General features: G+C 47.8%; 3 protein-coding genes, 1 long non-coding RNA gene and 1 pseudogene across 6 annotated transcripts; 2 read left to right on the top strand and 3 right to left on the bottom strand.

The window, feature by feature from the left end:
• The first annotated feature begins 6,161 nt into the window (after positions 1 to 6,161).
• Positions 6,162 to 188,025, top strand: ABTB3 (ankyrin repeat and BTB domain containing 3). Of its 3 annotated transcripts, XM_074871936.1 has the most exons (17): positions 6,162 to 7,310; positions 112,533 to 112,682; positions 126,151 to 126,355; positions 138,094 to 138,246; positions 152,157 to 152,322; positions 155,738 to 155,827; positions 158,996 to 159,097; positions 160,216 to 160,309; positions 160,419 to 160,554; positions 162,190 to 162,410; positions 163,860 to 164,038; positions 175,969 to 176,074; positions 176,887 to 176,989; positions 178,707 to 178,788; positions 179,787 to 179,855; positions 182,985 to 183,098; positions 186,608 to 188,025. In XM_074871936.1, the coding sequence occupies exons 1-17, from the start codon at positions 6,338 to 6,340 to the stop codon at positions 186,815 to 186,817; spliced, it is 3,153 nt and encodes a 1,050-aa protein (XP_074728037.1). In that variant the 5' UTR covers positions 6,162 to 6,337; the 3' UTR covers positions 186,818 to 188,025. The 3 variants fall into 3 exon arrangements, with proteins under 3 accessions (XP_074728037.1, XP_074728038.1, XP_074728039.1); XM_074871937.1 differs by lacking the exon at positions 155,738 to 155,827; XM_074871938.1 differs by lacking the exons at positions 175,969 to 176,074; positions 176,887 to 176,989; positions 178,707 to 178,788; positions 179,787 to 179,855; positions 182,985 to 183,098.
• Positions 188,026 to 233,197: 45,172 nt separating this feature from the next.
• Positions 233,198 to 233,971, top strand: LOC141944897 (uncharacterized). The gene is made up of 3 exons (XR_012629357.1): positions 233,198 to 233,220; positions 233,326 to 233,421; positions 233,940 to 233,971. It is a non-coding gene; the product is annotated as an uncharacterized LOC141944897 (long non-coding RNA).
• Positions 233,972 to 236,836: 2,865 nt separating this feature from the next.
• On the bottom strand, positions 236,837 to 241,331 carry LOC141943830 (maestro heat-like repeat-containing protein family member 2B). Its single transcript, XM_074869491.1, has 9 exons — positions 241,087 to 241,331; positions 240,034 to 240,143; positions 239,432 to 239,584; positions 239,050 to 239,198; positions 238,667 to 238,829; positions 238,189 to 238,382; positions 237,438 to 237,575; positions 237,129 to 237,240; positions 236,837 to 236,957 (listed from the first exon to the last, which is right to left on the bottom strand). The coding sequence occupies exons 1-9, from the start codon at positions 241,274 to 241,276 to the stop codon at positions 236,907 to 236,909; spliced, it is 1,260 nt and encodes a 419-aa protein (XP_074725592.1). The 5' UTR covers positions 241,277 to 241,331; the 3' UTR covers positions 236,837 to 236,906.
• A 2-nt stretch (positions 241,332 to 241,333) lies between these two features.
• Positions 241,334 to 251,579, bottom strand: LOC141944166 (maestro heat-like repeat-containing protein family member 2B). The gene is made up of 21 exons (XM_074870271.1): positions 251,331 to 251,579; positions 250,617 to 250,782; positions 250,116 to 250,214; positions 249,430 to 249,581; positions 248,968 to 249,111; positions 248,294 to 248,386; positions 247,695 to 247,764; positions 247,470 to 247,583; positions 246,904 to 247,047; positions 246,669 to 246,709; positions 246,238 to 246,379; positions 245,469 to 245,521; positions 244,927 to 245,034; positions 244,560 to 244,679; positions 244,251 to 244,373; positions 243,268 to 243,429; positions 242,917 to 243,039; positions 242,675 to 242,742; positions 242,205 to 242,340; positions 242,004 to 242,099; positions 241,334 to 241,537 (listed from the first exon to the last, which is right to left on the bottom strand). The coding sequence occupies exons 1-21, from the start codon at positions 251,577 to 251,579 to the stop codon at positions 241,334 to 241,336; spliced, it is 2,607 nt and encodes an 868-aa protein (XP_074726372.1).
• Positions 251,580 to 278,369: 26,790 nt separating this feature from the next.
• The window catches only part of LOC141944167 (maestro heat-like repeat-containing protein family member 2B), a 16,211-nt pseudogene continuing 9,702 nt past the window's right edge, over positions 278,370 to 284,878 (bottom strand).

Consider the following 284,878-nt stretch of genomic DNA (forward strand, 5'->3'; position numbering starts at 1 on the left):
GTAAGGAGTGAGTTTAGGAACCTGTGTGCAAAGCCCCTTCTGGAATTGTGTTGGAAGGTGGTGGTGGAAGAGGTGCGCCCTGCCGAGATGCCGCGATGCTGCCGGCTGACCTGCAGCCTGGGGCTCCTCATTTTGCTGCCCTCCCACCCACGAGTCGGTGTGGTACCGAGTGAGCTCTACAGAGCGAGGGAGGCCACAGGAGACACAGGCAGCAGGACCTCAGCCATGGTGGGTTGCATGGTGGGGATGGGAGATTGTTGTGCAGAAGAGATCTACATGGATGGCAAAGTCATTTGTCCATCTGCAAATGCCCCCTCAAAAAAAAAAAAAAAAAAAAAAAGCATTAGATGGGGAAATTGATAAAGTCTTTACCTGGGACTTTCCTTAGTCAAATAGCACTGTCTGGGAATAGGCTTCTTTAATAGCAGAAATGTAAGACCTAAGTATTGCCGAGAGACAGAGGTGTGAATGGATTTTAAGATAACCTTCTATAGTTCTTTTTTCCCCCCTCTCTGTTTTAAAAGAAAGCTGCGTGAGTGGGGAAAGTGTAGAGCACAGCTCAAGTCCATCTCCCACCCTTCCCTTCAGATGTTCGCCAGAGGGAAAGGTCATCCTGTAAAAACAGTACCTCCTAAAATTACATGTAAGATTCTGTGTGGACCAAGTACCATGAAGAATCACATGTAAAACACAAAAAAATACTGCTTTTCTTTTTAAGTCAGGATTGATTCTTAAACTGTGAACAAGGACTAACAAATACAACCCCCCGAGGAAGAAGAAGATGCACTGTGTGGCACGGCAGGGTCCGAGTGAGCCCCAGACCCAGCTTGTCATCTCCTCGCAGCGTCGGGATGCAGCAAGCCCGGTTGCCTAACTGCGGGGCTGAGCCCTTGCAAACAGCCAAATCTCTGAGCACTCCACTGCTTGAGGAGACAAAACTGTCATTCTCGAACTACCAAGTATGAAGAGGATTTCAGCGGTGATAGATAGAGAGAAGCAATTACTTAAAACGGTTGAGTAACTTAAACCATTTTTGTGCTGGACATCCTCCCAAGCAAAGGGCTGGCTAACTCAACAGCCACTGCTGGTCTCAAGCAGGTTTGTCACTTTAGATTTCACCTCTGCACTGTTTTCTCATATACCCATGCATATATCCTTTACGCAGGTTTGTTGTGTCTTGGGTGGGAATGGAAATTACCACTGGCTGAACAGTCTTTCCTTGTCTCTGTCCTCTGGGAAGCCTGCTATTCCTGTTTCTTTTAGTTCTGATCAAAACATAGTATGTAAGTATAATCTTACTGCACATAAAGCATGCAAACACGCTTTTTGGAGTGGTATAGCGAATTGTGAGTAGCACCTACATCTGCTGGCTGGGGGCTGACTGCATATGTGTTCTGCTTGGCTCTATCTATGCTTTCAGAGCTGCCTCAGATAAAACAAGACAGAGATTCCAGTCCAGTCTACTAACAAAGTTTGGGAGTATCTTTTTATTTTTTACATTTGTAGGAAAGAGAAGGTTAGATTAGATGTTAGGAAGGCTGTTTTGAGCAGTAAGATTATTCAGACTCAGAAACAGACCATGCAGGGAAGTTGTATAGACTTTATCATGGATGGTTTTAAGAAAAGAAGAGATTAAAACCTGTAAGGATTCAAGTAAAGACAGTGAGTACTGCTGTGTTGGCTGTGCTGACCTCTGATCTAAGCTGCACCTCCAAACTGGTGGTAGTGCCCTTGGCTGGTGTGGGAGTAAGGGCTTAAACCAAAGGACTGCCTTGGGGGCTCTCGTCCTGTCTCTGCAGTGCAGTATCTCATCTCACACAGCCACCAACAACAGACCCATGAGGAACTGGGCGATTACGAAGTGCACCTTCCCCTGGCATAACCTCCCCATTTCTTGCATGCAACTGTTGAGAAACTTTCTGAGATGAAGACTGCATGTGTGTCATTGTGTTTAAGTTACCAGTGGCCTTAGCCTCCAGGAATATGTCAGATCTCTTTCTGAAATCGTTTATGCTTTTGACTTCCAAACTGTACCATGACCTTGGGCTCCATGGCTGCGTTATATGCGGTGAGATCTGGTTTTGGCTGGCAGTTTCTCTGAGCATCCCCAGTTAGTGGCTTCTGAGAAATCCCAAGTAATTGCTCTCCTCCATGCCAGGCATGAGTCTATGCATCTCTAACAGACCTCTGCTCTCAGCACATGGGGCCATGGGGACTGCAGGAAGAAAGTCAGGAAGGGTTTCGAGCTCAGTGGGAAGTAGGAGCTGCTGTTTTTGCACAGCAGAGGAGTACAGCCGGGTGGCTGCCCGTGGCTAAGCAATAGTCAGCTGAAATTCAGGGGCAGCCCTTTTCCTTAGCGTGGAGCAGCTGAGCCGTTGAACCTTGCCTCTCTGTGGGACAATAGCTCCTGCTGAGTCCTTGCCAGGGGTCCTAATGCAGCTAGATGCTGAAATCAGTAGGATGGGGCTGACTGGAGAAAAAATGGGTGGTGTAGCATCCGGCCACTGTGTGTCCTTCCCTCCCACTCACGCTGGAGGTACCACCAGTGCCTCCCTTCCAGCTAGCGAGCCAGTGGCCTCATTGCATCACTCATCCCCACTCCTTTTGGAGTTGTACGTGTTTGAGGAGCAACACCAGAATCATCTCCCTGAGCCTGGCTGCCTAAACAGTTGGCAGCAGTTGCCCAGTGGCCCTGCAGGGATGATGCTACCTGATGCCAGAGCTTGGTTCCTTCTTTGATGGGCATCATCTTTGCAGCAGATTGTACACATGCTGCAGCCCCAAAGGCTTCTCTGCCAGGGACTTGCATTTCACACCTGCTTTTCAGGTACAGGATTACAGCCTTGCTTAATTAATCCCTGTGATTAGAAACATTAGCACTCCCAACTTCCCCAGCAATACAACAAGGCCCTCATAAGGCTCACTGCTTGTTCCTAGCAGTTGGAGATAGCACTGGGAGATCCTGCGGATGCTGCTTTTGATCTGAGCTGTTATTGCAGTGCAGCACATTGAATTTTGAATACAGAAATTGCATGGAGTGGTCTGATCGTAGGTACATTCCTGTTCTGTCCAGCAGCCTGTTCGCTGTCATGTTTTTCCCTGTACCTCTCAAGAAGATGCCATTTGCGGGCAGCTGAGTGGGTGGGGAAGGCAAGAATTGCAGCACTTACTGCTCTCCCCACACAAATGCCAACTTGCCATTCACTTAAATTTGCCCTGAGCACCTTTTTAAAATGTGGTTCAATTTCCTTCTTTCAGGCTTTTGCTGGCACTTATCATCCTGGAATGGTACTTAATCAGTCCCTGTCTGAATTCTCTGTAAGGATAATTGATGTCCATGTCTCCAACAAGCTGAAAATTGTTTCCCCCCCCCAGCCTTTGACATATAAAGGGACTTTGTTTTCTTCAGTGGATGTTTTTGTCTAATAGGCAAATGACCCTGGCTGTAAGGCTTGTGGAGTGGGGTACAGCTGCAGACACCTGCCTTTTCAGCCCAGGGCAGGAGAGGTGTGGTGCCCTTTCTGGATTAAAGCTGAGGACTGTCTCTGTCTCCGGAGCTCATCCCATGCAGGCACCGGACATGTTGCAGGGGTGTGTTTTTCTCCGAACTGTTTGATCCCATCTTTTCCCAGGGCGGTTTCAAGAACGAAGTCACCCTGTCTCAGGAGGACTTTCAGATGTTCTTCCAAATCACACTGAAGCTTGCTTTGGGACGTGGCAGCCGGGGTATCCGCACCTGGGCAGGTGAGATCCTTCAGGTGCCGAAAGACCACGGGAGATCCAGAAGGGCCACTCTACGCTGATTTGAACTTCCAGCCCTTTCAGTGAGAAGGTAATTAGTCTTCTGAAGAAATGAGTCAGAAGCTCTCCCTGCCACTTTCGAAAGTTTAAACCAGCCTGGTGCTGCTGACATGCCTTTGGTGTGTCCAAGTGTCGCAACATCTTCCAAACTGGTAGCATGATGGGGAATCAAACCGCCATGTGCGAGGTGATGCACATCTTGTTGCGACTACAAGATCTCTAGTAAAGCTCAGTATTTTGCTTTCCCAATTTAAAAAAAAAAAAAACAAACAACCTCTTTTGGAGTATAAACTGGTTCTGAGTCAGCAATATGAATGTCTGAACCTGCACACAACCTGAGACAACTGTCCGCTTCTCATTTATCCTGTTCACCTCAATGCATAGTTAATGCCATAGCCTAAAAATGGTGCAACACCTAAGACTGGTGTCAACCTCTGAAGTACTGTTTTTTACAAAGGCTGGAGAACAAACCACCCAGCTCACTTGTTCCATCCTCCCTGGATGCCCACATGGATGTCTCTGTGAAGCCCAACAAACCATTTACTAGAAAACCTTCCAAACTTGAACTTTCCCTGAATTTGACTTGCTGACACGTGTGCTCAGTGCAAGCAGTTGTGGCACTTTGTGAAAGCGTAGGGACAGAGTCAGGTGAATGGAGTTTGTTAGAAAAATAGGTATCCTGAGGGGTTCGGGCCTGGTGGTGCCTTCATTCTCCTACCAAATGGAAATGTGAATTTTGAACAGCCACTGCACTGAAGTGCTCAAGACACCAGAGGGCTCTACTGCGAGATGTACAACTGGATCGCCACGAAGTCCGTGGGATTTTGCTCTTTAGGCATGCTCTCATTTTTGATGATCCCCCAAAGACTAGCTGCTGCCGGCAGCATGGGCCTCAACTTCTTACTTGCAGCATGATGGTGGCTCTAGTTCAGGTTGCTCCTGTCCTCACCTCTGCTATTTTTTATCAGGACACGGCGGTGTTTAGGATGTCTGTGGGAACCTATTGTGCATAGTGTGTCTTGTGGAAGTACCAAGGCTATGCTGAGAAAGCAGTTTCTGACAGCACTTGGCTTCATTTGGAAGGCAACCCCGCTCGGTGTTTTTGGCGGTGTCATAGTTTTCCCCAACCTGTTTGACAAACGAGCCTACCTGTAGTTGCGTTTGTGCCTTTCCTGTAGGAAGTTTATGTTGAAGGCTCGCCAGGCTTTGCTCACTTGGACAGGGAAATCTCTTACATGACTCGCCTTGTCTGCTCAAGAATTTTGGCTGCCTCTGTTGGCATGATAGGGAAATGTGTTTGCTAGGCTTTTATCCTTAAAGGGATAGAATTTAGCTGGTATTTTACACTTAAAAGGATATAACATTTCTTCAAAACCAGAATGCACAAGCATATACATTCTCAGTCTGTTGCCTAGGATATTAGCCAGACAACTCCTAATAACGCTAAAGCCTAGCAGGGTAAGATTAAAATACATTAGTTGGGCATAAATTGTCAGTATGTTGCACAAGAAATCTTAATGTGCATAGGAAATGCACCCTAAGCCCAGTACAAATCTTACTTGTCAAAGCCTTTGTGATACTTAGGGGGTTAATTTCAAGAATGTCTAAGGGCTTTATTGGACTTATTTTAATTATTTGGAAATTGCTCTTCCCAACTCGAGGGATGCCTGGTATTCTTACGTGGCAGTTTCTGCTCGGTTGCAAAACATCTTGACCGCCTCGTGCTGTTGGTGTGCGGGCCTGTGGTGCCTTTCATTTGGTCACAGCAACATCGGGAAACTGCTGGTGCGAAAAACCAGCGAGGGCTGGAGCGGGACTCGGGTGTCTGTGCCCGAGGAACTGTGGTGGCGGATGTGGCACAGACGCGCTTCACACCGCGCTCGTCCCAGCTGGGAGGGACAGAGGGCTCGGTGCGCGGGGACACGGCAGGCCGCGCTCCCGCACCCGGCTGCCAGCGGGGCCAGCGCCGGGTTAACGGCTCTTCATTTTGCACCGCGCAAAATCCCCGCCATGGGGACTGGACGGCGCGGTCCTGCCTGCGCGCAGGCTGCAGCTCCGCGGAGCCGGCCCGCTCCGCACTCCCCCCCCCCCCCACCTCGGCGCTGCGCCGTGCGGGCTCCGCGCCCCGCGGAGGCGAGGGGCGGCGCCCTGCGACTGGCGGCACCGCCCCATTGGCCGCCGGGCGCGGCGCTTGGCATGTCTCCGCCCCGCCCGCGCCGTCCCATTGGCCGCGGGCCGGAGGCGCTTTGCATGGCCCCGCCCCCCCGCGCCGCCTGGCCGGCGCTGCGCTGCGGTGCGGTGTCGGGCCGGCGGCGCGGCGCAGTGCAGGAGCCGGAGCCGGGCCGCGGGCAGCACCGCCGCTTGGCTGGCGTCTGGCGGGGCGGCAGCAGGCTGCGACCGGCGGGGCGAAGCGACCGGCGGGGCGAAGCGAAGCGACCGGCGTGTCTCGCCGCGCCCCCTCGCTGTTCTCTTCCCCCCCGCTTTCCTGGGAGCCGCTCCCCGCCCGGGTCCCGCGGGTGCAGCATGAAGTGCAGCGATGGCTCGGAGAGGTAAGACGGCGGTGAGGACGCTGGAAGACCTGACGCTGGACTCCGGGTATGGTGGCGCGGCGGACTCGGTGCGCTCCTCCAACTTGTCGCTGTGCTGCTCGGATTCGCACCCCGCGTACCCCTATGGAGGAAGCTGCTGGCCGCACCTAACTGACTCCATGCACAGTCGGCACAACAGCTTCGACACCGTCAACACCGTCCTAGCGGAAGACTCCGAGGTGCTGGACTGCGCGGGGCAGCAGTGCTCCCGGCTCCTGCCCGACCTTGAGGAGGTCCCCTGGAGCCTGGAGGAGGTGGAGGCGCTGCTGCTGCCGCCGCCGCGCCGGGAGCCGCGGGCGCCGGGTGCCGCCGCCACCAGCCCAGGGAGCCGGGATGCGGCGGCGCGGCTCTCGACGCTGGTGAGCCGGGCGCTGGTGCGCATCGCCCGGGAGGCGCAGCGGCTGAGCCTCCGCTTCGCCAAGTGCACCAAGCACGAGGTGCGGAGCGCCATGGAGATCGTCCTGGGCTGGACGCTGGCGGCCCGCTGCACGGCGGCCGCCCTCGGCGCCCTCTCCCTCTACAACATGAGCGGCAGCGGCGGCGACCGCTTCAGCCGCGGCAAGTCGGCGCGGTGCGGGCTGGCCTTCTCCGTGGGCAAGTTCTACCGCTGGATGGTGGACAGCCGCGTGGCCCTGCGCATCCACGAGCACGCCGCCATCTACCTCACCGCCGGCACCGAGAGCCTCTTCCGCGACATCCACGCCCGGGTGCTGGCCGGCCCCGGCCCCGCTCCCGCCGCCCCGCTCCCGCCGCCCGGCCGCCCCCCGGCCGCCGCCGCCGCCCCGGCCGAGAAGGAGAAGGAGGGCGGCGAGGCGCCCCGGTTCACCCTGGAGGCGCTGGAGCAGACGGTCAACAACGACCCCGAGCTCTGGGGCTTGCTGCAGCCCTACCAGCACCTCATCTGCGGCAAGAACGCCAGCGGTGAGTGCGGCCGCGGGGCGGGACCGGGCGCCGCCGACCACCTGCTGCGCCGGCCAGGGCGGGACCGACCCCCCCATCCCCCGGCGGGCGGGCGCGGGGTGGCCGCGGAGGGAGGAGGGGGCAGCGCCGTCGGTTTGCCCCTTCCCGGCCGTGCCCGGCCTGGAGAGCGGGGAGGGAGCTGCCGAGCATCCCCGCCTGGCTCTGCCGGGGCTGCCTGGCTCTGCCCGGGCTGCCTGCCTGCGGGTCGGGGGGGTGGTGTGTGTGTGTGTGTAGGGGGGTATTTAGGGGCAGCTGGCAGCGGGGTGGGCGAGGGCTGGGTGATAGACATCGTTCGGAGCTTCAGTTTTCCACAGGAAATGGCAGAAGCGCAGCTGAGCGCTCGCAAGCGAGATCAAACTTTGTTCCATATGCAGTGGTTTGGCCAGAGATTGCGTGGTTGGCGCTGAAATGCAGTCTTTCTGGACAGATTTCATTCATGTTGCTGCTTGTTTACCCAGAGCTTGACACAGATGCAACACTGTGATGCATCAACTTCCTGGGGATTTTTTTTTTCCCCTTTCTTTCCTTTTTGAAACGAAGAGTCCGATATTTTTAATGAGTTATCATTCGGTAAAGCAGGATCCCAAAGTTGACGTTTCTTATTTCAGCTCCCTCTGTTTGTCAGGGAAGGGAAAAGGGAACGAGCGGCGTCTCGGGGAGTCGGAGTTAAAATCGGGTGGTTTTCTCCTACCTTCTAAGCGTGCACAGGCACATGCATACACTTTGCACATGCATACACTTTTATTAAGCTTAGATACAAAATACCTGTCAAGCTGAGATGCAAATATTGGCCGGGGGGGGGAGGGGAACCGGGAGAACAAGGATAACTGGAAGCCTAGATCAGGTCTACAGATAAGCCCTGTTAAGTTGTTGTAGCCACAGAGGATGCATTACAGCTAATTATCTGTGGTGTTAAGACACCTTCTCTCCCATAAGAGACCCAAAGGAGGATGCCAAGCAGGAGCAAAAGAAAGGAGCAAATCCTCCTCCCCGGTGTAAGCAGATGCGGCTCCGTTATATTCCTCTGGTGGTTTTGCTCCAGCCGTGGATGTCCTCCCCAGAGACTCCGCTGAACCTCCCCTGGAAATGCATCTGCTGTCGGGGGCATGTGTGGCCGGACCCTTACCCTTTATTCTCGCGCAGTTGTAGGCGGGCACGTCCCCGTCCCCCCCCCCCCCCCCCCCCCAGGAGTGCCACCGCTGTTTTCTTCCTCGAGTCCTGGTACTGTGCCTGTGGGTTTCAGATGGCACTGTGTTGTGTTTCTGACATTGCAGCACTGGCTGTGCAGGCTCCTACTGAGCCTTTCATTTTGTTTTGCGGCTCTCTCTTAACTCCATCTATATCAGCTCAGTGGATTTAAATGAACTTCATTCTGACCCTCATTTATCTCCCTTCCAGGGACACGATTCGGTGTTTTTGTCTCCATTTTGTTGTAGCTTTACCTGGCACAAATCTCCTTGGTAGCTCAGTCCTGACTCGAGCAAATGGCATTTTTCCAAGATGTTAGAATCAGACCCTAGCAAGTTGTCCATTTTGTTTTGCCTCTCCCTCTGTCATTATGCTTTCTGTGCTAATGACTGTAATGTTGTTTTGCTCTTTAGCATCTTATAATACATAGTTTGGCGTCCTGTTATATGTATTTAGAGTTACAGGTGCAAACGAGTCAGGCCTTCTTGTAATAAAAGCCATTTTTTACTGCTGGTTACATTTATTTAGATTTAATCCAGTGACGCGTTGCATGCTCTTAAGTACTTTCATGGCAACCAAAACAGCCATTATAAACCATTAAACACATCAGCCTCTTTCTTCACCAGTGAGATATGTATCTGTTTGTATAGTCCTCACCATTTTGATGTCTGAGTGCTCCATGGTTGCTTGCAAATGTTTCCTTCTCAGGCACTTAGAGGGTGAGGAGATCTGATGTGAGAGATTTGACCTGCTCGAAACTGTTTGGGCAACCTGTGGTAGGAGGATAGGACTGCTGGAAGCTACATCTCTATGTAGTGGCATAATCACAAGTTCATCCTCCTCTGTACTCAGTACTTGAAACACCGGGATAAAGTAACAATAAGTAGCAGACTTCTCCTCTCATCTCTCTGTACTACTCCAGGAGAAGAGACAGGTCTTGTATTCTGGAGGCTCGATAAATCAGGGTGCCTTTCCCCAGCTGGGTGGCACGTGAACACACAGGCACTGAAATGGGTGGATTTGGTCCATCAGACGAGGATGAGGAGTGGTGGTGGGGCCCTTTCTGGAGGTACCATGGCCAATGTCATTTGAGTGAAGGGGGGAGAAGGAAGGTAATGCAAAAGCAGACCCCCTAGCAGTACTTTATGTGGGGGAGAGGTGGTGTCTCTCTGGCAGGCAAATGTCAAACCTTTAAAAATTTTCCAGGCTACATTCAACACCTTAAATTTCATCTAGACAGTGAAACCGGCAACCCATGAAGATCACGGGATGCAAGCCTGCGAGGAACATGAGTTTGTGCGTGATGTAGTCTGAGATTGCTCTAGTACAGTTCGTGAACACAAGTGTTGGGGGGAGATGGTCTGAGGATCTGCAAGACACAAGCCATCCTTTCAGGGCTTCCCTGTCAGCTGTGCAGAGCGTTTAGTGGTTTTGGTTGAGGTTTTTCAGCCTGGTGTTATACTCGGTCATCTTGGAAGCTGCTGAATAAGATCAGTATTGCCCGATAACCTTCTCCTTCCTGTAAATGACAGTCATGTGCCTTCAGACAAAGAAGATGCCTGAGATGGTTCTTTCAGTGGGTGCTTCAGCCTGCTGGGCTTGTCTCGGGTAGGTCTGGCCTGAGCTCGCTCAGCTGCCTCAACAGGAGCCCTGCTCTCCAACGGTGCCTGCTCATTCCTTGTGAGGGGTTGAAGGCACGTGGATGAAGGTGGTGGCATTCGTTTGTGCTTTATCTCCTTGATAAGCCTCTTGATAACCTGTTGTGTGGGACTGGGGGTAGGGATGACAAAGGAGAAGCAGCCAGTGGTGTCGGGAGCTACCTGCTGGAGTATGCCAGCAGCTGCTGGCATCTTGGCTGAGCTTATCCTAGTTACTGTATCGGAAAGAATAACCTTAAAAGCACTCTGAGGTAGTATTTTTTTTTTTTTCCCCCTGCACAACCAGAATTTTAATGTCATTGTTGAATGAAAATTAAAAACTTTACGTTTGGGATTTCATTGGCGCTTAAATGTTTCAATTACGGGCTCTGTCTGAACACCACAGTACACATTTTACATCCTATAACAGTCACGCAGAGTGTTATTTCCCTTGAAATAGTGGGAGCAAAATATTGTCAATGAAAGGCAGTAAAAGCTGGCACCTCTGTGGTTTAAGCTATATTATTTTTTGTTTCTTTATTGCTCATCAAACCCCTACTTTTAGGCCAGATCTGAGAGCTGCTTTGAGATGACTGGAAAGTTTCCCTGGGTCTTGGATCCAGTGGAAATCATAGGAGTAAGTCCATGTATTTAATTTTCACAGGGGATGTTTGGATGGCAGGTCCAAGTAGCTCAAAGTCACCTGCACTGTATCATAAAGGCCCTCTTTTACCAGGTGGAGGGATGGACAGCACTTAGATTAAGTTTAGAAAACGTAATAGTTTAGAAAACAGGATGTTCCTGTGTCAGTCTTGGGGGGTCTCCTTACCTTATGTGGCAGGACTCGTGGTGGGAAGGGCAGAGGCCGTGAGGGAGACAGCCAGGGAGCTGGAGATCACGGGGAGGAGGTTTCTGCGGAGCAGCTGGCGTGCACAACTCTGCCCTGTCTGTTTGTGTACAGCTACCAAAAATAGTTATTTGGAACCCAACTGCATCCCTGTGGTTTCTTCCTATTCTTAATATTATTTAGAGAGGAAGACACAACAACTAGGAAGAAACCCAGGATTAGGTCAGGCTTGGCTGACACGTGTCAGCTAACCTCAGTTTAACCTCAACATCTTCTCCTAATCCAGGCGAACTAGAGGGACTCCAAGCAAATGAGCAATACCAATACATTAGCACAGCTTAACTAAATCAGTTAATGCTTTTAAGTTCTGATACATGTGTATACATACGTGTGTGTTTATAGAGACCATACCCCTCCTTTACTGGTGAGCATACTGTTACCTGTTTATTACTTCTCTGATTTCTATTGTAGTCAAACCATTCAAGATGCTATTACGACTTTAGGGGCAACGTAAAAATCAACCTAAAACTTATTTCAGCTAGGATGATGGAGGAATATTTGGGCACAAAATGGAATTTCATGCCTTTTTCCTGGACTTCTTTTAACTGCAGTTTCAAGAACATCCTCCCCCCCCCCCCAATTGTATTTTTTGCTAGTAAAAAAAATTTGGAATACAGTTTGAAGTTTCATATATGCACCTGTTTGTTATACTTAGAGGTTTAGGTCTTTGCTGTTACATTTTTTCCATCTGCTTCTAGATACTTGAGTCCCTTCCCCAGAGATTCACATGAGTAGCAGTGCAACAAATAATGTGTATTTTTGCTTGATTCTCTTACCTGACAACCTCCCAAGCAAACTTCCACAGCCACTCTGAACAAGTTGTGAATGTGTTCCCCCTCCAGATGGGAGGTAGAGTTGCCTGCCCAAAGGGCAGAAGGTTGTGCCTGGTTGTGGCTTGTGGCCACCAATGCTGGTGGGAGCTGGGATGGCAATGGGGAAACCGTGCTCCTTCACTGGAATGGGGTGGGTTGCTTTAACTCCTGGTCTTGGCAGGAGTGGGACAGATGGACGCTCAGCCATCGTGTGTGCACTCAACTGCAGACCTCTGTTGCCTTGCAGGAGCTGAGAAGAAGCAATGGTGGGACTGGGAAGTAGAGACCCAGTGGTGGGAGGTTGTGGTTTGACTGACTGGCTGATGAAGATTTATTTCCCTCTGGACATTTTTATTCATATAATTTGTTTCAATTATGAGTATAACTTAATTTCCAGAAATGATTATACCAGAACACACAGAATAATCATAAATCTGATGTATGCCAATATAATTATTCCCTTTGCCATGTTGGAAAGTACCTTCATATCAGTTATAGCTATGGCTGCACTAGGGAGTTCTAGGGCTGCAGCTACATCGCTTAGTTTCTGATGTAAACGAGGCTTTGGAATGATGACTGGGAAATGTGAGTGTATATACAAGGAGCATGTTAGGGGCATAGCAGCAGAATTTTAGCAGTATATTGGGTTCCTGGCTTTTTTTGCTGAATGATAACAGGCTTCATAGAGTCTTTCAGCCCTCCCGTAAGCCAGTGACACGAAGGTGCAGGTGAATGTTAGAGACAACTTTGCACCTTTCCCCAATGCTACTGCAAATGGTCTCTCTTCCGTAGCTGCTTAAAGTTACTTTGAGTGAAAAAGACACTGTGGTTAGCATGTTGGTGTTTGTGCAGGGCGTATTGAATCAAGCTGTTGGTTATCAGTTGGAAATCTTTCACGTTGTCTGGAGGAAATATCCAGTGGTGCACCGGCTGGGGTCATCTACAGCCTGAGCCTTTTCTCCCTTGTCCTGGGCAGGGACTGAGTTCTTTCTCAGAGGAAAGCTTTATGGTCCACCCCCCGCACCTTACACCCAACGAAGGTGTGAAAGGAGAAAGCCGTGCTCGATTAGATGACAGCAGAGAAGAGAGGTGTTTCCTGGAGCGCGTGGGTGCCGGGAATTAAGTCCTCTGCCCGGAGTAATTTCCTCTGGCCAATGTGTAGTGTGAAAAGAGCGGGGGCTCCTTTCAGACAGCGTGCCAAAACTAGCAGCTTCCACCCAAAATAGCTCTGTTGCTGGCCCAGTGGAGGCTGTACAGAGAAAAGGAAGGAGGGGACTGGTGAGGGAGTTCATCACCAGGATGTGCTCTCTTGCTGCCAGGATGAGCAGCAACGCTGCCACCGTTTGTGTCCCTGAGCAGGTTGGCTTTTTGTGCACTCACAGGGGCGGAGGTGGATGCTTGGAGCCCAGTGGACTGCCGCTATTATCTCCTTTAGCACCAAATATTAGCATTAGCTGCTGGGTGAAGAAATGAGCAGCTGTGGGCCTTGTGGCATTGTGGGCTGATTTTTCCAATGCTCTCGTCTCCCAAATCTCCTGTATAATCTTCATGGCATGCATCAGTGCCTGCTCGCTTTCCCAGTCTTCTCCCAGTTACAAGACTTTGCTGCTGCCTCTCTTAGTCTCCCAGGCTGGGCCGTCGTATCCAGCCCTGGCAGCAGTTCCCTCCTGACAGTCCCTCTGTCCCAGCACTCCCACCCATGGCTCTGTCTGGAGGGTGTTTTCCTTCATAGGTGGCTTCAGCAAGGCATAAGGAAAAAGTAGGGACTTTTTTCCTCCTTCGTTCTTGGCCTTGTTTTCTCCCTGACCAAAAGCAACTTGCTGCACCATCTCTGTATAAATCTGTAATTATAATTGTTACGCATCTGATAAGTATTTTAAAGATTTTATACAGATGGAGTCAAAATTACCCCAGAGCTTGCGTGGCCAGCTTAACCTCTGGTTACTTTGCTAGAGGTGTTCAGTTGGGCAGCCTGAAAACAACACATACATTATAGTGGACTGTGCCAGCCGAAGCCTCAAATGCAGCTCTCGATCTGTCCTTGCTTTCAGAAATGTCCTGCAACAAAGAGTTTCCATCAGTGGGCTCAGCATGGCCACATTTGTATGTCAGCATGTAAGCTTCCCATTTTCCCAGAAGGTAAATCAGCAATCCTGCTGTTGTAGGCTGTGAGGAGATACAATCTGGTGGTCAGTCACTCCTTTTGCTTTCCATAAAGCTACATCTCTCTCGTGTAAAAACAGAAGAGACGAGGCTACTGATCAGGTGGAATGAGTCAGTGAGAAGGCAGCTGTAGGCTCATTTTGATAGCAGGAGTGAGGGGTGTGTTTCTGGGAGTAGTTGAAGAACAAGGAGCCATTGTTGGTGTGGATCAGTTCAGCAGCACGGATGGGGCACAGGCACTTATGCCGACACCTTGCTGAGGCTGCAGAGGCTTGTCTCGGTTATTTTAATTAATTTAACCTGTTATACTGACCTGATGCTTTTGAATCATCACACTCCCTTACCATGGCAGTTTGTGAGTGAGGAAGAAATTGCATAGCATGGCTTATGGGACATGACCATTTTCCTGGGCCCTGTTCAAGGGGTCCCTGTCACCTTGATGATATTTTATCCTCTTCCTTGATTCCTACACTCAGTTCGTAGTAAGCAGTATGCTTTTTTGGTTCCTGGAAACAACTCATGAAGTTTTATAATATGGTACTGTAAGAGGGCGGTTGGCATTCTGTGATAAACGCATGGACCAGCTTGGGGGCTGAGAAGGTGCTTGGGACACATAGTTTCCCACAGGGAGTCTCTTGGCTTATCACTGATAAGGAAAGGAAATTGGCTTTGATTTGATTTAGAGTTAAATGATACCAGACTGCTAATAAGGAACACAAAGAAAATTAGGCTACTCATACCAACAGGCCTCAGGACAGGTGATCGCACTCCTACTAAGCTGAGCTGGTGGAAGTGTTTAGGGAGGAAGGACTTGTTCACTGCAGTTGGTTCCAGGCCATTTAAAAGCACCGTGGTAAATGGCATCCTATTTGTTCAAAAATTTTGGGCCAGATTCTGGTCTGGGTGGCTGTTACGCAGACCTGGTGTAAATCTACATGCACGGCGGTGCTGCTGGTGAGGATAGTTGATCTGCTTGGTGGGAACTTTGCTGGCGTGGTGCCTGGGGACTGGGATCTTCCTACTGTTGAGCTTAAGGCAGTAATGGATGTTGATACTGGCATCTTTCAAAAGATGGAAGCACAGGAGACAGGTATAAGCTCTTTTTCCCCCATGTTGTAAGGCAGCAGAAAGTGCAGGGAGGGATCAATGCTGCAGGATGTGTGGGAGGCGGGATGCTCGCCAGGAGATAGGAGTGCACGGAGGCGTTGCAGTGGAGCCGGGAGGGACGGGTAATACCTTTGGGTCAGCACATTCACAGCCTGCTCCCAGAGCCCTTACGTGGATGGATCTTGCTCATGTGAACAGCACATGGACTTCACGTGGCCATAAAGGTCTGGGGACAGGCTCGTGAGTGAGCAGGCGAACAGGAACCCCTGAGAAGATTAGAGGAGAGGCCTCTTCAAGGACTGGATTTCTGTCCTTGAGTGCTGTGGAGTAGCACCTGGACCTCTGTGAGAGTCTGAGGCTTTAAAATTAATAAAAACACCCTGCTTTTAAATTGCACTGCTATGAAATATTGCTCCCAGGTGGGGGAAGTGAACAGGGCTGGGGTTGCAGCAGAGGTATGGTGAATGCATTTGCATTTTCAAGGCAGTCAAATAATTGGAGGAAACTTTGCATCCCACAGTGTTTTGCAGTTTCTCTGGCCCTGTGGTAGTCTTGGATAAACACTTCTGGGCTGTAGTGCCTTTGCTAATATATTGTGTTTGGCTGTGAATGAGGAGCTGACATCGGGGAAGGTCAGCTTTTCCTTGCAGAGGGCTGAACAAGCTTTGCAAGCGCCTCTCCAGGATGTTAGCTGGCAGGGATTTGGAAAAATACAGGCTGTGGGGCTGTGGGCTGTATCCAGGCTGCAGGTCCTTTGCCCCAGGTGAAGCATCTTTGCTTTTCTGTCACAAGGCAAGCTGCCACCGGCGAGGCAGGCCAAATGCCTGGGGACTGATGCTGGACTCCCAGCCCTTTGGTGGGAAGTGTTGCCAAAAGAAAGGACAGAGATTTCAGAGGTCAGAGTCGTTTTGGGTACCTACTGAGATTCTTTTTGTAGAGAATGCTAACAAGATTTTATTGTAATACAGGGTCATTTATTTGCACGCTAGCCTGTCACAGAAGTTAGTTTCACTGCAAGTCTGGGTAGGTAGATTATTTTGCTCTGGGTTGCAGTATAGTGAACAAGACTGCTAGGGGCTAGATGCAGGTACCTCTGATGCTGTTAACTTCCCTTGACATTTATAAAATAAGGATCACAAACCTCAATACTTCAGAAAAACGGTCCTTGTGCTACTGGTGTTATTTCACTTCTTTAGCGTACATTTTGTATGGAGTAGTGTATGATACAAGGTGGTCCAAAGGTATTGCTAAACCAAATTCTGTAGTCCTGGCCTGGGCAATGCTCCCACTGATTTCTGTGGTGAGGGCAACCTGTCAAACACCAGGACAAGCTCTTGCATTTGTTAACAAGTTAAAGAAATTCCCGAGTCAAAGCTGTAAGCCCAGGCTTAGTTTTGCTAAAAGTAAGCTTTTTCAAAAGTGAAGGTCAATATCAGTACCTCACTGCAGATATTTATTCCTAATTTGAAAGGAAAATATTTTTTTTCATTGTTTTACTGATTCATGGTGTTCAGCTTAAAGACTGCTCAATGCAGCCTGTAAGCCCTCGTGCTAACTGGCTAGCCTATTTCCGCCGGCCCACATAAGAAAAATCCTAAAAATAGTCTGGCAGTGTATATTTTCAAAAGTAAATTAGATTTTAAAAATAAGAACTTCAGTTTAATTATCTGGCATGCTGTCAGTAAGGAGGAGGGGTTTCTAAATACACAATTCCTTTAACATGGAAAAAAAAGCCAACCCCAAACAAGCTGTTTGTCGGTAGTTAGGACCTGCTGTTGCTTTGCTGTTGTGCTTTCCCTATTAACTAGTTCTTCATTATACCACCGAGGTCACAAAAAATTGCCTTGTGCATCAAATGGTTTTGGATAGTGAAAACAGTTTTGCAAGCTGAGTGAATACAGGGGCAGGCACCAGTGCAGACTATTTTTAATGAAAAATTCCTGCCTGTGTGAATGCATATGATACCTTGCCCTCCATCTTAAAGAGCATGCTTGGTGAACCACAGGTAAGTCAAGCAGGAGTAATTTCAACTATTTTACAGGTTTAAAGGTAGGAGTGACATAAACACCTATCTAATGCAAAGGATGCTGAACTTCCATAGCAGCGTTCTTGCGATTGAAAGTTGGGAGCCAAGGTAGGTAAGTCGGTGACACTGTCTGACATATATCAGCAGTTAAACTGTGGTGGCTGAATGCTTCTAAAGCAAGATTAAACATGAGAAAAATACCCTAGCCAAAGCTTATTCCCCCTTAAGCATACAGATAGTCTAATTGATTTTCAGGAAGGATATGGGCTGTCGCTTCCCTTCAGCACATAGAAACTGCGTATGCGTGGGATAATTGGCAGGTTTTATATGGAGACCTGTGGTGATGAGAGCCATCAAACCACCAGAGCAGATGGGGATGCTGATGTCTGCCGGCTCTGCCTTCTCTCTGCTGACCAGGGATGTCATGGGGAGAGAAGGGCTTGAGACAACTTGAGGTTGTGGAGAGACTCAGCAGTTATCGCATGGGTAGGAAAACACCGCCTTATCAGGGCTGGTGAGGCTCTATCCAGACACCTTTAATTACAGACTGTGTCACTGTGAGGCAGGAGCTGGTGAGTCATAAAGTGGATTTCTAAGGTTTTGGGCTGGCTCTGGATGCTCAGGCGTTGGCCGCTATCACAGGTGACTTCTCTTTCGTTCAGGGCGAGGAGGCGCAGCCATGGCAAGGTTTTCTTTTGGAAGGGACCCTGCCACCCTTACTCCCCGCCTTTGTCACCTGAGGTTAGATGGCTCTGATTTGCCCAACTTGGGGCTATGCTTTGGGACTCCATGGGAGTTTACCTGGAATGCTGCTGCCTGCTTAATAGCTGCTTCTCATGCAAACAGTGCAAACACACCCAAACTGCAAAACTGGCTACAAAGCTAGTTACTGAGCTGAGTTAGACCTGTACCTTTGAAAGGAGCTGCAAGGCCCACGGGGCAGCTTGTGCAATCCATGTGGCATACTCCTGACAGTGCTACTGAGGCATCCCTGGCTGAAGTGAGAAGGTGGACTGAGGTCTTTAGGGTTGGGATTCACACCTTTTGTGGTCTGGTAGGGTCTGAGTTGGATGAGCCCCTGGGAAAACATCCATTTTGGGGTTAAGGACAGCGTTTAAAGGAAGAGGGGTTGAGAAAATGAGGACTTCTTAGTTGACTTCTCTCCTTGATCATCATGTGGACAGGTTCTGATCTTTTTTCCTCATGAAGGTTCGCAGTGCTGCTGGCATTGCACTGATACACTGAAATAGTTGTTCATATTTAAACTCACAAGTGTTGGCCGTGGCATAAGGAAAAATGAGAACAATTCAGCACCCCCATAAAACATCCTCTGAGCCTGGAGTAATTGGTTCAGTTTCAGTAGCCTCATTTCCAGAAAGAAAAAGAATAGAGCAAACAGCAGAAAAGATAATGAAAGTCGGGGGGCCCAAGGGGACTATTTCGGTACGGTGACAGTCAACCAGAGTGGCATTATTTGGTCCAGAAAGAAGGCACCCAAGGGGAGCTGTGATTGCACTGTGCAAGAGAGTGAGTGGCAGAGTGGGAACTGATCAGCTGCCTAATTTTTTGCAGAGAGCCAGGATGCAAGAAGATTAAATGAAACTGAAAGAGTAAATTTAAAATAACTCTAAACAGCTCTCTCCTTTTTGCAACATACTGGGGGTTTGTGGAGCTGAATACTGCAGGGAGTGACTGGGAAACAATGTACTGGGATTATGCATGAGAAGGAGGCTGTTTCTAAAGATTATATTAATACTCTGTTTTATATTAATAATTGCAGAGGAAGTACTGTTTCATGTTTTAGCCCAAGCTTCACTTGGACAGCCTTCCCAGGCATTGCACAAGACGTGGCGGGCGTTCCTGGCCTTCCTCTGTGCTGCAGAGCCATTCGCTGCTGACTGGACGCTCTGCAAACAGAGGCTCTGTCCTGCAGTATTGCTCACACGAATAAACTTTATTTCTTTCAGTAGTCCTGTGAATGAGTAAGAGCTGCAGGACCGAATGATCTACTGTTCTGAGCTCTTTTCATGTTAACTTCTCTAGGTTTTCTTCTGCAATTTTGATAATGGGCCAGTATTCCTTCCCTGGCTTTCGTATGTTCTCTGCATTAGGAGTGGTAACCCTGTAGATATAGCTGCTTTTTTTCCCCCCCTTAACTTCAAAGAAGTTCAATATTTATGTAAGTGTCTTGCTAATGTACTGCATTCTGACTTAATCTCTCACAAATGCCTTTCTGAAAATAGTCTGTCCAGATGAGGTAAAAATATTCACTGTCAAAGCAGCGTATTTAGAAATAGATGTAATTTTGAGTTGTATCAAATAGAAACTCAAGAATTTGCATTTGATTAAGGACAGGTGTTTAACTTTTTGTGCAGCTGTTTTTTAGGTTAACTGGAATTTTTGATGTACTGGAAAAAAAAACCCTTGCTGGTGTCAGTGCTAAAGTGCTGTGAATGTTCAGTAGAAAGAAGGATGCAAAGCACTGCTTCATTACACTGGACTGCTGCATCAATAATGTAGTAACATAATGTCTTGGAGGGAAAATAATGGGCTCTAATGGTGTAACCAGTGTGTTTACTGATACCGTAGCACAATTAATTGTGGCTTTCTTGGAATTAAGTGCTGCAAACAGTTTCTGTTAAAAGTGGATGCAGAGCATTTGAGTTTAACCTCCTCCCTGCAAAGACGCAGGTAGCCTTACCCCATTCCCTTGGTATGATCCTCAGAAAAATAAAAATGGGGCTAATTAATTGAAAATGATGGGAATGGGTTTCTCCATTCATCATCCAGCAGCGTGTGAGAGGCTGTTGCTCTGCTTTCTTATGCCTGTGTTTTGTGCCTCTCCGATAACCACAGGGACTGACCTGGTGCCGGGGGGGGGGGCAAGTGCCGTTGAGGGGTTATAGACTTCAAGGCCTTGCCTCCATGTCTTTCCCTGTGGGACTGTGAATAACAGGACCGAGGTCTTGGTGGAGGTCTGTCATCTTTCTAACAGCACTGAATTTCTTGGAGAGGCTGGCGGTGCTTGCATGAGCACTGTAGCCTCTGGGAAGGGTTTGATCTCACCGAGAAAGGCAGCTGGTGGCCCCTTGTGTGATACCCAAGCATGGTGTGGGGAGGAGGCCCTGGGGAGGGCTGAGCAAGCCGTGAGGCAGGATGGGCTGCTGAGACAGTGGGTAGACTCCATACTTTATTCAGTTGTTATTTGCTATTGTGGCCAAAACCCAGGGGTGGAGGGATGAGGAGGGCTTCACGCTTGGGTTGAGTTGATGAAAGCTTTCTCCATCTTTGTGTCATTCAGCACACTCCTGTGTCACTTCTCCAGTGCCTGACAGAGGCTCAGCTTGCTGCCAGCCTTCCCCTACATGGGGGAAAATGGTATAGTCTCTCCAAAATCTTTTGTTTCCAGAACACCTGCAGAAATGCAGTTGTCAGTGGCCATCCCTTGTGCTGTAGTCCTTGGCCAGAGTTGGTTGAAATCTACCTGTGAAGCTGGAAGGTTGCTTGGAGGGGTAGAGGGACTGGCAGTCACATGCAACCACATAGATCTCATTTTTCTTAGAAACTAGGTAAGGAATGCAACTTCCCATTTTGCAAGGATTTTGAGAAATGGGTGTGCATGTACTCATTCATATTTCTTGTAAACTCGCGTAACAGTCATGCTTGTGTCACGTACAGAAGACGGAGACTTACAGGAACTGCAGCTTGGGCTCCAAACGTGGTTTATAAGCATCCCCAAGGATCTTGATGTCTTTGGCAGGCAAAGCTCTCACTGGTTTTGTATTAGTGGGCTCCAAGATGTGTCTGTCCTGCTTTCTTTGCTATGTATGATCAGGGTGGGGGCACCGGGAATGCAGAGTAGGAGGGAATACATTTCTTAAAGCACTGTATAATGCACCTTTGTCCCCCACTTTGAAACTGAACAGGATGTTTATGAAGGGATTTTAAGTGACAGTTGTCTGTTAGAATATTTCTTTCCTGTTATGAAATGAAAGAATTCTTCAGTTTTTATCTTTTATTTTGTTATGAAAGAGCCAGAATGATACATTCAGTCATTTCATAACCACACGCTTTCAAAACTGTATTTATCTGATCTTTTTGCTGCAGAGGATAATTGGTTTATACAAAACTAAGTATTTTCTGGTAGTGGGTTACTTGCTTTCTCACATGTATGTAGCAGCTTTGTTTTAAAAAGACTGTGCCAGGGAGAGGTCATACTTCAGTTCACAGAAGTGACAGTGTACGTTTAAAAAGTGGGACACTTTATGTAGTAGAGACAAGCAGTCATAGGTATCTGTGTGATGTGAACTAGGGACTGGGACTTACTGGGAAGATTCACTATTTAATTACCTGAGAAGAGGAGCTCGCCCTTTCACGTAAATTTGCTGGAATTTTGCTGGTAGCACTTTCTGTTAATAAACATTTACCTTATTACCTGAAGATGCTATGTACAGACAGATGTTTGGTGTATTGTAGACTACCTGTAGCCCAAAGCCCCCAGGGGCATAGCCAACTAATGGTGGTGGTGGTGGAGCTTCCTCCCTGGGAACAAGGGGGAGCTTCTTATGTGCTTGGGCCACAGGCCAGGCTTATTTTTTTTTTTTCTTACATTCACTACATGAATTTGGTGTCAGCTTTCTTCCAAAGAGTAGAAAATCATAGTTTGGTTTATTTATAGAGCTATGTGATTTATACCCCAAGATATGTCTCGGTGGTTTCAAATTACGGAGAAGAATGGAAATACTGGCTAATTTTTCCCTTACCCAGTTCATAGACTCCGAGCTACAGGTCCAAGCCTAAAACTCAGCAGCTGGTAATGAAAGCAGAATTTAGTTTCATGGCCTCAAGTCTCGCTGTAAACCTTTCCTAAATTTCTGCTTCCTAATATCTGATGAGGACACGCTGCAATGATCTTCCTTAGGCTTATTGTTAATAGTGAGAGAAAGCGACTTCAGTTCCATTTAGGTCAGATATATTATCAGGCCAATCTAGTGGTTGAAGAATGGAAAAGTTCCTTTGAAATCCATATAACTGTGTTTTGTTTTGTTTTTTTTTTTTAAAAAACCCCAAACACCAAAAAACAACCAACCCACCAAATGAGTCTGTGACCCGGTATCTTCTCAAGTTATTGAGAGTTGACCTAGAAAAGATATATACATCCTTCTGTTAATCACCGTGTTTTACTGTGTTTTCTATTTCTAGAGCGTGCTTGCTGAATAAAAACATCTCTTATATTTGAACTTTCATATAGCACTTCGCTCCGTACACAATTTTCAGTGAATACCAGCCTTTGTGTTTGAAGCTCCGCTGTTGATAGGAGCTGTTCTTACAACACATGTGCTTGAAATACCTCAAAATGAATGACTGACGGGGACATTAACACATAGTATGTCACAGCTTTGGCATGCCATCCATGTGCAAGGGAAGCTTAAGGGATGCTATCCAGGTCTAGCAAGTATGCCACAGCCCGTTGCCATCAGGTCGGCCAATGCCTTCTCCCAGTGAATGCAAGTGATTCTCTGACAAGGAGTCTCATTTCAGGCACTCTTGCTGCCTTAGGGTGCTGGATAAGCTGTCAGCTAGTCGACAATTTGCCTCTGTTTTACATGTAGCATTGGGAAGCACCACCTCCCTTGAGCATGCACAAACCAACCTTGTAACTTGTGCACTGTTTTAGTCTGGGGCTGTTGAGGTTTGCCGTCACCTCACTGTTTGTGCAGGAAGCACCAGTGAGTAGGTGTAGCTGTAGCTACTTACGATGGTAGTCAGTTTGATGCCTCTCATTTTGGTGTAGCATCAGCTGCCTGACTGTGGAAGCTCTTTTCCCTGACTCTTGGGAAGCTGGAAGGGATGTAAAGCAGGGGTGGGTGGTGCCTTCACATGTGGAAATGACACATCTCCTGGCATGCTCGGCCTGACCCAGTGCCCTGCTCCAGCCCTGGGCTCTGCCAGGTGGAAACCATGCAGAGCTTCTGGGTAGTTGGGGTCTCTGTGCTTCCCTTTTTCTTAGTTGTGACACTGTCTGGGGAGGCTGATGGGCCTGTAAGGAGATGCTTTGATTGGTGTCTAGCTTTCTGTCTGTTAGCAGGATGGCTGGCTTTAATGTCTTCAAGGACAGTAGCTTGGAAGCCTAGTAGAAAGCAAAAGCTTAAGTGCTCTGTCTTCCTGATCTTCATTGCAGAGACAGACTGCTCCTTCTAGCCCCGTACATTATGTAGCCAGTCACTTCTGAAGCCTAGTTGTTTCCAAAGACCTTGAGCCAAAGAGGAGGGTCTGTGGAAGCCTTTCTGCTCGGAGGTGACCTTCACTGCCAGCACTGGCTCCTGCCTCAGCTTGGCAGTGTCAGGAGTCTGGTGTGGTCCCGTGGGAGGCTCTGTTGGGAGGTTCGTGAACTCTGATTTTTTTCCAAGACTGCAGCAGGGCCTTTGCACAGCAGCTGATCACATTCAGAAACAGTGCACCTTTTTATGGCAGCAGAGGGAACCAGAAGGCTTAACGAGTCCTTTTGGCTCCTCCAGAAAAGGAAGGAGGGATTTATGTTGTTCTGTAGGCCTTTAAATAAAAATGATAGAAAGCCAAATACGTTTTCTGGCTTCTGCGAAGTGAATGTCTAAACTTGGAGAGGATATGCATCGCCTGCTATCCTTCAGGTACTCAAATAATTCCTTGAGAGAAAGTAAGGGTTAAGGGAAGTGGCAAAGAAGGGCAGATCCCTGCAGGAGTAGCAATTACTGTGCTGTGAGAACGTTGGACGATTTCCCTTCTGTTCTTGCATACATGCACTGAACCTCTAAAGACACCTGGAATCAGTATAACATTTCAATCCAAGACCTCTATCTAGAAAAAAAGACATAGACAAGGAGGAATAACTTTGCTCCCCTGAGAAGATGCCATTTGGGTGTCAGGATCAATACCTGTTCCTGAATCAAAACAGACTCTTCCCTTGCAATGAATCATTAAGTTGCTGGAAAGCATGTGTTCCTGTATGAGGGTATGTATGTTTGCATTGCATGGATCTGAATTTGCCTGAGATGTAAATGTCTGCATTTGTATTTGTCTGCTTGATGTCTACTGCGAGGCTAAGCACCTAGAATTGAACGTGTGTGTGGAAAAGAAAATAAATCTAGCTAGGAGCATTGTGGAAATTAAGAAACCTGATTGACCAACTAAATTGAATTTCAGTTTTGGTTGCTCAGGTACACCGCAGTGAGTAACCTCCATACCCACTTATCTCATTACGCCCTCAAAACGCAGGTAGCAGATGTCTTAGATCGTGTCTTCAGTGGGGCCAGCTGTTGATATGCCTTGAAGAAAAGCATACAGTTGTTAGTTGCACAGGTTTGGCTAACGATACTCTGCTGCCCACATTTGAAAACCTGGCGCAGCATCCGCCTCCATGGTTTGTAAGGTGTTGATGGTACCTGAGGCACGGTGCTGCTCCACTGCCTTGCGGGGTGTGTGCTGGTACGGCTTCAATGGGAACAGTCAGGCCTGTAGCAAATACAGTCGTCAGCAAGCAGTGAGGGTGTACCGTGAATCTGGAGTAATTCTGTCCTTGCAGTATTTCAGTGATGTGCCTGTAATTGCTTCTTTAGTCATTGTAGATGTCTGTTGGGTTTGTGATCTGTAAGAAAATAAGAGAGGGAAGGAATGAATAATGTTCCTGTGATAAAAGCACTTGCTGAATTCATGTGTGGAGTGAGCTCTGGAGGCTCCTTCCAGTCTTCCTCTTTTGTGACCCTGCACCAGCTAAGCTCCATGGGAATTAAAGTTTCCCTCTGTCTTGCTCATCCTCAAGTAGCAGCTCCGTCTTGAGTCTGATAGTCCCATGCTTCTGGTTAGGATGGTGCTGGGCAAACTACAGGTGTCTGCAGCTGTAGTGACAGCAGGTGATAAGATATTAGGTGCTGCCCTCTGCTACATTTACTCTTCCCTCGTTCTCATCCATAAAATCAGGCTAGGTTGATTTTGAGACGGAAACACAGAGCAGGGGGGAAAAAACCCTTCCATCCATACATAATAGAACATCCCTAGAGCCGCCTAGTCAGAAACCACAGTGTATCTGCTGCATGGCTCTCCTCCCACTCCTTTTGGGGTGCCTGGAGGGAAGGATTGGCTTTGTGCAGTGCCCAGGAAGGTTGCAGCAAATCTGTTCAGCGTTTGAAAGCTTCACCAGACATTGACACTGGTTGCCTATTTTTACCCATGTGTGTGCTGCAGGAAAATAAGAAGGGTTGGGTTCTCAAAGGCAGGCATTTCTACGAGTGAATTGTCTTCCCAGCACCCCTCTCTTTCTTCAGCGTGTAAATAGTGGAAGTGAAAGGAGTGTCAGAGCTAACAGTGGGTGCAGATGACATATAAAGTGCTCTCCACTACTTGACAGTAACGGGAGCTGCTGTGCATTTAACTGGAAGTGATAGTGGCAGCTGCCTTTCCTGATGCACCCGTAGCAGTGTCCCTTCTGCTGTCATTCCGCTGAGACACGCTGTGACACAGCCTTTGGCCTGCATTGGTGCTATACACCTTCCTAACGATGTCCAAGGCAGCACTCCCAGGGAGCGGCTTTTTCACAAGTTTTCTGCTTTACTTCTAAATTTGGATTATGAGGTTTCACTTCAAATCCACAGGCGGTGGAAAGTAGTGGGGCTGATTTGGGGTTTTCACCTGAGATGTAACATCCAGCTTGGATGTTCCTCGACCGTCATCATGATGCACCCTTTGAATAGATTGCTTAAACCAAAACCATGTGTTGTGTTGGGAGGTTTAACTTTGTTCCTCCTTCACCAGAGGGGAGGTTGCTGGAGTGACAGTGCCACATACCACACATCGTGCAGTGTGTTACTAATTATTGTGCATGGGCACAGGCAGCCCCATTCCATACATTCTCATTTCCATTTGTTACTAATTAGGAGTTATCATACCGCTTGTGGTCTGTGGCGCTCCCCATGTGTCATCTGTAGGGTAGGTAGGCATCTTCCAGAAGGTGGTGTTTCCTTCAAATTAGAGCTAAGCAGCCATCCTCCCACCCCCACTATTCCCCCAAAGTTTCAGACTTCCCTGGCTTTAAGAATGTGAAATGCCTACAAGCAAAGCTGTGGAGAATTACAGGTAGCACTTTTGCTGTGAATTGTAACCTGATGCAAAGGAAAGTTGGGAACACCAGACTGTGCAGTACAATCCTATCAAGAATTAAAAGATGGTCTGAAAATAGAAAGCAAGCTTGAATATACATGGTGAATTCTGGAAGATGACCTGTAAAGTGCTTTAAAAATAGAGTTGTCCCTTTAACAATATGCAAACAGCAACAGGAAAGGGAGCATTTAGTTGCATACTTTTAAAATTTATTTATTTTTTTAAACCTCTGAAGTTCTCTGAAACTACAGCAGCAGGCTGTCCCTGCTGTGCTGCAGTGCCCCAGAATGCTCTGATGTCCCTGGTACCCCGCTGGGTGATTGATCTACCCCATACAGGTTCTGCGTGGTGGTGATTGCATATTATGAGATGGCACAGTTTAGCATGGCCTATGATCATACTATTTTATATCCTTTTGAGATAATATATATGGAAATGTTTTTAGAGATTGTGGAAAAACTCTTGCCCTTTCTAAGCAGTATTTTTCCATCCTTCTTTCCAAATGCGTCCTTTTCCAGTGAGCGGAGAGGTGATATGAGTGGCGATGATTGCCTTAGCCACATGGACCGGCAAACCAAGTGGATGCACTCTATAGTCTGGTATTTTAATTTCTGAGTTCCTATCAGTTCTGCTGAAAATAGTTCACACTTTAGTAGTTCTTGGTTCTGCTTTGAGATGACATGAAATGTGTATGTAGCATTTTGCGGCTTTTAGCTTTTGCGGTTTGGCTTCTGATGGCTGAGTTGCCTCTGTTTTCTCTCAATATCTCATCAATCTCATCCTTCAGCTGCAGCTGGGCAGAATCTTGGGTTGTGCAGGGACAGCGGAGGAGCCACAAAACTTATTCTGGTAAATTGGATATACTGAGCATGGTCATATGGGTTAGATGTAAACTTTTAACGTGTATAACATCTGATTAAGCAAATCACCACTGAAGCACCAGTGGAGGAGGTGCAAATGGTCTAGGATGAGTATTTTTGCTTCCTCTTTGTGAATGGTTGCTGAATGTGTATCATGCAGCAAGTTACTTCAAAACATCATTGCACCATGCAGCTGGTTAAAAGAGAAATGCACAGTGAATAAGTCCCTGTACTGTCACTGGATGATACATGTTGATACAGGCCCAAAGTTATTAAAACTGTATTTCCAGAGACTTGCCCGTCCTCTTAGCACTCTGTTTTCCCAGCCCCATGTCCTGCAAGACCCCTAGTGTTCACCAGACCGCTGGAAAATTGCAAAAATGAAGTCGAGGCTGATGGGGTGGGGGTGCCCTCCTCCTGCAGCTCACTTGGCGATGCTGCTGGTGGGACAGCCAGTGCCGAGGCTCATTGCCATCGAAGGACTGGGCTTTTGCCACGACTGTGCAGAGATTACTTAATAGCATGTAGCCAGTGTCTCCTGATGCATCACCTGGCATCATCTCTAAGCCTGCATCACTTGGCTTTCTGGGAAGGATGCTTGATGTTTGCTCTTGGAGAAGCAGGAGTCCCAGGAACTTCACTGAGAGCAGAGAAAGGCAGCTAAAAAGAGACATGGGGAGCAGCCCAGCTTTTGATAATCCCTGACTAAGCCATCCGGCACCAGGCTTATCCCCTGAGTTGCTGATACAACAGTTGGAAATAGCCTTTCTGCAAGGCCTGGGACTTCCCCAGAAGTCAGGTTAAGGGTAGATGTCCTGCAAATCCACCCCTTCAGCCTTCAATCTGGAAATGCCTGTCATCTCTGAGCAGCAAGAGGGCAGGGAAAAAAAAAGAAAGGTATTTTCACGATGGCTGTGAACTCAGTAAAGAATGGGTGAGCCTGAATAAACTTGTTTTTCCGTTCCTGTCTTTACAAGGTAAGTTGCCTTTAAAAAACACAAAATGTACAACAGGCACTTATAGTTACTCCTTCAAGAAACAGAAATGACTGTGGTGTGGGCCTTTTGATTGACAGCTGCTGCAGCAGCCCTGGCCTGGCTTTGAAATCCCCTTTAGCTTGCTGGAGCTATCGAGCAGGTCACTCAGAAGCCGTTGCAAACGTCAGGCATTGGACTTGCAGTCAGTGCATCTTTTCAAGGTCAAGGGCATGATGATGTCCAGGCCCCTCCCATGTGCATTAGGTGCTGGTTGGGAGACAGAGGGACGAGTTGGGCATGATGGGGAGTTCCCTGAAGTGGACATCTCATAATGTTGCAGGGAGCTGTTCCTTGCTGGTGTGTTATTAGGGATGGTTTATTTACAAAGTACCTCCGCAGGCAGGGCAGATAATGTCAAATAAAAAGCAATTTTGAGGTATGGTGCCAGCGGATGAACTGTTTGGGTAAGCGTCAGGAAGCCTGCACCCTGGCAGCTTGGTCTGATACTTTTTTACTGTAACCTATAGAAATCTTTCTTTCAAGATGCTTATGACTTTTCATCTATTGTACATTATCCACTCCCTTGCTGCTATATATTGCTATTTTTCAATTACATGTAAATTGTCTCCACTTCCTCTTCTCTCCCTGAACTATAAACAAATTTCCTCAAAGCCCCTGTGCGTCCTAAACCCGCAGATCCTCTTGGTGGCATCTCCCCAGTTGCACCTCTCCCTCTCTCCGAAACCTGCAGCCTTTGGCACAAGGTTGTGCCTTTTGGTTGAACAAAGGTTTATTCTTCCTGAGTGTTCGTGTCTCCCTGGCCTCCTGCAGGCTCACTGCATGGTTCCACTCAGTCTTCCCCTGTGTTGGTGCTTCTCCATCACCTGGTGACCTCCTCAGCACTCACCACAGTGAAGTGGGTTTTCTTACCAGGCTGTAAGAGGAGGGCCGGAGCTGATGCGCATCAGCCCTCTTCCTGTCATCAGGTGCTGTTCTCTACCGTTTGTAAATGTGATTTGATCATGAAATTTGCTTGATATTTTTGGTCTTTCAGTCATTTTTTGTAAAAACACCCTGTATCAGTGTTCTTCACATGGTAGCATCTGGAGATCTAGTGGGTCTGCATTAAAGGTTGTGGGTGCTATAGGAGAGAGTCAATGATCTGAAATTTAAATGCAAAAATTTGCCTATTATGATACTGGTAGAAAAGGAAAATTTTGCATTAAAATATATACATGTTCTAAATTGCCAACCGGCTAGTTTACCCACTTTTCTGATACATCTGGGTTATTTAAGCTCACAGTAAGCACACTAACAGAAGATGCGGATCTGTGATTCATATAGGTGACTGAAAATCTCCAGGCATGTTCACAGTGGTAATGCTGGTCTCCAGTGGAGTCAGTGATCTGAATCTGGTTTTGAGTTCATCTGAATCAGTCTTCATAACTGGTTTCCCCATCCGGCAGCCTGACCGTGCTCAGTGATTTATTTATGGTTTTTCTGGCATGAGCGGTGGTTTGCTTTCCAGGACAAGCCGAGAACATTGTTGTCCCTGTGTGCTAAGTTAGAACCTTTCCTAAGAGCATTAGTTCACACTGTGAAGGGATTGGGTCCAAGGCTGGTCCAGCCTTGGCTTCCAGCTTTGAGCTAAATGCATGGCAGCTGGTGAATGTTATCCAGATTTACACCGGTGTAGACGAGCGTAGACTATGATTTCGGACTTTCCCATTCCCTCTGTTTTCATGGGTTTATTGTTGAAATCATACATTTCCGTGTCTGTTCGTAATCCCATAGGAATAAGTAGTAAAGACTGATTAATTAATCTAGGATTCATTCCTTCCAAGACACTTGCATGCTTGGAAGACATTCAGGTTTCTCTGGGCAGAATCATTCTTTATTGAACTTTTCTTTTACTCATCATGCTGTTTTATGTTGTGTATTTTATTTCTTCTAATAAAGCAGTTGATTGGAATTTCCTCACTCTGTGTCTTACCCCATCCCCGTGTTGTACTGCTTTTCCACAAACTGTTTATCTCCAGACTGCTCATATCTTGCTAGTTCCATATGAGCTTCAAGACTGCTCAACAGCAGTTTTATAGTCTTGGTGTATACTTGGGTTTCTTTAGATTCCTTCTGTGCATGTCATTTGGTCTTACTGAGTTGTAAAATGCTAGGCTAAATTTATCTCTTGTTTAACTTCATTGACTTCAGTAGATGTTTGCCATAGCAGGAATTTGGCACATTGATTAAATAGCTATACTTTCACATTTCTTTTAGTCTTTCCTTTTTTTTTTTTTTCCCAGGCTTATTTAGATCATGAGTTTTATCTCCTGCTTAATACTTCTGTGTCCTTTGTACAGAACACATAGGAAATAACTATTGAGTGCTTCATCCGTCTAGATCCTTGTTATGTGATCCCCTGCCTTGTTCAACAATAGACCTATTCTCTCCCTGTATTTTCCTTTGTTATATTTATAAAAACATATACTTGTTTCCCATTACTCTTTCAAGCTAAAAGCAAAACAAAAACCCTACTGTTTGTCCCCTTAACTTTATGCCTTATAATATTTTACCTCCAGCATATATTCAGACTTCATAACTTCTTTCCTCTCTCATTTCTCTTCTCATTTAAGAAATGAGCTCGCTTCATGCCAAGAGCCAAAGGAGCCATTTATTTTGACCCACTTGTTTCTTTCTAGCAATGGAATTGCTTTCACATGTATTTCTTCGATGTTAGCCTTTAGGATATCCCATCTTTTGCATTTTGAAATGCAGGTCACTGTTTTCTCAGTTTTTTTAGTTGAAGATAAATTTGTTTTCCTTACGAGAGATTGTAAGTCCCTTCCTTAGTACTCGGTTCATGCAGAAGGGCCACCAAGATTTTTCTTCTAGCTTTTTAGTAAACACCTCCTTCCTAGCACCAAATTTAGCATTACCTCATGTCTCATTGCATTCCCTGTTGAAATGTGTTATCGTTACCTTCACAGTTCACAAAGTCCTCTGACCTATATATTACAGAATGGCAGGTCTTTCCCAAGAGCTAGCTCAGCAATTAAAATTTCCCACTGGCACAGATGGTTATGATAATAGGACATCATATATTTATATAGAGAGAAAGTAAGAGAGAAGGAGAGAAAGAGCACTCCTACATTTTTCAAAGCAGTGTACAAACACTAGCTAATTAACCCTAATAACAGCTCTGCAAGGAAATTAAATGTGATTATTCCCATTTTATAGATGGAAAAGCTCAGGAAAGCAGACTAAGTGACATGCCAGAGGCCAGCATAGGATGTCATTATTTGATGGGTGGGATGAGATTTGAGGACCAAGAGCCATCCTGGCACAGCCGCTGTTCAGTCCAGAAGGCTGCCAAATGCCAGGTGAGATCTTTCCTGAAATCCAGCTGGTTTACACCTCTTACATAGTTTTGAATCATCCCTGCTGTGCTCGTTTATTTGAGAGAGTTAAATTGTTAGTTTCAAAGGTTGTCCTTCTTTGCATGGCTTGCATTTGTCACTACCCTGAAGCCAGAAGAGGTGCTTGGTGCTGGAAGTTTATTTTCTATCCATGTTTTTTGGTGGTGAAAACAAGCAGGTTTGTGTTGTAGTTACACCAAGGACATCTGCCTGGTTTCAGTGCAGGGAGCTCCAGCACCATTTTCTGCATGCAGCTGCTGTTAGAACTGCTGAACTGCAATCACTGAGGCTGTTGTCGGAGGCTCCAACCTGCTGAAAAAAATGTGTAAGTAGTTGAGTAGTGAATTGTTGTTTAATTTAAGTGACTTCTTTTTTGGGTTTTTTTGTCATCCGCTTCACCCACTGTGGGGGGGTGTCCATCCCACTCTGTGAATGTAAATTTTGCTTCACTGGACACAGTGCTTACCCCATAGCAGCGCAGGGGGCTGTACCCTGTATGCCTGCTCTTAGCACCGCATCGAAGCAGTGTGGCAGCATCCTGCTTGCTCTTAGAGGCATGAACGAGGGGCTCAACTCATTTAACACCTACCAGTTAGCAGCCCTGTCTGTGCCTTAGTTTATCCGCAGTTTAACAGGGCAGCAGATTAGTAATTCTTCAAGTCTTGGGGCTTTTGTGGAAGCCCCTTTATGCAAGGGGAGTTTGAGGCGACGTCCATGTCAGATTCAAGTGGGCAGTGCCCTGAGGCTGAGTGTTCAGTGTTTGGATGGTTCTTAGGATTTGAATGTAGGGTTTGGATCTGGTCTTCCTAATGAAATAAAATGTGAAATCCAGTTGCACTTTCTTAATCTTTCTCACCTTGCCTGTGAATGCTGGTTTTTGAGAACTGGGCAGAAGTGTTGTATCGTGTTATCAGCAGCTATTTTTAACCTGTGCAAGCAGCACAGTAGATAACCTGTACACTTTTCAACCATTCCTGGAATGTAAGTCTTTCAAATAACCTTCATCTCAAAGAGCATGTGCAGAATCAGTTGCAGAGGTCGCAGGCATTTTAGAAAAAGATGGTGGAGTTCTGAATGTTGTTCGAACGCCTGAAAGTGGGTAGTATGGTATTTACTCTTTCATTATCCATTGCTGGCAATAGCAAGACTTCTGCCTGGGGACTTGTCCTGGTGAGGGCACAGCAGGAACATTTGAACTGAAAATGGTTGTGCTGTCGATGAGTTTTTCTGTGCCTAATGGAAACTACAGCAGGGAACTGGTGGAAACAAAAACCATCTCTTTCTCTGTGATGTCACTATCATAACTTACAATGTAACACAGTCCAGTTTATCTCTAGTTGGCCTTCCACCCAGAAAACAGGGAAGCAGTGCAAAGCTATGCTGGGTGATGAAGGGCTCTTACTCACCGTCCCACCCCTCTGCACAATAGAAATGCTTTCTCAGCAGCAGGCATCTGCAAAACCTGAAATCCCTCCATGCCTGGGAGCGGAACCTGTGTGTGGCCACCCGTGCTAGGGACGTGTCCAGGGGCTTCCCTTGGTTCCTGCCTCTAGTGGGAACCCATCTTGCCGCCTTGTGAGCCAGTGAAGCTTTGTTATTCCTGTGTTTTGGGGAGGCCAGGAGAGGAGTTTGACATACGTTTGATGCCCTGGGAGACCGTGCTCCCTGGGAGCTTGGAAGAGGGGACTGAAGCTGCTGTCTGGGAGAACTGCCCTGAGCCCTGCCCAGCCCCCTGGGCAGCTGCAGCAGGCAGGGGAGGAGGCAGAAAGTGGGCAGCTGGTGAAGTGTAAGCGTTTCTGCCACAAACCAGGCCTCTCTGAAGCAAGGAGAGGTGGGGATGCGCTGCAGTTTCCCCCCAGTAACAGTAGCCTCGTCCCCCGCGGGTGCTGCCAGGGAGGTGGACGCTACTGGGGGGGGGCTGCCATCCCACAGCAGTGATCTCTGCCTTCATAGGCCCTGGGTTTAACCCCTTCGAGAGGAAACTCCACATTCTGTTAATTATCCTTGGTTAGTCCTGGGCTTATTGTTTAAATGGGTCATTCAGCACAGCAGTAGAATTGTCCTTGGACTCCGTAGAATTGTCCTTGGACTCGGTAAGGCCTAATGTGGATTTGGTTTATGAAGGAATGTAGATCTAGCAGTGCCACTTTCTGAGGAGTCTCTTTTGGAAAGTGACTTCAGTACCTTAGACTGAGTGTTTTAGTTTGTTTGCTGTATTCTTAAAATCCAGCATCTGTGAAGCTCTTTCCATACTTTAGGAACTATACTAGCAAACATCTGCCAGCTGGTGGCAAGGTCCTAGAGTGACGTTACCTGTCTAGGCAAGCCCCGTTGAGTGAGCTGGGCTTGAGATAGGTACATCACCTGAGCCGAGGTTTTTAGTCATCTTCTAAGAGCAGTTATCATGTGCTGCTGCCCTAAATCCCTGCATTACCTATCCTTTTGATATGTGCCCTAAAGCTTCCCTGTGTGTCTGACCCTGGGGGAGCTTAGTGCCTGGCTGGAGCTGTTTTCAGCATGCTGCAGCAAACGGATGAGCAGAGGCTATGAAAGGGCAATGTGCTATGAAGCGGCATCACAAGAATACGTGGGATTAAAATGGTCTCTGGAGTTGCTGTTTATATTCCGAGTTAAATTAAGGTTTCTGAAATTTGGAGTCAAGGGGGAGAGGGGTTTCCTGGGAGGTGTAGCTCACAGAAGCTCATTACAGAGGCCTGGGTAAAAAGGCCCTTAGGAATCAGATGGAGTCGTTATATGAAATACTGAGGAAAACCAGACTGTATTTTCAATTTTGCCCTTAAATATACTTTCCTGTCTTCATTAAAGTCAGCAGCAACCCTGCATATACATTTGAGGTCAGAGTTTCGCATCAGTAAGTTTGCAGATGACACCAAGTTGGGTGGGAGTGTTGATCTGCTCGAGGGTAGGGAGGCTCTGCAGAGAGACCTGGACAGGCTGGAGCGATGGGCTAAGGCCAACTGCATGAGTTTCAATAAGGCCAAATGCCGGGTGCTGCACTTGGGTCACTACAACCCCCAGCAGCGCTACAGGCTTGGGGAGGAGTGGCTGGAGAGCTGCCAGTCAGAGAGGGACCTGGGGGTGTTGATTGACAGCCGGCTGAACAGGAGCCAGCAGTGTGCCCAGGTGGCCAACAAGGCCAATGGCATCCTGGCTTGTATCAGCAATAGCGTGGCCAGCAGGGACAGGGAAGGGATCTTGCCCCTGTACTCGGCACTGGTAAGGCCGCACCTCGATTCCTGTGTTCAGTTTTGGGCCCCTCACTACAAAAAGGACATTGAATGACTCGAGCGTGTCCAGAGAAGGGCAACGAAGCTGGTGCAGGGTCTGGAGCACATGTCGTAGGAGGAGCGGCTGAGGGAACTGGGGTTGTTTAGTTTGGAGAAGAGGAGGCTGAGGGGAGACCTCATCGCCCTCTACAACTACCTGAAAGTAGGTTGCAGAGAGCTGGGGATGAGTCTCTTTAACCAAGGAACAAGCGATAGGACAAGAGGGAATGGCCTCAAGTTGCGCCAGGGAAGGTTTAGACTGGATATTAGGAAGTATTTCTTTACAGAAGGGGTTGTTAGTCGTTGGAATGGGCTGCCCGGGGAGGTGGTGGAGTCCCCATCCCTGGAGGTGTTTAAGAGTAGGGTCAACATAGCGCTGAGGGATATGGTGTAGTTGGGATCTGTCAGTGCTAGGTTAACGGTTGGACTAGATGATCTTCAAGGTCCTTTCCAACCTAGATGATTCTGTGATTCTGTGATATTAAAAGAGGCAGACTTAGGGTATTTATTGTTGCTGCACAGATTGACTCTGTAGGGGATAAATGCAGTTTATTTTCATGTGGTGTGGTTTAAGAATGCTTCAAGGAATTGCAGGCACCAGTGGGGGCTTAAAGCAAAATCTGGAAAAATACATACTTAAAGAATTGAAGTACAAATCATAATTTTATTTCAAGCTTAGCATTATGATATTTTTCATTCTGCAGAAAAATAAGATTAAAAAATTGGTTTTCATATGGCACTAATGGATTGGTTACATAGTTTGAGCAGATCTGTGCTCAAGCTAAGAAAAATCTTGATATGTGGCTGTATAGTGTGAAAGAATATTGATGCCGTCTCTGTGAAGTTTTCTATGCATTAACAAGTGGCCTGGACGAAGTAGGAGTAAGATGTATAATACCCAGATATCTGAAGATGGCAAATTGGTCATGCTTTTCACATAGAGGCAGCAGCTGGGAGATGGAAAGTGTAGGAAGACCAGGAGAATGAAGAACAGGCAGCTGCTTGCGGTGCTGGAATTAGCATAGGTGTGTGGAAATACTAATACACTTGGGGTGAAAATACTATCAGACAGAAATTAAAAAGATATTATTAAAATGCAGAGGAGCAGAGAAAGCCTGAGGATACCTCACATAACTAGCTAATCAAATGCGAGTATTCAGTTTGATGTGTTGCAGAAAGCAAATGTTATTTGCCTTCCAGGACTACAAGAGAGTATGTCCAAGAGCAAATAATGCATTCTTAAGTGGACCTGCTTAGCATTCTTGTGCGCTGGGGTAAAATAAGCTGGTTTGTACTTGAGGCAACATGAGAAGGGACCTGGATTTATTTCTTGATGATGGTTATGCCAGTGGGAACTAGCTCCGTCTGGAAGTCATACTTGAACTTACTGTATGTTCTTCTGTCATGCAAGCAGCTTAAAACTGAAATCACTGGCAATGGTATTTTTCTTCATTTATGCCATTTTTCAAAGATTCTGGGAAAGTGGAAAAGGAAATGATGCTAGATGTCCTGTTTCTTGGCTGAGGGGACACCCTGCTGATCCATTGCTTTGGTGCTTGGGGTGTGTTCCCAGCCTTAACAGACCCTTTTCAACCCATTCGCACCACTGTCATGGGTTAATTATTGCTGCCTGCACTTCATGAATGGCCTGACAAGGGAAGCTTTGCTGCTTTTTTTCCCTGCTATGCTCACATGGCAAAAAACCTAAAAGGTCCTCTATCTGTTCATCAACAGCATTGAGAGACAAGTGCTAAGCGCAGAAGATAGGGCTTTTGAGGGTTGTGGCCAGGGTGTCAGCAAAGACTTGCTATTCTCTTTTCAAACTACCTTACATTTCAGGTGCATTTGCTGATAAGTGTGCCCTCTGGCCCCTTCAGTCATTCCTGTGTGCTTGCATCCTGTCACATCCCCTGTTTCTGGGAGTTCGCAGCTGGTGAAGTTTAAGTGATGAGTGAGTTCTTGGAAGAGAGTTAGCCCAAGCCCAGTTAGTCATTTGCAGCAGGGTAACTCAAAATAAACGTGGCTTAATAGAGTTTCCAGGCTTCCAATTTGGACCTAGTAGCATCTACCTTCTCACATGTGCTGCACAGGTAGGTTTACCCTGGTTTTATTTGCACTCTAGAGCAGCCCGGTCTCTAGGATGCTGATTTGTGTCTTATACTGGAAACTAGAAGCCAGCCGTGCTTCTAAGAGGCTCCCATAAATGCAGGCTGATTGTGTGTTGTTTTTTTTTTTTTTCCCCTCATTCTATGATATTGCAAAATGTTTTATGTGAATGTCAGTGAAGGTATTAGTAAATACCTGTAACACTGTTGCTTTGTTGTTTTGCAATTATCCTCATGCTTTTGCAAGAGCAAACTCACTGGCTGGAAGGAGGTTCTTGACTCAAAACGTGGTTTGATGAATGTGTATACAGGAGTAGTGAGTGAGCAAGGCGTGATCAGCTATTTGACTTGCGTTCTTCTCTGCCATCAGCCTGACTCACCAGCGTTTCCCTCTGTGAGCACTGACCAGCCTGTGGGGCTGTGACATCAGGGAATTTGCTGGTGCACAGGGGCAGGGTGGACCATTGCTTTCTCCCTGGTCATACCCCTAGGTACAACATCGCTGTCAACTGTGTGAGGCAATTAGTGCTGGTTCCCTTCCATTGGGCTTCCTAAACCGAACACCCCAGCCGGGATGTGCTCAAAGCAGGCTCTGCAATATGCACACACAGTCCTCGTGTCCTCAAGATGGCCAAAATACCTCCTGTGTGCTGTGCTGCCTGCTGAAGCGTGGCTGCTGCTGGTGGGATGGGTGATTGCTCACTGGTGGAGGTGGGTGAACACAGTTTTTGTGGTGATATAGAAGAGTAAGGGCAAACCTGCATATAGGGGAGAGTGGTCTTTGTATCTGTTCCTAGAAATAGGGAACATCATCTTCCTGGTGAGAGGTAGTCTACAGTGAGGGTAAAAACATGTGGGCATAGAAATCCTAAGATTTTTCCCTCTGTCTTTGCTCTCCCTCAACCAGCTACTGAGAATGTCTTTTGCTTAGTCCTCTGTAGCCACCCCCCCCCCCCCCCCCCCAAAAAAAAACCAAAACCCAACAAACCAAAAACCAGCAACAGCAGCAGAATTTACTTCTTCAAACCATGTCTAGGTTTTTTTTTTTTTCCACTGCAAGATGGACTTTCTCACTGGGCACCTTTTGTCCAGCACCTTGAAACTCTTTCAGGTTAGGCTGGTGCTGGGCGTCTGTGCTCCTTCAGCCACAGTCTCCACATTACATTACTTCCCATGCATTTTCTCCAATTGTAATGAACATTTCTATCTCTTATCATCTTTCTGAGCTCCTTGATCTTATCTTCAAGCCAAGCCCAGGATGTGGCATCCCAGCTAGACTGAAGGTTTTTGTAGCACTCAAACATGAGGACTCTTCTATGATACTGAGGCCTGACTCAGCTGCAGAGCACTCTTGGTGTCTTGAGCCATAGAGACCAGGCTTGGGGACCACATCTTGCAGGACACTCTGGTTATTTTCCTTGTGGTGAGGTGCTCCCCTCCTTCTTCCCCCAGTCCTGAGTTTAAATCCTGACCTTGAAGCCTGCTGCAGTGGCAACAGCTGAAACAATGAATGAATATTTATTAATTCAGGGAGCCCTTCAGGGACATAGAAGAACATTTAGGGTGACTTTTCCTTTTCAATAATTGTGCATGAGTGTTTCCACGTATATTGAGGAATGCTCTCTGCAAGAGGTTGAAACCACTGCTGACAGCTCTATCCTCTGTATTCTGATGCAGTGTTCAAGATAACTCCCTCCACTCAAACCAGATTGCATCCTGAGAGAAAATCTCTCTGGGAATGAAGTCGGGCAGCTTGACTGTATCATTTTATATTGTCATTTGAAAGAATAATTTCTCTGCAGCTGGGACTGTTCCTCTGAAAGAAGTGAAGGTTATAATTTACTTAGCTCCAGCAGGGCAGGGGATGCTGCACAGCCATATACACAATCTTATTGTTTTCACAGCATTGAGCAGCACCATCTTCTCAAACTTGGAGCCTAGGGTTTAATACAGCTTATGAGATATGGCAGCTTTTGCAAGAAAATAGAGTAAAAGTGTTAATCTGCATGCCTTTGTAATTCCCACATGAAGCAAAAATTAGCTGCCATCTACTTTGGCAAAATTTACCAAGTGGGGATCTGAAGAAAAGATTGTTTTATTTTCACTGAATATGCTATATTGCATTTACTTGCTTGTTATCAGTAACTGAAACTGCAGTTGTCGAAATAGGCAAAGCACATTTTGCATACGTATAGAAGGGTGTCTGTGGATACTGAGTTAGGGCTTGGTCCTGGATGGTTGTGACTGACCATCAAATGTCCACCTACCCCTTGGGATGGCATTTGTGGTCACCTGTGGTCTGAGCCAGCTCCTGCGTATGTCACTGGAAAAGCTCTTGTTGACTTCATTTGGAGCTGCCTTGGGCTCCATGCTTCAAGATGAGGCAGGGTTGCTTGCATGCAGAGAGGGGCAGGACCTAATACTCCACGCTGAAAGGAACTATTTTAGCTTGACATCCAAAGCAGTGCTGTATGCTTCATTCTTGAGGGTGATGGGAAGCCTTTTCTCACTGGCAGTGGACCGGGGCTGGGGAAACATTCCTGCCCTTCGTGCAGCAACTGGCGGGGGAAAGCACCTGCCGGGGATCCTGTTGCCTGGTGTGCTGTTACTCCTGCTTTAGTCTGTCAGCTGTTGTAAAAGGAGTTACATTTACTGGCTGCTGATGCTGTGGGGTGGGGATCAGATTGCTTCTTATGGGCTGGAAGACTCGAGTGCATTGGTAGATGCTCCCATATATAGTGCCCTCTCCGCTTGATAGACAAGTGTCTCAGCAAGGTTACCAAAATAGCACAAGAGCAGAAGGTACACAACCAACTGCTCTCCATCCCGATGTGAAATATGATGGCTCTGGAGACAAGTGCAGCCATGGCCCTCTGGAAGAGTCAATTGGAGGTCAAGAGGGAAGGACCCAGGTGTGAAGAGTTGAGAGTATATGCCATCCTGCAGCTCTGCAGGCAAGTCCTCTGAGCCAGTGAAGTAGTTTTTGATGGGCACACAGAGAGGATGCGGCTTGGCAGAAGTCAGTCAATGAATCAGATGAACCCCAGAGGTCTGATCTCCCAGGAGCGTGCTGCAGCCATTGGCAAACTCTTCCTCCTTGCAGAACCAAGGACAACTGTTAGATCAAGAGCTGTCACAGGAATTAGATAATATTTTTATTTCAAAAAATGAATTTTATACAGGTTTACATTCAACAGGTTGATAGGCTTGAAATCTGATCACAAACAAAATTTTTTTTTGCACTGAAAGATGAGGCTGCTGTGATGACTTTTTTTTTTTTCTTTTTTGTATTTGGAACAAGTTGACTTTTGTATGAGATGACTGGGGACATTGCCAGGGTTCTGAAAATGCAGGTTTGGGTAGACATAAGTGTCCCTAACATTCTTATGTAAAGGTACAGTAAATGCACATGCATGCATGCATACATACAAATATTTATAGAAACACATATATTTGTGTAAACTTAGCAAATTGTGAGAATAAATTCTGTGCATTATTACAAAAAAATTTGCATGTTATTTCCAGTTCGACTGCAAGGTTAGTTTTTCTGGCTGGACTGCTCTGGAAACCTAAGTCCAATATTTACATACATTGCTCATGCTAGAAATGAAATAATCCTGTTTAGAGCAGTTTAGTCATTGATGCCACTGCAGGTTCACAGAGGTTACATGATGCAAACGTAAATCAGCAGAAGCTGGATTCCAGTGAGAGTTTAAGTTTTCAGAGCCCTGGAAGGCACGGGCAGTCATCTTAATGTGGAAAACTAACACACAGACCATAAATATGCTGAGTGCAGTGCTTTTTGTGGCTATGAGCAAAGCACATAATTTTTTTTTTTTAAAAAGGAGCTGGTTGTGTATGTTTGTGCAGCATTTTATGTTGTCATTGCCAATCTAGCTTCCCTCTGTCCCCTTTCTCAGCCCTAATAATGAAATCCACCTCTCTGCTCCACTGGCCTCCCATTTATGCTTTTTGGGGAACCCAAATATCATTGTATTGCACTTAGCAGAGGTAAACACCTATTGGAAAACAAAGTAGCAGCTTAGGAGACATGTCATTCTGCTGCAGTTTGTGTGATGTACTCATATGCTCTTCTGACCATGGTTTTGCCCCACCAATCCAGCTGGCTTTCCCCTCCCGTGGTTTTCACAGCCCTTTGGCAGTAGTGGGAAATAATGATACATATCCCAAGTAACCATAAATGATTTCCCCACTTTTTTCCCTGTCCTTTCTAGTTGCAGCACATTTTCCTATATATATTTTTAGGTTTCCACCTTTTAGTCTTGTGGGGGTAGGCTCAACCCATGCTGTCATTGATGCGCCCTCAAATCAAACCTTGTAATCTCTTCATAAGTCATCTTTTGGCCAGATCATGGAGTTTGCATTGAAGATTAAATCAATAGGCGTTTGCCTGAATAAAAACCTCAGGCTAAGGTTTCTGCAGGGTGAGCTTGTTATAGAATCATTTAGGTTGGAAAAGATCTTTAAGATTATCAAGTCCAACTGTTAACCTAGGACTGCCAAGTCCACCATTAAACCATGTCCCTAAGTGCCACATCTACACGTCTTTGAAATACCTCCAGGGATGGTGATTCAACCACTTCCCTGCACAGTTTGTTCCAATGCTTGACAACCCTGTTGGTGAAGAAATTTTTTCTAATATCCAATCTAAACCTCCCCTGGGGCAACAAGGCCGTTTCCTCTTGTCCTGTCACTTGTTACTTGGGAGGAGAGACCCACACCCACCTTGCTACAACCTTCTTTCAGGTAGTTGTAGGGGAGAGATAAGGTATCTCCGGAGCCTCCTTTTCTCCAGGCTAAACAACCCCAGTTCTCTCAGCTGCTTCTGGTAAGACTTGCTCTCTAGACCCTTCACCAGCTTCATTGTCCTTCTTTGGACATGCTCAGGCACCTTAATGTCTTTCTTGTAGTGAGGGGCCCAAAACTGAACACAGTATTCAAGTTGTGGCCTCACCAGGGCCAAGTACAGGGGTTGATCACTTCCCTAGTCCTGCTGGCCACACTACTTCTGATACCAGCCAGGATGCTATTGGCCTTCTTGGGCACCTCGGCACACTGCTGGCTCATATTCAGCTGGCTGTCAGCCAACACCCTCAAGTCCTTTGTGTGTGTTTAAGTGGTGTAGCAGGTCCCTAACCCCTTGGATTATGGGGGCTCCCCATCCCTGTCTTACAGCTCAGAGAGCTGGGTACCCAGAGAACAACTGGTCTTCCTATTAAAGGCTGAGGCAAAGAAGACATTAAGTACCTCACCCTTTTCCTCATCCCTTGTCACTATGTTTGCCCCCGCATCCAGTAACGGATGGAGATTCTCCTTAGCCCTCCTTTTGTTGCTAATGTATTGCCTTTTATGGCAGTAGCCAGATTAAGTTATATTTGGGCTTTGGCCTTTCTAATTTTCTCCCTGCATAACCTCACGATGTCCTCATAGTCCTCCTGAGTTGCCTGCTCTTTCTTCCAAAAGTCATAAACTTTTTTTTTTTCTGAGTTCCAGCCAAAGCTGTCTGTTCAGCCAGGTGGTCATCTTCCCTGACGGCTTGACTTTTGACACATGGGGGTGGCCTGCTCCTGAGCCTTTAAGATTTCCTTCTTGAAGAACGTCCAGCCTTTCTGGGCTCCTTTGCCCTCCAAGACTGCCTCTCTAGGGACTCTGTCAACCAGTCCTAAACAGGGCCAAAGTCTGCCCTCCAGAAGTCCAGGGTAGCAGTTCTGCTGACCACTCTCCTTGTCCAAGAATCAAAAACTCTATAATTTTGTGATCGCTATGCCCAAGATGACCTCCAACCATCACATCACGCACAGGTCCTTCTCTGTTCATAAACAACAGGTCTAGCAGGGCACCTTCTCTAATCGGCTCTCAGCTGTGTCAGGAAGTTGTCTTCCACACACTCCAGGAACCTCCTAGACTGTTTCCTCTCCCCTGTATTGTATTTCCAGCAGACATCTGGTAAGTTGAAGTCCCCCGTGAGAGCAAGGGTTAGTGATAGTGAAACTTCTCCCAGGTGCTTATAGAATATTTATTCTGCTTCATTGTAGTTGGGTGGTCTATAATAGACTGCCACCATGATACCTGCCTTGTTGGTTTTCCCCATGATTCTTACCCATAAATGCTCAACCCTATTGTCACTATCATTAAGCTGTGGGCAATCAAAAATCTCCTGAACATACAGGGCTACCCCACTGCCTCTTCTTCCTTGTCTATCCCTTCTGAAGAGTTTATAGCCATCCATTGTAGCACTCCAGTTGTGCGAGTCATCCCACGATGTTTCTGTGATGGCAACTATATCACAGTTTTCCTGCTGCACAGTGGCTTCCAGCTCCTTCTGTTTGTTGCCCATGCTGAGTGCATTGGTGTAGATACACTTCAGTTGGGCTACTGATACCATTAACTTTTTGGGAGAAGTCCTAATTCTTACATGACCATTCTCAGGTGCTTCTGTGGTTTCTAACACATCAGTAACCCTTGAGTCTTCACTGTCACATCGATCTCTGTCCCCTACCTCCACTGAGATGGCAGACTGAAGGACCTTGCTAGTACGCCATCCCTCAAACATTGGAATGCCGTCCCCAGGCTCATCTCTAGTGAGCCTGGTTTTATCCCTTTCCCCCTTCAGATCTTGTTTAAAGCTCTTTCAGTGAGCCCTGCTAACTCCTGTGCAAAGGTCCTTTTACTGCTTTGACACAGGGTGTACCCTGTCTGTCGCCCACAGGCCTGGTGTCGTGTAAACTGACCCATGATCAAAAAGCCCAAAATTCTGCCAGTGGCATGAGTCTTGGAGCCAGGTATTGATCTGCTGGCTAATCCCTCATCATTCCCTGCAACTGGAAGGATAGAGGAGAGCACTGCTTGTGCTCCTGGTCCCTTAACCAGTTGTCCCAAGGCCCTGAAGTCTTTCTTGATTGCTCTCAGACTTCCTGTTGCAAGTTCTTTGTGGCCTACCTGAAAAGTCTATAATGGATAATAATCTGAGGGTCATACCAGGGTAGGAAGCTTTCTATTCACATCTTTAACCCAGGCCCCAGGCAGGCAGCAGACTTCCCTAAGAAGTGGGTCTGATCTGCATATTGGGCCTTCTGTTCCCTTCAGAAGGGAGTCTCCTATGACAATGAGCAGTCTTTTTTTTTCTTTATGGAAGCAGTTTTGATGCAGGGCGTAGGCTGACTTAACCTCAGTGACACCTCCAAGCTAGATGAACGATCATCCTTGTTATTGTTTGGTTCCCCTTGCAGAGCCTCATAGCTATTATACAAGGGAACCTGGGAAGGTGGGTAGTCACAGAGGGGACGTGCCCACTGCACCAGGCAGGAACTTGTCACCGTTGTCCCCTATCCCTTAAGTCACTTCAGCCGGGTGAAGAGAGGATAGGAAATCCTCTGTATCACGCGGCCTGTCTGCCCGTTGGGCCCATCGCAGGGAAGGCAGGGTGCGTTTCCAATAGTCTGTCTCTCTCTCGCACTCCCTGATACTTCCCAATGTACTTGCCTCCTCCCGGAGCTCTGTCACTGAGCAGAAATGTTCCTCTACCTGGGCGCACGTCCCACAGGTGTGCTCACTGCTGCCATCCGGTACTGGCATAAGAGCAGAGCCCACCTTGGAGCCTGACACCTGGGAGGCAGCACGCTCCCCCCACAGCTCTGTCTGCAAAGCTGTGTCAGTCATGGCGGGTGCAGAGCTTAGAGAGGCCATGGCCTTCTGCTGGGTGGATACCATTGCTGCCTGGTCAAGCTGGCAGAGCTTCAACGCCCTGTCGTGCCATGCCCTGGTCGCTCGTGCTCCCTGAGGGCTTCTTTTATATAGGGGGCGGGGGGGGGGCTTGGCAACCATTGCTCCTGGCCCTGCCCAGGTCCTGTCAGCTCCTGTGGTGAAAGCCGTGGGCTCCTGGAGGCTCTTTCAGCTCCCCCTGGTTTGGGACCCCCTGGCCATGCACTGTGCTGGAGTGCTCTGCTGCGGACAACATCATGTATGTGAATTTAACCCTTCCCTTTAACATAGTGGTCGTGCTTTGAACCAAGTGTTCATTCTTGTCTCCTAGTGCTTTCTTTTTTCTATTGCAAAGGCTTTTGGTTGGATCCTGACTGCTGCTCTCATATACAACCATGAGGGTCTTTCTTGGTGCCTCCCCTGAGTACCTAATGTCCAGTCTGTCCAGTATATTTAATTCAGGACTTAAGACATTGCATTTATCTGGCTCAGCCTTTGACTACTTAAGCAGCAGACCCTTCTCTTAAAAAATGGAAAGAGGACAGCCTCTATTTAAAAGTGTAATGCTGTGAGGTAAATCATCACCACTTCTATGCCATGGTATGTCAAAGAAATCTGTGTAAGAGCACAAGACGTGTCAGGGCAGAAACTGGGCTCTGTGTTGTAAACCTGTGTTTCGGAGACAAGCTTGTTAGGTGGGCGATCGTCCTTCTCTCTCTCCTTTTTTTTTTCATTCTCGAAAGCTGTCAAAGTAGCAGCATGGTTGTAGGCCTTTTAAAATACTGGTACTTATGAGCCAAGAGAAAAGAAAATGTGGTGTGTTACAGTAATAAGTAGCTCTGACAGAAGGATGTAATTGTGCTGGGGCTTCTGGTGACCTCATGAACCACATGAGCGGGCTTGGCTTCTCACCACATGCCCCAGATGTGAGGCGCTTTGATTGCATTGTTGTATTTGAAAATTAAACCAGTTGCATTTCGATCGCTTCAGCTCAGTTTTCACACTTCTCCTTACTTGTGGTCGTCTCAAACTCTCCCCTTCTTCAAATCCAAGACTGACTTAAACATGTGTTGTGTTTCAGTATCAGGAGCCAAACATGTATGGCGTGGATCTTCAGCTACTGTCTTCTCTTGGCCTAGCGTTTTCTGCCATGATGGCCCCTCTTGGCTTCCTCGAGGAGCCCTCTGTCCATCTTCCCATCATGCAGTTAAGCACCTTCCCATTGCTTACCTCCTCCAGCACCTCCTGCCTGCCCTTTGGACTTGAGCTTCCATGCTTTCCTCTTCCCAAAATCCTGATTTTTGTTTTGGCTGGGAGTTTGTGAACATATTTTATCTATGTGCAAAATATGGGACTAGCTAGTAGTGCAAATTACCCAATCTGTGTTTGGTGATGACCTCGCAAAATCCAATGTCTGGTGCAGCAGTGCTTGATTTGTGTCACAATGCACGGCTATTAAGGGACATGCGGCTCTTGTCACTGCACATGGAGTAGAGCACAAGCAGTGGCTACTGGCAAGGACACAGGGCTGTAGCCAGATCCCGTGGTAGGGAGCTCTGTTTTTTTCAGAGCAATTGTTGAGGTGCCATGTCGCAACTTAGCTCAAAGCAGGACAACATCCCAGGTGCAGGAAACAGCTGGAGAAATGTTGCTGCTGGCACTGGTGGTGTTCAGCTATGCAAGCTTCAGGACAGTGTTGGGGTTGGTTGGTGAGACCCTGCAGCAGTTTGCTGCTTGGTGTCTCTTCCTTCAGTACCGTTTCTTCTCATGCCTCATCAGACCTCGTTTGCTTCAGAGAGGGCCAGGAGAAGGGAACGCATCCTCTTCCCTGGGAGCCTGCTGTGCCACTCTCAGCCAGGTGTAGCACGCTGCCAGGGTAGTCTTCCCACGTCCCACATTGTCCTTCCTTCCTCTGTCCTGTCCCTTGGGCAGCCCTGGGGCTCTGTGGCCACCATGTGCAGCACCAGAGGCAACTGTCTCGTCCCCGGACCACCACCAGCCTCCAAGAAACCTGCCTCCTTGCTGAACACAGCCAGAAGTCCTGTTTGCCCCAGCCTCTGGCACTTGTCCCCAAGTTGTCCTCTGGCTTGGGGTGCTTGACTCTCAGCCTGCTGCCTCTGCAGGCATCTCTGCCACCACACACCCAAATTGCTCTGCCTGCATCCTTTGACCCTTTGATCTGATATGGCTTTTGGGTGTGACAAATAAGATGAGTTTTCTTCTTTGATTTTGGGGGAGTCAATGAGTGGTGTGTTTGCTGCCATTGAGAGAAGCAGAGTTGGTGGTGTGAGCCTGCATGATGGCACTAATCAATGGGATCCCTTTCTTTAGGCTGCCAGGTACCAGAAATGTAGTTTTATGCTCTTCTTGCGTGCTCAGCCTCCACTTCGACCTGTAGGCCAGGTGGATTGGTGTAGCAGTAGCTTGGCTGGAAGCAGCCCTGTATGTGGGATTTACCCAGGTCTAGGGGTTGAGCTGGTGGGCTTCTGCATGGGATTTCCACCAAGGTCAGCGGGATCTCTTGGATGCAGGGATGGAAGCTGGTCCTGCCCTAGGTTACATCTATTTAACCAAAAGCGTGACTTCAAACCAGTTAAATTTGCATGTAGATGTTCCTGGGCTGACTGAGGGCTGCCCAGGCCGGGAGATTTCCGTCAGCTGAGCTAAGGTGGTTTCTTTTACTGGTTTTCCTGAATTCGGACACAAGTTATGTGTAAACCTTGTGATGGGAGTGTACGTGGGGGATTACAGTCCAGGGTGCCGATTTCCCCGGGACTTACACCAAGTTCAGTTCACCGAGCAGTAGGCTGGACACGGCTTTTGTATGGTATTTAACAGTGCTGATAACATTGATTGCCTTCACTTTTTGGTGAAGAGTGCCAGTTCAGAGGGAGGTAGGGCAACTGTGAGCTGATACATATAGCTTTGCTTGATGAATATCAAATACTGATCTGCATACAATCTGCGCTTTGTTTCTTGGTTCAGAATTTCCATTCTTCTCCCCAAGGTCTACCGATTTGTAATGCTAGGTGTGATACCCTCGCTGTAATGCTGTCTCCCTGTCAGGAAAAACCCCTGGTAAGCAGATGCCTGCCGCTCTCAGCTCCACCAGCTGTTGTGCAGGCTGACAGCTAAAGATATATGTTTTGTGCCTTCCATAAGGAGTGTTTCATGTTAGTGAGTAATTAGCATTAATAATAATTAAAGTTGGATAAAGGTAGTTTGTACCTCTACAATGCATATATTTTGAGAATCTCAAAATGCATGTAGTTGCGGGCTAGCAGCCTGGAATAAATCTTGATGTAGCTGGGATTGATGGCTTTAGCCCTGCTGTTCCCTAATGAAAAGTGTGGAAAAGCTGGAAATAAGAGCTTGACGACTCTGCTCCTCATTGCTTGTGCAGCAACTTCTGGGTAGCACTCCTTCTATCCACACAGGGCTGCTTGTTGTATATCTTATTTTATATATATGTTTTATAATAGCTCTTGCGAGCATCAGCAGAGATCCATTATGCTCCTCGCAGACCAGAGAATAAGTGGGAGGCGATCACAGCCCTGAGCAGCCCTGCTCCGCAGAAAACCAGCATGAGGCTGCCCCGGTGTGTACCCCTGCCAGCAGCAAGTGCCAGCAGCTGGCTTGTGAACGCCCGCTGGCTGCCTGCAGAAGTCGGGTGCTGTTTGGTGGGACAGTCGTGAGAGGGACGGAATCAAGTGGGGTGTGTGGTGGCGGGGGCAGCTCAGGAAGCTGGCGGCGGAGGCGGCGATTGAGCCCAGCGCTGCCTGCTGCAGCGGGGATGGAGCTGGAGTGCTCAGCCGCACGCCTGCCATGGGCTGCGGTTTGTGAGCTCGGTGGAGAGTACCCGGAGCAAAGCGGAGCTGTCACAGCCTCATTTTGTTTAGTGAGTGAAGCCTTGCGAAGGCAGAGATTCATTTATTGGATCTGTTCCGGGTGTTTTTTCATAGCAGTTAGCTGTGCTTTGCATGTTACTTGGAAGGCTGAAAAGCAGGATCATGTCTATTTATTAATCTTTGCCTAATAAAGATGACTACCAGATATGTTCTTTGGCCTTAACAAAGAGGTATAATTAGTGATGAGATTAGACATGACCCAAGAGGAGGTGCTTTGCTTAGGAAAATACTTAGTGATGGCATATAATACAGTCTGTCTGAGGCACCGCATCCTCCCTGGAGGCCTCATCTCGAACTGAGCAGTGACCCTTCCCGGCACTTCAGTGCCGTAGGAAACCCAGGAAGAATATTAATGATAAAGGGATACACAAAGCAAGCTTTGCCTCAGTCAAACAATGCACCGCCAACCTAAAATTATTCAGCAGAAGTTTAGTTGGTGAAGTTAATAATTTATGGTTCTGGCTGATAGCACCCCATGCAATAGCAGTGTGTTCAGCAGCCCCAGATCTGATTAAATATGCATGGGCTCATTGGATGCAATTTCAGTGCAATTAGTGTATGAAGGCAGAAGGAGCTGTATCATTTCTGGAATTGTACTAAAAGGCTCTGGTAGTTCTTCCATTATAATGTTTTACAGGATAGCAATTGTTCCACATCAGCAGTATTTAAGTACACTGTTTTAAGGAGCGACTGCCTGCCGTGTTATGTGCGGTACGAGAAGACAAGTACTCTTGTGTGTCACTAGGCACAGAGACTGCTTGGAAATACTAAACTAGTGCAGGACTAGAGAAAACTTGTTGCAGTAGATCTTCTAGCCTCACGTGCACCGGATTTGCATGTGCAGGCAGTGATGAGTGCAGCCCAAGGGAAAGGTTAGACCAGAGATCATCAATCTCATTTGTTTTTTCTTTCTTCGCTGTAAAAACTTTTGTATCGTGCTCATCACTGAGACTTCTGAATGCTGGTCACAGGAGCTTAAATACTTGCAGAAATGCTTTAAATAAGAACAGGGAAAAAATGGTACCTAGTGTTCCATAGTCAGCACTGTCAGCATCTGGGTGTGTCCCAGCAAAACACCAATTGCTCCAACAGCTTTCCTTCCTAGAGCCACATCACCGACGGTTTTGTTCCATCCATCCCCAGCATGGCCGGCTCTGCAGGTGGAGACAAGTCTGACCAGTTTGCACCAGTTGACAATCTGGCTTATTCTGTTTAGTGACCAAGGAAAATCCTCGCTCTGCTCTGCAGCTTCCTTCATTCTCTTCTCTCTCCTTTCGTCTCCTTCTTGTCCCCCCTTCTCTGCACTGGCTCCTTTTGCCTTCCTCCCAGCTGTAGGCTCTTCAGTCCGCTGCCTGCTTGTGAGCCATGGTGCTTGAAGCTACTCCAACTCCCTGGATTTGTGGCCCGTCTGTTTTTGTTCTCCAAAATACATCATTTTACTAGCTTTTCACCTAATGGTGATTTAAGACAACCCTTGGAAGAGTTGGATTGCCTTCACATATGTATCCCTCTGTGCAGAGTCACCTGAACAAGCAGTTCCCTATAGCAACTTAAGGGGAACATGGGCTCAGCAACTCAAGACCACAAAGGAGCACGAAGGGAGGAATGGGCTGTGGATGGGTGCATGGTTTGTAGCATTGCACTCTGAGCCTTGCAAACCACTGGTGACAAAACTGCCCCAGTGCTGTGGCAGAGAGAGTCAGAGTAGAATTGGGGTTGGAGCGGACTGCTGGGAGAGCATCTAGTTCAACACCTGGCTAGAGGCAAGACTAACTTCAAATTTAGGTCACTTTGCTCCAGGGTTGTCCAGTCAAGGGTGTTAAAAAGAGCAAGAAAAAGAACCTGTGTTCCCGCTCTGCAAATAAATGCATAATTCACCTCTTCTGGCCGGTGTAGGTGAATTGTTCAGGCCATGGGAAGAGCTTTCATATTCCTGCTTTGGTTAAAATTCTGAAGATGTGCAACCTGTATTTACTGGTGTGAGTTCATACAGGTGTCTGCTCACCTGGGTGTTTGATCTTGGTGCGTTATTGTGTCTGTCCCCTGGAGGCCTGGGTTTGTGTTATTTTTTGCAGTGTGATGGTGTGGAAAGGGGACAGCTGCATGGTCCTGAGTATAAGGCTGAGATTAAGAAGTGTGGTCGTTGCATCCCTGTGAGGACATCTCCAGCATTGGGGTTTTCAAAGGAGCTTAAGGGAAGGCCAAGAGCAGGGTGGGAATTGGACATTGAGGACCATGTTGATGCTTAATTTCACTGAGGTGCCTGCAGCTGCCATGGCCTTCGCTCACCCCTTTTCAAGTGCCCTCCAGAAACCTCCAGTGCCGTTAGTGTCTAGGTACAGGGACATGGGAATTTAGGGCAGCTGAATGCTGCCCTTAATGCCTTGTGGTCCCCTTGAATGTTCAAGCCTCCAGCTCCCTCACTTGGGTTCCCAGTCAGATTTGGGGATAACAGAGGTGCCTGCTTCTCAGAAGTGCTGGCAGAATTAATGGATGAGTGTTTGGGAAGTGCTTTGAATGCGTGAGTGGTGGTGGTGTTGGAGGGTGGCAGCTGGGATTTGCTCTGTGCATGCAGAGGGGAAGGGGCTTGAGCCACCTCTGGCCAAAACTGCAGTCCCTCCAATGTTTGTAGCATGTATAGAATAGCCTGTGCTGCCTCAGAATAAGCATGTGCCCTGTTTTCCACGCCTGTTACCAGCCTTGCAGATGCAGACACAGCTCTGCAGACACAAGTTGCTTCTCTGCCTGTGATGGTCTTCTGCTGGGTTGCAGGCACCAGGAATGGGTTCAGAGGTATGTGTGCCAGATAGGAACTCGTGTCTCATTTGTGGAGCCCAGGAAAGGTAATATCCATGTGGTAGTGCTGGAGTTTAACATATGTCTAAGTCAGCATTTACGCCTGCAAAACTCCAAGAAGTCTCCATATTGGTGGTACTTTGGAGGAAGGTCATGCAAATAGCTTGTTTCACCATGGGCACAGTGGCGTTGACCTTTATCAAGCACTTAGTGCTTTTCATCATGGAAGGTGTTACTCTCAGCTGCAAAACAACCTTTTGAAGGAGGCAGCTGTTGTTAGGGTGTGCTGTACAGATGCAGAGCTCAGGCACTAGGCCATCTCTCAGGTATTGCATGGGAAAACCTGCAGGTGGGCAGCACTTGAAGCTAATCATATGTGGCTGCCTGCTGGGCTCATCTTCATTTCTCCCTTTGCCCTTGGGCTTCGTTGAGAGGCAGAAAAATAAGTGATAGCTTGAGTCTGTCCCATTTAGCTGTCAATTTTCAAGATATGATGATGGAGTTACAAGTATCTGATGGTATGGTGAGGACAGATCAAAGGAGAAGTTTGGAGCGCAGAGGATAGCAAAGAGAAGACGGGCCAAAGGAAGTCAAAAAGGAAGAGGGAATGATCAAGGGAATGTTGTTTTGCTCATTTATGTTGAGTGATGTGTATAAATCCATGTGGAAGGATGTTGGCTACCACTTACACATTTGCTCTGTGAGGTGTGTCTCAAGCAAGGATATAGAAGGAGAACCATGGCTTTATGAAGAGAAAGAATGAGAATTTGTCAGAAAGCCAAAGGAAAAAAAAAGAGGCATTTTGAAAGTTTGGGCTAGAACATTTGTAGCTCAAGGGAAATTTTAATTTAAGCATCTAACCTTTTACTTTAAAATTTGTAATAATTGGCTTTTGCTACCTTTAAAAATGTAGTTTGTATTCAGTCAATGTTTTCTACTACATGTGTACTTTGTTCACATTCTGAAAAAAAAAAGTAAAACCATGCATTGTGAAAATCAGCTAGATTCAGCTTTACATCTGTCAATTTTATTTTATTTTTTTTATTTCCCCTGAAGAAAGGATTTCCCATACTTTATTTTTCCATGCTTCTACTTCTGGAGGATCTGTTCTTTTCCAAAGATTAGCTCTTGCACATCTGGCTGTCAGTAGCACTTGTGTTGTTGTTGGGTTCTTCCCCAACACAGGAATTTCCTTGGGTTGTAACCTAATAAAATCAATGTGAGCTGTGTGCGTAAAGCTACTTTACTGATCTTGAATAATCTATCTGTTGTTTTCCCTCTAAAATGGTAGTTTAGGGTATTCTTACATTTTCAGAAAGGTCCTTCCTTGAGGGAGAAATCATAAATAATAATATTTTCATGAATGTTGAATAGATGGAGGCTCTCGAAGTAAGGAGAATCCTGTATGGAATTCCCTGGTTTTCCTCCTGCAGGAATAGTTTGCTTTCTTTTGTGTAAAGGTTGTGAAGGTTACAGAAATACATTGCCCAAAGGGGTGGGCAGAGAGTTAGCCACTTCATTGCTTTACAAAGCATTTAGTAGCAATTTGAAAAGCTGAACAGTATTTCTATTTGCAGCATTTGTATGTGGCAAATGTAATGGCAAAATTGTCTGGTTAAAAATGGCCTGAGAGTTTTCCAGAACGTTTTTATAAAAATTAATTATTGCAATTATTCATTAGGGGAGGCATTCAGTAAGAGAATGAAGTAAGTATGTGGGGAACAGATTATTGCCTTTAAGGCAAAGATACATTCATATTAAGTTTTGCATAAACATAAATTGATATATAATCAAGTCGATGAGTTCTGTTGAGGTTCTGCATATTCAGCAGCTCTGAAAGAGAGGTTGGTTCTTATCTTCCATCAGTCTTCAACAATGGAAGCATGTAAATAATTTTCCCATGAAAATTAAACTTAGTTGCAACATTATTAATCTGATTACTCAAAACAACTTTTCTCAAAAGCAAGGATAAACCAAGGAGCTGATAGTTAAATACTTGCTTTCAAAAACAAAACCAAAAAAAAAAGCAGAATTTTTCAGTGGAAGCATTGCTTAGTTGGGGCCATGGGAACTGTTTATTTAATGATGTAACTTTTAATATAGTAGTGGTTTAAAAGAATTGGGTAGGAAGAGTTTTGATTTTTTTTTTATTTCTAGAATATCAGCTGATAACTTGAATGTAAACAGGAAAATATGAGTTCTTCATCCACTCAAAGCAGGGTGATACCATCATGTAACTAAAGTGGGGTTATTGTGGATTGCAAGCAGGAATGCTAGATTCATAAAAAGAATTGCTGTTAGCATTTTTTTATCCCAAACCATAGGGTGTTTTTGATTAACCAGTTATTCCTGGCCTCTCAAGGGAGGGTTTGGAAATTCGGAGTAAGAAGAAATAGCAAGACAGATGGAAGAGTTTGGCATTGTTCTGGTTCACATCAGCTCGGACAGTGTTGGGGATAGAACTGGTGTGATTGAAAACGTGACCACAAAGTCCGACTTAGGCTGTGGATTATAAACCTGCTTTCCTTTTTGGCAGAGGAAACAGCATTGAAAACATGCTGCTGTTGGTATATAACCTACAGGTTTTTTTTCTTTTTTCAGTGCTGTTTGCTGCTGCTGATCGTAGACCTCCAGTTTGCTGAGGTCCGGATGCTGGTGCTTTTGTGCATCTCAAATAGCGACACTATTGCCAGCTTCTGTGATTTTATTGCTAGTGTTTCAGGGACTGTTTCCTTACTCTGTCTAAAGCCCCAGCTACTACAGTGGGATTTTAGAAGAATTGCTGCATTCATTTAATTTTCCTCCTTCCCTCAAAATCCACCCCCACCACACACGTCAGTTTTTACATGCCGTGGCTGTGCAAAAGAGCTGAAAAATAGGAAGCATGTGTGCTCCAGAGGCTCAGAAACCTGACAGCAAATAAAAAGAATTATGGTTTGAAAATATATACATTGGGCTTTTTCAGCCAGTCACACATTAGGGGAGAAGAGGGTGGCTGGCAGATGAAGTTTAAACCTTTGTGGTCAGCTGATCTGAGCCCCTGACCCTTGGTACTGGTTATGCATGTCGGAGGAGCTTTGGTCAGGCGAGTACAGCACGTTGGGAAAGGTGTTGGAGAATATATTAAACATGAACTTCTCATTGTCCTATAAATGCAGTTCAAACAGTCTTTTATTTAAATAAATAGACTTAGCATCCCAATACTGTTGCCACAGTTGCCTCTAAACCATAAGCTTTGCCCGAGGATTAACTGATAAAATATGTACTGGAGTATCATCTAGTTTATTCAAGCGGGTCCTTTAGATCATGGCGAAGACATGGCAGGGCTTTTCTGCTTGTGCTGTGACCGCTGAGTGGATTTAAGGTTGGTCTCAGCCTGGAAAGGCCTTTAAGACCTGGCTGACATAGTGGGCTCAGGACCAGGCCTGTGCAGAAGCTTGCTTTCACCATATCACCCAAAGACACGGGTCCCCATTACCCTGTCATATGCCAGTGATAAATTCATGCATGTGGAGACAGCTGACAGAAGGATTCATGTACTGTTTAAGCCCTTATGTGAAATATCAAAACACAGCTTGATGTTCTCAGTGTATATGGGTGCATTTGTCATGGACTCCCTTTTTCTCTCAAATACTTATTAAGTAAGAAGCAGCAGTAGCTGGTAATCAAAGACACGAAACACATTTATTATCTGTATACTAGCGACCTGCTACGTGTCTTGAGTCTGCAAATACAGGAATCTTATGAGATGCCAGGGTACCATACAGCACTATAATTAAGTGCTTTTACCTGGGGCTTGTCCTTATTTAAAACAAACAAGACAGTTAGTGGTAAAAATTACAGAGATGAGTGCCAAAGGAGGGTGAGTATTTTCTGCCTGTCATGATTGCTGAAAATATACAAAGTGAGTTGTGGGAAAAGTGCATTTCAGACAATAAAGGTTCTGTAGAAAATTGTAGTTTATATACAGTGTTCATTTAAGGGGGGGACTTAGTAATGGAAAATTTACCCTAATAAGCCTTTCTGGACTGCAGTTCCCTCTAGACGCCTTGAATATCCAGAGTAAACTTCAGCACTTTGAGTTTGCAAGTCAGCTGCTCTGAGATGGTGTTGGCATTGCCTGCCATGTCTGGGTCAGGCTGTTCTCCATCTTATGTCTGAACGTGATGTCATAACAGCCTTGCGATGCCAGCAGCCACAAGTGCCAGGGTTTTTGAGTTTGGCTGGCAGCCCAGTGGAATTAGGCAGCAGAAGCACCACTTCTTGGGATTTATTGATTGGAGGTTGATACAGTGGCATTGGTTTGGGGGAAGCATGTGAGTGCGACTTCTTGGCTGAGACTGTGCAGTATCCATTGGTCGGGTCTCATTTGGGTGGACGAAGAGTTCCTACCTCCTCTTGGCACATAGAGGGGCTCCCTAGTACTTGTGGTTCAAGGTTTTGCATAGTTTTGCACTGTGGTAGTAGGTCTGTGTGGTACGTATGTACAGCATCCATTGATTTACTTCAACAGAACGTGGTCCTTAGTATGATGCTTTCTGTTTTGGAAGTACATATTATCTGTAGTCCGTGTTGTAATTTTGGAGTGCTTCTTAGTAGGTGTGTTTCCTTGCCTCATGGCTACAGGGAAAGGGTATTATTTTTGAATTTCTGGAAGGCTCTTTGCCTGTCCCACTGTGACATTCTTCTATCAACACTAGTGAGGGGTCACTTTAGATTCAGATTTTCCCAGATGTGTCTCTTTTTTCTGCATTCATGCTGGATTTGAAAACTGTATGTTTCTCATTGTTCCTGACACTCCCAGGCATGTTCTGATGCTTGGAAACGTCTCTTGTGCATGCTAAAACCATCTCTGTAGCACATGCATAGAAGTTACAGTGGATACATATGATACACAGTGCATCTACGTTGTACTGCATGTCTGTGGATGCTGGATGTCCAGCTCAAGTGTGGACCATTCAGAGGTGCGGGTATACAGCACACTCATTGCTTCCCAGGAGCATGGGACTCTCTGCGCTTGTGTGGTGTAGTATTGCTTCTGCAGGGATGCGCAATGTGGTGGAAGTAGGTGATGGGAATGTTTCATTTCCTCTCAAAGGGTTTGACCTGGCCGGGGGAAACCACAACAGGTTATTTTTGCTTCAGTTTTGGTTTAACTTTATTGACGGTTAGGAGCTCTGGTTATAAGTCAAAACAAAGAGCAAATGGATGGATTTCTCCTTCCCATTTATTGGGCTGTGCATTGGCTTGCCGGTTTGTCCACACCGTGCTCAATGAGGGTGAGGGAGTCCTTGGACTTGAAACTAGAGAAAAAATTCATTGAATAGGGATGAGCTTAAGTCCATGCAAAATTGTGAGATATCTCTGGTTTACATGGGCAGCCCTGGAAGGGGCCTGTGTGCTACAAAATGTGTTTTATAAATTAAAAAGGTGATTGTTGATTTTGTTTAAAATGAAGTCTGTTACGGAGTGATTGGACAAATAGCTCAAAGCTGGTGAAAAAGAGTGAGCAAAGAAACAGCATGATTCAGGCAGGAAGGAATATTTAAATATACAGAGTATGAAGGCATGTTAAGTACAGAGTTAGTGGCCCGGAGAAGAGCCAAGGGCTCAGGATGGGTTACCTGAGCGTTCCCATGGTATGGTCCTCGTAGGACTGAGGTTTGAACCTCTGTCTCTAGCTGTGGGAAGTAAAGTAACCAGCTGGGGTTTCTTTTGTTTTTTATTTCAGAAGTGATTCTTGATACTGGGTACTGCTTGTGGAAAAAAACCCCTGTACTTCAAAGAGGTGATGTATTATGCCTTTTGAAAGTCAAGCCTCTCCCAGTTCCTTTGGAGTTGGCATCCAAAGTTGCTGGTTGCTAGTGAGTAGCAGGCATGTCAGCTGCAAGGCAGGGTAATTTATTACGCTCTGCTGCCATTAGGCTTCCTGTGCTGTATTTACTTTTGGGTACCATTGTTAATCTAAATGGATATACTAGAAAATAGTCAGAGGGGATCAACAAAAAAATAACAAAAGATTTGGAAGCAGAAGGCTTGTAATAGAAAGGCTGAGGATGAGTGCTGTGCAGAGACAGATGACTGAGGAGAGACACAATAACTACAAATACATAAAGAACAGTTTCAGAGTGGGCAGGGATCAATTATTTACAGTCAGGTGGGACATAAATAGTGATGAATGCAGCAGCAGGGGAAAAAATAGGTGGAATTAATGGGAAAAAGATGAAGATTGCTTCGAGAAGGGCCATGGGACCTCCACTGTAGATGCTGCAGGCTTCTGGTGGCAGGGATTGCCTTTTGCGTGGTGATCGTGCCCTGCTGGGCACAGCCAGTGGGCATCACCATGGCTGGCTCAGTGGCCAGAAAGTATTGTAAGCTCAGGTCCCAGTATCGAGGAAACACTTGAGTACCTGTGGGGTTTGACATGTGTGCTGGAGTCCTGGTGGTGGCAGCAGGAGCTCAGTACCTGCTTTCCTGAGTCACGGCCCAAGTGGCATTCCTCCAAAAATGTAACTCTTAAACTTTTGTAAGCTTAGATCATTTCAAAGTGAGTTTTCAAATGGTAAAGTGAACCCAGAGCACCAAAGGAGATGTTTCCAGTGGCAGCTGAAGCTGGAGCTTGAGGCATTAGTTCCAAGTCAGGAGCTGTGTCCTTAAGGACCCTCAAGCTGGAGTGAGCTGGTAGTCAGTGGAGGCACAAGACTTGTTTTCAAAGGGTTGGAAGTTATTTCTGATGTCTCTGGAATGAATCCTTGGGTGCTGTGCGTGTAAATAAATAGTTACTGAGACGTTGACTTGGTTGGTGGTGAGGAAAATGCTAGTGACAGAGAGAAATTAATGGTTCCATTTATATTTTTTTGAGCATTTCTTTTTCTTTTGTAAGCATGATTCCCACAGACATGCCATCATCTAAAGTAGCTGAAGAGGTCTTTATGAGCTTGGGACCAGAGGTAGAAGCCATGCTCTGTGCAAAAACACGCACAGATGTTTTTTGGTGTTATTTTTTTCTAAGTGCAGTCTGCTTATAGAAATGAATGTTGCTCCTTCAGAACCTTGTCCACCAGCTTTTCCCACAGGGCTCTTGCCTCTTCTTTGAGGAAACACAAGCACCTTTAATACTGCTAAACTAAAGTTGCCAACAAGGTGTTGACTTCACTTGAATCTGGATGCACTCAGCTCTGGTAAGGTCAGGCCTTAGGTAAAGACAGTTTTTGAGTAGACATCTGACTTGATAAGGTGTTAGCTATTGTCCTAAACACGAATTTGCTTGTTGGGGTAGACTTTTTACTTTGTTAGTATGTGCCACGCTAAAAGCCCAGTCTGCTCACGGAAGAGTTATGAGATTGTCCTGTGTCATGGTGTCAGTTTGGAGCTTTCATGAGGAGCATGTCTTTAGGTGTCCCAGCACGAATGCATAGCCACGTGTGTTTGAACAAACCAGCCCTGCTCAGACAAAGGTGTCCTCCTGCATGCTGCTCCTTCTGGGGAGAGAACGAGTGGGTGAGAGATGGTAGTAATTCAGCTTCAGCAAACACAAGAGTAGAGCACCTCGTGTCAGAAACCATATAGATTGGTGTGTTTATCAGTATTGACCCAGTATGTTCACAGCTACACCCAGACTTCTTACCTGTGGCAATTACTATCCATCTTGCCTTTCTCTTCGGTTTCACTGTCAGCTGCAGAGATCCAAGACTCAGTTACCTCCCTGTTGCAGGCAATGCAAACACAGCTACTGTCCAAGGCAAAGCTTGGCATTCTCATTTATCATTTCTCATACAAATGCACTTAACCTGATTGCCACCTGTCAAACCTTTCTACAGACATTAACCCTCTCCTACCATCTTTTTATTCCTTCTCTGCAGAGCCTTTAAATCCCCATCAGCTGCTGTGGCAGCGTGGGAGATCTCATGTCCTATGATAGTCCTTTGATTTTGATTTTTTTACTCCAGAAGGAGGCCCTGGGCTGAGTGAAGGTCCTTCAGAGTCTGACCTGTTCAAACTTAGCATTTAAGCATGTGCCTTTGTCCCACTGACTTCAGTATGACTTAAAATCATGTTCATTGACACCCAGTTGTTCCCTTTGTGAAGATGTGGGAAGATGGAGCTCTGGAAAATTGATATTTTAGCATCCATGCTGCTTTCATTCCTTTTCTTCTGTAACTATTTTCCTTGGCACTAAAAATACACAAAACTTAATTATCTTAGAAACAAAACCAAAACCACCTTTTCTTTATTCATGAGCGGGTGTCTGTTTTGAAATCTCATCAGGTGGAGAGGAGAGAAAAAAAACCCCAAACCCATCAGTTTCTTTATTTGCTTCTTGGGTTGTTTATCTCCACTGGGTGCTGCTGGTAGAAACCCCACAATAAGCACTGCAAGGCAAAACACGTTTCAGGAGACTTCCCAATTGAGCACGGTGATGCAGTGAGGTCCTAGAGCAAAAGCCTTGGTGTGTGGTGGAATTAGGAGCTAAAATCAGGCAGAAGGAAAAAAAACCCAGCAGAGCCTCAAATGGAAAGTGGGCAATTTGTGATTAGCTGTTAAATGCGGCTTTCTCAATGGATCTGTGTATGCCTGTGTCACCCAAGCACGGAAATCCCAAATCCCTCCTCGACAAGTGCCCTGTGTTCCCTGTTTGTCCCCATGTCCCCAGGTTCCTTCCAGCCCCCTCCTGTCCTCTGTGCTGCAGGCAGGTGAGAGCCAGCATGCTCACTGGCTCCTTCTGACCCTGTGTCTCACTGTCAATTTTTATTCATTTCAGAGAGACTCAACATTTTGGAAACATTGTTCCCTGCCTGAAATGGGGCTGAGGGTGATCATGGGTTCAAAATGGACCCCAGGGAACCTGGGAGCATGAGCCTCCCTGCCCAGGGAGAGCAGGCTGCCGCAGAGGGGCCCGGCCTGGGTAAAGAAAGGGAAAGACATTTGGGAAATTCCTGTTTGGATTAGCAGCCAGCTAACCATATTACATTTCTGAAAAGAAAATGGAAAATTAAAAAACCACGAGCTTTTCTGTTCTGTATTGCAAAACATGGTACAGATTTATAGACAATAAAATTTCATGTGTGAAAGAAAGAAGAGTGGGAGATTTGGCTTATCAATGCTGATTACTTTTTAATTTTCTATTCTCCTGAAATGATATCTAATAACATTTTTAATTACCTTTTCAATATTTTTCTTTATCATATTGGTTTTACTTTTTGAGGCCATTGTGTGTTTCCACTTAAAAATAACCTTTTCCTTAAATTTCCTCTTATCTCATGCTTGTTATATGCTGTTGAGTCAAGTATCGAAATTATTTATTCACTTATTTATTTATTTTTAGGGATTATATAATTTTATGTCAGATACTCTGTTATGCATATGAAAATAGAGCTAAGCAAGTTTCATGCTTCAGGATATAACTGCTTCTCCAGAGATGGGGAAGATGGTTTGCCACATTGCGCAGTCACCTGGGGCCTTGGTCCTGCAAGTGGCTGAGGAAGCACTGAGCATCTCTGGGCAGGCTGGGAGAGGCGGGGGCACCCAGCACCTTACAGGAGCACTCAGGACCTGGCATCACTGAAGCCTGAGACTTTCACTTTTTGCTGTAGCATTAGGTATTGCTGCTGGAGGCAGAAGTATCAACTTGGTGATCTGCTGTGTTAAAGCAAAGCACATACTTCTCTGTATCCGCTAGACAGTTTTTGCATGTTTTGTAGTGGGGATCCTGTCTCTGCTTCTGTAATTTTAAAATAAGGTATGCAATGCAGGTAACAATCTCTGCAAATCAAGTCCTTTGACTGACTTCTTGCACTTTGGAACTTCATCAGCTGTTTGTCGTGTTGCCAGATTGTAAATACCTGTGCTGAAATTCCCCAGGAAGGTCAGCAAAACCGATGCTTTTGCATATTTTGTTTTAATTTTGGAGTGGGAGGGAATTTGAACCAAAATAGCTCAGATATTTCCAAGAGCAAGATTAAGGGGAAATACATTGCATGGCCCAGGTCAGATATTTTTGGGAGCAAGGATTTGGGGTCTGGCAGAGAAGCTGCCTGGTGGCAGGCATGCCTCCTCCCTGTCCTTGCAAGAATCTGCACAAAGTAGGTGAAGTGCAAAGCCTTGGAAAAATGTCATGCTCACGAAAGACCAGATTCGGCCGCTGGCTTCTCCCACCATCAGCATTCTCCCCTTCCTCCCCGCTGCTGCGCAGTGGCCATCCCCACCAGGGCAGCCCTTGCTGCAGGGCTCCCAGTCGCCAGGGCAGGCGGGTGTCCTCGCCTTGCTCCCTCAGCTCCTGGTGTCGGTGTCCAGCGGTGCTGGGGCAGTGTCACGGCTGTGGTGGAGCTGCCCCTGATGGGATTACTAGGCTGCTGCACTGTGCTCCCATTCTCCCTGAACTCCAGCCTCTGGGCTCTTACGGGTTTAGCAGGCGTATGAAGTAACGCACAGGTGATTTTGCATGCCTTTTTGAGACAAGTTAGTTCTTCCTTAGATAATCTAGGAAGCTGTTATTTATATCCACGACCCCTTCATGCATTTCCTTGCCTCAGTGCATTTCTCGGTTCAGAACTTTCATTGGGCTCAGGTGCCTGGGGTTCCTCTCTGGCTGCCGCAGGCATGGCCAGCGGGTCTGGGAGCTTCTCCTCGTATCCCTGAGCAGCTCACTTTGCCCTCGGTGGGGCTCACAATCAAACAGCAATTCTGCCTGCTAAGAAAGGGTGTTTTCTCTTTGCAGCCTCCTCTCATAGCTGCCCTATAGTCTCCAAGCAGAGCATGATCAACAAATTGCTCAGCCCCCTGCCAGGGCCATGCTTTTCCCAGCTACTACAGATCCCATCACAGTGGTGGCTCTGCTGGATCAGTTTTCTTCCTTCAAGAGAGATTTTTGATAGGTGTCTGCTGCTGTTTTAGGGTCCTTTTCTCTGGTGTTTCAGTTCACAAGTGCAGGTTTTTTGCTTCTGCAGTTTTCCAATAACTGAGCAATAGTTTACGTTTGCTCCGCAGTAAATTTAATTTTCAGTGTACTGGCCTAGTTACATAAGTGATCTGAATCCCTCTGGATCTCTCTTGTGGTTGCTTTGTATTTACTACTCCCTTCAGTTTCATGTCATCAGCAATTTAGCAATTTTACAGCTGGTTTCTCCAAGTAATTTATAGACATTATCAACAGGGTGAAATAGATACTGAAAATTTTCTGCATAGATCCCACTGACTTTAAATGAACTACTTCTGCAGGAGCAAGAGTAGTTGATGGGGGGGGGGGGGGGGAGGTGATGGCAAATATTCATATCTCAGACGGGCAGCATGTGCACACTGATGATCAGGAGGTAGTCCAGCCATAAATTTTAGTGCCATGTTTGGGGAGTTTGGGATCGATGTTTCTAAATGTTTCCAGCTGGGTACCCACACTGATATATATAAGCTATTGCAGCCGCATTAACGGCAGACACTATTGTCAGCATCACCTTGAAGGATGCTTGCAGTGAGATATTAGCTTAATTCCTTCCCCTGGGAGATACAGGTATTTCTTCTGCTGCTCCTTTGGAAGGAGCGCTTAGGGCAAGGATGCTAAATCTCCTTGCTCTCCACAAAATAAGAAAAGGAGAAGAGATCCTAAGAAGAACCACATAGCTGAAAAAATCTTCAGCTTGGCAGCATGAGGAGTTAAAAAAGAGGTGGAGGGACATCTGTGCAGAGCTGCTTGGACGTGTCTCCTGTAGCCACAGCTCCAGGGAGCAGAAACTGCCCAGGACTAGGCTGCTGTTCCACTGGGTGCCATAGGGTGCTGGCCTCTTAGAGGGTATATAGCAGGAGCAGGCTCTGTCCCCCGGGAAAGTCCAACCCTGAGGTGTTCTGTGTCATTGTGTGTAAAATCCACAGGATTGCTGACCTGAAGGCTGTGATAGCGGATGTGAAATTGGGGAGATGACTCACTCCATCTGGTAGCTCAGGCTGAAAGCTGGTGTTCCCCAACCTTTCTTTGACATTTAAGAGCCATCCCCTTTCCCCTCTGAAGAAAAGTAAACTCAGAGTGCTCTAGCCAGTCTCACTATTGCTATGTCGTGTCGAGGACTTTCTTTGTGACAGCAGGCACTGAGGACTGAGTTAAAACAGTGAAATTAAAGCTGACAGTGGAAAATAATGGGGAGGGCATGTCCCTGCCCCAGCTGGCTTGCTTGCTTCCTTTTTGAGAGGGGTGTGGGATGTGTGTGACCTGCGCTTAGAGAGATTTTACTGCAAACATTTACTCTGAAGGGCAACAAAACATCCATTCTTGTGGGGAATATTAAATGTTGACCTTTAACAATAATTTAACAGGTGTTAGAAATTTTTAGTGAATAATATATGGGCTTCCCCAAGAAGCCTCAGATTATCTAGGGAAAAAAAAAATCTCTTGCCTCTTCTCTGTGTGAGAGATGCATTGCGGGTGCTGCGTGTGTTGGTAGGGCCCCACTGGGAATGTGCCGATGGAGAACAACCTGCCCCCTGTTTCTAGTGGAAGGTGTTACGAGCGTCACAAAAACTTGGTTTGAATGTTGGCAAAATTTGTCTCAGCCCTGCAACCATTTAAAAAAAAAACAATCAAACAAACCATCCCTTTGAAAGTGGTTGGGATATTGGATAGTTCTAATTGCTTTTCTCTGCAGTGCGAAAACAGTCCCCTCCCTGCCAAACACATCTGTTATCACTGGTATTTTCTTTTTGCTAATCTGTGCATAACTGTGCTGTATTTTTGTGGTGACATTTCATACATGGTCTTGATACTCTTTGTTTTGCTGCTTTTGCTTTACTGCTCTAAAGGGATGAGAAAACTTCAGCCTTCTAAGGTACAAATAAGCCTCTTATCATCATAGTATCAAAAGAGTGATTAAGAGAGAATTTCAGGTCCTTTTTCTGATTGATTTTCAGGTCCTTTTCCAGTTTTCCATTTGCCTAAGTAATTCCTTGATTCCAGAGTTGACTCTCTTGATTTCTCGATTGGAGCACGGCTGAAGCAAAGAGCAAGAGTGGCAAAATTGGTCTCTAGAAAAGCACCCCATTAATGTAATTAATAGCATAGAGTGGGTGATGTCTAAAACCCACGACACATTCATTTCCTGATAGGCTTCGAGCAGCCATATCGGTGGCGGTTTCTGTAGTTTAGTCCAGGAAATTCAGGCACAGGCACAGTCGGCGGTAGCGGTGAGGGAAACGTCTATAAATGTATCAAAACACATTTACGTACTGTTGCCAATACTTTTAACACAGCAAAGGTTTAATTTCTGAGGTTTCTCTTGGAAGCGTGGGCTCAATAGGCTGCCTTGCGGGGCGTGCGCTGACTTACTTGCCCTATATTCATTACCGCATCCTGCAAGTCGTTAATGGGTCACCTCGGAGGTGCTGGAATGTCCTGTCTGAAGCCCATTAGTGAGGTGCACACATGCCTCTTGGCCCCAGCACCTGCTCCTGCCTGAAACCTGCCCTGCAGCAGTGCTGCCTGCATCAAGCTGCCTATCAGCCATCAAGCCCTAACCTGGGACTTATTAGCATATAAAGCCTGCACCTTTCGTAGGGTCCCTGTTCCCTGCTCCCCCCTTCATTTTACATGACCTGGGGGAGGCTGAATCCAAACAGGACCAGACCTGCCACTGGTCAAAGGAATGAGGCAATCAAGAAGGCAGAGTTTTCCCAAGGGGGGGTGGGCTTGCTGGCTGATGGCTGGAATAATGAAACTGCTGGGGAGAAATGTCAGCTTAAATAAGTATGTGCAAAGAAGCCAGTTATTGCAGCAGGACTAGCAGGCCGTGGCCGTTTTCAGGACAACATGCTGGTTTGGTCTCACCAATGGTTAGTTTGTAATGGTTACAAGGGTGACTGCTTGCCAATGTAAATAGATGGATAAACAAACCTATAGGAGAGCAACTGTGGATGTGAATAACTCATTATTTAGAGAATGTGATAAAATGTATCGCTCTAATCAGATTTGCAGGGGAAGTGACTGTGGAGATTTGGGTTGTGATGAGGAAGTGGAAATGTTTGCCTGAAGGAGAAGAGCAGCTGAGAGCTGTGGTGGAGACCCAGGGGCATGGGGGCAGGAGACCCTGCCAGAGGGTAGTGCTTCTATCTGTGGGTCCTCCGTCGGCGGTGGTGAAGGGCTCTGAGGGCAGTCATCCCCACGCCGCTTCCAGGGCTGAGGCTGTGGGGGCAGAGCAGCGGTTTTCGTGTCTGCAAGCAGCCGTGGGGACCCAGCTGGTGAACAAAGGGAGGGGTGTTGTTTTGTTTCCCTCCCCTGGTGGCCTGGCCAGCCTCCCTGCCAAGCTACAGGGGTTGCGTGGAGCTTCCTCCCAGTGCCCTCCCCACCGTTCACCTAGGAGGGTGGCACGGGGTGAAGCATCCTTTCTCTGTCATGTTGGGATGCTTCTCTGCAAGGCTGGGTGGAAATCAAGGGCAGGCTGAAGCTCAGCAGAAAACTTTGCAGTTCTGTGCTAAATTTGTAGCCACTAGGACTAAGGGTGCTTTAATTCAGTGAGTCATCACTTGTTCTTATTAAAGAGTCTGTGGGGACAACTTTTCTGGCACACGTGGCGGGATTGAGGTACAAAGTGGAGCTGCTGTGGTGTGTAGCCAAAGAACCGGTCCCAAAGGTATTGCCCCAGCTAGAGGAGATTGGAAGGGCATTTTCTCACAAGAGGCAACTGATAACCTGGGACCAAACAAGAGAGACCTGGTCAGAAATGACGGTGCTCAGCTCAGGAGGGTCCTGCCTGAAGGCTGGTGCAGGGAAAGAAGCCATCCTGGCTGGGCACCCTGTGGGGAAGGAGCTGGGGTGCTCTGGCTGTGGGACATGGGAACATGGGCAGCATGAATGTGCCAGTGGGGCTGGGAAGTTGGGTGGAGAAGCATGTCTTTCTCCTCCAATTTCCCTTGCTAAGATAGGAAAATACAGGATTCAAATCAGAGCATGCTTTCAATGCCTCCTTCCCCCCCCAGCCCCCAGCAAGCAGCAGAAGCTTGTAGTTTACTTTCTAGATATGATGCCTAACTGTGTATAAATAGATGATGTCTGAAGGGAAGAGTTTTAGAGAACGGTGATGGTAGCTGTGCTTTTCAAGAAGTTAGGTAATGTTGAGGTACCTGGCAACATCTTATTGCAGGTAAAGGTTTTGAGGATTAATAGTATTCTCCAGACTGCAGAAGTAGCAGTAAGATGTGCCATGGGTCGTGTTACCAGTCTCTTGCTGGTGGTGGTGGTGGTTTAGTGTGTGGCATTGCAGAGACACCCCGTTGAAGTTGAGGTGCAGTTCCATAAGGTCCAGTGCAGGTGTAATTCAAAACACAGACCTTCTCCAAATAGCTTATGCTGTTGATTTAATAAATGACAGTAATGATTCTCTTTTGGCCTGGGGTTTGCAGCTGCTTAATATAAAACCCATTGCATAGTTATGATTTGGTAGGGTCTGAAATCATGTCGTTGATGGTATGTGGTATTTTCAGTTTTGAGAGGATAGCCAAGAAAATCACTGAGTAAAGCCCTTCAAAAATTGTTGCGATCTGACTAACCTGTACTTTAGTTGACCTACTTCAGGTCTAGAGGTTGGTAGGAGACATATTCAAATGGACCTTTAACATCAATAGTTAGAAATAATCTTAATTTTCATTGCATTCAGAGTAAGCAAATGGTTGCATGAGCACTCAGTAAAGCTATTAGATCAATGAAAAGCAAGTTGCAGTGCCATGCAAGGCAATCAAAAAGAGACATTCACGTAGACTGTCTTTTTATCCAGTAACATTTCTCATGAAAATTAATTGTATGTAAATACATAAAAAGTTAATTTGATGTTCTCCTAATCTTTGTTGCTAATTGGAACTCCAAATAGCTGTATTATGTTTGATAACAGATTGATTGACCTGAGCAAAGCCTACATATTGGTAGGATGGAGACAATTGAATTATCATTCAGAAAAATGCCAAGATGATTATATCGTATCTCGTAGTTCATAGATGCTTTCTTCAGTAGTATTGCCTTTAGTTTCCAAAACGTAGCAATAGGCTCAGTATTAGTGTTGCCATGATTATAATACAGCCTTTATGGCTATAAGAATAGGTTCAGGAAACACCACATCCTGTACTGTAAGTCCAACCTGGAGACCTGATCCCATCCATCAGAGTGGGAGATGAAAACTGAAACTAAATTAGCTGTCAGCTTTTTTTTTTTTTGTTTTTTAAATGTTGAGTTGATGTTCAAAACCAGCACATACAACAGCAGCATCCTTAAGAAGATGAGCAAGAATAATGGAAGACACAAACTTATACATAAATTTATTGAATTCAGTGTATACTTGCAACTGAGAGGAAGTGTTAGGCCATAGGGCACACAGTGCCACGTCTTCATAGGTGGTCCAGAGCTGCAGTTTTCAGACAGGCACTCAGGTGCTTTTTGTTATTCATTTTCCTTTAGAAAAGTTTCAAGATCTTAGGTACACAGGGTAAAGAGCTCTGGAAGTTCCGCAGCAAAGGCAGCTGCAAAAGATAATAGGACTGAGTCTAATTGGAATATTTTTGGCACTTTTCCCCTATATAATTACCAACACTGTTGCTGAAGCTGAGCCAGAGAGTTTTATTAGATTCTGAGATTCTAGACAAACCCTCTCATCATCTACCACCCCATCACTTGCGAGGAGGTGGTAAAAGGCGTGTTGGGGTAAGGAAGAGAGGGAAAGGTGAGAGAAATAGAAAATCTGTCCTGTTCAGTCTGTTGTGTCCCATGTTGAGTTTCCCTTCTACTAGTTGTTCCTGTAAAGTTTCCAACTTACCAGGCACAGAGAGATCCCAAAAAGGTAAACTAAATTTAATTCTCAGCTTGAAAAAGTTTTTTGTCCTGGGAAAAAAAATATCTAATGAACAGCTGCTCCTTCTTAGTCAGCTTGGAAACTTTGGGGCTTGCCCTGAAGGGTAGTATTGACGTCTCCATATTCAGAGGTTTGACAGGAAAACGTCTTTTACCACATTGGCAGGAGTGATCCTTTGAGTAGGAAGAGCTGATGTTAATATCTAAGGGAAATCCAGGTTTCGTGGCAGTACTGTACTGAATGCAGTGTGCAGTAAGATCTTACTAGGTTGGAGGAGGTTTTAGATAAAATACGTGGTCAGATTACTCCAGCAGCTAAAATAGATAGGAAAATAACAGCTCTGTGGGCAATCTAATGATTGAAACGTATTGAAGATGTCTTTGGACAGCTAGTCTGAAGATGTAGCATACATGCTTATAAGGTAAGACATCAGAGGCTCAACCTCCAGGTATAAAAACAGGTGTGTGATCTGTCCTCATTTGAGAGCCTGCTGCTGAAAGGTGGTGCCGAGGAATGCTGGACCTTTGAAAGCTGGATGCCTGCAAGGACGGTGGTCACACTGCACGCAGAGGCCTGGATGGAGCAGCTGGATGAGTGTTTGCCGGTGGGCAGCAGGACCCCAGGAACTGGGGTCCTGCCAAAACCTGTGTTCAAAACCATGTAGGAAAGTGGTACCCAGTGTGAGCAAGTGATGTCTTCCAGGAAAAGCCTGGAGCTGAGCATCATTGCACAAGGCATGCATTGCGTGCTGCTAAGTCTTTGTCCTTTGACAAACCCAATACATTGGTGTTTCTTCAGCACAGTATAAAGCTCCCGGTGACAAGGCTCCTGCCTTGGAGTCATCTGAAAAGTCCTCATGAGCAGGAAGCTGTGTCTGGCAGTGAGTGACCCTGGCTAGTTATGGCGACTGGCTTTCAAAAGGTCTTTTTCTAAAATGTTGCTGATGTGCAACGAGTGATTTTTTTAGTCCAACATATTTCATAAACTTGGAAATGAGACTCGATGAATAAATTTCCCTTTTGACTGCTGTCAGAGAGTTCCAATAGTTTGTTTATCGAATCTGTACCAGCTCTTTGGTGAGCCTGAGGAATGATGATTTGGGGCGTTATCTCCTTTCCCAAGCCTCCGTTTGCACTGGAGCAGTATTGTCTTGTTTGCTAGGGACAGCAAACATGCGAGCAAGTGCTTGGAGCAGATGCTGCTGCAAAGGTAACTGTGCTGTCATTCGTTTCAGCTGGAAGTGTACTTGTAATTTTAGAATTAGATCTGGGTGGAAATGTTACTTGACTTGTTTATAAATATACTCGCATGACAAATTCTTTTTTATTTGCATTTTTATTTTAAATAAATGTCCTCTAATCAGAACAGAGGACAGACAGAGGTGGCTGAAACATTGCTCATATCCTAGGTTCCCATGTTCATTAATGGTAGCTTTCTAGTCATCTAAAGCCCCATTTTTAGTGGAAAAATACAAGACACAGACATGGATCTGGAAGCTAATGCAGTTCCAGAGCCTGACGAGCTCCTGGCAGCCACGTCAGCTCTTCTGTCAGATGATTTCAGACCCATTTTTTCCCCCAGTGAGTTACTTCTCAATCCCCTAGAGTCCCTGCCATTCTTCAGTTTAGCGAAGATGCTCTGCGACCTCAGGTAGTCATCAAGAAATCAGTGGATTTATATCATCTGGAAATCTCACGGCAGTTAAAATAGTGCTGGGTGCTGGAAGGATGGGAAGTTTGTGAGTGCTTTGTCTGGGGTGTGTATACCTGCTGTCACTATGACCTGTCTGCAGGCAGAAAACCAAGCTCTGGCTGCCTTACCTCTCTGTGTAAAGTGGTGGGGATGTCAGCACCTGCAGTGTGAGCCTGGTTGAAGTGCTTTGAGGTCCTGAGACAGAAGGATCATTGTTGTCTGTGTAGTTGTCAAAACCTTGTTCATGTTCTTTCACCTCTAATATGTCTGTGTTTCGCACTAAACAAATAATGCATGTATTGTGGCTAACCATTTATGTAATACCGGAGTCATTAGCTTACCATCTTATGGCTGAGCTGTACCAGCCAACGAAGTTTTGAAAGCAAATGGTGTCCTTCCACCCTTCAGTCAGCATTGTCCTTCCTCCTGTCCTCACTCACAGACAGGAAAAACTGCTAACCTCTGTTCTTGACAATGGCATTTACCATCTCTCAGTCCAGGAATCTATCATACATTCATAAGAATAGCTCTGCAAATTATTTCAGGAGTCCACCCCCTTACACCTGGTAGGATATCTTTGCCATTTTTGGCAGAGTTTGCCTATTCAGTTTGTAAAAGTCTTCAACATGGGAAATTCCACAGGCTCCATCAGCAAACCTGCCCGGGGTTATCTTAACCACTGGAAAAAAGCCTTCCCTAATGCCTAAATTAGATCTTCTTTTTTGCAGTTTAAGCCCATAAATTCCTGTTCTATGCACTGTCATTGAGGAGAACAAATCAGTTCGTTTCTATTTGCAGCAATCTTTGATGTGTTTGCTGACCTCAGAGCAAATCTGATCACTTCACTCTTCTCTCACAGGTCCAGACCTTTGATTATTCTTGTCCTTGTCAAAGTATTTCCTTCAGTTACCCGAATTTTTTGTTCAAGTGCAGATGGCACAGATTTGGGTTTTTTTGGTAACACTAGTTTCTTATATATATATATATATATGAGTTCAGCTAAGGAGCATGTTTAGTTGACTGAAGTAGCTCGTGAGTCTTAGCTCGTGAGTCTTAAACTTTTTTATAGACTTGGTACTATATGTCAAGTTGCCATTCTATTGATTTCTTGTGTCCTTATTTCACAGTCTAGCTGTCCTAAGAAATAAAGTTCTTATTTTTGAAGGTTGAGGCTTCTAGGAGTATTGGTGATCACTTGTTTTGTTTCCTTTTGAGATAAATGTTCTGTTTTCGTTCCAGTTTCAGATGACAGCAGTTGATCAGCAAGGGCATAATGGAATACATGCATAGAAATCATGGGGGGGGGGGGGGGGGGGGGGGGAGTCTAAATGTCAAAAAAAAAAAATCACATGATCTGGTAAACTCTGGATTCTCCTTTAATGTCCATGGTAGTTGGACATCATCTGACCTGTCCCCCATGGGATTTGCTTGTATGGTGCTTTGCTTCCCAGCCCTTTTGTGCAGTAATTTTCAACCTCTATTTGGCAGTTTACCTATGAAGTATCTGCAAAAATAAGTCTAAAAAAATTAAGCTCGTTGTCATTCAACTGAACTGTGCATCCACAGTGCCAGTGGAAAGCTTTTAGGAACTGAACAGTAAAGAAGGGTTTAAACCACCCTTGCTGTTGCCCCAAAAGTCCCTTCCTTTTCTAAAGTAAATAAATGCTGTTCACGCTCTGTAGCTCGGCTCTGAGCCCCTTTCCTGGAGAAGCACTTCTCTTCATCCTCAGAGTTTCAACAGGAAAAAAAAAACAGTTTTAGGTATTTTGGTTGTGATCTGTCAGTTGGGATAATTACTGTTATTTAAGTTTTTCGATGTTCAAAATGGACAAGATGTGGTAACCTTTATTGTTAGCTGTTTATTAAATGGGGTAGTAAGACCAAGAATATTTTGTAGGATGAGATTTTTTCGACAGCAAATGTAGCCACGATTACAAATTATTTTTTTTTCCCTGTATTTTTTTGCCTTTCTGAAAGTGGAGGGTATTTTAATAATAAGCATACATTTTCAAATAATACCATGTGAAGAACACTAACATGTGTGTGGAGCTGCATTTAAGTCATTTGCCAGACTATACAGGTTGTAAATGATTCCCTGTCACTTTGAAAAGCTGCTTTTTTCCATCCTACAATAAAGTAATTCACAAGGTCACAGAACATTTGCAAATATTCACAGGGTACCATTCATGGACAATGGCAGGTGAAGAAGGAGTCATCAATAATTACAGAGTCTTTTTTTTGCCTTCCCTGAGCTTGGTATGGGGATATGGTAACTAGGTGGCAAATGAAAACTGAGCTAAAAATATTTGCATAAACAATTTGTTTCATGACCGTGAATGCTGAATTCACTGGGAACCTTTACAGCCTCTTTGAAGATCATTTGAAGCATATAAGGATGAATTATTTAGGTAAATAATGTGCAGCTATCAATTTGACAAGATTTAGGTTTTGCTGATCTAAAAGGCAAGTGCTTAAATATCTTTGTAATGTGCAGATGAAGAATCTTTACTTATTTATCGTAACTTTGAAAGAGTGAGGTGGTTTCCCGAGCCTCTAGGAAGACTTGTAAATCTCCTGTAATAGGGGGCTTGCCGTGACACTAATAAAAAGCGACATATCCAGATGCATTTGTAGAGCGCTTTTATAAGGACTGAGTTGACAGAAATGAGGGGGAATTTACTTGGACAGAGGAGACCTGGTGCTTTTCTTGTCTCCCTGTCAAGACAGAATTGATGTCAGAGGGGACAGTTGAATAAGCTTAGGGATGTTCAAAAACCAGTTGCATTCTCCTAATTTACTCTCCTAATTTAGCTACAGCTAGTGGTATTTTGGTGCTAGCCCACCTGCCCTTGGTGGCACAGCTCAATTTTAAGCATGAGGGAAGTGCCTTGCTGAACACCAGGGACTGGCAGTCCTGGCATATGGGGAGGGGACTTGGAAAGAGCTCTTGTAGCAATGCTGCAAACCAGCAGCTGCTGTTTAGCAGTCAGCATTTATTTGCAAACCTGGAAAAATTCTGTTATTTTGTTTTTTCTTATTTTGAATCCTACTCGTGGTAAACTGATGGCTTTCAAGAGCTGTCAATAATAGTTAATGCATGGGTTAGAGGGGTGTTTCTTTAATGTTTTTGAGGAGTGATGGGAGTAAATGCATGGGTACGAAGAAGAACAAAGTAATCTATAGAGAAATTACAAAGTAATCTATAGAGAAATTTCAAAGTTTAGCTTAGTCTGTAGTAAGCAAATCTGCAAATTGGAGCTGGAGTTAATCAGTGATTTTTTTCTGTGCGATCCTTATAAGCAGACCATTGCTGGCATGCAACAATGGCTTTGATATTCTTTTGGGATGATTTTGTTGCTGTTTGGGAATTAAAGGTGCTGTACCTGTAACTCACTTCTAAATATGTAATTTCAAAAAATACCATAAATTTCTTTGCCTGTTGGTATCACAGGCTTGAAGAACGATTGAACGTGAAGTTTTATTAACTGTAGCCCTAGCAATTTAAAAGATACCAGTTGTGCTGGAAGCATTTCTGACAGGTCTTATTCATAATGGCCTGAATGTGTCCAAGACAGCATGTTCTGTAGCTTTTAATCAGCTAATGGATTGAACCTCACAGTGAAATTTGGCTGTATTCAGGCAGGTTAGAACAGAAAGGATTTTGCAATTTCACGATTTTCAGACTGGGGCAAGTTTCTGAAGGAAGCAGCAGCATCGTTCCTGGCCACTGGTGAATGACAAAGCAATCTTATAACACAGAATAAAAGGTTGTATTTAGCTCGGCTTCACTGAAGCCTTTGTAATGGCCTTTGCCCTTGCCCTGTTTTAGGATTTTCGATCTTTATATGGCTTTGGTCTGGCTACGGGTAAGAGCAAGTAAGGCAGAGCAGAGGGAGATTACTGAAACAAAGAAATTGGCTCAACAGTAAAGTTTTTTTGCTGTTAAGCAGGTATTCTTTATTAGTAGCGCTGGGGTCACCCTGGGGATTCTCCACCATAAAGGCTCCCAAGAATTAGCAAGTGACATCAGTTTATATACACACAAGTTATTAATTAGATTTCCTGGAAAGGGATGTCTTATGGTAATGAGTTCCTGGAATTCATTCCGAGCATGTGTAGTAAAAATAGAGTGAGGGTCCTCGGTGGTCGAGGGAAGAAGTAAGTAGTCTTCTTCACGGTGTTCGCTAGTTGACCTTCTTTTTGCCCTCTACAACTACATTGCCCTCTACAACTACCTGAAAGGAGGTTGCAGAGAGCTGGGGATGAGTCTCTTTAACCAAGTAATGAGCGATAAGACAAGAGGGAGTGGCCTCAAGTTGCTCCAGGGAAGGTTTAGACTGGATATTAGGAAGTATTTCTTTACAGAACACGTTGTTAGGCATTGGAATGGACTGCGCAGGGAGGTGGTGGAGTCCCCATCCCTGGAGGTGTTTAAGAGTAGAGTTGACATAGCGCTGAGGGATATGGTGGAGTTGGGATCTGTCAGTGCTAGGTTAACGGTTGGACTACATGATCCTCAAGGTCCTTTCCAACCTAGATGATTCTGTGATTCTTTCTAGAGCATGCGCTCTGAAGTTCAGGTGCCTTCTTCCTAAATGAATAAATCATCTTTCTTATAATGGGGTCTCTGTGACCCTTTGTTCGAGTCCCCCTTATTTTAGTCTTCTCATTCTGGGAGTTGCTCAAGTGTCTATTGAAGGCCTTGAGTCTGTTATTAGTGATTTATTTAGGAGCCTAACGAGTGTTTTAATCTTACCTAAATAGACAAAGAGGTCTAGGGAAACAGTCAAGGAGTCAGGAGTCCTTGAGAAACAAATGAAGCAAAACACAAGCAAAGCTTTCATACATCACAGTTTAGTCTTAATAATTGTCAGAAATTCATTTGTTTGAGCTCTTTCATTACCACAATTCAGGGATAGATTTCTGCTGTAAAGCTTTATAATCTGTCCTTTTCCCCTGTATTGCAAATTAAAATAGGTAAAAAAGGCTGTGTGGAGAAATGGACAGTGGTCAGGGTCACCACATTTTATCCTGGTCATTGCTGCAGCGCCAGGGGGATGTGCTGTCAGGGTGGTCCGGTGGACAGAGAAGCAGGAAGGCATGGCCAAGGATGGCACCTTCTTGTTCTAGTCCAGGCAATGTGGGATGTGTTCCCCCTGAGACCATTCAGGGAGGTAGGCATGTACATAGGATGTCTGAAGCAGTATGCTGGAGTCTGTACAAGTTCCATTGTCAGAATTTCTTTACATCTGAGAGCTCATGTTGGTTAACGAGGTTGCACATTTCCATATTTAGTTCTTCTGTCAACCATTTCCTTTTGTCTTTTAGACCAAAAAGAAAAAGAAAAATCAGGTTGATTTAGGTCTTGGGGAGTAGGAGTTGCTAAAGGGTAGAGAGGAGGAGTCATTCTGCTTTGAGCAGAGTAAGAAGGTGAAAATTGCCCTGTAAATATGAATTCACTGACTTTAACATATGTGTGATGAAGGCCCCAAGCTCTGTGGCTGTGGTCACAAGGTAAGATAAGCCATTCTTCTTCACACCCCACCCCCCTTTCAAAAAATATGTGAGGTACTGACCTCAGGCTTGGGCAGCACCACTGCAGGTGATGCTGTTTGCAGTCATGCTTACTCTGTGTAGGTTGAAGCTGGCTTACCCGCCCTTCCAAATTCGGTGCCTGTAGGGTAAAACAGACTTTCTTCCCTTGAAACAATCTCAGATTTCTTAAATGTTAAATGTGATACTCACACCTGGCATTGCACAATGAAGGCACTATATTTTTGTTTTAAGAAAAAAATAAAAGAATGAGAGAGAAAAAGCTCCATTCCTTGTTGATACTCCCCCCCCCCCCTTTTTTTTTTTTAAAAAAAAGGGGTGTTGTGTTAGTTTTTTTTAGAAGAGGTTTATCAGTCCCTGCAGAGTGGGGTGCTGAGATGATTGTTACAAACGCAGGGCTGCAGAGCTGTCAAGCACCCAGACATCCCATTAAAGTCACAGGGAGCCTGTGGTGTTGCTGGTAGGGCTGGGAGCATCCTGACCAGCTCCCCTTGCTGCCAGGAGCAAGGCAACTCTGTGCAGCAGCTTTTGGGGGGGAGGGTGTGTCCCACTGCCCACCCATCCCCATGTGCAGAGCAGGGCCGAAGCCTCTGGGAGGGCTGTGGCGGAGGTGAAGGAAGAGGAGCGTGTTCCTGGGGTCTCCCCTCTGCCGGGGAAGGCTGTGGCAGCGCAGGGCAGCCCCTGGGGTGACACACGCAGTGGTGGGTGCCTGGGGGACAGGGCTGACCCCCTGCTCACTCCTAGCCCTGCCCCACACACCCATCTATTTTGGCAGGGCGATGCAGGAGAAGGGGTTGACGGCAGAGAGCCGTGGCGTTGCAGAGCTTCCTTCTTCCCATCCTGCTGCTGCGATGGGGTAGGTGCCACGAGTGAATGTTTAAAGGGATTATTTTACACGCTGTTACTACACAAGCTGGAACATGATTCAGCCCTTAATTAAAACGCTGTATTTAGGAGCCATCCGCAAACAAGCTGTGCTGTTTTCCCACACGCAAAAGGCTTGTACTTCAGCTTTGAAGGGAGACCGCTTGGAAAGATGGATTTTAAACTATTGTGGAGAAACTTCTCTTTGCAGAGCATCATCTGTGAGCAAAGGTGATTTGTGCTGGAGGACAGGTCCTGCTGGCAGCAGAGCTGTGCTGAGCCTTGCGCCTTATACTGGAAGTTGTTTTTGCAACGATGGGTGGAGGAGGAAAAAAAAGGAGAAATAAAGTCTTGTTCCACATGGGACAGGAATGATTCACAGCCTACCTTTGTTATGGCTGTGACTTAGCGCTTGCCTTGCCCAGGAGGTTTGTCACGCTAGGTTTGCTGCACGCAGACGTGAGGTGAAGTCGCTATATCAAACTGCTTCACTTCAGATGGGAAGGGAAGGAGACTGGTGGGTGGCAGCGAGAAGGTGTTATTTCATGGGGCTGCAAATGTGAGACACACGACCAGTGCGTGCACCAGTGTCACCCAAAATCTGCAGCGGATCCGATGTGAACCCTTTCTGCCTTCTGCAAAAGCAGTCTGCAGAAAAGAGAGCAAGCAAGAGGTTTTTTAATGAAGAAATTAAAAAATTGTCCAATATCAAATTCTCTTGGGCGTATTGATCATTTTGATGAACTTTCATGAGAATAACCCTTTGGTCTGTTGCTCTCAGTGTAGTGAGTGATCGTTACAGATCTCAGACTTGGTATGGGAGAGGTTGGGATGACTTGCTCACATCCCTTCTACTGGGAGAATTAGTGTTCCTAGACTGGTTAGCCACCATTTTGGTGGTAAGCCATATGAAGACAAAGTTCTAAATAGGTTTTGATTTTGGCTTATTGTTGCTTGTATCAGAAAATGTTACACTCTGCGGAGTTCAGCATTGGTGGACGTAGGGTGGCTGTGAGCCTGGGGGGCTGCTAGTGATGGGGAGGTAGTCGGGGACCAACCTCGGGTCCAAGGAAGCCCTGTGGTGCCCCTGCAGCGAGGGGATGCCCGTGCTGGGGCCGTGCACCATTGCAGGCTGAGCCCAACCTGCACACTGGCCTGCGGGTTGGAGTGCAGCAGGTGTGGGTAGGAGAGAGCCTACTGAAACCCTGCGTTGTGCAGGTGTTGTAGCTGCTGCATTTGCACCACGTGAGCATGAACGCTTGGCGAGGCACCTAGCCGCTCCCAGCATTGGGGCTTCCACTCCTGGTTTGTAGTTAGGAGGTTTCCCAGCACTCCCTTGCTGGATCCTCCCCAGCTTCCTGGCAAGGAAGTAAATCAGTGAACTGGGGAGCAACCCAGTGGGATGGAGGGCTGCCAGAAAGCTGCATGGGTGCAGGCTGACTCTAGCAGATATGCTCACAGCCCTTTGACAGTGTTGGGGAAAAGCCACTGCTCATCTATCACAAGGAGTAGGTGGGCAGATATCATCTGTGGCTTCTGAGGCTGGTGCATGTTGGGGTGCAGAGTGGGGAGATTTGGGGAGTCCAGGGCTATGCTTCATGACCTGAAAAGCCCTGTCTACATAAATAGTTCTCCTGGGGTGTTTTTTTGAATTTCTCTTAATAACACTCTTAAATGCACTGAATGAGTAGCTCTTAGCACTGGTTGAAGCCAGAGCTGTGTACAGTAAAACCTTTCCCAAACACAAGATAAAAAAATAAATAAGTGGAGCACCTACTAGAGCCACCGTGTGCTGGCAGCGCAGGGAGGTGTAATACAGCCCTGCCCGTGCAGCCTGTCTGTACATTTCTGTGCTATAGACAGTTGGACAATGAACCTTCATTCCTCAAGTGTATCAGTTCTCCTCTTGTACACACCATCTGTGAGAGACCATGCTGGTAGTTGGATAAGTCTTGAGTATTTATACTTTGTGGGAGAGGGTGGTTTGGTGGTTCTTTTTCTTTCCCCCTAATGTGTCTATCAAAGGGGTTGGCCTTTATATAATGTTTCTACAAGTGGAAATTCAAGCAGATCTCTCTTGGCTGGTCACTGTTGGCTCCAGCTGCCCCCCCAGCAGTTGTCTTTGAGGAATGGTGTGCTGGGGAGGTGAAAGGAAATCCATTGCAGGGGTGGGATTTGTGCAAGGGCCATAGGAGGGTTGGACTCCTTGCCACTCTTGAAACTCACTTAGGACCAGTTTTTAGACAGGCTTTCCATTCTGATGTTCAGGTCCCAAACTAATGTAGGCATGAAACCCCCAGTGCCTATAATGGGAACTTGATGCCTGAAATATCTGGCTGGAAATCAAGCTGTGGGTTGGGGGGTATTGGGGAAGCCACTGGGGAGTTGCAGGGAAGCACCACGGATGAGTAGAGTGAGTTGGCAGGTCCCTTTGGATAAGGGATAGGGTTGGGCTTGAGTAGATGGTTGTGGGCTCATCCAAGAATGCCTGTGTGATCTTTGGTGCAAATGTCAAGATTCATCCCGTTTAAGTTTGGACGCCTGACCAAAGCTTTGGAAGGAGGAAGCAAATCTCCCACCATCAGCTCTGCAGTAAGTGAGGCCTCCAGATCTTCTCCCCCAGGTTTCAGGGAGAAGAGCGTGTGGAAAACAACGAGCATGCTCTTCCAGCCATTGTCCTGCTCAGGACTCAGCTAAAGATGCTCAGAAGATGACACTCTTCAGGAGATCTGGGGCTGTGGTGGAGCTGGTGCTTTGGGCTTTGCCTGCGGGTGGGGGAGAGGCTGTGGTGGCCATGTTTTTGGTTAGCCCACCCTCCTTGGGAGCTCAGGAGGAAGACAGAAGCCTGGGCCTGATGGAGGAAGAAGGAGCGATTATTGGAAGTGCAGTTAATCTTTCTTTAATTGAAGACATGCTAAATTAAAAGGCCCAGGAGTGATCCCACAGATGTCAGCTTATTGAAAGATAATAATTGGTGGGAGAATCTAATGTTTTTGCCAAGCTTTGTATCTGTGTTTGATAGCATTGTTATGCTTTTATGTACTTCATTTAAGCTGAGAGAAACTTGACCCAGATAAAGAGCTCAAGCTTTGTGCTCTGTCTGGCATTGGACAGGTTTACTTAAACAATAATGATAATGATGATGATATTAATTATTGTCTCTAATCTTGGAGAAAATAGCAGCTAGCTTTAGAAACCTTTGGAGAACACATCTCTTTCTGATGGCAACTGTGGACTTTAAACTTTTGATAGCAGCACCAATGAGTAGATTTCCAGGAGGATAAATCTGAGCCATGGGAGGCAGGATGTTGTTTGCACAGAGCAGGCAGCCCCTCGCTTTGGGCATCACACAGCGGAGATGCCCTGGCTCTGCTCAGCAGCAGGCAGGAAAATCTGCCGTCTCCTTTTCGAAGCATGGCAAGAATTCTTTCTCATTTTATTCTGGAGTGTGTTAGAAAATTGCTCTCTTGCTTTGGGGGTGGGGGCTTGCTGTTAAGTCCAGACTTTGTGAAAGCCTTTGTTGGTCCTCCAGGGTGACTCGCTGCCGCAGTCCCTGTCTGAGTGCCCCTCCATGTCCCTCACTACCCCTCGCTGTGGGACCCCGGTATGGCTCTGAGCTTATCCGACTGTGGCATGGGGCCTCATCCAGCGTGAGCATACAGGAAGAGGCAAGCATCGCGTCCTGGCATGGGGACTTGCCTTTTATATATAAAATTTAAGCCACCAATTTTTTTAAATTGTGGTTTTTGGTTGTGGGGTGTTTTTTTTTTTTTTTTTTTTTTTTTGAGTGTGGCAAAGGATCTGTACTTTCCTTACAGTTAGTAGGAAGCATCAGCTTTTGCTTTGTCGGATGTCAGTGTTGGCAAGACGCTGCTTTAAGCAGAAAGAAACCTTTCATGCACAAAAGGAGAGTCTCTCTGACTATCCTTACAGAACATAGGAGAAGCACTTCCACTTCTGCTGCGGGAGGAGCGCGAGGATGGAGAAGATGGTGTTCATGCCTGAGGATCGCTCAGGGTGCTGGATACGCTACAGCTGGTGACACCTTCTGCCTGGGTATTCTGCAGAAAAAAGCTTGTGGCACATAAGAAGGAAGCTTGTGGATTTTCACGGGTCTTCGGATTTGAAAGCACTTTCTATTAACAGTCTGGAACTGAGCAACAGCATTAGAACAAATAAAGGTAATCATGGCGATTTTATTGATGTAGACATAGTTACAAGGAAATAAAGACTGTTCTTTTGAAACCAGCTTTCTGATACAGTAATACAGTCAACCCAGTGCTTTTCTGACTTAAACCAATTTTATACCAATGTTTGCATCAGCTGTGATGGAATTATTCCCAGTTTACATCGGTAAGCGAGAGGAAAATCAATCGCAGCATATCGACCTTGAAACGCACTAATTACTTGCTGTGCCGAGCTGGGTGCTGTGAAGAACCGCGCTCTGTGTCCCGCAGAACTCTCTTCCTTCCCCCTGCTCCACGCAGCAGCCGGGGACGCCTGTGGTTTAACTGCTCAAACAGGCAGCAAAGTTTTCCTGCCCCTTCAGATAAGATTTTTTTTTTTTTTTTTTTTGAAAGATCCTGACTCTGGAGCCCTTCTTTCAGCAGTCAGCACTGTGGCAGAGGAGGGGCAGGCTCTGCTTTCACAGGCATTGGCATGGCCGGGTCCTGCATCCTGGGGAAAAGGCAAGTCTGGGAGATGCTGTCGGTGTCTTTCATTTGCCAGGTGGACCTGTCGGGGAATGCTGGAAGGCGCAGCCCCAAGAGGAGAGTCCCGGTGGAGCCTAGAGCCAGGGTTGGAGGTCAGTGAGTGGGACCAAGCTGGTCCTGTGGCCGCCACAAAGTGGCACTGGAAAAGTGGGAGGCTCCCAGGGCCTCATCCTGACCTCAGAAACCACCATCACGCAGCTCCGGCCAGTGCTTCCCCCTTCCCCCTTCTCCCACCTTTTTTTAAAATTTTTCTCAGAGGGAGAATATCTGACAGGTTTTTTTGTGTTTTGGTTTTTTTTTTTTTTTAGAGTTGCTCTGAATCTCACTCAAATGTGAAGTGAAACTTGTAAATCAATGTTACATAAATAGTTAACCCTTCTCTCACACGCCTGTTTTGGTGTGTGGTGTATCTTCATGTCACAGAAGGATGCTTTTTCTCTCTGTTCTCAGGCTTATGGTCTGCCTCAGACATAGGATTAGATACAAGTGAAAAGACATCAGGACATTGATTCAGCAAAGCACTTGCATTTAATCCTGCACCTCCCCTTAACAACAACAATAATACTTGTAGTGTGACTATAATTAGTATTTACCATCCAAAATTTAAGCGCGTGCTTTTGTGCTTGGCTGAATCAGCACCCAGTTTTATATGTATGTAGTGGAAGGGGAGAGGAGTCCTGGCTGAAGAGCAAGTATTACAGATGCTCTCTTATCTCATCAAGACCTTACATCCGTGTGCTTGCACCAAGTTGGGTACACCTGCCTTGCACCCACACGGCCTGGTGGCTCTGTCAGCAGTACGTCACTCTGCTGAGGGTCACGGGGTTGTTTCAAGATGCTCTGCTGGGTGCTGGGACTCACGCACCTCGACGAGGTGGTTGCCCATTCATTTCACCTTCCGTGCTTGCAGAAATGGTTTGCTTTTGCTTTTTGCATTGACACGTGCTGTGGAGACAGATCTGAAGTGCGGAGCAAAAGTGTTCCAACAAATGAATGGCAGGATTATTTTTTATAAAAGCCTTCAAGAAAAACTGTTATTGGTAACCGTACAGCTTCTAGAACAAGAGATGCATTCACCTTGTGTTTATAGCAAAGGCTGCTCTGCTATCTGAAAGTTATGTGTTCCTTTTTCATTTCAAACGCAAGGAAGTCCTTTTCTGTGTGGCAGTTGAGAAAGAAAACCACAGAAGTTTCCTTTTCTTTCAATGTGCTCTGCTCAAAACACGCTTTCAGGAAATACTTCTTCCTGCCTGAGAAAGGAGAGTGCTGGAAGCTCTTCAGTTCATAGCTGCAGCACAAAATGCATTAGGCTAGATCATTTTGCAAGCTGTCCTAACGCAACTGTCAGTAGTCCTAAAATGAAGGAAATTAGGAGGCTAAGTAATGTCGAGTAGCTGATAATAGTAATTTAAAGCAGACATGCCAATAAGCAAATTTTCTCTAAAATAGCTCATTAAAATATTGTTAGTCCCGCTACTTTTAGGAATGCCAACGTGCAACTTCTGGCTCCTTGTGTCATTCATACAGCCTTGTCGTATCGATTTAAAACATTCATTACCAACTTAAAAGCATTCATGTTCATAGTTTTTTCTCCCGTGCTCTTCCTTGGGAGAAGAGTGCAGGTTTTCTGCTGAGTAAAACAAACTTTCAGGTTTTCACATGTTTAGGGAAGTGGCTGCTGGCCTGGCTTTCAGCAGCAGCACTGAAGAAAAGAATTAACGGATACATTAATCTGTTTTCTCTAGTGAGCAAAGGCCATTTATCTGACTTTTGACTAGAACACTGACTCTCCATCAATTTTATTTTCAAGTCTTTCTGCATTTCGCATTCGGTGAAAAGTCCAGTGTTAAATGATATAAACCTGACATCTCCTTTTCCAGTCAGCCATGCGATTCGATTGATTGTTTGTGTAAGTTTGTGCAAATGTCAACATTACGAATTGATGGCGCTTCGCTTGTCCGTGACTGATGATGATTGATGTGTTTTGGCATGCCGTATTTGTTCATAATTCATGAACTTGCCTTTCTGCCTGGGTTCATATGTGGCCAGGGTTTAGAGTTGTGTAAATCAAGGCGGCACTTGAGGAGTTGCCATCCCTGCTGACCTGAGACTCTTTCTGTTAAAGACCAGTTAAGATTGCCTCATCTCATTTTCAGATTTGACGTTTTGCATCACCATGGGGCAGTGAAAAGGTGCTCATGGTGAAGACATTGTTTGCAATTGCTAACCTCCTTGCATTTGAATTTGTACACAGCCCAGCTGGCAGAGCAGTTGAAGCTGGGATTGGGCACGGATGCAGTCAGATAGTGTGCTGCTGGCCTCTGCTTTCAGACAGACAGATCTGCAGCGTGTTTTGTACATAGGCTATACACAAGGAGACTCAGCAGTGAAAGAAATAAATATTTTGGCATTACAGAGCCCATTTTTGCTCTCGTTCTCATTGCAAGATCTGTGCTGATGGTAAGCTCTGGTAAGCAGGGCTTTCTTGCTTTTGACCCAGCTAGTGACCTTCAAAGTGCCCTAATCCACACAGCGTGGTCTCTGGACAGTATTCTAGCCAAATTACTCATCACAGCGGTATGGTCCCTGAAACGCTTTAAATGATGCATTAAGCAATGCGGTAGCATCTGCCACATGTGGTTCCTCCTCTTGGGGATATTTGCACGTGGTCAGGTCTTTGTTTTGCTCTGTGCTTTGAAAGGATGGGGATGCATGTGTGCACATGAGTGAGAGAGAAGTGTACGTTGCTTGTGTTTGCACGGATGGTGGTAAAGAGGTGTACTTGGTGTCAGAGCTGCAGTGTTGACCCGGCAAAGCATTTAAGCTCGTAAGGTGCGAATAGTGTCGGAGAGGTCAAGGAGGCACCTTAACCGCCTTCCTGGACAACAGCCCAGTTACTCAGAACCTTTCGGGTCTGAACCCCGGGAGCAGAGGTGAGGAGATCTGTGGGTGCTGAAGGCAGTGGAGGTGAAGCAGTGTTTCTCGTGCAGCCTCTAGCAAGCAGTAAACACGATGTAGAGTTGGTGGACATTCGGAGCAAGGGCTCTGTCCTGTAGGTGTTTAATGCTGTGGGCAGCCCTGCTGGAGCCTGTCAGACTGCTCGTTGGATGGGACCACGGCTGGAGGAGCCTGCAATGGAGGGGGAGCACAGCCCCCGTGCCCCCCACACCTCCCTGCTTGCCTGTGCACCTGGCTGTGCAGCATGGTCCTGTGGCACCACAGCCTTGGCTCCCACATCTGGTGTGTGGCAGAGCTGGGAAGGGGAGAACAAAGCTGCTGAAACCATCCTATCTGGGGTGAGCTTTAGCTCCAGTGACACGCAGGAGCCTTGCTGTGACAGTTACGGCGTGCATTGCCCTCCAGGTTCACCGTGAGGCGATGACATTGTGTAACGTTGCTGCAGACCCTGTGAAGAGCTGCGCGATGCCCAGGGGGATGTGAGCACTTGTGCTGTTCTGTGCAGTGTAACAGCTACGTGTGTGTGCAGACAACTCAGTGTAAATATGTAGTCTTGTGTGCAAACACCTCTTTAAGCACTGTTATCCGTAATTGGCAGGGAGGTTAATAGCACCAAAAAAAAATTGGCCTGAAAGAAAAGGAAGGTGCAGTCTTCTGTCCACTGGTAAATTCATGCAAAGATTACTGCAGAATTTAAATATGCCCTTAGTGACAGAGATATATTTGTGAAGAAAGATTTGCCTTAGCAAATTCACACCTGGAGCACAGGTGGATTTTACTTGAACCATCAGCGTTTGGGATGCTGGATAAACTACTGTGGTTTTGGCTTGTACCTGGGCTATTTTCAGTGTTATTCCTCATCTACCAACTGAACCTAGATGCTACCATGACTATCACTGATTTTATTATAATATTATCCAGAAGGTCTTGTTGCTGCTGGTTGTGTTATGGTAGGCACATTTTTTGCGTTGAGAAAGACTAGCTCCTTTCCTTGCAAGCCCAGTATTTTATGCGCAGATGAGGGGTGGGAAAAGATTGGAGATTGGAGGTTCACACAGATGCCTTGTCCCATGGCCTCTTGGAGGAGTTTGTAGAAGTGGATTCCAGTCTTCCCCATTTCAGTCCAGTACCTGAATACAGAGATGAAAGTTGTTAATGATAAACATAATGACTCAGGAAAAAGCATGACATCTTTAACACTTGACAGATGCAGTGTAGTGGTTGTTGGGATCCAGAGCTTGATACTTGAGTATAAAGAACCTGAGCGGGTTCCTTGCTGAGATTAACACCTCCAAATCAACTTGGTGTACAGCAGGAAAAAATACACAGATTGCCAGTTATTCTAGAACAGAGGCAATATTTCAAATCCCGTTTGGATTTGAAACAGTATCCGAATAATTAGTGGAGTGTTTCTGGGTCTCTGCATCCCTCCTGAAGAGTGAGGAATAGCGAAACAACCCTCTGTCAAGGTTCATGGTGGTACAAACCTCTGCATTAGAGGGTTTGGCTGCAGAAACCTCAGTTCAGCCCATTGTTTCTCCAGTAGCTGTACTTCCAGCAGCAGTGGATATGCGAGGGACCCACGGGAGATGCTGTGATGCAGTAATGTCTAGCGGGGAGAGGGCAGATAAGAGCTGTATTTCTTCTTTTTTAGCAAAGGGAGAGGGAAGTACTTTTAAAAGGTCATGCCACTTTCCCCACAGTATTTGAGTTTCAAAAATTGTTACTCTCTTGGAAGAAAACTCAAGATATCTTCATTAAGAGATGGAAATATAGGAGACCAAAGGAAAATTTTAACTCTGTCTAGAGGTGTAATTCTTTATGCAAGGACCACTAGGATGATCTGTTTCCCTCCTTTATCTTGGTATGTCAGCTTCCTTGAGTGCAGGTGACATTACTGCTGAACTGCATTTGCAGTATATGTTCCCTTGTATTGTCATAATCTTGAAAAAAAAAAAAAAAGAAAAAAAAAAAGAAGAAAACAAAGCAAAAAAAAAAAAAAAGCTTGCTAACCCAGCCACAGTTAATGCACCGCCATGGAATTTGTGTCAACAAACTGAGTGATTCTGAGGTTACATTGTAGTCCGTTGTGGAGATATTTAAAACCTCGTTGGTGGCTATGCTGGGAGAAATAAAGGGTTTAGAAAACAGAATATAGCTTCATTTGGCATGGAGTAGGTGCAAGCCATATGGAGTCCAGATGTTCCTGGTGCCTTCCGAAAAGGTAACAAATCCAGAGTCACTGAAAGAGGAATTTCAGACTAAACAAATGAGAAAAATATGTGGCCAAACACAACAGAGCTTTTCAGCACAGCAGTCTCTCCTGCCTCTCTTACCTTCTCACCATTGCCCCATTTTGGTGCCTTCTGTGGGAATTTTTTAATTTAAAGTAGCAAAAACCTATCCTGATAGGCAGAATAGTGTCTCAGCATCTGTATGCAGTCTGAAGTTAGCAAACAAGGCGAGGTACTTCATTTTCAGGGGTAATACATACAGAAATGTTTAATAGGTGGAAATAAATAAATAGAAAATGTAAAACGTTTTTTAAAAAAAATCTGTAATTTTCCTTCTCCTTTCTTTCAGTATAGGCCTCAATATTTTCTCTTTAAATCCTCCGTTCTGAATTGTAACTTTTTATCAATAATACATAATTTGCATTTGCAGCACATTACCTCATTTGCATTTTACTTGTCAAGCAACTTGAATACAAAGAGGTAGAGGCCCCAGCTCTGCAAACATCTATACGTATGAGTAACAGTTCAATTAAGCAGAGATATACATATGCATATGTTTGCAGGGCGGAAGCCTGTGTGTTCCTCCGGGAGTAATTTTGGAAGTTTAGCGTTTATATAAGTTGAGAATAGAGTCCATGTCTCTTCCAAAGCCATTCTTCATTAAATGAGTGAATCTACCTTGTGTTTGCAAGGAAAACAGGTTTCCTGATAACTTAAGCTGGTTTTCTGTACGTGAAGAAGAAACAAAGGGTGATGGAAATATGTGTGACAGGTCGCATTCAGAACCATATTCTTCAAAACCCTGCACCACTGTTGCCTAGTCTTGCACCAGCTGCATTTTCATACTAAATTACCAGATCCTTTAACTTGGTGTTACCTCTGTGCCAGCAGAAGCCCTGCGTGTAAGTGCGGACATAAAGGTAAATAATATCTCTTGTCAGGGTCATTATTTTGCTTGAGGTGGACAAAGGGGAAAAAGAGAGATTGAATTGTAAAAATTGTTCTTTAGTTGTTTGAGATTGTCTAAGTGTTAGGAAAAGCCCACTTCTGTAAGCTGCATGTCTAGCTGCGTATTAGGAAGATGTTCCCGTTGCACACCTGCTCTACGAGCGTATATGGTGTGCGATTGTGCCTTATAGCACACGTCACCTTTCCCTGACCTTCGTGTGAGGAACGGAGAAACCTAATCTGCAGAAAAAAGGGTGAGATCTCCTGGAGCAGGCTCCTTGTAAAAGAAGGAGCTGCAAGTTTGAAGCTAGCAGCCTCATCTGCCCTGAGTTTGTGTGATGGAGTAAGTATAACCGCAGTATCTTCTTGTCAGGTTCACCTTGTCCATATTAAGTGAGGAAATTGGTTTTCTTGAGGCATGCTCCCAGCATTTACCCTCATTAAGACTTCCTGCTAATGTGAGTGCTCAGCAGTATTTTGCCTTTGCAGATTACAAAGCTAATGGGTGAAGGCTGCAGCTAATGAATGGGCTCTTCAGGCCTCTGTGAGAGGAGAAAAACACCACTCAACTTTGGAGGATTTGGCCTGACACAATGTTTTGCGGCTTCTGGATAGCTCTTTATTTTGGATGTTCACAAAGTGCAGGTACCATGGGCCAACTGCACCCCTGGTGTAATGCCACGTGTGGTCAGGAGGAAATGGCCTCGGACCCGTGAACACAGGCAGTCACAGCCAACGTGGTGGCTACCTACCGACAGGGTCAAGCTGTCGCCAGAGGTCCTTTCCCTGCACCAGCTGCCCTGGTGCTTTCACAGCCCCTTGCCAGAAATGGCAGCCCCCTGCAGAGCTATCAATCACCCCTCTTGTCTGCCCGCTCCCCGGCCTGCTCTGGTTGCAGAGCCTGGCCATTGGCACGGCTGGGCGACTCCATCGGGTTCAGCTGGCAGCTCGCGGGGAGTCCCTGTCTCCAGCCAGCGAGCCGCCATGAGCAGATGGAGGCAGGCTGGCATGGTCGGGTTGTTGGGGACACAGCTGGAGTCAGGAGAGGACGTCCGTCTTGCTGGTTTCAGCTGGAGGGAGGGATGGAAAACATCTGGGGTATTCGCTCTTGCACGCTGTCAAAAGGTGCAAAAAGACCAGCAATGCGGGCATTTCTCTCCAAGTCTGAGCCACTCATGTTCCTTTTTCTTCTCTCTGAATGAAATAGAAAACAGCAAAAGAAAGTAAGGTGGCATAAAACATGGGGGTCAAAGTGCATCTTCTAGAAAACAGAAAAAAGAGTTTTCAAAGAGGTACTTTCTAAGGTTTAAAACATTTTGCTTTTTCATGTGTGCGTGCTGCTTTATTAAGATGCTTTTATTAAGCTGGAATTTAAGTTATGCTTTCTTGTCTACTTAAGCAAGGTGTTGCTTTGTTCCTACTTTCAAAGCTGTTGGTGTCAGGTTTGGCTTTTTTGATGTCCTGATCCACGTGTGCCAGCATTGCAGCAGCATCCGGCTGCCATTCTGCCAGCAAACTGCACGTTCTTTTTATTCCAGGCCTTAAATCAACCGTTTTTCTGACATTTAGGCTGTCTGTTTACTACACGCATGCCCAAAAACATTCATAAGGGTCTGTTGTGGTGTAAGCAGTCCTGAATCTACCTTGTTTTGGTCTGGAAGCATTTACTATCTTAAGGTTATGAAACCTTAAATTTTCACTCAGTCTGTTTTTGCTATTAGCTGAGAGTGCCTGAGCTTTCAACTACACATGGAAGTATGTGGAAGATGATCAGCAGGGCAGTTTAATATCTGTTGCCTTTGGGACTACAAGTGGGGCCCTGTTTTTTGTTAGTGGTATTCAGGGAAAAAATGCCATTAGGACATTTTGTTTCTTGTCTTGCACCTTCTCAGATTTTCTCAATTTGTTCATCAGTTGTTTCACCAAGGTGAAGTTTACGCTACTGATCATGTGGGAAGGTCAGAGAGGATCCTTAAACAGCCAAAGAATTGCTGTTGAGGACACAAATGCCAGTCTAGATTGTCAGCCCTGCTTCTGACCTCAAATAAACATGAGATTTGGGATGTATGGACTGGCAGGCGTTTTTTTAGGTGTTAAAAAAAATGACTGCAGCAGTGCCATAATGCTCATCACCCCATGCTATTGGTGAACCTCACCCTTGAAATGTGTGCTCTTTGTGCTTTGTAAAGGTCCTCTTAAATAGCTTGTAATAATGCAAACATTTTTACCTGGGATTAGGAGTCAGCAAGCTCCTCCAGAGGATTTTAGCAGTATTGCTGGGACAGGTGATTCAAGGAATTTGTAGTCACTAGGAAGTGCTAATGATGGTGATAATGAAAGACAGTGCTTTCCCTTGGAGATTTAATGATGGAGAGAACAAACCGAAGGCTCCCAACCTTCTTGCCGTCAGGGTCCTTAGAGACACCAGACAAATCTTTGCTCAGTGCAGCAAAGGAAAAGCTCTTGGACATCAACCGTCCCCGAGTTCTCTGGGGTTTTGTGCTGCCTGTTAGAGCAGAGAACCTGCATGATGACCCAGATGGGCTATTTAATGAGATGTTCCTCTAATGAGGGGCTATCATTTTAAAGCCAAGCTAATAAAGGGTTAGATCTAGTTTCAATGTTTTCTTTTTTGGATTTTACTGGATGTTCAACTGTCCTACTTAAGATGAACAAAACTCTGGCATTGCAGAGCAGTATTTCACAAAAGCAAATTTGTCCTGTGTTTCCATATTCCCTGGAATATGACCTGTTACAGATGGAAAATGTGGGGTTTTTTCCTCCCAGGAGAAGGTACTGCTCTATAAATGTTCAACCAGAGAAAAGATGGCTAACTGTATGTTGGAAACACGTCGATGTGAAGCCATCCATCTCAGTGACACGAGAACAAGGAAACGCAGCAGGTGTTGGGGTTTCTTTTTCTTTTTTTTTGTTATTGTTTTTCTCTAGAATCATGGACTAATCACTGTAATCTTCTGTTATTTCTGCTTTCCTTCCAACCTTTCAGTAGTTTTTGCAGGTCTCTTGTCAGTTTTGTGAAAAAACTAGCAGTGGAATAAAACCGTGTGTGGTAGCACACATGCACAGGAGAAGAAAATGACAATTGCTGTAGTAAATTTAACCTGGCAATTCCTAATTTTAGAGTATTTGACTTTAACTTTCCTTTGGTGTGGTTTGCGCTTACAGTTAACTAAGTTGTTCCAAAAAATTGCGTTTTCTGATTGAGTGGTGAGTGGACTATGTTGTAACTTAAGTGAATTATCAACCCGAAAGTATTAATTTGTCTCTGTATTTTGTTACCCATATATTAATGAGTACAATAATTTTCCTGCGTGTCTGGTTTTTTTTATTTATTTATTTTTTAGGATTCTTTGGCTTTTAGTGCATATGTTAAAATGTGTAATTTTTGTCAGCCATGTAATATTGGGCTGTGAAGTTTAATTTTAGTCCAGGTCATGCTCACACTGCTCACTTAAACACTAGTGGATTGCTAGTAGATGCAGTATATTATAAGGTATAGACTGCCTTTGCTGTTTAGGGGGATTTACATAGCTTTAAACATTCACTCTTTTTTTAAAATTAGCCTTCATAGTTTACAACCTTACCATAAAGACAGATAATATGTGTATGTAGAACATCTATGGAAACATTAGAATTGTAAGGACAGGAAGAAGGAATCCCTTTATGTCACATCTCATTTCTAGTTGGTAAGCTCCTTGTCTCTTAAGGAATAAGTTTTAAGTATCCTCCAGTTTTGTAGCACAGCTCTATAAAACCTTCAGTTGAGCAAAGATCAGTTATATGAAGGGACAGATTTATTGCTATTCCTCCATGGGCTTGCTTGTGGGCAGTTTTGCTGTGAATATAATTTCCAAGGGTGCAGGATGGGGCTGTATTTTTGAATGTGCGAGAGCGCAGCAGCAGCCCATGATCGCTGGGGACAAGGCGTAGTAGAGGCTGAAGCTGAGTCCTGCTGGTGTGGCTGTCAGTGAGGAGTGACTGCCTCCGGCTGGCAAAGCCCGACCCGGCAAAAAGCCCAGAGTCTAGATGCCATTACATAAGCAGAATTACTGCTTTTTGGTGTCTGTATTGCTGCAGCCAAGATCTAATGATGTGCTTTTTATCTGTCTGTGTGGCTGAAGATGAGGAGGAACTACTCCAGAAAGCCACCTGTGCCTCCAAAACTTCCAGTGTAATTTCCATTTTTCCAGGTTTTTTTCCCCCTACCTTCTCTGCTCAAATTGCATCCCTACCATGTTTGCCAAATGTTTCCACCTCTTTTCTGGGTAACCCTCCAGATAAGAGACAGACTTGAAGTAAATCCTTGCATCTCTTATCAATTCATTTTATGCTGTGCCCAGGATTTTCTGATACATTTGCTTCTAACAGCGTTTGTCTGTACCCTTCATGGATTTACAGTTTTCTTGTCTGTATATCAAGGCAGGAATAATGTTCTGAGTTAAGACTTGTAGTCTTCAAGAGTTTGAGCTGTAGATAATTTTTTTAATGGATGAATCCTATTTAAGATTCTGAGCACAAATACCCTCTTTTCAGTTGGTGAAATTATCCCAGTTGACTGTGAATTATGTTCAATTACTGTATAAACTGCATCACTTCTTCTAAGATGGAAGTTCTATTTTAATTACATTTTTTCCTCTGTAGCAGGCTGCTAACCCCATCTTCCTCCAGTACTGGATCCAGCTGTTGGCCTCTAACAGTCTTGTGTGTTGTGTAGGATACGCTCAGAAGACTTGGGGACATCAGCAGTGGCTGGATTTTGGAAGAGACTATTGTTAAACTGTTAGATTTATGTTTGTTTTCCCAGTGAAGTCAATAGCAGTGCCCAGCTACAGAAGTGAGCGAATTCTTGCCGATCTGACACCAGCCTTTATGTTGAACCCTGTATTTAAATCTGCATTTGCTTTAAGTATTCAAGCTGCAGTTTGGTATAAAGGCTTGGTGATGTAATTATTTTTGTTGGCAAGCCTAACACTTCAAGATGTTCCAGAGTGAATAGTGATGGAGTCTGTCAAGTGCTTTCTTGAAATCTCTGAAGTTTATGATGAGTGAATTTTGCCATTCGGCTCTTTCTTCAGTGATTAGTCTTACAGTGAAAATCTGGTCAACACATGAGCTCTCAGGTCAAATTATTCACTCCCTTCCTCTTTCAGATATCCATGGATACTTTCCTTTCATGTGTTTTACTAAAATGAGTTCCTTGAGTTCACTAAGCAAAAGTTTACTGAACTTGATGTAAAGTTTACATAAAATGACAGAGAAAAGCATCTCTGAAAAAAAATTACCATCAAACTGTGTTAAAGCTTACCATGGAGAATGTTGCCAGCCTCTGTTTCGTGTTATCGAGAGTGCCCGTCACTGAGGCTGCAGAGGCTGAGTATGGCTGCCAAATGTTGTTTCTAGCAAAGACTAACAAACCCCACAACGAATTTTAGGTTAAATTACTTGTAAATGCTTGTCATCCGCATGTGTTTTCAGCTGGGGTGGTTAAACAAAGGCTTTGCAGAGATAAGCGTGTTCTGCCATAGAGCAACAGGTCTTGTTTGGATGGGCTGTGCGCCTTCCGGATGTCTCCCTTGGCATCCACTGCTTCCTGTTGGGATGGTGGAAGTGAGAGATTAAGCAAGCTGCTGGTGAGATCTAGTTATACCCAAAAATGAAAGAGAGGGGGGGACCGGGTTTTCCTGAGTGTTCTGCTCAGTGGTAGTCTCAGTGTCTCTATTGGCATTACTCCTCATTTTTCACTGCAGTGATGGAGAGCTTGATCTGGTACATTATTTTTATGGTAGGATCTAAAAAAACGAAAAGCAGATGAGTTGGCAAATAAAAAAGTCCCGCCATCTTTGATCTTTATTGTGCTGACAGTAAAATAGGTATCAGTTTTGCGTTGTCTGAAACCAGTTTCCTATGGGCTTCATCTGGTTAAGAATATTCTGCTAAATCAGTGGTTGGGGTAAAGTTGTTTGTCACTGTCCCTTGGCATTTTCATGAAACTTTCTCTTAAGAATGAGAGGGTGGTGCTTTTACATCTTTAGAAAAAGCTGAAACCAAGGAAATGCTGTGACATCCAAGCCCAAATTTTCAAACAGCAATGCTGTGTATTAAATCTAAAATCACCATGTTTTACATAGTCATTAATTTCTATTAAGTTCCTTTTGGCATGTTTGCATTCAAAGCATGACCTTGATGGGGGTTACTTCATTCTGTAAAACACTTGGGCTCACCAGTCCCACCAGTCAGCTCCAGCAGTGAGGGATGGTGGGTCCGTGCTTTGGCCCTTGACCTGCAGCCCCAGTGGTGGTGCCTCTGTCCCCAAACCTGCAGGAGTTTCTCTGTGTTAATACCAGCAAAGCTGGAGTTGTCACAAGGACAGCTTACAAAAAATGATCTCTTGTCTTCGGACTGTTGCATGAATTATATTTGTATTATTTCATATTTTTATCAAGTCTGTCAATATGGATCCTTTTTCCTAGAGCTGAATTATTTTCACTGTCTTCCCTTTCCCTGGCAAACACCACAAGCTTTCTTTGGCATTCTTCTTTATCTTCCCCCACTCCCTTAAAAGATGAAAGAAAAGCAGAAGGCTTTGATAGATTTATTGCCTGTAAATCTATGAAAGGTGCTACTAAAAATCTCAGACTGAATGGCTGAGATACCGGTGAGGATCCAGTTAAGAACCATGGCTGATGTGGTCACTAAAGGTCTCTGCCTGTTTGATGGTTTTTCTAAAGTCGCAGCTCTCAGGATACTGGGTTTTCTTGAGAACTTTTCCTGTGACGTGCAGTAAAATGTAATTTTTGTTTTTCTTGTTTGAAGAGGTAAGTTTGACAACATGACTAGAGCAGAGTGTGTGCTGAAAGCTGTAGAAATAAAGAAGCAAATGAAAGAATTCCAGTTTTACTCATAAAAATGTATTTATTTTTAAGCCAATTTCAGGATTTTTTGACATTTGGATTTCCTGATAATGAAATGTTTAAAAGCATCTTTGAGACTGTTAAACAGTTCTACTAAGCTACTTCATAACATTTCACTGCCCTTGAATATTTGCTCTGTATGATTAGAAATGTCTGTACTTTGTATTTTTTGTATTTTTTTATTTCCTTTTCTCTGACTCTCCCAGGTAGGTTGTGCAGTTCGGTGAGCTTTTTAATGAGTATAAAGCCTGCTTTACTCCTTGAATTTTTCTTTTGACCTTTTTTTTTAACAAGGCACAGTTTTAAGAATTGAAATATTAGACATCTGGATTTATTAAAGTCCGCAGTGTTTGGGTGAGGGGAGTATTTTTTTTTAAGAGCACTTCATTTTCACTCTGCATAGCAGAGCTGTCTTTGAAATGCACCTGAGGAGCAGAGCATGTGCCCTTCTGCTACCAAGGCCAAGTCTTCCGCCTGTGTTTAAATAAGCCACCATGAAGCTCCCATCTTCCATTTTCACTGTTTTTTTTTGAGAATCAGTTGTTTGTAAACCTACTGGGGGGCTGTTTATGTAGCATAATGCTTCTCAAAATGCTTTCCAAGCATTGCTGAAACAAGCCTCCATGGCATCACCAGTTTTATGGAGGGATAAATTGAGTCATGCATAGATCTGTGGGCTTGTTGGAGGTCAAGCAGGCATCTGTGACAGACTGTTACTGGAGGTGGGAGTCCTGGCTCCCAGCTCATTTTGGAGGTATGCTATAGGGGCCTTTGCTTGCTGTAGAAGATCCTTGGACTTGGACAAGGCGTATGTTCCCCGTGGGAGCAAAGCTCCTCTTCCCACCCTGCTGCACCTGTGCAGCATGCTCCTCTGGATATCTCTCATTCTTCATCATGATGAGTGTTTTGGGCTTGTAGTTAGCACTGATTTGGGACCATTGGTGGTGTAAATAAGGGGCAGTGCCCCCAATGCCAGTGGATGTACACTGGGATGAAACCACTTTGCATGGCATAGAGCTAGAGTGTTTAATGAACCTTCACTGGATCTCTGTGTTAAAAGGTTCCCTGGGTGCATGGTTCATGCTGGGTGCCCTCAGTGGTTGTGGCCATGAGCCTCGTGTTGCTGGCTTTGCCCACAGAATGTCTCGCATCCAGCTTTACCTGCTGCTGACTCTTTTACTTCTTACTGAGAATGGGGTTTGGGCTGGTGAGTTAAGACCTCTGAGCTCTAGTTTTGTCTCAGGTACTGGTATCTCTGCTTCCGTTCAAGGCAGCAGGTTTGAAGCATTACACCTTAATTGTGTGAACTAAAAGAGGCCTAGCCATAGCGGCCCGAGTCACGGAAGTCTGAGGAAAATTAATACCCTAATATTAGTTAATTGCTTTGAAGATATATATTGAAAATAAAGATCTAAGTATCTTGGTAAATATTGTTTCCTTTATTACAGCAATGTATCTCATTTTACAGGAGTCTTATGCAGTAGCATTTAGTCTGTGGTGATAAAGCAAACCCAGCAATGCACTTTCAAACCCCCACTGGTGCAGGGCTGGTTGGTGCTGATGGCTCTTCAAAGCCAAAGGATGCTCACCGGCACGCACAGCTGTGCAAGCAAAAAACCGAGCCCATTTCCGTGCCTGCCTGCCTGCAACCACAGCCTGCAAACCACAGCACCTACAGATGTCACGTCTGTCCCTTGGCGGGATGAAGGAGGTCACTGCGTTCTCACAGGCTGCGGTCGCTGGAGAGCCCTCCTGAAGCGATGAGGAGAGAGCCCAGCTCCGCGACGGCGGCGCTGGTTTCCCAGCTCTCAGGCTGGCAGCGGTGCGGCTGTGCCATCAACCCCTGTGCTGCTCCCCTGCAGCTCTTGCAGATTCCCAGCTGTAGGCTACGGCATGTGGCGATTTGGGTGGCAGCCAAAATAAACCAACGGAGGGAATTGAATAAAGAGCGGGTGTTGGCACATGCACAGATATACCAGCGGGGAGCTGTCGCTGGAACAGGATTTCCACAGGCGGCCAGCTCGTTGGCGTTTGCCACCAGCCGAGCCCCGGCGCAGCAGCCATTTTTCATGCCTACGGGAGTCACCTTCCACATCCGAACATCTCCTGTACACTCAGTTTAGCTACAGCTTTTCCACTGTGTCCCACATACCTCTGGATTTGATATCCAAACAGGGTATTAGTCAAATAAGTAGTTATTAGTATAGCCAAGTACCTTGCGCCTGGACTGCAAGGTGGTGGAACACCATGGGACTGTCTGGGGGAAGTGGGGTGGCTTAGGGACTTGCAGGAGCCTGCGTGGCTGAGACAGTGTGCTGCACGAGTTGGGGCTTGTCAGGGCCTGAAGGCTTCATGATCAGTGGATGAACTGCCCTTATCTAGCTGAGAGGTGACAAAAATGTGTTTGTTTCCCAATAGTATATGTTCATCTCTAATAATTATTTCTTGTCTTTGGACAAGATATTATCCTGGACATTGTCTTCTTTGGATGAAGACCTGCATGTTCTAGCTGCCCCCAAGATGCGTAATCTTTCTCTGCATTAGTATTACATATTTTTAATGTCTCTCCTTGCTTTGCTTCAGAGTCATTTCTTGGTCAATATGCTTTAGAAGCACCTAAATTAAGGTTTGCTGTACAGTTAAAATTAACTGCAAACTGGTGTTTGCTTCAACAGAGCTGTCCTTTTATGTTGCTGCCATGCACACCAGTCAGTTACTGTTGACTTGTAAAAAGTAAGAGGATGGTAGATCACATGAATGTTATGGCAGGCTCAGCTGTCAGTTCATTCCCCAAAAGTATGCAGAGTGGCTTAGTGTGAGGACTATTTTCCATCATTTATGTTTTTATTGTTTTCCTTCTCTATAGCTGCTTGGATGTCTTATCAATAAACCACAGTTCACGAGCTCTTTATCTCTTGTCTACATCATATTGGTCTGTGCTGACTCTTGAGCTATGTGCCTAAGGACATTTTAATTATAGTTCCACTTGCACATGAAAGCTATTGCTTCATCCTGCATATTTCCCATGATTCTGAAGTCATCCCAAAAATATTTTACGATTTTTCTCCTTAGAGTTGCAAGGACTGTCTGTAGAAGTCATAGTTTTCTTTGCCCCACCATAATGTGCAGTTCTCAGATGGTATTTTTTGCTGTATGAACAATTCAGATTGATTTTTTTTTTTTTCAAAAGTATGTGAAGATCAAGGCTATGGATCCTGAGAAACCAGTTCAGGGCAGTCTGTGTCTGCATCTTCATCTTGTTTCCCTATCTCAGAGTGTGCTGGGAAGAGGGATGCTGCTGGACTTGCCCTTGCTGAATTGGATCCCTTGTGAAACTTTTTTTTTTTTCTTTCTTAAAAGCTGCAGTGGGTGGACTTTGCAAGTGGCAGCTTTACAATCAGTTCATAACCAAAACTGAGGGACAGTTTCCAGGTCCTTTGTCCAGCTCTATCTGAAGAAGAAAACTTTGTCTCAGAATTTCTGGGTGTCCCCTTCATTTCATGATCAGGGCAAAGCCAAGGTTACTTAGGGATCCTTAAATGTGAACTGGTAGAATTTTTAATGTTTATGGGGTTGAATGTAGGGAAAACCATGAATTCCCAGTGTTTGAAGTTTTCAGAACTGGTCTCAAAGGCTTTCAGATTGTCACATTGTCATTGCTTTTGCCATGATTGTTTTACTCATCCCTTTAAGTAATTTGAGTGGGGGACTTTTTTGTCAGTTGAAGCTAAAGTTCGTTTTGAATTCAAAGTTTCAAGTAGCAGCTGTTTAAGCAGAGGTGGGGAAGGAGCCCATGATCATATGATAAATCAGTACCGGTGACGTGTACATGCACGATTGATTTAGGAAACTAAATAAAAATGTGTCAGATTCCCTAGCTATGTTTAGTGGACAAAGAATACCACCTGAGTGCTTAACAAAGATGAAACTGTCTGAGGAAGGATCTTACAGACACATTAAATGGAAAAGTTTCAGTGCTTTACAGTGCTTTGGAAATACCCAGAATAACGATTTCCCCATGCAAAAAAAAAAAGAAACTCACCTCTTTTGTCAGAATTCCTCTTCATTAAATGTGGTCTTTCAGCTCTCATACTGAAGGCTTTGCCCACTGCAGCAGTGTTCATGGTGACCTTTGGAATATTGCCATTACCGTACCAAACCTTTCCACTGCAGGAGATGGGGAGAAGGGAGGTCGCTTCCACTTCTGCCAGGGTAAGAAGCAACTTTCTTAACAAACCATTCTGAGCATCCTCTAAATCCATTGTTAGTCACCTAGAGACAGGACTAACATAAGGAATTTGGACCAGAAGAACTGTCTGTCTTCATTACGCAAACCTCATGTCAGAAAAGATGACCTCTGTGCAATGTCTCTTTCAAGTGTTGTGTCCGTGTAATTTGCATGTATAATGGTGCAAGAGAAAATGACATTCGTTCCCATTGAAATGAACAGTTTAGGTCTGCCTGTGAATGGTCTGTAGTTAGAAAATTTTTGTCTCTGAGTGCACTAAAACTTAGTTGAAAAGACCACAGCAATGAGAGAAATTACATTGATTTACTTAATATGGTATTTTCTTGCTGATGGGTTGGTGCTCTGTGCGCTACGTTCAGGGTCAGATGCCTGTACGGCAGCATCCTCAGCACTGCGCTGCCTTTGGCTTAGTCTTCACACGAAAACAGGTGCTTTTAGGAGAAGAGTCAGATCCTACTGCTTGTTAACTCTTGAGATGAAATGAATATGTAGATAAAAAGGGGACAGGCATCATAAGTCATTTTTTTACATGTTGTCTGTTGGCTCCACCAAGCATCCCCCAAGAGGGGTATACGTGGAGGTGGCCCTACAGACATCTGTCTGGACAGCCAAGCCCAACACTTACTCAAACTCTTAGCAACAAGTTAAGAATAAGTTTCTTGATTACAATTTCTGGGCAAACAAGCTCAAAGTGAGTTCTCCAGCAGAGGGTACTCTCTGGGAAGTCTGATGCATGCAAATGCCTACTTTAATTTCACATTGTGTGTATGTGTGTGTGTATATATGAACTCTATTTAAATTTCTTAATGAAGCTCATAGATTGCTCTTGATCTGCTGTAGCAGTCTCTGTGGGTCGGTGGTAGTGCGTTGTCCGCTCATGGCTGAAGGCCATGAATCTTCGAGTGATTTAAATTGCAGAGTTCTGCTTCTTCACTAGAATAGAATTAAAATAATTAGTTACAAATTTATTTTATTTTTGAACTAGAAATTTAGTCTATTTTTGTTCATTTTCCTCATGGCATGCAGCTGAGACAATGAAAACTTGCTTGTAATTCCTGTAGGTCTTGCAGTGTTGTGCACTGCAATTAACATTTCATGGTGTGCTTTTATGCTACAAAATAGTAGTTCTCATTGAATCCATGTCTTTTCCAAATATTATGAACTTCATAATTCTCTTATAATTCCCCATTGTTTATATAATTGTTGATATTAAGAAATCTAAAACAGGGAGCATTTTGTTATGCTTATCCACAGAGAATGTGATTGGAATAAGTACAACTTTACTTAGTTTAGGAGCTGTAACCACCTCCAGCGAGGACTTCCAGGCTGAACCATGGGGTTGGTTTGTTGCAGGTTTTAAGATGATGTTCACAGTAAAAGGACTGGGTGGCTCTCTGATGTAGCCCTGGAGAAGATGCTGAGGAATGGATCCCAGGGATGCTGGGAGCAGGTAGCTGTCATGAGCACAGCTGGTGAAAAATGAAATGGAGGTCTGTATGCTAGTGAGATGAGGGAAGACATAACGTCCTGAACAGGCAGCCGTTCGGGGACTGTACCTGAATGATGGAAATGGAGTTTATTCGAGAATTGGGAAAATGGAGTACGATGAAGAGTTTACTTTGTATGGGTTTATTATCTTGGGGTTCTTTTCTACCTGGGCTTTTGACTTGAATCAATTTCCAAGATTTATATTTGGTTTCTATGTCCTTCATAGCATATATTGCTGCTTAGACAGCTTATCAGTTATGTAATGCTGACCCACTGAAGTCGTGTCTGGAAGCTTCCAAATACCATTTGGTTTCTTTCAGTCTGCTTAAAAGAGAAAAGGCTAAATAAAATCAGCAGATGAGATGTATCTGACGAGGTAGTTAGCATGGCCTACTGTTACGGCTACCTGCTGATGATCATTATATGTCCTCGATTTCAGTTGCTTCTGATATGTTCCAACAGCATTTAGCTTTTTCTAGGGCAGTCACTTCCCCCCAAATGGTTTAAAAATACTTTTTTTTTTTTTTTTTTTTTAATTTCAGCCAAGTTGGCTCAGCCATTTCCAAGACCAAGGCTGTGGGGGAAAAACTGCTCAGTGGTTTGTTCCCTGCCCTAGTTTTGGTGCTGCTGAGGCTGTGCTCGGAGGTGCAGGAGCTCCACGGCGTGGCTGAGGCACCACCAGGGATGTGTTTCTGTCCCTCTGAGAGCGCCCATGGGAAGAGGTCAGCCCGTGGGGAACAGCATCATGATTTACTCGAAGCAGAGGATGGATGAGATGTGGTCATGTCAAAGTTATGCCAAAGACCACACTGAACCAGAAAGATAAAATATCAAGCATCTGTTTATTCATTAACTACTGTGTTCGGTGCATTGGAGAAGGGTCTGACATAGAAATGATCATATTCCTTTACTGCAGGGTTTTTGATGCTTGTTGATATGTGTGTGAATGTCTAGGTGAAACAGTGGAGGAGATTAATAATGTAGAGGTTCAAATTTGAATATTATGCATAAGTGAAAACTGGGTTTGACCTTTAACCACTCTGAGAATAAATGTGCAGCCATTTCTGTCTGGAAAAAGTAATAGAAGGCATCATTTTCAAAAAATGAATGAGATATTTTAGGAATAAAACTGTGTATCTTGATATCATAAAATTCAGAATGTATAAATGGATACCCTGCAGGGATCAAAAAAAGTATATTAAACCTCTGTAAAGTAATTTTTAAAAGACTTTTTCAGTTAAACTGGTAGCCATGTAATGAGCTCATGCACCTGAACACAGTTAGTTTGTGTTATAGCTGGGTGCAGAAGAGCGTGTCTATCAGCTCTGTGAAACCTGAATTATTTGAAGTGGTTTCAGTCAGCCAATCTGTAGGGCAAGCGGTCATAAAAGTATGCTAGCAACATAGTATAACATCTCTTCTTGTAAATTTTTTTCATTGCCTGTAATGATTTTACCATATGTATATGTATATAGGTTAACCTTTCCTGGTCAGAGCTGATTTATTGTTGTAGGTGTCTATATCGAAGGTCTGCATGCTGAAATACGTGCTATTAACAAGCCATTTCTATTTACTAAGCCAAGTGGAATTTTTGAAGGACGTAAAGGTTACTTTTTGAAAGGATTGTCATCTGGCTGGCATCCAGGGTGTCCAGTCAGTGAAATTTTTTGGCTTTAAATACATGGCAGAAACCCATCGAAGCACATGCTGAAGGCAGAGGGTTACTCCTTTACTGAGGGTGGGAGCCAGGTACCTTGGTCCCACACAGGTCACAGAGGTTGGTACCTGAGCTCAGGTGTTTGCAGGTGAGAACATCTTGCCTGCTAGGGATACCCAAAATGATGTAGCAGACCTGGTTGAGGGGGATGCAGGGGGCTATAGGACACGTCCTGCTTTTGGGGTTGTTGACAGTTCAGGAGATTGCCATAGTCCTGTACATCCACCTTCACAGTTTTTTATGCTGCTGTGATAATCTGTTTGCTCAGTGCCATCCTTAGCAGAGTGGGAGGGGGTGTAGTAAATGCTCAGGGTGATGGGATACTGCCCTAAAGCCAGTAAATAGCAGCTTGTGTTTCTAAAACATCTTATGATTCTTTACATTCATTAAGCAGAGGCTTTCATGGTGAGGGTGGAGTGGCTAATCTGATACTTATCTGTGCAAGCAGTTGAAAGGAGATTCTAATTACTTAACCTTTACTGTGGGCTCCCCACACTCCAGTTTACTCATTGCTCGGGGGTGAAATCCCGACCCTTACAAAGTCAGTAAGAGTTCTGCCAGAGCTGCCTGCATTTCCTCTGAAGCCTGGCAACATGCAGCAGCAGTGCAGTTTTTTGTTCATGTGTCCATAGGCTCAGGCGCTTCATTGCAGCCCCTATGTGTCATGTGGTTTCAGGTTTAGTGTGCTACCAGCTGCAGACTTTACTAATTTTATTTATTTATTATTTATTTTATTCCATCACATACCCTAGTGGCTTCCCAGAAACCTTTGGGGCTGATGATTGTTCAAAGTTGAAGGACAGTGATGGTTTTAGCTGGTTTTTGATATTATGGTAGCATTGCCTGGGGCTGAGCCTGAGGCTTTGGCCTTCCTGGAAGGTGACTTACAAAGCAAACAGCAAGTACCAGCTCTGCAGAAAGGGGTGTCTTTCTCCTATGAACCGGTCACCCCACCCTTGTAAGGTCAGGTGTTTCACCAGTTTGAATTGCAAACCATCCTTATTCCTGTATGTATAGTTGCATAAGCTTTCGCATACATAACTGGCTCCCAAACGCAAGGCAGTGATTGCTTCATAAACCACAGGCACCTTGTCCTGCTCCCCTCTGGTTGCTGCTCCCCTCTAGATCCCATCTCTAGTTGCTGCTGCCGTGCCCGCCTGTGAAATGCGAAGGGTGTGCTTGGTAACTGTGATGGGGATGCCCTGTGCTGGCTCAGCACCAAGTGTCGGCTCTGCTATGTATTATTCATGGGGTTTTGTACAAGCTGATGGTGTTCCAAAGTGAAAGGAGGAATTTTGGCAAACAATTACTCCTCCTGTAAAAAGCATACTAATCTTTGCAAATATTGAAGCAAATGGAGGAGGCGTTTTTTAAGGTCTTCAAAATATTCTTGCCAAGTGTATTGGATAGTATTCAGTGCAACTGCTCAGGAAAGTAAGCTCATTGGCGTTTCTGAAATGATGTGTCTGACCCTTGAAGGCATCCGATGCCAAAGGAATGGTGGCTCACAGAGAAAGCAGTGGAAAAAATGGTCTTTTGGGTGAAACATTTTATACTGCTTATATAGCTGCAGTACGTGGTGCAGGAGCCTGTTTAGATAGTAGGTCTCGCAGAAATGGGGGATTACGTGCTTGTATGGGGTTATGCATTTGCAATTGAAATACTCAGTCTGCCATCTCAAGAAGTCCAAACCAGTGTCATTACAAGAAGCTCACTGCTCATATACTATATGGTAGTGACTAATTAGCTGCTGGTGTTTTGTTTCTTAAGTACTGGAGGAGTCCAGACTGGGTTAGTAGAGATGTTGTACTGGTGCCGTTGGGCTTTTGGGCCATGCCCATGTCATGGTTGCTGAAGGGGAAGTTGTCTGTCATAGCTGGGTGTTTGGGGAGGGGGGGGTGACAGTAATGAATGAAGGAAATTACAGGCTCTGGAAAAGCATATTAAGCTATGAATCACTGAATCCTCTTCTGCTGCTATCAGCTGACAGGCCTTTTTCCGTAAAATAGAACCCGTTAATGTGTTCTTTGTCATTTTCAGTGACTCAAAGGCTTAGACCTTCTGTGAACTCTCAGTCTGATAGGGGATTGTGCCTGTTTTTAGCCAAACCCATTTTTGCATGAGTTAGTACTCCTGTGCATGTCCAGAGTCCATGTTTATAGCAGTGCACATCCCTTCCCCCTTGAGTCATGCCTCTGCCATCTTGAGTACTTGCTGGTAGCTGCACGAGGCATATTGTGGTTAGACTGGGTACCATCAAATCGACATCTCTCCGAGTTTCCTCACTAGGCAGCACTACCAACACGTTCATCATGCTCTTTTCTTCCATCAGATTCCCCATGACCTCTCAACTTCTTGCTTGTATTGAGACACTGAGGGCTGCGTGTATTATATTTATTTGCACATAGCAGAGAAGGAAGATGATACTGGCATTTTTAAATTTTATTTTCTGTATCTGAGTACCTCCAGTCAAAGAGTATGATAGAAAACCTTTCTCCTCCACATCGCTAGTTCCAGGGCAGCATAGCTTAGATCAGGGTAATCTCGAGCTGATGGGTACTCTGCGTGAAATAAATACACTGTGTCAGCTCTAACATCTCTCTGCCAAAAAAATCACAACTCGCACTGAAACTTTTATGGTCACTGTGACAGTGGAATAGCGTGGCTGAGCACAGTGTGCTCTTGTGCAATTTTCCTGTTGTGAAGTCGATAAAATTCCCCTTCATGGCCAACAGGGAGAGTGGTAGTGAAAATCACAGATAGGTGAAGGTGTGAGGTGCACATCAGTCCGCTCACTAGGGAAGGGGCGGTGTGGGGGGATACAGCTATTGCATCAGCCACAGCTCGCCATGCCGTCAGCACACGTTTTGTCTGTCCAGCCCGTGGATGCACGCCAGTAAGCAGCATCTGCTGTTGCTTGCCCAATGGCAGGACCACAAAGACCACTTCAGGTAACTGGGAGAGACCTTGCGATAGGCATGAGGAGGTGGATCTCCATTTCTTCTATTGGTTGTGGAGTGGCTTGCTTCACGTTCACTGTTTTTGTGTATTTTTTTGGTGGTGGTTTTGAGGATTTTGAAGGTTTGCAATTGATTTTGGCAGGACCAAGTTTTTCTTTCATCTATATCCTAATAAAAATAAATGTAAAGCCGTAGTTGGTGATTTGGGACCTTAGTTTCTATGTTTAGTGGGATCTAATCTTCTGATTCTTCTTTTTTTTTGTAATATATAGCCTAAACAATCAAATCCATCCTGCGTTCCACTTGGTTGTGCACCACTTAACTGCTTGGTGCTAGCAGAATATATCCTAATTTAGTTGAATTGTTGTTACTTCTATGCCATTTTAAGCAGCAGTGATTGCCACTCATTATCATTAGGCTAAAACGATTGCCTTTAGAAGGATCCTAATAAGGAGGACGTCCCAATTAAGTAGAATGTGTTGTGCTAAGAAACTCCTTACAAGAAAAGATGTCACAGTCATGTGTTGTAATGTAATTCTATTATCTCGTCTTCCTATAACATCTGCTCTAATATCTCACAGACGTACTCTCTGCTTTGGATGGTGATCATCTGTTCTGGCTTTTGATGAAATCAAATCCAACTCAGCTGGGATACTGCCCTGAAAATGATCACACGTCTTTGGAAAAAACTGCTCTGCAGATATGCAGTTATTTCCAATTGCAAGGAGCCAGAGACAAAACTGCTCAAAAACCTCCAAACTTGGCCAGATGAAATAAAAAATTTGCCCTTGCGTAGCTCAGAGGATTATTCTTCACAGTTGTTCTGGGAGTGAGGTTCCTGCTGGTGAGAACCCAAAATCTGCAGAGTTTGTACAACTTCAGTTTGTCATGTGTCAGTGGTTGCTGCCGTTGATCATTTTTTGGCAGATTTTGTTAGGCTCTCAGTTCTTTCATTTTTAAGCATTATTTATTTGCTCTTCTACTGATTTTTCCAGGAGAGAAAGGGTGATCTCTTGTGGTTAAACTGCATAACTAGAGGCCTTATGGTCTTTTCCTGGTTTTCTCTGACATTTCTTATTTCACCTTGAATTAGTTACTAAGCTCTCTAATGCTTTACTTTCACTTCATCTATAAATTGGACATAAACATTACCGTACCTGCTTAACGCCAGTGTCTTGAGGCTAAGTGTAAAAGTGCTTATTAATGTCTTTGGGTAGTAGGTGTTAGACGCATACAAAGTAGTGGCCCTTTAGTCTCTTGCATGTGATTCCTGTGTGTGTTCCACCCTTCCTCATTTGGGCTGCTCTGCCTACCCTAAGACTCCGATTCTGGAAACTTTTTATCACCACCTAGCTCTCCCGAGCGCTTTGCATTTTCTCTATGTAAAGCCACTCCCTGTTATTTAAGCGGGCTGGAATGTGTGGAAAGAAGACACTTTGCACTCCTTGCCTTGAATGCTTTCCAGGTCTTCCGTTAATTGAAAGCACTGGCTGATATGATTAGCTTTAAGGTTTTCCCTGTAGTCTCATTTCTGTAAGGAGAAGTCAAGATGTTTTCCATCTGCCTAGCCGGTCAGATTGACAGGTTGAGCTAAGGAGTCATGGTGCAGGTTGCTTCAAACAACAGAGACTACGGGGTTTCTTTCCAAGTTTGAGCTTCTACGTGTTGGTTTGTGTCACTTCGTATTCGCTCCTGTGTGTTGCTGTTGGGATGCTGAGCTCGTGGTGCTGGTGTTCCCACACTGTGCTTCAAAATCTGGTGTGTACCTGGATGGTGCATCATCCTCACACACTCATGGTTGCCATGATCGCACAATGTGGGGACAAGAGAGTTTTTCTGGATGTCAGCATACTAACCATGTGGGGTTTGCACCTCGTGAAACATTTTGATATTGCAAAGGCAGATGATAGTACTTTTGTCCTTTTTACTTCTTTCCCATAGGTCTTTGTGTTGTAGATCTCAAGAATGCTCTCTGGTGCTGAGAAATATTTTGGTATATGAGTTTGTGGAACAAAAGGGATTTTTTTTTTTTTTTGATTGGATGTTTTGTGAGCCCTTGAACTTCACATGATTCTTTATGAGAGCAGGAAACTGGACTCAAAGACCTTCTAGTCCCATGTTTCTGAGTGAAAAATAAAAAAAATTATGATGATTGAGTGGATTTCCTACACCTAAATATAGTCCTCCTAGGTAAGGTTGGCATTTACTTGAGCAATGTAATGTGCAATACCACATTTTGGGGACTGTTCAGGGTTAATTACTATTTTCAAGCTCATTTTGTACAGCAATTTGCCTGATATCTGTCCTGCACACTTAATTTCTATAAACTGTTAGTAGGATTCAGCTATTCCTTGCAGTGGGAGTATAAGCTGTTTTGCAGATGTGTACATTTGCTTAAGATGTAATAGATCGATAAAGAGGGAGGTCAAAGATACTTTGAATTATTTTCTCTTGAAAGTAGGCGCGCTTAATTAAATGAAAATAACAAGAGAGCAGCAAAACCTTCATGCGTCTATCCAGACTCTAAATTAATACATATAAAGAAATCTGGCACTCTTTCCAAAGGAATGAATGGTGAAATGTGCAAAAAATATCTTATAGTCTTTACAGCGCTTACACTTCTAAGTCGTAACAAACACATTTGGGTTGGATTTCTGCTAGATGCCTCAGCATGGATCATTTGAATCACATTGTCCAGTGGGAATTTTTATTAATTTAATGTCATTGGAAATTTGTTTTGGTTTACACCATGGGATGTGGATATTAAAGGAGAGGGAGGAGACAAAGAATTTGAAACAAGGATGACATTAAGTATTGCAGACCTATGAACATAGGCAGTGCAGACTTATTGCTTGCCTTGGTCTGTCAGTTTGGATATAGATATATATATATAAAAAAACTGAATCCAGTGATAGTTGAGGTATCATTTGGTCTTGGTGAATTTGCTGTATACTCAAGTAATAGCTTGATTAAATGTCTTCCAACTCCTTGAAATACAAGTAAAAACTTCAAATATAGGAGGTGTATGGTATCGAAGCATGTTTACAATAGGTGAGAAGAGGAAGGTTGAAGCAGTAACTTCAGACCTGCAGTAACTTGAACTGCAAGTTTAGGTTCTGTCTCTCTCATTTTCTTTCTCCTGAGATAGACTCCCACTTGAAAATGCTGCTTTAGGTGGCAAAGCTGGTCTGGGACCAAGCTATGGGATGCTTGAGGATGCAGCCTTGCCCCAAAGTTTACTGCCTGTTTCAAATAAACAGACTTGCCATTTTATTGCTTTCCACATTGTGTAGTCATTCATTATGATATACAAAAGACTGCTTGCCTCTGTTTTTGCTGTTTTGCCTTTTGATCTGCCTTTGCATGATGCTAATAGCTGTGTGATGCCAAGAGCAATACATGGTCCATGGAAAGTCAGCAGCCTCCTGTGCTGGAGAGAAAGTGAAGTCTGACTTGGACTGAAGTACAGGCACCATTGGGGCCAACACTTCAGGAATCAAATGTTTTGCAACAGCTGGTATATACATAAGTGCAGATATCTGTCTAAATAGAGGAACAGTGGAGGGGGCTTAGATCTTTTAATAATTCCTCCGTAGTTAGGTGAGATCTGGACTACAAACCCCATATTTCTTCTGCCCTGAAAGCTGAAGAGGTCACACAACAGCTGTTTCCCCTGGTGTTGGAGTTGCTCTTGGCCATCAGGTCCTTCAGGCTATTTTGCTGGGGAGGCACTGAGGAACAGGGACAAGCTCTGCTGGGGCTGCTGCCAGGCATTGAGTTTGGCAGGCCGTGATGCATGTGCACTTCTGTCACGCTGCAAGGACAGCATGGGGAGCTCCGTGGCAAGCTCTGAAATGAGTGTGCAGGAATGTATGAATATTTGTGCCAAAATCTGTCTTGCAGTGAAGGGTGGTGCATCAACCAAGACCAAGAGGTGGAAATGTGCATGGGGAAACTGGAATAGAGGTGCCATGTATCCCTGGCTTCAGATCAGTTTGCATGAAGGTTTCAAATAACTGCTTCTTTTATAAGTTTGGGCATTTTCAGTCTTCACTTTGTTGTTTTGTGCAATAGTTCTTTGATTTGGGATTTTCACGTCCTTGGGGATTGAGCTGTGGCTTGTGTTTCAGCTGAGCCCAGAGGGCAGGAAAAATGTGGAGTGTATTAATTGTACATCGGATTTTTCCTATGATGTTTTTCCTCTAGAGATTTGGGAGGGGGAGCATTAAGAGTTTGTCACTGTGGGTTTTTTTTTTTTTTTTTGGCATCCTGCAGATTTTAAAATATATTCTCTGTGTTTCTCTTCAGTATTTTACCTACAAACTGTAGGTTACCCTGAGACCAACGGCAAAGTGAATAAAGCAATTTTGGGTATGGCCCATTCTGGATATGCAGACAAGTCCTACACAGATCTCTGCCCCAAGGAGGGTACAGTTGAGGGGAAGCACTAAAAGAGGTGACAAAATCCAAAAACACTTGAGCGCCTTGGTTGTGTTGCCTTGCTCCAGTGGTTCACAGCAGTCATAGATGCAACATATGGCTGCTGTGCATTGCCGGGTGGCACAGAGCAGCCAGAGGCTTATCGAGTGAGTCTGGCCCCGTATTAATTGGGCATCAACTGACCGCCCAATTTCCACTCTAGTGAATTGGAGGGAAGAAGAGGGATAAAATAATGGGCAAAGAAGCGTACAGGGTTGAGTAACCGTGCAGAAAGGAAGGACACTGAACAGTGCCAGTTGAGAGAAAAGACAGATGCTGCCGTTCATTTCTGAAGATACTGCACAGAAATCTTTGGTGTGGAATGACATAGCATCAGCTAGTCACAGCCAGAAAAGCCAGGGGAAAAAGCCCTGTTTTTCAGGCTGTTGGAAACTTGGGATCCTCACCTGTTTGTCAAGTTCAACACAGTATGGCTGAAGCCATGGCTTGAAAAGTAAGTGAATAATACCGATAGGCAGAGAATGAAAAATAAGGAAGTTGAACTGTAGCCAAAGCAGTGAAAGCTGGTGGTGGCTATTTAAATGTTTCTATTTGTAATTCTAAAAAAGATACTTATAATCACAGATTTTTTACCTTTTTTCCCCTCCCTCAATTTGGTATGCTCTCTTCTTGTCAGGGAACAATTCCCTCCCATAGTCTTTCATCAGTAAGTTTGAGCTTTACATCAAACACTGATAAAGAGAGAGCGGGTTTTTCTTCTAAAAAACATTTTATTCACTTTTCTTTAATCATATTTGCGGGAAACAGTTGAACATAGAAAATTGGCAGAGTTGCATGCCCTAGCCACAGAATTCCCTTTCTCCATACTGGCAAAAACCAGATCTGGTCCAGGAAAATTATGAGAGTTATAAACAAATCTTCCATCACCCCACTGGTCACCTGCTGTGGTCAATTATAGTTTTGAAGCTGGCATGTTATTATCAGATGTTTGGCTACTGCATGTCTTTACTAATCTCCAACCCAAGTAAAACCCTTTGGCGTGACATATCCTATAATTTGCTAAGTTTTCGAACAATGATGCATTTTGCATTTCATTTGCTCTTTCGTCCAAGAACCTAAGAATACACTCCCCTCACTAAAGAACAGAGTAATTAATCATCAGTGCTGTTTGTAAGGGAAAGGCCTGGCTGTGGGAACAGAGTCATAGACAAAGTAGAGGATAAAATGTCTATATCCCACTGCTTTAATCACTCAGACAAATAGCTCCTGTAGATATTATGATTTTAAACAATTTGAATCTTATTTGTAAAGGTGTCTTAAACCAGTATTTTTTCCACATTTAAAGTGTGTTTTCACTCAATATTTTATTGTTGGATATTCATTTTCTAAAGATGCCATAAAGCTATTTGTGCTCTATTTCTTGTTTTTAGAAATCTTTTTGAGTATTACATCAGTTACACATCTGTTTTCTGCAGGGAAGACTCTTCCAATTTTGCCTTAATTTCTATCCATTAAAATTATAAAAAATAATCTAAATAAATGAGAAAGATTTCCAAGAGACAGTACTTATTAAAATATGCAGGCATGTCTGCATTTTAAATCCAGGTGGTGTACTTCTCAAGTTCAATACATCCCCAGAATATAAATGTTGATCAGCGCATCGTTTATGCAAGTCGGCCACTGAGCGATGGCAGGAGAATTTGGAGAGCTTGTTTGATAAACTGGTGTTGCTTTTTATCCCTTACCTCTCTGCTTTTCATTCTTTCCTCCCTGTTGCTGTGTCAGATGTCCTGCACTTTCTCTCTGGGGTGCTTCCTTGCGAGTTGTGTTTTTCTGTTGTGACCTTCCACACGTGCATACGGTTTTACTGTGGTTGTTACAACCCCGGGACCAGAGCCAGGGCTGGGATTAAGGCTGCTCCTGTGCCTCTATCTCCAGCATTCAAATAGGCTATTAGGGAGTTTGTTCTGGTGGTGCTATTGCGTGCGAAGGGTGATCCTGGTTTAGGTTGCTATCTTCTGGTCATGGTGGACAAGACTTTTGTTCCTGGTTTTCCCAGTGTATATCCGTTTTTTGTTTTGAAGGTGCTTACTGAACCTGCATTGTCTTTCTCCTCCCAGGGTGGGTGTTTTTAGGTCCATGCTACAAATACAACTTTTAGACTAAATTGTTTGCAGGGAGGAGATAGATGTGAGGAGGGAATCCAAAGCAGTTTGGTGGAGCTAACAAGGTGGCTGAGAAGCATCCCTTCTCAGGCGTGTTACCTGGTTTTGTGATGCTCCAATGCAGTGATGTTTGCGGGGCTGTTTCATAACTGAAGTAAACTGGGATTAAGGTGGCTATTCTGCCCAGGAATGTTATACCTATTGGTAGAATTATTGATCACTAGAGTTAGACACCATATATATGCTGAGCTTGGAAACTAGATAAGTTCTTCCCCCTGAAGAAAAACACTAAATACATACCTCCTCCTTAATGTATTTTGTAAAGTCTGCATGGCCCGTAAGGGCAGGAAATCTCTCTTGTGCTTAAAAGCAAGGAATAGTAGAAGCTAATGGAAAAAAATTAATTTCCTACTCTGGCTTTTTTCAAAGGTAATTGTTGCATATCACACAATTGGCGATAAGATGAAATTTAATCATCATGAAGAGGTACAATCCCACTGCCTCCAGCAGGTCGCCACCTGTGTGTATCCCAGCAGGATTGGGAACGTGATGCTGTGGAGAGCATGTCCATAGCTGGCTGTTTATAGACCACAGGGAGGGAGGAGAGCTTGCTCTCCAGGCTGGAGTTCCATGCATCTCTTACCCAAGGATGGTAATGCAGCATTTGCTCTTGTAAATAACTTGTGGTTTTTTAGCATGACAGTGATTTTGATTAATAAACGTGTGCCCCCTATCTATGCCTGAGGGTTTAGATGTCATGGCAGATAGTGACTTTTGTGCCTGAATGAATGTGTATGTAAATTATTTTATGTCAGTAGCTTTACTTATGTCCTGCCCCACAGAAATTCACAGCTGTAAGGGCTTCTGCATAATGGACTTTTGAAGCCCAAGCAGTTCAAATGCCAGGAGTTGTATTTACAAAAGAAATTCAATAAGCCCATCAATGACACTGCAAGCATCTTGATGCTGTCCGTTACTTTGGCAATTGTCAGTCAAATTGCCCTTACAGGAAAATCCTGTAAATGTCTGCCTCATATATCATTTTAAAGCCAATCTTTAAGAATTCTGTCACTGAGATACTGTTTTCTAATAAATTTGTATGGGTTTGGAGTAGTTTCTAGGAGACTTCTTTGGAATCCTCTTGACCTCCTCCTTCGACAACTCTCTAGAATTTTCTGTAAGAATTATCTCTAGGTGACATCGTAAGTGACTTGAGGATATTCAGAAGAGCTAACAAGGGCCACTTCCAAGATCATGAGTCATCTGTGACATTGAGTTATAGATGTTAATTGTCTTTGAGGTCTGCACACACAGGCTTCATCTTGGAATGGCCCCAAAACAATGTGGTGGTGGCAGCAAAGTCATCCATGCTGGCTAAAATTACATTGGGCTTCTCCTTTCTTTTTATCCATTATAGGTGTTCTCTGCCTGCCGGACAGCTTGAACCTTCACAAAGACCAGCAAAGGTCAAACAAGCCTGGGGAAGTGCAGATGTTCAGCCAGTCAGAGCTAAGGACCATTGAGCAGTCTTTACTTGCTACGCGTGTGGGGAGCATTGCTGAACTCAGTAAGTACAAGGTTGTTGATAATGCTTGTGTTTCTTTCCTCAGTGTAAAGCAAAGCTGCTTGCATTGCCTGGTTGTGCAGAGGAGAGATGAAGGGGCGCATGTAATGTTGAAGGAGACGTTGGGTCAGTTCTAGCCATGCTTAATGCTCCACGGCCGGTTAGAAAGCTGAAGCCATAGGAGAAAAGAAGTGTCAGGCAGTCTCATAGCAATGCCTATGACCTGTTTGAATACACTGCTCTCATTTTTAAAGGTGAAAGATGCTTTATTTCATCTTCTGTACGTTGCATTTGAGAGCACCTCACAGCTTGGCCAGACTTGCAAATGTCTGTCGTATTGGTGTCCTGTCTCATTTCACTGGGATGCCTGTTTTGAGATGGGCAGGCAAAAAGCTGAAGGTTGCAATAATTTGAAGGAAATATTGTCACAGATTTAAAGCAGAGCTAGTTTGACCTGTGTTACAGAGGGTCCTTCACCCTGCCTTTCCTTCTCCAGTTCCAGCAGAGGAAAGACCACAGCTCAAACCTGCACCAGAGGAATTTGTGCCTGGAAGATAAATTATTTGCTGTTAATCAAAACAATTTTTGAGAAATGCGAGAATCTATGATGTCTGTCAGAATCTGAAAGCTTTGGTTTCAGCACATATAAATTGTAGGAGGCAAATGCCATGTGAATCCTCATATGACATGGAGATAAAGTTACCAGAAGTGCCTTTTTTTTAAATTATTATTAAATTAAAATAGAAGCCTTCCAATCACATGTTTAATGGTATAGTTAGAGATGTGAAGCTATGGGTGGGAAAACAGAAGCATTCAGACAAAAAAGGGTTTGTTTTCCCTGAGGTCTGTCAGAAATACTGTCAAGTATTTTTTTTCCTGAGGTCTGTTATGAAATTTTGGGGGAGTAATTGAAAAGATTCAAATCTATGAAGAAACAGGCTGCCCAGCTTTCTGTTGTTCTTATTACTGAATTCTGCGTTTCCAACATTGTAAAAAACGTGCATAGGTATCTCATGTTCATTTTCCTGGCATTTTCTGTAGCAATGGGAGTCTCCTCTGTAGCTCTATCATATCATCAGGGCTCAGTTTACGTGCTGTTCATGAGCCCTTTGGATGTACCGTGGATGTTTGTCTACAAGCCGCAGTATGAATTTCTGTTTTCAGCTTGCTAATTTTTCCATGCTCTGGTGAAACGTCAACAAGCCAAGAGCACTTACATGCCGTAGCGTGAAGTGTTGCTCCATCTCTGGAATCAGGTGTTTGGTGTTATTCAAATTAAGTAATTTATGCTTATTTATTTCATGCGCATCAAACACACAACAGTACTGTCTGTATGCCAACTAAATTATGCATGATACAGTTCTCTTAAAGTACATACGGTATGGTTGCGTTTTAATAAAAAGTAATCTGTGGATATTTCAGGGTTGGTTTTTTTTCATTCTGGATTTTTTTGAACCTCTGTACATAACCCAAAAGGGCAGGCTCCTTAATCACTCCCCCTTTTAAATTTGATTTCCAGCAATCTGTCATCTTTAAGTAGTCCTACCTTAGATTCAAATGCTTGGTTGGCAGGGTTTGCTTTCTGTGTGTCTGTTGACTGCAAACACAGGTAAAATGCTCTTCAGGGTGGCCAGCTTGAAGAAAAGAGTGCATCAGTGGGAGTTAGATGCAGCTGTCAGAAAGGTTGGCACCTCCAGCACACTGGTAGCCCTCCAGAAAGCCCTCTGGACAACCATTGAGGGTGCCTCCCCAGCCGCTGCAAGCAGATGCATGTCAGGGAAGAAGCAGTAGGAGTGGTAATTGGCAAAGCTTGCAAGGCTAGATGCTCAGCTGCGTGGAAATCTTTGCTGTGGAGCAGTGCTGGTGCAGAGTTCAAAACTGAGTTGTGAAACATGGAGGGAGGTGCAGCATGTTGATGGGCAAAAACCTGTGAATTTGGGGAAAATCACGAAATGGAAAGAAAATGGAGGGGTTGGGGGGGTACAAGGGGGTTTGTTCTTCGTTCAGTGCTTTTGTATCTGTCTCTGGCATCAGCGGAGGCTCTGACGTGGAGGTTACAGCAAAGCCTCTGCTGTGGAGGGAGGATGGGGAACCACAGCATGGGGGCAGGAACACTGAGCAGCAGGGAGAAGCCAGGGGGGAACACCTGGGGATCAGAGCTTGTTGGCAGAGAGGGAGTAGGCGAAGGAGGATTTATCATTGCCCCCGTGGTGTGAGGGGGATGGAGAGCTTTAGCAGTGGCGCTGTGGAGGGGAAAGAGGATATGGCAAGCTCAGGTGTGGAGAAAGTGCGATATGAGGGAAAGGTTGGGTAAATAAAAGCCCCTGCTCTTGTAGGGATGAATAAAAGTGATGAGGGAGAGACTCTCTGAATAGGAGTGAATTAAGAGGATAGCACTTGTAAAGAGGAGGAGGAGGAGATGGCAACCAGGAGTGAGTGGCAAGGACTGAAGCTTGGCCTGTTGGACCAACAGAGAGGGCAGTCCCCGTGCGTGTGTCTGCAGCATCCCACCAGCTTGCAGCATCTCAGGAGCCAGGACTTAATTTCTGTTCTCTTCAAAAGAGCACAAAAAACAAGGGCAAAGAGTGATCTTGCAATAAAGCAATTTAATTTTATCTCAGGAAAAGAAAAAAAGTAGCAATTCTAATTGAATGAGATTTTATATAGTTTATTGACATTAATAATTTAAGCATTGCAAGTACACAGAATAACTAGCATTAAGAAGTGCCCGCATGTGGAGGAAAGGCTTTCCCTGTTCTGGGTTCTGCCCAGCATCCTCACACGCAGCAGTGTTGCCGACTGCTGGAAGTTTTGAAACTTGGAAATCAAATCTGTCCCCTGGGAGACAACAGCTGGCAAACAGGGCCCGTTCACTGCCCAGCGCCTGTATTTCAGCTCAAATCTTCTTAGTTTCTTCGAAGTCTGTCCCAGGTGAAAAACAGATAACCAAGATGAAAAGCCTTGTGTCTTGTGGTACCTTCACTTTGACCTACACGTGATGGCCCTCATTTGTCTGCTCCCTTCATTTTTTCATGTATGGTGTTGGGGTATTAGAAAAGACTGTTTAGGTGATCTGCGTCTCCCTGGGGGGTGACAGAGGTGAGAGAAAACTGAGGAAAGGGGGGATGGTGGACACAACCATGGAGGGAGGGCAGCACCCTCTGCGAATGCTGCAGAGGAGGAGGTTGATCCAGGCTGCCATTGAGGAGTCCTCATTGCTGGGCAGGTGCAACCAGACTCGCGGATGCTGCTCTAGTACCCTTCAAACCCTGCTTGTCTGGTGCTTCTGCTCTCATCTCCCGGGCTTAGCAGACAGCGGACACTGGCCAGCACTGCTGGCCCTGGGGCACTCTCCTCAAAATAGGAGGAGATGATGTTGCTGACTTAGGGGAAAAATCAAAGGAAGGTTTCATCTCCAGGACTTTGGCAGAGAATGTAAATAGAGACCTAATTCTGCAATGCAATTACAGCAGTAATGTGTGATTCCAAGGAAAAGGCTTGAAAAATTAATGTGAAACCTTATTCATTAAAATATAATGAACATGGCACAAAGTTAAGGAACAATAATAAATCTGGCCTATGTTATATTGGCATTTAGTATTCAGGAATTGTAATTGCCTACTACAGTGTGTTTTAAAATAATGTAATTTCATTTGAAATGCTTATTATATAGAGAACATTGAGAAGAACTGAAGCACAGAAAAAATAATAGGATTTTAAACAGTAGCCTGACAGCATTTCACTGTTTAATCTTAGAGAAAATACTTCACAAGACTTTTTTTTCCAATTTTTTTCTTTTTTTTTTTTCCTTTTTTTTTTTTCAATTTTTGCTGAAGTTTTCTGTATTTCCATACCAGATCTAGAGGAGAAGGGGAATAGATCTGTTTGGGTTTTTTTCAGAAAGGTTTGGGGTTTCTTCTAGATTTCTAGTTCTTCTCTTTTATTTCCTTCCCCTTCAGACAGGGAAAAAATAAGTAGACTGAATAGAAAAAAAAAGGAATATTAGGGAGAGCTTTGGCTGTTGAGAGATCCCATGAGACTGCATTTTGACCTTTGAATATTTTTCCTAACTTCTTTATATGCATGTTTGCAATCCACAAACATTTATGTTATGTTTAACTGCATAGCACTCCGACACACCTATTCATCACCCATCTAAAAATACCACTGCCAGCTTGGAGACCCGATGCAGAAGGGATGAGGCTTACAACTGGAGGTCACTGATGTTTTGCTTGATGAAGGAGGACCCTCTTTCTCTAGCGTGTGCATGTAGGTGTTGACAAAGAAGAGCAGAGCCTTAGGGTGCACTGGGCACCAATCCTATCACCAAGAAATATTCCTCCCTTACTGTCTTGGGGTGAAGACTGTAAGGTGTTAGTGTACAGCTAAGCCGGGACAACAACCCCATGCTGAGGCGCATGCATAGGGCTGCAGAAGGGTTGTGTCTCTCGAGCCACACAGAAGGATAAACTGTGGCTTAGGATGTCATCTAAACCATGTCTTCGGGTTAGAGCAGAAGACTGGGGCTTGCTTTGTGTGCAAAGATGGCCAGTCCGCTATGGCTTCCTGGGTGAGAAGTTTGCCACTCAGTCTTGTGCAAACCATGGTGACCAGTAGTGATGATATTACTCTGAGTGTTAACCATAATGAGTAGGCAGTTTTATTTTAAATAGGATAATCTGAAGATGCAAATGCGACTTATCACTGCTGATCTTGGAGTTTTTAGCCTTTGAATGGTGTTTAACTTAGAGCAGCTCCCAGATGTAGTGTTCAGGCTGGTATTTCCTCCATGTCACCGCTCGGGTCTCAGCAAGGTTTTCCTTTTTTGCTGTTGGAAAAATGCCACCCTTCCCCATCATCCTCTCTTTGCCTCCACAGTGCTGAATGTATATATTTCCAAAATAACATCCTCCCAGTAGATCTTTGCACACTTTCAGGGATGAAAGGAAGGGTTATTGCTCAAGTATAGGTAGGAATGTGATTGCACATACCAATACTATTTTTCATTTCTCCTCGCAGCCCCAGCTGAGGAGATGATGAAAGTCGACATCCCCTCCCTTGCCTTTTCATCTAGTCTCAATCCTCTGCAAGCAACAGGAAGGCGCGCTGCAGGAGCCACACAAATTGATTCATGTCCTGTAAATAAGAGGTTAAACCTAGGCTTAGAAGCAAACGCCAGGGTAAAGGTGCTTGCTGGAAGGATGGCATCTGAAGGAGGGTTGTTGCAAGTGCTCTGCTTATTTTAGTGCCAGAACAAAAACCCTGATTGTCAGATATTTTTCTCAGACTAAGCAGCACCGTAGAGAAAGGCCAAAGCTTATTCCCTGTGAATGGTTTGGTTCATGCAGTGCAGTGCTGAGCTAAGCAGAGGTACTAGCTGAGAGCAGCAATTCAAATAGTAGTGTTCCCTTCAGCACAGGGTTTGGTCATAGACTGGCAGCCTGTGTGGGCACTCTCGAGATGTGGTGATTCTTTTCCTAGTTTTTGGGGGCCCTCCACTGGGTTACTGCACAAGATACCTATGTCCTCGCTCTCCCAGCGCTTTCTGGGCCTCTTGTTTGTGGTTCCTCCTCGCTGCAATCTGCACGTCATCCGCTCTGTGTGTAAAACCTAAAATGAGAAGTTGTTGAGGTGCCCCTTCACCCCCCAGCAGAGAACACAAGACAGATTAATGCAGTGCTTAAATGCTAGGTAGTTTCTTGCCTCCATTAAGTGCTAGCTGATTGCAGGCTCCCAAAGCTGCTACTCTGTTCCCCTTGCAGCCTCCTCCCAGTGATGGACCTGAGCCTGCATTTGCTCTCAGCATCTGTGCACAAGAAGGGTTATGGGTTACTTAATAGCCCCAAACTACCCCCTGCTTTCCTTCCCTTCCCATGAGAAGGGGGGACTATCATAAACCATAAAACAATGCATTTATTTATCAGTGAGAGGGAAACAGGAGGGAGTATAATTTGAAAATACCAGTCCACTCCCTGCTAAGGCTTCACCTTCCCTTTCACTGCCCTGCTGACCAGAGGGGTGGATTTCTGTCTTGGATTACAGGGGCTGAACAGAGGCAGCTATTGCTTGCCTAGGTCCCTGTCTGCTGTCAGCGCTCCTTTGGGGGCTCCTCAGCTTCCCCCACAGGTGAGATTCATCCCCCTTCACCTTCCTGGGGGCCAAGCTGGCATCTGTCCCCACACAGGTGGTTTTGTTCGTCCGGGGCTTCTACCTCATGCATTTAAGCCCACTCAGGTTTGATGCTTAGAGGCAAAAGGCATCGCTGTGGTGGGTGGGGGATGCTGGAGCTCCAACCCTCCACCGCCCTTCCCCAATACACCAATGTATTGGCTCAGGACTCCTCCACGTACATCACCGTTGAGGTGCAGACTCCTATTCACCTCTGAACTTCTGTGCATCCCAGCATGCTCGGGGTTAAAACAGCATTTTTCTTTCCTTAGGTTTGCAGTACTCCCTGTCCCTGCTGTGAAGAGCACAGGCAATCGGTCAGGCCAGGGTGAGCACTCTTCCGCTGGCCTGCTGAGCCATGGGGGGGTTCTTAAATTCAGAGTTTGAGGACATGGGTCTATATCAGGCCAAAGAAAATCTAGGAACAGTGGTCCATAAGGCAGTGGTGGTCTGCAGAGGGGAAGACTCTGCATTAGGTCGGCAGCTGAATAGTTTATCTGAGTCAAAGCTTGTTTTGTTTGGAGTTGACATGGTTTAAGGAGAATCAAACACAAACATCATGCTTGCCACATTGGATTGGAGATTTTGAGGGCAATAGTGTTGTTACACTAGGTATGTGAACTTGAGAGGGTTTAATTATTATTGTGGCTTTTTTATGGGATCTATCCAATCCTTAATTTCTTGGTGTTCAAAGGTTTTGCAAACACTAAATCGCACACAAACACTCTACTCTGTAATATAAATAGAAGCTTCTTGTGATGGTAAGATAAGTGGAGATAAAAGGTTATAACAATCTGTGGGAGGCCACAGGGAAGCCACTGTCAGGAAATGGGCTGCTCATATCCCAGTCCTGTCTTTTCGTGCTGAATTTAGAGTTTGGGCCCACAGCTCCTTTGTTTGCTCTTCTGTGGGAGAGATGAATGGCTGTTAGAAGAAGAGGTTGCCTGGGGTAGCAAATTCACATAGGGACACAACATGGGTAAGCGGAGATGGCAGAGATGGGGAGGTTTCTGCAAGGTGAGCTCAGTGGTGAATCTGTTGCACGTGCGATGCTCCACTGACTGTGGGTTATGGCACCCCAAGCGCACCCGCAGCCTGAGGCAGCTGACTCTTGAATCTGGAATGTACTGTGTGCCAAGAATAGCATAGCTTTATGTTTGAAGATACTTTGCGCTAAAAGCATGTGTACAGTGAAATACGTACTAAACGCTTTCTAGTGTGCACCCACCCTAGCACTCTGCACACTCCTTTCCTAGGATAGGTGGGTCATCTTGAGTTAATGATAGAAAGATCTCCAGTAAGTCATTTGAGGAACGGTTTCACTCAAGCAGTTTTTGCTCGGCTGGCTTCTGAAACACAGAGATTGATGCAACACCAGAGGCAGAGCAAACATGGAGGAACAGCACAGCTGAAATCAAGAGTGTAGGGATGTCTCGGGGCACCTGACTGAGCAGATGGCTGAAGGCAGTCTGCCGTGGTACAGGAGACACACTTCAACTACTCGTATTCACCCGCATTCACGTGCTTACAGGTATATGCCAGGGTGAGCTGCAGCAATGCATCGCTTTGGTGCAGAAACCAGAGGCGATGGGGAGGTAGACAGGGAGAGAGACTTGGCTACAGCATGGGAAGGATGCAGGATGGCCATGACTACCAGTTAGCAGTCTAACTGGATAGACCATGGTTTGTTATCAAGGTTATAATACATGTCTTCAATGCTTTCTCCTTAGAGCTGGTCATGAGCAAAACTATAGATCCAAGATTTGATACTGAGGTGTGAAATGAATCCAGGTCAAGAAAGTGAGTTTTGGACCTGGCTCAATGCTTCTAAAGGGGCAAGCTTTGGAAACTACTGGCCATGATATGAAGTTGGCGTCTGGAGTGCACCTCCCTGACCCCGATAGTCCTCCTTTTTTCATGGTCTGGACAGGGTACAGGAGGATGTTAAGGGCTCTGAAGGGCAGACATAACTTCAGCCTGTGGCTCTGGCCTGCTTTTTTCAGGAGAAAATGTTCACCCCGGTAGCACAGCAAAGCAGTAGTGCTGCTGCTGTCAATATGCCCCACCACAGGGCATGATTCCCCAGAGCAGACTACACATGTTGGAGTCATGGACAGCTGGAAGGATGATCAGACCAGCCTTATCAAACTGATGGGTGCTGCCTGCAGGATGCTGTTGTTCTAGAAACACGGCCTGGTGCTGCTTTGCATGGTGCCCTAACGGGGCATCACGTGGGAAGAGGTCTGCGGTGGCAACAGAGGTCCTCTTCTCTCCTCTGGACTTTGAAAGAAAGACATAGGCCAAAGAACTGTGTGGGTTGTTTTCGGTGTGCAAAAATATTGTTAAGTTGTTCTTGTGGTTTTAGGACATGTTTTCGGAACAAAAAAATCTCGAGGTAGGTGTCATAGGGAGTGGCTCTGTAGGGATCGGTCCAGTGTCATTGACCTCTGGGTTGTGGTTGTGCAATCACACACCCAGCTGAATGTTTTAGGCTGTGGAAATTTATCCCTCTGAAAGCAGCGAGCCTGCTCCTAGACAGGCGTGTTTGCAAGATCATGACACACCTTAAAATCCCTCAAAAAGCTTCTCAGAAATGGTCATTGGGTATCTATTGTTTCCTCTTTCTTCCTCCTCTTTTGGCTTTTCTTCTTTCCCACCCCTCCTCTGTTACAAAATTAGAAACGGATATGTTATTTTTTTAAACTTTGGCCTCTAAAATAGTAAGGGCAGTGGTAACAGCTTTTACTGAAGCCAAACACAGTAAAATATGCTTAGCTGCTCACTGTGGAGAGGGCTCGAGCAGTCCAGTTGTGTGCTGTATGTTGTTGAATAAACCACCCCCATACAGACTGGAGCAGCTTAACTTTCCCTGTCACATCACATCTTTGGCTTGAAGTTGGTGAAGCTGTTCCTTAAATATTCAGTATTGCCTTAAACCAGGCCTGTGTCACAACATGTGCATTACATAATATTTTCAATCCTTAAATCAAATGTATGTGGACCTTGCATTCAGAAACGGTGATGAACTGACAGCAGCAGTGATGGGCAAGTCCTGCTTCAGTTGTGGAAGGGATGAAATGTTGACCGCTACAGCGGTGGCTCCCTGCACACTGCAGTGTGGTGATGGATTCGCAGGTCTTTTGCTAGCCAGCACGCAAGGCATGGCGTGTCTCCTCTGGGCTGGCAAGCTCTAGCATGGAGCCTCATTGCTGGAGCTCTTCCCCATCCTGACCCAGGGCTGCAAGGCCTAGGGCTTGATGCTGCCTTTGCTGCCCTCTAGGAGCCTGCCCTCCAGTTCTGGCTTCCCAGCTTCGGCAACAAAAATATTCTCAAATATCCCCCCACCTTGCTGTTGTGGTGGGTTTTTTTGGGTTTTTTTTTGGGGGGGTGGGGGGGATGTTTGTTTTTTGGGGGTTTTTTTGTGTGTCTACGCTGCACAACATGATGTCTTTCTCTCCCTGGCTTTGCCAGCAGAGCAGTTTGTGCGTCGTCTGGCTTGGCTTACTTGCATAAATTGTGGAAGTGTTTATTTGGTTTAAATTAAAAACAAAATAAAATTGGCAAGGTCTTTTGTCAGGCAGATCGGCTCCCCAGTCTGTTCCTCAGATGGGTTGCAGGTGGTGGTACAGGGGTGAGAATGAGCGCAGGGGACTGCGAGGCAGGGATCCCCGCCGAGCCCCTTGGGTTATGATGCCAGAGCCCTCAGGAGCCACATCCCTGGAGTTGCAAGATCGACTCAACTGCTGGGATTTTCATTTTTTATGTTTTTTTGGAAATGATGCACCCAAGAATTTATTGGCCTTCCAGGTGCACTCAGTTGATATCTGAGACATGTTTTCAGGGCCAAAAAAGCTTTAGAAGAACCAGCAATGGTGTGAGCAGGTAACCTCCCCTTGCAGAGCTGAACATGGCTCTGAAGAGCAGAGATGGCTAACACAAAGTGATGAAGGGGGCTTCCTTCTCTATGCTTGGCCACAAATTCAAGGTTGCCCTTGGTGTTCAGATATACTGTGGCTTTTACAGCTGGCAAGGGGAGCAAATACAGGTTGGGTTTCCCAGATGAGACTTGAGTTGGCTGACTGCTGGAGATCAGACCAGTGAGTCCCACCGTGGAGCCGGTTTCACGTCCATGGGCTTTGGAGTGCCTTGGACAGGATCACAGAGAATTTCAATTCTTGTTATATTTTTTGGAAGAAAATGGAGAAGCAAAAGTATATTTAGCAAGAGAGAATAGAAGCAGCAAAACGTGGTAGGAATTGAAACAACACACGTGCATCTTGAACCAGATGTTACACTGTGCTACGTTTTACAGAGTATGCATATGTCCTGCCATATAGTGTGTGCGTGCGCCTGCCAGCTACCTCGTCTTGTCTTGGCACTGCTCCTGGTGCACAGATATGCTAAGGCACAGTCTCTGCCCTGAAGAATTTGCACCATAACTGGATGTCGCTGGAGGAGGAAAAGATCACCAGGGCATGCAGTGGTTTTTCTGAGGTTACACTATGGAATAAAATAGAAAGCAGCAGTTCCCATCCTGCCTCCAGTGCTCTGCCTGTTGGGTACCAGGATCATAATGCAGCTTTTTGTGCTTACTTACCGTCTCCTGTGAAGCTCAATGCTTTATATAGGTATTGATTATTTAAGCCTTGAGTTGTCTCTGATAGAGGAATGTTAAAATAATTGTTAATATAGAAATTATTTGAAATGTAACCAGAGATAATATAGCAAAGGCAAAAGCAAGATCTAAGCCAGTCAGTTTTTGGTATCATGTAATTAAATGAGGGTTAAACATAAAAAGTATTAATTCAGCTTTAATAGTATGAATTGGTTTGGCTTCCTTAAGAAGCAGCTGAGGAAATACAGAATAAAAGGGTGAACTCCTGGTCATATTGAAACAACGGGAGCCTTACCGTTGATTTCAGCGAGGCTCGAGTTCCTCCAGCCTTGCATCAGCAGCGATGCTGAGCTGCCCGCCCTGCTGACGTCATTCTTGCTGCCACTTTCCCTCCTTACTCACCATGCAGCTTCCTCCAGTGCTGGATGTGTCATCGAAGTCGCATCGCCCCAACGCTCAGGGAGGAATGGGGATGAAGTAATGCTGCTGCCTGAATCTGGGCCTAAATTGCATCCTGATTTTTATTCATCGATTGGTACAGAAGTCAGAGGCGTTCTCTGGTGCCTGCTGTCTCAATCCACTGAAATAAGACTAGTCATGTGCTTAACTTTAACCACATGCTTTAGTGCTGTAGTGGCTTGAGTCTGAAAAGGCTGAATTCAGTGCAACTCCTTTTTCTCTGCTTTTACTATTATTGTTAAACCTGAATGTTGCAGCCAGCACTTCTTCGCAATTTTTTTTGCCTTTTGGAGGAAAAAAGAGGAAGTTCCTTTTGCTATGAGCAATGCTGCTCCCAGTTAAATGGGCCTGTGCAAGGCTTGGCAGTGCATGTTTGCTGTGCCAGAGTGGGCTGAGTGAAGGGGGTCCCAAACTTTGCTGCTGCTGTGGCTGCCTGCAGATAATTTTCTTCAGGAGTGGGGAATCATCTCAGAGGCACATGTGTTTCTGCTGCGGACCTGGTCCTGCAGGCTTTCCTCATGCACAGCTTCTCTCGGAAATTATGAGCATGCAGGGCTGCAAGATTGGTCCTGTCATGACAATTTCCTGGCAGAAAGAAAAGACAGAAACTATTTTTAAATGAAAGCTTTGAATCAGAGGAATATTGCAGAGTGCAGCAAAAAATTGTGTCAAAACCCTGAAATCATAGACTCGGCAGTTTTCTCATGCCAGCGGTTTTCTTCTCTTCATGGTTTTAAGGCTGTGTTTTTGGAGGACTGGTCTGAGCATTTTTCAGCAAGATGTTTCTATGCTCCCTGGTGCACATTATCACAGCAGCATCATCATTTTCTGTGCGAGTCAGGCTGGAGAGAGGTGATATGTTCACAGGGGTGGGACTTTGCAAAAAACCCTGTAGCTGTACCTTGCACACAGTCAAAATGGTTCTCCTTTAAGTTTGCCTAGGAGTTCATTATTCAGCCTTCCCCCCACCCCCTCCCCAGATTTGGTTTTATGTTCCTACCTCGGTGTACATTTTCAACTTTTCCTTCCAAGTTTCAGTGCTCAGTGGAGGCTTGGGAAAAGCAAATAACAGAAAGCGTGTGACTTCTTCTTAACACTGGAAAATCATGTCCTCTTTTCCCCATCACTCGCTTTTGTATAGCTTAAGAATGACCCAAAGGGCTCTTGCTCAGATTTTCATTTAAAACAAACCATCTGATTTGATCAGAGATCATTATTTCCCCCCAAAGCACTCTCAGAGCGATTTGAACATGTGAAAACAGGCAGTTTATAACCACAATTGTTTCCCTGCCTTTGATAGAGTGGTCACTAGTCAACAAATGTAAAATACACTGCCTCGGAGGGAGATACTTTAGTTAATTAGTTACAATCAGTACAGTGCTCAGAGACTGTGCTGCTTGCCTGTATATTTGCCTGTTAATCTCGCTTGCTGGCTTTGCTGATCATGGTCCATATATTGTGGCTGGTTTCTCATACCTGCCGTGTGAGGAAGTGCCCAGAACCATGTTGGCGCAGGAAGGATGACGAGCATCTTTCTCTTGGGCCATTTTCTGTGCTCTGGCAATCTGAGGTGCTGGGTGAGCCTGCTTTGCAGGTTTTGCTCTTCTGCTGGCATGAAGTTTTCCAGGCCCAGCCTGAGCTTACAAATCGTAATTTCAGTTGCACATTTCTGATACTGTCTTTTCGCAATTTTTTCTCCTTTTTTCTTTATTCGTGTGTCCCTTCACATGCTCCTGCAGCACTCTGTGTTTTTTGACTGCCTCCTTCGTTGTTGCACTTCCCTGCCACTTTCTACCCAGGAGCATGCGGCTTTTGGTGCCACTCTGCATTGTCCCCAGTGGTCATTTTTGGGACTGTGGCTTTTTGACAGCCTCCAAGTTCTGCCTTGTAGGTAGCTGTGACCCCAGCCCTGGTGTACTGGCTCTTCTGGTGATGCTGAGATGGGCCAGCCTGATGCTGCTGACACACTGTATCTGCAGAAACCCATCTACCCCAGGCCTTCAGGGGCTTGTCTGCACACTAGGTGTGTCATACCACACTGTGTAAACCACCAGGTAAAGTCTGACCTGGTAATGAGCAGTACACAGGATCCTGTTCTATCCTTTACTGTTTGCATATGTGAGGTTAAATGGAAGGGAAAACCAACCTGGCACACCTTTTGGTTTGAAAACTTTGGGGAGAGGCAGCAGAAAAGCCTGTCATTCACCCAGCTTTTGATTTTTTTTCCAGGCGACCTGGTGTCTCGAGCGATGCACCACCTCCAGCCCCTCAATGCCAAGCAGCATGGGAATGGGACACCAATGCACCAGAAGCAGGGATCACTCTACTGGGAGCCAGAGGCTCTGTACACCCTCTGCTACTTCATGCACTGTCCACAGATGGAGTGGGAAAACCCCAACGTGGAGCCGTCAAAAGTCACGCTGCAGACCGAGAGGTAAGAGCCACTGCATGGTGCTTAATGTCGTCCCGAAGACGTTGCATTAATAAATCAGCCTGGCTGGCTAATTGCTAATTACAGCTTACGCATGAGAGGCTGTGGAGCAGTCTGGTTTGGTTTAGGATCACCTCTTTGAAATCCGTTTCTCTCGCTGAAGCGCTGCGTGGCTGACCCATTATATATCAAAAGTGACACCCAGTGGCTACATACAGCAAATTGGTTCCAGATGTGTACTCGGGAGAGATTTCCTTTTCCTTTCGTTGTTGCTCAGCTATTCTGTGTTTTGGAAAAGAAAATGAGAACTTCTATTTCTGGCCTAGCAGGTTCGGGTTTAAATGTGTTTTTTCTGTGTGTTAATAGGGCTCGACAGCTGTGATTGGGGAAGTGGAAAATGAATAGAGTAGTGTGTAGGAAGGAGAGGTCGTTAAAGCTGCTGGGCTCCAGCCGTGCTGAGTACCTGAGTGCAGGAGTAACCTTGGGGTTGCCCCAGCTGGGGACGTGGCAGGCTCCGGTGGTGCTGCTGTTGTCCCCGCTCCGGGGATGGCCAGGGCAGGGGAGGCACGCCTGAGGCCCCGTCCCGACTCAGGGTCTGCCGTAAGGTGAGAAGGAGACAGCACTGAAGCCAGCGATGGGGTTACCAAATGCTGGCAGGCAGGGTGCCCAGCACAGGGCAGCTCTGCACCTGGGCACTGCAGAAAGCAACTGGAGCAGCTCGCTGGCCAAGAAAATGGAGCAATCTCCAGTGAAAGCCCAGCAAACCCTCTGGTAACACAAACCTCCACTTGTGTGCTGAGACATGCTGCGCTATTTCCCTGCCATGCTCCTCACCAGCCCTAAAGCAGGCTTCCTCAGTACGGAGACAAGAGGAGTGGAAAGTGATGGGTATCTGTTTTTAGGATGGGTATCGTGGTGATGTACATGCAAGATGCTTTTTCAAGCTGGGCTCCACATTTACATCCCAATGTATATTGCGCTGTATGTGTGAGCCAAACTCTGATCTGCACGTGTGCCCTGAGAGCCGCTCTTATGGGGCTTGGTTATTGTTTCAGTATGAGGCCTGCATCTCAGAAAAGCAGCATTTGAGAACTTCATCGTATGTGTAATTGTAAATGGTATATAATATGGTATCTTCATTTAAATACTTTTATATTGATTCACAGAAGAGCATACAAGATGAAACTCTGGCATTAATGGTGTTACTGGGAATTCTGCCATTTGCCTTTGGATAGCATTTTGTTTCTTTTCAAGTTTGGGTCACTCCGTGAGCATGTTTGTTGCTTTTTGCTGTATTGTTTCAAAAGTATGGAAAAAACAGAAGGGAAATGACAAGAATCTAGAATTTTCTTGGTTTTGTAAATTATTTTTAATTTCATGATTTGTCATCCAGCCTTGTTATTGCGGAAGGCCTAACTTGTGTCCAAGAGTTGTTAGTAAGCCAAAAAAATAATCAAAATTAGAAAATACCCTCACCTGATCTGTAGTCCCCATCTGTGGGGGTAATGCCACTGGAACTAGTGGGAATATAAAGGTGAATAATGCTGAGGCTCTGGTTTTGTGAGATTGCTGTAGACTTCCCTATGGAAAGTGAAAAGGGCAGGAATATTTGAAAAATCACTTTTAGCATTTGCTTTAATAGGTTTTCCTTCCTCTGAGGATGCCTTGATGCATGTTCTCTTCGTTAGAGCACTTGAAACACTGATTATTTAAAGCAATTGTTCTTCTTTGCTTTATTTTGAATACTCCATCTGGCAAGACATCTTCCTTTGGCAGGGCAGTTTAACAACTGTGGTGTGCGGTTAGGGCCAGAGCAAGTACTCAGTGTTATTGCCAAGAGCTTGTGGTCACTTTTGGAAGTTGCAAATACTCCTCCCGTTGCCTAATCAAACATGCGTTAGTACTTAGCACTGGAGTGGGAGTGATGGAGGGTTAAGCATGAGCCCAGATACTTGCATGGAGTTGTGCTCTGGAGCTTCATCAGCTGGACACAACCATCCTGTGCTGCCCGGAGAAGAGATCAGTGAAGCTCACTTCTCCTTAGTGCGCTGAGGAGCCTTCCTACCTATTTCCCATCTTTTTTTTTTAACATGCAAGCATGGTTTGTGGTCCATGACTTATTTCTGGTGGTTTCGGTTTCCATTATGGGTTTTTGTGTGTAGTGGGGGAGTGGGTTTGTTAAACATGACATTTTTATATGCAGAATATTTGCAAGCTTTGTGCCATATCTACATGCCGTATTCCCTCTCTTCTTCTCCAGCTGTGGCAATTGCTTTTGTGTTGGAAGAAGCCCAGAAGGAAGCAAGAAGGTCCAGGTGTCTTTCCCCATCCTTGGCCTCTCTGTGTCCCTGCTGGTGCAGAGAAGCCAGGACTGTGTGGATCTGGCTGTAGGCAGTATTTCCAAGAAATGGGAGTTGTCCTTGGCTCATGTGAAGCCAACTTGGCTACTGTCTTGGCCTTCCCCTCTCTGACCGTGCATGCCCAGGGTAGAGAGGGTTGCGGGATGCTGCCAGAGAGCTCCCCTGGAGCTTGCAGGGCTTTGTGGCCCCATGAGAGCTGCTCCTGTCCTTCCCACCCATCTCCAGCCCACCTGGATTTTGGCTGAGTTAGGGAGCTGCAAAGGCTCTGCATGTCCTTCTGTGGGGGCCGAATACAGGAGGGAAGCCGGTACGGTGGCGGTCCTGCCTGGCTTAGCACTTTCCAGCACAGAAAGCGGTACCTCCCTCAAAGTCTTGGGGGATGCATAAAATGGGATGTTTACCTTTGAAGAAATCCAGAGCTTCGTTTCTAGGAAGTGTTTCTCTGTGTTTGCTCTTCATGGAGGTAAAGAAATGAGAATGCAGTGAGTTTTTAATAGTGTTTGTATAAAATAAAAAGGGAAAAATTATTATACAGCGAAGCTCTTGCTGGGGGCACTGCTTTTGTGGGAGGGGGAGGAGTTGGAAAGTGGCCAGGATTGCTCAGAAAACCTGGAAAAGATTCTCCACTTCCTAAATGCCAACAAACCCAACCGTAAGATGGATGTGTGACCCCCTCCCACCCCAAATTCATATTCTTTCAATCTGGTCACTTTGGAAGAAACCCTCTGATTTTTTGGCTGTGTTGTTGGCACAGACACAAGCCAGTCCTGCTGGGGTACCATGTAGATGGCTATTTTGGCAGGCATGGAGGTACAGGAGGGGGTTTAGACCTGTTTGTGGGTATATAGACAGCTATTTTGGCAGGCATGGGGGTACAGGGAGGGGGTGGAGTGGACCCCTTTGTGGGGTACCCCTTCCCTAATGCACCCAGCCAGGATGTGATGGAGACATTTGTCTTGTGCCGGGTGTTGCCTGCAAAAGCAGTGTTCCTCCAGCGCCTCCACCTGTGGGCGGCTGTAGATTATTTAGGTTTGTTCATTCTTTTGCTTTCCCGGGAATTAAAAAAAAAGAAATTGTAGATGAGGCCACTGTTACCAAAATGTCTTTCTTGCTTGCTGCTTCTGATTTAATAAAAGGATCTGTCCCATGGTTCTGTTTTGCTTTTCAGCCTCTATAACACTTCCAAAATTATTGCAAGTAATTTCTTAAGCACCGGAAAGCACAGAATCTGTAGTTGCAGATTTGTGTGATGGTTTTTTCCTTAAGTGGTTCCTTACCCACTTTTATCCACAGCTGTATTGACAAAGTCCTCATTACTTCCTAACTCTCCATGTTCCCCATTAACAACTCATTGAGAAGCGGCTGCTCAGCAGCTCAGCCGGGCCAGAACCAGCCATTAATTCTGCTCGCACGGCAGCAAAGTTCCTTCTCCAGCGTTTCCTCTGCCGCTCCGCCTTGGAGGAGCATTAACTCCCTGTACCACCCATCAGCCTTCAGCTTTTCCCCTCAGGTCTTAATTGAGTTGATGGATACGTGTCTGGTTTTAACCTTCTTTTCACTTTTCCTTTACTACTTTTCCCTGTATGTGGAGCAATCCCTTAGGAAATTCCCATGGGCTGTTGCTTGCTTTTTATTTTTCTGCCTGCCTTGCATGTATGCACACACACACACAGATCTACATGTCGCCTGCACATGTACACATGTGCAAATTGTAGCCTGTAGTCATTTGTGATTAATGGGAAGGGTTTAGGTTATCATCTGAATTTTGTTTCATGCTTGGAATAGTTATTAGTGTACCTGGCTAATCAATATGATACAACGCTCTTAATGAGAGGAATATTCCACTGCTATAAAATAATCTGAACTCATCCAAAGCACCTTCATAACTGGTACAGCCATGTCTGTTGTACAGAATAATACCAGTAGAACAATTTCAGTAAGAAGATAACTAGGGAAATGTGTCCCTGATTTAAATCAGATACAAACTCCATGGGTAGGGCAGTCTCTAGCAAGGGCCAGCAGAGAGAATGGTGGGGAATGCTGATGAAGAACAGGTAAAGTGCTAGCACTGGCAATGTGGAAGTCCTGCTATGAAACCTGAATGAACCTTGCAATGTGTACCTGAAGATAACATGCTTGATGTGCTAGTATGGCATGGCCCCGTATAACCCTATATATTTTTATCCACTGTTTAATTGAAAACTTCACATGATAAAACTATGGCCTCGTTGAACTCAAAAGTTAACACCAGGGTTGATTTGACTGAGAACCACTGAAAAGAAATCCCAAATCCATCCTCACATAGATCCTCTAGATTTGCATCCTAAATATCAAACTCCTCACTTTTTAAAAATCCTTCAGAAATGGCATTGGCAGCTGCCTGCAGCGTGTGAGATGGCACATTACAGGAAATAGTGCAGGCTGTATTTGTAGCTCTGCTGTCAGACAGTATACCCTTGTTGGGCTGGGGCTGTATCTAATTTATTAAGCTAGACTTATGCTGTCCACAGGATGGCTATAGTATTTTTTTAAAATAGAAAATATTGCGTGCTGCACTGTGAGAACAGTGCGTTACGTGGGCCGTTCTGCACCGCGCTCCCAACGCTGGCATCTCTGCAGGGATTTATGGTGCAGCCAGTTGTGTCAAACTGGATGTTAACACTGCCTGTGAAATATTTCCCTGTTGTGGTTGCTGGCCAAGCCATCACTTTGACTCAGTTGCGTATCAAGTTTCAGCCATTAATGTTTTTAACGCAGGAGAGGCAACAGGGACAGCGCATTCGAATGCTGGATGCGAGTTCAGAAACCATGACTTGCAGATGCCCTTGTGCAGACTCTGGAGCACTGATGTCTTGGTACACAAAAGCATAAGGGTAAACCCTCCCTTGGCCTAGGCAGGTCTCACTGAGGCTTGTGTGACAGCAAAAAGAATTGATCCTTTGGCCCGAACAAAATGCAGAATTGGCTTTTTCAGAGGCTGGCTACTTGGGTCACCCTTAGTTGGGCTTCTGGGGTGGCAGAGGAGCAGCTTAAGCATGGGATAGCTGCATGGAGTAGCGTGGTGCATCAGTTGGCACCGCAGGGTCCCTGGGCAGGATTGGGGCTGGCAGCTTTCTGAAGGCATCAGAAAATATTTGCTCCTTCTGAAGAGAAATAGTTTATGGTGTAAATATAAAATAAGAGTTTTGCAGCCCAGAAACCCATCTGAAGTGTATGCTGCACGTTGGAAAGAACATGCTTTTCTATCCTCCAATAATGTTAAAAATGGACTAGCATTGCATATATGGTTTCAGCATGTGTTCTAAATGAAAACTGTCAGAACTGAGAATGCTTTTCTATTCATACATATGGATTTTGTTTAAAAACCACCCATGAAAACATAAACATAAAACCAAAAAATGAAAAGACCTTTTCAGAATGTTAAAGTTGCTGACTCACATCTGCAAGCAGAAGCATCTCCCTACCTTTGTCTAGATAGGCTTTTCCTTTCAAAAATACAGCTCATAAGCGCTGTTAACTCTAAAATTGCACAAGCAGTCAGTAAAGCAGCAGTGACCTGCATGTAGCACTTCAGCTGCTATTGCCACACAGGTTTACACCACTCCTTTGCTGGAGTGAGTGAAAAAACGAAACACCTACCACGACAGCATCCTCCGCAATAGTTAAAGGATCCTGCAAAGAAATCATCCAATAATTGAACAATACAAAAGGTGTTTTAAGTTAAAACAAGGTCAGGTCTATACAGGTGTGTACACTTCACAGCTGGTGAAACTGAGGGAGGGACAGCATGAGGCGGCTGTGGGAGTTCACATCTGAATAGTATTAGCCCTCAGGAATTTCTCTGTTCCCATCGTGATGTAGACCATCAAGACAGTCCTCTGTAGCAGTTGATTTAATATATGCAGTGAGCGTGTGCATGTGATGGGCCAAGGGCTCGGCATCTGAAGAAGAGCAATGTGAAGTGCCCCTGGAAATAGAGAGGCAGCTGTGCTGCACTTGAAACGACGATCTTTTCTTTGAGCACTGTGATTATTTGGAAAAATCTCTTGTGCATGTTTGATGAGCTCCTGGACCTGGAGCTCGCTGCAGGCTCTGCTGTGAACAAGGGGCTGGTGGCCTGTCCAGCGTTCGTGAGCCACGGCAGTAGAGGAGGACTGAGCCTGGGTGAGGAGCATACAAAGGTGATGAGCATGCCATTGGGAAAGTGGGTTAAGTCTGCACGCCAGAGAAGGTGACAGGCAAGAGTCCCTCGTTTGGGACTCCCATCACCTGGCAAAAATTATTAGGGAGTCACTGGCCAGAGGAGAGCTCGAGTCACCCCCATAGCGGGAACTGGGAGGAGAGAGCAAGATAAGACACCGCTTTCCTGGCAGGGGTGTCCCACCAAAAAGGTGAATTACTCTCTGCAAGGGAGAGGGAGCAACTGGGGAGGGGAAGAACTGCTTTACCTGCTGGGAAATCAAGAAGAAGAGTGCAGGTGTACATGGTGCCCCTGCTTTTGAAGGACTGGGTGGCAAGGTGGACTGTGTAGTCATGGTCGGTGGGCAGCAGGGAGTCAGCACCCTGCAAAGGTGGTAGGAGCAGAGGAGAAACGGGGCCAGGTGTTACTGGGAGCTGGGATTTGTAGGAGTGCTGGCCCTAGTCTTTTGCAACTCCAGCATCGCAGCAGGTGGTGTCCAGAAAGGAGCTTCATCGGTCTCCTCACAGACCCACACAAAAATAATAAAGCATCCTAATGCATTTTACAGTGCACGTTTCTCAACGATTCCTCCTGTTTATATACAGGTATATTGCCACTGATGATGATGAGGATAATAATAATAATGGTGATGCTGCTGATGAAAAAGCGTGAGCTATTGCATATGCATGACAGGACTTTTAATATCTCTGCATGCCAGCAAGCCAAGAAGGGAAATGTTGGGCAGCGCAGAACTGCTGTGCCTGTCTCAGGAGGAGTGTGGGTTTGGGGCAAAAAGCGACATGAGTGGAGTAGGTTATGCCTTACATTTAGGCCTTCTCCAATAACATTTGCTTTCCTGATGAGCTATTTTGTAATTCGAAGTGCTCCAGGGACACCAACCCCACAAAAAACGAGAGAGGTTTGGAGTCCGATCGGACATGGAGGGGTCACTGGCTCCGCTCTGGAGGGGAGGATGCGCAGGGAGAAGTGTGGGAGGGTGCTTGCGGGGAGCTGCCATGTCTGAGGGCGATGTGGAGAAGGATGTATGATATCTGGCATGGGAGAGGAGGGTGAGCAGGTCATCCTTCGTTGGGGGGTGCCGGCTGGGTATTGCCTGCGGATGTCTTCAAGGCACAGGAGCTTGTAGGTCACTGAGCTGTCCTGAAATAGATGTGAGAGGGGTGCTGGGCAGCAGGAGGGAACAGGAGGGGATGCTGCGTGAAGGGAGGAACTGGGGATGTGAGGGTTTGTGGGGTGCTCATAATTCCCTTTTCTGTTCAAGCAGGGACCTGGGGAGGGCATGTTCCAAGAGGAGTCGGCTGTCCCCTTGCCGAGGAGCGGGGGGACAGTGCCCAGAAGAGTCCAACCCTTTGGGATCTGCTTTTTATTGGCCTTTTCCACCCCCCACACCCCACCCCTCAGCTCTTTTGCGTGGGATGGGGATTGCTCTGTGCAGAGACCTATCCCTGCATCCTGATCTGGCATGTTTTCCCCCTTAGATGACAGTTCAGGATAATACGAGCCTGTGCTGAAAACCTTTTTCTGGGGGGGACATTACTTAAGCTCGTGCTTAACTTTGACCCGCAGTGAATTAAAGAGGATGGGAGCATACATTTAAAGTTAAGCACGGGTACAGAGGTGGGCTGGAGGAGGTCAGAGCATTCACTGACCTGCACCCCAGTAAGGTGCTTCTGCAGCAGTCAGACTGCTCCTGACTTTCCTTCAGGCAGAGTCAAGCCCAGCATGTTCCTACCATGGTTAGGTTAATTTAATTAAGACACGCACTTAAAAAGCATATAGCTAGGTGACTTACCTGCTATGTATTTGCTCTGGAACACAAAAGTACTAAACTCTGTTGGTTCTTACCTGCTTTTGTACCAGAGATAAATCAATGTATACGCCAGTGATGTGATGCATTCACCTAACCCGTTTTCTTTTGGTGTCATTTGAAAAGTGAAATATTTCTTACTGATGTCACATTGTCTTAACCGTTGTCACACCCCTATAACTTTGTGTTCCTCTTTCTTCTTTGGCACACAAATGGTATTTAAAAAAAAAATCCCCTTCACGTGGTGCATACACTCTTGAAGGGTATTTTTAACCTCTTGCGCTCAGCCATATTTGGTTCTTTTCTCAAAATATAAATGGCCTGACATGCTCAGATATGCAGTGATGATTTTTTTTTTCCCTTGGAAAAAATAATGTAATATATTGTGAGCAAACTTCACATCCTCATGTAGGGACTGAAATTGGCCTTTAGAGAAAATCCTCCAGCTTCCACAGAACACCGATTCTCTTCCCTTTTGGGATTTATTGCACCAAACAGCCACATTCATTTTTATTTCTTTGCTGAAGTTTGCAAGACCAGGAAAGAAAAAAAAAAATGCAATTTTATAGTGCAGTTATCACAGTTCCTGTAAATAATTTTATTTGGTCTGCTCCTTACTGTGGTGGGACAGATTTGTGCTGGTGAGTTTCTGACCTGCACAAGAGGAAGAGAAAGCGTGAACCCCCAAGTCCCCTGTTCAGCCAGAGCCCTCTGCTTTTCTGTTTGCCCAGCAGATGTTACAGGAATGCGCTGTACAAGCCAATCTAAATTCCTCTGATACAGACCTCCTTCACTCATGCAAACCATAACCTAGAATTGTTTCCCTTTAATTGTTTCCCTAACACCAAGTTTCGTGGGTAACTATATGCATGTTTACACTTCCAGTGTGATTTGCAGCTCCCTTTCCACTGTTTGCTCAGCAAGTGATGAAAACAACTCCCACCGATCACTTGTCCCTAGCTACTTAACACTGCGAGAGCAGGTCCCTTCTGCTCTGAGGACACATGTGAGAGGTGATCTGGGAAGCAGGTCACCTTACAGGAGCAGATACACCCCTGCTTCTCCCCTCTCCCTACTCTGACTGCTGCCACCATCGTGACAAATGAGCTGGGTTATGGGAATCGTTTCACAGGAGCTGTGGGAGATGTTCCGTCCTTATCTGCCTCCTTATGTGGCTGTGACAGGTCTGGGGAGAGCAAAAAGCCTTGGAAACAAATGCAGCCTGGTCTTGAGGCAATGCCGATGTGTTTGAACAGAATAATGATGAAAGTGGTAAGTCAGCCAAAGATGTCATATTTCAAAAGGAGGTTGTGCATTTAAGCGCCTGTGAGATTTGGGAACCCAGCGTCCTGTGGAAAGATAGTGGCCTCAGGGCTTCTCTGTCCTTTGGCGCTTTTGAGATATCTCATCCCTCCTCAAGAATATTAATATCAGAGCTATGTAAAGTCAAGTCTTCAAAAGAGAAATAAATGGCATAAAGAGCTATAAATAGAGGAAGGATGTTCCTGAATCAACATCATCTTAAATAATTTTTCTCATGGTAGATACTTTTGAGGTAGTGTTATATATTTAAAATGTAAAGTATTTGCCTACTGGGCACCTAATCCAGACCTTTTACCTTTTTTTCTAACCACCCCCCCTCCCCCATGAAAAGGGCCCACAGAAGGAAAGGCAAGTAAGGGAAAGCAATATTGAATGAAAAGCAGCAGGGGAAGGGAAGGGAGCAAAAGCAGAGGATGATGATGATGCTCTGATAGGAGCATTTCCAGTATTAGAATGATATACTAATAAATGGAGGGAATATACAGTTAAAGAGGAGGGGAAAGGGACCCACATAGCAAATGAGACAGAAGAAGAAGGTTCAGAAGAGGAAGGTAAGAGAAGGTTAATTACAGAAAGTCCTTGAGGACAGTAGTCATTTACAAATTTCTTTTTTTTTTTTTTTTTTTTTTTTTTGTTAATATTATAGCACTCTGTTAGCACCCCTTAGCCATGGTATTTACTTTACAGTGGGGATGAAACAGTCTCACTGTGTCTAAATAGTTTTCAGCAGTCCTGTCTAAACACAGGACTTTCAGCATAGTTTTCAAGTAGCTCTTGGACAGATTTATTATTTTTTAATGATTTTACATTAAAAATATACATATAAACTTTTTAGAATTTGTACATGCGTATACATTTTTTAGAATTTTATAGTATATTGTTATAAAGAGAGATTTCTTCTACCCTTCCTCATCCCTTCCCCACACAGACTTTGTCTCCTGTGTACAGCTGTGGAGGAGACACCCAGTTTGGACACCCCAGCTAGATCATGAAGCAGACACAAAAACCTGTTGAGGACAGGAGGGCAGATCCCACCTTGATCTAACAGGCAGCAACCTTCCAAGGTGTTCAGCTGAGGATATTTTATTATTTTTGTCTCCAGACTAGGACTTGAAGTTATGGTTCTCATTTAAGGTTCGTCATTTATCTCTTGATTCCCAAATAATTTCTAGCGTAGATCGGGCAAACTGTATGCTTCATCTAAGGCTTGGGCAGCTCTTGCAAGGACATGGGGCCATCCAGGTCTTGTGGAGTGAAGGAGCATGTCTCTGATAGTGTCCACACTTTGCTCAAGTCGGGGCTGTGGCCCAGGGTCCCACCATCCAGTTTGGGGGGCGGTTTTGTGTATTTTTGCTTAAGTGACAGAACAGATGGTACCCAAAGGTGTAGAGGTTTGGTACCACTAAAAGCAAAACGAAGCAGTCTGGTGTCTGATGCTGCTTACAGATAACCTCCACAATACAGTGGGATCAGCTCCAAAGGTCCCTGCTTTCAGCGCTGAGCACGAGGTGCACACTGCATTGATAGGAGATGCTGGAGACTTCCTTGGGCATCACCTCTCCATCCCTGCCATCCCCTGGGTGGGGGCATCCCCTCTCTTTGCCCTGGTTCATTCTCCTGTCCCTATTGCAATGTGGTTGGGGAGCGTACCCAGCCTGGCACGTCAACCATAGCAGGATGTGGTCCTGTGCCAGGCTCCTGCCCTCTTTTTGGGATACACTGTGCAAAGGATGAGGGGGAGGCAGGGCTTGCCAGGCGGGTGCACTGACCTCACAGGAGCCCCAGAAATGAGCATGGCTCATAAATCTCACTCTTCAAATAACCCTGCTCCAGAGACAGGGTGAGACATCTTGATTCAGACCTGCTTGAAATTTGCTGAGCCAGTTTGCTCTCCCATGCTTTGATTTTGCTCTTTTCCTTCTCTCTCTCTGTATATATATTTTCACACATATATACACATGCACACACACATCCCCCTGCCCCCTCTCTCTGTATACCTGTTATTTTGATGCTAGTGTACTGTAGCATTCATGTCTGTGTGCTTTCCCAGGCCGTTCATTGTGCTGCCTCCCCTGATGGAGTGGATACGGGTTGCCGTGGCTCACGCGGGGCACCGTCGCAGTTTCTCGGTGGACAGCGATGACGTACGGCAGGCAGCGAGGCTCCTACTGCCGGGAGTTGACTGCGAACCTCGACAGTTAAAGTAAGTCCATAAAAAAAAATCGGTTGCTTTGTGCAAAATGTGTCTCTCTTTCCTAGTGACAGTGAGCGAGCAGGCAGGCAGAGGGCTCTGTTATTGCCTTGAGAGGTGCATGGATGCTCGGGCTCGTCGCTGTGTGCGTTGCAAAATCTGCTTCTGGTATTTGCTCACATCCGTGGATAAGCTGGTTGCATGGTAATGGGTGCCTGACTATCTCACAGCTGGATCAAGCCCGAAATTTGCTCATCAGGGCTCATATGGTGGTGTTTTTTTCTCTTACTGTTAGGTTCTGCTTGCTAATGAGAGGCTGAAATCTTCTGCTAATTGTCTGCTTCACGTTGCTTTGCTATAAAATACCGAAATGTAATTGACAGGGCTGCAGATATTTTTCACTGCTTTGTTTTCAGCATTAATGCTTAAAGGGCACATTTAAACTTATAGGTAAGACTACCTCTTGCAGTAAAATTGTGTTTTTCATGCTAATGTCAGTGCAAATTAGTTATAAATGTCAGCCTAGATAATTTGACTTTTTCATGTATCAGATGTGACCTTTTGGTTTTCTAATGAAGTCTTAAAGTATTTATTGCCAGGATATGTTTTTAGTGTCTGTTTTGCCTTACTAGTATGTACATGTATAAAAGCATGATCTAGGGCTATTCTGGAGTCAAGAATGTATTTGGTTTTGATTTTCATATGAAAAGACATTCTACATCTGCCAACGTAGAAATTACTCACTGCTATTGCTTCACAAATCTGTACATAAAATCCAATTTTCAGCAGTCTGCCTCTTCATACAGCAATAGATGCATTTTTTCCTGCAACAGAGAAAGCAGGTTTTATCTGTATGATTAGCTGTGACTACCTGCATCAGGGCAGCTGTCTTCTGTTGTCTCTGGCCTTGACATGCTCTTTCACCAGAGAGTATGATACTTTACTTTGAGATCTGCATAGGCTTTTTATAGTCACAGCTATTCAATATTTAATTGAAGAAATATGTTGAATTTCAGAAGTGAAATCTTGAGCGTTTCAGATTTCAAATCTTGGCTGTAATTACTTCCCTTTGGTGTGACCATCTTGGCCCTCATTTCCAGAAGTGTAGCGTTTTGCATCCCTACTGAAATGTCAGGACTTCTAGGGACTACGCACTTTCTGAAGACCTAGCACTTGGTTTTGAAAAGGCATAATTAATTTAATACCTCTTCCAGTATTTAGGTAGCATTGCAAATAAGGCAATAATGTTTCTACTCTACATCCTCTGTCATAGAAATTAAGGTAGAAACAAATATCTGTGGATTAAAAAACCACAATACACCGTTCTTAAAGTTGTATTTTCTCAGTGTGTATTTTTATATATATATAAATATATATATGTATGCCATCAACTTTTAGACCGTTTTCCAGGAGTTTCAAAATCATTTGAAGTTGGGGAGAGTTGTATATGCTGCAGAAGAATTTATTAATTATGAGTAACAAATCATCACTTTAGTTTAAAGTTGCCATCAGGAGTTCATCTCATAAAGAGTAGAAGTGATTGCTGTTGTCCTTGCTTGTCTTGCAAGCGGGAATGAGCCTGAAGAGTGCAGCCTGGGGTTAATCAGGTGGGAATGAAAAGATAAATCATTCCTGAGACAAATTCTGGATATTAGAGAGACCAGACTTTGCGATGTGCCCTTGTTTGACTGCAGGGGCCTGATTCACCCACTGATGTCCCCAAATGACAATCTCACTCTGGTGTGCTGGCAGAGGTCTGTAAATGAGTGTCCGTGTACTTCGGTTTTTATTTTAAGGTCTGTGCCCGCTGCCAGTGTGGTGCAGCAGGTTCTTTGCGTAGCTGCAAATCAGACCTTGGCTGCCTGTAATTCTGAGATGAAAGGAAGGACTGAGTTTTTCTGAAGAATAATGTGAGGCATCAGAATGTTAATTTTAAATGTTGCATCTTGTAATTTTTTATTTGTATTCGGTGCAGACGCTCAGCCGTTCTCATTTCCACTAAGCCAAGTGGCACCCTTTCATGCCTTCCTGTTAGAGAGGGAGTGTTTCCAACTATCAACTCCTCAGCAAGCATCAATTTCATAAATGCAAACACTGGGAGGGGGGGAAAATACAACTTTACAGGGGATAGCTGTTGAAATAAGCTCTGTGACGGATGACAGCTGGAGGATTTTAAGTGCAGTTAGCTTGATATATTTTGTGACTTTTATAGAAATGGCTTAATAAGTAGAACCTTGAAACTGGTTCAATTTCTAGGCTTTTCTTAGCAGACTTCTTTAGTCCCTAAAATATAAGAGACCTGAAACCAAAAGTTCTCATGGTCCCATGTGATACTGCATCTTTCCACAGTGTTGATTCAAAACCTGTCATTGCAGATGCATAAAACAAAATCAGCTTCCATGCTGGAAAAACACACATATGGGGAGGGAGAGATTGGCAGGATCTCAAAGGCTATGAAGTTCAGGATCAGTTCGGATAAAAACCAAATGTTCAGTTTCTTATCTGAACTACAGCATGTAGGTCTCTCAGCAGATTGCTGTGACACTTCCCAGCACAATCACATACTCCAGCAGTGAGGTTCCTGATACGTGGCTTTGTAAATCATCTCTGCTTTCTTCCTGCTTTTCATTCCAGTACTTCCTCTCTTTTTTCCCTCTTCTGATCCTTTTTTAAAAATTCATTGCCTTAATTTCTTGAACTGTTTTCATCTCCTGAAAGAGGAGCTGCTCTTGCTCTGGGTAGAGGAGTGAGGGAAGTTGGAATCAGGCAGGAGCTGCCTGTCTCTTTCCTGATCTCTTTTCATTTTACAGCAGCAGACGTGCCAGAAAGTTTCTTCCCTTTCCCCAGCCTTGGGAGATGAGCAGGGATACAAATGTTCACCTTCCCCCAGGAGTGGAAGCTTTAGATAGACGGCCAGTTGTCTCCACCTTTTGGAAGGAGGTAGGTTTCACAGATAGATTGAGTGCTGAATGCACAACAGCTAGCTGAGACAGAAGTTGTGTCCAAAATATTCTTTGTCGTAGTGGGAGACCAGACTTCTATAAAGCCTCACCTGTACCCAGGCTCTCTTGGGGCACCTGAGGCAGCTGGACGTAGCCAGTAGAGAACTGTGTGCAAGGTAGCTGTCTGCTGGCATAAATCTGGTGAAGGTGGGTGCTCTGCTACCTGCTCTAGTCCTTTTATTAATGAAGGCATCAGGGATGAAGGTAATTTGTTGCCAAAAAGAAAGACAGTGGTAAAAACTGTGTTTACCTGCCTTTCTCCTCCAGTAAGGTAGCATCACTTCTCAGTCTGCACTGAGTCTGGCTGACTGCAAACAGATGCCTGATTTTGGCTGCTCCTCATCATCACATGTGCAAGGGATCCCTTTCCCCTTGCTCTGCCTAAACACAAGAAGCTCTTTGCATGTCTTTCCTTCCTCTGTTCTGTGGGACATTTGTTTGAAACAAAAAACCCCCGATGTGTTAGACCCGTGGTGGTGGGGGATTGCTACTGCATGATTACATCGGGGGACTGGAGACTGACAGCAGAGAAACAGAGCAAGGTAGGAGTATCCTGTATTGCTCAGCACAAAATCTGCCGTGCTTTTTATTGGGGTCAGTGGCTTCATTTCTGGTTGCAGTATATTATGGAATCCTGGAGGATGTAAAAATGCTGGAACAAACTGACCTGAGACAGGTGGTAATGTCATGCGAAGGACTGTTGCTTGGTCATTTCTGCACCTGGCTGGATAAGGGGCTATTTTCTGGCAAGTCAGAGGTTAAAAGAAGGATATAGTCTAGTGTGTATGTGTGTGTGTGTGTGCATGTTCGTTCTGATATCCAAAAGCAGCAAACATTGAAGAAAAATCCACACAGAGATGTGAGTGCAATTCTCTTCTACCAAGAGCCATTTCCATGTGTTATTCGAAGTATTTTCTTCTACCCTCAGCATTGCCTCAGACCTCTTTGATTCCAAGTCATCCTGTCTGGTTTTTCTGGGAAAGCTGATTCTCCTGGGTGTTTGTGGGGCTGGCAAGCAGTCTCCTCACCCCTGAGAAGGGATCTGTGCTCTGCTGAAGGGAATCAGGTGGACAGCATCTCCGCTCCTGGTACTTCCAGTGATGCAGGAGGAGGCATTTTGGGAGATACCAGCTTGCACTGTCCGAGGATGGGGTTCTGGCACCTGAACCCCAAACATCCCAGCTGGACATCTGATCCCCAGCTTGGCTGGGGAAGGAATGCCCTGCAGGGTTGCTGACATAGCCCGTGTCAAGGGACCTTCCTGGTGTCTGAATGGAGAGGAACGCCAAATGCGTCCCCATGGCACCAAGATCCTTCAGAAGCGTTGCCAGTGAGGCTGGGCATTTCTCTGCAGCCATGAGAGTGTCTGGAAGCCCTCTCATGCTCATTAGTCCCCTGTCCCTTTGCCCAGCAGGCTGCAAAGCTCCTGGCTGGGATTTGGAGGAGAAGCAGAGTTTAGTCATCTTGAGGAGCGGTTTCTTCTTATCCATAGATGAAAAGGCTCGTGCCTTTCTCTTGTATGGTGGAGAAATGCGATCATTCACTGTGGCATTCATTACTGTCCACCACAACCACACACTGGAGGCAGGTGCCACGCTGTGGCAGGAGGAGCCCGGGGCAATTCTGTAAAGAGGTCTGAAGTCCTTTTTGGTAGCCCTACCCAAAGGGCAGCAATGGGAAATGGCATTTTTGCTGTCAGGATCCTCATGAGTGGAGTCCCACAGGGGTCTGTCGTCTTCTTGCCTCATCCCTCTGTGGAGACCCCTTGGGCTCTGGTACCACCAGGCTGCCCATGAGAAGCATCGCAGTCCCTCGTTTGCAGTCCCTGGTTGTTGGGGGGATGCTGAAGGACAGAGCTAGGCAGTTTGCATGCCTAGCCTGCTGATGTGGTCAGAGCCCCTGCTTACATTCCAGTCAAATTTAGTTGGAGGTGGCAGCATCGCTGCTGCTCAAGGCAGAGCTGGTGAGAGCAGGAGCTGGCGTGATAGGGCTTGTGCCTGTGCACAGATGGAGAGCCATAATTTGATCCCCTTTAATCACTTGCTCATACATTTCAGCAGCGTTTTGGAGTTATGGCTGGGTTCCCCGAGGGTGCTGGGCTCATGTATAGTCAACGCAGCAAATATCCCTCTTCTTGTCTGCCTGGCTGTGAGTCTGGGTCCTATCTCTGCTCCTGACCATGGTCATGCACATTTTTCTCCTCTGTTCTGGGATGCAGAGGTGAAATTGGTATCCGTAAGTCCTGGCCTTGAGGAGGCATCTGTGAGAGGTGTGCATCAGTGCCAACAGAGGCCATCGCCCAAGAACTTAAGTGAATACTTGGCCTCTGTTTTTGGGAGGAAAATCTTGAGGGAATAGGAAAAATAAATAATAGCAACAAGGTTATGAAAATGGAAAAACAGTAATCAAAAGGAGAGCAAATTATGCAGCTTAATGCACTCAGATTGGGGTGACCAGATAACATCTATCCCAGCGATGAGAAAGAGCTGCCTCACAAATTCAGAGGGTCAGAGGGAAATAGTTTTGACAAAGCCCAGAATGGTGCCATAACTCTAAGGACTAATAATAGTAATGCCCAACATTTGAAAAGGATGAAAAACGATCTGAGGAAAATTCCAGGCTGTTAGTGCGAGGCCTTCGAATGTTTTTTCAAGCAAAGACTGATTAAAGACATGTTGTTGAGGGAAAAATGGGATAAAATGTGACACAGATTTTCTAAAGATAGATCTTGCCAGACTAATCTAATAGCTTTTTGATAAGATAACTGATTTTCTACCCCAAGGAAATTCAGTAGATTTCATCTATTTGGACTTGAGTGAATGATTCGATGCAGTCCATGCAGGGAGCTATTAAGACAGAGAAGATGGGGGTTAGTAAAGGAATTGGAAAGTGAGCAGTGGCTGGCTTCAAGAGAGGTGGCAAGAGCTGGGTTGGCTGTGATGGGGTTACAAGCAGAGATCTTCAGCTCTCACTCTTAAGAACTGGTGCTTTTTAATTTTCAGAAAGGGTTTTGGCACAAATCTTAGCAGTGTGCTCATGAAGTTAAAATTTGCTGATGCCATGATGCTGAGAGGCATTGTCCTCACAGAGGAAGTTTGGGAAATCATCCAGGAAAAAGTGGATGACCTTGAGGGCTGGGACAAAAGAAATGGGATGAAATGCAGTTTTCCACAAATGGAAGGCAAATACATGGAAATTAATTAGAAAAATACATACTGCGGTGTATTTGTAACATAGACACTGTATATGCAGTATAATATATACTGTATTGGGAACTGAGTATTGGAAAGGTGGTGATAGACTGTAGAGCAGTATTTCATCTCAGAATGATTGAAAACCACAGACGTGGATTTTTCCTCAGCCATGAAAAAAGCAAATGCATTTTGAGGCTGCATCAGGAGAAGTATTTCCAGTGGAAGAGGGAAAATATTGGTGCCTCTGTACGTGAAAGTGGTAGGAAGTGATGCAGAATTGCAAATCCTCTGTCTGGGTCAAGAAAATATTCACATTGGACCGGGTAGAGAGAAATGGGCTGGGGTAGTTTGAGTTTTGACAAAATATTCTCGTGTAGGAAGACGAGAAGAAAGGGGCTTATTCAGCTGAGCAAAGTGGGTGCTGAGGGAACATGTGACTATTCTCCAGAAATACATCAGGAGTAAACACCACGAAAGGAAAAATGCACTATTTAAAGGGCAGCACGGACACAGGAATATGTGAATATTAACAAGTCATAAGTTCAGACTGGAAGTGTAGGTGGATCCAAGCCTTGCTGCAGCATAGGACTGGGTTTATTAACCCTCCAGTCCCATATGCTCTGGCAGCCGCTGCCCTGTCGCAGCCTCGCCCAGGGCTCCAAGTTGCGTTTACAGCTCTGATCCAGAAAGATCTCTGGGCAAATGCGGTGTCTGAGTGCCTTTGAAAACCTGTCCTAATTTCCAATTAGCCTTGGCCTGAGAATACCTAAGTCTGCTTTTCTGTCTGGGACCATCCCTCTTAATGAAGGCTCTCTAGGAAAATAGCATTATCAACCTCAAGAGTGAAGCTTATTTAACATGAGAGCATCCTTGGCTCATTCTAGAGAGTTTTCTTAAGACTGTGTAAAGTGAAAAATACAGCAACATAAAGGGAAGATGTTCTTTCAGAGCAGTCTATACCATTTGCTGTGTCATCTTAATACTATACCACACATATGCAATACTAACTTGAAAGTGAAAGAGGAAGAGTTGCATTTAATGTTTTATTTATGGAAATCCTGTGCTTGTACTAGAGCATGAAAATATAAATAGACTTACAAATGGAGATTTGAAGGCAGAAAAATATTTCCACTGCTCTTCACTATCTTAAAATGTACTGGGTAAGGGGCTGACTTTCTGGAGAGGGAGAGAGACTACAAAACTGCTGAGAAATTCTGCTATTTAATTAGATGCAGCCACTTTAAGTAGGGACACTTGATGTTTGCCTAGCTCTTTGAATGTCCTTGTTCTTCCCACAAATTTTCACTAATCCTTTAACACCAGCCATGGCTATTGCCGTAATTAGACACAAAAATGCCAAACCAGTGAGCAGTAGCAAACAAGCTACGTGACAAAATCCAGCAGTCCCTTGGGGCAGATGGTGCCAGTGGATGAAGGAGATTTTATTGCTTAAAAGGTAGAGCACGGGTTTCCTGAGGTGAATCTCAACCTCTCCTGCCAACCTGCTGCTTGAAGACAACAATAATAAGAAAAAATTATTGAAGGGGAGGACCTTGTCCTCATGTTCTCCTTCACTTTAGTGAGAACACGTTTGTATTTTTACAGACTTTAGGATCCAGCCTTCTAGGGTTTTTCCCATTGTGAGCGAGTTCATTACTGTTTCATATGCTCTGTCTCTGTACACATTCCTGAATATCAGGATACAGATCACATATCATCTTCCACTCATTGGTGAAGAACTGTGCTATCTATTTAAATGAAAGATGAATCTGTAGCCATATTTTCCTATGATATGTCGGCCTTGTTCAAAATCTGAAGTCAGATTCAATTTTGAACATGGTTCCTGGCCTATATACATGGGACTGTAATATTAAGAGTGTTTTGAAATATAGATTTGGGTCTTGATTTGATAGTCACGTCACTTTTATCATGTATTTTCCAGTATCTGTAACCAATTTATTCTCAGGCCTTTGGCAAGAATAAGAAGCTGGCTAATAAATATCTGGAGTATTTTTATTTTCTTGTCTTAATTTGGCTCCTGGTTAAAGTAAATGGAGATATTTTAGGTCTGCATTAAAAAAGTAGTGCTCGTCATCACTTTGATCAACGTATTCGTGCTTATGTTTCCCTCTCTCCAAAACTGAAAATGCAAATAATTGTCTCAATACAGTATTTATATTGCAGTCCTATTAATATCAGTATTATAGTCCCTTTTAAAGTACCACATTGGAAAAAAGAGTGCTCACAAATTTAAATCAAATCGTCTGCCGCTCCTGCTACTGTCATTTGTGGCTGTAGTCTCACTGAAGAGCCCCAGGCAAGGAACAGGACCCTTTTGTGCTACGAGCTGTGCATACCCAGATCAAAACTGTGATCCCTGACCCCAAGAAATTCAGCATTGCAAATGCATGTATATTGCTGGCTAAAATATGACTCCTTCCAGACTTCCAACCAGCTGAACTATAATTTCCGACTCAAAACCTCATCCATATTTAGGACAGAGACAGACTGAATAAACTCCACAGAGCTAAAAAGATGGACTTGATTAATAGATTATCATTCTTTTAATTGAAAGGGCTGGTGATTGAGTCCTGGGTGGACAAACAAGGTTTTGGTGCTTGGCTATCAGGATGGTGATCTGTTCATTTCAGTGGAGGGGAACATTTGTCCTGCTGCTCATCACAGCCTGCACTCCATTTTTTTTAAATCAACTATTAGCATGCTATGCCAGCACATACAGCTTAAAACATGGTTAAGGTGTTCCTACTTCTGTTTTGATAACATTTACAGAGCATTGCTTTTTCTTGTCCACTACTGACTATAGCAATAATCCCCTCCCAAAGAACAAATAATTAAATAGCTATGTAATAAGAGAGCTGCTGTATCAACCAGTTACGATGGAAACACTTTGCCTTTGAATCATCCATTTTCCCAAATGTATTCAATCCATGAGTAACTTACTAAAGATCTGCACAGACTCTATCTTAGCCAGTCTGAGTGAAAATGAAAAAAAAATCCCCAACCCTTGCATTTAAACCATTGCTGTAGAAGTGCTGCATTGTGTTTTCATAATGTGAGTTTGGGAAAAGATAAAAATAATTTGCTGTACTGCTAGGACCCATTATAAATGACGAAGATTATCTTTGACTCCCTTCAGAGGTTTGAGTATTTCAGAATACGGTAGTGTGTCGTGGTCACCATGCAGCATTTGACAGTGACCATTTGCAAATAATTAATGTTACCATGGCATTCCCCATATAAAGCCACAGTAAAGTTAATTATGTGCAGTGGAAACACTGTAATGATCTTGAAGATAACTGCTGTAGAAGCAATATCTGTGAGGAATTAAAAGAGGACTTCAGGAAAATTGTATTGCATTGTAAGTTAAAAAATGTGGTCACAGCTTTGCTACAAATATAAAATCAAGAAGATTTCACCTGTTTCTGATTTTCCTTTTACTTACAAAAGCAATTGTTTGCTTGATTCAAGGTAGGAGAGTACCAGTTAGGGTGTTTACAGGCTGCGTGACTGAACCCCTGATTTAGAGGGGTGGATTTGCTGTTGAGCACGAGGACTATGATCAGTGTATGTTATTACTTCAAGCATATTATTTCTCAGTTATGGGAGTGGGAGCATGTGTACAGCAGTGGGGGTGCCAAGGAGCCTGCCCAGTCCCACAGGTTGCTAAATAGGGACATCCAGAATGGGCTCAGTCTTTTGAGAGAGGTTGTCACCCTCAGAGGATGCTGGTCAGTCCTACCTTTGTCACTGTATCACCTCTGGGGGACCTCAAAGTTCAACTGAAGCAGTCAGCATCTGGGGTGGTGATGTCCTGCCATCCTGAGGCTGTACCTAGGGAGAAGAAGGGGAGAAGATCATTGCCCCCCCCATGGTCTTCTGCTCCTCCAGTCAGCCTTCCCTGCCCCTTCAATGAAAAAGTACCTTTTCTGCAGGGTGAGGTCTTGGGGAAAGGTGGACTCGTGTGAGCGCTGGCAGCCGGCAGAATCTGGCAACAAACCAAGGTGGCCGTGGAGGGGACATCCCGCCGTCGGGCCGGTGTCAGCCTCCTGTGCATTTGGAAAGATCACAAAGACTTTTTGGCAAAAGGGCTGTGAACTGACTGTGCAGCTGGGAGGGTTTCCAGCTCTTTTTGTGCTTATGCTGGCTTCCCTTGCTTTGGAGGCACAACTCTGAAAGGTGACCCTATATATTTAGCTGACTTAACCGTTCCTCATCAACCTTATTTCTCAAGCTTCTTCCCATCCATTTCGCACCTCTTCATAGCTTGCCAGTGTATTTGTTGCAGTCCAAAGTTAAGAAGTCTTGAGTGAGTCAAGCCTGGGTGACTATTCCCTTCCTCCTTTTTTATCTTATATCCTTTAATGTTTGTGATTCTGGATGGTGTCCATGATGGAGCAGCATCTTTTTGTATAGTGTAATACGGAGTAGAGGCCCTCTGCTTCTGCTGGAATCAACATTATGCAGTTAATTGTATGAAAGAAGACTTTAGAGCAAATGCAGTGCTGTGGTGGCTTGGGGCTGGTTTTTGAAGGATTTGGCGTTTTTTTGATTTTTCAGGTTTCATTTTGAAATGCGACTGCTTGGTCTGTCTGCTGTACTGTCTTCCCAGTTGGCTTTCTCCAGTGTTAAAAGCGGTGCTGTGTTCTCCTATTCTGTACTCGTAGTTCCTGATAATTTTTGATCTGTCTGTTCACTGCTTTTTATCTGTACATGTTAAATCTTTTCCTTAACTCGTTCATCTCTCTGGCTTTTCGAGACATTGCTGTGCTTTCTCTTCTGAAGCATCCTCCATTCCTTTCCCTTGCATCATGCTCTTGTTTTATTAAACTCCCCAGTTTGATCACTATCCGTTTTATTACTCAACATATGACAACGGAGGCACCAACAATGATCTATGTCAAATTTTGCTGTATTTGCTGTATTCTTTTGTTATGTCCCATAAATTGGGTCTGTAACTCACTCACAATGGACCCTTTTTGGGGTATAAAAAGGCAGTGGGCCACTGGTAGTAGTACTAAGTTGTGGTTTCCTGCTTTGCAGTAGTTGGCCTAGATCACATTTCATCAGTGCTGGTGTCCTAGCAGCCGTGCAGCCCAGGCTCTCTTCTGCATCCTTGTTACTTTTGCAGTGTTTGTACAGCTGTAGCATCCTGGAGCCCTTGGACCAAGACCCTTATCCCCAAGCTGATTGAGGAATACTAATTTGCCGATACCCAGTATCGGCAGTAATTAATGAGTCCCCTTGGCTAGTAGGCAGGTAAACTGACATGCTTTTAGGGGACCAGAGCCAACTCATGCAGGAGTTACTTATGGAGAAGTAAGTAATTTCTGAACCCATGCCAGAGCAGAGATCTGGGCAGCCTGTACAGGATAGGTGAGATAGGTTCTTGTTCCTCCTTCCTCCCTTGTGTGGGTGTGCAACCCAGGTCAAAATCTGGCTTTTTAAAAAGAGGAGATCATCAGCTATCGTTTCGCATGCACCAAGCTGGGCTGACGTCAGTGAAGCTCTGCCTCTTTCTGCCAGCACTGAGTTTGACCCATTTTATTCAGAGTGTATGTTATATACCTCAGTACAAATGATGAAGCAGTGACTTAACACAGGCAGTGATTCATAGTAGCAGACACCTCTGCAGTCCTCCGAAGATGTCTAGATCTTTCCATAGCTGCACTTTGCTGAGGAACCACCTCGTTCTCAGCCCAGAGTCATCTGGAAATGGGCAACTGCAGCTGGGAGGTCCAGACTGTCTCTCCGTGCACCAAAACGCCCACCACCTAACTTCTGAGCATGCTTTATCTTTGCCATACGTTAAAGGAGGGCACAGATGATCTCTAGCATCTCAAGCTATGGGGGTATAACAAGTACCAAATGTTGCTGTAGCTCTTGTGTCAGAAATGTGCCATACGGTGTGAACGTGTTAAGCCGCAGTTGCTCCCATGGATCTGTGTCATTGAGCTCAGCCCTGCATATCTGTGCTGGTTTTGCTTTTTCTTCTAAATTCGCGCAGAAACTACTGCAGAAAACCCAGCCTTGCTATGCGTTGCTTTCTTCCATCTCTGTTGTAGGCATATTACTGGTTCAGAATCTGTTATTGCTGTTATGGTGTATTTATTGTGACCGAGTGTTGTGCATTAATCTTCCAGCATGCTGTTGTGATGAAGCATCATCCTTGTTCCCCTGAGTAATGATACTCCAAGCATACCTTGTTTGCATTTTTAGGACATCAACTTTTTAGCAATCAAAACCCAAACTGAGCACGTTAGAATGAACATCAACAAAATATCTGTTTTCTTCCAGACTGGTCATGGCCCAGCACAGCAGAGAGCAAGCTTGAGCTCAGATGCCAGTTTCAATACTAAGTTCTGTAGAAGCTTTGATCAAAATACTTTGTATTTTCCATCTCACTTTCCTTCTTCTGTTGAAAGAGGAAGAGCGGTAGCTATTACTACATACCACTGCTTCTATATAAACAGCATATTCGTTGCACATTGCTGTAAAATATTAAGCAGTGTTATATATTTTATAAAGCTCTGATAAAGCACTTTGAAGAAGATATTTAAATGATGATGTGCTGTTTATCTTTTTTTTTGGTTTGCAGCATTTTTTTACATATGAAATAGAAAACAAATATTTGATGTATATTTGACTTTTTCACTTTTGATCTTTGTTTTGTTTTTCATTCATAAGTAGCCCTTCATTTTCTGACCTAGCATTTTTAGAGAATGAAAGTGGTGTTTTTCTAAAGTCCTTTATCCAAGTTCACACCAAAAGCACTGTGGATTTGGACTCCACCCTCTGCCCCAGACACTCCTCAGCATGAAATAAAAGCAAATCTGACTTTATTATAAGATCAAACCAAGTTGGATAAACATCAGATTTGAATTGCCTAGCTCTCTCTGGAACTGTAGATTCACATGTTGGTTAAATAACTCCTAGCCCTTCCTCCATTTGAAATGGATATCTTGAGCAGTTTACGGTTTGGAGATATTTTGAATAAGACGTTAAAAGAATGACATGTCATCTGTTAGGCACAGCCAGCAAGGATTTGTGGCATTTCACCGTGCTTACCTGGCAAGATTGCCTTCTCCCTGATCGCATGGTGCCCTCATCTACAGGTGGCCCTGCTTGAGCAGGGGGGGTTGAACCAGATGACCTCCAGAGGTCCCCTCCAACCTCAGCCACTCTGGGATTCTGAGACTTACACTTTCTGCTCCAAAAAGATTTTCCTGTTGCTGTGGCTGTGCTGCTAAGATCCTTGAAGGTGTTTGGAGTGACATTATTTTCTCTTTGTTGTATCGTCAATGACTATACATCCTTTTGATGCATGTTCAAAGCTTACTGAAGCCACTGAAACTTTTCAGAGATCAGGGGGACCAGATAACCTTGCCATGCAGAGAGAAAACTTGTGGTGAGAATGTATTGTGCATTGCTTAAACAGGGAAACAAAATCAAGTGAAAGCTGTGCTTTTTTTGCCTGATTTTTTATAAAATATATAACTTGTCCCATGAAAGATAGACCGAGGGCAATCTCCATTAGCTTGCATTAGCATTTCCCATTCAGCACTTCCCTCGAACATACAGGTCAAAGGAGAATGAATGTGTGCGTGACCTACATCCTTCAAAGATAGGGCAAAGTATTATTTTCCTAGGCACAGCGAAGTCTGCCCTCTGATTGTCCTCTGAGAGAGTTTATTTCTCATGTCCACAGAATCGACGACTGTTTTTGTGCATCTCGGAAACTGGATGCAGTTGCCACCGAAGCAAAGTTCAAGCAGGACCTGGGTTTCCGGATGCTCAACTGTGGCCGAACAGATCTGGTTAAACAAGCCATATCCTTGCTGGGGCCGGATGGGATTAACAGCATGAGTGAACAGGTAACGAGATAGAAATGTAAAGAAGCAACTGTGAAATGTGAGAGTTTTGTCTGCTTATCATGGAAAACTAGCCCCAGCTTTCAGCTAAACATAAGCCAGGATCTTAATGCTTTCTCTGCGTTACTTTGCGCTTAGTTAAAGCACTGCTGGGTGAACATCTACATGAAGTTTAGTCTTTTTGAGTTGTGTGGATTCGTTGGTGCTGAGGTAACACAGCATGAGGGTGAATGTATCCCCTGACATCTGCTTAACAGTGAACTGAGTCAAGTGAAGCCAGAAGATCCCAAGAGAGCTTAGCGTTGATCTGAATACTTAAAACTGCTTCAATGCCATGAACAGTGGTATGGGGCCAGGCTACGTGAGGTGAACATCCTAACACCGAACACTGCCCTGGGATCTGCAGTGTATTTCACATGCACCACTGAACCTCCAGCAGGAAACAATTGCTGGCACTCTTTAATTGAGTTCAGCCCAGTTTGAACTGACCTTCCAGTCATGAAAGTATATCTGCCGTGTTACCCCTCTGTTGGTCATTGTGGCCAATATCCACCATTTGAGGAGCCTAAATTTCCGTGGAGTTACACCTCTGTGAAGCTGGTGGTTGTGTCCAGGGATAAACCTGCCCGTGCAGCTACCTACCAGCAGCAGTCTGTTGGACTGTGATGCTCACCAAAGTGGTTCCCCCTTCCCAGAGGGAAGCGATGGCCATGGATACTACCATTTCCTTTTGAAATATAGTCTTCTGAATTTTCTGGTGCCCCTGATGAAAGTATCACTGCACATTCCCAGAGCTGTGGCATCCTCTTTGGCAGGAGGCAAGTGGCTGCTGCTCCTGAGGTGGTCGCTTGGGACAAAAGCTAGACTGCTAGTGGGTTTAGATGTTCTGAGATGAAAGCTGCTCCAAGAATGTGAGTTACGATGCTATTCAGTAGCTTCAGTCTGAGTCAATATTGTGGATTCATTTGAGAAAAGCTTTAGAAGAGGGCAGTACTCCCCGAAAAAAAATAGTATCAGACTGCTCATTCCAAGGTTCATATGTTATACTTTTAAAAATTATTATTATTTTAAGTTAGTCTGAACCTGGAAACTTAACAGCATATTTCCTCTGTCCTCCAGGCTGAAACCTGGGAACACTCTGGCTTGATTCGTCAAAGTACCTAATCATATGCTTAACTCTGAACACATGCTTACATCCTATTTGAATGAAAGTTAAACCTGTGCCTAAATGTTTCACTGGATCAAAGATTCTACATCTTGTAGAATCCCACGTCTTGCAGGACAGAGTCCTAAGTGATACAAGACTCAAAGAGAATCATTTTTTTATTTTGCCAAAAGCCAAATGCCCTTTGCGTTGATTGTGCACGTTGTTACCCTGTTCCTCTGTGTGCATGGAACACTAATGATGGGCTCATTAAAAATCCATTCCTCCCTCGTGCAAAGAGAGGGGGGCTGAACGGTGCTGCAGCCCAAGGCTGAGCTGCAGAGCAACCCTGGGCGGGGGGGGGGGGGGGGGGGGGGGGGGGGGGGGCGGGACTGACAGAGACAAAAGCAGTAGGGACAGCAGTGCAAAGGAAAGGGAGGTTAGAGACCGCATTAACTCTTTAAAATCCTGATACTGCAGCATGACATTCTGGTTCCCTTTTAGTCAGTGGTAAGTCCTTCAACTTCAGCAGGGCCAAAATAACCCATGTGGTCCCCAGGCAGACCCTTTACTCCGGGCATTGCTGCAGGGTTCTTCGCTGCGGCTGCCCACGTGCTGCGTCTTGCAGGGGGGAGCCCCAGCTCCAGGTTTTCAAATTCTTTTCTTCAGATCTGATTAGACCCCTTGTGCTAAACACTTCATTATTGATTGACACCACTTACATAAATTGAAAAAATAGTTGAAGGAACATGTATTTAATTTTAAGCTGCCATCCCATCCCTGTGTTTCAAGGCCCAAACACATGTTTTTTGTAATTCTCGTGATCCTGTCCTTTCTAGTGTTTACTGACTGCCAAAAGAAATGTTTTGCCACTGACTGTAGCTGAAGTACTTTCAAATTCTCTTTGCAAGTAACTTCAAGTCACCCAAGAACTCTCCTTGCCTGGGGTGAACTTGTTTTTTCTTAATAATGGAATGAGGCCCCAAATACCTATTCCCTTAGTCTGTATCTCCATAAGTACACTGCAGATTTGAACCCATGAGATGCTCAATGTGTTTCAGGGGGGATCTGAGCACCTTAATTTATATTTTCTCTACAAGAGCAGCCCTTCCATACATAAGCATCTACTACCTTCAGCCCTGCATGCAAACAGGAAAAATGAGGTAGTTTAGCAAAAATAGTGGTGCTGGGCTCTTGCTAGGAAGAGCAGTGCCATGAGTCTGTGTCTGGCCGTGCTGGGCACCTCCACTTTCTCTGAAAATAACTTCACTTCACAGCAGCACTCAGGTTAAACAGCAAACGGGCTGTCGTCTGACAGCAAATTTACCAGGGGACCTCAAGGGAGGCTATAAACATGCATCAGAGGTAGCTGCATGCTGCGGTAGATTTACTGCAAAACAACTGGTGGCTGTTCATCAACACCCCCTACTGTATTTAATAAGCAGCTTTTTCTGTTATAATTTATGGTAGTTTTAATGATTTTTTTCATGGTTTCATCTGGACTCATTACCACTGCCACGTTAACACTTATCTTAGGGGAAATGGTGATCAGCTGCAGCAGGTATTTCAGATTAATAAAAATTGCATTGTGGTGGTTCTGTAGTGAAGGGTCACTTAATCTGCTTTTTCTCCAAACAGGGCCACGTTTTCCTAGAGCCAGCAACTTGCAACAACGCTGTCTGGTGTTCCATTTAAAATTAAGTCCTTGTTTGCTAGGAAGTGCTATACAAAGCCTTTACATTTCCAGTCCCTTGTAGTATCCATATTGAAAAAGCTGTGCCTGAATCTAACCTATCTTAAGAGGAACTTGGGATGTTTTTAAAGGCTCTTTCTGTAATTAAAAAGTTAGATTTTATGAAACTGTGATCATAGAAATCTTAATAGAATTATTGTCTTTTTAAAATACCTGTGGAAATACAGTTGCTTTGATAAAAACATTTCTCTGCTGGGGCCCCAAAGATGAAAGTGTTTGGTTTAGTATATGAAGATGGAGGTGAGGCTGACAAGCCTAGTTGTACTCACCATGGTGAGGATGCCAAGGATAAGATGAAAAAAACCCAGTCAGCACAAGAGACAACAAAAATGGAGATTTTACAAAAATGGTTGGCTTTTGCTAGTCTGAGGGGCATGTCTGTAACAGAGGTAATGGCTTTCATTAAATACATACCGTTAGTCTTGATGATATATACTTAAATAATTGTTTTAAAAAAATCAAAGAGAGTTCTGTGTTAAATTTGTCAATTCCTTTGTTTTTTAACTCCAAAAAATGACTAGGGCATGACTCCACTGATGTATGCTTGTGTCAGGGGTGATGAGGCTATGGTGCAGATGCTGCTAGATGCTGGAGCAGATCTGAATGCTGAGGTGAGGACTTTTTGTTGGTTGTATCTTTTTTCTGTTATTTGTTTACATCTTAAACTCCCCCCCCCCCCCCGCCTCCAAAATTGTAGCGGAGTGAAAATCACAAGAATTAAAAAGAAAATAAATTTGTCTTATCCTGGAAGGCACCACTTGAACAGTGACATCAAACTGGATTAGGTTAACATTGGGATTCACTGCACAGAAGGGGTCAAGTCATCAGACTTACCCCACAGGTAATACTGATTTAGTTGTGTTTGCACGCTGCAAATGAATACAGGCATTAGCACTAGCACAGAGCACAGCTCTAATGACATTGGAAGGACTCCCCAGTTCTCAGCTGAGTTAAAATGAAGAGGATAAAAGAAAACACCCATCTGATAACCTGCCAAAGTGCGAGCATTTCTATGCTCTGGGATGTTCCAGCTAAGCATCCCCAGCGCACAAGGGCAATGTAAGTTCCACTGTTTTGTTTTACAAAGAGCCTTGGGCTAAAAACTGTTGGATGAGGAGCTTGAAGCTTTCAGAATATAAACGTCTCTTTGATGAATGCACATCACAAACTTACACAATCTGTCCACTAAACAGATTGTGGTCTGACTCTGTGCAATGCAGGTATGTACATTTTTAAAGAGCCGCTTGAAAATCCGCGAAAGAATTATTTGTTAATGATTCCAGTTTCAACTTGTTGAGGTCATGAGTAAATTAATTTGTCTGCTTCACTTATCTGTGTTCCATCTGTTCTGTTTGGACTTGAGCAAGCTGATAAATTGTAGTCACTGCTTTCAGCCAGATGTTTTGCACTTTTTAAAAATCTAATTTAAAAGTAGAAATGGATGTCACCTGTAAGAGACTGACAGTCTTTACTATGTGATTGCTGTTTGGTGGCTTATGTGAAATCAGCCGTTGATTTCAGTTCCCCAAATTCAAGCACACCACCCTCAAGAGCTGTCAATAACTCTTGTTAGCACTCTCAAGAGGCACACTAAAGACTGGATGGGCATGGAGACTGATCTCTCCTGTAACCCTCCCTGTGGCTTAGAGGTGACATGGCATTATTTGGTTCTTAGGACAAGTTTTTATTAGGAGCAGTCCTCCCAGTTGCTCCAGTAATCTTCCAGACTTGAACCAAATGCAAATTTAAACAGTTTTGTCTTCCTGAAACTGCTGACATCTGAGAGAACAGCTCCAGTGAGGAATGTGAACCTCCCTGATTCATTTCTGTAGAGTGTTTGCTCTAAAATCAAATGAAAACACTCTGGGACAAGAACTGTGAATAATTATGGTGTGCAATTATAAGATGATTTGTGCACACCACAACCAACTGTGCAAATTGGGCAATTACAGCAAAAAAAAGGCAAATCAACCATGAACAAAAATAAATACTCTGTCAGGTGCCTGCATCATTTTCCCCCTTTCACTTTGCAAATCAGTTATATATATATGTTTCCAAAAGTAGCTTCAAATGCTGGGTGCCTCCCTTTTTGATTGCCCATCTTTAGCGAAAATGGACTCATTTCCAGATGTGCTGAGAAGCTGCAATTCACTCTGGAGTCAGTGGGACCTGTAGCTGCTCAGTAAATCTCAACTGAGGCCTTAAAAGCCCAGTCAACCACAGGTCTTCTGCAAGCACTGTGTGTACTGGAAAGGACTCTAAGAAAAAAACAAAAGGAGCAAAGGAGTTAAAATGACTTCATTTTCTTTTCTGCTTGCTATGGGCTGCCCTGAACAGTGGTGGGAATCCGTGCTTGAGGATGAGCTGGATGTATTTACTGAACTATGATCCTGCCCATCCTCACCCTCCGCTGCTCTTGCTCCCCAGCCTAAATCCCAAGGCTCGAGCTGCTCGATCCTCTTCCTTCTGAGCAAATCCAAACCCAAAGAAGCCCCGTGCCTTTGCTCAGAGGCCAGCACACTTCTCCTGTTGCACTTCGAGCTTTCTCTTTGGCAAATCTGGGCAAAAACAGCCAGGCGCAGATCCGCTCCTCTGGCAAGCTGTGGGATCTACAGGGGCTCTTCAGATTTTGCCCCGTCAGTCCCTCCTTGGGACTGAGGACCTGGTCATGTGCTTCTAGCAAAACTCTGCATGTGGTGCTTGGAAATGCAAGCTGCTAATGCAACTGAGCTTTTAATAACTGGCCCTGCTCCCCTACGTGGATAAAAGTGCTTCAGATAAGGTAGTGAAAGCACAGCTGGCTGATGAGACAGAGAGATCGTGCATCTTTTACTCTGATTTTAGTCCTCCTCTGAAGATCAATAATAAGATTTTGAATTTTAGTGTCACACTCCATCTGAGTATGCAGTGCAGGATTGCAAACGTTCATTAGATTTTACCATCTCTGTGAACCTCATCAATATTAATATCCCCATCTTTAAGACAGGGAAACTGAAGCAGAGAGTGGTTATTCATCTTCCCCAATGTCTACATTAGAGGCACCAGGCACTAAGGCATAGAAAATGGAAGGAGCAATGTGAAAAATACCATTTTGTTTTCTAAGGATATAGTTTGCATCTCTTCTAACTGTCACCACCCTGCTCTTTTAACTCAACTCAGACAGGAGAAGGCAGTAAAAAGGAGTTTTCTTAAAACATTTCTGAAGTGCCACTCTGCCCCATCACTTCTCAGTTGTCTTTTTCCTCTGGTGGGAGAGGAGGAGCCTGGAAACACACCTGTGAACTCTAGGGTAGGGCTTGTGATGTGTCTTTCATGACGGTAGTGACAAAAGTTACACTGATTTATGTGAAAAGAATTTCTTTGGGCCTGGAGCAATCCCAAGACCCAGGGCTGTTTATACATGGTCTGGAGAAGTCTGTGGAAGCGGTCCTTAGCTGTAAGCATCCTGATCCGTCCCTACTTCCCCAGTGTGTGCTGCTGTAACCAGCTGTGGATGTTTTTACCTTGTGCAAAAGTACCTGGTGGCCAGTGGTTTAGATGGAGCTACAGTAGTTGGTAAAAAGACTTCATTTGGTATGAACTCTATTCAGGCTGTCAAATCAGCATGAACAGTTTTAATATTGAGAAAATTTTTGCAGGAAAAAAATGAAGCCAATCATTTTATAAAGCATTTTTCCCAGGTTTTCTATTTCACTTACTCCCTCACATGCCTGGCTTTCAGGCAGGTTGAATTTTATTACGTATAGCTCTTTAAAAAAATAACTTTAATTTGTTTGTAGGTTGTCAGTACTGCTCATAAATACCCATCCGTCCACCCTGAGACCCGCCATTGGACAGCTCTGACATTTGCTGTGTTGCATGGACATATTCCTGTAGTTCAGGTATTATTGTATTTCCCTACCTGCATCTCATTCTTTTGTTTCTCCTCTTCAGTTCTAATTACATCCATCTCAAACCAGTATCCTCTTGTCATACTCATATTGGTTACTTCTGCTTCTTCTAGAGTGTACTGATATATAATAGACCTATTATATAGCGAATACGGTATTCAAACCTTAACCAATATGAGGTTTAAATAGGACAATTTTAAAGCAAAGTTGCACCAAAGAAAGTCTGACAACTCCTTGTGCTCCTTCCTGACCACTTGTTTTATATGTTTGTTTATTCATTCATTACACTTTCTTACACTCTAATATTCTAGCAAACACAGAGCCTCTCCCTTGGTGGGGGAGACGTGGACAACAGCCCTTGTGCTGCTCCAAAGGGGGAGAAGCACTCGCTCTCCTCACCCCATCGATGTGTCTCGTGAGATATGCTGGTTCTGTGCATTGGCATCTCAAAAACTGAGAAGGTTTATTCTTCAAAACAGCTGTGTCTATGGCACACTTAATGAAGCACCAAAACTGTGAAGGCCTCAAGACAGAAATGGCCAAGAGGGGGCTGGAGGACAGGCTCCATCCTGCTTTCCTTGGCCACTTTTGTTTTCAGCATTGCTGTTATTTACGTGGAAGTGTCCCTGATGGAGATCACAGCTTTTGGACTCCTTGCTGCAATCAAGTTCTTAAGAATTGCCTTTCTTTTGGCCATGTGTTTATGTAAAAGATGGAGGCAATTGAAATCTGATCCATTTTAGGATGGTGCTGGGCTTCTAGAAGACCATGAAGGAAGGATGCTTGTCGGGCTAATTTTCAGTACTTCCATCTTCAGCGCATTACTTCCTAACACTGACCTTACCCCATTTCCCGTTCAGAAACACTGGGTTACACTTTTTTGGCTCTGAAGTGGGACACTAGTGCTCCTGGTGTCTGGCAGCGTAAAATGAGCGAAAAAAGGAATCAGTTTGCCTCTGTGGTACAATGGGCAGAATTTGCATGTCACTTGTCTCCATTGTGTCTGGTCTGCAGATAATAAGAAGCATTAGACTTCCATTTGTCACTGTTCATGAACTCTGAATGCTGTCATACACCCAGTTGCTCTAAATGGTGAATTTTCTTTCTAGCTGTTGTTGGATGCTGGAGCAAAGGTAGAAGGTTCCTTGGAGCATGGAGAGGAAAATTACTCTGAAACTCCTTTACAGTTGGCAGCAGCTGCTGGTAAGGACTTTCTCCTCCCACTGTAATAAATACTTCAGTTGGGATCTGTGGTTTAGGTGAGCAAATACTGGATTTTAAAAGAAGTAAAAATGTATCTCTTAACTTGCAGGAAATTTTGAACTGGTCAGTTTGCTGTTGGAGCGAGGAGCTGACCCCATGATAGGAACAATGTACAGGAACGGCATTTCCATGACTCCACAAGGTGACATGAACTCTTTCAGTCAGGCTGCTGCACATGGACACAGGTAGAGTGGGAACAAGTCTAGTGGCATCCTTCAAGTGCTTCCTTTTTGCCTGGGTGTCTGGTTTGAGCAGATGGGTGAAAGTTCTGCATGAACAATTGAACATGCCACCAACTGAGCAGAGATGTAAAGCTTTTTGCTAGCATGTGAATTTAACCAGTTGGTGGTACAAAGCTGCTTTTTGATACCTGATTTTTTAAAAAAAGGAAGGGGACTCCTCGTAGTGTGTTGCAATGCAGTGGTTGTTAAATGGCAGCTGATGTGACAGCAGAAAGGAATGCCAAAGACATTCCTTCTGAATTTCTTGCCGTATTTCTCAGGTTTGAGTGAATCATGTCTGTACTGCTGCAGCCTTAGTTTTTGTTGAATAGAGTTTCTGCATCTGTGTTTACTGTAAAGTCCTGTGTGTCTTAATGTTGTATGTGTGCTGGAAATTTTAAAAAAAAGTAATGAAATGAGCATCTGGCATGCATGATATTGCAATGCTCAGGAGTTGACTGCAGTGCAATGGACTAGTATAATGATCTTCACGCTCCTACTTTTCTGATTGTAGCCATCCAGAGGAACATAGATACAGGTTAGAGACAGTACCTACCGTCTGTTTGCTTAGAGACAAGCTGCCAGTCTAACAACATGCTAACGGCATGTCAGGGTGGGTTCGCACAACGCTGCCCATCTGGAGCCTGCGAGGGATCCCTGGGACAGAAAGGACAGTGTGGTTATCGGAGTCTCACATTCACTGCTCCGGCCTTGCTGCCAGCTGGTGTGAGTGGGAGCCGTGTGCCTGAGGAGGACCTGGGGCTCTCCTCGGCTTGGCTGCTGGCTGCGCATGTTGTAGGCCCTGGCTTTTATACCTGTACACTGCTCACGCACATTCTCTCCTCCTTCCCTCTCTGCTGCAGATTTGTTTGGGATACGCCGTGCCTCGCTGCCACCCCATGCTGGGGTCTGAGCAGGTGCAGGGAGGGCATCGGAGCACGGGGGAGGTGGGATGGGGGCCAGGCTGGTTTCTTTTCTCACAGCTGCGAAACCGAGGGCAACTCTGTTGAGGTCAATGAGGTTACACTGGTATGAACCTGAGGGCGCTCTTTGATGGCCCAACCGGATCAGTGGCTTTGCAGAGTAGTCCCAGATGTGCTCGAACCTGCCCTGACTGTCCTTGTTGAATGTCTAGCTGCTCCAGCTTTCCCAGACTGCTTTGAGTGTTAATCGAGTGGTGGTGCTTTTGGTATCTCCAGGCAGCTCCCTTCTCAAGTGGCCTCCATGGTGAAAGTCCTGAGACCTTGCCCAGAGGCACCTTGGGCTTCCCTGGTTGGGGGAAGAAGTCTTGAGTCACGTTTAGCTCATGGGTCTCTGTTCCCACGAGATGCCGCTACTCATGTGACATCTGTGTGGTTCCTGTCATGACAGCAGTGTCTTGCAGATGTGGCCCAGGTAGTGTAGGTGGGCTAGTGGGAGCGCTGCTTGCCTCGGGACTGCTCTCAGCCAGTCCTTCCATTAATTGGAGTAATATCCTGGATAGATGTCCTAACTTGCCACATCACAGCAAGTATCCAGGGCACAAAGAAAGCCAAGCCGCTGACTCTGCTCTCCCACCCTCTTTCCCTCTCCCTGTCTCTGTCGTGCTGTGATTGACAGGAACGTCTTTCGCAAGCTGCTTGCTCAGCCAGAGAAGGAGAAGAGCGATATTCTGTCACTGGAGGAGATCTTGGCCGAGGGGACGGACTTGCCCGACTCGGCAGCAGCTCCGCTCTGTGCCAGCCGCAACAGCAAGGCGAAGCTGAAAGCCCTGAAGGAGGCCATGTACCACAGCGCCGAGCACGGCTATGTGGATGTGACCATTGACATACGGAGCATAGGTCAGTCCTGGTGCCCTCTCTCCTCTCTCTCCGGGTAGGGACCGCTGCAAGAAATGCATCTCTCTTGACGGGCTGTTGCTTAAGCCAACCATAGTTGCACCTTCCTTAACTCTTGGGGAAGCAGAAGGTGATGGGGGATCTGGAAGGTTCCCAGCCCATTTTGGTTCCACAGCACACCCCGTTCAGGGGCCACTGGCACTTTTCTTCAGGTCGGAGTGGTTTCCACCAGCAGCCATCTTCAATGCTGCGTGGTAGAGCATTAGGTAAGGCTCTAGGGCAGTGTTCAGCTCCCGTGAGTGACCTCGAACAGCTCCTCTTTTGCACTCTGCTATAAAGCAGTCCACCATTAAAACATCTTTATTTTCTGAGGTTTGGGAGCCTCTGAGGGCAGGAGCAGGGAACCGGCTTCTTGGTGTGCCAACTCTGCCAGTGCAGGGCTTGAACATCATACCAACCTGCCGGGAAGTCGCTTTGCCTGTGGGGAGGCTGGTTGGGTAGCATGGAGGGGAATCCATCTGGACTGTGTATTTACCATCCCCACTGATAACGCGTTCAGAGAGAGACCCAAGTGCCTGGCATGGCTCTGCCTGTTGCCCTGCTCCAGCCCTGGGACATGTGGCATGGGTCAGGGTGTGCGGTGGTCTGACCGGTGGCTCACCAGGTGGGCTGAGCAGGCAAAAACCTGGCGATGAATGAGAAGAGAGTGATGGGACTGCTGTCCAGGCACTGGACATTGGCTGAAATAGAAGGAAGAATCTTTTGTAGCCAAACACCAGGCTTGCGTTTCCTCCCACTCCATTCTGCAAGAGCAGAAACTAGGTCACATCCAGCCTAATGCTTGCAGAGGTACATTAGCTCCATGTGCTTTCTCACTCGGTGCATGGGAACAGTTCCCTTTAAGTTCCTGGAGAGTGGTTCTGCCATGACAAACTACTTGAAAGGGCTGATCTGTTTAATTTGCCCAGTGCTGTTCAGGGAAAATAGTAATGATCAGGAGAGGACATGGGGTAGCACTTAAAGAAAGTTTTAATCTGAAGACCACCAGTTTGAATCCAGGTGGGTAGTGACCAAAATCAGTTATTTTTCCCATTTAATGGCTCTCCAGGGCTGCATTCAAACAAATGAGCTAGTGTAAATCTAGTTTCCAAAAGGCTTTTGCATCACAGAACACCACAGCAATTACCACAAATTGGCAGTCTCAGCAGAGAAGCTGAAAGCTAGATGAGCAGAGAGACCACGGTCTTCTCTTAGCATTTGGAAGAAAGCCTCTGTGCATTAGGTGTGGGATGTCCTGATAACCACCAGCCTTCTCACTTGGGGATAAATAGGAATTTGATTTCTAGGGTTATTTGGCTGCTTTTGCCTAAAATCTTAGCATAAGTAGAGGTAAAAATCAGAAGGGCACATCCTTCCCTGAAGCTGGGAATTAGCTCTGTCCTCCGTCTCTAGGTGTTCCCTGGACGCTACACACGTGGCTGGAGTCCTTGCGCACGTCCTTCCAGCAGCACAGAAGACCCCTCATCCAGTGCTTGCTAAAGGAATTCAAGTCCATTCAGGAAGAAGAGTACACAGAGGAGCTCATCACACAAGGGTTGCCTCTGATGTTTGAGATACTGAAAGCCAGCAAGGTAGGATAAATTATGCGTTTTAAAGAAATCAGTCTCATTCCCATCCCATAAGACCACAAAGCTTGCGATACTGTTTTTGCACAGTTGACCCAAAGCTTGTTTAGTTTGTATAGGATTATTATTATTTGTATTATGTATCTCAGGATTTTTCAGTGTGGAAGCATGGATTAAAACCACACAAGCTAATCACATCTCCTGCTAGAACAGCTTAATACTAATGCTAATAATAAGCTGGAGAGACAACAGAAGCTGATGCATAGTGGTGAAATTAAAGTTAAAAGGGTCACAGTAGTATGGCAAGAGATGTTGATAACAAAACCAACCCAAAGAGTAGCTTTACCCAGCTTGTTTTACAGGACCGTACAACAAAGCTAATACTCATGTTTGCTTTGGATTTCTTTTACCTCTTACATGACTTTCTTTTCCCTTCATGTGGGATTTGGACTCTTTTGGTAGCTTGTGGGGAGACTGGTTTCTACAAGCACAGAAAAGGGTAATTTTTTAAAATCTGTGTGAGTGTTTGTACTTGCAGCCTCCACAGATTTACTCTTACAGCTGACATTTTCTTAGCCAGACAAATCAGACTAAGAAAACCTTTTGAGGGAGGTACTGTTGGGTATGCAGGTATAATAGCAAAGGGGATGATCATGGGGCGGTCAGGGAGAGGAAAATGTCTTACCTAGTGAAGGATGGATACTTCCTTTTAAAACTTGTTATAACCAACAGTCCTTTCTCTACTGGTCCTCTTGACAGTCAGTTGCTCCCAAGGAATGCCCAGTCAACTTTACTATTACCAGAAAATCATTTTAGTGATGAAAAGCATCAGAAGGATTTGATTGCTGTTCTTTTTTTCTCATGCACCATAACAAATGTTGGTATGGTCTTCTAATTGTTCAGCTGGGAAGTAAGTAACATTTCTCACCCAACTCTATGTGTAACAGCAAAGAGCAAATAATTTTTAGCACCTGCAGTAATAGCCTAAATAATATGAAAAGGGGAGAGGTTCTGGTATAGGCACTCAATACTAAAATGTTCCAGACTTAGTATAGCTAGTGAAAGCCTACATGGATTTATTTCTTGTGTCCTGCTGCAAATGAGGGCTTGGACTGCAGTCCCAAGCAAATACTGAACATTTGTTCCACCAATTGTTCTGATTTTTGCTCCCATGAGCCTTCTCTTTGGGATTAGTTTGTATTGGATGGGTATTTATGGAGAATATTTGGGATAACTTTTAGGAAATAATTCCAAATCCTAGGATTTGTAGATTCCTTGTTCTGAACTTGCTTGGGTTAATGTTATCTTCATCCAGAAGCTACCAGCAAGGTGCTGTTTGGTTTGAAAGCTGATAGAAAACTAATCTTATTGAAAATTTAACGGAGATTAAGTTTAGGCCTTGTAATCTAGGATGAGGGGTGGCTTTAATTGCTCTTCTCCTGGGTGGCTGAAGCCAAGGCCAATGATAATCGCTGGAATAAGTTATTTACTTAAGATTATACTTTTGGGACATGTTAGACTGAGTCTTCCAGAGTCTATTGTAGGAGACCTGGAAACATATATGTCTGCTGCCTTCTGCTTTGGCTTCAGTTAAAACCTAAAATGTGGAGTCGTAAAATAACTGAAGTATCACAAAAACCCCTACATGACAAAGAAATCTGTGCTGTTCTTTATTCCTGCCTCTGGGCCTAGGAGAGCTGCCTGTCTTCACTCTTCATGAGCATGCATATTCACAAACACACACACGTACACTGCTTCATATTTTTAGAAAAATAATGAATCATTCTGGGACACTGTGAGGGTTTACAAATTGTCTGCAAATGGCATGAATTATTGCAGCGGCCTTGTCCAAATGGCCTCTCACAAAGCTCTCTCAGACAGAAATGAGCATAGACTCTATGCAACCCTTTGGAAGGAATCAAAATAAATTCATTTGTAGGAGGATGAGCCAGTAAAAGTTCTCCCTGGTCACTCCGTAGAAGGCAGCTGAGGAAAGCTGAGACTCAAAAGATCTTCTGTTCCCCTTCTCTGGAAGGGCTGAGAGCAGAAGCTGTTCTTTATGTATACCCACAGAATGGAAATCTCCTTTAAGAGGTGCGGAAGGACCGTAACTGTGCTTCACATCCCTCTCTTTCGACAGCAAATCGTAAAGCTCTGCATTTTGTAGAGCTGAGGGGAGAGGAGCTTGATTTGTCCACACGGACATCCTTTTCCCTGTGGGCTGGGAACTTCGCAAGAGATTACGACTTTTGCTAAACATCACAGTCTGGCCTAGTACATTTGCTTAATGAGTTTCTCAGGGCAAAAAGTATAAAATAAGCAACTAGGAAGCACAGAGCCGCTTAGTGTTTCTTGGCTGATGTAAAACAAGATGTCCCATTTGCTACATATTGTGATGCTCAGTATATTTTAATTGCATGGCAACTTGAACCTAATAGAAATGGCATTTTGCATTTCTATAAATAGTTCCAACTATCCCATAATCTCAGAACAATTTACAAATTTTAATGAGTTGAGACATGGAGGAAGATCTTAGCCTCCCTTTACGAACAGGGAAACTGAGGTAATTAAACAGGCAGATTTTCAGTGTCTCATAGAGTGACAGTCTCGGCCTCAGAAGCTGTGACAACCTGGATAAACCAGACAGCAATTTGTAATTTGAGTAATTTGGCCAGAAAAACTCTCCAAAAATCGCATAGAAATATAGGGCAGATCTCAGAGTAGGAAGCATGCCTTCTGCCCCTACCTTCTACTTTGCACTGTCGGATAAAATGGTCTTGCAGGTTCCCAGGCTGTGCAAAAGGACCAGATACTATGGAAATGAAAAGATTACAGAAAAAATAGCCAATATCTACAAGAACACCATCAGCTATAAGGAATTCCTTTTGTCTTATAGATGGTTTTTAAAATGTCTGTTCCCAGAGGGTCCAGATGTGAGAGTTTATGTGGGAGCTCTGTCACCAGTCAGCACTGATGCTGATGTCCTGTAGGGTGGCACTTCGTTCCCGTTCGTGTGCGGGGATGCTGACAATAGAAATAAAAATAAAATTTGCGGAAATCCCGATGCTGGAACACGGAACGACAACAAAAATTGGCAAATTGTGCAAAACTGCTGAGCTGAAGTCCCTAGTTTTATTGCCACTCTTCAAGCTGTGAAATAAGCGGGGAGGAACAGTGAATAGATTGCACATCAGTTGTTCACTGCTGCACTAAAGCCGTGGAGGAAGACTTCCAAAGGCACAAATGAAGGTTTGAGACCCAGCTCCTGGTGGCTTCCAGTGGGACAGAGCACTTTCATTTCCTTTCATGCCTTTAAATGTCTTTATCAGCTGTACCGTTGAGAATTGGATGGAGAGTGGAGAAGTGGCAGTATTTCCATGCTGGCAAGGCAGACCTGCGAGAACAGGCAGAGAATCACTCTGCACTCGCTCTCCCCCATGGTTCCTGCTGTCGTGCAGTGAGCTTGGGTCATTACCAAACCAAAGACCAGAGATGAGGTACTCCAGAGAAAGCAGCATTAGTGGAAAGGACATGGAGAGCTCAGTTTAAGGCACTTTCCTAAGAGCAAGCAAAAGTCAAACTGGGAAAGCTCTGACACTGAAAATGTCAGTGGCATGGTGGTGGATTTGGACCACCAGATGAGGAGGAAAGGCGCTGCCATTTCAGGATGGATTGAATCACTTCGGCAGATAAACACCCAAACATAGCCTGCTAGAAATGGTTTGTACAGGACTGTGTGAGACAAAAGCCAGAGAGACACTTCTGGGAGTGAATAGCCCTGAGCTAAACATTAGCTGCTGCATAAAGCAGAGTTCAGTCCCTCAAAGCTGACACTGGAGATCTTGTTACAGAAGAAGGATAGGAAGATGCAGCTGAATTCCTGCCTGTTGGTATCTGTGTTGTGCTCTTCATGGCCTGGGCAAATGTCCCCAAGCTTCCCACTGGAAGCTCTCCGTTGCCTCCAGCTGTGGTTAATACGTGTGTTGCCTGAACTTGGGTCTGAGCTGGATTGTCCTCCTGCCCCGTGTCAGAGGACCATAGTTGCCTGAGGAGTGAATGTGCTTGAGGGCTAGCCACAGCTCAGAGATTGGACCCCCCCAATAGATGCTTTTAAAAGAGTTGCATGGAGGGTGTACCCAGATCTGTGGGCCTAGTGCTCGAGGTGGGGCTTGCAGGTCAGCTTTTCCGTTTTTGTAGGGAGATTCTCTTGAGCATAACATGCTGAACGTGCAGGGATGCTTCTTTGTCCTCTGTCTGTGAAAATCCTGGAGCTGTTTCAGTTTGATCTTGACATTTCCACAACCTGAAAAGAGAGAGACTCAAAACCACAACCTTGGAAGTTAAACACATCTGGCCTTTGGAGGAGCTTGGTTTTAGATTTCTACTCCAGAGCTCTGTGTAAGCTTGAATTGTCATTAAAATCACCCAGCTCCATTCACGCAGACGAGCCAGCACCGTTGCTGGTAGTACGAGGTTATGAGCCAGTTTCATCCACTGCTTTTTCTGTGTACAGCAATTTAGACCAGATTGTCCTTGACCTAGTTTTTGGAGAAAAAAAAAAAATCTTTTAATTCCAAATAACGTCTCTTACAACTTTCTTCCTTCCCCCATAGTATGGCATGGGGCTCCTATTTGCCATTACTTTGGATTCTTTGTGGACACACATGGCTGAAGTGCATGTGTTAGTCCATGTGTGCATTGAGTGCGTGTGCTGAAGTGTTGTCTGAAGCTCTGCCTGACACTGGAGGTACTTCACACCAGGAAAACTTGACGAATTACTACGTACAAGTATTCCTGATAATGTATTGTCCATGACAGAATCAGCTTGAAAAATCATGCAGGGGGGGGGGCCTTCATTGCCCTTCCTCGGTTGCGTTCTGCAGCTTTCTCTTCATCCTTCCCATCAGTGACAAGGTCATTTATTTAAAAATTTAGACCATTAGAAAGGTGATGATCACACTGTGCAGCCAGGCTTGTTGAAAGATGCAGAAGCAAAGATGTTTCTTTGGAATATAAAATTCCTGCAGAGTTTCACAAACCCTACCAATTGCAGGGCTGCACAGACTCTTTTGGAAGACTGAACTGTTTGTATAAAAGCCATCAGTCTGGTGCTGACAGTTACTGAGAACAAATAATTCAAAACAATAACTAGTTTTTAAAATTCCAAAAGGATTCAGGCATGTGGGTATCTTGAGAAACCTGGCACATATAGTTAAAAAGCTAAAGTACCCTTTCAACAGTGACTTAGCCACTTAGAATCCAAAATCTCTTAGAAAGTAAAGTTTGGGGATTTTTTTTTAATATATCTTCAGAAATAGCAGCATGTAGCCTCTGTCACAGATGCAGTAACTACTGAAAAAAAAATTTCACATCTCCAGCAAACAGCAGAAGGAAAGGCTGAAACACCTGCCCGCTCTGTTGCAGCAAAATGTTCAGAAGCTGAAGCTTGAGATGGGCGTTCTGTTTCTTTATTGCTATGGTCTTTCTGGATTTAATTCCTCTAAAACAAATGTCGGGAGAGGTTCCTCAGAGAATGTCAACAGACTCAACTTGTGCATCTGTTCTACAAACTCCAGGCATGGTGGTCAGCAAACATAAGCTTTCCCCTGAGGTCTGCACGTGACCTAGAAAGTGGCCTAGAAGGTGAAGGAGCTAGAAAATGCCCCTTTCTGTCCCTTGCTTCATGATGGGCTGAAATGAATATTTAAGATGGGCTTGAGTGAAGCTGTGTTTTGCTCCATGAAGCCAGACTACCCTGTTTTGCAGGAAGGGCTTAGGGTAGAGGAGAGGGGTGAACCCTGTATGGTGCTCGGGCAGGCACTGGGTTGTAATCAGCTCTTAAGAGGAAAGCCCTCCCTTGGGAGAGTGCTGTGCATGTTTTTGCTGTCTGGAGATGGATCAGGAAAGACCCCTTCATGCTGGGTGAAATTTTACTTCCTTGTTAAACTGCTTTTCAACAGAAAATTGAGCTTTTACTATAATGACGGGTTTCATTAGAATGTTTGTTCTACGTATAATATTTTACCTTTCTTGAAAAAATTAACACCTGAAAATGGAATGTTTTGGCTGACGACTGAAATACTTTAACTGAAGAAAAAGGTGGACTTTCCGCAGAGGAGACAGGCACACCAAAACCTGCACTAAAAATAACCTTGAAGATGTTCCAAGATGCTAAAGTGCCTGTTTACAGGTTCCATGGAGTGGCTAATGCCCTTCTGTGTGTCAGCTAGTGCCCAGCCTGTGTTCGTTGATTGATCTTTTGGCTGGGACTTTGAGTGATTTTGTAAGGCAGGTTTCACTGTTCTCAAGTAATTGCAGCTATCTGTAATGTTGCCCGTTGTCATTTGTAGTACTTCTGTGTCTAAACAGTTCAGAGTAACCGGGACGCAAGTTATCCACACATGTACGTCGTGCATTCTTCATGTGAGATGGGAACGCCAGGTACCGAGCAGCATGGTAGTAACAGACTGTTAATCCTGTCCCATGTTTTCATAACACAAATTCAGCTTCGTACTAACACAGGTTTGATTTTTTTCCTACCCTCTGTCTGCCTTCTAAAACGTTTCCCTGCCAGAGGCGGGAGCCGTTTCTTCATTTACAATAAATAAATGCCATGGATGTGACACCTGCCCTTTTCTGGGCTCTCACCCAGGGATTAGACTGTGCCTGGGGATCTCAGCTTTTTACATACAATGCACAGCTGTGACATAAAGAGCCTTTTGAAAGGGAGACTTGGCAGCTTTCCCAGAAGCTAACTGAAGGGTCCATTTGTGCCTTACCTGTGATTAATTCTTTTCCGTTTGTATTTGCAGTGGAAGGACTTGAGCTCGGCACTAACAAAACCCATTTTGTTACGCAGTTCACTGCCTCTAACTGTATCTCCAACCTCTGGGACTTCCCTACCTTTGCAGCTGTTGACTAATATTAATTATGTGTATGCTGCTTAATCATCTAGGAGTGACCCTCTAAAGTGGCATTTAATCAGTTTTGAGGCAGCTGGCAAAAGTGAATTATGCTAGAGGACTGTAGCGGAAACACCTAGGCAAGGATGGAAAAAGTTCAGAGAGACGGCGAAGAAAGTCCCATAGAGTTTGAGTGCTCAAGGCTGAGGGTTCTGCAAAAAGCCCTCTCTCTTGCTTCACTCTTTATCAGCTCTTTCTGGGAAGAGGGGAGCATAAACAGAATAATAATTCAAGGTCGTCCCAGCCTGTTGTGGAAGGAAGTTATGGATGAGTTCTCAATGGGCTTGGGATATCCTGAGACTCCACCACTGCTGGAACAGCTGCCAGGGACCATGTGTGAAATGGGTGACTGGAAGCAGTGCTTCTACTGGTCTGCATTTAGCAGAGAGCTGGGTCGTTCCAGCATCCTCAGGACCAGAGAGAGAAAAGATACCTGTGCCAGCACCCCTGTTCCCTGAGCAGCGTGGTTTCTCTGCCTGGGGGGAGAGATGTGTATTAACAGGCAGACACTGAGCCCTGAAGAGTAGGTGTGATTTTTCTGCTGAACATGGTGAGCTTTTGGTTTTGGAGCTTTGTGACAGAGAAATTCGAGGGCCTGGCACATTTAGATTAAATGGGTGTTAATGAGGCTGAGCTGGTGAGGGTAACATCAATAGAAGGAAAACCCAAAGTACTACTTGGGATTTCAGAGGCAAAGAAAAGCAGCCTAACTTGTTACTGCTGTAGAGGGCAGCCATGTGGAGGTGGTGAAATATCTATAGGCCAGTGAGGAGAACTAAGCAGTGGGTTTTGAGCAGTCCAGAGAGATGTGGTGTGGGAATGGGGGAGCCTATGAAGAAGATGCAGCTGAAGCAAAGTGTGGTCAGAAAAGAGCAAAACTTTAGCGTAACTGCTGAATCTGGCCTGAGTTTTTTCCTTGAGAGTTTGGAGCATAGCCACCAAGATGACATGTATCTTCCACAGGTACTGGAAAAAACTGCTATGTAGTTCCCAGCTGTGTCCAGTACCTTGTAGGACCACAAGGTATGACTAGGCTGGATTGAACTGGGTAAGATGGAATGAAGCAAGCTCTCTCCCAGGTTATGTGCTGAAGTCTGGAGGAGCCTTTCCTGAGTCCTGCCACAGACCTTCATCACACAGACATTCAGGAAAAAATACCCCTGTACTTCCGACCCAGGTCTTCACCTCTTTTCAGATCAATCGACTAGTCATCTCTGCTCCAGCAACTTGAAAACCTTCAGCTTTGCTTCAAAAGAATTTATGAATTCCCCTCGCAGTTCAAGTGTATTCACCAGGAGTGGGGAATTCCTTTAGATCTCTGCTGAAGAATGCTTTCAAGTCAGGAGGCCGCTTGTATCTACAAAGCAAAGTTGCTTGCTCACCAACCAACTCTCTGCTGGAAGCACTGTCTCCCTCAGAAGATTCACTGTTCCCTGTTCCCTCTTGTCTATCTGTAAACTACCCCATAGCTAGATAAATATTTTTATTATATCCTATGCCAAGCTTTCTTCCCCCTCCCACAGTAGAAGATGCTCATCAGCTCCTTTTGCCAATGAACGCCCATGTCTGAAAGGAAGCTGGCCTCGCTCCAGATCTCAGCCTCGCACATCCTGGCACGATGTTTTCCAGCTTCAAACTGTAGCAAGAAAACAAACTTCGGTTTGCTCTTCCAGTGTTAATATTGACGCCCACAACTGCTGCAGCGAGCTGTTACAGCTGTTCTTTCAGTCAGCTGGTAGGGTGATAGGATAAACAGGGAAGAATTATCCAGCTTGGTGCTTAAATGAGATAGATGTGGTAACCAGGACAGCTTCCGAGCTTCCCAATGTGGGCACTGTGCAAAGGGTAAGGTTGAATAGGCTGGACATGTCGCCTTTCTGATAGAGCAGTGCTGGTGCCCCAGGTTGTGGACTCTTGCAGTTGTTCCCAGTTACTCCACAGGCAGCCCAGCTCAGCCTGCTCCAAGAGCAGGATTTGGCTTAAAAAAGCCAGTTTTTTCCCCGGCCACCCAGTTGCAGACAAAGCATCCCATTTCTCTCTTCTCTTTGCTGCCTCTTTCTGCCTGGTTTATTGGTAAAAGGCAGCAGAGGCTCTACAGGGAGCAGATCCAGGGCCACAGCCCTGTGAGCTTGGCTGCAGGCAGGGTGGTGTGGGAAGCGAGTGTGCTCTGCTGTGATATCTCACCACTCCCCGCCCCATGTCTCAGGGAGAAAACTTGCTGCTGTTTGTTAGCGATGACTCTAGATGAGCACATGCTTCAGCTTTCTAGCCGAGCACATTTTTTGGTCTTCCAGTGGCATGCGTTGTAAGTATTTAATGTTATTGACAGAAGCCAAAGGTCTCCAACCTCCTCTCTGTCAAATGAGATCAGTGTCCTGCACTGGAGGTCTGAAGGTCTGCAATGCATCTAGCCACTGTCTGCCTGATGGCCCTGCTTTCTTTGATGTGCTGATCCTAAGGTCTGTTTTTCCTTTGTCCCATCTCTCTTCTGTGTCTCAGGGTTTTTAAGTATCTCTCATGTGAATGTATCACATCTTGAGGTAATTAGAGCTTAGTTTACATCAGGTTTTTCACAGGCTTGTGGGCAGTCAGTGGCAAGGTGGCTTTATAATGGGCTTGTATCTGCACACCACAGGGTTTGTGCCCTGTTGGTGACCCAGGGAGCTGGCAGCACCTTGCCTGTGAGGCAGGCTCCCATGGGGTTGTCCATGTCTGTGACCTGTTCATCATGTTGGTTGGAGTTACAGGCAGGGATCCTCTTCTCCCACCTGCCTGACTGGGTTTGGTCCTTTCCTCCCCAGTCTCGGCGCACCTGGACGTCCTGGTACGCGGTGCTGTGGCTCAGACTGGTGAGTGAGACCTCTGGCTCCTACCAAGGTGCTGGGAAGTTAACACCCAGATTTTCCATCAGCGCATTCCCACAGGCACCCTGGAAGGAGGAGATGTGTTGTCTTTATTAAATGTATATGCGTGTTCTTAAAAAGCTATTGCTCAGGCACAGCTGTGGCTGGGACTGGTGAATTCATGGACCCACTAAAACCTCAGTGGCATAGACAGGACCTGTGCACCCCGGCAGATTCAGGAGGGAGCTGCTAGTAGCTGTCCTCTTTAGTGTGGTTACTCTGCTTTTATTCACTGTAGGTAAAGGTGAGCGCTGCTCTTCCAACTATGTCTCCTCTCCAGAAGCTTCCCTCTGCTCTGAACCACAGGATTATCCCCATCCTCTGTTGTATTTACTGACTTCTTAGCATTTGCCAGATCCGACTGGGAGCTGCCCTGCTGGTAATCAGCATCCCCCCGGACGTGCTCCTCCCTGGCTGACTCAGTCGGCTGCAGCGCTTCAGCACAGCCCTTCCGAGCAGAGAAGCAATTGCTCTTTCTGCCCTGTCTGTCTAGAGCTCTCCCCCCCCCCCCCCCCAGCCCTCCCAGCAGCTGAGTCACTTCCTTCTTTAAATCTGGCCTTAAATCTTCCTTTTCTCTTCACCCTGTGATTCAGTCCCATTGTGAAGTGCTTTGCAGAGCTCTGGCTGGAAGATGCTGAACAGAGAGATGCTCCCAGTGCGAGATGTCCTCCTTGTCTCAGAGCCACAGCGGTGAGCCCCTCTCTGAGGGCTGGTCCCTGCGCCGTGCTAAATGGTGTCTCTTAGTATCAGTATTTCTCTTATCTTAGCATTTCTTTCAATGCTACATCTGACATAGTAATAGGAGCCGACTCCTGCCTGCAGGCAAGCGCATGTAATTTCCTTTGACATTAGCGTGTGCCTGTGAGGGCGCAGCTCTACCCTTTCCCACCCCATTTGATTAGATTCAGTAAGGGAGTCATTACAGGATCTCTGCCACTCCTCCTCGTCCCTCATGGGATTTAAGGAGCACTGCTGTTAGAGCTGAGCTGAAATGTGCTCAGAGAAAGGAAAGCTTCAATTTCATCTCTGTAAGCCTGGAGATATTTTTAGTATAACATCTACACTCCTCAAATTTTTTTATTATGATTTCTTTTGTCCTTCACCTGCTTACTTCCTTGGCCTTGGACCCTCTCATATCTTAAGTGCCTTGCCTTTTCACAGTTTGCTGGTGTGGAAGGGAATCACCAACCAATAGGTTAGTTAAAAGATGTCGCATGGTCATGAATTAGCCATGTGGCACCATTGAACTTGGCTAGACCTGATCCGGTTATCAGCAAAGCGTGGGATAAAATTTGCCAGAGCTTTTAAATCCTGCTTTTGGCTGTGAACTAGGTAGTTAAGCACTAAATCCATTTCGCTACCTTTGCAGCTTAGGTGTACGAATACTCAAGTTGCTTAGGCGCTTAGGAAAGGTGCCCCCAGAGTCTGGGCAGAAATCGGTAAGAGCAGGGACCAGACCTGGCTCTGTGAAGGTCTGGCGGCTTCCTCAGGACAGTGGTGCCCAGGCCAGTGCCAGCGGTGTAAGAGCACATTACTGAAACATTTGGGATTGAATGAGGAGATGCAGTGCCAGACTATGATGCTTCAGTCACTCTGTAAGGGAGGGTCTGTTTGTGAGACTGTTGCACTTAGAAATGCACGCAGCTATATCTATTTGTAGCTCTGGTTTTCTAAAACGTGACTGATGACCATTTTCTAAAGAGCGACAAAAAGTCATTTTCCAGTACAGTAAGTCTGCAAATGAAATTAAATTGCCATTGTAAAGGAGCTTTGTTTCTACAAAAGGAACAGGGGCTATGGAGTTTGTTGGGAAAAGAAGACCTCTGGTCCAAGGAGAGGATTTTTCATTTTAACTGATTCCTACAGGAGACATAGCAATCAAGTAAATGGGAGTTGCAGTTTCTAACAAATACTGATAATCCTGAGCTCTAATTTTTAATAAAGCTTCAGCAATCACATTCTTCAGCTTCAAAACACGCAACTCTTGAGAAGAGCGTAACATCTCCTTTGCATACTGATCTTGCATTGCATACTAAGCTTACATTGCATATGTTTGTTTTCTTTTGCTTAGAACGAAGTGATCAGCCAGCAGCTCTCTGTCATTTTCACTCATTGCTATGGACCCTACCCTATTCCAAAGCTCGTTGAAATTAAGCGCAAGCAGACCTCTCGCCTAGGTAAGCGTGACTTGAAGATACTTGTTGGTTCTCCAAGGAGAGCTGTGGGAAGTCTGCGTTGCTGGCCTGGTGCTTGGGGGGGCACGAATCAGAGGAAAACCTGAATTTGAAAGGCAGAACTAGAAAAAGGAAGGGCCCCAAGCTTAGCCTGACCTGAAACTCCCGCTGAAATCAGGAGGGTCATCAGGTGCGTTAGAGTGGGACTGTAAATCTGCAAAGATTTGTCTGTGTTGCTAATTAGGCTGGGATCTGAGCCTGGGGCCCGGAGCCAAATGTCTGTCGGCATCTCAAACCGCCGTGGCTGGCTGCGGGTGATGCCGCGGCGGCACAGCCCTCCCAGCCCTGCTGACAGAGCCCGGGTTGTTTTAATGTGGCTGAGAGAAGACCTGAGCGATTTTCCAGGACCCTCTTCCCCTTGGCCCAAAGACTTCCCCGCACTGGGAGAGGGGACTTAAGGGTGTAAATGAGCACAGGGCCCTCCAGCATCCGTTCAGCTGCAGTTGGCTTTGGGTAGCAGAGCTGGGAGGCTGTGCCAGCTCTGCACGGTGGGGACGTCTGGCTGTCATCTCAGCAAAGGTCATCACAGACTTGAAAGCTTTGAATTCCCTTCGTCTGAACTCCACGTGGCTGTCTGGGGGGCTTCTGTCTCAGGCTGTCCAGAATAGCTTTATGTGCTTTACTCATTAAAAACAATATCCTTTTACACTATTGTCTTCTTTTGTCAAAACAAGAAAATGTTCTGTACGTTCATGACCTCTTCCAAACTAAAGTTATTGGCTTTTTTTTTTTCCTCCTTCTTTTTGTGATTCTAGATCCCCATTTTCTTAACAACAAAGAGATGTCAGATGTTACATTTCTGGTGGAAGGAAGACCATTTTATGCACATAGAGTGTTGCTATTTACTGCATCACCAAGGTAAAATATAGAGACATTTCTGGTTTTTAACAGAAATAGAATTTTTTTTTTTTTCTTCTGCTCTTAAGATTCTTAGAGGGCTAGTGGCCTATTCAAGTTTTTCCTAAGCAGAACATCTCAACAGCTTGTTTCTGATTGATCTGCAGGATGTTTAACAAGTGTTCGCATCACTAGATTCCCACCCAGTAATGATCCATGCTTCTGGCCATGCATCTGACTTCATTCCACTGAGGCACATTTGCATGGAGCTCATTGCTGCATCCAGCTCTTCATTGTGGAGGAGTCTTAATATTTTGGTTCTTAATAATCATTTATGCCGTCAGTGGCTAAGTCCTGCCTTGCACCAGTGTAGGCAGACTACATGCAAAACAAGCTGCTATCACACAGTTCATTGACAACATTTGACATTTTTTAAATAAAATTAAATAACTACAAAACGTATCATACTGTATCCAGAGGCAGTATTTGTAGTCCATTCCCTGTGCTCAGAAGGCTGGAAGTAAGGTTGGGTTGAGCTGGGTAACCCAAAGTTGCTCACAAACCTTATCTGTGTGCAGCTTTATAATTCAAGGTGTGCTTTTAAACAAATTCAGCTGGCCCTCCATAAGAGCTTATTTCAAGATGTGGCAAGGACAAGCCACTGAGTTTGGGTAATCTGAGCAATGTGGCAATTGATGCTAGATGTGCTGACAACCCACGGCACAGAGTAAAGAGGTTTGCATAAAGCAACTGCAGTATCTGACCCTGCCTTCAGTTAAGAAATGGGTGTTTTGGTTTAGAGCTTATTGGTAGAGGTACAAGCATGTTATAAACTCCAGCTTTAAACCTAGTAAATTGTGTTCATAATAGAGTTTATCACTAGTAAAAGCAAATCAATCGTTACCCATATTTTATTTAACAAGATGCAGTCATGATATGGAAAATGTTACTACCCAGCAAATGCTAGTCTTGATAAGCCAAGCTTTGCACTACTGCTAGAAGGTCAGATGAATTATCAAGAAGAGGAAGTACAAGGGCAGATGTTTCTGACTGCGCATTTCCCATTTTCACCTTCTGATCAAATGGGAATATCTGGTTTTGAGAAATAGATTGCTGCATATGTATATGTCTCATAAATCTGCAATTATTAACTTAAAATGTGTTTTTTTTCCCTGAAACTTGTGTCTGAATTTTAGGTTTTGATAATCAGAGAACAGGAACTTATCCTGTTTCCTCTCCTGCCTCTTCTTACACAATTGTATAGAGCCTGCATAGAAGCCTTAAAAGTCTTAGTGTAGTTACTTTAATATTTTGTTCCAAAACATTTTTTAAAGCAGCATAATGGACGTAGGCCAATATTTATTTCCATCAAAAAAGAAGGTGTGGAGTTTTTAAATATTGCAAGTCTTCCTAAAAGATCGTGTTGCCTTCAAGAAAACAAAAATTTTTTTTGTTTTGTAATATGCATCATTACAGAATCTTAATTTCCTATGTACATTTTATTCTATTGTGATTCTATTTTTCCAAAAATTTCAAATTGAAACCTTCTAAAAGAGAGGCTTCTTCCTTTTGGTTTGAACTTTATTTTATGTCAGCATCTAAATCTTGATGCTTTTTGGTGACAAGTCCATTCATTTCAGTGTACTGTTTTTGCAAGAGCCGTGCTGTCCTTCCACTTTGCCGTACTTTTTCAGAGATAATTGAGCTGGTATTTCAATCTCACTCCCTTTTTATCTAGGTTTAAAGCATTGCTGTCTAGCAAGCCCTCATCTGATAGTACTTGTATTGAGATCAACTATGTGAAGTACCCCATCTTTCAGGTAAAGTCAGTTCTCGCATTGAATTTGAATGGAACATGTAATAGGAACACCGTACATGCCCTGTCCAAATTAGTACGTATGTATTTGATAAACATGTAGCTCAGAGTGGTGGTTTCATCAGCACAGGCTTCATCTCTGTTCACACACTAAGCTGCAGAGCGCTATTGATTGATCAGATAGAGTAGCATGCATTTCACTTATGTGGGCTATGCAGACAAAGCAGTGCATGTCAAGGTAAAGGACTTGATTCTTTTTTCTCTTGTTGGCTCTTTCTGTATTTAATGGACAGGCTTGAAAGAGACACGGTTCATTCCTTTCCTTAGCAGTATTGTTCAATCAGTTTTTTGCCATGAAAATACAGAGCTTGCGTTCTGTATCTTTAGCACATACATGTATATGCTTCCCTTTATTTGAGTCAGAGCTCAGACAGTTCCATGTATCGACTGTTACCAACCGCTGCAGATAATTCCCAGCTGCCTACAATAACTTTAGGCTTGCTGGAAGCTCACTGCAGAGGGATCTTAGCTGGCTTGTTTTACAGTACAAAGCCTCCCCCACTTTTTCTCATCATCCATGCATGCCCACACACAGCTGGGTGAAGGTGTGGGTGCCATTGCCAGGAAAGGAATAAGGGAATAGCCATTACATAAGCTGTGTTTTCCTGAATCAGTAAGGTACTGAACATACTGGGGAAATACATTGCAAATTCAGAATGAATTAATCAGCTTCCTGCAAACTGTTTGGAACTCACCAGAAAGTCCAGACAGTGTGGCTGGGTGAGGGTTGAGACGTTAGACTACCTGTGAGGAGGAAATACTGAACTGTGCAGAGAGAGAGTAACCAAATACATCTTGAAATCAGGAAGTTTGGGCCGGTTTTATCTACAAATCCTTGGTGGTGTTGGAGAGTCTTGGGTATTGCCTGCAATCTTTACATCACTCCCTGTTCCCTGATGTCTTGGATTGCTTTTTATAAACACTTCCTTTGTTTTATTACAGCTGGTTATGCAGTATCTTTATTATGGAGGTGCAGAGTCACTCCTGATTAAAAATAATGAAATTATGGAGGTAAGAGACATTTATCTTAATTGCAGTGGCAGCAATGCTAAATGATCTGTGTACCGTTCACCCAAGGGCATGTGGCCATTGGGCAAGATATGAGCACTCCTGTAAGAGCCAGCACTGCTTCATCGGGAGTGCCCAGGGTGTCCGCAGTCCTGCGGGAGACACTCAGTCTCCTCCTCTGCCGGTCGCCCGTTGTGGTAACTTTTGCCAGTACGAAGTTGACTGTCAGAGAAGAAGGAGCAGAAAAATTATGATCAAGAAAAAAAAGTATCTGAAATAAAAATATCTAGTTAGATGCTTTGAGAAGCTCTTTCATGGAAATGCAAAGCTGGTGTTACCAAAATCTGGAAGAAGCTCCTGGCAGCATAGTATACCATCCTCTCTCTCTCTCTCTCAGCCTGATAGGTGAGGTGCTCTGCTCCAGCTGGGCCAGTCAGCTTCTCTCTGCCACACTTTTACTTTTGCTTTAATAGCTCAGGCTTATATGTTCAAATCTATCTCAGCAGCGTAAAAGCATCCAATTTGGTTCCTCACTCGGGAGAATTCTTGGGCATGTACCTGGCTTTAACCGTGAGAGAAATCCCACTGGAGTCAGAGTTCAGTTCAATTTCAAGCTTGTGACTGTCAGATTTTCTGAATAAAACCTTAAGCTGCTCGCTGAGATAGAGAGACTTCTTTGCCCCTTTCTCGCTGCATGTAAAACATCCAGTGCTGTTGTGACAGTTTGCAAAAGCCAGACCGAGCCAGCTGGAGCTGACTGAGCCTTCAGTGTAGCCACACATCCATAACCTGTATGGGTGTTAAGTCATCTTCTTCCCAATACTGTGTGCTGTCATTGCCAGTTATGGTCAGTCTAATGACTCCAGCTAAACAGAACTAAAAGATATTTGAGCAAATTCTTGATAGTCATTCAGGGAGTTTTCATGTTGACAATCACTAAGTTATGGCAGCCAGAAAGAATATGGGACAGTAAATACTAAACTCAGAGCTACTTAAACAGCTGATAATCATCAGTGTACAGATTATAGTCTGCCACCGTGATGTTTTATTGTTGCCTACATTAGTTAAGTCTGTCCCCATGACACTTCTGTCTGGCATCCCTGTGAGGCTTAGCTTCTACTGAAGTACTGCTGACCAGAAACTGGGAGCGACTCTTCTCTGGGGTACAAATGGCCAGGGTGAATCAATTCTGATGGGTAGAAGGACGTCTGTACCAACCCTGCTGGCAGCCAGAGGATGGAACTGGTCAGAAATGAAATTATCCCTCTCCAGCACAGGTGGTAGATTTTTAACTAAGTATACCCACACTGAGTTTCTGAGCTGTATAGGAAAAGGTCACTGATTCTCTATTTCACTTGTAGTTTTGAAAGAAGCTCCTGAACTTCTAACCCTTTCTGAAATAAGGAGTCTTAGACTAGGCAGTGCAACAGCTTTATAGAGATGTGTGTGTTATCACCTAGGATGTTAAAAAGCTTGTGCTGCAGCTCAGCTGGCTGCCTGCTCTACTTTTGTGACATCTCAAAACTTCTGTGACTCAAGAATGTATGACTGATTGATTGATTTGTTGATAACAGATCTGGCCACAGTTCCTCACAGTTTAAAGTAATTACAAACCAGCACGTGATGCTTGAGCCACAGAGGCAGCTGGAATAGGATTTGGCTTTATCTTTCAAAACTGCATTTAGCAACTTGCCTTATTACAAATATGATAACAAGAAGCACCAGAAATACTCCACAGAAATCTTTGCTGCAATTCATAATTGGGGCCAGCTGGCTGCTATCACATCAGCACTGCAGATTTCCAGCACTTGGATTTATTTATGGGATTAAAGCAGAGCTTGAGCGGGCTGCATAGGAGAAGTCAGAATAATGTCGTGGAAGTTTCAGGGTTTTGTTCCCCCAGTGCTCCTACCTAGTGGTATGATAGTGCTTTTGGGATTCACAGGATAGCTTTTTGTCATGCAGTCATAGATGATAAGGGACATATAAATGCCTAAACACCTGAACAGCTTGGCCTAAGACGCCTGGTGGGGTTAGAGCAAGCCATCAAGCAATGAAGAACCCCAACCTGCTTCCTAAGCCAGAGCAGACAGCCAGAGGCAACGACCTACCATGGAAAGACAGAAAATGAAATTCCTTTTCCCTGCTGTAAAAGGACAGAAAGGGGGCAACAGTGGAAATCTTAGCACTACTGAAATCAGTTGGAGACCTGAAAATTTAAGGCGTTTTCACCCCACAGGCTTCAGGTCATGCCCACGGTGTACAGTGGCATGCAGAGATCCCAAGGCAGTGCCAGTCCAGGTAGTCTATCCACAGGGTGGCTGCAGGGCCAAAGAGGGAGGTCAGCTGGAGTCCTGATGGCAGGAGAGCTGTGGTAGTGCAGCCATGCAGACACATGACACTAACATGAGTGTTAACTAGGCAGGGCCTTGCACCAAGCTGGTTCCCACCTTTGCATCCCACTCCTTGGAGTAACATTGAACCAGACAGTGTTTCAGTTCCCATGGCCTAGACATGACCTTACTGCTGCTCACGCGCTGGAGCAAGGAGCATATGGAGATCTGACTCCATTTCCTTGAGCCTGCTGAAGTGACAGATTTGAGGTTTATTGTCTCTCTAGGTTTTTAAGACTGCTTAGGGTGGTCATCATCATCTGGTTTGAATTCCTCTATACTCTCGGTCCTGGCCCTTCTGCTGACATCCCCACATCCAACCCAGGTGCTCTGTTCCAGCCAGAGCCTGGGGAACGGTTGAACCAGAACCATTTTTTCCTGGAATGTAATTGCAGATCCCTCCTTGCAGAGTCATGTTTGCAAAGTGACCAAAGACTCTCCAAGCTGCCATTTCCTTTTTCTCTCTCACACACACCCCCTCCTCACTCCATTCCAAAGTCAGCACGTGGATCTGAGCAGCCTGTGGTGGTCTCTCCATGTACAGCTTCCCACAGTGTGATCTAGAGGGGACTGCAAAGGGTTGAAGCAACCAAGCAACCTTCTTATTCTGACTGTCAGTACTTTCATGCTAACTGAAGCAGGGGCAGAGAAAAAAAAAAAGAAACAGTAAAAAAGCAAGCTCCGATTCTGTATCGCTCAGCAGTTTTGACTGTTTTTTTCCTTGCCTTTTTTTTTTTAGCTTCTCTCTGCTGCTAAATTTTTCCAGCTTGAAGCTTTACAACGACACTGTGAGATCATTTGCGCAAAAAGCATTAATACAGAAAACTGCGTGGATATTTATAATCATGCCAAGGTAAAAATAACCTCATATGCTTGCATGTTATGTGCCTGTCATCATACTCGTCAGTCAGTTTTATGATAAGTAGTGATATGTATATCATATGCTTAGTATGTTTGTTATGTATTTAAGATTTGCCATTCATTTACTGGGACTGAGTGGCTAATAGGTACCTAGTATAGTGACAGTCCTGAATCTTGTAGTGTAACAGCATCAGTGGCAATTTCTCACCCCCTTCCCTAAGCATTTCAAACTCAATTTGAGTGTACCACCATGTGGCAGACCTCACCCTTACCATGGCAATCCAAACTGCTGAGTTATTCAACAGGAATCACCTAAGTGAATAAGACACCTCTCTTTCACCTTCCAAGCTGCATTTTCATGTTACAATTCCCTGTTTCCTCCTGCCTCAAGGCCATTGGGGTGGTACACTCAATACTGGTGACAGCTTGTCAATATATAAAAACGCCTGTTGTGAAAGCAAATGTCTCAGAGCAGTGCAAGGATGGTAATGAGAATTTTGTGTCTTGAAGAGATTCGTAGCTTTTTATTGGAATCAAATTATTTACTTAGCTTGTCAGGGGGCCTAAGTCATTAGGCATAAAAGCATGGCATTTTTTGACCTAGAAAACCTATTTTTGCTCATTGATGGAGGTGGTTGCCACATTGATTGGTTTCAGTTTTTCTCCTCTTCTTGTGTGCTTAGTAGTTAAACTTTCACTTGGAAGATGGAAATGATACGCAAATAGTTGCAATGAAATATTTTTAAAGCATTCCTTAGATTATTTTTTTCTATAACTTACATGGTCTATATGAAAGATAAAATGGTGCAGCGTGACATGGAGGTTTGATTGAACAGAGTAATCCTGCAGATTGCTCCAAACCCCTGCAGATCTGACCTCCATTCCCATCATCAGGTATTTCCTACAGAGAGTAGTAACGTTAGGTCTTGATGTACAGATAACGTGCAATCAGTGTTTGAAATAGCATAAAGTTCCACCTATAAAATCAAGAAATGAAGTATATATCTGCAGGTCCATTTATTGTAATAGGAAAAAGAATCAGCAGTGCAGGTATCTTTTGAAAAATATTTGATGTATCTTCTAGCTCATGTGGGGACTTCTTGATTTGTATTACTGTTACTAAAAGTAAAATGAATAATTTTGTTTTAAAATCACATGTCTTATTTGAATTGTGACATGTGGCTGTTATTTACGTCCTGATTGAAGAAAGTTCTTACACGGAGCTTTAGACCTGTCTGAGGGACTTGTACACTGCTGGGACTGAACAAACCCAGTGGCTAAATCCAGCTCCTTGTTTGCCTGTAAGGGCCCTGGCCTGGAAGTTTTTTGTGCCTGCATCTCACAATGGAAACAGTGTACTTGAGAGGCTCTTACAGCCAGGGTCATGTTTGCACTGATGTGGGTAGTGAGTTGCAGATAGCCAAGGTAGCTGTGAATGAAATCTTGACTTCTGGAATTAGTTAAGCCACATCACCCTAGAGCTCTGCATGGGCTAATTTTCTCTGCTTCCAGTAAATTATCAGGGCTAAGCTTCATACTGCTATAGCTAGGTTTGCAGGACCTGAACTCGCACATTTAAAGCTAGTTCAGATCCCTCTCTATTATGCTGTCTACAAAGCAGAGAAGATGCTCCATCTTTTTGCTCCCTGTCTCTGTGATGTGCAGGCGATTAATCTGAGCACAGATCATTCTGCCCAGAGTGCTCCTCTCACACAGTAGTTTCATTTGTTTGTTATGTGAATATGAGATAATGGTATGTGTCGGAAGAGGCCAGATGGTCCTGATGAGCCAGGGGAGCTCAGAAGCAGTTTAAGTGCAGCTTGCCAGCCAACTGCCTGCCTTTCCATGTTGCTCTCTGAAGTGTGGAAGAAGCTCGTGTTAGACCTCAGTGAGGATGGGAATAAGGTGAGCAGGCAGTGAAGCCAGAAACCACCGCATCAGCCAGGAGCAGGTTTTGAGTAACTTGCTCCTGTCGTAGGTACCATTTCTAGTCCTTGCTACTTTGCAAGCTCAGCTGCACCTGCTGGAACTCAGGCAAAGCTGAGACCTGCCTTTCCAGATGGGGATGTGTGAGGAGGTTGACCCAGAGACACGTGGAGCACAGTCAGTCATCATGATTGAGAGAAAGATACGATTTGGTGGACACAAAGCATGAAGTGAGCACAGATTTGGAAAGCTGTCTGTGGTGGGGGCCCAGGTTGTAGAACAGTGTTTAGCAGGGTGGAGAGCTCTGTAAAAGGAGCTGTAGAACAAGAGATTGAGACCCTGGGTTAAAGAACTGAAGTACTGGTAGGAAGGTGAGACAATGTATATTTGGTCACATTTAGAATTTAAAAGCTGAATTGAGAGTATTAAAATCATCTGCGATGTCCCCAGGGGCTTCCCAGTCTCAAAATTGCAACAGAATCATTGAATACCAGCTTGGAAGGGACCTCAAGGATCATTTGGTCCAACCTTTCTTGGCAAAAGCCTGGTCTAGACAAGATGGCCCAGCACCCTGTCCAGCTGAGTCTTAAGTGTTCAGTGTTGGGGAATCCACCACTTCCCTGGGGAGATTATTCCAGTGGCTGATTGTTCTCATTGTGAAATTTTCCTCTTGTGTCCACTCAGAATCTCCCCAGGAGTAACTTGTACCCATTACCCCTTGTATTTTCCATGTGACTCCTTGTAAATCTCCATCTTTTTTGTAACCACCCTTTAAATACTGGAACATAGTGATAAGGTCTCCCCTAAGCCTTCTCTTCTCAAGACTGAACAAACCCAGTTCTCTCAGCCTGTCCACATCTTTTTTGCATAGCAGAGTCCAAAACTGAACAAGATATTCAAGGCGTGGCCTGACAAGCGCTGGGTAGAGTGTGGTGAGGACTCTTCATCTCTGCTGGTGATGCACTTGTTGATGCAACCCAGCATCCCATTGGCTTTCTTTGCCGCAGGAGCACCACAGTGTTCACTCATATTGAGTTTGTGTCCACCAGGACCCCCAGGTCCCTTTCCACAGAGCTGCTCCCCAGCCAGGTAGATCCCAGCCTGTGCTGCACTCCTGGAGTATGTTTTCCCAGGTACAGACCTTACACTTGTCCTCGTTAACTTAATAAGGTTCATGTTAGTCCACTCTTCCAGCCTATCCTGGTCTTCCCCTATCCTTGGTCTGTAGTATGTTTTCCCAAACCTGTAGTTTTAGGGTATAACTTCTAACATGAAATCATGGGTCTGGTGAACTCTGTGGCAAAACTCCTACCAGTTTCCAAGAGAGCACAGCTTCAGCCCCTGGAAGCTTGTCCCCTTAACAACCAGGGCCTTATAATATGGAACTGTTACCAGAATCATCAGCATAAAATACTGTTGATTAACTCCTTTCCCTCCACGCATATATGTCTGTAAGCATTACTGTGCCCGTCTGAAAGGCTTAGCTTGTGTATTTGTTTGTGTGCAGCTCTTATGCACTGTATTTGCTGAGTGGATTTTAGCAGAATGGTTATCTTTCTCTAATTTCACTTGTAGTTTCTCGGAGTCACAGAACTATCCTCCTATTGTGAAGGCTACTTTCTAAAAAATATGATGGTCCTCATTGAAAATGAAGCTTTCAAACAGCTGTTGTATGACAAGAATGGAGAAACATCTGGTCAAAATGTACTACAGGACTTACAGAGGACGTTGGCCACAAGGATTCAGTCAATTCATTTGTCTTCTTCAAAGGGCTCCATTGTGTAAAGCTGAGGAAGACGTAACCCTCTAATAAAGACCCTGCAAGTTAAGTCTGCTGTTGCAGTTGCTTAAACCCATTGCAGTTGCTTAAATGACTACAAAAAAAAAAAATCAAAAATTCTACTCCGCATCCAGATAGTTCTGTGTTGGCCAAAGGTGCTGTGCTGGGCCTGCATTTGGATGAGAGAATACAGAAAAAGCAAAGCTCCTCCGTGTTTTTGAGCAAATGGGGTACAAGAGTATCCGGTGAATCGCTGTTGTACTCAAATTCTGAACACACGTGTGCAGTCATGGAGCTTGATGCCAACAAAAGCCAGAACTCACATCAGTGAACAGCAGAAGCCCTTGCCAGAGTGGTGGTGCTGGGGAACACCCAAAATGACCGATTAATCATTTAAGGCGGATTTGTTCCAGTGTTACACATTTAAGAACTATATCTATCCTGGAGTCCATTATCTCGTGCATTTAAGAAATGTAAGAACTGTTATTGCTGTCAAGCAAAGATCAACTGTATTAGAGAGTGGGTAAGACTGTTACAGCTGAGGAAATATACTGGCAGATTTTTAGGGGTGGGAACTTTTTAAATTGTTCATAAAAAACAATGGGGTGGCCTTGTAGTTTAAAAACTATTTCTTAAGCTTAAAATTTCATTTTCAACAGATCTGTGTTTGAGAATCTATGTAACACGTTTTGGGTTTGTTTTTTTTTTTTTTTAAATGGTAAAATGTACATTGTGTAAACATACATATGACCAAGTTTTGCTTGTATTCTTTCCTAGGGTGGTATAATCTTGCCTAACAGGCTATGGTTACACCAAAGAGGTACATTACCCAGACTATCTCTAATACAGTAGTTGGGGGGGCAGGAGAACTGCATGCTACTTGTGATTTGGGGTTAAAAACAATGACAAACTCAACATGCATTTGCATGGTAACTGTACCTGTGAGATGTTACGTTCGTGCTTCGTTTTGCCAAGACAAATGCAATGTTACTTCTTGTCAAACTTCATTTGTGAAATTAGCATATTTTTTTATTTGGTGCGATTGGTTGTGATATGATACCCCTGGCGACCCTTCTCGAGATGCTGATTTCTGTTTGTTACAGTGAAGGGATAATAACAGATCTTCAATAATGTGTCAACACTTTGCTACTGGCCAGAGATTGTGTCTGAGTTAGACTTTTTTAAATTATAATTAAATATGTACTATAGAATGATTTCTCACTGTATCCTGAGAATGTATAGGTTATCTACAATGCAGGGTTTGGGTGGGGTGGGATGAGGAGTGTGGTTTAATGTCAAAGCTTCGTTTATTTTGCAGCATATTGTTAGCAAGACAAATTTGCTATGTGCCACAACATTCCTGATGCACTGTCCCTGAAAACGACAGCAAGTAATAGGCAAAGATGTTGCCTTCTCGATGGCAAAGTGACATTAATATATTTGTTTTCTAGCATGCTGTTCAGAAACTGTGCCCAGTTCATAGACTTTAGAAGTTTTATTTTGACAGTGCATGTTAACCTCTTGTTCTTTTGTTTAAGTATCTACGTTGGGTGCTCTTCCATGTTGATAGCTTTTGGCATGCTCAGAGAACACAGTTTTGGCTTTAGTTATCAACACGGTAGGAAGCTGTTTTATGACTCTGAGGTGTAAATCCTCCTGTGTGCTTGTTCTTTTAAAGCCTCTACAGTTTCTGCAACAAATTACAAAAATGTCTAAACTGCCAGTAATGTCACAGAGACACAGCATGTCAGTCAGTTAGACCTTTTTTTTCCTGCATAGTAGATGTTCACACAAGACGTTGTCTGGAACATTTAGGTGATGGCAAGTTCTGTGTGAATGTTGCGATCTTAGAGAATTGACACCATGGTTGATGCAGCAGCAAAACACAGGGGTGCTTGTTGTCATTTGGTGTGCCTCCTCATCTATGGAACCCATCCTTCCATGCCAACGACAACTAGATAGGAGCAGACTTCACCCCACAGCTTCATGGTTTAAAATAGCAAAGCTTTTCAAACAATAATCATGATACTTAAATTTTTCCCTTGGGTACATGTGTAGTGCCCAGCAAAGTCATCAGGAGTTGCATATGCATATATCCATAGGCCAAATAGCTTTTTTCTGGGAAACAAGCCCACGGATATACCTGTGGATAGGCAGTCTGGCATCTAATGCTGTAATGATAGCCACGGGTGTTGTGTCCCTGTTTCTAGCTCAAATACTAAGTGTGCTTTGGTAAGGGGATCTAGAGTCCTGTGTATACCAGCTGCCCCTGGAAGGTGATGTCTTTTGAGCATTTGTAGGTACCTGCCTGGGACTGAAGGAGACACTGATAACTCTCTGCTAGTCGTTCTTCTGATGAGTTGAGAGTACCTGTGGTAACTGGTTTTCTTTCACTGGTTTTCTTTCAGAGATAAAGGGCTTAATATGTCCTTTGGTGGCTCTATGTAAACTGAGTGGTCACTGTGTTTGGGCAGTCAAAGGCAAACGTGAGCCAAAGACTCTAGCAACAGAGTGCAGCTGCCTCCAAACACACACTGCTCAAGTCTGCCAGCAGAGCGGTGTCGGCCCACGCGTTCGTGTGTCTCCTCGCTCTGTCAGGGGCTTGTGAATCAGGATGGCCGAGCACAACAGAAAGTGTGGCACCCACTGCTGCTGTGAGATCTGCTTTGCTGGTGTCCAGCAAATGGTAGGAGAGAACAAGCCCCAAGAAGCTATCGTTCAAAGCTGTTAAAGGAAGGGATTGCAGCTATTGGTTTATAAGGGAGTAATTTTGCCCTTCAAAACACTGGTAATCCCAAAGTCATAGATATATAGCTGAAAGGTACCTTAATAAAAAATAATCATGAGTTTCAATTCTTTTTTGACCTGTGACCCCCATCACTTCTGTCAGCAGAAGAGCCAGCCCCTCTGTAACCCTGTCATTCATTTCTCCTGGAAGTAGTCAGCATATTTCTGTGGATCCATGGAGCAGAGTTTGAAAACTGTGATTTTAGTTCACCTCCCCTGCTGTGAGGCTGGGTGAAGTCTAGCTGAACCATGCCAGACAATGTGCAGCTTGCAGGCTCTTGAAATGTCTAGTGATGGGGATCCATGACCTTCACCACCCTCATAATCAGGGGGTTTTCCTAAGAGACTATTTGGAATTTTACTGCAAATCGAGCTGCTTTTTTTTCAAGCCCAGATTGACAGGAAGAACAGAGATCTTACAAGATCTTCTTACAAGATTTTCCATGTATGAGAGGAATTATCCTACTTTCCTCACTAGTATAGTCTTTTCTAGTTCCTTTGCTAGTATTTTCTAAGTCTCTGATTTTTGCTGTCATTCCCCTCATGACTCCCCAGTTTCCCCAAAATGCAGTACTCCAGCAGGGATTTTATACAGTAACAAGCAAAGTAGAGTAACTGTCTCCTGTGGTTTATGTAAAGCATATCAGAAAATATATCCTTGCATATTTTCTACAAGAACATCCCATGGTTGAATTTGTTCTAGTCTGTCTTCTGTTGTAATTCCTGCATGATTCACTGCTGCTTTCCCAGGAGTTCACATTTTTATTTGTGCATTTGTTTACTACACCTTCCAAAGTATAACACTTCCAACTTGTCTTTATTAAATTTGTTCTGCTTTAATTGGGGCAATTTCCCCACTTCATCAGGATCAATTGCAATTCTGATCCTGTCTTCTAGCCTGTTTCATAATCTCCAAGCTTTATTATACTTGGCTGCATGCATGGATTCTTCATTCCATTAATCTGGGGCTGGGGGGGAAGGGTGTGTTGTCAATTTAATCTAAAAAGCAGTGTGAGTTTCAGGGGGTGCCCATGAATACCATCCCTATCAGATAAGGCTCTTTCCAGCAGAGCATTTTATTAGCATTTTTTAGAGAGATGGTGTTATCATCTTTGAAAATAAAAAGCCTTCTGCTTCTTTAGGCTTTGTATGAGTTGCAATAATTTACAAATTTTGAGGGAAAATATTGCCTTCAATCTAGGTGAAATGGAAAAAATAGAATATCCTTCGAAAATCTTGTGATTTTATTTTTTTGGGGTTTTGGGTTTGTTTTTTTTTTTTTTTTTAATCATAACTTTCCAGCCTGTAATGAGGGATGGGCTGTTTCAGTTCCTTTCCATCTGTCTTTTTTTACAGTAATTCACTGCTGTAATATTTGAAGAGTTATAGGCATCCTGTCCCTGCCTCATGGCAGATCTTTCCTTCTGCCGCTCTACAAGGTCCTGCCTTAGTTTCCAGAATTTCCTCACATTTCCACTTTGCCTCATGTGCTGCCAGTTTCCACATTTTCCAGTTTTTTCACTCTAGAGCCCTGCTGGATCCCTTCCCAAGACCAGAAAAGGGTATCTGTGTTCTCCTGAATGGGTGATTTTCCAATAATTGGCTTGAGAGCTGGGAAGAGAAAAGGATGGGGAATGTAGGAGGGCAAAGGTTTTGGACATCACAAAGGAAGGCTGGTATTCTTTTCACAACAAATTTCAGCACTGTCTACTTGTTTCTCAGATTTTCCCCTGATCTGTTCCTTATGCCTGCTGTCCTCTAAATACAGCTGGTGGCCAGATGCTCTCCATTCTGGAAAAGGGCCAGCTTTCTAATGGCTAAGACTTTTCCCCAGCTAAAACTTTTGCCTGCTTGGTCTCAGCTTTGGAGTAGATTTGTGCAAATGTCTATTAAAGACAGAGGAAACATCTTTAAAGAGGTGTGAAGGCTTAGTAGCCAGGCTCCTATTGCACTAATGAGAGCTGCTTGCTGAATCTTCCACATGCTGCTTTTGACACTGAGCCTTTTTGTATTGAATATCCACTGGCTTCCAACCAAATGTTGCACAAGTTGTGGATGGGCTCCAGTGTGTGGTGTGCTGAGGGCTTTCGGAAATTCTAGTTTTGTTTCAGAGCATAGCACGATATGCTGCTCTTTGAAGATTCAAAGAAAAGGGGAAATCCTCAGTTTGTACTGAAATAAACTGCTCTGAGGTGGTGCAGTGAGAAAAAAAAAAAAAGGGGCATATCTTTTTCCCTCCCATTCCTATCTAAAATCAGAGGACAGTTCTTTACGGCATGCAATGCAACTAGGCCTGTGGGGACTCGGGCATGAAGGACCCTGTTTAAGTGGGTTTTTTATGTTGTAGAAAAATACAGGTGTTAATGTTTGCACATCCACATACTCAAGGCAATGCTCAGTCCATCCTAGAGAAAAAGCCGTTCCCCTTACTCTTTTCTATGGGTTAAATCCTAGGAGAAGCTGAGAACCTGCAGGACTTGTCGAAGTCGGTTGCAGGTATTCAGTGTCCCTCAGGAGCTGGCTCTGTCTTAAAAATATTGCTGAAAGATGACATCCTGAAGCCTGCATTCACTAAAGCTGCCTCTGAAGTCAGTGGATGATTTTTTTTTTTTTTTTTTTTGGATGAACGAGAGTTACCTAAAGTCAAAGACTTGAAGTTAGTTTGTTTGACAAAGTGTCTTTCATGTGAGGCTCTGCAAGTGCTTTACAGAAATGAAGGGGGTGATGTTGCTTTCATCCTGTGGCCTGGAGATTTTGAAATACATAAGCATTAAAAAAGCTGCTTAGGATTTGTCCTAATATTTAATAAACTAGCTTGCAGAAATTTAGCTTTGAAATAGCACTCAAATAATACCTGAAACCCCACAGATGAGAACATCACTAATTTTAGATGTCTGCCTATAAGCACAACATTTATATCTCTAACTCACAGCACTTTCAATCACATCTTCCATACATTTATAACAAAACTAATGTTTTGTTATTTTTTAACTTCTTATTTATTTTGAGGTAAGGCCTGTTATCTTCAGTGCCTGAAAACAGAGGCTGCCCACTCTGACCAGATTATGACATTTCAGTGGAATTGCACCTGACCTACTATTTATAACTGACCTCCAGGGGTAAAAAATAGCAAAGCCAAGTCTTCAGCTGTGAGTCAATGATCCATGAGTTCAATGAGACTGCTGCTGAAAACATTATGAATGTGGTGCCCAAAGCAGAGGAAAATCTGGAGACCTGCAGAAGCTGATGGGCATTAGTCCACTGCCTTCAGTGAGCCTACGAACTGGGGAAGCAAGCTCAGTGTGGATAGGAGCGGGTTATTAAATATCTTTTTGTTGCCACTAAACTATGTCATTCTTTCAGCTTGGTTCAAGGCTTCTTGCATGGAACAGCCATGGATGCCCTAGTGTGTATTTATCTTAGGCACATGCAGAGGGCTCAAAATGTGGTACTTGTAGTCAGTTGTCTTCATAGATGATGCTTTTTGTGCTTTGTCACTAAAACACCCAGGAGACATGCGAGCACCTCACAAGAGAGGTTGCATTGGCTAGATAGGTTAAATTCTACAAACATCTTGTGGCTTGCAAGCTTGATTGTAGGTGATGTATCAGAACAGCAATTCTGGTGTTTGTTTTCCTTTGTAGAGACATTTTTCATCCTTCTTTGGGCTTATAGTTTTGTTTGTTCATCCTGCTGAGGTGATGACGCTGTGTGAACAGGCATGCTTAGTTTAGGCACAGGTTTGTCTGTGTTGGATGACACGCTAGTGAAGAGCTCTCAGTAAGGGAAGAGGATTATGTAGAATTTGAGTGTCTGACCCCAGATCTTTGCCTTAGATTCCAGAGATAGAGTATTCCTATTTCCTGCTTCATTTGTTTTCCAACTCAGCATTTCCATGAAACCAAAGGGGAGGGGAGGGCAGAAGACAGGGCAGGCAGAGAGGAGGAAGCAGCCCCATCTCCCAGCCCCTTGCTCGCCATCCCCAACCAGCCCATTTGGCTCTGGTCTCTTCTGTGCTCACACAGAGGGTTTGCTCCGTCCCACTGCTCAGATATGGCTGTGGAGCTCTAGCAAGTGGTAGCTTTTCTTTGTCCTTATAAATATCTGCACTGCTGCAGCTGCAAGAGCGAATTTGCCTGAACCCCTTTGTGTGTGGTTAACTTTGGTCTTTCCACTTCCCATCATCTCTGCTGCTGTGTTTTCATTAAAACTTCCATTACTTGGCTTTGCCCAGCGCAGTGAGAGGCAATCTTGTTTCTTATTGCCTTTCTAAAGCAAACAAAGACAGGGAAAAAAACCTCTCTGAAATACCCAATCAGAAATCATTCATGGTTTAAAATAAGCCACATTAGGAAATGGAGATGCTCAGACACACACACACACAAAAAAAGACAGCCACTTCAGAAAAAGCCAGTGCATTAGGAGGTCATTTTAATTAATTAAGGTCAAAACCTTAACACCTCATGTTCTGGCAGGGACGGATTAACGTGGTTCAAAACATCTGGACTTATTCAAGCCACAGGTTTGAGAGAGTCCAGCCTTACCCTTTCCCCTTCTCAGCAGTGGATAAATTGACTATCCTGTAGCTTACTGTGTGAGAGGCTTTCAAACGAGTCTTTCCAAAGTCTGGTTCTCTCTGTTCTGTGTAGCTTTTAAAGAGCTCACAGCACATCTGCAGGCTGAGATTTGCTCCTGAGCATGGTCGAAAGCCTCCTGCGCCTCAGCGCTGGCTGTGCCTCACCGGTGCAGAGGTAGGAACGAGCACAGGAAGCCCCTGGAGCCTCTTCAGAGTGAAAGCTGCTTCCCCAGCATCCAATCTGGGGGGATCAAATACCCTGCTTAACCTGCTCAAGCCTAGGTAGACCACTGATAGACAAATTTGGGACAGTAGGTTCAATACCTTGGGAACTGATTTTTGCCTTGCAATTATTGACCCAGTGACTTAATTGTGCCATTTGGGAACATGGTAAAATGTGCAGTCTTCCTTGAGTTATGAGTTTATGTTTATCCATTGAAGAATACAAGGACTAAAGGAAAGTATCTGAGAGCTTTTTGACCCATGTTCCTGGCTAAATTCCAATTAATACTAGAAAAACTTGACCTGTTTAAGTCCCATCAGTACATTTTGATCAGTATGTTGCTTCCTGTCCATATTTCTCTGAGTGTTGTGCTGTATGTGCTGCACCAGTGGGGAATAGATGTGCCTGAGCACTATGCATACAATAACTACGTAAATCCCACTCTCTGCAATGCAGGACATTCCTTCTACTGATGTCTTCACCATTATGTGGAAGGTTGAATAATGCATCTCTGCTGTTTACAGCCTCAAGATAAGGTCAATGCTCTTTTTCCCCACTCTCTCTTCACTCTGCCAACTACCACACAGCAGAGGGATCTGGATCCTGCAATTTTTGATTCATAGTATAATGAAGAGCAGCAGAAAAAAACACAGAGGAAATACAACGTTCTCTCTCTCACACACACCCACCCCCTGGTAACAGGTGGGCTACTAGAGTGTCCTTCAGTCCTGCTCATCTGAAAGCTTGTTGTAATGCTGTTTGTGCGCTGTTTGTGCATTAGTTATCCTCAGAGCAGGCTTTTGATTAAGTTGAAGTCTGGAAAGCATCTTAAGTCATTCAGGGCAGAAGTGGCATCGTAAAATAATTTGTGCATTTTCTACTTCTTTGTGGTTTCTGGTGTTGTGTTTGTTGTTTTTTTTTTTTTTATTGGGAAGAAAAGGTTAAGCATATGCAATGTTTTGGATTTTCTGTCCATAGTTATCTTTGTGTGTTTGTATGATCAAGTGAGAGATGGACAGTAAATAGATCTACAGGATATGTTATGAGGCGTGAAATCATGTTTGTAATGAGATTTCTTGTTAATGGCAGTCAGCCTTCCTTGATGCTAAGCATTAATGCAATATCCATTAGTGCAGCTAAACCTCCCTCCGCTCCATTTTCCCAAATGGGTTTCACTTTGTACCTAGTTTAGCATTTGTAAATATTTGATATAAGGTTCAAGAAGTAATTTACATGTTAAACGAAGGATATATGAATGTTCTAGGAAAAATGCAAGTCAAGATTCTACTATAACATCATTCACAAACCAAACATGAAAGCATGATGAAATTTGCTCCATTAAAATCTCTGGAAGCCTTTTCATTGATTTTTCTAGTCTGTGGATTAGGTCTGTTTTCCATCTCTCTTTCATACTATGTCACCTTTGAAGTCTTTGCACATCTTGCACTTTCCAAGCCAAATGCATATCTGTAATTAGGAAGCACAATCTTGATCTTTAAATGGGGAAGCGATCCTTCCTCTGTCATCCGCTTCTGAAGACTGGGTTTGTATCTTTATGTTTACCAGTCAAAGCAACAGCTGAATGGGGAAATCCCAGTGTGAGTATCCTGAAAAGACAGAAGAGCTAGCACTGTCTGTGGGACAACTCTTCGCTTCCTTCCTCCCTCTTCATATCCGTTCCCACTTGTCCTTGAGATGTCTTTGACCTTAAAGCTAGAAAAGAAAAATGAGAACAAGAGGAAAGGATGTGCTAGAAATAAGATTGTTTCTAGACAGTGCAGAACCATCAAGTTAATCTCGATTTTTTTCAGTTTTTAAGCAGACTCCTAATTTGTGTAATATAAACCCAGGACTCGTTAGTTATGATTGTTTTGCATTTATTATGATTGTTATGAATTTGGGTTAGGTTTTTTTTTCTAGCAGAGTAGTTTTGTTTGCTGCCATCCACTGTTGAGGTTTTATGGGAAGGTTTCACTTCACTTTTTATTGAGATGCAAATGAAAGATCACATAACCCAACAGTAATCATCAACAAACACAGAGATACTGCCCTTCATCCCAGAGATGTATCTTAAATACTGGTTTGTGGCTTCACAGGCATGTTTGAGGTTGCCTACAAACTAACAACACAGGTGAAACTTTCTTCCCCTTTGCTTATCCATTTATGATGGGTAAAAATAAAATAGCAGTGAATCAGAGTATAGACACTAGGATGGCAGATGTTTTTCAATAGGGAAAGAGTATAGCTGAGGAATATGAATGTTTCTGGAACCAAATATTTTTCTTCAAAAAGACAGATAGACATCTGTAGCTCGTTGGAAGATGTCAGTCTCTCAAGTCTGTTACATGCTTTTGAAAATTGCCCGTTTCGTGCTGTTAATGTTCCAGAGCAAACTGTTCCACTGAAGACACTAACTGAGGGCACTCTGAAATGAGGCAGAAGGGAATGTATTAAAAATACTGGAACTCAGCCATAATTTGAAGCAGCAGCTTTTGTCCACTGTGTTCACAATTGAATATTATTTTTAAATGTGTGTTTGTATTTAATTTCTTTTGATACTTTTTTAATTACTGTTTTTAAGATGAACATAATTTTCCCTTGAGTATAATGTATTCAGTCAGCAAGATCAGAAACCTTTATGTGTTCTATCACATAATCAGGTCTTTAGCAGAGTTGGGAAAACTCTGAAAGCGTTTTCTCCAAGTGCACCTTAGGTTATCTTAAACCACATTCTCTCTGATGCTGATCTTTTTAAAATCTCCAATGAGATTATGATTCATTTGTCATTGCTAGATGTCATTTTGTTAACACTATACAAAGGCAGGGCAGCATGTGAAACCAGCAAGTTGGTTTTTTATTATTGTATTACTCTGAAAAAGAGAAAAACTAACCAGATCTTTGTTTCTAGTGTGAAATACTACTCTTAGCTTGAGAGGACATGTGCAAAGCCTCTGCTCTGAATGCCTCGTTATAATCAAGTTACAAAATGGAGGAAAATGGTATTAGAGAAAGATTTTTGAGCAACCTAACTCCAGTGGTGCAGAACATAGACTTGTTAAAGTCTCCACTCTCTCTGTCTCATGAAGTCAGTGGGAATCTTTAATGGGAGTTACTGCAAGGCTGTATCGTTTTTTAATGCACTAGCAGATATAATTTCCCATCCAGTCATCTGCACAGTTGTGGTTGGTACACCATAAAGGCTGAAGGCCAAATCCTGCTGTCATTGCACATAGCAGCCCTACTTCAGCAGGGATCATAAACATGTACTTATGTTACATGAGTTAGTTGCACAGTTTCGAGGTTTTTGCTCAAGAGAAATGGGAGAAGGTAGGCTTTCCTTCTGCTTGTTGATCACAGCCTTTGTGTTTCCAGTGACTTTATTAGAAGCATCATATATTTACATGCTGCAGAATGAGGCCTGCATGGGGTGGGAAAGATTTCTATGAATTTAGACATGCCTAAGAAAACATCAACCATTCTAATTTTAGACAAGTTGCATTCCATATCCATCTGTTTAGTGGATCAGTCTGATGTTTACTGTTTAGTAAATTACGTTTGGTCTTTTATTTTTAAGTTTCTTTGAGGGCATTGCCTGATGTTAGCTAGTGTAAAATAGTGCCAAGGACTTCCAGACATACCCTTAGGGCCAGATTGTGCTAGCTTCACATACCACAGTCCTGTCAACAGCAAGGAAGGCTGGACTGGGCACATGAACTGCAAACCCCCTGATGTCCAGTTACATGTCCTGCCTCGTTTCACAGAGATTGATGACTTCCTGGAAAAAAAACCCACATGGTGCCAATTCACCCTAGTTAAAAATGTACTGAAGTTAAGAAAATTGTATTAGACATGACTGTAGTCTACCAAATCCAGTCCTGTGCATAGGCAGAACTCCAAGGGAAGGTAACGGGAGTTTCCGTTACGGAGTTTGCAGAATGAAGCCTACGTAATGAACTATGACAAAATGTCAACTTTGTGTAAACTCTCCTGGTGGGTCTGTATAAAGGTTTTTGAGAAATCTTCATTGGAACACACCAGAGAATAATAAACTTGCACCTTGATAGAATAGCTTTATTTGTATATACTCTATGTAAATTTTAAACCAGAGGATAACGTGTCATTCCTTGTACATATCTGACTAGAACAGTAGCAGTGCTGTGCACTGCCGTTTAGGAGATCCAGGTTCTCCAGTCTTGGGTTTCCAACTGTAAAGGCTGCAGGAGACTGCTTGGGACCAGCCAAAACACAGGATGGATAGATGCTCACCACCCACTGCTTAGAAATGAAGGAGCAGGAATTGGAACAGATGTTGGCTATGGAGAAGATTGCTTGCCTCCACTCCTGGCTAAAGGACAAGTGCCTCCTTCGCTGTCATCTCCAACAGAAGTGATATATGGACAAAGAGTGTGGAGAACATTCAGAGCCCTATTTGGATCAGTCTTTCATAGGGGTCTGAGCTTACAAGGAACCCACACTTCTGGTGTAACATGGGAAGGTCCACAAAAAAGCAGTGTGTATATACATCTACCTATCTGTCTGTCTGTTATCTAATATCCCAGTGTTTCTGTATTGAATGGTTTCAGTAACCTGTAAACAAGTGATTGCTCCTGTTGTGTTACTGCTTTGAAATTCTTTGCATGCACTCTGGCATATAATTCTTTAAGAAAAGAAATTATACATATTATATATATATATTGTAGCTTGCAAAATATTCATGTTGAAGAGCCATGTTTTGTGCAAATTGTACATTTATGTTGTGAGCAATATTGCAATATGAACTTTTATTAGTTGTTGGCATTAAAACATGTTTTTATTGATAGTAAATTTGTCACATTATTTTTGAGCGTATGTATGTATCCCAAGCTTTCAAACTCAGGCACTAGATCAACTACTGAAGGAGACTTTTTCTGTGCAGTAGAAATAGCACAGGCTTTCAGTAAATAGGCAGGTATGCAAGTCCCATTCTGTTTAACACAAGTTGCAAGGCTGATTTTTCATGCAGTTTATCAGGCCAATACTTCTCTTCCGTCAGTGCTGGAATTCGTGTTTGGTAGGAGGATGCTGTTGCCCTCATCTATAACAGAACTAAAACCCCAACCTTGCAAAACAAAGTGCTTAACTCCTACTGCCCTCTGTCTCCACAGGTGCTTCAATATAAATACAGTGAGGACTTAAGAAACTTCTGATTTCCTGCCGGATAGCCAATGTTGTATTTTCAACTGTTCATGCTACATAGTTTTCAATTTAGGAGCTAGATAAAAGTGTAATACCACTATGGCTTTAGGAGAGCTACAGTGTTTGGAGCTTGACCTTGAAACTTTTACCAGATTTCTGAACATCATTGGTGGCTTTGTTTGCTCAATGTTTACCTCTGAGAAATGTATGCTATTGATTTAAATGTTTAATATATTGACTGCCTTTTTTGTATATTTGTTATCATAAAGGTTTGGTTTAAATGCTAACAACTGTGGTCTATTTTCAGACTTTAAATAACATACGGTTCTGTATTTGGAAGGCAAAGTTATTAATGAATATAGCAATTTGGTATTTTATTCCTATTTTATACAGCTGCCCCCATAGGTTATTATCAGATGGCAATGAATATTGCTGAACAGCAGGTGGAACTCCTTTGGGTGTGTTTATGAGCCATCTCTGTTCAATAAAAATTCCATTGTTTTCTAGCCTAGGAAATGGCTGCTGTGAGTGTTTTTGTTGTTTCTTCTCCTCTTCAGGTGTTTCTTAATGTACTTCAGACAGCAGCAGGACTGGGCTTCTCCCAAGAACCATCTTCCAGAAACCACACACATTTGGGATTTTACATCTGGAAGTCCTGGTGCTGTTTTCCCCTGTACACTGCTGTCAGTATGGTTGCTGCACATCTGAAGAAGCGACTCTGTTCCCAAAAATTTTTCTCTGAGCCTTGATCTGGCAAAAAATGGTCATGTAAGATCTGGGAATGGAGCTCTGTGATGCTTAAAATTAAGCATCTGCAAATAGTTTGGATGCGTGAAGATCCAAAAGGCTGGAATTACACAGCATTGCTGCAGTACACAACATTGCTTCATTACACAACATTGCTGCAAGTGCATACAAATAAGTTGCAAATGGGTATCTCAAAGAAAAGTCAGAAGTAAATAGAGGGAACTGATTAACTTTGGCATGAGTGTAAAAATCAGGCTTTGAAAAATATTTTTAACACTTTTTTTACATTTTAAAATTTTTAGATTAATTTACAATGTTTTCTGTCTTGTATGTTTTAGTGAATTTAGAGTTTTAAGTCCTTTCTTCATCATGTACCAGATTATTAAGAAATAGGTTGGTCCAGGAGGCAAAAGGTGGTAACATCCCTTCCAGTATGGCCTATATGTGAGTCGTGGGAATAAGACGTCGCTCGTACCAGACTGGGTGACTGGCCAGACCAAGATCGTGGCTCTGCGGGTGCCTTTGGGCTCTGTAAGCTCATCTGTCCAGGAGCAGAGTTTGAAAAACAGCTCATAGGGAACCCTACAGTTGTCAAAATTTTGTGTGGGATGTAGGCCCCCTTGCCTGCCTCCCCAGTAGCTGGAAAAAAACAAAGCATGCTTCACATGTAGCAAACTTGGATGATCTGTCTCCTTTCCCAACCAGTGATACTGGAACATTTAAAAAACGTTATTTCTGAGCATCTAAGTTAACTCTTCACTGAGAAAAATAGGGAAGTTCAGCTATAATTGTTAACACCATTCCTCTGGGTTCTCTGTAAACTCATCTGTGTTTTTGCTACATTCAGTTCATATTTTTTGAGGTTTTCTGGACAGTCTTAACATACAGAGACTGAGGTCTATGGCACACATTAACTGAGCTAATCAAGGTTTAGGACAGTCTTGCCCACTGCTGTGTTTTCTCCTCTACAGGGCAGAAATGGGCAGCGATGTCTAAATCACCACTGCTCCATACTAGGGCTCACCTAGAGGAGCCTCAGGTTTTGTCCTGAGGAAAAAGCACTGTCAGAAGTGCTTGATGTAGGTCCACTGATGGAATCAGTAGCAGAGGCATCTGTGTAACATAAAAAAGATCATTGTATGTCTGACTACTTCTAAAGTAACAGTAACATTTAAACCACTCATATTTTTTTTTAAATCTGCATTGTGTCTTATACAGGCATATTTCTAGATGTGTAGCAGTATCAGCCAAATTTTTCCATGTCAACAAAGCCTTATATTATAATGAACACTTCTGCAGTGGCTTTCATTTTGTCTAATGAATGTTTCAAGGAAAATGTTCCAGAGTAGGTATGTGGGCTGGCTATCTCTAAGCTTTTCTATGAAGATGTAAGACTATAAGGTAAATGATGTCTGAGAACCTGTGCGCATGTCCTTGTAGGCTGCCATACCCAGCCCCTACTGCCTGGCTATCTTCCTAGGGCTTGTCAGTCCCTCTGCTCTACAAGCCCAGTGGCTTGTGTAAGAAGTTGGAGTCTCCTCCTGGAATAATGACCAGTACTGAGCAATATACTTGGAGGAAATAAAGATGTGCCACCTTTGAGACAAATACTGGCCCTAATGTCTCCCATCACTCCCATGGTGCTGGAGGGGTGAGAGTCCTCAGGTGTTCTGATGTGTCCATTTGCCCTCAGACGCGTGATGTAGCCCTGCCACACACACACATGTCGCTTCTCCCGGTGCTCGCCCAAGTGTACACTGACACTGTGGACTGTTGGTTGGCAAAGCCTGGAGCTGGAGGCTGTAAGTGACATCTGGGGAACGCACACAGACCCCACTTCCCGCCTGCTGTGAGAACAAGCTTTATGCAACAGAACTCGCATAACTTGGCTGAGTCCCAGCACATGGAGCACTGCCAGTTGTTTTTCTTCCCATACCCATATGTTTACTGACTTTACTAGTAAATCCTTAACACGTTGTATCGTCCTACGCTTTTCAACTTCCTTCATTTTCTTCCTGCAAGTTGGCCAAGAACGTCTTGCTAGGTGCTTGACTGTGTCCTACCTTCATGTTTTTCTTGCTTCTTCCTCTCCTGCACGCCTCTTCCTCTCAGCTCTCTACTCCTGGATCCCAGTAGACTAATGCATTTAAAGTTATTTTTCTTTATTGGCTGTATGTGACAAACATGACTATTCTCCATATCCAGTCATCTTCTCTCCAGCTTGCTGAGCGGGCACTGACAATATTTCTTCCCCTTCCTTTATGTTGGTTCCAGCACTATCTGACAGTAGTCATTGCGGGGATGATGAGATTCTCACTCCCAAGCTCTCAGCACACATTTTGGGGAAGCAGATGCTCCATAAGCATGCCTCTCTGCCCTGAGAATACATTCATTTTATCCCAATAAGGATTTAAGGCCCGTAATGTGTATCTGGTTCACATTGAGATCACACTTATTACAAGACATAGTTAAAAGATAAGTGACAGACCTAGTTTATTCCATAAAGTTAAGTAACATCTGGGAGAATAAGCCTTCACGCAAGGATGTTTTATCTTTTAAAGTGAGGAGGTTGGTGCTCTCCCAGAGAACTCCTTAAGGAGGTCATGGATAAAAGAAAACCAAAGCAGCCTTGTTTCAACTACCTGAAAACTTAACTTTATGCCAAGCTATCAGTTCAGGAGTTCTCCCCTCCAGGCTATGCTGTGGTGTGCAAACAGGGTATGTGGTCTCCCTTGACAAGATGCTGCCCTACTGAGATCTGATCTTCCTTTGGTTTCTTCCCACTATTCATGCTCTGTATTTCACAGAAACACACAGGGAATGCAAATAGAAAATCAAAAGGTAACCTTGAGGACTTTTATGGCTGCCCTTGGTGTTTCAAAGCCACTATTAAGTACTCCTTTCTTTCTTTCCTAAGTTAGAGGATTTCTTGATGTGACTTTGCTTTTAGCTGTTCAGCATCTTTGGGACTGCAATACTAGTATTTTGCAGCTCATTTGAGAAAACAAAAAAATTTTTTGAGTGAGATGCCATGCTGGTGTATCAATCCCTTTCTTCTCTTCTCATCTGAAGAGGTCAGCTGAACCACAACCATAAGCCTACAGCATAACTTCTCTCAAAACACATATATTCCCTTTGTTTTCTTGGTTACAGCCTGTATGATTTACAGTATAAACCTTTGTAGTACCTTCCAGCTGTCATATTAGAAATGTTTACAGTGTCTCATGACAGCTTCATGATTCAAGGTATATCAAGGTCCCTGCAAAGCCTTGGGCACTGGAGTTCTTCCAGTTTTCAAATAGTTATTGGATAGGCTGGTGGCACGAGCTGCTTCAACATCACTCCTTCATCAACCAGCTCTCTTCTCTCTTCCACCCTTACTTAGTGTGAAGAGGAATACTGTAGCTCTCTGGGCACCTTGATATATCCCCTAAAAAAGAAGCTGGACCTTCCCTTTGGAGGGGCCATTGAATTTTTCCACTAACCCTGCTTTTCTTGACCTGGTAAATCCACACTGGAACAAAAGTTTGCTCTGCTTAGCTAGGTAACTTAATCCAGCTGTACCTTTCTGAAGTTTTAAGGTAAACTCTTGCTGCAGACTGAGTTGGGCTCTTTAAAAGGAACATTCTGTGGGAGACAAAAAGAACTGTTATGTGGATGATGCAGAGAGAAAAGATGCTAGAATCCCACCATTGACTGAAAACAGAGGGTAGATGACTCAGGTCAGTTTAAGAGAGGATTTGAACCAAGAGGGAAACTAATATGCTCTTAAGGGGAAAAAAAAAACAACAAACAAAAAAACCCCCCAAAACCAAGTGATGACAGAATGGAAGAAAGTGGCGTGTTTGTTAAGAACATCTCCTCTTGGCAAGGGTGAACTTGTGCTGCAAAAATCAGTCCTGGGTGTGGATCCTCAGGAAAGTGATGCTGACTGAAGTTCACTGATAGCTTCTGATTATTACTATCTGGAACTGCAGCTGAAAGGGGAACATGGAGAAGAGAGAGTGTGTATTTTATGGCCAGTCTTCTGAACTGACTGCAATATGTATTTGTAGGACTTAATTGAAGAATAGCCATTCTGAAAGAGATTTTTTTCTTTCAGACTCTTCTGAAGGTAATTTCTGAAACCCATTAGTCACCAAGAGAGAAAGAAAGCGGGAGGGAGAGTCTAAGACAAGTCTGAGGAAGGAGAAATTATGACCAAGAAGAAAAAAAAGAGGAGAATATTTTCAAGATGGAACAGTTAACAGCTTTCAGTAAGAGATAATTTTTTTTCTTTTAAAAGATTCTATTTGATTTCCAATTACCAAAAAAAAAAAAAAGTTAGTATAAGTCGGTGTGTGCATATGTGGGTGTGTATAGTGATGGTCATAACATGCTCTTAAAAATTCTGAAATATTTGTGGTTTCCACTTGCTCCAGTCATGGATCTGCATCCCTGCAGATCCTGTCCCCTGTCTTTAATCAGTGACTCACTTTCCAAACAGAAGACAGATATGTATATCTTCACAGATTCAACAGTATATGCATTTCATATCACCTTAATAGGCAGGCCTGTTTTGCTTGGTTTTGCCTTATAAGTGCTGTACCTAACACAGCTTGTAGGCACATCAGCAACCAGCTTCCACCGAGCTCAACTATCAGTTACTCCCAATACCAGTTACAGAGATTAATACTATTTTTCATCATCCTTCTCTTATCAAGTCATTTATAAAGAATGTTCTCATAGACAGAAGTATTTTGGAAAGCACCTTTCCAAGGCTTTCCACCATGTGAGTTAAGCATGTTCAAGTTTACACCACACTTCATATATCTGCACTGATTGGGGAAGGACATTAAAGTGGTCTTTCATGTGCCTGTCAGTCTCTTCTGTCTGGAGATGTTTGGTTTTAAGCAGGATAAATAGAAACACATTAAAACTTGAACATGGTGTCAGATCCAGACAGAGACACCGGACTGGCCTCTGCAGTCTGACCCAAGCAGGGTCAGATACACAAACACGATGCACACAAAGATGATCAAAAGGCTTTTATTACCTTGGCGTCCCAGTGGGGGTTCCCCAACAATTATCTGAGCGAGGTAAAGAGCAAGCGGGGCAGTCCAAGGCAATGCGGAGCGATGGTCCATGGTGAGGAACAATGGGCATGAACTTATGAAGCTTTTATGTCAGAATGTGCATGCGCAATAAATCTATGTGTCGCGATGGCTAGTGGATAGCCTTGAAGATGGACAAGTACGGGGAAAGCCAGCCAAGGACAACATAAGCAGCAATATGCTACAATGTGAAATAGACATCTCTGCTGCCTTAAAAAAGCATAAAGGGATTTATCGTAAAGAATCTGGGAAATAGCTGTACTGACCTCCGTCACCTATCTCCTTGACGTTCTTCCCCATGTAACTGTACAGAAGCCCAATGCTGGTGCCACACCTCAGGTTCTTGACACAACAACAGGTCAACATGAGAAATTTACAAGTGGGGTGGTTACTGTTGGAATGCCAAAAATAAAGGAGCAATATGGCCTGATCTAAAAAAGAAAGGAAGATCTTACTCTATATTACATTTTCCAAAATGAAATGTAATATGTAAACAACAGTCAAGATGGGATTAACATCTACCAAGTAAAACAGATTCCCTGGAATTATTCTGGAATCATATAATCCCTGTCCTAAGGAAGCTATCTGCCTTGAAGATGCAAGACAGTCAGTGGCATTTCTACAGTTGCTCAGCTACGTTTTGGTTCATCAGTTAGCATGCAGCCTGGGTTTTAAAAGAGGCTGTACTGCATAGAAGAGTCAGAGTGGAACTGCACGACCACATGAAGTTGAGGGGAGAATACAACACCACATATTCACCATGAACTGGTGTATAGTTGACAAAACTGTTATGCAGTTGACAAAAAAGCAATCCATTTGGCATGGCAGACTTGCCATGGTTTAGATGCTGCTAACACCTCTGTCAGAAGCTGTCGTCCTTTTATGGGCTATTGTTATACCCATGAAACAGCCAGCCTTCACTGGCATAGGACTGCAGGGAGACTCCTGTGAATTACTATGCTCACGGACTCAGTCTGCAGAAAGCAAGTAAATAATTTTTTAAAAATCGCACATAGCAAACAAGAGGGACTTCTTCAGAAATGAATGGCTCTATAGATAAAACAAGGGATTAGATTAGTTTCTAATTAGTTCTCAAGTTCTCTGTCCTCTGCTTTGAATGGTGTTTATTGAAGATCTCTCTGTACTCAGAAGCTCCACAATGGGATATCCCAGCAGGAGTGTTGGGGCACAGCAGCCAGGTAGACCAAGACCTACTACTAATTCTTTCTATTAATTCAATAAACCTTAAAGAGCATAAAAGTTACTCCTCAGATGGCAAAAGCTGAGTGGGATGAAGTGGCTTGAGATTTTTAGAATTGGTCTCCCCATATATCATAACTACGTAGCAAGAAAAACTTTACAAGAATTTCCCCGTTCTAGAGTTCTAGATCTCGCTACTCTCTGTCAGGGTCCGTTTGTGCCTGGGCAGGCAGCAGCCATGTTGCCCCAGGGGAGCCCCTGGGGCCTCCCCACCCAGCTCAGCACTAGGGAGCCCCATTGTGACGCCAGAGCTGCCAGTGTGAGGTCAGAGCTGGCCACGCAGCGGCTGTGCGGCTGTTGTCCTGCGCAGGCTGCGCTGCTGGGGGTGAGGGCTCAGAGCGGAGTGGGGAGCCTGCCTTTGCCCAGAGATGGCAAGGAGGAGAAAGGCAGCCCAGAGAAGAGGCCAAAGGGCCTCCAAAGGCTCCGTGGGGAACAAGGGCAACCCTTGTTCGGCAGGGCCAAGATGCCACCGGAGAAGTGGGTAAGAACTGGGCTGCTGCTGCCCAGAGCGTCAAGTCGGGCTGGTAGCAGGGACATGGCCTAACATGGCGGTGGGGCACAGAGCAGCGTGGGGAGGCCGCCAGAGGCTTCTGAAGAAGAGTCCCGTGGCTTGCGAAGTCCCCCTTCTGTGGGGGCAGGGTTCGGCTGAAAGCCTGGCTGGCTTTCCCGGCCAAAAGCCGGCATGCAGGGGCAGCTTTTGGGGAGGTGGTAGCCCCGTGCTGCAGGGGTGGGAGCCCAGCCCTGCCCAGGGAGGCCAAGGCCCTGGGGCTTGATAGTGGCCCTGCCTGGGCCTTGAGGTGTGGTCCCACCTGGCTGAGGGGGTCAGCTGTGTGGGGTGGAGAGGAGTCAGGAGACCACCAGCACCCAGGGAAGTGGTGCGGGGGTCACAGTAGGGAACAGCAGCCTGTGCCCCCTCTGTGAACGGCCACGGAGAGGTGCCTGCCGAGGAGCAGGTTGGGGCCAGGGGCAAGGGATCAGGGAGGGCCAGGGTAAGAATGGGGCTCTGCTGCTGGTGGGCTTCCCGCAGCGGGGGGCTGCTGCTGCCAGCTTGCTTCCTCTTCTGCCACTGCAGGCCTGTAAAGCAAAGGATGGGGAAAGGAGAGGGGGGACCCCTGGAAGCATCCCAGCTGTGCTGCCCTCTCTTGCTGCAGCAGGGGTGCCCCTGGGAGGCTTCCTGAGGCCTGGGCTCACACAACGTGGGGACACTCGGCAATCGGCATCTCTCTTTCTTTTTCCTCCCATAGGAACCGCTGCCTGGAGGTGGATCTGGAGATACTGTTATCGCCATCAACTCCCAGCCCGGTCACTCCAGGGCCTGCAAAGCGCAACAAGGCCACAGCACTTGCAAGTAAGTTCAGCACTGCTGCTTGCTGGGAAGTCCTGAGGGGTGAACCCAGAGAGCTGCGCTGTGATAGAGCTCTTGCCAAATGTTCTGCCAAGTGGCAGGAGAAGTGGAGGCTGCCCTGCTCTTTGCCCTGGGGAGGGAGCGCATAGGATTCCATGCCCGCCTCCCCACAAGGAGACGAAACATGCGTGGATGGGGATCCTCAAGAAGAGACCTCAGGAGACAGGCCTAACTTTTCTCTGGTTTTGTTGCCCAGGTGCAGTCTTTAGCCTTGCTTGCCATCTGGCAGGTGCCCTTGTCTCCCTGGGGAGATACCTGCTGAGCACATCCATCTTTGCCATGTACGTACTACATGTTTCTGCCATGGATGGGGATGGGGAGAAAGGGGATGTTTGAGGGCCAGTGCAAGCCAAAGGGAGACCAGGGGGTGTTTCCCAGCCAGCAGCCCGGGACTCCCACTTGGGCATGGAAGCTCAGGAGCTGCTCATGTTGTGGCCATTCTCAGGGAAAAGCTAGAGCAAAGCCCCTCGGCAGCTTCACTCCCGGGCATTTGCCAGAGGCCCGAACTTTGGCCGTGGTAGGACAAACCGCTGCATAGCCAGATGCTCAGGTGCAGAGCCATGTCTCTGCAGGGGAAGGATTTTCCCCAGCTCGGGCAAGAGCCTGTGCAGGTGTGGAAGGGGGCTCTGGGAGGACAGCCAGACAGGACAAGGCTCCTGCCCTTCAGAGCCGTGCAGAGAGAGCTGTGTGATCGCAAGCGAGAACCGGCCTGCTTGCTCAGCCAAAGAGAGAGCAAGGCCCACCCCAGAAAGACTGCTGAAAAGCGGTCTTCATTTGCTCAACCTCTTCACTTCCTGAAATTATTTTCATTCCCTTTTGGAAGGTGCTCCTGGAGCCCTCCCTTTGGGGAAGAGCTGCTGGCAGTGTTGAACAGTGTGGATGGAAATTGTGTTCCTCCTGGGTGCTGCTCTGTCAGCTCTCTGTCAGCAGCAGGCTTCCAAAACAGTGGTTTTTTTGGCCTGAAAACGGAAATCCACCTGTGAAGAGGTTTGCTCAAGACTTGGCTCACTGACAGACACAGGACTCCCTCTTTTTCAGGGAAAAGATGGCCCTGCAGAAGAAGAGGTTCTTGCAAGCTGCCTTCTTGCTGCTCCCAGTGGCTCTTGGTGAGTTTGCATGAGCAAACATGCTGGCTGCCAGCTTTTCTTCTGGGACAGTCTGTGTGGAAACTCCCGTGGCCCAGGTGCTTCCTATGTCCTTCACTGGAACTTGCTTTTGGACTACCAGTAGGACTGGTAGTTTCCCAGCCATGCTGCTGCTCTGGCCGCTGGAGCAAACGGCTTGCCTAGTCTGCAAGTCTGCGAGAGAAGGGCTGAGGTATTTCAAAGCCTGAACTGGGCTTTCCCAGAGGGGCCATGCAGGGCGATTACTGATGGAGAGGCCCCTCTGCTAGCCCATGCAGCCTGGTCTCAGTGCTCCCAGAAGCAGTGAGGGGAAATGGGGAACAGCTCTGGGGCACTGAGCACACCTGAAGGTGATGGCTGCGCAGTCCCCTCAAGCCTGCCTGGGGTGATGGCTCCTGGTCAGAGGCATGTCATCTCTCTGCACCCCATGTTCTCCATCTCCTCCACTAACCTGCTGCCCCACCCCCAAGGCAACAGGGAGGAGACAAGGTGACTGCAGGAATCGCTGGCAACCCCGGTCAAATAACTCTTTGTGGTGTGAATTGCAGCTGCTGGTTACTGCAGGACCTTGTGGCCAGTGTGGACAATGCAGGCAAACAGACTGATGGTCAGTGACTTTGGTGGGACGGGTGCTTCCTGCAAGGGAGCACTGCTGACAGTGGCTGGATAAGTCACGGGCCCTTCTGCTTCCACGCAGGGTGACCCAAAGAAACAGCAGCTTTTGCCGTGTCTTCCTAGGGAAGTCTCTCCTGGGAAGCCCCGGCAGCTCTGGCAGTGGAGACTTTAATGGAGTGTTTTTCCCTTTCAGGAGCTGACAAATGTGTGTGCAGCGCAGCTGGAGACCCAGAGGTAAGAGACCTTTCCTCAGCTGGAGCTGGGTCTGTGCAGAAGCGCTGGCTGGCCTCGTGTTGCCTGCACTCATTTTCCTGACAGCCAGGGCTCCCGTACTTCCCTCCTGCCTTTGCCTTTTGCTCCACCTGGTGAGAAAAGGAAGCTGGTGCAAAGCAGGGAAAGCACACGTGTCTTTGCTCCTTGCTGAGCTCAGACGCTCCCCAGAGGGGATGGGCAGCTCTCTGACAAGAACGGCTTTCCTCTTCCTGCAGGGATTTGCAGGCTTTGTTGGCAGAGCAAACCCAAAAGATGCAGCTTCTCCTGGAGGAGGTGGTTCGACTGAGGTCGGAGATCAGCAGTGCAAAGAAGGTGACCCTGAGTTTTGGGGAAGGAGGCTTGGCTGGGCAGAACCCCGAGAAAGCACTCCTTGGGGTTGTGGGTGGGCTCAGCCTTTGCCAGGGGCTTGCCAGGTGAGCTTCTGCACTGTGCAGGCCCTTCTCCAGGCCCAGTGTAACCGGGCCGCTTCAGGCAGTGGAGGACTCCCGACAGCCTTCCCTCGGCACGCTGGTGCCTCTGGCTGCTCCGCCTGGGCCCCTGAGGCAGTGGTGAGGCCCAGGCCTGCTGGCGGGGTCAGCCATTGCTGGCGGGGCCTGAGCCCCTCTCCGGGCTGACCTGGAGAGTGTGGGGACAAGGGGGTGGGGACCCTCGTCAACCCACCTCAGGGCCGTGGCCGCGGCCACAGATACTGTTCCTCAGTCCTCATGGCTCACACCAGCAGCAGAGCGTTGCTCAGCTCTGTGGACAAGGCTTGACTTGCGTCTCTGACAGGGACCCTTTGCCTCTGTGGGTGCTAGTAGCCACTCTGACCTGCCTGCTGACGTGGTCCTTTTCTTTCTTTCCCAGGAAGCTCAGGAAGTGAACCAGTCAGTGTCCACGACGGCTTTGGAAGTAGTCTACCCCAAGACGTCTGACTGGGCCCTGGAAAGCTCTGGTATGGACACAAGCAGCCCCATCTCCTTGCCCTGCACTTGTCCATAGCACTCTCTGGAGGAGGCTGCTCCGGGCGCTGCTCTCCAAAGTGTGGGAGCTTAAATGCTTCATGGGGTCATAGAGCAAGGCTGTGGCAGCGTGGCGCTCTCAGACTCCTTCCCAGTCCTGCCCTCGGCCTCTGCACGGCTGCCTCTGGCTCTGCCCCCACACACGTTCCTGTGCTGATGGAGGGGCTCTCTTCCTCTCCACTGCCTTTGGAAAGGGAATGGCTGGGTCTCCCTTTGCTGCCCACGCAGCAAGCCCTCAGCTTTGCTCTGCTGTCATTCCCCTGGGCACATGCTGTCTCCCAGCCCCTCAGACCTTCTCCTCATGGTGCAGTGAGAGCAGCAGTCACCAGGCACAGGGATGCCATCACTGCCCCGCACAGATGGGCACCCCCACCAGCCTGGTGATGAGAACAGGACCGGCAGATGTGGAGCTGGTCAGCGATGCCAGAAATAGTGTCTGAGCACCAAGTCCTCCTAGTCTGCAGCCTCTTGCAGTCATCCGCTCTCCCTTCCTTACAGGTGCCACCACTGATGTGCAGAGCTCTACCAAGACCTACCCTGCAAAGAGGACTGGGGCTGCAGAATTTTGGGGTTCTTTTGCGCTGCCAGCCCTCCTGATGCTATTTCACAGGTATTGTGGCAGAAATCATCAGTGCTGGTTTCCTTCCTTCCTTCCTGTGAAGCTGGGGACTGACCTCAGGGGTTCTCCCCTCAGTCCAGGGCAGCACTGCTCCAGCCCACAGTGTTGATCAGATTCCTGAAACCAAAGCTCGAACACAGGGCTGGACTTGCTAGAGATCAGTGGTTTCCCTCAGGAGGAGAACAGAGCTGAACTGAGCGGAACTGCTGCATCTTGTCCACAGTCCTCTGTCACAACTGGATGCAAGACTTTCCCCAGCGACCCCATTTCCACACTCGTCCCTAACAGTGTTAAAGGATTTCAGCAGACTGCGGGTATCTCTAGGCTGGCTTTATTAACAACTCAGAGTTGGGCCATCACCTCAGTGAGTGGCAACAGCTAACAAAAAGTGCCCTCTATATATATGATATAACATACAATACAAAGAGTCTTTGGGGATTTTCCAGGAACTTTCAACTCTCAATTCATCATCAATTTCAAAAATCCATTGTATTCCACAGTTTCAGCTAGTTCTTATCGTTCTGTTCTAACTCCTCTTCGGACACCACTGTTCACTGATGCAGTCTTTGGTCATCATGGTTACTTATCTTCTGAACAATCTTCATCATAATTCACTTTTAGACTTCTGAGAAAAGACTCAAAATGTTCTGTTTAACATATACTTAATCTATGTCTAGCTTTTTATTACCTAGCCTTTCTAAGTTGCTTAAACTGTATTGTTCCTAGAGCACCTGTGCTCTATTAATTAAACCTATAAAACAATATCTATTTATTAATTATTCCTGCTATTAGTAATATCCTAAGAGAAAAGAGTTTTCTAAAGCTTGTTCCTTTTACAACAGTGCCTTTTCAGGGGTGGGAGGTGGGGGGTGCCCTGCAGAGCCATTGAGCAGAGAGGTGTTTCTGTAAGGCTCTGACTAGGGTGGTTTCATAACCGGTATTCTCCTCTTTTCCTGGCAGTGTTGGGAGGACTGAGTGGCATGCAGCGGTGGTAGCAAGAGGAGAGCAAGGGCAGGGTCATGCCTGTGGGAGCACGAGTCCTGAGGGATCCCTGGCTGCAGCCACTGCCTTCCACAGACCCAAGTGCACACACGGCCACTCTACCCAAGCAACTTTGTTGTTTTGTGCTGTGGAGAAAGAGAGACTGCCGGTGGCGAGAGGTGCTGGGCAGCACTGTGTCTCCATGCTGTGGCCTGCTGGCAGGCTGGACAGTGTCCTTTCCTCCCAGAATAGCACGCCCCTTCTCTCCCAGTGCTCTCCTGCCTGCCAGGAGGAAGGTAGGCAGAGCAGACAGCAGGGGCTTGGTGGGCTTGCACCTCCCTGGCCTCTCTGTCAGCACAGAGCAAGTGGCAGAGGGAAGGGAGATGCAGCCGCCGCCGGGCCGGCATGCAGAGGAGGCCAGGTGCCTTCCCTCTTCCCATGTCCCCAGCCTCCCCAGCAGCGAGCCTCAGGTGGCAGCAGCTGCTCCCACCTGTGTTCCGGAGCTTGCTCCTGAGCAGGAGCAGGGCTGGCAGGGGCACATCCATTGACTGCACTGTTGCTCTTAGCACCCCTGTTTCCTTTTCCCTCTTTTCTTCACAGAACACGCCACCTCCAGAGGCTTTTCATACATCCAACTTCTTGTGAAGAGCGGGAAACCCAGCGTACACCCGCATTTATCATAAAGTGCAGGTCGATGGGATGGTGGCAAAACCAGAAACCCTCAGCTGAAAGCAGAGAAGGAAAAGAAGGACCAAAATAAAGAAGAAGAAAAGCAGAGGGAAATCAATAAATGATGTGGCAGTTCAGATCAGTGTAGATGATTTGTCTCCAAAGTGGGGCGTGCAAGAAGACCCCTCGGGGGGGGGGTGGGGCGGGTGGGAGTGCCCGCTGGCATGGCTACTGCAGTAGCTACACAGGCCAGCTGCAGTTCAGGGTCTTGGGCAAAAATTGTCTGCAGTTAGGTACTTATCTCCTTCCTCACAAATAAAATAAATTAAAATAAAAGGACATCCCTTTTACTTAGTTCAGTAAAGGGAAAAGGAACTTCTGTTTAGGTCTGTTTGCCTCTTTTGGAGGACTCTTACAAAGGAGGAGTCCCCTGATAGCAGGCTGCTGGGCAGGCTGAGGGGATGCAGGGGGTCTGCTCCTGGGAACGCTCTTCCACTTTGTGTAATTTGGTAACTTGTATTGGGGGTCTGAAGCCGAGTTCCCATCAGGCACCCAGAAGGCACTCCTTTCTCTCTCTCTCGCTGGTCCATTAATTGTCCTGATACAGCTCCAGAATACAGGAAGCGGATGCCCACCGTTAAAGGGAGATTCTTGCCTCAGGATGCCTGCAGCCCCGAGCTTTGCCTTGAGCTTGGCCTGTGAGAGAGCCGCAGCTCCAGCTGCAGATCCCAGTGAGTGGGGGATGCAGATATGGGACTTGTGCAGGGAGTGTCTGAGCCGCCAGGCTGCTGGATAGGGTGAGACCAGTGCCAGCCAATTCGTCTTTTAGCTCCAAACGCCTGTTGGTAGAGATGCAGGTGTCCCGGGGATTGTGGGAATGTGCTCCTACCTCTGGAAAAGATGTGCTCTGAGAGGGGTACTGTGGTCTAGAGGTCAGAGTTGATGCAGGTATGGAAGATGGCAATAGCTGTGATCTTTAGTAAAAAAAAATATTTTTGTATATTCTGATGCCTGCTAGTTGATGCCTGCAAGCAGTTGGTGCTAATTGCTGTAAGGAGCTTCAGACAAGAATGCACCCAAGGACATTTTGCCACTGTGATGGGTACATCCCAGGGAGGGCAGAGAAACCAACAGACATCTGTGGTAGTCAAAGATAAGAAAGCTGAGAAACTTTATAGACAGAGCAATGAGCCAAGATAAGGCCATATATGAAAAAAACCTCAGAGTTCATGGAAAGGACACTAAGAGACACCCTGCAACCACCACTAGGGACCACCACAGACCACGGAAAACCCCCATGGAAGCCCCTCAGAGATCCTTCCCCAAATTTTAGTAGGCTTGTGCAATGTATTAACATATGCATTAGATCCTCTGAAAATAGGTGTGTACTTCTCGGAAATTACATGCATATTGATTTCTTTTATTGTATATAATAAGTGTGCTTTTGTCTTTTGGCATGGCCGTTAGGTGGAATGATCCCCCGTGCATCCAGCGCTGCAATATAGAATGCCTGCCTTCTAAAACTTCAGACTAAGTCTTAGGGGCTTCTTTTGAGGCCGAATTTACAGTAACAATTCAAGCAGGTTTTTTTCTCTCCTCTGCTAATCCAGTATCAAATATGAGCCAAAAACAAAGCCGATGCTATACACACTGCACACTCTTAAGTATTTGTTTTAAGATACGTGTGAGGTCAAGCTAGAACATGCTTTGCAATTTATGTATTTACTGCAGTGAATTTTCTGCTCTTCCTGACAGTTTTCTGCAGTTTTCAGCCTGTTTCACCTCCACAGAAAAAAATACTGTGCATGTGAAAGAGGCCATTAAGAATCTTCCCTTAAGAGATTTTTTTTAAAAATTACAATCTGTATTATTTATGCCAATGTTTAAAATAGCTTTCTGATTCCCTGGTTAAACTATTCTGAACCTATTCCAGCTACATTTTACTATGCACAACTCCCACCAACCATCAGTTTTTATTTCAAGTCATTTTTCATGAAATAACATGCTTCACAGCCAGAATCCTGTGTTGCTGTTACATGGTTTTCTTTACAGTTTTCCAGCTATATTCCTCCTCCCTATGATAAACAGTGTTGGCAGTATTTCTTTTTATTTTAGAATACACAAATTGCATTCCCTTAATCTCCCTTCATAAACAGTGCCCTGTAATCCTGTTATCACTATTGTTCGGCTTTTTTAGAATTCCTCCATGTTATTAATTACTGTTAAATGAGAATCCTGGGATTTGAACTGTTTTCTGATCAATGTTTACTCAAGAATTGACAGATTATTTAGTTTTCTACTTTTCTTTACATCCCCTATTTCTTTTTTGTCTGCCATCTTACGATGTTCAAAGTGGAGCTATGCAAATAACTCATTTGGGGGTTGCTGCCAAATCAAAACATTAAAGAAAACCTTTGTTTCATACTGAAAAAATGTGATATTCAATCTAAAATATTTAGAATGTTTGGGGAGACTTTTAAATGCTTTTACTCCTTTTTTTAAATGAATAAGAAATGTGAGTTTTCAAAACTGAAGACACAAAGAAAATTCTACTTTTCCATTTTCTGACCATGTTTGACTTCAAATCATAAATAGTTTCAGTGTTCTCTGAACTTTGTTTTTTGCTGACCAAATTACTCACCTAAAAATTTTTGTATCCCTCAGAGTGATTACTTTTAATAACTTTTGAGCAATATTGAGTGGATATGTCTATATATTCCTTCTGCTTATATATCTGTATTTATATGTAGGCATTGTGTCATCCCACAGGGTGGGTTACAAGCGGGGTGAATCTTCTGAATTCCCTGAGAGCCTATGTGACGGTGAAAGAGTCGGTCTCTCCTCAGCAGAACCGCAGGGCGGGCCGAGTGGACAATGACTCAGAGGAACAATTGTGCTGGTGATGTTATTAACTGACCACTTTAATAAGTGAATGGAGACAATTTGGCAACAATCAAGTGATAACTGTCCAGAGAATGAATAAAGGCACTTTGGCAACGAGACTATTTTCCTAATAACCCATCAACAATCAACTGATCCCAATTCAATTCGTACAAAACTTAGGTACATGGATATGTGTAAGAAAGAGAGAGAGAGAGAGAGAGAGAGCAAAAAGAGGAAAGAGAAAAGAGAGGAGTGGGTGATAGGAAAAAGGGAATCACCACCGTTGGATCCCGCATGTCGCAGAGTAGCTGGCTTGGTCCGTAGGTAACAGGTCAACAAAGACACATGTGGGGTATTGCCTTTATATAGTCTTTCTTATGCATGTGCAATAGGTTGTTCCAGAAGATTCTCATTTTCTCTGACTTGTACCTGCACAGTTAGGCAAATTCTGTCTCTGGGCAACAATAGGAGGGAGGGGGAAAGAAACAGCCCACTGCCCCACCTCTGCAGAGCTCACTCCGCTTCTCCCCCACAGGGCATCCCACTTGAGTTGTTTGAGACATCCTCTTTACGAACAGTTCCTTGTTTGTGACAGGCATAGAAAGCTAAGGGAATGTCTTTGTCATGCAAATCTCACTTATTTGATTTCCCTGTGGTATAAAGACATCGGGTAAATTGGTGGTTACTGGGCTCAAAAGCAGAAGCTCGACCACAAACAACTAAGCAGGTCTTTGCAGATGGCAGTGGCATTTTGAATATTTGGCCTGTTTAAACAGTGGTATTTTACTTGCTGTTATGTGCCTAGATATCTAAATCCTGCGGAAGTTGTGCTTTAGATGCCTTCACTCTGGTTTTGTTCTTATCTGACGTTATGAGTCTGAGCTCAGGAAGAGCCTAGAAGAAGGGAGAAATGCACGTCCAGTCCCTGTTCCAAAAAATAAACCACAATTAAGAAAATAAAATGAAAACCAGCATCTGGAAGAGCAGCTAGATAGATGTTGCCCAGCTTTGCCCCAGACTTCAGATCGTAGAGCTTAGTATTCTCAGGTGTGTTGGGTAGGTCTCCCACCTGCTGGAGGTGGGAGCTGTGGGAAACTCAGGCCTGTTTGGATTCCACCATGTAGCAGGGGGTAATGACAACAGGCAGGCATCCTAAATTGGGTGGATTTATGGAGGAGCTGGAGAGGGCCATGATAAGCTGAGAGGATAGGAAGCCTCATCCAGTTCTTACTGCTGGATGAGGTGCATGTCCCAGATGGTGTGATGGGGAGATAATGTAACCTACTTTATAGTAGTGTATCTTTAGATATGCTGTTGCATAAAATGTATTTAAAAGAAATGAAAATCCTACAGGGTTTGTTTCATATTTTATTAGTATTATGAGCCTTGTCTTGCTTCCACACTGAGGCACTTCATTACAGGTCTCCTGTTCCTCCCTTCTGAAACTCTGTAATACTAAGCTGTTGGCTTTGACATCCGGGCACTTGGCAGACTGTGAGTGTTTGCTAGAATTGGCAGAATGCAGTGTGACTGCAAAGCCTCGAGGATTAATAGGCAGAAAAAGCACAGGCTTCAGGTCTGTCATTAATGTTTTTTAATGATGAGGGTGCTACTGGGGGAAAAAAGCAGCAAAAGACAGCAGTCATAACTTGAAATGCATTGCCCTCAGACTTGGCTTTATTACTCTAAGAATATAGTTGAGGCAACCAATTAATATACTGAGTAGGGGTTTACTGTTCTTTTCAGTAGGTGACACTTGAACTCTATTAGTTTTTTGTAGTAGTTTCAAGGTGTGAGTTCCAGTAAATAATGGATTAGCTTATGACAAATTTTGCTTTTCATCCTGGGGCTGCAGGCTTGACTAAATTTTAATAAGTTCATATGCATCCTGAGTTTTGGGAATCCAGTTCTGCTGCTCAGCTCTCAATGTTCCTGTCACAGATATTTCTTGAACTTTTCCCATTTTTCCATATTGTCCATTTAGATAGCAAATGGACAATAAAATGCACACAAGAAAGTGTGAGCTTTTTTTTTTTTATAGAAGGAAAAAGATTAAATGCTAAAGTGCAAGTAAAATTTTAATACTGAAGCCAGATGACCATACAACCAAGTGTCCAACTGTCTGTAAGAGCTAGCAATAGCAGACTGGGATGCCATACACCATCATGCCATACATGCAGCAGGAGCATTTTCATCAGAGTGTATTCCCGAGTTGGCTCACCTGCAGGCAGTGCTGTGACACTGACTGACTGCTTCATGGAAGAATATGTATGAATGAATTTCAAATGAGATACTGAGGAAGCTGGTGGCTCAACACGTAGCGTCTTTTACAGGAAAGGGTGGGCAAGACAGTCCTCTTAGGCAGGGAAGTCTCAGATCCAGATCAAAACAAGTGTTATGCCCAGTTAGGAAAGAAGAACATGTTTTTGAGAAATGTCAACCTCTTTCATGGTTAACGTTGCTTCTGTGGGCTGTTTTGGGGCTTAAATGTGTGGGCTTCTGCAATCCCATTGTCCCAGCCACAAAAATAGTCAAGAGGTGTCCTTAGGGAGCTGTCAGCCTGGATAATGACATTAGGAAAGATGAGAGGCAGTGTTCAGCTCCTGCCCGCATTGCTGCTAGACAAGGAGTTTCACCTCTTTGCTAAGATGCTCGTCAGATAAAAGTAACATTTACCCAGGAGAATATGTTGCAGTTGATATTCTATGGATATATGCCATGTTGTTTTGCTTAGAGATGTCTGCCAAATGAAAGTATTTTTTAGTCTCCTAGTAACATTGCTGTTGAGCTCTGCTACACGCAGAGCTGTCTTGAACATAGCTAACACACTTTGAACCGATACTAGCAGTGACCCCTTTAATTTTTAAAATGTTCCTGATGATCCTGTAAATAGCTACTTGCTGAATTTTTAGCATAAGTAGACTCCTGTGCTCAGTGTTAAGCTTGTGTGTAGCTGTTCTCAGAATTGTGGCCAGACAGGTTAATTCACACTTTGCCGACGCAGTACCTGCTCTCAGATGCAGTTCATGATCTCAGAAAGCTCAGCCTTTGAGGTGGTTCTGTTTTCAGGCTCTGCTAACTCCTATTGGCTGTGCCTAGCTCGGCAGCCCTTCCCAACGCTACACTCCAAGACAAGCAGGCCAGAGAGAGGCTATTATTAAGCCTTGCTTCCTCAGATTGATTTTGATAGCGATACCTGATTATGAGGTGGTTTACTCAAACTGAGATGAGCCTCGGCTAGGGCTCCTGTTCTCTGTGCTGCAGCCTGGACTTGGCTTTGGAAAGCTGCCGGCACCTTGCAAGGGCAAGGAATGTTTTGGAGGCGCGATCACCAGAGGTATGAAATCTGTGCGACGTGTTTACTTGTTCTGGTCTTCCTTGGAAAAGTAGATTTGGGAGGAGTGTGATACCAAGACAGTGTTTGGTATCTTAGCCTCTTAGATGGGAGTGTTTTGTTTATCAGGAAAACTCTGTTGCAGATTTGGACATCATGTCCCGCGGTCATTTTGCTCCCCCAAGGACAGGGTCACTGACATCTGCATCTGTAGATATGATATAAATGCTCTGTGGAACAAAGCAGCTTTGCTGCTCTCCCTCCCTTCCCTTGCAAACTTGCACGCAGCTCTAATTTGTTTACAGCTGTGGTGACTCGGGTCTTATCATCAGGGGTGTTGTAGTGGTATGGAGTTGGTTAGAGGTGATGAAACTGGGCCCCTGAGATTACCCTTTGTAAGAGCTGGGCTGTGCAATTCAGTGCTTTTGAAATCGGGCTGGGGAATATCTGGGCTGGGTTGAACCAGAGGCAGAGAGAAACAGGGGCTGATCCCAACACTGGGACTTGGTGAGGCTGGGAAAGTACTGGGTTAAATCCGAACATGGCTGATCCTCAGACCAGTTGCTAAGAGTTGCCAGATGGTCAGGGTGGTTGCTGGATCTCTCTTTAAGTCTGTGAAGACACGGGCCGACAAGGCCTTTTCCCAGTCCTGGCTATTCAGAGGTTCAAGACATGCCCATCACCATCAGCTCTGTAAAGGATTTCAGAGAGATTGTGCAGCTGAAGGTGAGGATGATGGGAGCTGCAGCAGCATCTCCCCTCGTGAAAATGATAGCAAAAATGGGGTTCGTGGTATGTCTGCAGCTGCAGGCCAGGGGTGTCTGCACATGGGACAGTGCCTGGAAATTCTCAGGTGAGAGATGCTCCCCCCTGTCCAGCTGTTTAAAGGATGTTAGAAAGTTATTTCCATCCCCTCAGACAAAGTCATCATACTGGCTCTGCAGCATGAGATTTGGAGTGACAGACTGAAAAAAATCCTCACTTTAGGGTGGGTTTTTTTCCAGATGAGACGACTTTCTTAGGACATCTACCTACTACTGGCCTCAGCAAAATGAGAGCAGTTTTCCTTGTATATGCCAAAGCTTGGGAAATAAAAGCTGTGATCCATAGAAAGTCAGTAATCTGATAGATGGCTTAACACCCGAGAAGCACTTGAAAGCCACATGTGATTATTGAATTATTTGAAGGCTATTAGAACTGCCTTACTATGCTTCTGTGCCCTATGAAATCCTGCATATGTGAGTACATATACACATGCATATACCCTGTTAGCCAATACACCTTTACACATATATACATATATGTGTACATCATCTTGGAAACCAAAATGGAAGCAGCTTTCCTCCCAGCACATAGTCTTTTCATGTGGTTTAAAGCAAGAGAAATCTACAGTTACAGTTGTGTGCTCCTAACCACTGTGCTCCTGAAGGAGCCACATGAGCGGCCTCATTCGTGTGTTGGTGGTTGTGAGAAAGCAAACAAGTTGTCCCAACAGATGTTCCTAGGTGAGTCCTAACATGGCTTCTGTAGTGTGAGAGGTTTGTGTCCAAATGTTTTTTTTGATCTTGTGGAAGTGCCAGTTCTGAAGAAAACTGAAAATCTGGAACAAATCCAGCGCTTGCCCTCAGGGATGTTTGAAAATTCACGCAACTTCTAAAATTCACACAGGAGGGACAAAGGAAGGATGCTTGTGATTCATTGTTATTTTGAAAACAGTCTTTGAGTTCTAATTTCTATCATGTTTTCACTCTTTCCTTTTCCTTTCCAGGGAGTGAAGTCGATTTTAGCTCTTCAAGAAGCAAGGGCAGTATTTCAGCGCCTGAAGTCCAGGTGTCTGCTGCTGGAAGGAAAAGATCTTCTTTTTCTCACAAGTAAGCAAAGCAGTTTTTCCTGGATAGTGCAAGTGTTGCTAGTGCAGAGATAGACTACTATGTAAGGTCTTGTAGCTAATATATACAATATCAGTATTGTGTTAAAACAATTTGGGTACCACTATGCTCTTGGTCATCACTTACTCTGATGAGAACTGTGATATGAGAAAGAAGAAAAAAAAAAAAAGCTGTATTTGGGGAACAAAAATTGTCAATATGCCAGATCAGCCAACTGGTTTTCTTTTGTTGTTTATTGATAACAAGTATGGGAGTACAATCAGGTAAGACAGAATAGGCATTGGTTGGAGTGGAGGAGCAGACAACTGGGTGTATGTTAATTAACAGAAGTACTTCTAACCAGATAACCTTAACCTTTTCATCTTATCACTGTTTTGTCTTTGTAATAAACTGTCAGCTCGGAATATACCTTTCCAGATCATAACCTTATTTTTTGGAGGAAGAAGTAGACAATATTGTCTTTGATGCTTTTTTCTTAAACACCCTTGCCCCAACATTTATAGAACTAAAACTGTATGCAAATTAAAAAAAAAATCCTAATTATCTATGTAAATGCACCTTTCATGAAAGATTTGTGTAAGATTTCTCCCTATCCTGTCTGAAGTGAAAATCCAGACAGCTTGTGGATACAGGGGTGTTTGGGCAGAGCGGTGCATGTCATGCTCTGCATCCCTGCTGACTACATTTTTTGGAGTAGGTGGAAGGAGTTCAAATGGACAGGACTGCTTTCCTGCCCTTTCTGGAAGAGCTGGCAGGAGGGCTGTCAGCAGGACACCTGTATGCTTAAGTCACACAGACGTCTGTGTATTAAATTTTAATAAGTTGCTTTAAATTGTACTAAGTTGTAGTAAGTTTTATTAAGTTGTAGCGGCCAAAATAATTCACACATCACAACGTTCTTCTTTCTTTCTGCAGGGCAGGGGCTGTTTTTTTTTCTTTAATATCTCTTTTTCTCTTCTTACATTAATACATACTTATACAATAATACATACTTTTGCTCTCATCCAAGCTCTTACTTCATAATAAGCAAATCAGCAACTAGACAGTCATCAATACTCTTATCCCACAAACAGTTCCATACCACACAGGCAGTCTCAGTGCTGCCATCTCCTTCACGCTAGCACAGCTTAGTATCTCTCTTTCAAGGCCTGCTTCTCCTCCAAACCTTGCTGCTTCTCTAGGCCTCCCCAGGCCTACGCAGATCTTCCCTGAGCAGAGCTCTCCACCTTCACCGAGCTCTCTGACTGAGCTCCCCAAAACTGACCTCTCTCACTAGCTCTCTCACCAAGCTCCCCAAAAGCTGTCTGGCCAGTGTTGATTTGGCTCTTAAGTATTGAATCTCCCACAGCTGTGCAGGGCTGACAGGCCAATGCCAACTTGCCTCTTAATCATTTACCAGTAACACATGATTTGACTCTTAACATATTGAATCTCCCACAGCTGCACAGAGCTGACACTTCCACATCGCCCCCTTTTTTGTTTTACAACTGCACCTGCAAAGGCTTTATCAATTAAGGTTTAGACAAAACTTCAGATAAACTTCAGAAAACACAATATACGTAGAATAATTACAAAATAAGTAAGATAACTGCTTGAGGGTCTCATCACTCTGGTCATACAAGCAGTCTCTCTGCTGATTACACACTTTATTGACATAATCACTCCAATCACACAAGCCTTAAGCTTAACAAATACTCCAATCTACATTTCTTTAAACTTAACAAATACTACAATCTACATTATTTTATTATTTTCCTTAAACTTAATCTACATTATTTTTAACTTCCTTAAGCTTTACATTATTTTTAACTTCCTTAAGCTTCAAGACTTTCAAACATCAAAACACCATTAAAAATACACAAAGCCATTGCTTGTTGACCATGAGGTGTGTCCAGAGAATTCCCCCTTTTTTGTTTTTAAATCAAGGCCTTTAGTATACAAATTAGTCCCTTTAAAATAGACAAGGGACACCACATCACAGTGTCAACACCTTCTGTAAAATCCAGTATACTTGTTGTGAATTTTTAAGTTGTCCTTATTACTGCTTTTCTCTGTAGTTCTTGTAGTTCTTTCCTCATTACTGCTTTTCTCTGTAGTTCTTTAATAACGGAAAAATAAAGTCCTTCCCAATGTGGCTGACATCTTAGTTCATGCATTACAGCAACAACTTCTGGGGGTGTCTCAATCACAACTATAGGATCCGTCCGAGACTCGGATCCACTAGGTGACCTGGCCTCGGTTGCAGCTACCGCAACAGTCCAATCGCTTTTTTCTCTCTCTCTGACCTGCGCAGCAGTCCAATCACTTTTTAACTGTTTCAGGGAATCATTTACCAGTTGCCATGTAATTAAAGATGATGCAGCAGGGACCCCATTCCTTTTGCACCAAATAAGCAAAGTACATATCACCTTTTCCTCATATTTGATACTCATCTTCTCCAGAGTTCTTATCAAAATATATAAAGTAGACTTTTTCTCTGCAGAAATTTTCGCCCCCATCTTCTTTAGTCCCCAGCTGCTCACCTTCTATCCAGGTGCCTTCAGTTACTTGTCCGGACTAGTCGGCTCACATCCACCAATCGTAAAGTTCAGTTGGGCTCCATTACCACCGCTCAGCTCCGCGGTCCTCGCTCTGTCCCGGATCGAGGTGGGATTCGCACGTCGGGGTCACCAGTTTTATTAAATTTAATAAGTTGTACTAAATTGTAATAAGTTGTATTAAGTTGTAGCGGCCAAAATAATTCACACATCACAACGTTCTTCTTTCTTTCTGCAGGGCAGGGGATGTTTTTTTTCTTTAATATCTCTTTTTCTTCGTACATTAATATATACTCATACAATAATACATACTTTTGCTCTCATCCAAGCTCTTACTTCATAATAAGCAAATCAGCAACTAGACAGTCATCAATACTCTTATCCCACAAACAGTTCCATACCACACAGGCAGTCTCGGTGCTGCCATCTTCTTCACGCTAGCACAGCTTAGTATCTCTCTTTCAAGGCCTGCTTCTCCTCCAAGCCTTGCTGCTTCTCTAGGCCTAGAATACGATTCTATTAGTTCTCTATTGCTGTCTTCTTCCTTCTCTTCTTCCTCCTGTTTCTTCTTCCCTTCCTGTTCCTTCCTCTTCTCACCTGCCCTACTCAGAGGGTCTGGCTGTGTTTTATCCAAGGCTGAGCTCCGACACAGTAAAGCTGCACAGCCCTGGCTCAGACTTCCCAGGAAATTGCTAAGCTGGGAAAAAGAACAATTGAATCTTGCAAGGTGAGAAAGGGAAAATGTGGAGAGGTGGGATGGTTGTAACCTGCAGAGTTAGGAACTCAAGACTTCAAGAGGAGAAAATCAACATAAAAAGATGTGAAAATCCCAATGGAAAAAATCAGTGAGCTGGAAGACTGTGACAAGATTTCAGATCAGCCCAGTGCATGGAGCAGAGGACCCCCACCCTTTCCCCCTGACTGAGGCCTGCCTGGCCAGCAAAGACTGCAGCATCTCCTTCAGGGAGCACGCTCACACCTCACGTCATAGTGGCTTGATACTCTTTGCCATCTTTTGTGGAAAGCAGGTTTTTTGGTTAAATTGCACACACTGTGCTTGCAAAGCCTCTGCACATGGCAAAAGATGCAAGTCAGGCACGCAGTAAGGGAACGTACAGAGGGTACCTGAAGTGATTTTCTTTTGAGAAGGCAAAATTGCCCCTCAGCATCATGGTTTAACCTCAGCCGGCACCTAAGCACCACACAGCTCACTCCCTCACACAGGGTCAAGGCCTTTTCTGCTCCCTGTCCCGCCCCACCAACGCGTGGGCTGGGGGTGCACAAGGAGCTGGGAGAGGACACAGCCGGGACAGCTGACCCCAACTGACCACAGGGATTTTCCAGAGTGTATGACGTCAGCAGTAATGAAAACATCCCTCTGTTATCAACACAGTTTTCAGCCCCACACTAGCCACTGCAAAGAAAGTTAACTCTACCCCAGCCCAAACCAGCACAGCTCCCCAGCACGAGAGAGGATTTCGATGCCGGGACAAATGACGACTTGCCAGCTTGGCAGAGCGCGGGTGCCGTTCCATGCCCCGAGATGTCTCGGAAGGGGCAGGCTGAGCTAAAGTTTCTCTCCTCCTCCCCTCCGCGCTTTGTGGTCTAGTGGGGCAGCTGGGGCTTTGTCACAAGGACACCCTGGGTCCGCGTGTGCTGTCCTGCACGCAGCTGCAGAGGCCAGGAGTGACACTGCTCAGCACACTCAGGGTGGTCCCCATGGGAAGGACACCATGGCACTGGGCTTGCTGTTTCAGTCTTCGTTAAAAAAAGTAATTATTCAAGCACGGCCATTTTCCAAAGAAGAATTTAATGTCTCCAAGGCTCAGCAGGGCCACCAGCACAGTGACTGCAGGCTCCATCTTGACCTTGGCTTCTGCTCTATAGATGTCAGGATCAAGATGGTCTGAGCTGCCAGGGAGCTGACTGAGAGTTCAGCGTCCCTCTCCAAGGGCTGGAGGGCTGCAAGAGAAGGAAGCAGAGCAGACATGGACCCCCACTGCCTGCAGAGACCCCAGGAATCCCCTCCAGACCATGCCAGCCCCACCCATGTGCTTTGCTGGCCAGGAGGATGCCGTGAGACAGACAGACCAGCTGGAAGTTGCTGCTCAGGAATGCCCCATGTGCCCCTGACATGCTCCCCTGCCCCCGGAGCGTTTCCCTGGAGCAGGGCCAGGCATGGCAGCACCCTGCGCGGGCTCTGTCCCCTGCCACAGCAGCCCCGGCCAGCACAGCGCTGCCCCTACGCACCGTCGCAGATCTCCTGCAGCCTCTTCTTGCTGACATTCCTCGGGCGCCGTGCAGCAAGCCCTAGGCACAGAGCTCCCGTCAGACCTCTGCTCCCCAGCACGCTCCCAGCAGCACGGCCCGCAGCCCTGCCAGCTCGGCCGCAACGCCCTCCTCCCCCTCCGCAGGGCTGGCCCCAGGGAAGGACAGTACCCGAGGGTGGTGGGACTGAGCAAGGCCCCCAGCGAGCCCTTCCCTGCCTGGTGGGCCCTCCTTGGGGCAGCCGGGGCTCGGGCATCCCCCGGGCTGCCCCTCGCTGCCAGCGCAGCGGTGGGGGCTGGGGCCAGGCTGACAGAAGAGGGACCCCGGGGATGGGGGCTCACCGATGAACCTGATGGCCGCCTCTCGCAAGGTGGCCTGAGTGTCCTCCAGGTACGGCAGGCTCTGACACAGGTACTTGTCCACCCTGCTCCTGCTGTGCGCTACCTGAGAGAGCAACAAGGGCACGGGGCTGGTACGGACCCTCCCCAGCTCTCCGGACCAGTCCCTCCTACTACCACCCCACCTCCCACCCTGGCGATTCCCGTCTCCCAGCCAGGAGCCCTGTGGGGCTGAGGTTCAGAGAGAGACGCAGGCAGAGGGGGCCTGGGGGTGGCGAGACCCCTCTGTCTTGCTGTCGGGGCCCAGATGGGCCAGGGTCTCCTTCAGCACCCAGGGGCAGGAGGGAAGAGGGGCCTGGAGAAGAGCCCTCGGGGGCTCCGTGCTTGAGGGCAGGGAAGGAGGATGCAGCTCCAGGCTCTGGGCTGGAGCAGGGCAGGCGAGGCACAGTGGCACAGCCCTCCCCACGGGTATGGGGAGCAGGGACAGCCCTCATCCAGCCTGGCCCTGGGGTTTGGGGGTTGTCCTCACCAAGTACTCTCCAATCAGGTGTGTCTGACATGTCTCAGCCAGGCAGATGAGCTTCCTCCACCCCAGAAACTGTGCACAGGTGAGGAGGGTGTCCCTAGAGGCCTGCAGAGAAGAAGCAGAGGCTGGGAGATGGCACCACAGCCCACAGAAGGAGACCTGGCATCACCCATCTCTCAGCCAGGCTCTGAGCTGTTCTCAGTCCCTTATGAGAAGAGACAGCGGGGGACCAGCAGGAACACAGGGAAGGGCAAAGCGGGTGTGGGCCCATGGCTGTAGGCAGCGAGGGCTGGAGGGCCCAGAGACACCAGGGCAGGATGGAGCCAGCAGCGTGTCCCATGGGCAACCCCCAGCAGGGCGCTTGGCTCCCCAGCTGAGGCTGCCCCAGCTCCATCGCACTCAGGCTCCAGGCAGGCAGAGCTTTGATCCCGGGATGCAGGGCCAGTCCCCTTCCAGCTGCATCTCCCTTCCCGCAGCTCTCCCTGCCCCAGGCTGGGAACAAGCTGGCTCTCTACCCCACTTCTGCAGGGACAGCTGGGAAGCCTGCAGGGACTCGTGTGTTCGGTGGCTGTGGGCTGCTGCTGAGCCCCGCTGGACTGGGCAGGGCAGGTCTGGGAAATGTCCATGACAGGTTCTCCATCTCTGCTCGTGCTGGGGCTATAGGGACCCTCCCTCAGGGCTGTGCTGGAGGGCTGAATGCAGGGGGAGGAGGAAGGCAGCGGTGAGCCCAGTGCAGGGAAGGAGGGGAGCCCTGTCCCCAGTGCCTCAGACAGTGGGAACCTCGAGGTGACACATTCCAACAGCCCAGCTGCCACCAGGCCTTGCCCCCGACACCCAAGCGCCCCCCCTGGTGCCAGCACACCCTTCCCCGCACTGCTGATCAGGTTTGCAGTCTGTACCTTTGCCACGCTCTCAACCTGGTCACTCAGATGGAAGAAGAGTGGGATCAGGCTCTTCTGCATGTTCTTCTTCAGCTCTCTCCAGCTGGCCCTCAGCACCAGAGCGATCACGTCTTTGAAGAGGCTGATGGAGAGCTCCCGCACCTGGCTGGACTCCTGGTCAAGGAGGAGGACAGGAGGACTTCAGCAACAGCCGCTCCCTGCCCACGTCAGCAGGGGCATGAGTGGGGCTGATGGGAAGGCAGATGCTCTGGGGTCAGTTTCTGAACACAGGAGCTGTGGGACGGGTCTGCAGCCACAGCTGAACAGCCCTGGGCCCCTGAAAGGCCACACAAGAGGAGCGAGGAGGGGAGCAGCCCTGCCCGAGTGCTGTCCGCAGGACTGGGCCCAAGGGCAGCTGTCCTTGCAGAGTGCCCTTCGGTGGGGCTCAGGCTCCACAGCAGCCTTACGTTGTCAAAGAAGTGCAGGAGCTCCTCAGAAAGCTGCAGAGCAATGGGGCTGGCCTCGTCCTTGTTCATAACGGCCAACACGTTCCTGAAGAGAACCAGGGCCTTCCTCTTGTTGTAAGCATTGCCATCCCACAGTGCGTCCCTGAGGTCCGGCAGCAGGAACTGCAATTTTCTTGCCTGTATGAAACACACAGTTTTCATTTTGTGAAGCAGTGAAAGACCACCCTGACCCATAGTCACCTGACTATGCCCTGCTCACTGTCTCAGGTTCCTCTGACAGCATGACGAGGACTCTGAGTATCAGTGGAAGCATCACCCTGCTCGGCCGCCTCAGAAACCTCTGGACGTTGTATAAGGCATCAAAAAACTCCGCTCCCATGTTAATGTAAGCCAGCACCTGAAACCAAGAGGGCAGCGAGAGAGTGGCAGAGCCTCCAGGACTCCAAGCCCCATGTGGCTCCTGGTCCCCACTGGCATCTCAGGGCAAGAGCGCTGGGGCCAGACAGCCTGTCCTGGGGGCAACTCTGCCCTTGCGGGGGCCACATTGCCCCCCTGTGCCCTGCACCTCGTCACACACTGCACTATAGTGTCTGTGCCAGCTCCTGCTTTCCTCTGACCACCAGCAGCCTCTCGTTCTCACACCTCTGAGAAGTGAGAACACCTCTGGAAGAGCAAGAGCAGGCACAAAGGCAGCACGACAGGCAGGTGGTGAGGAGCGTCTCCTGTCCCCGCGGGGCCTTGCGGCTGGCTCAGCCTGTGCAGAGGCCACCCCCCACCTCCCCTCCCCTCCCCTCCCCTCCCCTCTCCTGCCCCAGGTTTCCCATCTGCAGAGCAGGGCGGGGGGAAGCAGACAGGGGGATGCAGGCAGGGGGAAGCAGGCAGGGGGAAGTAGTGTGCTGCCTGGGCAGGGATGGGCTTCCTCTTTGTGCACCACGGCCCCAGCAGCATGGGGCAGCTCCCCATGGTTGATGCTGGGCGGGTCCCTTCTGGCCAAAGGGGCTTCTGTTCTGTGGGGGCAGATGGGAGGGGAGGGGGGTTTCTGTTGCCCTGGGAAAGGCGGGCACAGCCCTGAAGGTGAGCAAGGGCCAGTCTCATCACTCACAGCCAAGGGATAGATGCAGCCGTCCTCCACCGCCGAGCTGAACACCCTGCGCAGCTGCCGATCCTGGAGCACGCGCACCAGCTGGTTCAAGACGCGCCGTAACGCCCAGGGCCTGGAGAGCATCACCTCCCACATGGCCAGGGCAGCACTGCAGACCCAGAGCGCTCAGTCAGCAGGGCTGCCTTGGCCCCTGCACCGTGCCCAGGCCAGCTCCTCTGGACCCGGGTGGTGCTGCAGCCCTGGCCCTGCCCACCCCCCTCACTTGGAGTGCCCAGGGACCCTGCCCTGGCAGGCAGGAGGGGGCTGGGGTGCTGTTCCCCATGGGGCAGGGAGGAGCGTGGTGGCAGGGCTCTGTCTTGGCCGGCTTTGGCTGCTGTGGGCCTGGCCGACCCACTGGGGCTGGGAAGCGCGGCAGGATGGAGGGCCCTGGTCCTCAGTGGTGTCCTGCAGCTTTCCATGGGTCTGGCAGCAAGACAGTCTCTGGGCCCCTCTCCCCACGGGGAACAAGCCCTCAAGGCTGTTGGGGCCAGTACCTGTCACATGTTGGAGATATCTTCAACAGGCTCCTGACCGCATCCCTGGGGCAGTACTCGACCAGCAGGAGAAGGAGTGAGTTCAGGCTGCAGCGGGCTGGTGCCGTGCAGATGCACTCCATGTTTCTGTGGATGTACCTCATGATTTTTGGCACCTGGAGGGGACACAGTTGAAGGTGGTGCTGCCACTGGAGTGCAGCCATTTCCCAAGCTGCCACTGACACTGCTGCCCTTCCCATCCCTCCCTGCCGCCTTGAAATGGCTTCAGGTGCCTGAGAGAACTGGGTGAGGGAGGGAAGAACAAGGCCTGACAGGGTTCATGTGCAGGGCAGTCCAGCCACAGGGCACTTACATCTGTCTGCCAGGAGGCAGGGTCTGTCATGGTCATGGCCATGTCCATGATGCTGCTGCCCATCTGCCTGTCAGAGATGTCATCTGCTGTCAAGGCCTCAATGGCCACGAGGAGAATGTCTGTCACCTGAGAAGGCTGGAGGGATTCTGTAAACAACTACGGGAGGAAGGAAGGGAAGGAAGACATGTCACACTGAGCATCCTGATGGTGCTGCGTGGCTGAGCCGCGTGAACAGCTCTGGCGAGAGATGCCCGGCAGCACTGGCAGCAGCGGCCGCAGGAAAGCCGGCAGCAGGGATGGCAATCTCTGCAGGGCAGAGGATGAGAGCAGAGAGTCACCAGGGTGAGGGAGGAGGTTTGGGATCATAGGAACCCTGTGCTGGCCCTACAGAGAACCAGGGTTTGTTGGTGGCCAGGAGGGCTGGAGCTTGCTACTGGGACACTGGAGCGCTGCCCTCAGGTAGCCTCTGCTCGGGGACAGCAGGAACCCTCTCACCAGGGACAGGGAGGCCATGCCAACCCCACTGGTTCTGGGTCCCTTTGCTGACACAAGCCTCCGGCTGATGCCACGGACAAGAGTCCCAGCAAGGGGGGAGTTCATTACCGTTGTCATATCCGTGCCGTTGAGCAAAGAAAGCAACCAGGTGCTCTCAGAATCCCATCCCGGTTGGAGCTCTGGATTCTCCTCTGTCAGTGTCTCGCCTACATGGAAACACAGAAGAGTCGGTAGGACACACCATCTTTGCCAACAAGCCTCCCAAAGGGTGAAAAGAGCATTTAAACTCAGCACAGCTGAGGAGAGGGGTTGCGCTGGGGCAGGCCCTGGCATTCAGGCACCACTGGGACCCCTGCCCGTGGGACCCCTGCTGCCAATGTGCCAAGGAAACGGGATCCTGGCATCAAGCTGGTTGTGCTCGCTGGCCCCAGCACTGCCCAGCCCTGGGAAGCGCCTCACTCACCGGCCTGCAGCGGCTGGACCGTGGACACCTCGTAGGGCTCCGGAGGGCTGTTCTCCTGGGGAGCCTCCACCTCCTCCCAGGCCACCTTGGGGCAGCTGGAGGGTCTTTCCACCATCCTGTGAAAAGGAGGAAAGTGGCTAGGGGACAGGACACAGCTTAAGGGAAACGCCTCGGTGCCACAGCAGGGAATGGCGTGGGCTGCGCTCAGGGTCTCCTCGCCAGCTCTGTGCTCCTGCCCTGTGTGTCGCTGTCCTGTCAGACACTGCAGGGCTACGTACGGCACTGTGAGATGTCACAGAAGGGGACACATTGTGACCCAATGCCTGGGCTGGGCGGGGCAGGGTTCCACTGCCGGCTCCCTTGAGCCAGCTCGCCATTGGCCCATGGGTCCTCTCGGGGTTCCCCCAGGCCCCCACCTGCCCTTATGTCCCCTCAGGACCTTCCTGTACCCTCTGGCTTGTCCCAGAGCCCTTTGTTCACACAGCCCGGCATGGCCCCGGGACCTCCCTGGGAGATCCCTGCTTCTCCCACTCTGTGTAGTGCTCTCTTTGCATCTCTACAGTTTCTGGCACCTCACAGTTATGTCCTTTCCCCCGCTCTGAAAATCTCTCTCAGCACCAGGAAGCAAAAGATGTTTACGCCTGCTCCTGTCCTCTGATCGCTGTTTGGGGATACAGTTGTCAGTGGGACTCTTACAGTGTGTATCCCTTACCAGATGCTCTCAGAATAGGAAACCCAAAAGAAATATTCTCTTTTCTACACTGCCCTAACATCTTTAATCAATGCCCTCACCTACAGTCTAAGAGACAGAGACCTTGAGGAGTCATTCAGAAAAGTCTTCTCTAAACCCACGGATCTCACTGGGATCTAAACCATGCCCAAGTGTTTTGAACAGCTTCTAAGCTGCTCCTTCTTTGTGCCTTTAGAGATTTCTCAAGATTGCTAAGGTGGACAGTGGAGAGTATAGACATTTTTTGATGGTGTCTGTCGTCTCATTGCTTACAGAAGCTCTCATTCACTTTTGTCTTCATCAACCCTGGCTCAAGGTGCAACAGCAGGGCCCTTGGGTGCTAGTGCTGGGTGGCTGTGGCTGAGGAGCAGGGTCCCTCCCGCGGTGCCTTTGGGGACCCATGGGGGTGCTGGGGCAGTGCCTGCCCAGGCCTGGCAGCAGAGCCTGTCCCCGGGGGAAGCGGGAGGGCTGTCGCATATCTCTGCCTGCTGCCAACTCTGCCCTTGTCTCTCTGGGACGTGCAGGACTGGATAAAGGGAGAGCCCTGGGACTCCCTGGTGTATGGAGTGTTCCACGTCCTGGAGGAGTTGAGGTGAGGTCTGTTCCCCGGGCTCTGGGGACCCCCAGTGTGCCCCAGCCCAGCTGGCTGGGGCAGCCCCAGTGGCCTTGAGCATGGGGCCAGGAGGTGCTGGGGCTGTGGGGTGGGAGGGTGTTCCGCACTTTGGGTGTGTCCCAAAGGAAGGGAGCCCCGGGGGGTGGGGGTTTGCCTGCTGCCTGGAGGGAGGCAGGAGTTGCTGGAGCTGAAGGCAGTGCTCTCTGGCAGGGGCTGGGTCCTCGATTAGGAGGAGCCCAGTTGTGGTTTAAGGTGCTTTGGAGAGGGCTATTAAATCCCCTTTCTGTTTTCTCTCCCTTTCTCCTCTGTCCAGCAAGCTGAGGCCACCTCTGAGCAGGGAGGAAAACCGCAAGCTGCTGTCAGTGTGCTGCCAGAGTGCCTTGTCCTATCCCTCCAAGGAACAGATGGAAAAGAGAAGGAGGACAGGGAAGGCAGCTGTGAACGTGCAGGTACCCAGCGGCCAGTGCCTGCCCACCTCTGGGTCAGGATCCCAGCTCAGCGCGCCCTGGCAGCCCCCATGATGCAGACCCTCAGCTCTCCTTTCCTGCTTTTAGATTCTGAACAGGAGGAACATGGAAGATCTGAGCCACCTCATGGAAACCCTGATGGAGACAGAGGCGACCTCTGCCTGCTTTGATGATGTGGTCCTTGTGAGTAGCCGTGGGGCAACAGGAGAAGTGTTGTGGGGGCAGAGGATCGAGGCCAAGGTGGGGGGATAGGAGTGGGACACCTTTCCTGCAGAAAGTGGGGCTTTGGCTCTTTGCTGCGAGGCTGTGCGCCTAGCCGGGGCCAGGGGCTGAGCGGGGGGCCAGGAGTGCCTGCCCAGCCACTGCAGCCTCAGGACAGGCAGAGAAGTGGGTCCTGATGGAGGGAAAGCCAAGAGCCAGCCCTGAGCTGGGCAAGAGCAGCCAGGGGGAAGGAGGGAAATCCAAGAGTCAGCCCTGAGCTGGGTGAGAGCAGCCGGGGGGAAGGCTGGAGTGGGGAGACGCTGTCAGGGCAGCAACACCTGGCTCAGGGCAGAGGCAGCTGGAGAGAGCGGGGTGGTGAGGGCTGCAGTGCCAGTGCTTGCTGGGGCTGTGGGCTGTGCCAGGAAGGGGCCAGAGAAGGAGGGAGAGGGATCTCAGGAAGAGAAAGATTTCTGTTGTGAGAGAGATGCACCTTGCCCCAGGTCCTGAAGGGCTGGCTCACCTCAGCCAAAGAATGGGAGCGGGAGAGAGCCCTGTGGGTCTGCGCCCATGTGCTGGGCGCTTGCAAGGAGCGATGTGAGCTGCTGGTGAGTAGGGGCCCCCATGTGCCCTGTGTCCCATTCCCACCATTCCTGTCCCTGGAAGGGAGCCCTGCCCAGCTGGGGGCTGGGTTTCGGGGCTCCTAGGATTATGGGGCAGCCCTTCTGCCTGCCCCTCTGCCCGGTTGCTGTTCAGGCAGCAGGATGGGCAGTAGAGGCGAGCGGGTGCTGGGGCTGCCTGTGACCCTTTTCTTGCTGCTCTCCCCTTGCAGATCTCTCCGGACTGTGGGATGCCAGGGACCTCCGAAGGGGGCAGGCACTGGAGGCGTGTGTCTGTGATACCTGGCCCCAGCTCATTACAAGAGGCCTAAAGAGGAGCCTATTTTTTTTTTCCCTCATAGCACCTTCGTGGTTGGCAAGAGCACATGTGGGTGACACCGAGACGGGGGCTGCCAGCTGTGGGGCCCCTCTCAGACCATCCTGGTCCAGGGACGTGGAGTCATGCTGGGAGAGACCCCAGCGCAGGGCTCTCCCCATGGGGTCCCGGGGCCTCGCCGTGCCCTGCCACTGCCCATGGAGATCCCCCTGCCACCCCTCCCACCACAGCACATGGGAACAGCCCAGGTCAGCCCCAACCGTGTCACCACAGCAGGCCTTGCCCTCCTGGTGTCCTGTCACCCTGGGACCGCCCACGGCACCGCCCAGTAACACAGTGGGGGCATAGCAGGGGAAAAGGGGGACACTGGGGGGAGCAGGGGGCACTGGGGAATGGGGGAGGAATGTCGGGGGCACCTTAAAGTGTCAGCAGTAGCCGAGGGGCTGAGCAGAGGGACGGAGTGTAGCAGAGGCTTCCGGCTGGGCCGTCGGACCCCTGCCCATCACCCCAGGCCCCACTGGTGCTGTTCCTCACCCCCAGCACAACTCTGCACATCTGCGGGGGTCAGGGGCAGCTCCACACAGGGAGCCCACCAGCAGAGATGTGGTTTTGTCCCCGGGGCTGCCGTGCATGCCGGCCCCGCTGTGAGCACGTGTGAGCCTCAGCCCCCTGTGCTGGTGGCCCCACCATCCATGTGATCCAAACTGAACCCCCTGCAGAGTTTGCTCCAACAAAACACACGCTTCCGCCTTGCACAGTCACGGTCCTTGATGAGGGTGAGGGTGTGAGAGGGAACCAAGCCCCTTTCTGGGCTGACCACAGGCTGAGGGGGGCCCTGCTGTGGGGGCCACCAGCAAGGCCCGAGGGCCCACCTGCATGAGCCAGGGCCTGCTCCTGCCCTAACACCTACTCAGCCACCTGTGACATCGCAAGCACCTGCACAGCTGTGCTGGTTTTGGCTGGGATAGAGGTAGTTTTCTTCACAGTAGCTGGAATGGGGCTGTGGTTTCGATTTGTGCTGGACACACAAGTGCTGATAACACAGGGATGCTTTTGTTACTGCTGAGCCTTGCTTACCCACAGTCAAGGCCTTCTCTGCTCATCACACCACCCCACCAGCGAGTGGTTGGGTGATGGTGAGCAGTTGTTTTTCATTTACATCACCTGTCTTTCTTGGCTTTTGGTTCACTCTCTTTTTTCTTTTTCTTATTTTCCCTTCCATTACAATTTATCATTATTAGTTTTATTTCAATTATTAAATTCATCTTATCTCAACCCACAAGTTTTCTCCCTTTTAACCTTCCAATTGTCTTCCCCCCATCCTGCTTCTTGGGAGTGAGCAAGCAGCTGTGTGGTGCTCAGTTGCCAGCTGGGGTTAAATCACAACAGATTGCTGTCTTGATAGAGGACCAAGCATCTGCCCCCATGGTGAAAGATCTCAGCCTGTGTCTTTCAGTGTTGCCCAAGGAGAAGGGATTCAGCTGAGGCTGAGAGTGAGAGTTCAATCACTGGCGTCCAAGAATTTCACCTTTCTTCATTTCCTGTCTTCCCAAAGCCTGAGCAAGTGATGGGAAGAAAGAATGAAACGGGAGAGGGTCATCACTGCTTTTTCAATCCACACACCGCTGAATTTTGTCGTAACACGTTAATCGTTAATTAAGGAGCACCACGCCTCCAAATAATGTGAGGGGAACTGCAGAGGGGACATGGGGAGACACTGGCCTGTCTCCTCATGCCCTCAGCACTGCAAGGAGATAAAATCTTGGGTGAAAATAACCCATGGTTTGTGTGTAGTATGCCATAGCGGTGTGATACCATAGCTGTATGATGTCATATCATTGCACAGCAAAAGTACTACAGCAGGAGCCACCCAGATCAATGGAGGATGAACTTCATAAAGAACCAAACGAGTGCAGTGGGGAGCCAACCTGATCTGGTTTCAGCACCCAGCGGTCCAATACAAGCATCTTTCCTGTCCTGAATGGCCATCAGAATACACGGAGCCCAAGTAATGGACTAGATGAACAGAATTGGGCATTTGAAGGGACATTTGAATGGGCCATTTTATTCCTAAAAGTGAATTTCCTGAGCAGGTCCTTTGACTTCACTTTTTTTTTATAGCAAAGCCAGCTTTAAAAGCATCTGGAGTATTATTCTCCCCTTCTCAAACCCAGTGAGTGTCAGGGTCATCAGAGTCCCCAATAAGACCTGGAGTCTTGCATCTGGAGACTTCCTTGGGTTGCTTAAAGAAGGCTAAGTCCACTTTCTCACCCTGGCACGGCGAGGCCCCGGGACCCCATGGGGAGAGGCCTGCGCTGGGGTCTCTCCCAGCACGACTCCGTTGTTCCCAGCCTGGGAAGATCTGAGAGGGGCCCCACAGCTGGCAGCCCCCGCCTCGGTGTCACCCACATGTGCTCTCGCCAACCACGAAGGTGCCATCAGGGAAAAAAATGATACGCTCCTCTTTAGGCCTCTTGTAACGAGCTTTAATGAACTCTTTGGTGCTGGCTGGGGCCAGGTATCGTGGAGGCACTCTAGTGCCAGCCCCCCTCGGAGGTCACCAGCATCGCGCAGTCCGGAGAGATCTGGAACAACACAGGCAGCGCCGTGGGGACCTGGTCCTGGCCAGGCGCTCCCCGCACCACCCCACTCATGAGACCCATTCTCCAGGGATCTTCCCACAAAAAAAGACATCCCAAGCAGCAGTCCCTCAGGAAAAGTCCTCTGGACCCTTCCTTCCCCTTCTCCTGCCTTACCTCAGCAAGGAAAGCTGCAGCTGTCACCCGCAGTTTAACCGAGCAGGAATCCAGCCACGGGACGAGGTTCTTCACCAGAGAGGAGGAGACCAGCCCAGCGTGGAGCAGGACTCTGCGCAGGGGACACAAGTGAGGGACACACATTTACCCAGGGAGGACACAGGCCGGGTCTCCAACGTGCCCTTGCGCCAACGCAGACGCTATTCTTAGCTCAGGACGGCTTCCCAGGCACGCCAGAAGGGTCCCGGCAGCCATTTCCCTGGGCACAGCCCTGCAGGAGTCGGCCAGATGCACCCCTGGGGCTCTCACCTGCTCAGGAGACTCACGCCCTCAGGGTAAGCCAGGGGGTCTTCCAGGCGAGCCCACACTGCCCAGCGCATGAGCAGCCGCATCCACTTCTGCGCCATGCATCTGCCTAGCACCAGCTCGATGGCTGAAAGGAAAATCCTGGCAAAAGAAACAAAACACATCATCAACAAACACAGCCAAACAAAACAAACCAGAACAACAGCAACAGCACAAACCCAAAGAATTCTCAAATCACAGCAGGTTAGGGGAAGACCTATCTTTAGCAGAGTTAAATACCCCTGAAGGATGCTTTACAGCCTTCAAGACTGCAGCGACCAACACTGGCTTTTTCTTCATGCCCCAAACCCGCTGAAGCAGAAGAAAACCCATGCCCCAAGACTGACTCCACGACAGATACCAACCGAGGCAACACCTAATACCTCTTCCCACCAGCATTTTGCGAAGAATGACACCAGTGCCCGCGAGAGTCACTGCTCCCAGCGGGGGATCATCGAGGGAGTGCAATGCTATTGTGCATGCAAGGGTATGCAGGGGGGCAGACGACAGCCGTCCTCAATAAGAGCTGCGTAAAGACCTTCCTGCCTGGTAGCCAGAGTTTCTCCATGGAGGAACAGAAGGAAAACCAACCGCAACAACCCATTTCCTCATCTAGGAAGCGGGGCAGGCGAAGCACTCCCTCAGCCCCACAAAGGCACCTGCCTTGGCCAGGGGAACTGAAGCCAGCCCCTCCATCTCCCCCGTCACCCCTTACCTGCACGGCTTCTGCTCAAGCACCCAGCCCTTGAGGAACAGTTGTTTATAGCTGCTCCTGGGGGAAAGCAGCCTCTCCTCGCCCAGCGTTTCACTGGCCCACCTCAGAAGGCAAGGAAGGAGGTGGGGAAGCAGTTGCCTGAGCTCCTCCGTGCTCCTCAGGGCAAGCACCACCTCGGAGATGGCAAAGGTGATCTGCAGGGAAACACGACCAAGAACCACGTGTTCAGGCAAGGCCTTTTCCCACCAGCCCGGTTCCCCCGCCTGCCTGGGCTGGGGGGTTGCTCTCTGTGGTTGTCACTTCTGCGACAGCCTTGTGGCTCAGGAGCACAAAACTGTCCTGACTCCCCACATTCCTTGAGGCCGGCGCAGCACAGCACCCTGGGAGTCTCCACAAAGGGCACCTGACTCCCTTGTGCCAAAGTAGGAGCTAGAAAGCAGATGCAAAGCTGCAGAAAGGCGTCTGCCGTTGAACGTACCGTCACAGTCTCCAGAGCGGTCTGAGGGCTGTGCCCTTCACAAGCGGAGGAGTCAGTCCCCAGGGAGTCGTTTCCCGCTCTGCTCAGCTTCTCCACTAAGCACCTCAGGATCTGAATCCCAAAGATCTCTCCCCCCAGGCTCCTCCACACCGTCACCGTGTCACTGCAAGGGAAGAGACTTTCACTCTGAGCCCATATCCTCGCAGTCCTGCAGTGCCCTCAAACCTCCTCATCTGCAGTGGGGATTACACCCCACTCACAGTAGACACAAGCACGCAGTCGTGCAACACCCAAGACCGTTCAGGCAGAAGAAAAAGACCCCAGTGCAAGCAAGCTGCAGGGTCACTGTTTAACTACAGCAGGGAAGCGGGTAGTGCACGAACCTGTCCATGGGCAGACCTTTCTGGAGCAGGCTGCTGATCACAGGCTCCCGGTGAAAGCGGGCGAGGAGAAACACCGCATGGAGCAAGAAGGGCCTGTGAGTGCTCTGCCGCATGTAGTAGGTGCAAAGGGTGTTCAGGATTTGGGGCACCTAGATGGAAGAAGAGGAGAGAGAAGGGCTCAGCACGTCCTTTACCTCGTCCTGCGGGGCCCGGACACAGTCACTCAGCACATGAGCAACGCCTGCTCCTGCGACACAGAGTCCAGACCCAGCTCGAAACCTCCCCCCTCCCGCCGTGCCTGACCCTGACCCACATCTGCGGTGTAGTGCAACAGCCAGCAGGAGAAAAGACAGAGTCAAATGGAGAAAAAGGTTCCCTTTACCTCCTGGAGTATTTCCTTGCTGGATTCCACCAGGAAGGCAAACACCCACTCCCACCACACTCTTGCACGTATGGGTGTGACATGCAGCAAGCTGTCCAGGTTGGCAGTCAGGAAGTCTGTAGCCTGTGCTGGGGGGATGCATTTACAAACAGCCTGGAAACAAGTCAGAAACAAGGAGAGACCGTGTCACAGCTCTGCTCCCGCATTTCGGAAAGGGAACTTGGCAGGACTGTTAGCTCGGCAGTCACGCAGGGGGCAATCACTTGATCCTCCTGCTGGGCATGCAGTGCCCTTTACCTCTGATGCAGCTCACCCACTTGGAAGTGTCTCCCCCACGGGGTTTGCTTATGTACCAAATGTGTATTCTGACAAGAGCACTCACACACAGACGTGTGCGCAAACACACACATCACGGTATCTGCTCCAGTGTGCCTAAGGGACACTCTTGGTTCAAAGCCAAAAGCCAAAAGCCAAAAGCTACTTGCTAACACCCCCTGTCCTGGCAGCTCACTCTGGAGACAGAGAGACTCTCTGGAGGGGAGCAGGGAGACATGCAGGAGCCCAGGAGCTGGCCCCCACCCCACTGTTTTGGGGCCAGTTACCTTTCTTATTTTGGTGCAGGCCTCCAACATAGTCTCAGTGTCCAGGCTGTTCAGCTTCTCACAGAGGCTCCCAATCTCATCTGCCTGAGGCACCACCTTCATGGTCTTGGCTGGGACAAACACCAGGAGAAAAGAGAAGTCACATCTACAGAAGCCCAACCTCTGGTCCCACATACCGATAAAGGAAAACCCAAGTGGTGGCAGTGAAGGCCACAGGGAAACCCAGGGCCCTGCTGAACTCGGGGCAGCAGGATTTCCTGAGCCTGATAAATGGCTGACAAATCCTGGGCTGGGAAGAGCCCTCTTCCTCCTTGAAACGTTTGCTGGGGCTTCAGGGTTTCAGAAGCCTCTGCTCCTCGCAGCTGAGTCCCCTATTCCCACACAGACCACCACCATCTCTGGGAGGCAGGAGACCTCCCCGTGACTTCCCCAGCACAGGCAGACCCTGCTGCCCAAAGAGGAGAGGATTCAAACACAGCCCTTTGCAGCATGCTCTGGGCCTGCAGCTCAGATTCCTCCTCGCTGCCCAGTTGGCTCTGGGCAGCACGCTGGTTTCCTCCCTTGTGCTCAGGAGATGTCTTCCCTAGCAGGGAGGAGTTTGGAGACTTCCTGGGGAGCTGCCTGTCCCACCAGGATGAAGGCACGGCGCGAGGGGGAAGGCACTCTCTGAAATGTTGGGGACCTCATCTGAGCAAGTTGTCTGACCACCCTCTGTCTCTCCTGGAATGGGGAGGGGGACAGGCGTGGAGGGCAGCAGTCCCCGGCATCAGTGATGGTGTCCTGCTCTCAGACAGCAGCAAGGGATGGCCCTGACCACCCAGCCTCACTCACGCCCCGGGGAGGTGGGACTCCGCAACCCTCTCCCCGAGATCCTTCCTGAGATGGCCAGGGAGGCCGAGGGCTAACAGGGTGGGGGCACAAAACCAGCGAAGCATGTTCCTCCTCCTTCCCTCACGGAGACAGGGCCTGGCCCCACGAGACCCCTGTGGCACCAGGTCAGGAAGGGAGGGAGAATCAGGCTGAGCGAGGCTGGGAAGCACCTGCTCTCCTCACCTTGCATTTGCAGAAGGTAGCCAAGGCAGACCCATGCCCTCTGACGGGACATAGCCAGGTAGTCGGTGGTCAGGAAGCCCAGCAGGCCCACCAGGGAGCCCAACTGCTTGCAGGGACCGCCTCTCTGCAGGGGAGAGCAGCAGGAAAGGGTCACAGGCAGCCCCAGCACCCGCTCGCCTCTACCGCCCATCCTGCTGCCTGAACAGCAACCGGGCAGAGGGGCAGGCAGAAGGGCTGCCCCATAATCCTAGGAGCCCCGAAACCCAGCCCCCAGCTGGGCAGGGCTCCCTTCCAGGGACAGGAATGGTGGGAATGGGACACAGGGCACATGGGGGCCCCTACTCACCAGCAGCTCACATCGCTCCTTGCAAGCGCCCAGCACATGGGCGCAGACCCACAGGGCTCTCTCCCGCTCCCATTCTTTGGCTGAGGTGAGCCAGCCCTTCAGGACCTGGGGCAAGGTGCATCTCTCTCACAACAGAAATCTTTCTCTTCCTGAGATCCCTCTCCCTCCTTCTCTGACCCCTTCCCGGCACAGCCCACAGCCCCAGCAAGCACTGGCACTGCAGCCCTCACCGCCCCGCTCTCTCCAGCTGCCTCTGCCCTGAGCCAGGTGTTGCTGCCCTGACAGCGTCTCCCCACTCCAGCCTTCCCCCTGGCTGCTCTCGCCCAGCTCAGGGCTGGCTCTTGGCTTTCCCTCCATCAGGACCCACTTCTCTGCCTGTCCTGAGGCTGCAGTGGCTGGGCAGGCACTCCTGGCCCCCCGCTCAGCCCCTGGCCCCGGCTAGGCGCACAGCCTCGCAGCAAGGAGCCAAAGCCCCACTTTCCGCAGGAAAGGTGTCCCACTCCTATCCCCCCACCTTGGCCTCGATTCTCTGCCCCCACAACACTTCTCCTGTTGCCCCACAGCTACTCACAAGGACCACGTCGTCAAAGCAGGCAGAGGTCGCCTCTGTCTCCAGCCAGGTTTCCATGAGGTGGCTCAGATCTTCCATGTTCCTCCTGTTCAGAATCTAAAAGCAGGAAAGGAGAGCTGAGGGTCTGCATCATGGGGGCTGCCAGGGCGCGCTGAGCTGGGATCCTGACCCAGAGGTGGGCAGGCACTGGCCGCTGGGTACCTGCACGTTCACAGCTGCCTTCCCTGTCCTCCTTCTCTTTTCCATCTGCTCCTTGGAGGGATAGGACAAGGCACTCTGGCAGCACACTGACAGCAGCTTGCGGTTTTCCTCCCTGCTCAGAGGTGGCCTCAGCTTGCTGGACAGAGGAGAAAGGGAGAGAAAACAGAAAGGGGATTTAATAGCCCTCTCCAAAGCACCTTAAACCACAACTGGGCTCCTCCTAATCGAGGACCCAGCCCCTGCCAGAGAGCACTGCCTTCAGCTCCAGCAACTCCTGCCTCCCTCCAGGCAGCAGGCAAACCCCCACCCCCCGGGGCTCCCTTCCTTTGGGACACACCCAAAGTGGGGAACACCCTCCCACCCCACAGCCCCAGCACCTCCTGGCCCCATGCTCAAGGCCACTGGGGCTGCCCCAGCCAGCTGGGCTGGGGCACACTGGGGGTCCCCAGAGCCCGGGGAACAGACCTCACCTCAACTCCTCCAGGACGTGGAACACTCCATACACCAGGGAGTCCCAGGGCTCCCCCTTTATCCAGTCCTGCACGTCCCAGAGAGACAAGGGCAGAGTTGGCAGCAGGCAGAGATATGCGACAGCCCTCCCGCTTCCCCCGGGGACAGGCTCTGCTGCCAGGCCTGGGCAGGCACTGCCCCAGCAGTCTGATGGCGCAGCCCAGAACTCCCCCGCGTGACCGCCCCAGCTACGGGCACTTACCAGCAGGGTCTGCATCGCCTCCTGCTTTAAGGAGAGCTCAAAGCTGCCACAGACACCCACAGCCTGGATGGCACAGCTGACCTCGGTGATGCTCTCCACCAGGGCCATCTTGAGCACCAAGTCCTGAGGCCACAAAGAGAAAAGCACCCCTTGAACTCTTTGAAGGGCTGAGCAGTGGAAGTGGAGCATGGGCAGGGGGAACCCATGGCAGGGGTCAGATCTGGACATTGAGGACAAACCCTTCCTTGGGAGATCTTTAGATAAAGACCATCCCTCTCGGTACACCCGATCTCCGAGGGGCTGGAGATGGGGCATCCAGGCATCCCTGTCCCACACACACTGTGCGCTTACCCTCTGCTTAGCTCTGGAGAGCTGCAGGATGTTGCCCAGGATTTCTCTATCCACACGGGTGAGCAGCTGCTCCTTGGGGGCACGCAGCGCAATGCCGCTGTAGGTGCGCATGAGAGCAGCGCAGGTGGCCTGGGCGCTCTCCGTGTTCTGCCCTCGCTGTACCTGTGTCAACAGAAATGTCAGCCCTGGGACTCCTGCGGGCTCCTGCGGCAGCCCTGCCCCGCACCCTCACCAGCTCCTTCTTTCCCTGGGCACCTCCCAGCAGCTCCCCAAGCCATTCCTTGAGCTGCGAGCTCCGGGGAGGCTGCGAGCTGCTCCCACCCCACAGCTTGGGTTCTCACATGGGGATGGGGAGGAGGTGCAGCCAGCACCGCACACACTGCTGGCTGTTTTACCACTGATTGGAGAGGTCGGGGAGCTGTCTGGAACCTTTCTGTGGAAAGGTATCTGACACAGCCTGTCACGGTCCTGCTCAGAGATGCGCAGCCTATGCCGGTCACTGGCGCAGATGAGCCCCGGCTGCTCACCTCCCAAGCCATGCTGCACCACTCTCTCTGCAGGGCCCTGCCCTGCCCAGAAAGGCTTCCCCACCGCCCCTGGGTGGGGAGCAGAACCAGTGAAACCTCACCAAGGCTCCTGCTCCCTGCCTCCAGCTTTGAGGAAGAGGCAGATGGCACGCCATGCCCGCCCCCCTGTCACCAGCTCCTGCTGAAGTTAAGTCACGGGCAAGGCAGCTGCAAGCAAGCATCCACTGCATCTGCCCCGGCTGGGTGGCTCTGATCCACCTGCTGTCAAACCCCGTCCCTTCCAAAGACACCTCAGGGGCCCCAATGCCAGGACGTCCCCTCAGAAACACAGGTCTCCAGTAGCTCCTACAAGAGGCCTAACCGAAATGCAGCTGCCACTATTGGGCTGTTGCAGGTGTACAAGTGGAAAGATGGCCAAAAAAGGAAAGCCAAACAGCAAAACCCTGGATCCTTTACCTCCCAGCCCGTGGAAGTCTGATAGAACCCATCTCTGGTGAAAGCAGCAGAGAACATGGTCACCGTGTCCAAGACCAGGTGGAAGTGGCTCTCGGCAGCGTAGGACACAACGGAAACCATTCCCTGCAACCACAGAGAAATGGGGAGTCGGCTCCAGCCCAGGCACTCAGCCATGGCAGTGACAACAGCCAGGCAGGATGTTGCAGCAAGGAGGAAACGGCAGCAATGGGGAAATCAAGGAGGTCAGGAGCAGCCTCCGTCTCGCCCAGAAATGGGCAGGGGATGCTCAGGACATGAGCAGCGCCTCACCTGGGCCTCAGACAGCTCCACAGGGTTTGTCTCCTGGAGGAACCTCAGCACCTGCCCTTGGACATGTCTGAGGTCCCGACAAGCTGCCAGCGCCGTCCCCAGAGCCTTGTAAAGGAAAAGCTGAAAGAGAAGAGCCCGAGCCCGAGATGTGGTCACAGCTCAACCTGTCAGGAGAGGGCTGGCCCCAGACGCACCCGACCGTCCCCGGGAGCAGGCGAGGCCGGCCACAGTGCCAGGCTGTGGCCAGTCGCTGGGGCAACCCAGGGGGAAGCGCCTTTTGGGGCGAGGAAGGGGAAGCAGTGGAAAACGCCTGTGTCAGCAGAGCCCCAGCCCCAGCCCCAGCCCTGGCACAGGACAGGAGACACACCTTCTCCCAGGAGCGGGGGGCAGAGCTGCCCAGCTGCTGGCTCAGCTCCTGGCTCAGGCCCACGGTCCAGGTCTGGTCCTCGATGGGCTCCAGCGACGCTCGCAGGAACTGGGGTGAACAGGAGAGGAAGCGAGTGTTGTCCTGCCCTTGGCCAGGGCCGTTTCCACGCTCGTGTGTCCCAGGACGCTGCTGGGGGAGAGCTGCCCAGAACAGCAGTCTCTTCCCCCACCCCACCCAACCCTCTTTTCACCAGCTTCCCTCTTCTCCTAACACCTCAGGTGAGACCCCCGGCACGCCGGACAGAGAAGAGATGGCAGTGCTAAGCGTGTGCCACAGCGTTCGAGGGCATTAGCCATCAGCCGTGGCAGGAGGGCGGGCAGCAGCTCCTCGGAGTGGGAAGGCACCTACCGCGGGGGTAGGCGCAGGGTGCTCAGGAGGTGCCCCCACCTCCTGGTGCCTACACGGGCAGCCCCAGCTTCCTCCCACAACTTTGCTCCCTCTTCTCTGCCTCTACCTGTGACATCCCCCCAAGGATACTGTACCTGAAGCACACGGTGCTGCCACTCTGCAGAGTGCAGGGTGCTCTCAGTTCTTCCTAGAAAGAAAGAGGAAGCAAAAGCTCTCGCTGCTATTCAAGCTCACATCAAATGCGAACCCAGCGGTCTCTTCTGCGGTCAGACCTCCCAAAAGCCCCAGGCCATCAGCCTAGAAAGGGCCTACGAGCACCTTGCAGGCCAAAGACACAGGAGGGATCCCAGGGGCATATGTCAGAGCCACTGATTCCAGCTGGGGAAGGACACACTGAGCGCAGCTGATCCCTGCTGCCGGACTGCAGCTCCCAGAACAATTCCAACCCCTGAGTCACAGCACGCACCAGCCACACACATTTTCTCCATAATGGCCCACTGCTTTCTACCCATTTGCAGCCCTTCTCCCACACTACTGCCAAGGACGGCTGCTGCAATCCTGGCCTGGCCTGGCCTGGGGACTTGGTCCTCCAAAGCCCAGGGCTGCATCCCGTCCAGGAGCACCAGGCCTGTCCCTGTCCCAAACGCCATCCTGCCCAGGACATGGAGGTGCCACCAAGACCTGCCGTCCAAGGGACACCAACGGCCCCGTCCATCCCCTGGGACAAACTGATGTCGGAGGACGGCTGCGCCCAGCCTCACTGCTGGCTCCCTGGAAGGGGAAAGGCAGCAGAGCAAGGGCCGGGGAACTGGGGACAATTCCCCTCTGTCACGCTGGGAACGTGCATTTTCCTGCCTTGCCTTCCTCCCTTCCCTCCAGCCTCCCTCCCCACCCGCACTTTACCTTGCAGGTACTGCAGCAGGAGGGGGATCTCTGTCACCCACGCCGCCCCCAAGGCTCTGTGGATCCTGCCCTGGAGGGTCTGCAGCAGCTGCAAGGCAGCGACGGCGCGTTTGCTCTTCGCGTAGGGAGCTGCTGCCACCACCTAGGCGAGGGCAGGAGAGAAGGGTCGCTCCCGCCCCCAGAGCCACAGTTTCTCATGGCAGGGAGGGAGGGACGGAGGGAGCTCGGCACCGCTCGGCCAGCAGTGGGCAGCCGATGGCTTCACCCGGGGTGCTGCCAGGCCCGAGAAAGGAGTGAGATCCCCCACAGGCTCAGGCAGGCTCAAGCACACTGCCTCCTCCACAGGGGTGCCGGCACTGGCCTCAACTCTGCCCCAGGCTCTCCCACCAGCCCTGGCCAGAGAAGCTCTCTCCCAGGGCCCCACTACTCACCAGCAGCCGAGACAACAGGACCTGGGGAGCCGGTAGCTGGGCTGCAGGGAGGAAGAAAGGCTGCGTGAGGTGACGAGCCCCCGCCGTGCCATCACCCTCGCACCTCTGATGCCCCCACCCAGGGCTGAGGGCTGAGAGCAGCTGCAGTGTCACAGCGCTGGCCTGGGGGCTCCCAGGGCTGCCCAGCCTGAGATGAAGGCAGCTCCAGCACGGCCAGGAACGAGCCCCGGCTCACCAGAGCGCGCTGCGAGCAGGAGAGCCAGGCCTCTGCGCCAGGCAAGGGGCACAGCAGGGCAGAGCTCCTGCCTCTGCCCTTTGGTTTTCCTGGGCTCCTGCTCAGGGCTGGTGGGGTGCACGGAGACACGGACTGGCACAACCCCTGGCCAAACCCAGCAGCACTCACTGGGAACAGAAAACCGGGGCCTGGCTCTGGCTTCACAGGAGGCATCGGCGTAGCCGGAGCACCTCCAATTCTAGAGGCAGAGCTATGTTATAGCCTGAAAGCTATGGTAACACAGAGGACAAGCAAAACAGCATGGGTACACGCAGCTCCTGCGCACACCAGCCCACCCGCTCACCCACCAGCCTGCCCGTGTTACTGAGCTTGGAGCATCGTCCCTGCTGTGCCACCATTTCTAACTGCCAGGGCAGAGCTCGAGCCCTGTCGGGGGGCGTCAGCTCAGCCGGGGGACCCGCTCTTGGCAGCTCCATTTTGGGTGCAGGTGCACCAATTTCAGCCCATTCCTGCTCTCAGCCCATCAGCCCCAAGCCCTGCCTGTGTCCCAGGTCTGTGGCACTGACCGTCAGAGTGGGCCAGCGCTCCCAGCAGGCCCAGTGCTGCCATGCGACCGGCCTCGCTCCCACCGCTCAGCAGGGAGTGCAGAGTCACGGCCGTCTTCTCAGGGCACATCCGTGCTGCGGGCAAGAAATCGCATTCTGCATCAGCAGGCAGCTGCCCCCAGCCGCCAAGGGCAGGGAGAGAGCTGCCAGGGCACGGCGGGGCTTCGCCCAGCCTCCTCTCCTTACCCTGCAGCACCATGCAGCGGGTCAGCACTGCCTGATGGGCCGGGCCGGGCTCCGGGGTCACATCTGAGAGCTGTGGGAACAAGGTCCGTTTTAGAGACAGTCGCAGCAGTGTTGAGAGGGACTGAAAAGAAATGGGGCTCCCCACTCTCCTCTCCCTGGGCACTCTGGGCACAGGACCCACAGCCAAAACCCAGCCCAGCCCACCCCAGGGTGGCCCCAGGCACATGCAGGGGTTTGCAGCAGCACCGGCTGCCCAGGAGCTGAGGCTGAGCGGTGTTGAAAGGCTGGCCCTAGGCTGCTGGTGCTCCAACGTCCTCCTGGGACTTGGCCGAGAGGGAAATTGCTGTGGGAATTGGGGCTGCCGCTCGGCCCTGTTCCAAACAGCCACGATCGGGCCTCCTGCAGCCTTCAGGTGGCACCTGGATCACAAATCCTGGCGTTCTCCTGGCTTGCAGGAAGGGCCCGGTGGAGGGACACCCTGCCCTGCCCTGCCCTGCCCTGCCCTGCCCTGCCCTGCCCTGCCAACCGGCAGGTCTCATCCCTCCATGGCAATCACACGTGCAGGCCCCAGGCCGGCGCAGGGCGCAGGCTCCCCTTACCTGGCGGTGCACAGCGGTCCTGATGGCAAGAGCTGTGCCCTGTGGGATTGGGGTCTGAACTCCCTCCAGCACCTCCAGGACATAGCAGAGGCTCTGCAAGAGAACAAGGCAGGAGGAGGGGGCTAAAGCCACCTAAAGGCACTTGGGAAGGGAGAAACCCAGCACCTCTGCGATAAGGGCAGTCCCTAACGACAGCTCCAGGGGAAAACCTCAAACCCTCCTGCACGGGGCTTCTTGTTTGCCCTCCCCTCAGAGCAGCATCGGGAATGTCTCTTTCCTCTGAACTGAGCCGGGTGCTGAAAACTCCCTTTCCTGGCACTTCCCACTCAGCAGGCCTCACCCCTCACTGGGCGGGACTGGACACAGCCCTGGGCATTAGAGCAAAGCTCTTCCTGCACACAGAGCCCCAGGGAGGTGGCAATGCCTCCCTTCCTGAGAAGATGAGCCCCGGGAAATCACCCTCCCTCCTGCACCCCCCTCCCCGTGCGCCGCCCCCCCCCCCCCTCCATTTCTCTTTCCCAAAGAGCCCTGAAAGCCCCAGGCCTCCCCTGTTCTCCCTCTTCCTCCTCTAAGGGCTTCTCAACTTCTCCTGCCACCCCACATCTCCTCAGCACCTCATGGCACTCGCACAGACCCACTCCAGCAGCCACGCCAGGCCCTGCACAACACCTCACCTTGCTGACCCAGAAAGTGTCCAGGACCCAATGATATTGGTGCAGGAGCCAGGGGAGCTGCTCCCACGCATGCTCTCGGTGCTGCTCCTCACGCAGAAGGACCCCCATCATGGCAGCCACCGCCCCGAGGACAGCCTGCTTGTCCTGAAGAGGGAAAGCAAAGGGACAGGCTCTGCTCGGTGGGCTGAAGGTCTGCCTAGTGCTCAGCATCAGACGGGCACACCCGTCTGCCCTTCCCACTGGGAGGGCTTTCCCTTTCCCTTCTGCCCTGCAAGAGAAGAGCTCACTCCAGAGGAGAGAGAGCATCTCCCCATGCTGGTAGCCCAGCCCTCCCTGCAGAAAGGCCCCAGGACTTGGCCCCCCTCCCCTCGCCCCTCTGCTCACACCCCACTGGGCACAGACAGACCCACTGACATGGGCATCCCCGCTGCAGCCCCAGCTGTGGAAAGCAGCACTGCTCACCGCTTCCTCGGTGCACTCCAGCCAGTTTACCACCACGTAGCGGAAGACAGGGTAGATGGCTTCACAGAACTGTGCCACCCCCTTGCCAGGGAAGGGGCATTGCTCCCGCTTGCAGAAGTATGTGTTGACTGCTTTCGACCACTGCTCCAGAACTGCACCAGGAGAAGGGAGAAGGGAGCATGTGAGAGTCTGCGGCAGTGCCGGTACCTTGCACCCTCGCCCAAGGCTGCTTGAAGGACAGTCCCAGGCTCGGCAGGCTCATCCCAGGACCAGGTCAGGATCCGAGGGCAATCTCTGCTCTTCAGGTGTCTGGATTCAAAGACCCCACTGTTTCTCTCCTCTGCCCCATCGCACCTTCTCCTCCTCAATGGCCCCTTCCTCTCCAGAATTTCTTACTGCAGCCCCTTCCCTTCCCAAGCAGGGATTTTAAGGCCAGAGGAAAGCAAGGGAACAGAAGCTGTGGGACAGGACCCAGGACTTTCTCTGTGCAATGCTGCCACGTCCTGCCCACAGAAACCTCCCGAGCTTCCCCTGCTCCTTCTACACACTCACAGCAGTTCAGGATCACCAAGGCCTGACCTCACCACAGGCTGACACCCACCACGTTCCCTCTGAGACCACATGGAGGCATCAAAGGCAACGCCAGCCTCCGTCCCTGGGACCGTGGCCAAGGACCTGACACTCACCGCTGCAGATGGCACGCAGGATCCGGCCACTCCCCACCCGGCTCAGCATGGCGTGCAGGGCGAGCATCGTCATCCTCACGAAGGGGATGCACCGCAGGGCTGCAGAGAAGGCAGGGACAGAGGCACCGAGAGGGTCAGTGAGAGACACGGGAGACTGGGCTCGATCCCTGGCAAGGCTGGGACTGCTGGGCCATGCGGGACGTGCCAGATGCCGTGGGGAGGGCTGCCTTCTCCGAGCGGGGCACACGGAAGCATTTTGGAGAAGTGGGAAGGACAGCAGGGGATGGAGACCCCGCAGGTTTGTCTCCAACGGCTTCCTACCCTCTGGGGACTGGGATTGGGCCGGTAAGAAAGAGCTGTCAGCCAGCCCTGGCACAGAGCAAGGAGCCACACGAACTCCATAGCCCCCCAGTTCAACACAGAGCATTTAGGGAGGGGGAGGATCCCTTGTCCCCATTCTCACAGACCCCTACCCAAACCAAGAGGCTGAGGGTGACGTACCGTAGCTGTGGGCCATTTTGCCCAAGGTGAGGAGCACAATCTCATCAGGGACCTTCCCCATGGCCTTCAGGTGGCTCTGGAGCTCGGCCATGACAAAGTGGAAGTGGGAGCGGGCCAGAGTCACCAGGACATTGCTAGCGACCATCTTCACCTCACATGTCACACCCTGCAAAAGCATCACGGTTAAGCATTCCCGAGGAAAAGGCCGAGACACTGGGACAGGCTGAATGACCTTCATCTCCTCTGCCAGACCCCTCAGGGCAGTTGTGCTCGGGCCCAGGCAGCTGCTACCCTTTGTACCCTGAGGCAGGCAAGCAGCTGCCTGGCGAGACAAGGGAGGCTTTTCCCCGGCACAGCCCCGTGCCACTGCCCCCTCTCCCTCTCCATGGAGATGCCAGGAACAAACTGTTGCAGACTCGAGACCCCCCTGGCACCTCTCCGTGGGCTTCCCATGGCTCTTCCTCAAGGCAGGAGCAATAGCCTTGGGCTTGAACCCGGCGCTCGTACAGTTAGAAACAGCCCCGAGTCTGCTTCTCTGCGCAGCTCTCTGCATCCCCTCTCCAAATTCCCTGTAATGACGAGTACCCAGAGCCTCTCCCTTAGCACCTCTGCTGGCTCCGAATAACCGAGGAACATCTCTGTGCCACTCTCTATTTCCCCAAAACCAGGGGCAGAGGCAGGCTGCTTTGTGGCCTTGAAAGAGAAGCAGCTCACCTGGGCTGCTCGCATGTCCCTGGACGCCTCTGCTATCAGGCGGTTCACCGCACCACTCGTCAAAAAGCTGTTGTTTCCATGCAAGACGATCTCCAGCTCCCGGTATGTCTCCACTCGGTCACCCTGGGGACAGACCACAAAGGGGAGTGAGGGGACTTGCTTTGCCTCGTTCCCAGAGAGCTGCCCCCCAAATCCTCTGCGTGACATGGGCAGGAGGTAGGAGCTGCAGGCATCGGTCAGCACAGCCATGAGGAACAGCAAGATCTTCCACAGCGCCTCTGACACTCGCAGAGAGCCAGAGAGGGATCGACCCCACCAGGGTAAAAGGCCACAAGGGAGCCTGGGAGGTCACTGCTGGCAACAGCAGATGGCGGAGGCCAGAGGGAAAGTGGCAGGCGAGGAAGGGTGTGGCTGTTCACTCAACTCCTGCCTAGATTGGGGCTGACCCAGCTCATACGAAATGCCTCATGCACGCTGGGTGCAGCGCCATCAGGTCAAAGCGAGAGCCCCACGTAGGCAGGAGAGGTGGCCAGAAAGAGCTAAAGGGCCCTGATGAGGCCATTAGCATCAGCAGACTGCTGCCTCTGGCAGCCAATCTTTGTCTGGCAGTTTCCTCAGAATCCACTGGCTTATGGAAATGGTATAGACCTCCAAGCTGGAGGGTATAAAATATCCGCTTAGTCAAAAAAGCTTTGGAAGCAGATCCAAGAGCAGCTGGACTGCTGAGGCTTTCCTGCTTCCCGCTGTGACACAGGGGATGCCCACACCATGACAGAGGAGGAAGGATGAGCACTCTCACTGTGGGCTAGGTAACTAATTTCATTTTTCACTCATAGATGCACAGTGTGAAGAGTTACGGACTGTAAGTTATGAAACCTTATGACTTGACTGGTGAAGAAGTGAATTCACATGATAGACCAGTCTGGGCAAAGGGGGATTGAGCCCCTGTTTGTCGTCTTTGTTTCTTTCACTTCTCAATGAGCTCGTGAAATAAAGTTTAAATCAGAGTATGTTGTCCTGTACATTTGAGAGATCCAAATGGACTGCACCAAAGGGGAAGGCATGGGAGTGAGGCCGTGCCCCAAGAAGGGGAAGCCACGAGCACCCTGCACTTTGGGACACAGCATTGTTCCTTGCAGAGGCAGGAGCCCCGACGCTGGGACAGTTCCCCAAACCAAAGCTCAGGAAGGGCCTCGGGCACTTGGGCAAAGGCTCTAGAGAGATGCTGGGGTTTATGACAGAGGCTTTGCCTTGCCCAGGAGAGCGCTGCGAGATCAGCCCAGGATCAGCGCTTGGGGATGAAGCGCCTGTAGGGGGGAGGAGGTGCCATCAGGAGAGATGTCCCTCTGCTGCGTGGGCACCCGGAGAAGCCAGGGGCATAGAAGGGAGCCCTAAACCCCACCCAGCCTCACCTCATGGTCTTGCAGCCGCTTCAGCAGAGAAGTCCTGACGTCCACAAAGGTCATGAAGTCCGCAGGGACAGTCCCCGCTGCCCTGCCTCCTTTCTCAGGACGTGCAGGACTGGACTGGGACCCCACGCAGGGGCAGAGAGCTGGAAGAAAAGAAAGAAACGGTTTTGTTGGCTGCAGGGCTTCACACCAGGGAGGGATGAGGATCTTGGCAGCCTCCCCCAGCACGACCAGCCCATGCTGGGCTGTACTGTCAAGAGGGCAGTCAGTGGGATGAGGGGAGGGAGTGTTCCCCTCACTGTGGCACTGGGAAGACCACCCCGGGGGACTGCGCCCATTCTGGGCTCCCCAGTGCCAGAACGGCAGCAGCACGCTGGAGCGAGTCCAGCACGGGGTCCCTGAGCTGGGCAGGGGATGGACAGGGGCTCTGCAAGGAAAGACTGGGAGGTCTGGGGCTGGGCAGCCCTGACAAGAGCCAGCCGGGCCAGGTCGTATCTGAGCGGTCCCCAGCTGTCCCACAGAGGGCAGGGAGAGGATGGAGCCTGAGCCCTCTCGGAGTTGCCTGGCGGCAGGATGAGAGGTGATGGGGACACAGCCCCCAGTGCCCAGCTGGGACAGACACTGCCTCCAGCAGCCATCAGCCCCCAGCCCCCTGCCAGCCACTCACCTCTAAGCACTTTCATCATCCTCTTCATGGCAGCAGGATCTCCCGGATGGACGCACTGCTCTCTCCGGGCTATGCCACGAGCAACTGGGGCAGCACCAGCCCCGGGGAGGAAGATCCAGAACGCGGCCATTGTGACCTCTCTGCGGCGCGTGACACATCACAGAGGGCTGCTGGGGACACGTGCTGGGGACACACCGTGGGGTGGGGACTTCACACGGCAGCACCCTGTGGCCCCCACGGGCCCAGAAATGCAGGATTTCCCCAGTCTCCATCACTTGAATTCACTTGAGGTCCTCTAACAGTTTCAGCAAAGACTTTCTCCAGACAGCCCTTCCCAGCTTTGTCCCCCATCCACATCGTCCTCCACAGGGAAACATTCCTGGAAACATTGAAGGTCAGGGCTGTGATCTAGCTGAAGATGTGCCTGTTCACGTCAGGGGCTTGGACTAGATGACCTCTAAAGGTCCCTTCCAACCCAAACTCTTCTATGATTCTATGACTCGAGGCAACGTGGTCTCAAGGCGACTGACCCGGCCTTTGCTCTCTGCATTTTCTTGCCCTGGTTTTCTCCAAAGAGGAGGCTCCTGCCTGTGCCTCTGTGTGCCCTCCCTTATGTCTCCTCCAACATTTGCTCCCATTCTCCAGCCAGGACCAAAATGGGCAGAAACTGGAGACCTCCAACCCATCAACCCCAACTGTGCCATGAAAAGACAAAGGAGATTCGTATTCAGATGGAATCTCCTTTTGCTCTTTGCTGGGCTGTGGGTGAGCATGGGAAAGCTGACCTTCCTAGAAGGTTTCTCAGCTCAAATCCAGGTGAAAGGATGACCAGAACTGCCATCCCTACCAGAGCAGGAAATGTGTGCGTATGCAAACCCTTCATGCTACTAGGCAGGCAGAGGATTGCATGTGGGTTCAGAAAGAAATTTTCATACAGAACTCTTGTCTTTATGAAAGGGTGGATCAGGGCTTCTCTCTTGGTTAACAAAACAATAAAAAGATGTACGAACTTCTCTACACTGGGGCCTAATATAAGCCTGATTTTCATCTCGCATTGGGGTGGTTGTATGCCCTAATTTCAGATGACAGTTCTGGCTCGGCACTCAGCTGGCCTCTGATTTCGTGTCACAAATTAACAATCCCTGTGCTGTTATGTCACTGTTTCGTTAGAGCAGTGCTATAGCTAGAGGTGGGAAAACTGAATCGCAGCAGTTTGGTTAGAACGCAACTCATGGGTGCGGGGAGGAGGAGGGAATAAAGGCAGTTTTGGGCCATATTTAGGTGTTTTAAATATGCATAAACCCCCCCTCCTTTGCAGGGCCAAAGCAATATCTGTAGCATCTCACTCATCCGTTTTAGTGCCCAAAGCCTCATCTTCAGGGCCCAAATCCTCATTTTGAGGGTCACAACTGTTATAAATGAGCTCAGACTCATTTAGATTTTAAAACTGAACTGCAAATTTATTGTCTGAATAGAGACAAGCAAACAGCGCTGGGTCTGCCGGGAGCCTCCGCTCCACCAAGACACCCCCTGCCCCCCCCCCCCCCAAAACCGAGTCTTTTTATAATGTAGTCCTTATACATATCCATGAGGATGGGTGTGTTCCCTGAGGGATCTGCAAAGTTGTAACAATTTTCGAGGGATTTTCTCGGGTTTCCATCATGGAGGGGGGGAATGACTCAGCATGGAGGATGACTCAGCACAGGTGCATTTGCAGCCATAGTCTAGACATGACACTGTCTGGTTTGATGGTGGAGGCCATTTTAACTCCCCTTTAACAACAATTGATCTTAACAACAAGAACTAGGTACATAACATCTTATTTCCTAAAAAATACAAAAGCATTTAGGAGTTCCATACATAAGAGAATTACGTTTTATCACTCACATGGGCACGAATCAGATAAACATCTCTCACACAACCCATCTTTTATGAGCCAGAGCCTGTTTGCAGGGCCCCCAGTTTCCCTGCCAGGCTCTAAACACTAAGGGCAGACCCAATATGCAGATCGGACCCACTTCATAGGGAAGACTGCTGCCTCCCTGGGGCCCGGGAAATGCTCACACCTATTCCTTTCCAGTCACCTTTCCAAGACATTCCTGCCTGACCTGCCTTCCTGCGACATGGGCTCATCCCAGCCCCTCAGGGCCTCCAGCCTCAAACGTGCTGCCAGGTTCCTTTTCAGGAACTGGCCATTCTCAGCTCTCCTTTTTGATACACAAAGATTGAACCTTGGGGCTAGAAATTTCTGCTTGGCTGTGCAAGGAACTCTTCAGAAGCAGAGAGCACAATGCTTTCATTCTAATACTTTGCAGTTCGGAAGCAGAGAACATATTTCTGCTTGTTTTCCTGCTTTGGTTTGCAAAATGGGTATCCATTCCCTCCATGGGGAACAGAAGAGCTGTAAGCAGAGACAAGGAGTCCAGGAGTTGCCTGAGCAAACAGAAAGTAATCTGATCTGTGACCACAGAACCGTGCACGCATGCCACCTCAGCTTGTCCTTCCTGTGGGAGCTCAGAGGCCGGAAAACAACCTGTCACAGCCTTGTGATCCACGGCACTGCTCTGAATGACGGCAAGGAACTGGGTCCTGCGCTGGAAGCACCTGGTTGTGGACCCGTCAGAAGGCGCTTCAGCTCTGCACAGGTGGCTCCAACATCAGTTAGAACCAACTGCTTTCCACTGATTTTCAACTTCCCTCTTTAAGGGAACTCAATAGCTGAAGGCCACTGGTCTCCCCTCCTCCTCTTATACCCTATGAATTGCAGAAAAGAATCAAGGATGTGGCCTTTTGTTTTTTTTTTTTTTAGTTTTATGTGCTCACTCTCTGTACCTCTGAGCATCTGTACCTTACACTGAGTATCAACAAGCTCCAGGTCTGAAACTTCTCCACCATCCTGAACAGCGACAACAACTGCCAAGCCTACAGGAGTGTTTACTCTTCTCCTGCACAGATCCACTCCCCTGGGAGTATTTACTACCCCAGTCATCATTCCCCTCCATTAAAACAGCAACAGAGAGCAGGTTTTGTCCTTCTAAGTGACAGTCTTTTATCAGCCTTTGGAGGATATAATCCAAAATACTTCACCCGCATTGCTGCTGCGAGCACAGATTTGCTCAGGGGACACCCAGCAACTGAAGTTACTCTCTTCAAAGGGGACTTGCAAAGCCTTTTGAATTTCAGCGACTGCCTCAGTGTGAGGATTTTTATAGCCCTCCCTCACTTCAGCCAGGCTCACCGTGTTTATTTTCTTTTGCCAGTTTGCCAACAGACGGTGGCAGTACATCTTGTTGCCCACAGCAGCTCACAGAAGTCTGGCTTGTATGAGAAATGGCAGGTTACAGACTGAACCGCACCCACTCTAGGGCTTTTGCTTATTCACCACTGCTTGTACCACAGGAGAACACAACGCTTTTAACAACAAAAGTGTAAAATGAAAAAGTAGCATCAGTTTTAGGAAATGCTACTGGAAATGCTGGTCACGTGCCCAGCAAGGACTCCAATGCAAGAGCTGCTCAGCTTCCCTGTTACGGAGAGAAGCCAGCTTCACCGTTTTCAAGACCAAGATACCTGCAAGTTTGACAAACCAACTAAAACACAAGGCTACAGGCCAAAAAACTGTTTTTAAAGAAGGGGAACCAACTCAGAAAAGCTAAGCGCCCCCAAGGGAAAAACAAATCGCAAAAACCCCCTTATGCTTCTCGTGTTACCAAGAAGCAAGTTGGCTGGTTCCTTGCACTTGATACCCTCATCCTCTGAGGATGCCAAGACAACCTTTGAATTGGAACACTCATCAATTTATCACCATCACGTATCTCTGCCAGTAACCTGCCAATGTGCCATAGCTGTCTGCTTCAACATACGTGATGCTTCGATCTTTCGGTACGGCGTTTGCTACACTGAGCGTTAGGATTGAAGCAAGTACATACCCATAACCACAGCACATATGACTGTGAAAAGCCAGAGGGCAAAAACATACCCGTGTTCTTCCTGGCCAGTGCATTGGCCTTGTCCCAAATATCATAGACGTAGAGGATGTAGGAGGTGATGTTGACGTAGGCAGAGGTGATGTTTGGGAAATTATAGGGAACAGTGACTGAAGAGCCAATGCTGTTCCCACCATAGCTGCCAGCATGAGAAGTCACGCCTGTGCTTCTGCAGGAGAAAGAAGGCTCACGCGGGCTCGCAGTGGGGCCAGCGTGCACGGCAGCCCCGGGGACAAAACCACATCTCTGCTGGTGGGCTCCCTGTGTGGAGCTGCCCCTGCCCCCCACAGATGTGCAGAGTTGTGCTGGGGGTGAGGAACAGCACCAGTGGGGCCTGGGGTGATGGGCAGGGGTCCAACGGCCCAGCCAAAAGCCTCTGCTACACTCCGTCCCTCTGCTCAGCCCCTCGGCTACTGCTGACCTTTTAAGGTGCCCCCGACATCCCCCCCCCATCCCCCAGTGCCCCCCTTCCGCCCCCTGCCCACACCCCCGTAACCTCTGGTGACCCCCTCAGTTCCCACCCCCATCCCCCAGTGCTCCCTGCTCCCCCCAGTGTCCCTCTTTTCCCCTGCTACACCCCCCCAGTGTCACTGGGCAGTGCTGTGGGGGGTCACATGTGACAGGACAAGGGAGGGCAAATCCTGCTGTGCCGACACGATCGGGGCTGTCCTGGGCTGTTCCCTGCACCAGCCCTGGCTGGCACTGGAGGGGGGTCACGCTGTGGTGGGAGGGGTGGCAGGGGGATCCCCACAGGCAGCGGGAGGGCACGGCGAGGCCCCGGGACCCCATGGGGAGAGGCCTGCGCTGGGGTCTCTCCCGGCACGACTCCGTTGTTCCCAGCCTGGGAAGATCTGAGAGGGGCCCCACAGCTGGCAGCCCCCGCCTCGGTGTCACCCACATGTGCTCTCGCCAACCACGAAGGTGCCATCAGGGAAAAAAATGATACGCTCCTCTTTAGGCCTCTTGTAACGAGCTTTAATGAACTCTTTGGTGCTGGCTGGGGCCAGGTATCGTGGAGGCGCTCTAGTGCCAGCCCCCCTCGGAGGTCACCAGCATCGCGCAGTCCGGAGAGATCTGGAACAACACAGGCAGCGCCGTGGGGACCTGGTCCTGGCCAGGCGCTCCCCGCACCACCCCACTCATGAGACCCATTCTCCAGGGATCTTCCCACAAAAAAAGACATCCCAAGCAGCAGTCCCTCAGGAAAAGTCCTCTGGACCCTTCCTTCCCCTTCTCCTGCCTTACCTCAGCAAGGAAAGCTGCAGCTGTCACCCGCAGTTTAACCGAGCAGGAATCCAGCCACGGGACGAGGTTCTTCACCAGAGAGGAGGAGACCAGCCCAGCGTGGAGCAGGACTCTGCGCAGGGGACACAAGTGAGGGACACACATTTACCCAGGGAGGACACAGGCCGGGTCTCCAACGTGCCCTTGCGCCAACGCAGACGCTATTCTTAGCTCAGGACGGCTTCCCAGGCACGCCAGAAGGGTCCCGGCAGCCATTTCCCTGGGCACAGCCCTGCAGGAGTCAGCCAGATGCACCCCTGGGGCTCTCACCTGCTGAGGAGACTCACGCCCTCAGGGTAAGCCAGGGGGTCTTCCAGGCGAGCCCACACTGCCCAGCGCATGAGCAGCCGCATCCACTTCTGCGCCATGCATCTGCCTAGCACCAGCTCGATGGCTGAAAGGAAAATCCTGGCAAAAGAAACAAAACACATCATCAACAAACACAGCCAAACAAAACAAACCAGAACAACAGCAACAGCACAAACCCAAAGAATTCTCAAATCACAGCAGGTTAGGGGAAGACCTATCTTTAGCAGAGTTAAATACCCCTGAAGGATGCTTTACAGCCTTCAAGACTGCAGCGACCAACACTGGCTTTTTCTTCATGCCCCAAACCCGCTGAAGCAGAAGAAAACCCATGCCCCAAGACTGACTCCACGACAGATACCAACCGAGGCAACACCTAATACCTCTTCCCACCAGCATTTTGCGAAGAATGACACCAGTGCCCGCGAGAGTCACTGCTCCCAGCGGGGGATCATCGAGGGAGTGCAATGCTATTGTGCATGCAAGGGTATGCAGGGGGGCAGACGACAGCCGTCCTCAATAAGAGCTGCGTAAAGACCTTCCTGCCTGGTAGCCAGAGTTTCTCCATGGAGGAACAGAAGGAAAACCAACCGCAACAACCCATTTCCTCATCTAGGAAGCGGGGCAGGCGAAGCACTCCCTCAGCCCCACAAAGGCACCTGCCTTGGCCAGGGGAACTGAAGCCAGCCCCTCCATCTCCCCCGTCACCCCTTACCTGCACGGCTTCTGCTCAAGCACCCAGCCCTTGAGGAACAGTTGTTTATAGCTGCTCCTGGGGGAAAGCAGCCTCTCCTTGCCCAGCGTTTCACTGGCCCACCTCAGAAGGCAAGGAAGGAGGTGGGGAAGCAGTTGCCTGAGCTCCTCCGTGCTCCTCAGGGCAAGCACCACCTCGGAGATGGCAAAGGTGATCTGCAGGGAAACACGACCAAGAACCACGTGTTCAGGCAAGGCCTTTTCCCACCAGCCCGGTTCCCCCGCCTGCCTGGGCTGGGGGGTTGCTCTCTGTGGTTGTCACTTCTGCGACAGCCTTGTGGCTCAGGAGCACAAAACTGTCCTGACTCCCCACATTCCTTGAGGCCGGCGCAGCACAGCACCCTGGGAGTCTCCACAAAGGGCACCTGACTCCCTTGTGCCAAAGTAGGAGCTAGAAAGCAGATGCAAAGCTGCAGAAAGGCGTCTGCCGTTGAACGTACCGTCACAGTCTCCAGAGCGGTCTGAGGGCTGTGCCCTTCACAAGCGGAGGAGTCAGTCCCCAGGGAGTCGTTTCCCGCTCTGCTCAGCTTCTCCACTAAGCACCTCAGGATCTGAATCCCAAAGATCTCTCCCCCCAGGCTCCTCCACACCGTCACCGTGTCACTGCAAGGGAAGAGACTTTCACTCCGAGCCCATATCCTCGCAGTCCTGCAGTGCCCTCAAACCTCCTCATCTGCAGTGGGGATTACACCCCACTCACAGTAGACACAAGCACGCAGTCGTGCAACACCCAAGACCGTTCAGGCAGAAGAAAAAGACCCCAGTGCAAGCAAGCTGCAGGGTCACTGTTTAACTACAGCAGGGAAGCGGGTAGTGCACGAACCTGTCCATGGGCAGACCTTTCTGGAGCAGGCTGCTGATCACAGGCTCCCGGTGAAAGCGGGCGAGGAGAAACACCGCATGGAGCAAGAAGGGCCTGTGAGTGCTCTGCCGCATGTAGTAGGTGCAAAGGGTGTTCAGGATTTGGGGCACCTAGATGGAAGAAGAGGAGAGAGAAGGGCTCAGCACGTCCTTTACCTCGTCCTGCGGGGCCCGGACACAGTCACTCAGCACATGAGCAACGCCTGCTCCTGCGACACAGAGTCCAGACCCAGCTCGAAACCTCCCCCCTCCCACCCTGCCTGACCCTGACCCACATCTGCGGTGTAGTGCAACAGCCAGCAGGAGAAAAGACAGAGTCAAATGGAGAAAAAGGTTCCCTTTACCTCCTGGAGTATTTCCTTGCTGGATTCCACCAGGAAGGCAAACACCCACTCCCACCACACTCTTGCACGTATGGGTGTGACATGCAGCAAGCTGTCCAGGTTGGCAGTCAGGAAGTCTGTAGCCTGTGCTGGGGGGATGCATTTACAAACAGCCTGGAAACAAGTCAGAAACAAGGAGAGACCGTGTCACAGCTCTGCTCCCGCATTTCGGAAAGGGAACTTGGCGGGACTGTTAGCTCGGCAGTCACGCAGGGGGCAATCACTTGATCCTCCTGCTGGGCATGCAGTGCCCTTTACCTCTGATGCAGCTCACCCACTTGGAAGTGTCTCCCCCACGGGGTTTGCTTATGTACCAAATGTGTATTCTGACAAGAGCACTCACACACAGACGTGTGCACAAACACACACATCACGGTATCTGCTCCAGTGTGCCTAAGGGACACTCTTGGTTCAAAGCCAAAAGCCAAAAGCCAAAAGCTACTTGCTAACACCCCCTGTCCTGGCAGCTCACTCTGGAGACAGAGAGACTCTCTGGAGGGGAGCAGGGAGACATGCAGGAGCCCAGGAGCTGGCCCCCACCCCACTGTTTTGGGGCCAGTTACCTTTCTTATTTTGGTGCAGGCCTCCAACATAGTCTCAGTGTCCAGGCTGTTCAGCTTCTCACAGAGGCTCCCAATCTCATCTGCCTGAGGCACCACCTTCATGGTCTTGGCTGGGACAAACACCAGGAGAAAAGAGAAGTCACATCTACAGAAGCCCAACCTCTGGTCCCACATACCGATAAAGGAAAACCCAAGTGGTGGCAGTGAAGGCCACAGGGAAACCCACGGCCCTGCTGAACTCGGGGCAGCAGGATTTCCTGAGCCTGATAAATGGCTGACAAATCCTGGGCTAGAAAGAGCCCTCTTCCTCCTTGAAACGTTTGCTGGGGCTTCAGGGTTTCAGAAGCCTCTGCTCCTCGCAGCTGAGTCCCCTATTCCCACACAGACCACCACCATCTCTGGGAGGCAGGAGACCTCCCCGTGACTTCCCCAGCACAGGCAGACCCTGCTGCCCAAAGAGGAGAGGATTCAAACACAGCCCTTTGCAGCATGCTCTGGGCCTGCAGCTCAGATTCCTCCTTGCTGCCCAGTTGGCTCTGGGCAGCACGCTGGTTTCCTCCCTTGTGCTCAGGAGATGTCTTCCCTAGCAGGGAGGAGTTTGGAGACTTCCTGGGGAGCTGCCTGTCCCACCAGGATGAAGGCACGGCGCGAGGGGGAAGGCACTCTCTGAAATGTTGGGGACCTCATCTGAGCAAGTTGTCTGACCACCCTCTGTCTCTCCTGGAATGGGGAGGGGGACAGGCGTGGAGGGCAGCAGTCCCCGGCATCAGTGATGGTGTCCTGCTCTCAGACAGCAGCAAGGGATGGCCCTGACCACCCAGCCTCACTCACGCCCCGGGGAGGTGGGACTCCGCAACCCTCTCCCCGAGATCCTTCCTGAGATGGCCAGGGAGGCCGAGGGCTAACAGGGTGGGGGCACAAAACCAGCGAAGCATGTTCCTCCTCCTTCCCTCACGGAGACAGGGCCTGGCCCCACGAGACCCCTGTGGCACCAGGTCAGGAAGGGAGGGAGAATCAGGCTGAGCGAGGCTGGGAAGCACCTGCTCTCCTCACCTTGCATTTGCAGAAGGTAGCCAAGGCAGACCCATGCCCTCTGACGGGACATAGCCAGGTAGTCGGTGGTCAGGAAGCCCAGCAGGCCCACCAGGGAGCCCAACTGCTTGCAGGGACCGCCTCTCTGCAGGGGAGAGCAGCAGGAAAGGGTCACAGGCAGCCCCAGCACCCGCTCGCCTCTACCGCCCATCCTGCTGCCTGAACAGCAACCGGGCAGAGGGGCAGGCAGAAGGGCTGCCCCATAATCCTAGGAGCCCCGAAACCCAGCCCCCAGCTGGGCAGGGCTCCCTTCCAGGGACAGGAATGGTGGGAATGGGACACAGGGCACATGGGGGCCCCTACTCACCAGCAGCTCACATCGCTCCTTGCAAGCGCCCAGCACATGGGCGCAGACCCACAGGGCTCTCTCCCGCTCCCATTCTTTGGCTGAGGTGAGCCAGCCCTTCAGGACCTGGGGCAAGGTGCATCTCTCTCACAACAGAAATCTTTCTCTTCCTGAGATCCCTCTCCCTCCTTCTCTGACCCCTTCCCGGCACAGCCCACAGCCCCAGCAAGCACTGGCACTGCAGCCCTCACCGCCCCGCTCTCTCCAGCTGCCTCTGCCCTGAGCCAGGTGTTGCTGCCCTGACAGCGTCTCCCCACTCCAGCCTTCCCCCTGGCTGCTCTCGCCCAGCTCAGGGCTGGCTCTTGGCTTTCCCTCCATCAGGACCCACTTCTCTGCCTGTCCTGAGGCTGCAGTGGCTGGGCAGGCACTCCTGGCCCCCCGCTCAGCCCCTGGCCCCGGCTAGGCGCACAGCCTCGCAGCAAGGAGCCAAAGCCCCACTTTCCGCAGGAAAGGTGTCCCACTCCTATCCCCCCACCTTGGCCTCGATTCTCTGCCCCCACAACACTTCTCCTGTTGCCCCACAGCTACTCACAAGGACCACGTCGTCAAAGCAGGCAGAGGTCGCCTCTGTCTCCAGCCAGGTTTCCATGAGGTGGCTCAGATCTTCCATGTTCCTCCTGTTCAGAATCTAAAAGCAGGAAAGGAGAGCTGAGGGTCTGCATCATGGGGGCTGCCAGGGCGCGCTGAGCTGGGATCCTGACCCAGAGGTGGGCAGGCACTGGCCGCTGGGTACCTGCACGTTCACAGCTGCCTTCCCTGTCCTCCTTCTCTTTTCCATCTGCTCCTTGGAGGGATAGGACAAGGCACTCTGGCAGCACACTGACAGCAGCTTGCGGTTTTCCTCCCTGCTCAGAGGTGGCCTCAGCTTGCTGGACAGAGGAGAAAGGGAGAGAAAACAGAAAGGGGATTTAATAGCCCTCTCCAAAGCACCTTAAACCACAACTGGGCTCCTCCTAATCGAGGACCCAGCCCCTGCCAGAGAGCACTGCCTTCAGCTCCAGCAACTCCTGCCTCCCTCCAGGCAGCAGGCAAACCCCCACCCCCCGGGGCTCCCTTCCTTTGGGACACACCCAAAGTGGGGAACACCCTCCCACCCCACAGCCCCAGCACCTCCTGGCCCCATGCTCAAGGCCACTGGGGCTGCCCCAGCCAGCTGGGCTGGGGCACACTGGGGGTCCCCAGAGCCCGGGGAACAGACCTCACCTCAACTCCTCCAGGACGTGGAACACTCCATACACCAGGGAGTCCCAGGGCTCCCCCTTTATCCAGTCCTGCACGTCCCAGAGAGACAAGGGCAGAGTTGGCAGCAGGCAGAGATATGCGACAGCCCTCCCGCTTCCCCCGGGGACAGGCTCTGCTGCCAGGCCTGGGCAGGCACTGCCCCAGCAGTCTGATGGCGCAGCCCAGAACTCCCCCGCGTGACCGCCCCAGCTACGGGCACTTACCAGCAGGGTCTGCATCGCCTCCTGCTTTAAGGAGAGCTCAAAGCTGCCACAGACACCCACAGCCTGGATGGCACAGCTGACCTCGGTGATGCTCTCCACCAGGGCCATCTTGAGCACCAAGTCCTGAGGCCACAAAGAGAAAAGCACCCCTTGAACTCTTTGAAGGGCTGAGCAGTGGAAGTGGAGCATGGGCAGGGGGAACCCATGGCAGGGGTCAGATCTGGACATTGAGGACAAACCCTTCCTTGGGAGATCTTTAGATAAAGACCATCCCTCTCGGTACACCCGATCTCCGAGGGGCTGGAGATGGGGCATCCAGGCATCCCTGTCCCACACACACTGTGCGCTTACCCTCTGCTTAGCTCTGGAGAGCTGCAGGATGTTGCCCAGGATTTCTCTATCCACACGGGTGAGCAGCTGCTCCTTGGGGGCACGCAGCGCAATGCCGCTGTAGGTGCGCATGAGAGCAGCGCAGGTGGCCTGGGCGCTCTCCGTGTTCTGCCCTCGCTGTACCTGTGTCAACAGAAACGTCAGCCCTGGGACTCCTGCGGGCTCCTGTGGCAGCCCTGCCCCGCACCCTCACCAGCTCCTTCTTTCCCTGGGCACCTCCCAGCAGCTCCCCAAGCCATTCCTTGAGCTGCGAGCTCCGGGGAGGCTGCGAGCTGCTCCCACCCCACAGCTTGGGTTCTCACATGGGGATGGGGAGGAGGTGCAGCCAGCACCGCACACACTGCTGGCTGTTTTACCACTGATTGGAGAGGTCGGGGAGCTGTCTGGAACCTTTCTGTGGAAAGGTATCTGACACAGCCTGTCACGGTCCTGCTCAGAGATGCGCAGCCTATGCCGGTCACTGGCGCAGATGAGCCCCGGCTGCTCACCTCCCAAGCCATGCTGCACCACTCTCTCTGCAGGGCCCTGCCCTGCCCAGAAAGGCTTCCCCACCGCCCCTGGGTGGGGAGCAGAACCAGTGAAACCTCACCAAGGCTCCTGCTCCCTGCCTCCAGCTTTGAGGAAGAGGCAGATGGCACGCCATGCCCACCCCCCTGTCACCAGCTCCTGCTGAAGTTAAGTCACGGGCAAGGCAGCTGCAAGCAAGCATCCACTGCATCTGCCCCGGCTGGGTGGCTCTGATCCACTTGCTGTCAAACCCCGTCCCTTCCAAAGACACCTCAGGGGCCCCAATGCCAGGACGTCCCCTCAGAAACACAGGTCTCCAGTAGCTCCTACAAGAGGCCTAACCGAAATGCAGCTGCCACTATTGGGCTGTTGCAGGTGTACAAGTGGAAAGATGGCCAAAAAAGGAAAGCCAAACAGCAAAACCCTGGATCCTTTACCTCCCAGCCCGTGGAAGTCTGATAGAACCCATCTCTGGTGAAAGCAGCAGAGAACATGGTCACCGTGTCCAAGACCAGGTGGAAGTGGCTCTCGGCAGCGTAGGACACAACGGAAACCATTCCCTGCAACCACAGAGAAATGGGGAGTCGGCTCCAGCCCAGGCACTCAGCCATGGCAGTGACAACAGCCAGGCAGGATGTTGCAGCAAGGAGGAAACGGCAGCAATGGGGAAATCAAGGAGGTCAGGAGCAGCCTCCGTCTCGCCCAGAAATGGGCAGGGGATGCTCAGGACATGAGCAGCGCCTCACCTGGGCCTCAGACAGCTCCACAGGGTTTGTCTCCTGGAGGAACCTCAGCACCTGCCCTTGGACATGTCTGAGGTCCCGACAAGCTGCCAGCGCCGTCCCCAGAGCCTTGTAAAGGAAAAGCTGAAAGAGAAGAGCCCGAGCCCGAGATGTGGTCACAGCTCAACCTGTCAGGAGAGGGCTGGCCCCAGACGCACCCGACCGTCCCCGGGAGCAGGCGAGGCCGGCCACAGTGCCAGGCTGTGGCCAGTCGCTGGGGCAACCCAGGGGGAAGCGCCTTTTGGGGCGAGGAAGGGGAAGCAGTGGAAAACGCCTGTGTCAGCAGAGCCCCAGCCCCAGCCCCAGCCCTGGCACAGGACAGGAGACACACCTTCTCCCAGGAGCGGGGGGCAGAGCTGCCCAGCTGCTGGCTCAGCTCCTGGCTCAGGCCCACGGTCCAGGTCTGGTCCTCGATGGGCTCCAGCGACGCTCGCAGGAACTGGGGTGAACAGGAGAGGAAGCGAGTGTTGTCCTGCCCTTGGCCAGGGCCGTTTCCACGCTCGTGTGTCCCAGGACGCTGCTGGGGGAGAGCTGCCCAGAACAGCAGTCTCTTCCCCCACCCCACCCAACCCTCTTTTCACCAGCTTCCCTCTTCTCCTAACACCTCAGGTGAGACCCCCGGCACGCCGGACAGAGAAGAGATGGCAGTGCTAAGCGTGTGCCACAGCGTTCGAGGGCATTAGCCATCAGCCGTGGCAGGAGGGCGGGCAGCAGCTCCTCGGAGTGGGAAGGCACCTACCGCGGGGGTAGGCGCAGGGTGCTCAGGAGGTGCCCCCACCTCCTGGTGCCTACACGGGCAGCCCCAGCTTCCTCCCACAACTTTGCTCCCTCTTCTCTGCCTCTACCTGTGACATCCCCCCAAGGATACTGTACCTGAAGCACACGGTGCTGCCACTCTGCAGAGTGCAGGGTGCTCTCAGTTCTTCCTAGAAAGAAAGAGGAAGCAAAAGCTCTCGCTGCTATTCAAGCTCACATCAAATGCGAACCCAGCGGTCTCTTCTGCGGTCAGACCTCCCAAAAGCCCCAGGCCATCAGCCTAGAAAGGGCCTACGAGCACCTTGCAGGCCAAAGACACAGGAGGGATCCCAGGGGCATATGTCAGAGCCACTGATTCCAGCTGGGGAAGGACACACTGAGCGCAGCTGATCCCTGCTGCCGGACTGCAGCTCCCAGAACAATTCCAACCCCTGAGTCACAGCACGCACCAGCCACACACATTTTCTCCATAATGGCCCACTGCTTTCTACCCATTTGCAGCCCTTCTCCCACACTACTGCCAAGGACGGCTGCTGCAATCCTGGCCTGGCCTGGGGACTTGGTCCTCCAAAGCCCAGGGCTGCATCCCGTCCAGGAGCACCAGGCCTGTCCCTGTCCCAAACGCCATCCTGCCCAGGACATGGAGGTGCCACCAAGACCTGCCGTCCAAGGGACACCAACGGCCCCGTCCATCCCCTGGGACAAACTGATGTCGGAGGACGGCTGCGCCCAGCCTCACTGCTGGCTCCCTGGAAGGGGAAAGGCAGCAGAGCAAGGGCCGGGGAACTGGGGACAATTACCCTCTGTCACGCTGGGAACGTGCATTTTCCTGCCTTGCCTTCCTCCCTTCCCTCCAGCCTCCCTCCCCACCCGCACTTTACCTTGCAGGTACTGCAGCAGGAGGGGGATCTCTGTCACCCACGCCGCCCCCAAGGCTCTGTGGATCCTGCCCTGGAGGGTCTGCAGCAGCTGCAAGGCAGCGACGGCGCGTTTGCTCTTCGCGTAGGGAGCTGCTGCCACCACCTAGGCGAGGGCAGGAGAGAAGGGTCGCTCCCGCCCCCAGAGCCACAGTTTCTCATGGCAGGGAGGGAGGGACGGAGGGAGCTCGGCACCGCTCGGCCAGCAGTGGGCAGCCGATGGCTTCACCCGGGGTGCTGCCAGGCCCGAGAAAGGAGTGAGATCCCCCACAGGCTCAGGCAGGCTCAAGCACACTGCCTCCTCCACAGGGGTGCCGGCACTGGCCTCAACTCTGCCCCAGGCTCTCCCACCAGCCCTGGCCAGAGAAGCTCTCTCCCAGGGCCCCACTACTCACCAGCAGCCGAGACAACAGGACCTGGGGAGCCGGTAGCTGGGCTGCAGGGAGGAAGAAAGGCTGCGTGAGGTGACGAGCCCCCGCCGTGCCATCACCCTCGCACCTCTGATGCCCCCACCCAGGGCTGAGGGCTGAGAGCAGCTGCAGTGTCACAGCGCTGGCCTGGGGGCTCCCAGGGCTGCCCAGCCTGAGATGAAGGCAGCTCCAGCACGGCCAGGAACGAGCCCCGGCTCACCAGAGCGCGCTGCGAGCAGGAGAGCCAGGCCTCTGCGCCAGGCAAGGGGCACAGCAGGGCAGAGCTCCTGCCTCTGCCCTTTGGTTTTCCTGGGCTCCTGCTCAGGGCTGGTGGGGTGCACGGAGACACGGACTGGCACAACCCCTGGCCAAACCCAGCAGCACTCACTGGGAACAGAAAACCGGGGCCTGGCTCTGGCTTCACAGGAGGCATCGGCGTAGCCGGAGCACCTCCGATTCTAGAGGCAGAGCTATGTTATAGCCTGAAAGCTATGGTAACACAGAGGACAAGCAAAACAGCATGGGTACACGCAGCTCCTGCGCACACCAGCCCACCCGCTCACCCACCAGCCTGCCCGTGTTACTGAGCTTGGAGCATCGTCCCTGCTGTGCCACCATTTCTAACTGCCAGGGCAGAGCTCGAGCCCTGTCGGGGGGCGTCAGCTCAGCCGGGGGACCCGCTCTTGGCAGCTCCATTTTGGGTGCAGGTGCACCAATTTCAGCCCATTCCTGCTCTCAGCCCATCAGCCCCAAGCCCTGCCTGTGTCCCAGGTCTGTGGCACTGACCGTCAGAGTGGGCCAGCGCTCCCAGCAGGCCCAGTGCTGCCATGCGACCGGCCTCGCTCCCACCGCTCAGCAGGGAGTGCAGAGTCACGGCCGTCTTCTCAGGGCACATCCGTGCTGCGGGCAAGAAATCGCATTCTGCATCAGCAGGCAGCTGCCCCCAGCCGCCAAGGGCAGGGAGAGAGCTGCCAGGGCACGGCGGGGCTTCGCCCAGCCTCCTCTCCTTACCCTGCAGCACCATGCAGCGGGTCAGCACTGCCTGATGGGCCGGGCCGGGCTCCGGGGTCACATCTGAGAGCTGTGGGAACAAGGTCCGTTTTAGAGACAGTCGCAGCAGTGTTGAGAGGGACTGAAAAGAAATGGGGCTCCCCACTCTCCTCTCCCTGGGCACTCTGGGCACAGGACCCACAGCCAAAACCCAGCCCAGCCCACCCCAGGGTGGCCCCAGGCACATGCAGGGGTTTGCAGCAGCACCGGCTGCCCAGGAGCTGAGGCTGAGCGGTGTTGAAAGGCTGGCCCTAGGCTGCTGGTGCTCCAACGTCCTCCTGGGACTTGGCCGAGAGGGAAATTGCTGTGGGAATTGGGGCTGCCGCTCGGCCCTGTTCCAAACAGCCACGATCGGGCCTCCTGCAGCCTTCAGGTGGCACCTGGATCACAAATCCTGGCGTTCTCCTGGCTTGCAGGAAGGGCCCGGCGGAGGGACACCCTGCCCTGCCCTGCCCTGCCCTGCCCTGCCCTGCCCTGCCAACCGGCAGGTCTCATCCCTCCATGGCAATCACACGTGCAGGCCCCAGGCCGGCGCAGGGCGCAGGCTCCCCTTACCTGGCGGTGCACAGCGGTCCTGATGGCAAGAGCTGTGCCCTGTGGGATTGGGGTCTGAACTCCCTCCAGCACCTCCAGGACATAGCAGAGGCTCTGCAAGAGAACAAGGCAGGAGGAGGGGGCTAAAGCCACCTAAAGGCACTTGGGAAGGGAGAAACCCAGCACCTCTGCGATAAGGGCAGTCCCTAACGACAGCTCCAGGGGAAAACCTCAAACCCTCCTGCACGGGGCTTCTTGTTTGCCCTCCCCTCAGAGCAGCATCGGGAATGTCTCTTTCCTCTGAACTGAGCCGGGTGCTGAAAACTCCCTTTCCTGGCACTTCCCACTCAGCAGGCCTCACCCCTCACTGGGCGGGACTGGACACAGCCCTGGGCATTAGAGCAAAGCTCTTCCTGCACACAGAGCCCCAGGGAGGTGGCAATGCCTCCCTTCCTGAGAAGATGAGCCCCGGGAAATCACCCTCCCTCCTGCACCCCCCTCCCCGTGCGCCGCCCCCCCCCCCCCCTCCATTTCTCTTTCCCAAAGAGCCCTGAAAGCCCCAGGCCTCCCCTGTTCTCCCTCTTCCTCCTCTAAGGGCTTCTCAACTTCTCCTGCCACCCCACATCTCCTCAGCACCTCATGGCACTCGCACAGACCCACTCCAGCAGCCACGCCAGGCCCTGCACAACACCTCACCTTGCTGACCCAGAAAGTGTCCAGGACCCAATGATATTGGTGCAGGAGCCAGGGGAGCTGCTCCCACGCATGCTCTCGGTGCTGCTCCTCACGCAGAAGGACCCCCATCATGGCAGCCACCGCCCCGAGGACAGCCTGCTTGTCCTGAAGAGGGAAAGCAAAGGGACAGGCTCTGCTCGGTGGGCTGAAGGTCTGCCTAGTGCTCAGCATCAGACGGGCACACCCGTCTGCCCTTCCCACTGGGAGGGCTTTCCCTTTCCCTTCTGCCCTGCAAGAGAAGAGCTCACTCCAGAGGAGAGAGAGCATCTCCCCATGCTGGTAGCCCAGCCCTCCCTGCAGAAAGGCCCCAGGACTTGGCCCCCCTCCCCTCGCCCCTCTGCTCACACCCCACTGGGCACAGACAGACCCACTGACATGGGCATCCCCGCTGCAGCCCCAGCTGTGGAAAGCAGCACTGCTCACCGCTTCCTCGGTGCACTCCAGCCAGTTTACCACCACGTAGCGGAAGACAGGGTAGATGGCTTCACAGAACTGTGCCACCCCCTTGCCAGGGAAGGGGCATTGCTCCCGCTTGCAGAAGTATGTGTTGACTGCTTTCGACCACTGCTCCAGAACTGCACCAGGAGAAGGGAGAAGGGAGCATGTGAGAGTCTGCGGCAGTGCCGGTACCTTGCACCCTCGCCCAAGGCTGCTTGAAGGACAGTCCCAGGCTCGGCAGGCTCATCCCAGGACCAGGTCAGGATCCGAGGGCAATCTCTGCTCTTCAGGTGTCTGGATTCAAAGACCCCACTGTTTCTCTCCTCTGCCCCATCGCACCTTCTCCTCCTCAATGGCCCCTTCCTCTCCAGAATTTCTTACTGCAGCCCCTTCCCTTCCCAAGCAGGGATTTTAAGGCCAGAGGAAAGCAAGGGAACAGAAGCTGTGGGACAGGACCCAGGACTTTCTCTGTGCAATGCTGCCACGTCCTGCCCACAGAAACCTCCCGAGCTTCCCCTGCTCCTTCTACACACTCACAGCAGTTCAGGATCACCAAGGCCTGACCTCACCACAGGCTGACACCCACCACGTTCCCTCTGAGACCACATGGAGGCATCAAAGGCAACGCCAGCCTCCGTCCCTGGGACCGTGGCCAAGGACCTGACACTCACCGCTGCAGATGGCACGCAGGATCCGGCCACTCCCCACCCGGCTCAGCATGGCGTGCAGGGCGAGCATCGTCATCCTCACGAAGGGGATGCACCGCAGGGCTGCAGAGAAGGCAGGGACAGAGGCACCGAGAGGGTCAGTGAGAGACACGGGAGACTGGGCTCGATCCCTGGCAAGGCTGGGACTGCTGGGCCATGCGGGACGTGCCAGATGCCGTGGGGAGGGCTGCCTTCTCCGAGCGGGGCACACGGAAGCATTTTGGAGAAGTGGGAAGGACAGCAGGGGATGGAGACCCCGCAGGTTTGTCTCCAACGGCTTCCTACCCTCTGGGGACTGGGATTGGGCCGGTAAGAAAGAGCTGTCAGCCAGCCCTGGCACAGAGCAAGGAGCCACACGAACTCCATAGCCCCCCAGTTCAACACAGAGCATTTAGGGAGGGGGAGGATCCCTTGTCCCCATTCTCACAGACCCCTACCCAAACCAAGAGGCTGAGGGTGACGTACCGTAGCTGTGGGCCATTTTGCCCAAGGTGAGGAGCACAATCTCATCAGGGACCTTCCCCATGGCCTTCAGGTGGCTCTGGAGCTCGGCCATGACAAAGTGGAAGTGGGAGCGGGCCAGAGTCACCAGGACATTGCTAGCGACCATCTTCACCTCACATGTCACACCCTGCAAAAGCATCACGGTTAAGCATTCCCGAGGAAAAGGCCGAGACACTGGGACAGGCTGAATGACCTTCATCTCCTCTGCCAGACCCCTCAGGGCAGTTGTGCTCGGGCCCAGGCAGCTGCTACCCTTTGTACCCTGAGGCAGGCAAGCAGCTGCCTGGCGAGACAAGGGAGGCTTTTCCCCGGCACAGCCCCGTGCCACTGCCCCCTCTCCCTCTCCATGGAGATGCCAGGAACAAACTGTTGCAGACTCGAGACCCCCCTGGCACCTCTCCGTGGGCTTCCCATGGCTCTTCCTCAAGGCAGGAGCAATAGCCTTGGGCTTGAACCCGGCGCTCGTACAGTTAGAAACAGCCCCGAGTCTGCTTCTCTGCGCAGCTCTCTGCATCCCCTCTCCAAATTCCCTGTAATGACGAGTACCCAGAGCCTCTCCCTTAGCACCTCTGCTGGCTCCGAATAACCGAGGAACATCTCTGTGCCACTCTCTATTTCCCCAAAACCAGGGGCAGAGGCAGGCTGCTTTGTGGCCTTGAAAGAGAAGCAGCTCACCTGGGCTGCTCGCATGTCCCTGGACGCCTCTGCTATCAGGCGGTTCACCGCACCACTCGTCAAAAAGCTGTTGTTTCCATGCAAGACGATCTCCAGCTCCCGGTATGTCTCCACTCGGTCACCCTGGGGACAGACCACAAAGGGGAGTGAGGGGACTTGCTTTGCCTCGTTCCCAGAGAGCTGCCCCCCAAATCCTCTGCGTGACATGGGCAGGAGGTAGGAGCTGCAGGCATCGGTCAGCACAGCCATGAGGAACAGCAAGATCTTCCACAGCGCCTCTGACACTCGCAGAGAGCCAGAGAGGGATCGACCCCACCAGGGTAAAAGGCCACAAGGGAGCCTGGGAGGTCACTGCTGGCAACAGCAGATGGCGGAGGCCAGAGGGAAAGTGGCAGGCGAGGAAGGGTGTGGCTGTTCACTCAACTCCTGCCTAGATTGGGGCTGACCCAGCTCATACGAAATGCCTCATGCACGCTGGGTGCAGCGCCATCAGGTCAAAGCGAGAGCCCCACGTAGGCAGGAGAGGTGGCCAGAAAGAGCTAAAGGGCCCTGATGAGGCCATTAGCATCAGCAGACTGCTGCCTCTGGCAGCCAATCTTTGTCTGGCAGTTTCCTCAGAATCCACTGGCTTATGGAAATGGTATAGACCTCCAAGCTGGAGGGTATAAAATATCCGCTTAGTCAAAAAAGCTTTGGAAGCAGATCCAAGAGCAGCTGGACTGCTGAGGCTTTCCTGCTTCCCGCTGTGACACAGGGGATGCCCACACCATGACAGAGGAGGAAGGATGAGCACTCTCACTGTGGGCTAGGTAACTAATTTCATTTTTCACTCATAGATGCACAGTGTGAAGAGTTACGGACTGTAAGTTATGAAACCTTATGACTTGACTGGTGAAGAAGTGAATTCACATGATAGACCAGTCTGGGCAAAGGGGGATTGAGCCCCTGTTTGTCGTCTTTGTTTCTTTCACTTCTCAATGAGCTCGTGAAATAAAGTTTAAATCAGAGTATGTTGTCCTGTACATTTGAGAGATCCAAATGGACTGCACCAAAGGGGAAGGCATGGGAGTGAGGCCGTGCCCCAAGAAGGGGAAGCCACGAGCACCCTGCACTTTGGGACACAGCATTGTTCCTTGCAGAGGCAGGAGCCCCGACGCTGGGACAGTTCCCCAAACCAAAGCTCAGGAAGGGCCTCGGGCACTTGGGCAAAGGCTCTAGAGAGATGCTGGGGTTTATGACAGAGGCTTTGCCTTGCCCAGGAGAGCGCTGCGAGATCAGCCCAGGATCAGCGCTTGGGGATGAAGCGCCTGTAGGGGGGAGGAGGTGCCATCAGGAGAGATGTCCCTCTGCTGCGTGGGCACCCGGAGAAGCCAGGGGCATAGAAGGGAGCCCTAAACCCCACCCAGCCTCACCTCATGGTCTTGCAGCCGCTTCAGCAGAGAAGTCCTGACGTCCACAAAGGTCATGAAGTCCGCAGGGACAGTCCCCGCTGCCCTGCCTCCTTTCTCAGGACGTGCAGGACTGGACTGGGACCCCACGCAGGGGCAGAGAGCTGGAAGAAAAGAAAGAAACGGTTTTGTTGGCTGCAGGGCTTCACACCAGGGAGGGATGAGGATCTTGGCAGCCTCCCCCAGCACGACCAGCCCATGCTGGGCTGTACTGTCAAGAGGGCAGTCAGTGGGATGAGGGGAGGGAGTGTTCCCCTCACTGTGGCACTGGGAAGACCACCCCGGGGGACTGCGCCCATTCTGGGCTCCCCAGTGCCAGAACGGCAGCAGCACGCTGGAGCGAGTCCAGCACGGGGTCCCTGAGCTGGGCAGGGGATGGACAGGGGCTCTGCAAGGAAAGACTGGGAGGTCTGGGGCTGGGCAGCCCTGACAAGAGCCAGCCGGGCCAGGTCGTATCTGAGCGGTCCCCAGCTGTCCCACAGAGGGCAGGGAGAGGATGGAGCCTGAGCCCTCTCGGAGTTGCCTGGCGGCAGGATGAGAGGTGATGGGGACACAGCCCCCAGTGCCCAGCTGGGACAGACACTGCCTCCAGCAGCCATCAGCCCCCAGCCCCCTGCCAGCCACTCACCTCTAAGCACTTTCATCATCCTCTTCATGGCAGCAGGATCTCCCGGATGGACGCACTGCTCTCTCCGGGCTATGCCACGAGCAACTGGGGCAGCACCAGCCCCGGGGAGGAAGATCCAGAACGCGGCCATTGTGACCTCTCTGCGGCGCGTGACACATCACAGAGGGCTGCTGGGGACACGTGCTGGGGACACACCGTGGGGTGGGGACTTCACACGGCAGCACCCTGTGGCCCCCACGGGCCCAGAAATGCAGGATTTCCCCAGTCTCCATCACTTGAATTCACTTGAGGTCCTCTAACAGTTTCAGCAAAGACTTTCTCCAGACAGCCCTTCCCAGCTTTGTCCCCCATCCACATCGTCCTCCACAGGGAAACATTCCTGGAAACATTGAAGGTCAGGGCTGTGATCTAGCTGAAGATGTGCCTGTTCACGTCAGGGGCTTGGACTAGATGACCTCTAAAGGTCCCTTCCAACCCAAACTCTTCTATGATTCTATGACTCGAGGCAACGTGGTCTCAAGGCGACTGACCCGGCCTTTGCTCTCTGCATTTTCTTGCCCTGGTTTTCTCCAAAGAGGAGGCTCCTGCCTGTGCCTCTGTGTGCCCTCCCTTATGTCTCCTCCAACATTTGCTCCCATTCTCCAGCCAGGACCAAAATGGGCAGAAACTGGAGACCTCCAACCCATCAACCCCAACTGTGCCATGAAAAGACAAAGGAGATTCGTATTCAGATGGAATCTCCTTTTGCTCTTTGCTGGGCTGTGGGTGAGCATGGGAAAGCTGACCTTCCTAGAAGGTTTCTCAGCTCAAATCCAGGTGAAAGGATGACCAGAACTGCCATCCCTACCAGAGCAGGAAATGTGTGCGTATGCAAACCCTTCATGCTACTAGGCAGGCAGAGGATTGCATGTGGGTTCAGAAAGAAATTTTCATACAGAACTCTTGTCTTTATGAAAGGGTGGATCAGGGCTTCTCTCTTGGTTAACAAAACAATAAAAAGATGTACGAACTTCTCTACACTGGGGCCTAATATAAGCCTGATTTTCATCTCGCATTGGGGTGGTTGTATGCCCTAATTTCAGATGACAGTTCTGGCTCGGCACTCAGCTGGCCTCTGATTTCGTGTCACAAATTAACAATCCCTGTGCTGTTATGTCACTGTTTCGTTAGAGCAGTGCTATAGCTAGAGGTGGGAAAACTGAATCGCAGCAGTTTGGTTAGAACGCAACTCATGGGTGCGGGGAGGAGGAGGGAATAAAGGCAGTTTTGGGCCATATTTAGGTGTTTTAAATATGCATAAACCCCCCCTCCTTTGCAGGGCCAAAGCAATATCTGTAGCATCTCACTCATCCGTTTTAGTGCCCAAAGCCTCATCTTCAGGGCCCAAATCCTCATTTTGAGGGTCACAACTGTTATAAATGAGCTCAGACTCATTTAGATTTTAAAACTGAACTGCAAATTTATTGTCTGAATAGAGACAAGCAAACAGCGCTGGGTCTGCCGGGAGCCTCCGCTCCACCAAGACACCCCCCGCCCCGCCCCCCCCCAAAACCGAGTCTTTTTATAATGTAGTCCTTATACATATCCATGAGGATGGGTGTGTTCCCTGAGGGATCTGCAAAGTTGTAACAATTTTCGAGGGATTTTCTCGGGTTTCCATCATGGAGGGGGGGAATGACTCAGCATGGAGGATGACTCAGCACAGGTGCATTTGCAGCCATAGTCTAGACATGACACTGTCTGGTTTGATGGTGGAGGCCATTTTAACTCCCCTTTAACAACAATTGATCTTAACAACAAGAACTAGGTACATAACATCTTATTTCCTAAAAAATACAAAAGCATTTAGGAGTTCCATACATAAGAGAATTACGTTTTTTCACTCACATGGGCACGAATCAGATAAACATCTCTCACACAACCCATCTTTTATGAGCCAGAGCCTGTTTGCAGGGCCCCCAGTTTCCCTGCCAGGCTCTAAACACTAAGGGCAGACCCAATATGCAGATCGGACCCACTTCATAGGGAAGACTGCTGCCTCCCTGGGGCCCGGGAAATGCTCACACCTATTCCTTTCCAGTCACCTTTCCAAGACATTCCTGCCTGACCTGCCTTCCTGCGACATGGGCTCATCCCAGCCCCTCAGGGCCTCCAGCCTCAAACGTGCTGCCAGGTTCCTTTTCAGGAACTGGCCATTCTCAGCTCTCCTTTTTGATACACAAAGATTGAACCTTGGGGCTGGAAATTTCTGCTTGGCTGTGCAAGGAACTCTTCAGAAGCAGAGAGCACAATGCTTTCATTCTAATACTTTGCAGTTCGGAAGCAGAGAACATATTTCTGCTTGTTTTCCTGCTTTGGTTTGCAAAATGGGTATCCATTCCCTCCATGGGGAACAGAAGAGCTGTAAGCAGAGACAAGGAGTCCAGGAGTTGCCTGAGCAAACAGAAAGTAATCTGATCTGTGACCACAGAACCGTGCACGCATGCCACCTCAGCTTGTCCTTCCTGTGGGAGCTCAGAGGCCGGAAAACAACCTGTCACAGCCTTGTGATCCACGGCACTGCTCTGAATGACGGCAAGGAACTGGGTCCTGCGCTGGAAGCACCTGGTTGTGGACCCGTCAGAAGGCGCTTCAGCTCTGCACAGGTGGCTCCAACATCAGTTAGAACCAACTGCTTTCCACTGATTTTCAACTTCCCTCTTTAAGGGAACTCAATAGCTGAAGGCCACTGGTCTCCCCTCCTCCTCTTATACCCTATGAATTGCAGAAAAGAATCAAGGATGTGGCCTTTTGTTTTTTTTTTTTTTAGTTTTATGTGCTCACTCTCTGTACCTCTGAGCATCTGTACCTTACACTGAGTATCAACAAGCTCCAGGTCTGAAACTTCTCCACCATCCTGAACAGCGACAACAACTGCCAAGCCTACAGGAGTGTTTACTCTTCTCCTGCACAGATCCACTCCCCTGGGAGTATTTACTACCCCAGTCATCATTCCCCTCCATTAAAACAGCAACAGAGAGCAGGTTTTGTCCTTCTAAGTGACAGTCTTTTATCAGCCTTTGGAGGATATAATCCAAAATACTTCACCCGCATTGCTGCTGCGAGCACAGATTTGCTCAGGGGACACCCAGCAACTGAAGTTACTCTCTTCAAAGGGGACTTGCAAAGCCTTTTGAATTTCAGCGACTGCCTCAGTGTGAGGATTTTTATAGCCCTCCCTCACTTCAGCCAGGCTCACCGTGTTTATTTTCTTTTGCCAGTTTGCCAACAGACGGTGGCAGTACATCTTGTTGCCCACAGCAGCTCACAGAAGTCTGGCTTGTATGAGAAATGGCAGGTTACAGACTGAACCGCACCCACTCTAGGGCTTTTGCTTATTCACCACTGCTTGTACCACAGGAGAACACAACGCTTTTAACAACAAAAGTGTAAAATGAAAAAGTAGCATCAGTTTTAGGAAATGCTACTGGAAATGCTGGTCACGTGCCCAGCAAGGACTCCAATGCAAGAGCTGCTCAGCTTCCCTGTTACGGAGAGAAGCCAGCTTCACCGTTTTCAAGACCAAGATACCTGCAAGTTTGACAAACCAACTAAAACACAAGGCTACAGGCCAAAAAACTGTTTTTAAAGAAGGGGAACCAACTCAGAAAAGCTAAGCGCCCCCAAGGGAAAAACAAACCGCAAAAACCCCCTTATGCTTCTCGTGTTACCAAGAAGCAAGTTGGCTGGTTCCTTGCACTTGATACCCTCATCCTCTGAGGATGCCAAGACAACCTTTGAATTGGAACACTCATCAATTTATCACCATCACGTATCTCTGCCAGTAACCTGCCAATGTGCCATAGCTGTCTGCTTCAACATACGTGATGCTTCGATCTTTCGGTACGGCGTTTGCTACACTGAGCGTTAGGATTGAAGCAAGTACATACCCATAACCACAGCACATATGACTGTGAAAAGCCAGAGGGCAAAAACATACCCGTGTTCTTCCTGGCCAGTGCATTGGCCTTGTCCCAAATATCATAGACGTAGAGGATGTAGGAGGTGATGTTGACGTAGGCAGAGGTGATGTTTGGGAAATTATAGGGAACAGTGACTGAAGAGCCAATGCTGTTCCCACCATAGCTGCCAGCATGAGAAGTCACGCCTGTGCTTCTGCAGGAGAAAGAAGGCTCACGCGGGCTCGCAGTGGGGCCAGCGTGCACGGCAGCCCCGGGGACAAAACCACATCTCTGCTGGTGGGCTCCCTGTGTGGAGCTGCCCCTGCCCCCCACAGATGTGCAGAGTTGTGCTGGGGGTGAGGAACAGCACCAGTGGTGCCTGGGGTGATGGGCAGGGGTCCAACGGCCCAGCCAAAAGCCTCTGCTACACTCCGTCCCTCTGCTCAGCCCCTCGGCTACTGCTGACCTTTTAAGGTGCCCCCGACATCCCCCCCCCATCCCCCAGTGCCCCCCTTCCGCCCCCTGCCCACACCCCCATAACCTCTGGTGACCCCGTCAGTTCCCACCCCCATCCCCCAGTGCTCCCTGCTCCCCCCAGTGTCCCTCTTTTCCCCTGCTACACCCCCCCAGTGTCACTGGGCAGTGCTGTGGGGGGTCACATGTGACAGGACAAGGGAGGGCAAATCCTGCTGTGCCGACACGATCGGGGCTGTCCTGGGCTGTTCCCTGCACCAGCCCTGGCTGGCACTGGAGGGGGGTCACGCTGTGGTGGGAGGGGTGGCAGGGGGATCCCCACAGGCAGCGGGAGGGCACGGCGAGGCCCCGGGACCCCATGGGGAGAGGCCTGCGCTGGGGTCTCTCCCGGCACGACTCCGTTGTTCCCAGCCTGGGAAGATCTGAGAGGGGCCCCACAGCTGGCAGCCCCCGCCTCGGTGTCACCCACATGTGCTCTCGCCAACCACGAAGGTGCCATCAGGGAAAAAAATGATACGCTCCTCTTTAGGCCTCTTGTAACGAGCTTTAATGAACTCTTTGGTGCTGGCTGGGGCCAGGTATCGTGGAGGCACTCTAGTGCCAGCCCCCCTCGGAGGTCACCAGCATCGTGCAGTCCGGAGAGATCTGGAACAACACAGGCAGCGCCGTGGGGACCTGGTCCTGGCCAGGCGCTCCCCGCACCACCCCACTCATGAGACCCATTCTCCAGGGATCTTCCCACAAAAAAAGACATCCCAAGCAGCAGTCCCTCAGGAAAAGTCCTCTGGACCCTTCCTTCCCCTTCTCCTGCCTTACCTCAGCAAGGAAAGCTGCAGCTGTCACCCGCAGTTTAACCGAGCAGGAATCCAGCCACGGGACGAGGTTCTTCACCAGAGAGGAGGAGACCAGCCCAGCGTGGAGCAGGACTCTGCGCAGGGGACACAAGTGAGGGACACACATTTACCCAGGGAGGACACAGGCCGGGTCTCCAACGTGCCCTTGCGCCAACGCAGACGCTATTCTTAGCTCAGGACGGCTTCCCAGGCACGCCAGAAGGGTCCCGGCAGCCATTTCCCTGGGCACAGCCCTGCAGGAGTCGGCCAGATGCACCCCTGGGGCTCTCACCTGCTCAGGAGACTCACGCCCTCAGGGTAAGCCAGGGGGTCTTCCAGGCGAGCCCACACTGCCCAGCGCATGAGCAGCCGCATCCACTTCTGCGCCATGCATCTGCCTAGCACCAGCTCGATGGCTGAAAGGAAAATCCTGGCAAAAGAAACAAAACACATCATCAACAAACACAGCCAAACAAAACAAACCAGAACAACAGCAACAGCACAAACCCAAAGAATTCTCAAATCACAGCAGGTTAGGGGAAGACCTATCTTTAGCAGAGTTAAATACCCCTGAAGGATGCTTTACAGCCTTCAAGACCGCAGCGACCAACACTGGCATTTTCTTCATGCCCCAAACCCGCTGAAGCAGAAGAAAACCCATGCCCCAAGACTGACTCCACGACAGATACCAACCGAGGCAACACCTAATACCTCTTCCCACCAGCATTTTGCGAAGAATGACACCAGTGCCCGCGAGAGTCACTGCTCCCAGCGGGGGATCATCGAGGGAGTGCAATGCTATTGTGCATGCAAGGGTATGCAGGGGGGCAGACGACAGCCGTCCTCAATAAGAGCTGCGTAAAGACCTTCCTGCCTGGTAGCCAGAGTTTCTCCATGGAGGAACAGAAGGAAAACCAACCGCAACAACCCGTTTCCTCATCTAGGAAGCGGGGCAGGTGAAGCACTCCCTCAGCCCCACAAAGGCACCTGCCTTGGCCAGGGGAACTGAAGCCAGCCCCTCCATCTGCCCCGTCACCCCTTACCTGCACGGCTTCTGCTCAAGCACCCATCCCTTGAGGAACAGTTGTTTATAGCTGCTCCTGGGGGAAAGCAGCCTCTCCTCGCCCAGCGTTTCACTGGCCCACCTCAGAAGGCAAGGAAGGAGGTGGGGAAGCAGTTGCCTGAGCTCCTCCGTGCTCCTCAGGGCAAGCACCACCTCGGAGATGGCAAAGGTGATCTGCAGGGAAACACGACCAAGAACCACGTGTTCAGGCAAGGCCTTTTCCCACCAGCCCGGTTCCCCCGCCTGCCTGGGCTGGGGGGTTGCTCTCTGTGGTTGTCACTTCTGCGACAGCCTTGTGGCTCAGGAGCACAAAACTGTCCTGACTCCCCACATTCCTTGAGGCCGGCGCAGCACAGCACCCTGGGAGTCTCCACAAAGGGCACCTGACTCCCTTGTGCCAAAGTAGGAGCTAGAAAGCAGATGCAAAGCTGCAGAAAGGCGTCTGCCGTTGAACGTACCGTCACAGTCTCCAGAGCGGTCTGAGGGCTGTGCCCTTCACAAGCGGAGGAGTCAGTCCCCAGGGAGTCGTTTCCCGCTCTGCTCAGCTTCTCCACTAAGCACCTCAGGATCTGAATCCCAAAGATCTCTCCCCCCAGGCTCCTCCACACCGTCACCGTGTCACTGCAAGGGAAGAGACTTTCACTCCGAGCCCATATCCTCGCAGTCCTACAGTGCCCTCAAACCTCCTCATCTGCAGTGGGGATTACACCCCACTCACAGTAGACACAAGCACGCAGTCGTGCAACACCCAAGACCGTTCAGGCAGAAGAAAAAGACCCCAGTGCAAGCAAGCTGCAGGGTCACTGTTTAACTACAGCAGGGAAGCGGGTAGTGCACGTACCTGTCCATGGGCAGACCTTTCTGGAGCAGGCTGCTGATCACAGGCTCCCGGTGAAAGCGGGCGAGGAGAAACACCGCATGGAGCAAGAAGGGCCTGTGAGTGCTCTGCCGCATGTAGTAGGTGCAAAGGGTGTTCAGGATTTGGGGCACCTAGATGGAAGAAGAGGAGAGAGAAGGGCTCAGCACGTCCTTTACCTCGTCCTGCGGGGCCCGGACACAGTCACTCAGCACATGAGCAACGCCTGCTCCTGCGACACAGAGTCCAGACCCAGCTCGAAACCTCCCCCCTCCCACCCTGCCTGACCCTGACCCACATCTGCGGTGTAGTGCAACAGCCAGCAGGAGAAAAGACAGAGTCAAATGGAGAAAAAGGTTCCCTTTACCTCCTGGAGTATTTCCTTGCTGGATTCCACCAGGAAGGCAAACACCCACTCCCACCACACTCTTGCACGTATGGGTGTGACATGCAGCAAGCTGTCCAGGTTGGCAGTCAGGAAGTCTGTAGCCTGTGCTGGGGGGATGCATTTACAAACAGCCTGGAAACAAGTCAGAAACAAGGAGAGACCGTGTCACAGCTCTGCTCCCGCATTTCGGAAAGGAAAGGGAACTTGGCAGGACTGTTAGCTCGGCAGTCACGCAGGGGGCAATCACTTGATCCTCCTGCTGGGCATGCAGTGCCCTTTACCTCTGATGCAGCTCACCCACTTGGAAGTGTCTCCCCCACGGGGTTTGCTTATGTACCAAATGTGTATTCTGACAAGAGCACTCACACACAGACGTGTGCGCAAACACACACATCACGGTATCTGCTCCAGTGTGCCTAAGGGACACTCTTGGTTCAAAGCCAAAAGCCAAAAGCCAAAAGCTACTTGCTAACACCCCCTGTCCTGGCAGCTCACTCTGGAGACAGAGAGACTCTCTGGAGGGGAGCAGGGAGACATGCAGGAGCCCAGGAGCTGGCCCCCACCCCACTGTTTTGGGGCCAGTTACCTTTCTTATTTTGGTGCAGGCCTCCAACATAGTCTCAGTGTCCAGGCTGTTCAGCTTCTCACAGAGGCTCCCAATCTCATCTGCCTGAGGCACCACCTTCATGGTCTTGGCTGGGACAAACACCAGGAGAAAAGAGAAGTCACATCTACAGAAGCCCAACCTCTGGTCCCACATACCGATAAAGGAAAACCCAAGTGGTGGCAGTGAAGGCCACAGGGAAACCCAGGGCCCTGCTGAACTCGGGGCAGCAGGATTTCCTGAGCCTGATAAATGGCTGACAAATCCTGGGCTAGAAAGAGCCCTCTTCCTCCTTGAAACGTTTGCTGGGGCTTCAGGGTTTCAGAAGCCTCTGCTCCTCGCAGCTGAGTCCCCTATTCCCACACAGACCACCACCATCTCTGGGAGGCAGGAGACCTCCCCGTGACTTCCCCAGCACAGGCAGACCCTGCTGCCCAAAGAGGAGAGGATTCAAACACAGCCCTTTGCAGCATGCTCTGGGCCTGCAGCTCAGATTCCTCCTCGCTGCCCAGTTGGCTCTGGGCAGCACGCTGGTTTCCTCCCTTGTGCTCAGGAGATGTCTTCCCTAGCAGGGAGGAGTTTGGAGACTTCCTGGGGAGCTGCCTGTCCCACCAGGATGAAGGCACGGCGCGAGGGGGAAGGCACTCTCTGAAATGTTGGGGACCTCATCTGAGCAAGTTGTCTGACCACCCTCTGTCTCTCCTGGAATGGGGAGGGGGACAGGCGTGGAGGGCAGCAGTCCCCGGCATCAGTGATGGTGTCCTGCTCTCAGACAGCAGCAAGGGATGGCCCTGACCACCCAGCCTCACTCACGCCCCGGGGAGGTGGGACTCCGCAACCCTCTCCCCGAGATCCTTCCTGAGATGGCCAGGGAGGCCGAGGGCTAACAGGGTGGGGGCACAAAACCAGCGAAGCATGTTCCTCCTCCTTCCCTCACGGAGACAGGGCCTGGCCCCACGAGACCCCTGTGGCACCAGGTCAGGAAGGGAGGGAGAATCAGGCTGAGCGAGGCTGGGAAGCACCTGCTCTCCTCACCTTGCATTTGCAGAAGGTAGCCAAGGCAGACCCATGCCCTCTGACGGGACATAGCCAGGTAGTCGGTGGTCAGGAAGCCCAGCAGGCCCACCAGGGAGCCCAACTGCTTGCAGGGACCGCCTCTCTGCAGGGGAGAGCAGCAGGAAAGGGTCACAGGCAGCCCCAGCACCCGCTCGCCTCTACCGCCCATCCTGCTGCCTGAACAGCAACCGGGCAGAGGGGCAGGCAGAAGGGCTGCCCCATAATCCTAGGAGCCCCGAAACCCAGCCCCCAGCTGGGCAGGGCTCCCTTCCAGGGACAGGAATGGTGGGAATGGGACACAGGGCACATGGGGGCCCCTACTCACCAGCAGCTCACATCGCTCCTTGCAAGCGCCCAGCACATGGGCGCAGACCCACAGGGCTCTCTCCCGCTCCCATTCTTTGGCTGAGGTGAGCCAGCCCTTCAGGACCTGGGGCAAGGTGCATCTCTCTCACAACAGAAATCTTTCTCTTCCTGAGATCCCTCTCCCTCCTTCTCTGACCCCTTCCCGGCACAGCCCACAGCCCCAGCAAGCACTGGCACTGCAGCCCTCACCGCCCCGCTCTCTCCAGCTGCCTCTGCCCTGAGCCAGGTGTTGCTGCCCTGACAGCGTCTCCCCACTCCAGCCTTCCCCCTGGCTGCTCTCGCCCAGCTCAGGGCTGGCTCTTGGCTTTCCCTCCATCAGGACCCACTTCTCTGCCTGTCCTGAGGCTGCAGTGGCTGGGCAGGCACTCCTGGCCCCCCGCTCAGCCCCTGG

Source organism: Strix uralensis, chromosome 5, assembly GCF_047716275.1.
Source record: "Strix uralensis isolate ZFMK-TIS-50842 chromosome 5, bStrUra1, whole genome shotgun sequence".
Classification (NCBI taxonomy): Eukaryota; Metazoa; Chordata; class Aves; order Strigiformes; family Strigidae; genus Strix; species Strix uralensis.

What these genes read in the sequence shown, in the direction of transcription:
- LOC141943830 (XM_074869491.1), bottom strand. Translation starts at nt 241,276, where the DNA reads ATGGGCGGTAGAGGCGAGCGGGTGCTGGGGCTGCCTGTGACCCTTTCC. An exon ending in CCTGCACCAAAATAAGAAAG is followed by an intron (nt 239,585 to 240,033) that starts GTAACTGGCCCC and finishes ACTTGTTTCCAG; the next exon opens with GCTGTTTGTAAATGCATCCC. An exon ending in CTGCAGCTTTCCTTGCTGAG is followed by an intron (nt 236,958 to 237,128) that starts GTAAGGCAGGAG and finishes GTGTTGTTCCAG; the next exon opens with ATCTCTCCGGACTGCGCGAT.
- ABTB3 (XM_074871936.1), top strand. Translation starts at nt 6,338, where the DNA reads ATGGCTCGGAGAGGTAAGACGGCGGTGAGGACGCTGGAAGACCTGACG. An exon ending in GACATATTCCTGTAGTTCAG is followed by an intron (nt 159,098 to 160,215) that starts GTATTATTGTAT and finishes TTTTCTTTCTAG; the next exon opens with CTGTTGTTGGATGCTGGAGC. An exon ending in CATTGACATACGGAGCATAG is followed by an intron (nt 162,411 to 163,859) that starts GTCAGTCCTGGT and finishes CTCCGTCTCTAG; the next exon opens with GTGTTCCCTGGACGCTACAC.
- LOC141944166 (XM_074870271.1), bottom strand. Translation starts at nt 251,579, where the DNA reads ATGGCTGTGCTGACCGATGCCTGCAGCTCCTACCTCCTGCCCATGTCA. An exon ending in TGGAGCTGTCTGAGGCCCAG is followed by an intron (nt 244,374 to 244,559) that starts GTGAGGCGCTGC and finishes CTGTGGTTGCAG; the next exon opens with GGAATGGTTTCCGTTGTGTC. An exon ending in GCTTTGACGACGTGGTCCTT is followed by an intron (nt 241,538 to 242,003) that starts GTGAGTAGCTGT and finishes ACCTTGCCCCAG; the next exon opens with GTCCTGAAGGGCTGGCTCAC.